This window comes from Molossus molossus, unplaced genomic scaffold, assembly GCF_014108415.1.
Source record: "Molossus molossus isolate mMolMol1 unplaced genomic scaffold, mMolMol1.p scaffold_m16_p_6, whole genome shotgun sequence".
Lineage (NCBI taxonomy): Eukaryota > Metazoa > Chordata > Mammalia > Chiroptera > Molossidae > Molossus > Molossus molossus.
This window is the reverse complement of record NW_023425399.1, coordinates 9,695,898-9,983,661: the sequence shown is the minus strand read 5'-3', so window position 1 is coordinate 9,983,661 and position 287,764 is coordinate 9,695,898. Positions and strand designations below refer to the sequence as shown.

At 51.9% G+C, this 287,764-nt stretch overlaps 1 protein-coding gene across 1 annotated transcript; it reads right to left on the bottom strand.

Moving 5' to 3' along the window:
- Positions 1-86,058: 86,058 nt before the first annotated feature.
- PREX1 (phosphatidylinositol-3,4,5-trisphosphate dependent Rac exchange factor 1) lies at positions 86,059-264,814 on the bottom strand. Its single transcript, XM_036245523.1, has 40 exons — positions 264,585-264,814; positions 192,370-192,441; positions 188,091-188,213; positions 178,129-178,233; positions 169,820-169,921; positions 158,995-159,156; positions 152,407-152,540; positions 144,956-145,074; positions 143,176-143,325; positions 140,983-141,130; positions 133,521-133,621; positions 132,125-132,228; positions 131,851-131,900; positions 129,806-129,881; positions 121,600-121,672; positions 116,621-116,763; positions 115,309-115,401; positions 114,198-114,346; positions 112,380-112,465; positions 110,194-110,330; positions 109,384-109,504; positions 107,234-107,421; positions 106,791-106,952; positions 105,901-106,111; positions 105,186-105,462; positions 102,784-102,990; positions 101,392-101,480; positions 100,045-100,127; positions 99,795-99,885; positions 97,698-97,826; positions 96,148-96,189; positions 94,991-95,211; positions 92,337-92,436; positions 90,254-90,397; positions 90,046-90,160; positions 89,257-89,323; positions 88,269-88,441; positions 87,863-87,965; positions 87,556-87,623; positions 86,059-86,162 (listed from the first exon to the last, which is right to left on the bottom strand). The coding sequence occupies exons 1-40, from the start codon at positions 264,795-264,797 to the stop codon at positions 86,120-86,122; spliced, it is 4,974 nt and encodes a 1,657-aa protein (XP_036101416.1). The 5' UTR covers positions 264,798-264,814; the 3' UTR covers positions 86,059-86,119.
- Positions 264,815-287,764: the final 22,950 nt, after the last annotated feature.

The window sequence follows — 287,764 nt, the reverse complement described above, 5'->3', positions numbered from 1 at the left end:
ATTTAAAAAAATTATCAATTTTATTATGTAAGGAACCTTCAAATAAGAAATCCAGTGATTAAAGAATGGTCCCTCACATTCCAAGTAGCCTGACCAGAATACCTGGAAAATAGGAACCCCGCCCCCCCAGCCCGGCGCCTGCTGTCCAGATGGAAGGAATCAGGCTTCCTTACAAAGGAACCCACAGAACCTCACCGCTAAGACCTCGGTCTTTTCTCTTTATGAGCTTATCCCGTCAAGCCTTAATGAGCTTTGTTTTGTTTGAAGTTTAACACGATTTCAGACTTGGGGGTGGTCTCTTTGGATTTTCTCCTTCTCTTTCCTTTTGATGCTTAAAAATACCCCCCAGCACCAAAGAAACAACCGTGGTCGAGGAGGTTGGAATTACACAGGATGTAATCCCCTTTCACATGCGTGGCAGAGTGTGTCGCCCCTGGGGGTGTGACTTTCCTGGAGCCAGAGGCAAAAGCGTGAGGTTTGTTTAAGTAAAGACGCAGACTTGGCTGTATGTAAGTAGAGTAAGTATCCGTAGATGTCTGTCTGTCTTCCTGCACCGGAATGAACGCCGCATGAGGGCAGGACTCTTGCTGCCTCCAACGGTGTTGACACATATAGAAACGCCAGGGGACACTGGTGAGGAAATGAAGGAAGGAATGGGGTCACCTACTCCCAGATCATGTTGCCAGGCAGACAGAGCCACCAACGCAACTGCCAGACAGAAAGATGTCCACGTGCCACCTAAACTCCTTCCATGAGGCACCCTGGCGAGATGACCATTTGGGGAGTGTGGTCCTAGCCCCAGATCCCTCCTGCCACTCACCTAGGTGGACCTGCTCGATACTAGCAGTTCCTTATTTCGACCTCAGACTCCTCCCCACATTCACCCTGGCTGTGTCCGGGCGCAGGACCCCTGCACCTGGCCTATCGGGGACCACATCCAGCCCCAGGGCTCCTGCCCCTTCCGGCCTGTCCATCCCTCCCACTTCCTCAGTTCAAGGCTCTCATCCTGACAGCTGTCCTCTTAGCCGGAGATACTGACATAATTCGCATTTTACATTCCACCTGGGTCTGCATAATCACGCACGTTTAGTGACCGGATCTGGGCTATAGTTACCGGCTTTGCACTGACCTTCCAAACGTTTCAAGTCCACGCATGTCGTCTCTCCCTCCTACGTTTACTTCAGTGGGAATTTCAAGGTGGTCATGACACTCCCCAGCTTTTCCCAGACATGACTGGCTACAAGAGTGCAAAGGAATCAATGCCCCTTTATGTGATCACTTTTGCCTCTCAAATCAGGGGGGCCTGGGTGGGGTGCACTCTGGTGCCATCATATTTAGTACTCGGGGGGGAGGGATGATGCTCGTCGTATTTTCCATGCAAGCATCTGCTCCCGGAACACACACAAGTCCCTCATTGTGCCCTGCAGAGAGGGGACCTTGTCCGGGTGCTGGTGAACCAGACAGGACACCTTGGCCAGGACCCCATGACGGCTGAGGCAGACGCAGGAGTTTGCAAGGGCTGGCCCTGCTGGCTGTGGAGAAGGGGGTGTGAAAAGTCTCTACAGCAGCTTTTTTACACTTTTTTGACTGTGTTATGGGTCTGAATGTTTGTGTCCCCCAAGTTCATAGGTTGAAACCTTAACCCACAGTATAGCTATTCTTGGAGATGGGGCTTTAAGGAAATCATTATGGTTAAATGAGGTCATGAAGGGGGGGCCCTGACCTGAAAGGATGGTGGTCTTATAAAAGGAAACCCTGGAGAGTCACTTTCTTTTCCCTCCCAATGCACACACCGGGGAAAGGCCACGCGAGGACACGGGGAGAAGGTGGCCATCGGCAGCCCAAGAGAGAGCCCTCACCAGACACCAACCCTGCTTGCACCTTGCTGTTGCACTGACAGCTGCAGACTGTGAGATACAAATGTCCATTGTTTAAGCCGGTCTGAGATGCTGTTCTGGCAGCTAAGACAGTGACCTGCCGCTGGAGACATGTTTTATGAGACATGCACACGTGTGCACCCTCATACGTGCTCACACACACACCCGTGTGGCTAACGAGAAATACTGTAAGGCCCTGGCCAGTTTGGCTCAGCGGTTAGAGCATCGGCCTGCGGTCCAGAGAGACCTGGGTTCGGTTCCCGCTAAGGGCATGTACCTCGGTTGCAGTTTGTCCCCGGCCCTGGTTGGTCGTGCGGGTGGCAGCCACTCGATGTGTCCCTTTCACATCGATGTTTCTCTCTCTCTCTCTCTTCCTCTCTCCCCCTCCCACTCTATCTGTACAAAAAATGGAAAAATGTCCTCAGGTGAGGATAAAAAAAAAAAAAAAGAAATACTGTAAGTATAAAATACACACCTGATTTTGAAGACAGTATGAAAGAAATCATAAAATATCTTGTTGATAATTTTTACATTGATTATATATTAAAATAATAGTTTGCATATGTTGACATGAAATATAGTACTAAAATTAATTTCACCTATTCCGTTTTCTTTTTTAAAAAATTTGGCATCTAAGAAATTCAGAATTACACAGGTGGCTCATCTTGTATTTTTACCGAATGGCTGAAAATAGACTCAAGAGACATCAACCCAAGGACATATATAGGCCTTTTTGAATCCTAATTTAAAACAAAAAACAAATAAAATAATTTCATCTCTTCCTCTTTCCTACTGTCTGGGCAGTGGGTGTGATGGTTGGAACTGGAGCTGCCATCTTGGACCATGAGGTGACCCCGGGAAGGAAGGCCACTCACGGCAGAGAACAACACTGAAGAAATGTGGCTCCTTGAGATTTTTTTTAAAGAGTATTTTTCCAGTTTGATTAAGATATAACTGATATATAACATTGTATTGGTTTAAGGTGTACAATATAATGATTTGGTGGAGATATATATCTATATATTTTTTAAATATATTATTTATATATATATAAACTCTGTTTTGGAGTTGGAAAGACCCATTCAACAGAGGGTTAAAATCATTTAGAGTTTTTAACCAACTCAGCTATATATATTTTGCTATATATATATGTGTGTGTGTGTGTATAGCAAAATTTTCACCACAATAAGTTTATAAGTTTAATTAATATCCATCACCATACATAGTTACAATTTTCTCTTTTTAAAATATTTTTATTGACTTTATTGGGGTGACACAGGTTAATAAAAGTGTGTAATTCTGTGATACATCATCTGTATACTGTACTGTGTGTTCACCATCCCAAGTCAAGTCTCCTCCCAACACCATTCAGTCCTTGAGAGCTTGACGGAGCACGGCCCCCAGGCCCAGCCTTGGCCTTCCTACCCCCAGCTCGTTAAGGAAATACAAATACATACATACAGGGCGGGGAAAAGTAGGCTTACAGTTGTGAGTACACCGAACATAGAGTTAATGAAGCGATTCTAATCATCATAGCCCACATGTCTTTTTCCACACAAATAGCTGTAAACCTACTTTTGCCCATCCTTGGACTGTGTTGAAGCTTCTGTTATCTGGGGCCTGGGTCCCTCGTAGCAGAATGTAAACCTCCTGATACTTTCATTTTAATCTGTTTCCAATAAATCATAAGAGATGTCAAATATTTGGAGAAGCCGCGGAATGAAATAAGACCACAGCCTGCATCTGGAGGTCCAAAGGCCTTTGTTGGGCTCTGGGCAATATATGGAACTGAGGGGGGTGACAATGCCATCACCCCAGTTTGTACCAACTGGGGTTACATTTATTTCTTCCTTTTTAATCATCTTTTTAAATGTCATATCCCTGAAGTGGCAAAAACAGCATAAAAATAAGATTGAATCCGGGCGATAAAGCCCTGTGCGGAAGGAAACAGACAGGGGCGGTGGGAAGTCCTGTGAGTGGTGGTTCTGCAGCATAGAGCTCAGTGGCCAGTGCTGCCCGGTGCCAGCCCAGACCCCAGGCGGGCGGAGAGAAGTAGAACAGAGATGGAGGCAGAGTAGGTCTCTCTTAAAAAGTTTGTGCCCCTGTGGACAGAGAAAGAGAAAGATGAATCTTGGGAACACCACCTTCATTCCTTCTGGGTGGCCACGGGAACTCATTTTAGTGGTGTTTATTCTTCACACATCCTTTGAGGAACTCTGTTTTGCAGTTGGAAAGACCCATTCAACACGCGGTTAAAACCATTTGCGCCCTGGCCGGTTTGGCGCAGCGGTTAGAGCATCGGCCTGCGGTCCAGAGAGACCCGGGTTCGGTTTCCGCTAAGGGCACGTACCTCGGTTGCAGTTTGTCCCCGGCCCTGGTTGGGTCGTGTGGGTGGCAGCCACTCCATGTGTTTCTCTAACACTGATGTTTTCTCTCTCTCTCTTCCTCCCTCTCTCCCTCCCACTCTATCTGAAGATAACATGCAAAAATGTCCTCAGGTGAGGATAAAAAAAAATCGTTTGGAGTTTTTAACCAGCTCGGCCCAGCACACACATTAAATGGGCTTAGATTGCTACCCAAGGTGATCAAGATACCTTCGTGACTGTGTGGCGCGGGCATTGCTGACAGCCTGCCTGGCACCCCCACCTCTGTCCTCATCAGCAACCGGTCATTGGCTTGTTCAGGAATATTCTGCTCCCTTCTGCATCCTGGGGGCCTCAAGGAGCCTGGCCCCACCCCAGCCACGGAGCAGCTCCAAGGGTAATCCCATCTTGGGTCAAGTGCAAACGTGTGACCCAACTGAGGCCTAGGACATCTTAGGAGGCACCTCCTGGGGGGCTTACGAGCAATGTCCCTCCCCCCTTGCTCTTTTGGCAGAGAGCCCAGAAGTAGCCCTGTTTCTCTTGCTCGACAGGAATAAAGAGGTCAGACAGCAATGAGAGGAAGCCTCGGCTGTGGTGAGCAGAGAAGACATGGAAAGAACCTGGGTCCTTGAACTCATCCTCACCCCTGCAGCCCCTCCAGGTATAGGAGCCAACTCACGGTGCTACTGGCTAGCCTGTGGCTTTGGTGCCGACGGGTCGTACTTCATATTGAACTTACAGTGTCGCAATGGGGGGCTGTGGGCTGGAGTTGTTGTCATTGAGAGGATCCTCGGCAGGTTGTTTCGCTTGTCTACTTTTAGCAAGAAGACCCAAAACCATGTTTGAAAGGTGCTTGAAACCTGTCACCACGGATGTCTTAAAGGGAGAGTGACAAAAAGTGACGACTCTTTCATAATCAAGAATGGGTTGGATTTTGAGAATAGAATGCTGCTAAAAAATGATGAATAAGCCCTGGCCAGTTTGCCTGAGGGGTTAAGAGCATTGGCCTGCGGTCCAGAGAGACCCGGGTTCAGTTCCTGCTAAGGGCACGTACCTCGGTTGCGGTTGGTCCCTGGCCCTGGTTGGTCGTGCGGGTGGCAGCCACTCGATGTGTCCCTTTAACATCGATGTTTCTCTCTCTCTCTCTCTCTCTTCCTCTCTCTCCCTCCTGCTCTATCTGAATAAAAAATGGAAAAAATGTCCTCGGGTGAGGATAAAAAAAAAAAAGATGAATAAAAATCATCACAAGTGCTTCTTAGTAAGATGATTATCAGCTAAGACGAGAGCTTTCTCTGACTCCATGCAGCTACCTCCTTAAAGTTATCTATTTCCTGGGACCGTTTCAAGTCAGCCCAGCTGACCACTCTCAGTAATAAAAGTGTGAAAGGTAAAAGCTGTCACCACTCTGCCTACTCGGTGGCCGTTTGTGTGGGCCCAAGACGGGTGTGCGAGGGACACGCGGAGACAGGATGAGACAAGCGCAGTACACTTCTCCACATGCGCCACCTGTCTGTTTTTTTAATCTGTTAAACTTCCCGTTTAAACTCCACTCCAGGGTGTGGTGATGGGATGGGGACACAAAGAACGTCATCACTTGTTTCAGTTCTGAGACCCAGGCCATGGAAATGGGGACCCAAAGAACGTCATCACTTGTTTTAGTCCTGAGACCCAGGCCATGGAAAGTTTTAATGTTTAACATTTTAACTATACTCCTATTACCTATAGATTTCCCAATATAATTCCCAATGTAATGCATATAGGTGGTGGTTTCTTTTCTTAAAAGAGAAACACAACTTTGGTGAGCATGTTGGTCTGTTCCATCCGTCCCCTACCCCTACCCCACCCCCACTCCCCGCCTGCACTCAGCTCTAGACTCACTCCGAAGGAAGGAGAGAGCCTGCATTCAATATAAATGCAAAACACTCCAGACATCAGGATTATCTGTGCTTTGCATGAATAAGGACGGCAGCTTGCAAGTGGGCAGGACTTGGCAGGGAAGCCCCTTCGCCAATCCGCTGCAGCGCCAACACGCTCCCCAAAGCGCCTGTGAAATCTGCCTTCGGTCGCTAATTTCACACTCCAGGGGCCGAGCTGTGAACAGCTCAGAGCGCGTAATTCTCATTTTCATAACAGTTTCCTTAACCTTCAGACACCCTCTTATGGCACTTACTTGCCACTTTTTAAAAATTAAAACGCTCAATCCCTTTAAGGTTAAGTACCCGCTTTGGTTTTGCTTAAGAAGCATCTTTTTAATTTTGTGACTTTGCAAATAGCGCAGATTTTATTTTGTCTTTTATTTAGATCTTTTGCAAAGCTTTCTTCAGCTGGACTGGATCGCATTTTTTTAAATCAAAACGAACAGCTCACATATTCTGCGTTCATTACTCCCTCTCGGGCTGTTTTCTAAATAATGTAGGTACTTTGGATGCTTCTGTGATGAGCACGGAATGCTTTTCAAATGTGCTGTGAAAATATGCTTTTCATCTCCCTTCACATCATAAAGCGAGTTTTCCTCCCTGGGTTTTGCCGACCTGAGACATCCTCTTCTGGAGACACGGGGAGGGTCCTTTGGGACAGGTAGGGGTTGAGTCAGAGTTGATTGAACCAATGAAGTTGATGGATGGGTAGGCCTCACTCGAGAGAGGGGACTTCGTAAGGATTTGGTGGTCAGACTTATAAACCCCAGACAGGTTTATAGTTGGGATTAGGGCTGGACCATTCCTGTGGTCAGCTGACTCGGTTGTGCTTTTCATCCGTGACTCAGTCCAGATGGGACAGCTCTTCAGATCAGACAACATTCTGATAGTACGGGTCAGTACATATGTCAGAAATCCACCAGTTGGTTTCTGGTTTAAATTGGCTGGTTAGAAATCTTGAATAAGCCCCGGTCCACATTGTTGTACGTTGAGAAGTGAAATGGACATGCTGTCAGGAAATTCATACCATGCACCCTAAATCTGAATTCCTGAGGCTCCCCGGGGAGGACAGGAGCTGGGAGTCCTGTGCCTGTTCTTACGCGTGACCGCAGCCATGGTGGCTCAAAACAATAGAAATGTTATGCTCTCACCGAAGTCCAGAATCGACGTGTGGGCAGGGCTGCCTCCCTCCGGAGATTCCAGGGGAACCCCCTTCCTTGCCTCTTCCAGCCTCTGGTAGCTGCTGGCATGCTTTGGCTTGTGGCCACATCACTCCCGTCTCTGCCGCTGTGGTCACCGATCTGGTGTCCCTCTGTCTCTCACCTACAGGGACACTTGGGATGATGGCATTTAGGGCCCACTTAGATCATCCAGGATACGCTTTTCTTCTCAAAATCCTGAACTCAATCACATCTTTTGCCAAATGAGGTCATAGTCACAAGCTCTGGAAATTAGAACGTGGACATATCTTTCAGGGGGCCATCATTCAGCCCTCCACAAGGCTCTCCCCTTTCCCTCACTTAAGATGGTAAAAATGGGGCTCCCCTGCCAAGAGGGAAGATCCAGGGGTGCCATCTTAGTTTTTTATTTATTGTCATAAATTACCACCAACAGCCCCATTCCCAGCAGCCCCATTGTTTCTTGACCTAGATTTGCTCTTTGGCCTGTCTTGTCAGCAATGGCCCCGGTAATTCCTCTTTTCTATCCAGTTGGAATCCTTCGAGGTCAGCTCGCATCTCCACCCCCTCCAGAAAGGCTCCCCTAAGCATGGCGACCCCCCTGGGCCTTCTTTTCCCCTGGCTATCTATGGTGCCTGTGACTTGAATGTCTCATTTGTCCTTCATCCACACCCATCTGGAATCTCTCCTTATTGATGCCTCTAAAATGCAGGCATTACCTGTCTCATAGTTCAAAGATAGTTTTGATACCCACTATGCATCCCAAAGTTGCGGTTCCCCTCTGGGCAGAAAACCAGAGGTAAAGTAGCTTCAGGCATGAAACCAGTAGCTCAGGTCACGTCCTCATGGCCCCATTTCTCAACTCTGTCTTCCTCTGTGTTGGCCTCGCACACAGGCAAACCCCTCTTGGCTTAGGAGCTCAGTTTTACATCCTGACAGTAACAGGTCCTGGGTTCTCTGTCCCAGGAGCGCTCACTGGCCTGGTTTGGGTCATGTGACCATCAGTGACTGGCCAAGGGGAAGGGGGAGTAGAGTATATTGATTGGCCAGGCTGGGATCACGAGCCTGTGTTTACAACTGAAAGCTAATGGAGTCAATACTTCCACGTAGCGTGGAGAGGAGATGGGGGAGCATCAGGCCGGACTTCCAGGAGGGGAAGAACAGATGCTGGGCAGACAAAAGCAATGTCCCCACAACATGTTCGTGAGGGACCGAGGCAGGAAAGAAGCTCACGTGGAGTGTGGCGCACACTGTGTGGAACAGAGGACGCCCTGGACCTGGGACAGGATACATGGACGAGAAAGTTGACAGCGCTGAGGACTTGTGGGCATTTTGTTATTGTTCTTTGAGCGAGAAAAGAATGATGATGATGTGTAATGTGTAAATACCTAGAAACGAAGGGAAATGTGCAAAGGAATGTGTATCAAGTGTGACATACTCTGCAAACAAAAGGCAGCCTGCAAATTACTGCCGAAGACTGAAGCCAGTAAATCCTTCTGCCTCTCCGAGTCCCTGGTTTCTACAGCGAGATTAAGTTTTATTTACCTGTTTTTAAATATTAAACTTGCAGTTTGGGGGCCTTAATTCCTTAGTCAAGAGAAAGAATGTCTATTCTTGTGTGATGGGGATCATCAGCTCCATTTGATCTAATGCTCTGGCTAAATCTTCAGTTTGATTTGGGGCTGGGGTGATAAACTTGGGTGTGTCTGCTCTTAGCTTCTGTTAAGCAAAGAATACTGTCACAGGCAGTAACCGGCTAGAGAGGGTGGGCTTCATTAATAGTGGGAAGCTAAGAGAGAAAGTTGGGGTCCTTGAGGAAAGACTCTCCTATCCCCTGATAATAAGAGTGGACCAAAAACGGGAGAAAGGATTAAGAACCCAGACACTCCGCTGTGGCTACAGGAATCAAACATCACTATTCCCTTCTCTTTCTGTCCCACTTGAAAGGTTGTAGAATGTCCCTGTTCCCTGCCCCCCATGCTCCCTACTTTCTAGGCTTCACACATGCCTCATTTCTGGGCCTTCCTAGGCCTGTTTCTTCCTCTGGGCCTTTGCATTTGCTGTTCCCTCTGCCTGGCACACTGTTCCCTCGGACTCCCCCCATGGCGATCCATGCTCATTCTTTAGAACTCAGCCTATATGTGTCCTCCTCAGAGAGGCCCTCCCAGACCACCCAGCGTGAGGCGGTATCCCCACCCCAAGTCATTCTTCATCCAGTCACCCAATTGGTTTCCTGTGCATTTTCACAACATGAAACTATGTTTGTTTGCAAATGCCTACCATCCCCTAGTAGGCTGGAACTCCTGGAAACGATGAACCTCGTCTGTCTTGTTCGCTGCTGGTGTAAAGCAGGCGCTCAGTGGGTACTTGCAGAAGGAGCGTATGACTTCACTGCTCTGAGGTCATCCATTTCCCTCTGGGGACATGCTGCTTTGCGTCTGGGTTGTTCCAGTCCATCTCTGGTGAAACAAGGAACTCCCGGAGGGCTCAGCCTCTTGTCTGACACCAGAATTTCCCAACCTCATTGACGTCTGGTGCCAGATAACTCTTCGTGCTGGGCCATCCTGTGCATTGTGGGATATTTACCAGCACCCCTGGTCTCCTCCCACTAGATGTCTGCAGCATCCCCCCACCCCTATTGTTACATCCGAAAAATGTCTGCGGGTTTTGCCATTGTCTCCTGGGGGGCAAAATCACCCCCAGTGGAGAACCACCGTCTTATACCAGTGCTGATGTAAGGGCCAGTTCACCTTGTTGGGTGCGGAACTTGGCTTCCATTTGATCTCCCTCGAGGAATTTGGGCCACTGAACAAACGCACCGGCCCCCTCACTGGTCCCCAGTTTTCCACTCTGGTCTTCACTGTAATTCGTTCACCCCGCAAGGCTACTTAGGAAAATATATCACACCCGATCATATTCAATACCTGCTCAATCCCCCCAGTGTCTCCACACGCTCCTAGAAGGAAAGTCTGGCTACCATCTGCACCTGGGTCACCCCACTCCAGCCACACTCCAGCCCGATGCCTTTTGTGCAGAAGAAGGTGACCAACTTGTCCTGGTTGGCCTGGCACTTTCTGACTTTAGCACTGAAGGTCCCACGTCCCCGGAACCCACTCGGTCCCAGGCAAACTGTGATGCTTGGTCATCAGAAGACATGCTAATGAACTGATTAGCGGAAAACAAGAAGCCACAGGGCTGCCAAGGCTTTGGCTCGAAGCACGGTGGCTGAGGGGTGACTGCCCTGAGGACACCAAGGAGGAGCCGGGCCACTTGCCTTCAGAGCGACGCCCAAGGCAGAAGCGGACTCAGAGCCTTTTCCTCCCCTTTCCCGGGGGTCTGTGCCCAGAAACCCTGAGCCTGTGCGTGCAGGGCGGGGGTGCATTTTCTGTGGCCTGGTCGTGATGAGAAAGGCATGCCAGGGTGTGCCAGCAGATTTGCCCAAAAGGAGTGTGGCTCCCTCTCTCCGAGCTAATTAGAGCCCCGACACATTCCCTCCACAAGGGCCTGGGAGCTCGGCTCTGTCAGGACCTGCGGCTCCTGCAACCTCAGCTGGCGGGCACGTCGGGTCTGGGCGGTTCTTTAGAACATGCCCACCACCTGTGCCAGGGCCAGCCTTTCCAGGTGTGAACCGTGCACACCCTGATATTTGTAAAGAAAGAAAATGGGAGTGGGGGAGATGAAACCAACCCTTCCCTGACCTTCTCCGTTTCAAGGTTAACTTCAAATAGCGAGCCTCACTCGAGTGTCTCGGGAGTCGGGGCCGCTGCGTTCTGTGCAGGGCGGGACTTTCGGGGATACTCCTGGACATTCAGCATCTCTGGCTCATGCCCAACAGTGGTCAGTGATCCACCCCTTCCTCTAGGTGCTGTGACAACCAAACACCCTGGCTCATTTCCACTCACTGGGGTTGGCATGCCAATCTGACACTCCAGTTGCCTTTGAAACTCAGTGTGGGGGAGGCAAGCAGGGGGCGGGGGCACACAGCCCCAGCCCAGCCCTGCCCTGGCAGGCTCTGCACCAGGCGCCAGGCCCTGTGCTTCTGAGCTCTGATGCCTGTCAGAAGATCCCAGTGAGCCCTCACCATTTCTGCAAGGAGAAGCGATGCTCTCCGCTGAGCAGTCCCCGTCCCGAATTCGACAGCTCTGACAGAACAGGAGGAAAGGAGAGAAGTCGTGGGATCCAGCCAGCAGGATTCTTGGAACACCGACTGCGCCCGGCTCCGTGCCCGGTGAGAGCAAGGCAGAGATGAGAAGACACTGCCCCGGCTCAGGGAGCTGGCTGGTCAACAGAGAAAAACCACCCATGGCAGCCACAGCCACCAGAGGGAGCGCGTGACACGTGGGGCTTGAAGTGGGCAGTGGGGCCCTTCGGGGTCCTCACCTCCAGAGTGTCTTGGACAGCAATTTGAAGATGGGACTGTGTGGCGTAGAGTGGAATAAGACTATTAGACAGTAGAAGTGGTGTGCACATTATTCTGTCTCAGAGACAGAAATATGCATCGATCCTGGCTTGTGATACAAAATGCATTTCATACTGTGGTTACTGAAAACCAGCTGGGAGCACAGGGAAAGGGCTCCAGCGGCAGGGGCTACTGTTGCAATGATTGCTCTTAACACACATGTAGAAACACGTCACAAACTGGAAACTCGACGTCAGGTTTGGAATAATTTGCAGCGCGGAGCAGCTCTGTGCGCTACTTACTCTGTTCAGGTTCCCAACCGCCCTGGGAGGTGCAGGACGGGGTCAGAGGTGAGGAGGTGGAGACCCAGCCAGACTCTCTGAGGTCACCCAGCTGAGCAGCCAGAGCACCAGGCCCCAAAGCCTCAGACTGCGACCTGGGAGGGTCCTGCCGCACCAGCTGCCACCAGGAACAGAGCGTCGCCCATGTCACCCCAAGTTCCCGCTGCCTGCGACACCCCTTCCTCACCCCACACCATCTCCAGCCGCCTCTGCAGTGACAGGTAGGCAGAGAGACCCACTTAGGTTTCAGAAAAGAGTCACCCTACAGGATGTCATGGCGACACAGTGCCCACACCCCTCCCCGGGAGAAAACCTTCCTGCGAGACGGCGACACTCGCCGCCACCGGCTGTCGGCTCCGGAGGAAGCCGCCTGGCTGAGCCAGGGTGTGACAGGGAAGCCAGTCTTCCAGGCTCTATGCCGCCCCCGCCTGCGCCCGCCACTCGCTGAACAGCCCAGAAGGAAAGCAAAGACGGCGGAGATGTCAGGGTGCGTCCAGAGAGAGAAGCCGAACGAACCGGGGGGCTGGGCCCCACCCCGGCTGGGTGGGTGAGCACCCCTCCCCCATTCACATGCAGGTTCCCACACGCAGGGGTGTGGAGGGGCCCTCACACTGACACCCCCTCAGTGCCGCTGAGGGTGCAGGGCCGGGTTTGCTGGCTGGGTGCCCACATGGAGTAGGTTCTGGAAGCTGAGCTCCGTCTCGGGCACAGGCAGCTCCGCTCTTGCTGGAAGGTCCTCGGGCCCCATGATGACCCGTGTCCTGCGTGCCCATGGTGTGTGTCCGTGTGGCACCGCTCCTGGAGCCCCCCGCCCCCCATTCCTCTGTCAGGTGAGAGGGTGCAGGGGGCGATCTGGGAGAGCCTTGCAGACCTCCAGAGCCGGCACGAGGCCTTCGCCCCACAGGCCGCGCCAAGCCCAGGCTCTGCCAGGCCCAGCTCCAGGCTCTGGGCGTGCAGCCGGCACCCTGACCCCCGCCCCGCCCCACAGGCCTTGCACTCATGGCAGGAGACAGACAATGAGCCAGGAATCAAAGCAACACTGGAGACAACCTCAGAGAAGGAACCGTGCGGGGAGAACTTGAGCCAGGCCCATGCGGTGGGGCGACGGGCCTGGTGGGCTTGGATGGGGACCCAGGGAGCTCAGAGGGGACATGGACCTGGGTCCTGAAGAAGGAGAAGGAACAGATGGTGGGAGGGGTCAGGGACGGGGGCGGGGCGGGGGGACTCCCTGTAGGAGAGGAACCCGAGTCACAGCCAATCCTGCCCTTCCTGGGGGCCTGGGACTCATTTTGGGGGCTACACAGAAGAGTGGTTAAAAGCGGGGACCCAGCACCAGGCTGTCTGGGTTTAAATCTCAGCCCTATCACTCACGAATTGCCTTAATCACCGCTCTGCGCCCGCTCCCTGTTCAGGAGAGGGAACGGCACTGACAGACTGCGGTGAGGATCGCGAACCAATCCCCGCGGGGCGGGGCCTGAGGGGCTGGACACCAAACCAAGTGGCTACTTTTAAACCAGCCCCCATCGAAACAGGTTGCCTGGGGCATCTTCAATGATAAAATTACTCCTTTGCAGAATGAGTGGGGGAATTCGAGCTCAGACTTGCAAACATCTCTATTCTGTCTTGACACCAAAGGATCTTCCAGAAAGCCAGGGCTCACCTTCGGCCTGGGGACAGCCAGGGCCAGGCTTGTCTTCACTGGGGATTTCAGGAGGGGTCAACGAGCCACAGACCCTAAGAGCAGGAAGGACCTTTGGGACTAGGTAGTGGTTACAAGGCAGGGCTCTGAGACCAGACCCAGTTGGGTGACCTTGAGCAAGTTCCTTAACCTATCTAAGCCTTGGTTTGCTCATCTGTAGAACGGTGATAAGAATTATAGAGTGGTTATAGAAAACAAATTTCCTAAATCCATCCATATAGTCTTACAGCGTATCCTTCTATGAACTGGGGATGCTGGAGCCCCATCCCGGCTGGGTGAGTGAGCATCCCCTCCCCCATTCAACCCTATGAATATGTGTTGTCATTATTCATCTTATTGTCATCAGCCAGGACGAGGAGACAGCCGAAATTCTCAACACTGGTGAGGTCTGCAGACAGGACCTCAGAGGTGGTGGAGAAAGACCCATGCTGATCACAGGAATCACAGGGGCCCAGAGAGAAGCCACTGAGCCCCACAGCCCCTATCTAATGCCCATGGCGGGGGGGGGGCATATTTCCGTGTTCTGTTCACACAGCATTTTGTTGGGGCTCATCCAGGGACTCTCCACCTCACAGACTTCAGGGACTGCTACCCACCAAGCTTCTTGCCTTGTCAACCTTCTCCTTCAGGGCGAAACTGTGCTCTTGTCCTGCTAGGATCCTCATTCCAGACTCCCCGGTGCAAGGTCCTCTGCAAGCCTCCAAAGGTGTTCTTGCCCTGGGTGCCTTAGACGGTACCCACTGTCACAGGATCACCACCTTGCTGCAGAGAAGCCCCGCGGGGCAGGCAGGCCGCCCGCTGAGCGCTGTCTTTGGTCCTCCCGCTCACTGCGGGAGCCCTGGGAGATGCTGCACGATGCACGAGGGCTCCACGCGAGCAGTGAAATGGCCTGTGATTAAGCTGGGATGTCAGAATCAATATGCAAAGGGTGCGATGAAAGGGCAGGCGTGCTTGGCACCGGAACATCGCTCTTAATTGAGCCTGTGCCTACGTTTTCACATGTGGCAAGGAAATTAATGACAGCGTGATAAACCTTCAAGAAGTAATTACCGCTGCTGCGCACCCCTCCCTGAGCTCTGTTTAACCTGGACTCTCCCTTCCCCAACACACCCTTAAAGGGGTCCCGGGGGTGCCCATGAGGCACAGGCTGCACCATTCACAACTGCCCAGCCTCCCCCGGCTCCGAGTGACCTGTCCTCTGGCCAGTCTGCACAGATGCAGCCCCAGGAAGAACTAGTGTCACCCAAAGAGCTGGAGGGGGGTTGTTTTCTACACACAGGATAGAAGCAGGGTCTGTGCAGAGGTGAGGTGGGGGCTTGGTGCATTGTGTGGTTGGACCACTGGCTTCTCCTGGGACAAGCCCTGTGTTCCCATAGGAAGTGGGGAGGGAGGGAGAAGGGCTGAATTTGGGGGTTCAGCAGAGCTGAAGGAGGTGCCCTGGCCTTGGTGGTTGGGCTGATGTGACCTGTGTACAGGGGTGAGATGTCACCAGGAGCTTCCAGGGTCCTCAGGATTCTGGGCAGAGGCTCCAAGAGAGGAGTCGATGGGAATCTGGGGAGGAAGCAGAGAAGATGCATCAGCCCCTCCCCCACCCAGCCCCAGCTCTGCCCAGGACCCTACGGTGCTTTCTGCAGGAGGTGGGCGTCAGTCCTGGGAGCTAGCCTGGGCTGTCGTTGCTGCACAGACACCAAGCACCAGCAGCAGAGGGAACAAGCAGGGGGCAGGGCAAGGGGAGAGGGCAGTGAGCAGGAAACACCACTGGGCACCGGCACGGCTGTGAGCATCTGTCTTTGCAGTGACCAAAGGGAGAGAAAGTGACAGACCAGCAGGTTCCTAGGCAGCCAACCCTTGAAGGAGATCTCCACAGACAGAGGGTGTGGGGGAAGCAGAATCCAACAGGGATGGCCATGCAGCCACTCCACGGCTGCCCTGGGACCCCACGTCCCAGCCACCACTTGCCATAAATCCCGTGTCTCAGGTCCTGGAACAAGGGCTCCTGGCCTCTCCTCTCCAGTTGGTGTGATTTGGGTGAGCACTGATGTCTGCATTTGTGCTCCCAGACCCCAGCACCCACAGCCTGCGTCCTGCCATCCAACATCCTTCAGTCGTGTCCCCCACACCCGGCCCAGCCTTGTGTCCCCTACACCTGGCCCAGACCGTGCCATCAGAAGATGCCCCCTCAGGACGGGGAGGCCCAGGACACCGTCAGTGGCCCCTGCAGATGGTGCAGAAGAAATGGTGCTTGCGTCGCTCCCGTCACCCCTGACACCTGGGGCCCCTGGCAATGCATGAGAGGGGACTTGGTGGTGGCGCGTCCTCCTGGACACATTTCTCATCAGGGACGAGCAGCAGAGGGGAAGGCGCCTGGCTGATCGGGGCGGCCAGGGTTCCGAAACCTCTCCCACCCGCAGGTGAGCAGCCTGCCCTGAGATGTGCCAGGCGGCTGGCAACCAGCAGATGATAGACACCGTGAACTTGCGGAGTCCTGCCCGGATTTCAGTTTTAAGCAGTAATTTGCAAGAAATAATTTGCCAGATTGAGCGGCTGCCAGGAGTCCTGGCGGACTGGCGTTTTCTCCTGGCGGCTGTTCCCAGGCTCGGGAGCCAGACTGGGGCTGGGGCTGGGCCCTGGCCTCAGGGACCCTCGCAGTCCGCAGGGAGCGACCGAGCGCACAGGCCGGCGTGCTGGACGTCCCTGGAGCCCTGCAGACGTCCAGAGCTCCGCACGCCCCTCCCAGCGAGGGGACAGCGGCCAGTTGTTGCCCATCAGAGCTTTCAAAAGACGATCGCTCGGGTCCCAGGGAGCACAGGGGAGCAGGTCAGATGCCAAAATCTGGTGCCTGCCTCCTGGCGTCCTTCGGGAGTGACTCTTTAAGGAGAGATGGGCGTTGTGGGGGAGCCAGTTATTGTGGGGCTTCTGTCCTGGCCTCTGCAGGGGTCAGCTCAGCCCACGTGGGACAGGAGGACAATTCCTGAACCTGCCCTGCCCTGGCCCGGTGGGGCCTAGGGGCTTTGCACGTGGGCAGTGGGGACAGCAGACACACATGTCTACAGGCCTGGGGGTCAGGGAACTGAAGGTGAGGAAGGGGAGGGGTCGTGGTCCTCGGAACGAGCCTTGTTTTGGTTTCTCCAGAAGCAGACCCTGAAGCAAGGTTTCAAGTTCAAGTACTGTATTTGGGAGGTGACCCCAAACCACACCAGTTGGTTGGGGCAGGAAGAGGGGAAGGGATGTAGGCAGTAAGCACCCTGCTGCTTCTCTGGGAATCAGACAAGGGCTGGTCTGCAGGCCACAGAGCTGGGCCAGCGAGCGCAGTCAGGAGATGGACCTGAGGTTCTGGGAAGGGGTGGCCGTGCCCCCCAGCAAGTTACCAACGTGGGAAATAGAGCCAGTCCCACTGGGGAACCCACAGCACAGACACATACCACGGGGTTACCCCATCCAAGGGCCATTTATCCTGCAGCGAGGGGGCCGGTCACCCGAGATGAACCTGCTCCTCTCCAGTCACCGGAGGCAGGAGGAGGGCTGTGCCCACTAGCCCCTGAGAGGCCGCGACCTCCAGTGCCATGGCAGTGGCTGGTGTTGGGCTGGGCCGTCACTCCCAGAGGCACAGACCAGATGGCAGAAGCCAGGCGGTCAGCGCCCTGTGACCGCTCAGCCCTGAGGCCTCCAGGACCCAGCAGGGAGCAGGCCCCCCAGACGTGCCCCTGAGGGAGCAGCAGGCCATGAGCTGGGCCTGGCCGTCCCTTCCCCAGAACCCCCGACCCACCCCCTGACACACTGGGTCCAGGCTGTCGGGAGCTTGGCGACAGAGAAACAGGCAGAATGTGCCTGTTAATTGCTGTTAGCCAGAGCTGTTCTTATGTTACGTGGTTACTGTCACTTCCCTTCCCCCAGACAGTGCTGGTTCCCACGTGTGTCCCCTCACCCATGCCCACGACGGCCCTCGGGGGCAGACACAGTGGCTCGGTCACAGTGCCAATGGCAGCAGCAGCAGCAGCAGTGATGATCGTAAACAGCACCTGACGTTACAGAGCACCCACCACGTGACCCACCACCACGTGACCCCCACGTGGCCCACCACATGACCCCACGTGACCCCCACACCACGTGACCCCCACCACATGAGCTTCACAGGGCCAAGGTCTCCATCTGATCCACGGCGGGAATGGTTCCCTTCTAACCGCCCGTTCTCCGTGGGAAGACGTTTCTGCTGTTGGGAAGGACCTGTCCCCCTCCCATGGGCCTGATAGTCCCTCATCTTGCTCGTCTCTTGACAGATGCTGTCCCTCTTGTCACTGTCATTTCCATGCCAGACAGGGACAGTCTTCCGGCAGTGCTGTGACACGGCCTTTTGGTTTCTGACAGGCTAGTTACAACCAGCTTTTCCTTACGAAGGGGGCTCTCCCTCCGGTCTCTCTGGCTGCTGAGTGAGCTGCAGGGGCAGAGGCGAAGGCCCAGGACCCCGAGCGGGAACCTGTTTCCGCCCCCGTGTGGAGTGAGGTCTGGACGTCGCCCGAGGAGTTCTGCTTCCCTCCCTTCACCCCAAAGGGTGAACAAACTCGCCTCTCAAGAGAAATCCCTCCTTTCCGAGCTCTGCCGTTCAACCCCCTGAATCTTTACTTGGAGGCGCAAGGCCCCAGGCTGCCTGCACCACCAGCCCCTCACTTATCCCTAAACAAGCCTCACACCAGACTTGCAGGTCCTGCTGTGGATTGTACTGTGTCTCCCCCAAATGAGACATCTTGAAGTTCTGACCCCCACAGCGCTCGTGACTGTGACCTTTCTCGGAAACAGGGTCCCTGCAGATGCAATCGAGTTCAGATGAGGTCATGCTGGATTAGAGCGGGCCCTCATCGAGTGACGGGTGTCCCTGTAAAAGCGAGACGTTTGGACACAGACGCACAGAAAAGAGAACGCCACAGGAGGAGGGAGGCAGAGTCCCGGTGACGCAGCTGCAGGCCAAGGAGCGCGAGGACCGTCGGCGCCGCGGGGAGCGGACAGACAGGGACTGTTTCTGCCTCGGAGCCTGCGGGGGAAGCCTGCCCTGCTCCTGGACTTTGGACTGCCGCCCCCCCCGAATGGTGAGAGTCAGGTCCTCTGGTGTCGAGCCACCCAGTGTGTGACCATTTGTTACAGCAGCAACAGGAATCACATACAGGCCCCTCAGACTCTTCGATTCTCAGTTCCCCCACGAGGGTGACCAGCTCCCCACTCGCCCACCCCTGCATTTGCCTGGTGCTGGTCTGTGCCTGCCACGCTTGGGCCCTGCTCCCGCGTTCTGGAATGTGGGACACAGCAAGGCCACCATCGCAAGAGATCTCTTAACAGAGGTGGCAAAGTCACACCCTGCAGGCCAGGCTTCACTCACAGATTTATTTTTGGACACAACAATTTTACAATTTCAAATCAGATGACAAGATTTAAAAATCGGGACATTTCTATTAAAATTGGGATTTTTTTTCAGGCTTTCCCCATAAAGTCGGATCTGTCCATGGTGGGCTGGTCTTCTCTAGTGACTGCAAGAGCTGGACTGAGTCAGCTGCCCCGTGGATGAGCACTCACTGTCGAATGTACCACAGACCCCACCCAGCCCGAGCCCCCCCAGAAGGGCCTGGCGTCGTTCTCAGCATCAGGACCCAGCAGTGAGCAAGACGACAAAGGCCCGGCCCTTGCTGGGGTTATCATCCAGTGGGGGAGACAAAAAACAAATAAGTGCCCGCCACATTATCACTTAACACTGAGCATCGAGGGGATTGGAGCAAGCCAAGGGGTTTGAAGGTCAAGGGAAGGCATTATATATTAGGTAGGGTGGTCACGGAGGGCTGCTAGGAAGGGGAGAAATGTTCAGAGAGCTGAATGCACTGAGCGATGGATCGACTTCACACATTTCTGGAGGAACAGAGTCCAGGCCGAGGAAATAGCAAGTGCAAAGGCCCTGTGGTGGGAATGACCAGTGTGGCCGGATGCACGGACACGGAGCAATGGAGGGAAGGAGGGCTGAGAGCCACTCGGGCCAGATCACACGACATAGTGAGGCGTGTGGATTTTCTCCGAGTGGGAGCAGATTCTGAGCAGGAAGGTGACAGGATCCGATTCGCTTTTACGAAGAACATTTCCAGGCCTCCTTTGTGGTTTTGAAACAGCTACATTGCATCTGTAGTCTCACCTAGTCACAGTCTAGCTTTAAATCAGTTACTTTCCTTACTCAAATGCATTTCTAAAGGAAATCTGATATCCCACGACTGCACATGAACACGATCCCTTGCCCTAAATAGAAGAGAATCCATGAAAACAAATGCAATGACAACAGAGGGTGGTATCACGTCCAGCTGAAGGCGGCTGGAGAGCCTGCAGCCTGCACGCTGCTCCCTGGTGTGGGCAGGCAGAAAGCACCGGGAGGGCGTTGAGGTCACGCCAGCACCCGTGAGACCTTAGTGAAGCATCAGAGAGCCAGTGGGAGACTCGCAGAAAAATCCAGTGCACTGTGGGGTTCCAGGGTGTTAGTGCTGGTTCAGTACCACCCGGCATCAAGCAGAGGTGATACTCGTCACACGTAGAATAAAACTCACCCTTCTCATCACAGACTACAAGGCTGCTCCCTGCCTCCTCCGAACCGTCCCGGCCCTGTGCTCCAGCCACAGGGACCTTCTCTCTGACCTTTGAACTTGCCAAATCCTTTTCCACCTAACCGATAGAATCCCTCAACATTGATGGCACATCAGCTTATGGCCAGGTTATGTGAGAGAATGACGTCTGTCTTGCTACATGACTTTCTCCTATGTTACATTTGATGAGGCAAGTTACCACGTTAGGGGGAATCCTTGGAGCTGGGGGTGACCGTGAGCTGACAGCCAGCCAGGAACGGAGGCCTCAGTAAAACAACCCAAAAGGAACCAAATTCTGTCAACAGCCGTGTGAGTGACCCTGGTAGAAGAACACTCTCACTTGAGCCTTCAGATGAGACCACAGCCCTGGCTGTCGCCTTGATCACAGTCTGCAGAGGACCCAGAAGAGCCGGGCTCGGAGCCTGACCCAAAGAAACTATGAAATAACGAATGAGTGTAATTTAAGCTGCTAAATTTATGATAATTTGCTACAGCTCAGCAATAGGTAATTAACGTAGTGGGTAGATAATAAATCATCACCAAATACCTAAATGAACAAAATCATTAAAGAGGAAATGCTGAGTTTGGTGAGGTGTGAGCAGGAGAGCACCCAGGCTGATTTCCCTCCTTGTTCCTCCAGGGCCCGGTGACCTGAGATCAACCCAACTCCTGCCCAGCTGCACACCTGCCATGGACGGAGCGGGTCCCAGACACCGGGCACAAGGAATCTGCAAACCAGCGTTGTCCCTGCCCTCCCGGCCCTCCCGGCCTGAGCCGGGATCCTCCAAAGCGCCTCCCCGCACACAGCGCACAGGGCCGGCCAGCAGCAGGCAGAGCTGGGGCCGCCTGGCTGCTCCCCCCACCGGGGAGCGCCAACGGAGCAGCACTCGCAGCCCACGTGGGGCTGAGGCCCCAGCCTCCAAGACCCCCAGGGGCCTCCCTGCTGCTGGGTAATCAGGCCAAGTACCTGTAAGGAGGCAGGACTCTCATTTCACTTAATTGAAAACCCACATCATCAAAGACGGCTTCCGTGCTCAGTGGCCCTTTCTTCCCTCGCCAGTGACCATTAACCTCTGAGAAGATGCTTTATGAGCCATTTGCTGAGCCTCGTTCTCCGTGCCAAGGTGTAATGAGGCTCGTAAAGGGCCAGACCCGGGAGGGGGGACGTGAGAAATGCCGCAAACGAGAGGCGCGGGCAGAGCAGCCCCTGGGCCACCCAGCCACACGGGAGCCAGAGTGTGCGGATCAGCGGCCACGCCAGAGCCCGGCCCTCAGCCACCGGACTCCGGACAGCCACGTCCAAGTCCTTTTAAAGAAGGGAGCTCGACTGAGCCAACAGTGGCAGAAATGAACATGCGGGAGCCCGTCGGTCCTCTGGTCCAGGCCCTCTGCCGCTCTGCCCCACGCAGAGTGAGAGCCAAGTCCCTACAGTGGCCGAGGGTCGCCCTGACTCGGCCCCCTCACTGCTCAGATTCCCCAGCCCCTCGACCCCTCGCCCTCTCCTCTCCAGCATGATGACCTCCTGACCTCCTGGATGTGCCTGGAAAGGCCAGGTCAGCCCACCTCGGGGCCTTTGCACAACCTTCCCTCTGCTGGGAAAGCTCCTCCCAGGGTCTCAGGGTTGTTGTCCTCTGCTGAGCCCTGTGCCCGCCTCAGGCCCCTCGCACAGCGGGTGCTCAGCGACATCTGCAGCACGAGCGGTGGGAGGGAGCCAGCTGTGCCTCCCCTGTGGGGACGGTCACTGTGGGAACTTGCATTTCTCGCAAGTACTGCCGCTGTCATCTCAGGTGGGTCAGCTGTTGTCTGTGAAAACAGTTATGAGACAGGAGGGTGGCCAGTTAGCCTCCCCGAGCCCTCGGGCTTTGCTACAGTTCAATAAAAATGTTACATTTCTTTCTTCTGAGTCTGTGCTCAGTGAGGCACTCAGTAAGGACAGAACAGAGTGATCATTTGCTTTTCCTTTTCCCCTCTAGCAACAAACAACACGATCTCTCAAAAGGCTGGTTCGGCGTCTGCACCCCTTCCCCTCCCTGGGAGGACCACGGGGCAGCAGTGCCGGGTCTGGCCACCCAGGAGTCTGGGGCCCTGTGACCAAGACCCCAGCCCCCTCTGCTCCCGCTCCCTGCCCGTCACGTCCCCTGGACCTCAGTGCCGCCACCTGTGAGATGGGGATCGTGATGAAGCGACCTCTGAGGTCTGACCTTTACTCACACAGGTCCCTGACGGGGACGAGGAGCGTGCTGGGGACAGGCTCCTGGAGGGGACATCGTGCTTTGGCCCTGCTTCCTCCAGGAGAAGGGCCGGTCGGTTCTCCCTGGAGGATTCAGCTCACCCCGATTCCCACGGGTCCGCCCCGACAGCACACTCTCCCTGTTCCCTCCTGTTGCCCGGAGCCCCAGGACGCCCTGGCTCCTGTCCCCGAGGCCTGGTGCCCACTCCCCCTTCCCTCTGGTCAGTTCCTCTTGTCCCCCCTCAGAACTCTGCATGGATTCTGCTGCTGCCACCCAGACCCGAGGGATGCAGCCACCAATCCCCTTTACGAGGACGGGTTCGCCTGGGTCTCCAGTCCCAGGAGGCTCCCTCTGGGCCCGTCGTGGATGACAGAGCATCTCCAAGGAACCCGGACCCTCGAAGTCCTCGGAAGCATCCAAAGCTCCAGGAGGGAGCCCCCTATGGGGAGCCCCATGGAGACGGACGCAGGGGTCAGGCAGACGGAGGCATCGCTCAGGCCTCGGCGTGTTGATTCAGATCGTGGCTATGATCCCCTCCCTGAAACCTCCCGCCTACAGACAGGCGCTGGCTGCCCCCTCACACCCCGTGTGGCCCTGTGCTGACTGAGGCCGGGCTGTCCCACGGCCTCCTCCAGGGGCAGCGAGGACGGGGCGGAGGGGTTGATGGTCACGTAAACATGGGCGTGAAAGGGTCAGGAGCTCGAAGTCCTCTGGGCAACCACTCTCTGAGAGAGGGCCCCGCTCAATACGTGATTAAGCAGTTATCAGCTGTGTTTCCGCGGGAACACCCGTCTAAGGGGGGACTGCGTCCCCATCGTGTGCGGGTGTCCCTTCCAGCATCAGCTGCATGAAACGAGTCAGACTCTGCTCTCCTTCCCCTTCCAGCCTCAGTCACCACGACCAGCCGTCCCCAAGGGCCCAGGGGTGGGACTGCTGTTGGGAACCAGGTCAGGGCTGCTGGGGTTTGGGTCGCCGTGATCAGAATGGTAAATTGAAAACGACCCAGGAGCCGAGCTGCGCTGGCAGGCCTGTGCTGACCAAGTCCCTCATGGACTAAATCACTTAATAAACGAAATGGAAAAGTCCTCCTCATCTTCCGTTTGGATGAGCCGTGAAACAGGCTCTGGAACCAGGGTGAAGCCATTGGCAGGGCCTGGCACCAGATCATCTGGTGAGACGTCAGAAGCAGGGGCGCCATCGGGACACGGTGCTCGGGGAGCCCCTGTCACAAAGTGCAGTAGATGAGGTCATGTTGGCAGGTCCCCCCAAGCTCGAGAAGCTGGAAGGGGTGAGTCTGGGGTGCCAGAGAGCCACATGCTAACTGGGGTCCAAGAACCAGAGCCGAATCCCTTAGCCTCTCATGGGGCAGCAGCTCCGGGCTGCACTCCGGGTCACTAACACTCTTCTCGGAGTGAGTGCTGGAGTCCTTGTCATACAGCGCTGCTGGGGCACACGTGGGGACTTGGTTTCCTCCCAGGCTTGAAGGCGGGTCCACTTCTTCCCTGAGACAATGGAACCCAAGACTAGCTGATCCCAGCAATGAATTCTCTGCAAATTAAAAGAACTACGAAGCAGGTCACGTCCGATTTGCACAAACTCCTCAGCGCGCGCTGCTCTGTGCCTGTGAGGACAGTGACCTGGACGGAATGCCCACAGGGGGAGGGGGGCTCCTAGGGAAACACCAGCTCCCAACCTGGGGTCTGGGAGACAAAGCCAAGGGGCTTGCTGTCAGGTTTCAGAGCAGCTCCGTGTCCGGCTGCAGCTCTTTCCGAATCAGCCAGGACAAGACACGCTCATGTCTGTGGGTTTCAGGTGGGAGCTCAGCCCTGGCTCTTCTCCAGTCAGAGAGTCCGTTCATGTTCCTGGTTCATCAGAAATGATCCCCAATAACTGCAAAATATTAATGAAAGGTAATGAATGTCTTAGGAATATTCTTTTTAAATGAGTTTCTTAATAAAAAAAAATGGACACGACTTAGTCATCCAGTGGCCCATTATCCACCAGAGAGAGGGACGATGTCCTTGGCTTCGCTCTGTTCCTCTGAAGAAGAGATGAAGACAAGTTACAAGTCCACGGGCTTTGGAATTAGACTGCCACGGATTCAAGTCCCAGCTCAGATCCTTTCTGTGTGATTCTGGGCAAATTACTTCAACTCTTTTGGATTTTAGTTTCCTCCTCCATAAAATGGGTATGATACCTACCACATAGGTTGGCATCACAATAAAGGAAACAGTACAGGTAGAACGTCTGGTGTCACACCTGGCACTTGCCTTGTCTTCCTTCCCTGCACCGGCTGGGATGCCACGAAATGCCCATTAGGAAGTCATTCATTTGGGTGATGCTATCAAGCCTCTGAGAAGGACATTAAAGGCAAATCATCTAGTTAATCTTATTTGTCTCTTTCTTAATTCCTGATGTTGGGGATTTAGAGACCCTATAAACGAGGTGTTGGTGAGAGGTGCTGATGCTTTATGCTCCAGGCTCTCAATCTTCGAAATAGACACACCCCTCACTGGTTTGGAGGAAATGTGACCGGATAGTATGGTGGCAGGTGACATTCATTGAGTGTTCCTATTTGCTGTTTCAGGAGCACGTCAGTTTAATTTTCACAGCTACACTTGGAGGTCAGTATGATTATCAGCCCATTTTACAGATGAGGAAACTGAGGCAGAGCTTAAATGACTTAACTAAGACCACAGAGCTATAAGTGGCAGAGCTGGGACCTGAACCCAGGTGGTCTGGCTGCAGAACCTGTGTCTTTCACCCCTGGGCGTCTTGGAAACCAGCACAGGAGCCACATCTGGCAGGGGTGACCCAGCCTCGAGTTGGTTTTCATTCCAGCCATCCTGTCACCCATACATGGGTCTCAAAGATGCTAAAATGTTATTCCCAGAAATGGTCAGGAAGAGTATGCCCTGGCGTGGAGGGTGAAGAGCTGCCCTGTCTGGAGCACTCAGAGAAGGGACACTTGCAGGGTGTCAGCTCAGGACACAGTGTTGCTCCTCCAAGACCCCGGGGGTGCTCTGGGAGGGTGAGCTCAGAGCCTGGAGAAACAGAGGATTAGCACTGAGTCCTCCGGACCAGAGGGGGCGCCACCTACACATGTCCCATAAGCAGGAAGACAGACAGGGGCGAGTGTTGGGGCATCATGGGTTTGCTCCACAGGTTCTGTTACTCTTCCTTGTGCTTCCTGATTCCCCTTTGGAAAAGCCGCTTCTCCCCAACTTGGTCTGTGGAGTCAGGATGGACATCTGTGCCTCTCCCTGGCCGCTGCAATTAGTTCAAGGAGGAATGAATGAGAATAATTGTTCAAATGAAACTCAATTAAAAGCTTATTCTGGTATGAATGGAAAAGACAAAGCTTCCTTTCCCCTTTAATAACTAGGCTGGGAGAAGGTAAGCCTGGGTTTCTGCCTGCAAATGAAGTCAGCACCAAAGAAAATTAGATTTGAGAGATGCAGAGAAACTGAGTCCTGATGACGTCTTTTGAGCATCTGGATACAGCAATACCTGAAGTCAGGTTACCGCTGAACGCATCAGTTACGTGAGCCCTTATGTTCTCCTTTTGTGCTTTGTTTATTTGTCTAAACCAATTTGAACTGATATTCTTCATTTCACACCCAAAGAGTCCGGACTAAAACAAAGACCAAGAAAAATCATGAATCCGTCTGGTTTGGAGTAGCCGAACTCATTCATGCCGTCACTAGCCAACTGTGAAGTCTTAATCATGGCTATCATCCCCAGAATGCTTTCTCCAGCTCACAGTTCCCAGGGGGCACTGGGACATAGAGGAGGGAATAGAATCATTTTGTTAATTCTTACATTATTGAAGTTGGCCAGGCACACAGCATAGGAAAACTCTTGCTCAAGTTGCATGCAATTTGACTGGCTTATGAAAGAGAAATCCTTCTGGAAGTTGGTCTGGGTGCTGCTTTTTGCCACAAAAGTAAAATTAATGGCTTCTGACAAATATTATGAATCAAGTCTTCTCATGAAAGGAGAAAGACTCTCACTGTGAGATTGTGAGCTCCTCTGTCCCCGGAACATGCCCCCCAAACTCCACTTATTAAAAAGATGTTGCTTTTTTTTCTCCTGAATCAGGATTGCAGTTTCAAAGAAGAAATCCTATTAAGAGTTGGTACCCAGTGGTTATCATTTCCTCTGGAATAAGGGTGGGGTGTCAAGGGGTGTTCCGGACAGCCAGACCAGCCATGGTGCAGTCAAAGCCTTAACTGGGAGCGACAGACACTTCCCTGAGTGACGTCAGCATGGGGGGCTCTCCCTGCAGGATGTCGAGCCCCAAGAAGGGATGAGACAGGGAGGACCAGGCTGGAACTGCAGGAATCTGTGGGGCCAGGAGACAGCATGTCACACCCAGAATCAGCCGATCAGGATGCTGACCTGGGAGAGGTGACCTCCCTCTGTCCCCTCTTCCTTCCTTCACTTGCTCAAAGTCCCAGGAAAGGTGTTTGAGGGGCCAGGACCAGATCAGTGTCCACCCCTCAGGAAAGGATTGGGGGGGCCTCACCCCTCCGCTTTCATGATGGGAGGTGTCACCAGAAATTACCCCCGAACTGCTCTCTCATGGGGGAAGAATGATCCCCAAAAGGAAGTCTGGCCGCTTCAGAGAGCGGAAGTGGATTGTGGGCAGCCAGAAATGCCCCCCGCCCCTGTGTCACTTGGGGGGGATGACAGTGAGTCTCGAATGCTGGACATGACTCAGCCTTCCTGGAGAGGCAGGTGGCAGCCGGCACGCGACAGGCCTCTCTGTGGACTCTAGATCCAGCTCTAGCGATGTTGCAAGGCTGTCCTCAGGGATGGTTTGTTTTTACATTCACTGTTTCACTTTTAGGATTAAAATGATTTTTCATTTAGAAAATGAAAACAAGCTACAGGCTCTGAGAATAACAAACCGGAAGTTGAGGCTAATGAGACAAATGCCTCCAATCACATCATCTGCACACTCGGTCCCCACTGAGGCTCCAGCGCTGTGCTCGGTGCCCAGATGTCAGAACAGGGGGTCTCCCCAAATCCCCCGCCTCCAGGTGCCAGCCGGACTGTCCATCTCACTGGAGACTGTCCCTTCAGTGGCCACAACACGTCGGGACCAGGAACAAAGTACCTGCTGTGTCTGCCCCGTGTGCACACAGCCAACACACACCCGCCTCGCGGCCAGCGTCCGGGACACGGTGTCATCTGTCAGATCCCCGCGTGCTCGGCAGCGGCCTCCTTCCTCAGGCCCATCAGGCTGGGTGCCCAGCAGCACGCGTCCAGGGCCTTGCACCCCTTGTTTCTGCCGCTTGAGACAAGACCCCCGGGGCCAGCAGGTGCGACCAAGCGGAATGTTCACTTCACACCTCCAGGGGGCAGTGTCCCTGTGAGGGTGCCCCGGGTGTGTGCACTGCCAGCCTCTGCCAGCTGCCTCCTCCTCCAGTCCTCAGGCAAACCCCTGCCGCACCCTAGACAGTCAGCTCTGGAAGCGGTTACCTCGGGGACACCTCACCGGGGTCACCTCCATTTCCTCTGGAAGGGCTCTGCTCACGGTGGCCCGCATGCTCCCTGGCCCAGCTTCTGCGACATCAGCCCGCGGAGTACATCTCAGCGTCTCGGGGCCAGTCCACTGTCCTTGGTGAAGGACGAGGAGCTTGAGTCCTAGAGAGGAGGCACGTCGGCCAGGGACGCTCACTGGGCAGAGCGGGACGGACCGTCATGTGACATTTTATAATTTGCAAAAGCCTCTCAACCCCATGTGGTCACATTTGACCTTCACAACAGCTGGCCAATGGCAGATGAGACTGCATTTCACACGTTTAAGACAAAATTGATCCGAGGATGCATCATTGTTTTATGTGCCACTAACAAAGAAAACAGTGGCAATTAAATTATGACAAAATGATAAGACTCCACAGATTATATGATGCAACCAGATTAGAAAAAAAGCAGCATCACAGAATCAGTGAGATTCAGTGCTCTTTCCATTTTATAGATTCAAAAACTGAGCCCTGGCCAGTTTGACTCAGCGGTTAGAGCAGTGGCCTGAGGACCAAAGAGTCACAGGTTCGATTCCTGTCAAGGGCACATAACTCGGTTGCGGTTTGTCCCAGCCCTGGTCGAGGTCATGCAGGAGGCAGCCAGTCAATGTGTCCCTCTCACGTTAATGTTCCCCACCAACCCCCCCTTCCCCTGCTTTCTCTCCCTCCCTCCTACCCTATCTGAAGATAAATAGAAAAATAGCCTCGGGTTGAGCTAGGCCCCTTAGCTAAGGAGACTAAGTGACTCCATTTTTATCGCCAGTGGACCTTCCTCAGTATTTTTCCAATAATAGTTTGATTACACCGAGAAATCAAGGAACTTTGCCTAAGGTTATGGTTAACCTATGTAACGGGACATATCTTGCATGAACTCATCCCAACAGTTTCTGAGTATCAGGAACTGAAAATCATGAACCCAGGGACTAGCGCTTATCTTGGCTTCTGTGAAAACCACTTTTGCACCCACTACTGTACCAGTTCCCTGAGGGGGAGCCAAAAGGGAACCTGGCTTCTGTCTTTAAAAGCAGATTAACAGGAATAATCTGGGCTGCTGATCTGGGTAATGTTTGCCCCTGCAGCCCACCGGTGAATAAAGTGCTTCTCTTATTTATGATTCGATTGTGTGTCTCTGATTGTCTCGCTGGCTTGTCATAATAGGGTGAAGATTTTTTTAAAAAAGTGATTCCACAGGGTTCTCTGAGAGGGCAGAGGGTCTGACCAGCTCACAGGGGCTGGCAGGACTGGGACCTGAACCTGCCTTTGACTCGGGAACGTCCATGGTGCTTCAACACGTCCCCTAAATGTGAGCCATGAGGCTCGTTTGCAAGAAGGATGGATGAAGTGTGGCAGAATCCACAAGCTGTGCCTGGATGACTCTGATGTTTCTAATAAAAGCCTTTTTAACCCAAATTATCCGGGACCTCTTCCCAGTGCTCCTCGCACTGTCTACGCTGGCTGTCATGAGTTCTGGGACAGGAATTCACAGGTGCATCTCAGGCTTCTGTCTGTTTTCTCTGCCTGCTGGGAGGAGGGTGAACTGGGGGACATTTAATCACCTGTTTCCACTCTCTGGTTCCATGGTATTAATTTGACTACACAGGATCTTCTCCATCACAAGAACTCAATTTCATACACGAATGAGTCAAAGTCAAATGGGAGGAGGAGGCGGGGGGCCATGCCTTGTTTTCCTGTCGCCTCTTAACTGGTTTCTTATTTCATACTGATACAGATCAGGGACCGGGGATTATGCTGACAAGCTCAGAAATGGTCTGCTCCTCACCAACAATGCCAAGGTCTGTGTTCTTGTCAGGCAGTTGATGTTGATGGAGGAGGATGTCCCTGAACTTGAAACTGTGTTGTTTACCCACCAGGGACCTTGAACTTGAGAACCTCCCACCCCACACAGAGGTGCAGTGACTTGCCTGGTGGGAGCGTGGTCGAGGGACAGAAATTAAAGCAATGAGAGTGAGTTGGAAGAAAGGGGAAAGATCTATTACTAATCGGGCATCACACAGGGCTTTCGAGAAGTTAAGAGAGACACGGTGTCAACACTGAAGCCCCAGAAGTGACAGGAAGTGACCGCACTTGGAGCCAGAGGTCATTAACAGGCAGTGGGCAGGTCTGTGCCGCCGAGGGGGCGGGGAACTCACTCTGACAGAGACAGTGTGTTAAGGTGGGCGCGGTAGCCTTTTTCAGAGGCGATGATTTTCAGATGAGGACCTCAGGCATCCTTTAAGGAGGCTAATTGATCACCTGACAAAGAACTCACAGCATTTCCTCCTCACGATGGAAGCGGGAAGGAGCAACCATGCAGCTCTTTGGAGCAGGAGCGTTTTTGCAGAGAAGACATTGCAAGTTTACGACAATGGGACCCGGAGGAAACACAACTGCATCTCGCCTGCCTGACAAATAAAATCTAATTAAGAGACTCTTCATGCTGGGAAACAAAGTCTTGCCTGTGCCACGCAGGGAAAAGCGACAGGCGGAGATGAGAGTCCCCTTGAAATGCAGCCACGCGCCGGCCCCTCAATTATTCATAAACGTCCTTGTGGCTGAATTCCACTGCTTCACCTATTTTTAGTTAATTCTCCATTTTTTACTCCAACAGCTACTTGTGTGGCTTAATGAAATAGTTAATTCATCCCACAGTAAACACAGATGAAACAGAGAGGCCTGGGTTTCTCCCCTCGAGGGATTTTGCTAATTGTAACACTTTGCAGGGACGTGAACCATGGACACTGAAGTCATTTGCAGGGAGGTGCACATGTGTGTCCGGTTCTCCACGTAAACCTGTAGCCCTGGGAGAGTCTGACCTGCCCGGCCAGCTGGTCCTGGCCAGCCAACGATCCCAAAGCTGGGACTTACATTCTGACCCCTCTCCAGTCCCCCCATGGCCTGTGTGACCCCGGATGTGACCCGAGGCTTCTCCTGGGAGCCCTGCCTCAGGCCGGGTGCCCAGAGCAGGACACCACGCTGCCCAACTCTCAGACCCCTGCTGCCCACGCAGGAGTTTCTTCCTGAACATTTCCTGACCGTCTGCTCTGATTTCTCCTGAGATGTGACCAAGGCCCTAAAACATACCCCAGCTACTGTTATTATCATCCCCATTTTACAGATGAGGACACCGAGGCACAGGAAGGTTGCCCGGCCAGTAATCGTCACCATCGGAGTTCCTGCTCTCAACCACCTCTTCTGAACTAAAGGCTTTATCTAGGAAAAAAATAAAACAACATTTGATGAGAAATTTGATGAGAAAATCTCATGTTAACAACTTTTAGTGACAAATGTGCCCTAATTCTTAGAGTAATTAAAGAACCAATCAAGTACTGATCTTTTGCACCGTTCTCCTGATAAAAGTGTGACACAGTCAACATCCTTCCCTCCAGGTTTGACTTTGTAGCCTGATCAAAGGAGAGTCCATTTCAAGAAGCCTCTGAGGGCCTTTCTCCTCCCAAACCCACCCCCAATCCTGCCCCATCCTCTTCTTCTGTGTTAATTGGTCTGAATCGGCCAGATCTCAGTGTCTGACTTCGAGGGTGATTCAAGGAATGCTGCTTCTGTTGTGCGGTGAGACACAGGTGCTCACCTCAGCCCCATGGTGCCTCCACCCCCTCCACATCTGCTGGGACTCCCTGGTGGGGACTCGCCTGGTCACTCGCACCCAGCAGTGTGCAGAGGACAGAGAACTCTGAGAGTTGATTGTGAAACGTTGAGAAATTCTACTAGCTGCTACTTGGAAGCAGGTAGGAGAATTTACATCAGGGAAACCAGCAATTGCTACAAATCAGGACCTTTTTCCCTTAAAGCATCAGGTTACCAACACCCCACTGCATCACTCCCTTGATGTTTGGGTGGAAACCCCAGTTACCAAATTTGAGGGCCCCATCAGTGGCTCCCATGTCCAAACCCTAGCTTTCACCTTTTACCCACTTCAATAAAAGGGGATTGTGATCCCCAAAACCACTGTGATGAGACCACTCTGCTCCTGAGCACCATCCACTAGCAAAGCATGAGCCCCCTAGGTCCGTCCTAGGACATTTATTCAGTCTCACTACGTGCATGGAACTGTCCTAGGTGCTGAAATGATTTGCTGGGGGAGCAACCAGATGCTGGGAGGTTCAATGATCTCAGACATAGGACTCTAGTTGAATGCACCTATCAGACAAGGAAGGGGGTATTACAGTCTGCAATAAATAGGCCTATCCTTTATGGGCCAAGCACACACAAAAGGAAGATGAGACAGTGCGTACTTCACTCCAAATCAAGCAACAGATTTCAACTGTATACTTCATTGTGGCAGAGAAATAGGTGGAGGTGGGGTGCTCTGGTCACATGCCCCCCAGGCTGTCCATGGGAATGTGCCCTCAGTCACAGGGAGCCACACCTGAGTCAGCCAGACTCTCTCCCTCATTCACTCCTCACACCCTTGTCCCCAGCCTCCCACACCCCTCCAGGTCCCTGGACTGTTCACCTGGACCCAGACGCCCTGCTTCTTCTGGTCCCCACTGTGGCCCAGTGGCCAGTCACTCTTGCCCAGTCCAGGATTGCTGATGGGGGTGAGGAAGGGAAGACCTGAGCTTCTCAGGACCACATGACCCCAGAAAGGAATACCCAAAACAGTCGAACCCACCCCACGTGAGGCTTCAACTACCAGCAAATCTGCTCTGATTACTTCATTTGCACCCACCACCTTTCCCGCCTGCTGTTACCTGGACCTCCAGAGATGCCAGACCCAGGGAGGTGGACAAAGGCTCAGATCTGCTACGTCTGTTTGACTATTAATCACTAGCCTCCATGTTTAAGGTCCTCCTGATTATTTTGTTGGACATGACAATGTGCCATGTCATAGGCCCTGAATAAATAATTCCTGAAGGACTGATGAAAACTTTGGTTTGGGAAGAGGCTGTTGATTTCCGACCTTGGAATGAGAAGAATTTCCGATGCTGAAATAATCAAGAAGTCTTTCATTTTAATTTTTTCATTAAAGATACTTTTCTGAGATGTTGATTTGGTTCCTTTTTTAGTTTCTTGGTCCACGTGGGATAAATAGAGAATTGCCTGGATGTGGAATGTCGTTAGTGGGGCTGTCTTAATTGGCTAATTTGCTTATCTCTCTACTGGAGTGCAATCAGAAAGTGTCTTCATGAAATGTCATTGAAGTTAGCAAAAGTGTCCTTCCCACCACAGCTGCAGGGGACATGGGGTGGGGGAGGAGTTAGGGAAGAGTGGAATCTATTCCCACCCATTCACCCTGAATAGAATACCCTAATTTCCACATGCCAGCCACTACACTGTAATACACAGAAGGTGGACATACCTGCATGTGTCATAAAGTCTTAGGAGCTTTTCAAATCCAGGAGGAAGCCCCTTCATTTCTTCCCATGGAGCTTTGGACACTGTGAAGCCATGGTCAGAGGTCCAGATGCTCACTGCCCACTCCCAGGCTCACCTCCACCGGCCATGTAACCAGGAGCCTCCTTTCCTGCTTAAAGCCAAGGGGTGGAGCTACTGATGGGGAAGGTCCCTCAAGGACAGGCCTATGAATTGTGTATAAAGCAGGGTCAGGGGATATTACCTGCTTTTCCAGCTAGCCCTCTGGCCCAAGGTTCAGCTTCGGTGAGAGGTCCAGGTGTCTCTACTAATGTCCCAGCCCAAAAGACACAATCCTTCCTGCTAAAAGCTTTGAAAAACAGAGAAACTAGTCAGGATTTAAAAAATCTCTGTACAGGTAGATTTGGGCCCTCTCTCCTTATCTGAGATGACAGATTCTTACTAGGGAGAGGTTTGTGACTCCTCTAAGCCTTGATTTTCTTGTCTTTTAAAGGTTGTTGTTGGAATTAGATCAATAATGTAGGAGGAAGTACCTAACCACAGGGCCTGATTCAGACATCGGATTAAGAAATTTCTGCCTCGCTCCCTCCCTCTGCTCCTCATTAGCAGTTTCTCTTGAATAAGAGAGAGACCATTGTTCTTCAAATCTGTCTAGATTTTATTCTTTGGAGGTTAAAAATGAAACTGGCCAGTCCCTCACAACAGAGCCTTAGCAGCAACCATAGAATTTCTTAGGGCTAAAAGTCCGACCGCCCACAATTCTGACCACAGCTCTTCTCCCTTCTGAGTTTCTACTTTTTTTTTACTTTATTTCTCCCAACCTCTTATTTTTAAAATTTGCAAACCCATAGAAAAGTCTGAAGCAGTACAGTGAACATCCACATGGCCTTCACCTGGGTTCACTAGCTGGCAACCCCAGGCTACATACAGAGCATCTGTCTACACGGACTGTGTGTGTGTGTGTGTGCGCGCGCGTGCATGCATGTGTGTGTGTGTCTGCTTTTCCTTTTCTGGCTAAACCATCTGAGGCAATGGTGCAGAGATCACGACATTTCATTCCTAAACACTGCAGTGTGTATCTCCTAAGGAAAAAAGACTTCTTCCTATGTAATCTCAACACCATGTTCACACTCGAGTGAATGTTGACACAGCAGTATAATCAACTATACAGTCCAAACGTAGTGCTTCTTTAAAGTTTCGGGATCATGCCTTGCATTTGGTCATCGTGATTCTTCCATTTTCTTTAACGTAGAACAGGGAGCCTTCACTGTGTCTCTTATGATGTGGACCTTTTCGAAGATTCCAGACAGCTGTCTTGTTCCAGGAAGCCAGGAAGTGCTCAAAGATGAGGGGGCCAGTCAAAGGGAAACAGAAGCTATGGCCAAAGAGCTGCCACTGGACGATGTAAAGCTACCTGAGCATAAAAAAACGTATGGAGCCCTGGCCGGTTTGGCTCAGCGGTTGGAGCATCGGCCTGCGGTCCAGAGAGACCCGGGTTCGGTTCCCGCTAAGGGCACGTACCTCGGTTGCAGTTTGTCCCCGGCCCTGGTTGGGTTGTGCGGGTGGCAACCACTCGATGTGTCCCTTTCACATCGATGTTTCCCTCTCTCTCCCCCTCCCACTCTATCTGAATAAAAAAATGGAAAAATGTCCTCGGGTGAGGGTAAAAAAGAAAAAAAAGTATGGAAATAGATATGAACATAATGACTTTTCTTTTTAATCTATGAATTCATAGTGATACTAAGAGATGATGATTTGGGCCAGGGACCATTCTTTGTAGAATACTACCTGCTGATATATATAAGAGATGACAGAATTTGAAATGTAATAATTGACTCAGGTGTAGATGATTGGTAGATGCCAAAACCACTGGGAACAAGATTCTGGGAAGCAGGATGGTCACAGGATCTCACAGTGTCACTCCATGGTACGTAGCAATTGCAAAGGGAGAGAGGACCCTGGACAACAGAGAAATCTGGCCAACGTCGCCTTCACCCAGGGCGCAGACCTGACATCCTGGTGACGATGAGCAGAGAGTGCGGGTCTCCCTCCCTGCGGTGGGCCAGGCAGAGCCCCCTCCGCAGCAATCCCGGCAACAACGCTTGGCCTGAATCTACCTGGGAACAGTCACACTCGCCCAGACTGCGGGACGTCCTCCAGGCCAGCGGCCCGCTCCCGTCTGACCTCACGGGGTGGTCGGCAGACACTCCCTGCCTTGAGCTCTGCCTCGTGCGGGCCCTGTGCCGGCACCAGAGACGTGCAGGCGGAACCTCGGCCTGCAAGGATGGGAATGACGCTCCGAGTCTGTGTCCTTGGGGTCTCAGGTGTGGATTATCTCCAAATGATTCCCAGATGATTGTAACTTCTCCACCAAAGAGATCAAAGAAAAAATACATCTATTAGTTGTCTTCTTCTCCTGGTCAAACCAAGGAGGCTGGTTTCAAAAAAGTCTGTCGTTAGCGAGGTGCACTCAGGAGCCATCTGTGGGCTCGTGGTCACCCCATCGAGCAAAATGGCCCAGGTAATTGGGACTATTACCGTCACAGCTGCATCAGGGCCCGTGGCTGCAGCAACATCAAAGGGCCTCTCTCTGGAAGCCTCAGCCAAGCCCCCGCCAGACAAGGGGTTTCATCAGCCGTCCGAGCCCCTCCGCAGCGGCTGCTGCCGAGAAGGCTACTGGCCAAAGGCGGCGACAGCTTCCGAACCAGCGAGAAAGCGACGCGGAGTCGGGTCTGGAGTGGCCGGAGCAGATACTCGGGCTAGAGTTTGGTTCTCTAAGGTTCTAAACACCCAGCCCAGCAGCCTGAGGAGGCTCTCTAGGGCTTCGCTCACTCCTTCCGCACATCCTCCAGGGGCCAACGGTGTGCCCGGCACCGCTGAGGTCTTTATGATTTACGTCCTAGAGCCTTAGGCTGGAATCTTCCAGAAGCCAACCCAGAGACTGGGTACTATTAGTGCAACAGTTGATCTGGAGGAGATCCCGGGGGGCTCTGGCAGGAGAGCAGGGAAGGGAGACACACAGGAGAAGGTGGGACACTGAGCGGGTGACTACCATGGGACCTGGAGCTCAGTCTCACTGGGTCCTGTGGGAGACAGGCCTCAGAGGGGGTGCTGAGGGCGAGGTGGCCAGGGTTGTCCCACCAGCTCTCGTCTGGCCTCCCGCCTTCGCTGAGACTGGTTCCCAGGGTGTCAGCTCCCAGCCCCAACCCCTACCACCCACAGAGCCCCAGCCTAAGGCCTCAGAGCTCCAGGGGACAGTAAGGAGCCACCACGGGGCAAAATATCCAGGGCTGAGGGGACAGTGGCGCCTGCTGTGTGCTGCACTGACTGTCCTAGGTCGTCGCTGTCCCACAAACACCAAACTTAGGGAAGAATAAATAAGTAGGTTTTAGAGGCTTCGACCATAATCCACAGCACAAGTAGAGGGAGCTGATTTTGTGGGTGGAAAAGTTGAGTCTAGGCAGCAAAGTTAGAAGCAAATTTTGCTACTAAAGTGTCCAGGTCAACAGTCCGCCCCAGATGGTAAGTGACAGACCACAGGCCACATTTAGCCAGGAAACATGCCATGACCAGCCCACAAGTCAGTGGTCTGTACAGTTGGTTGTCAACATTAAAAATGAGAAGATGCCACAACGTATATGTATAGCAAATCATCACACTGTATACTCTAAATTTCTTACAATTTTATTTATTTATTTATTTTTAATCTTCACCTGAGGATATTTTTCCATTGATTTTTAGAGAGAGTAGAAGGGAAGGGGGTTGGGGAGAGAAAGAGACATCGATGTGAGCGACACATCCATTAGATGCCTCCTGCACCACCCTGACCCGAGCGGGGATCGAACCTGCAGCCCAGGTACGTGCCCTTGACTGGAAATTGAACCCGAGACCCTCCCATCTGTGGGCTGACGCTCTAACCACTGAGCAGAACCTGCCAGGGCATAAATATCTTACAATTTTAGTTGTTAATTATACCTCAATAAAGCTGAAAGAAAAAGAGAAAATTTCACATAAAAAAAACAAAACTAGAATTTCAGATTCTTCTGAAAACACTTTAAGTCAAAGCAAAATGGATGTACCTTGCATCAGGCAGCTCATGATCGGAGCAAGTCATGAGCTGAACTTGCCACCCCCTCAGCCCTCTCTGCTTCCCGCAACCCGGAAGCCATCGATCACAGTTTGCTATCTCTCACACTGCTGGCAGCTTTTCCCATCATAAAACAAATCTCTCTACCCATCTCCCTACTAACAACAGAAGAACAAATGATAGATCAAGAGAGCCATGTGTTTCCAGAGAAATGAAGGCGCTTATTTCTTTGTGGAAATAAATTCCCTATGCATTTACTAGGTAAACAAAATGCAATTGGGCTGAACAATCCACTCCACCTGCTCCCCTCACCTACAGCTTCTGCCCGGCCTGGGCCAGCATGTGCGTGATGATCCTGTTCACACAACCTGCCTTCCCCTTCTCAGCTCCCCACCCAGAGCACATCGTGGCCTCCTCAACCAGGACCACAGTCCTGCTCACATTTTCCACATGACATCATGAACGCTGCAGCCAAGTCTCTATTTGGAGGTGTTTTCTTCCATTCTTTGTTGTTTCTTCTCCTTCCTAGACCCGGGAACCAATCCAAGCCACGTTTGCTTCCCCAACATGTGAACAAACTGCAGAGGCACATCTACCTTCATGACCCTGGGGGACAGACGCGCAGCGCGATTGGGACTCCATTGGGGAGGGAAAGGAGTTGTACTCAAACAAGAACACATTTCATCTTGAATTAAAGTCTTGAGCACTCCCTTGGCAGAGAACACTTTCTCTGCCCCCCCTTTCCCTGGGGGTTTTCTTGGACCCTGGGGCCAGGCTTAGAGGCCCCTTGAGGGTTCTCCTGTAACTTCCCCCCACTCGTCTCCTTTTGTTGAGGGTGCAGTTGTTCCAGCCCACCTCGTCCCCAGGCCGGTCCCTCCCTGTGACAGCCCCTCCCCAGCCCCAAGGAGTGACACCGGCCTCAGTCACCGGCCCCTCCCCAGCCCAGGCTCCGCCCAGGTGAATGAATGATTAAACGTGATGAATAACAGTGCGCGCGCGAGATGAAACGCGGGGAAAGAGCTCGTTTTCGCTCAAACTCCCAGATTTACTGCCAAGTGCCACAAATAATGAAATCATCCATCTTCCACGGACTTAGAAAAGGAATCCGCTGAGGCAAGTTTGAACCTGGCCAGGAGAAAAAGTCCTGCCTCCTCTGCAAAGCGATCTGTGCTCTGGGGTCTCCCGGCTCCCGCACCCGCGAACCCCCCCCCACCCCAGCCTGCATCCGGGGACTGTGCTCAGTGGACGCCTCGCCCCGCCCACCCCTCGAGCTCTTCCCTGAGGAGGAGGGGAGTCACCAACACCCTGACCCGCCACCTGAGGACCCCAAACTTGCTAACTCCCTTGTGGGAAGAAAGGAAGGTCTTGGGTCCCTCTGACAGTGGAGAGATGTGCACCTCAGACACCAACTCCAGCAGGAGCGCCCCCAGCTGCCAGGCTCTGACAGCTGCATTGGCGACTACTAGGCAGGACAAGGGCAAGAGCTCAGCCTTCCAAGTATGCCCAAGCCCAAGCTGCTCTCTACCTCCAAGACCACGACTGTCCAGGCCCTGCCCACTCTGCCTGCCTTCTCCAGCCCCCAAGCCTAAGGTCTCCTGCTGGTGCCCTGCCCCCACGCTGTCCTCTGGCTGCTGCAGGAGGGACCCTTCCAGAGCCTCACTCAGACCACGACTCCCCCCCATCAAAACTCTCCGGGGCTCCCAGTTCCCTCAGAGGAACGCCCTGGCCCCCTGGCCCCCACACCCCTCCGACCCACCCCCGCATGCCCCTCGCACTCCTGTTCCAGCCACTCTGATCCCAGGTTATTTGCTTTTCTTCAAACAAGCAAAGTCCACTTGTTCAGCAGAACAAACATTCAGTCTGCATCCTCCTCCTGAGAAAATATATCCTAGATACGGGTTGCCCAAAATGCAGTCCGTGTACCTCCAGAGATGGTGGGATTCTTCTCAGGCAAACGTTGCTTATTTTAATAGCGGGAGGGTATTTGATGTGTGGTAGACCAAAATAACACTGGCCACGCGCTTAGGACGGGAAGTTGGAGTGGGTAGATTTACAGGAGAAACTGACACTGGAAGAGACAGCACAATGCAAATGATGACGCTCCTGAGGGCAGCTGGGGGCCTGGAGTGTGGGGGGCTCAGTTGCAGTAGGAAAGTCCTAACTCTGGGGGCCTGTGGGTTTGGATACACACCGGCCTCTGCCACTTGCTGGCCCTGTGACTCTGGGCACCGAGTGGCCTCCTGGGCCTCCAGCTGCTCCGTAAGCTGAAGGGGCAGCAAAGGCTCTGCGGCTCCTTCTCCTTCGTGCCCGCAGACAGGGGGGTCATGGATGCCAGAGCCAGGGCCCGGACCAGGCTGCCCCACGGCCCTGCTGCCAAGACCGCCTGGTGTGGCCGGAAGTATCCCTTCCCTGCATGGTCCCCAGCCTTCCCTGTGCCTGGGAACACCCATAGAGGGGTCCCCTAATTCCCTGTTTGTGTTGACTTAGGCCCCTGTCCCTTGCAGCCAAAGGGCCCCAATGGATATAAGTGGCTCTAGACTCTCACATCTTCCCGGGTCTTTGTCCAGGTCAAGTTCCCCTGGCCTTGCTGGCCGCACCTTCGTACATCCTCTTTCTCCTCCTGGGATCCCCTCTCCCTCCCCCTCCTGCCCAGCCCAGCTCGCCCGCCCCTGTGGGCTCCTCTCCCCAGAACGCCCATCTCCCTTCTCTGTGCTGCCTGGCACCTGCTCACCTGGACAGCCACCTGAGCACCTCTGCCCAACGAGGCCCTGCTTCCCCACAGAACCGACCGACCACAGCAGAAGGGACCACACCAGCTGGGGGGACATTGACTCCTCCCTCTGCTGACAGGGAGCCGGACAGCCTGCTGTGGTCCACGCTCTGTCTTCCTGAGTTAACATCCTGTCTCCCCGCTGACACGGACAGTCTTTGGGCTTGTAGCAGACACTCTGGTCATTTCCCAGCACATGAATAGCTGTGGGTCGACTTTAATGATTCATGTTGGTGTAAAGCACACATTTCATAGGTTGGAGGGTGAGCATCACATGGGTGCGGGGCACACTGTAAGCCTTGTTTTCCACATTAGAACATCCTAAAGAAGACCGAGAAGCCTAACTATCTGCCAATATACTCTCCATTGCAGATTGATCATGGTTAATGACTTCTAATGCTCTGAGCACGTCTCCATAGGAACGACACAGAATGACCTTGGACTTGTTCTTAACTCCTCCCTTTCTCTCACATCATTTTCAATTGATCAGCAAATCTTGCTTGTTCTACTTTCAAAAAATGCCCTGCATCCACCCACTTCTCCCACCTCCACCCTGGGACCAGGCACCATCACCTCCTCACTGGTCCTGTCTCCATATTGCCCCCTACAGGCCATTTTTCACATGGCAGCCACAGGGATCCTTTTACCTCCCCTGCATCATGTTCTGCTCAAATCCCTAAGTGACTCCAGCCACACCTGAGACAAACCCAAGTCCTCATCTTGGCCCACAAGGTTCAGAAGCACCTGGTCAGGAAACTTCTTAATCTTCTGATTGTATCCGAGCCTCATTTCCCACCGTTCACTCTGTCCAGTTGTATGGGCTTCGTCAGACTCTCCCCATCCCCATGCTCACGCCCACTCGGGTCCTGCCCTTAACTGGAACCGACCCATGTCTTAGCTCAGCTGTGACTCTGCAGAGTGACCTTTCCTGACTCCCTCTCACTGTCAATTACAGTGAGACTTATCCCAATTTCCCCAGAATTTTCTCAGCTTAGAGAGCACTTAGCCTTGGGTTTGGCTTAGCAGTTAGAGCGTCGGCCTGTGGACCAGAGTCTCAGGTTCAGTTACAGTCAAGGGCATGAACCTCAGTTGCAGTTCAGTCCCCGGCCCTGATTGGGGTCATGTGGGAGGCAACCAGTTGATGTGTCTCTCTGGCATCGATGTTTCTCTCTCTCTCCCTCCCTCCCTCCCTCCTTAATTCCCAGTCTATCTGAAGGTAAATGGGAAAATATCCTCAGGTGCGGATTTAAAACAAAAGAAAGTCGAAAGCACTAAAAGTCCTGCACCCCGTGATGGGCCTCAGCCCTACACAAACCAGACCACTGCCACCATGTGTTCCCACCCCCATCCTGTGTGCCCGTCACTTTCTCTTTGCCCCTCCAGGTCCTCGGTCGACCCGTCACCTCTGCGTTGTGCCCCTGAAGTCTGACCTCTAGGATTGTCTCACCAGGCTCCCTGGACCTCTGGTTCCACTTGGCTAACAGGAAGGACGGACTAAAGGTCAGAGAACAAGGCAGCAGTTGAGTCACGATGTCAATCTCCTGAGCCCCTACACTGCTAGCCTACAGCTTCACCCGTCGCCCGGTCCCCTGAGGTCCATGGCTCCTGCAGGTGTCCCCTCTTCTAAGGTTTCAGCTCGACACTTTTTCAAGAACGCCCCCTCTCCTGCCCCTTGGCTCATTCCCAGCCGCAGCACCATCTTCGCTCGCTCCCATGGCCCTATCCCCTCTGCTAACCATCTCTTCTTTAAACACTCTTCACTACTCTGTGATCGGGACATGTGTTTCCTGCCATTGATCCCTGACGGATACACTCAGCTCTCTGTTCTCCTCACCACAGTTACGACACTCGAAACCCTGGAGACCGTCGTCGAATCGAAGATGCCATCAGTTAGAAGGTGCACCATTGTTTCGCCCACCCCTAAGACAGAAGGACGGGACAACCGAACTGGTAGGTGTCACTCCACATCACTCATGATTTTAGATGTGAAACGGAAAGCAAATGGTGTGTTTCTGGACCGATCAAATGCACTGGGAATGGATTTGCCTCCACCACAGTGTAAGCCCTCTGGGGGCAGGCACGGGCTCTCTTTCTTCGCTTGGCTCACAGTAGGGGCTCAAGAAAGACTTCTTGGATAAAGGAATGACATCCATTTCTCCCTTGCCTCCTGTCCCTTAGGACATAGCCCTAGCACTAAACACGCTGAGCCTCTCACTGAGCCCTTACCTCCTTCTGCAACAGTCTAGAAATGTCCCCTCCTGCTTCCCCACCACCACCCCCATCCCCCTACCCATGCCTTTCAAGACACACTTCTCTGCTGACCTGGACCCATGTGAGCCAAAGACTTAAGGAAACGAGACAGAAAGGCTTGTAGGAAAGAGCCGTGGGCATTTGCAGAGGTAACATTCCCATGACTTAATCGCAGGGGATTTTTCAGTCTCTTTCAGGTTGATGTGAAAAGATTCCAACTCCTTCCTTCCGTTTTATTTACCAGCCTGGAGGGGACAGGTTAAGTCTCATCTCCACCCCCCTTAATTGAGTGCCTGTACTAAGAAGATAGCGCCCCCTCTTGGTGAGTCCCAGGCTATGCATGCAGAACCTTCACTGCATAGGTCCACGGGCCTCCCTGTACCCCGCACCCCACAGAAAGCTCCAAGTAACAGCTTTCGGTAAGGACATAATCATTATCCCCTCATTTCACTTTAAAAATGCAAGACCAGGTGAAATAAAGTTTTTAAAGTTTTTAATAGGGGCAGAAAACATGGGCATGCCTGCGAGCAAAGTGCAGCCAGGAGGGGGAGGGGAATTGAGGGGACAGGACAGCGGGAGCTCTGAGCGGAGGGGGGTGGGGGGGGAGAGGTCCTGTATGGGCCGGTGACAGGACACCTAAAACTGCCAACGGATTTCAGACTGCCCGTGCTGGGAGACACGGGGAGATTTTTCAAGGATATGAGGAGTGAGAGGTCATTAAACTGAGTTACCAGGGCTTCCAAGAGACCGTGGGAGTCATTTCTTGAGAGAGGCCCTGACATTGCAAAAAGTCTGAAATAATTCTTCACTTGGCTATTCACTGTGAGGAGGAGGGGGGACGTGGTTACCAGAAATAAAAAATAACCAAAATATGCTGTCTTTTTAACGGAGCAAAATACCTGCAACTGTAACTGTAAATATACAGAGAGAACAAGAACAGGAAAGATAAAGAAGTGAAGAGGAAAAAAGGGACCGAGTGAAGGGAAATTGGGGTGATTCGTTTCCTGATGTTGTCGTGGGACTTTCTGTGACACAGCGAGGCTTGGAAAGCCACCTCCGTCCTGCCCTTGGAGCCGGGGCTGAGACCTCCTACCTTCAGGGTCTGGCTCTGGCCGGACACAGGGCCCCAGGGCTCTCGACCATATCCACTGTCTTTTGTCCCGTGAGTCCTGCACCTCCCCGCTGCCTGCCCAAGGTCCCCCAAGTCACGGCTCCAACATGAACGCCCTGGTCTCCACACCCCTCCTGGCTCCGTCCACTTCGGAGCTTCAGGAAGCCCCGCGCATGGAATCATTTCACAGGGTCAAAGATGCACCACCTGGGACCTCGGAGTCCTGGCTGCTTCGTCACGTCTTCCCCTTCCCTCCAGGGCGGCCCCCCGATCTGGTGCTGATGCTCCTCAGCTCCTCTCCCAGCCTCGCTGGCCCGTCCTGTCCTTTGGAACAAAGAAGGAACCAGCCCCGCTCAGGCAGGACACACGCAGCACCTCTGTGCAGGTTCATTGTTTCTATTGCCATGGTTACCGTCCTTTTGCAGCAAAACACGCTGCTTTTCCAGGGACTCCCCTGATACAGTTTGCCTTTCACGGAAGTTTCTTCGTGAAAACAGAAATGGGTTTATGCAAAGAAAAATATCGAGTGCATCGGCGGCCAGCACCCCGAAGCCCACAGTCCGACCGCCGCACCTGGTTTGTAAATCGCGTGTCACTGATGCGTGGCCCAGCTGAGCTGTCTTCGCGATCCCGCAGGCAGAGTGGAAGAGCTGCGACAGAATCCTCGCACCCACAGAGCCTGAAAGAGATACTCTCCGGCCCTTCACAGGAAACATCTATCCAGCCCTGGAGCAAAGGGTCTTCCTGGTGGTGGGTGAGTGTGAGAAAGCAGAGACCGTGGCCTGAGAATGATTTAAATCGGTGAACAGTGAGCAATGGTTAGGAGCTTGGACCCCAAGATGAGACAGTGCCACGTGACCCCAATGCCCTTGACCATCAAGTCCCTCCTCCTGACCCTGCCTCGGCTTCCGCATCTGTAAAGTGGGAAGAGAGGCCCTGCCTCACGGGCCCTGTGCAGAGCGATGAGCTGCTGCGGGAAAGGCACAGGCCCCCGCCTGGCCTGGAGCAGGCGGGACCAGTGTAGACGGGAAGGAAGCCCAGCTTCTGGCAGCTGAAATCAGGGTTGTTCAGCAGAGAAACGTTCACAGTGCCAGGAAATGATACTGAGAAGCCACCGGGCTTGGAAAATGTGGACCCCAAATAGAAAAGAAGGCCACAAAAACTAGCTCCTCGGACACGAGAGAGGGTATGGAGGGGAGAGTGGAGGGAGGAGGCAGAGGGGGAAGGGGTTGCTAAGCAACACCGGACACTAGAGTTGGCGGACATGGCCAAGGGGTCGGGGCATCGATGAAGCCACCAAAACCATCTCCCCTCCGCTGCTCCGGAGTCACCAGCAGAATGTGCCCATCGCGGCTGCCACCAGGACGTGGAACTGAGAGGTGTGAGGGACAAGGAGAGGGCCCGTGTGTGCGGGGATGATGGACCCCCGCAAGGGAGGGGAGCTTCCACGAGAGGGACAGTGGGGAATAAGCACTGGGCAGAGGCGGGAGGGAGAGCGGAGGAGCAGAAACGCCAGCTTGGTGAACTGCAGAAATCTGGGGGATGACTCTGCACTTCCCACCGACGTGGGATTCGGGCATGTCCACCAGCCAACCTCTGCGTTACGACGAGATTCTGTGGTCCTTTCAAGCCACATTGTTTGTGACCTTCGCAAATTTTCTGTAAAGACAACAAGAGCAGGCAAGACATGCTGGCCACCCAGGCCAGAAGGGGACAGGCAGTGAGCCATGGTGGGGAACAACACCTCTCAGGCCTTCGGCCCCTGCTGGGACTCTCAGGGAACCTCGGGGTCTTCCCTGGTGCAGCTGGTTCCTCCCCACACCAGACAACAGACAGATGAGAAGGGGAGGGGCCCCCGGGACAGTCACTCTCTGCACTGGGTGGGAACCTCCACCCTTTGAACAAGATGCTAATTATAATGGCCCCCAAGCTCGTCTGTCACCCACTAAAAATAGGCTGTGCTGTGGCTCCCTGCAGGTGCAGGGAGCTGGGGAAATAATGCTATTTTTAGCGCTGGTGCACGTAGGAGGTGATGGGCTCCTAGACGCTCCGGACCCGTCTGTTTGCACAGGAACTTGCAGGAGCAGGAGGCCCCCCCCACTATGAATTCCTCCCAACATCACGGAGGACCTAGCTCTCCTGCCAGCTCCGTCTCGGGCGCTGCTGGGCTCCGTGTGGTCAGCAGGCTGTCACCCTGGAGACATGCGTGTAGGCACCAAACCAGCAGCCTGCCGTGTCCGGAGGGCGGGATCCTGCTCAGCAAAGAGCACCAAGAGGCACAGTCCACCTGCGTGAATATTTCATCAGCTGCTCCCTGGAAGTTGTGTTCCCCCTTCTTACCTGCAGGTTGAACCACTGCCGAGCTCCTCGGGTCATTGCACCCGTGTCTGGTGAGGGGTCAGGGACAAGCCTTAGGAGGCTGTTCCAGCCCAGCTGGAGGCAGGTCCGTCTCCAGGGCACGGAATGTCCGGCTACTTGCTCTCTGGCCCCCTGGGAAGGGCCATCTTTGCTGTTATCTCTGGTTTCAGGAGACTCCCTTAATCCAGGAATTAGGGCTCAAAGCCCCTCATCGTCCTGCTGCAGGTGGATCCCAACATGTCACATGAACTCAAGCACAGTCCATCTCAGTCCATCGTGAAGATCAGATCCTGCTCATTCTCCCCTGGAGGTGGAAGCCCAGCCCCCACCTGCCGACCCCTGCCCCGCCCTGCCCCGCCCTGCCCCGCCCTGCCCCGCCCTGCCCCGCCCTGCCCCGCCCTGCCCCGCCCTGCCCCGCCCTGCCCCGCCCTGCCCCGCCCTGCCCCGCAGGCTCCTGGGAACCCTGACCCTCTGTGCCTGCAAAGAACAGGCAACAGCTGAGTCTGGAGCAGAGCGTGCAAGCTCTCGGAGGGAAGGATGGAGTCCGGGAAAGACAAAACACCTGGGCGAAGTATTCCCATTTGGTCCTCCTGGAAGCTGGATGTTCGAATGCTGCAGGTGGGAAAGCTTCTGCCACCTGGGGAGAGAAAGACACCCGATCCAGACACCCAGCCAGAAGAGGGAGAGCAGAGAATCCAGGATGCGCAAAGGATGCATTTTCTAGCACTGAGCAAGAATGTGTGTTTCCTCCTGGTCTCACGATAAGGGGGCTCCTCAAAAGAGAGCAGTCTAGAAAACGCCAATGCTTTACCCTAAAGACTAGCCCCCCGCCGAGTGTCGGGGGACCTGTAAGCACGGAGGCTTTGGGATATAATGTCCTTAAATTAAGAAGCAGAAGTAGAATGAGCAGCCGGCCCTGAGCCCAGAGCTCTGGAAGGTCCGTCTGTGTCTGGCCCCCTGCGGCTGGCAGAGCAGGTGCAGCTCCGGGAGGGAGCCCCCCCCCCCCCAGCCCTTTCCACTCCCCCCCTGAGGATATTCAGCCTTCTCGGGCTGTCTCTGGGGAGCCTTTGGAAGCAAAGCTGCCAGTCACAGGCTACATGTCAAAGTGTCCCTACAATGTCCTCTCTTCCTAAACCTGAAGCCCAATTCCAGGGCGACTTCTTTTTTTTTTTTTTTTTGGTTCAGATAGAGTGGGAGGGAGAAAGAGGAAGAGAGAGAGAGAGAGAAACATCGACGTGAAAGGTACACATCGAGTGGCTGCCACCCGTACGACCAACCAGGGCTGGGGACAAACTGCAACCGAGGTACGTGCCCTCAGCGGGAACCGAACCCGGGTCTCTCTGGACCACAGGTCGACACTCCAACTGCTGAGCCAAACCGGCCAGGGCCCAGGATGACTTCTTGACCTGACTCATCTATGACCCTGTCTGGGGACTCACTGACGACAGTGGGCTGACACTCATGTGGCCCTACCGAATGCGGGGGCTGGCGTTCTGAGTGCTCCATGCATCACCTCACTGAACCCTCACCTGGACGCGGTCACAGGGCCCTATCAGGAGCCACATGTCACCGAGGAGCAGCGTCAGGCTAGGCAGGGTGGCCCCTCCCTGGTGCCCAAGCCGCAGGGCCACAGAGCCGAGTCCAGGCGCAGCCTCTGACCACTGACCGCGCACAGACTGTCTCCTCGCCGGCGGAAGAGGGGCCCCGGTGACAACCCCAGGCACTGATGTTCCTCCAGACGCCTCTTCGCCGCTGCGGCCTCACTCGTTCTGATGGACAGTACCCGCTTGTGTGTCTGCCTCGCCCCACAGCAAAGTCTCACGCTCAAGCTTTCTCGCCCACTTATGCAATAGAGAACTACTAGCCAGTGGTTAAGCCACTAGATCAGCAGAGGCTGTTATCTGTTCCTTAGAACAGTCGGAGTCTGCCCGACTGACTCCCACCAAGGAAAGTCCGATTCACGCTCCTCGGTTTCCAAGGCTACAGGCAGGCAGCCCCGGGAGACAGCAATTACACCTGTTTATGTTCGCCTACCTCCCAGACTAACCCTTTATTCCTGAACATGCACTTTTAGGCATCAGGCATTAGTATAAATTACACTACACAATTATTTGTAATTAAGGGAGAAAATGAGCACCGTGCTGCAGAGGGGAGCCCTGGTCTGTGAACTAAATCACGCCTACGCCGCAGCCGGCCCGGGGAGGCGGCGGCGAACACAATTAACTTTCTTCTGACTTAATGGGAGTTTATGCTGCTGTTTTTCATAATCATAGTATCTCAAGGCATATAAACAGTTTTTCTCTAATGTAATTGTATTTCTACTAACAAGATGGCTTGGGTTTCTCTGTCAACTCGGGCAGAATTAACCACGAGAGTGTCCTACATGGATGATGCTGGAGTTTGGTTAGCAAATCCATGCACAACTGTCTCCACTCCGGAGCTGAGAACTTGGATCCCAGGCCCCCGACAGACAACCGGCAGCCTCTTCTGCCCGGAATCAAGTTTCGGTCCCATTTCGTGAGCCGTGAAGGCCACCTCGGTTCCAACTCTGTGCCTTTGTGCCCCAGAGTTCCAAACGCATCCCACACGCTCCCTACTTTTAACACTTCTCTCCTTTACACGTTGATGTGTTTGAGGCACATTAAAAGCGCGGCTTCTGCAACCCTGATAAATCCCGTCTGCTCCAATCTCCAACCCACTCAGCCAGAAAGTGCTCAGAAAAAACAATTCGGGTGGCTCTTCAGCCTCTTGATGGCGAGATAAGCCCAGCGGCAGCAAGTCTTCGTGTCACTGGGTGTAAGTCGGGTGTTCTCCACAGAAGCTCTCCGGGAGAGACAGAGGAACAAGGTAGCTTTCCCAGTGAGAGATGCCATCGGGGTGACAAGGGACACAGCAGGGAGAGGCTGTCCCCGACAGTGTGGGTGGAGAAGGACAGGGGCTGGAGAAACAGGAGGCTCAGCAGGTTCGGTCAAGGCTGGTGACTTCCCGGGCTAGGGGACATCTGAGCCCCTGAGGCAGACACTGAGCTCCCGAATGGGGCCAGGGGTTCCCATCTGCCTGGAAAACGTCTGGAGAACCTAGACCAAGGCTCAGACCCAAAGGACCATAGAGTTTGCTGTGAATTGGGGGAAAGACACATGGCCGGAGGGTGCTGGGCAGCCTCCCCCTCCTGGTGAGTTAAGTCCTGACCTGAAGTGTGACCCACAGCCCTGTCCACAGGAGTACACACATGCATACACACATACACACATGTGCACACAGGCGTAATACCCAGCTACACACACACAGAGGCGTTCACACATGAGATCTGTCCCTTCCTCCCTAACGAAGGACACGTGCAGAACACAGACGGCACCGTGTTTGGTCTTTGAACAACCACTGTGGGAAGTCATCAGGTGACCGAGGGACCCCCACCTCCATGGTTGTGTTTCCTCGATGGGGAGATGGGAGGGGCCTAAAGCTGCGGCCGTCGGGGAAGAGGGATCACACTTGAGCCCTGTTACCACCACACTTACCATGGGTGGTAACAGTGGTTTTGCAAACGATGTCGCCCTATACACACGCACCCGCGGGTTTACCAGGCTTAGAGAAAAAAATTACATTTCAGATAAACAGAGAATAATTTCTTAGTATCAATAGAAACTGAACAGATGAGACACAGTTGTACTAAGAACTATTCGTTGTTTATCTGAACTTCAAACTGAACTGGAATTCCTGTGTTTGATCCGACAACCCTTCCGTCCCCCTCCCCTCCCCCCACCCAGGGGCACTCACACACTTTCTTTTTTTTTTTATCCTCACCCGAGGACATTTTTCCATTTTTTGTTCAGGTAGAGTGGGAGGGAGAGAGAGGAAGAGAGAGAGAGAGAGAAACATCGACGTGAAAGGGACCTGTCGAGTGGCTGCCACCCGCATGACCAACCAGGACCGCGGACAAACTGCAACCGAGGTACGTGCCCTTAGCAGGAACCGAACCCGGGACTCTCTGGCCCACAGGGCGACACTCAACCGCTGAGCCAAACTGGCCAGGGCTCACACACTTTCTTTCCTGGAAAGCTTATCTAGGCTCAACAGAAGAGGCAGTTAAAAGTCAGATCCTACCCTCTAGGCCTTTCTGCTCCAACCCCCAGACCCCTGAGGCACCACTGTGGACTTCGAGGTCCCAGCAAAGAAAATCACAAGTTCAGTGGAAGGGTTTGTGTCCCAAAGCCAGGTCACCTGGGTCCAACCCACCGGTTAGCCCTGTGACCCTGAAGGAGACCCTTTACTTCTCCGAATGTGTTATACGTTTCAGCTTATGTTTGAATCTGGGTATCTGCACATCTGTGCATGTTGGGACACCCACCCTCTCGCCCCTCCGTCTGTCCCTGCCTCTCTCCCCGACGGGGGTCCCCTCATTTGGGGCAGAGACAGGAGGCTGCTCTGAGCAGGTTCTCTGGGGGGACAGAGAAGCAGGTCGGATGGGCTTTCTCTGGAGGACTCCTGGCGTCTCTCTGGATTTGTTCATCTTGTAATTAATAGTGAAGGGAATTTCTTACCGCATCTCCACCTGCCATTACAGAACCACTGGAGGGTTTTAATTAAATTAAAGCCATTCATTAACGATGGGAAGGGGGTGGAGAAGACAGGCTGGCAGACCCCTGGCCCTGTTGCTTTTCCTTTTCTGTCATAAAGGAGAGAAAGCTCATCAAAACAGCCTGCCTGGGTGTGTAATTTCGTGTTCTAATAAGCAGCTGGAATGCCGATGGGGTGGGTGTGGTGGTGGCACATGGGGACTTTGGCCTCCCTCGGGCCAAGACTGGACGGGCCACAGCTGTGGGCGGGTGCTGTTTTGCTTTGCTTTGTTTTTGTTTTTAATTTCTGAGTTTTCCTGAAACATTAATCACATGTTAAGTTTCCAAACTTACTGCTCGAGAGATGAGTTAACTCTAAAATGTCTGGCTTGGGTGATGACAGTGTGTGTGTGTGAACCTTTGTGTGTGTTCCCAGAATGTGGCCCGCTGATTGGGGGATGCCTTTTCTCTCCAGTGATCTACAATTGTGAATTTCAGTGTTGAGACCTGCAACACAAGAGGCGCTTCTAGTCTATTTATTTCGGCTGGATAGAGACGAGTCCCGTCCCATCCTGCCCAGTGTCCACTGTGCCCTGTTCTTAGACAGCCCCTCCCTCAGAGGCTGGGGATTCTCTTCACTCAGAGACCGTCCCATCCTGACTGCTTCGGACTCTCAGATGATCTGGGGACGTGAGTCCACGTCTCCCAGGGGCCCCGACTTCTGATCGCTGCTTCGTCTTCTGAAAAGCCTGGTCCACAGATTTGCACACCTCGACCCTGCTTGAGACCTGAGTGAACTCGACTCCCACCCGGGGTTCACGTGATGAGCAGCTCGTGTGTGAGAGAGACGATGGGCAGGGCCACCCTCCAGGGACCAAAAGCCAGCCCCACACCGTGTTTGGCCAGGTGGGAGCTAGATGTGTTAGGTGGACTTAAAGACGTCATCCAATTAGTCATCGTCACACACAGTGCTCCTGTGTTACCTAAGCCCAGAACTGGGCTGGAGGGGGGCCCTGCGCACCTGCTACCCGGGTGAAGCAGGCCTGTTGGACAGAGTTTCTGGACTGGCAGACAAGGTCTTCACCATCCAAGTATCTAGCACGTGCCACATCCCAGTGACCAGTGGCTGTTTGGCCCTAGTCCTTTGGAACACTGAGTCAGCCCAGCATTTCCAGAAGCAGCGGCCTTAGTGACCCTGGAGTACACGAGATAATCGTACATGCCATGTCCATAGATGTCATTGAGTCGTAAGGTATGTGTGTATTTTAACGCATATGAGAAAGAAATAGAACCTGTGGACACGTGAGCTCCAGGATTTCACAGCTATAATTACGTGGGCTGAGATTTCATTTTTAAAGGGGAGTCCATTTAAAGAAGAATATGAAATGGTAGTAGGGGGGTGTCCTGGGATGGCCCAGAACAATCACAAGGGGGTGTGCTAATGGGTGACGCTTGGGAAATGCTGCATTACTGGCAGCCTGGTGTTTGGACACTGGAATTAAGTACCATGGTCTGAGGAGGCCACACCCCGACCCCACTGGAGTCACAGAGGGTGTCAGGGTGACCTCACCCCCGGCCCCGAGTGGAGGAAAGGTTCGGTCATGGAAAGACAGTGTCTGTTTTTCTTCACACATCCCCAAATTGATGTTGGAAAAAACACGTTTGGGTTGACTGGCCTGGCTCCACTTAAAATACTCACAGCCGGCTCCTTGGGCCCTTCAGGGTGACGTCTTCCAGGTTCTTATTCCCGTCCAAGCTGTTCGTCTGCATCAGGGCTTTGGAAGGAGCTTAGAGCACGTGGTTTGGTATAGAAGAGGCTCTTTTATAGAGCCTCTTCATTACGGCTGTCTTAACGAAGCAGGTTACTGGCCCCAAGGGGAGGCTTAACATGTAGGGCTACTTGCGCATAGATGCGGCTGTCATTTAAAAGATTGTCAAAATTGTACTTTAATATCGAGTCAACGTAAATCCTTTGACTGCCTTATTTGGGCAGGGACGAGCGTGTCTAACGAGTAAGCGTGCAAGGGAGCTTATGGGCAAGAACACCCCATAGCTAATCGCCTCCGAAACTAGGAGGATGGAAACCTAAGCAGTCGAGACCCTGATTTTCTGCCCCATAAGCATAAGGAACGATTCCGAAGGCTGTTTGCTTTCTGCCAACGCAGCGCTGGGAGCTGCCAGGGCAGCAGGGGGTTATTCCCCAGGTGGCGGCCTCCCCTGCATTAGGAGAAGGGGCGGGCAGGGCAATGGGCAGCCAGCTTTCGCTCCTCGTGGCCCTCTCTGGGGACCCAGAGAGGGCGAGTTCTCGTTACCACCTGCTTCCTCGCGGTTTATGAAGAGCAGGTGGAGTGCCCTGGATTCATGACTTCAATAAATACGTACTGAGCACCTACTATGAGTGGAGGAGAGATAACGGGGACCAAAATACCCCCTAGATGCAGGGGGATCCCTGAGAGGGGGAGGGAAAGGGAGCGTGGACTTGGAGAGGTGACATTCAGGTCTCCGGTACTGCGCCCGCCCCCAGGGCAGGTGAGGCGTGGTTCTAAGCCGTCTCTGCACATGAATCACCTTATTTAACCCTCACAACCCAAGAGGTGCAAGACATTACTAATCCCACTTCATAGACAAGGAAGCTAAGTTAAATAGAGGGGAAGCAGTTTGACCCAGGGAGTCAAGGGCAGGGTCAGAATATGGCCCACAGTTCCTTGAACTTCACGGTGTTTCCATCACTCTGCCATCTTGCCTGTCCTCCGAGGGACTGCAGTGGCTAAAGCCAGATACTGAGCCCTAAAAAGTCATTTATTTCTGAACCATTTGTCAAAAGACTTTCTTTTCCCCGCTGAATGTCCTGGGCACCTCCGGTGAACATCACTGAATATATGAGTGGTGTGTTTGTGGTGTCTTCCTTCTGGTCCACTGCTCTGTGTGTTTTTCCTTAAGCCACTACCAGCCTATCTTGATTCCTGTAGCTTTATAGTAAGTCTTGAAATCAGATAGTATAAATCCTCCCACTTTGTTATGTTAAAATGTATTTGACTATTCCAGATCCTCTGTGTTTTCATGTAAATCTCATAATCAGCTCATCAATTTCTAAAATGCCTCCTGGAATTTGGGTTGGGATTGCCTTATGTCTATAGATCAGTTTGGGGAGAATTACCCTCTTAAGGACATACTGGGTCTTTTAATCCAGGAACCTGGTACTTCCTTTTACTTATTTTGGTGTTTAATTTCCATCGGCAATGTTTTAGAGTTTTTAGAATACAGGTCTCGTGTATATTTGGTTAACTAAATCCTTAAGTATTTTGAAGTGTCTGATGCTATTGCAACGTGGTATTTTAAAATTTCATATCCCAAATTTTCATCGCTAGTGTGTGGAATTTAAATTGATGTTTCCTATAGATCTTCAATCCCGAAACCTTTCTAACGTAGTCTGTGCTTCTCATCAGTCATTTTGTTGATTCCTTGGGACTAATGTCTCTTTCATCGAATCTTGTTCCCCTCCCCAGAAATAACTGCTGTGACCTGTGGGTTGCATCTTCCTTGATCCATTTTCATATATTTTCCCCCATTTGTACGGGCCTATTAAAAAGGCATAATATTTTATTCTATGTCATACAGATGTTACCAAACTGTTACCATTTTTCAACTTGATTTTATTCTTCACTTTCACTCAACACCTTGACTTGAAGATGTTTCCAGGACAGGAATAAAGATCTACAAATTCACTGTACAGTATTCTCTAGTTTGGAGAAACCCCTATTTGTTTAGTTGTTCTTCGGTTGAGGGACATTGAGGTCAAGTCTAGTTCTTTGCTTTTCTGAGCACGGCGGCCATGAACATCCTCAAACACGCCTCCTTGACCGTGGGCGTAAAATTTTTCCCAGGACAAAATGGGACAAAGGGCGGGATCAGCGGGTCATGAACTACGGACACCTGACATTTTCGGAGAAGATGACCTCCCTCTGCCCGGGGCTCCCAGGGAGACCCAGATCTGCAGGTCACGAGGGAGGGGATGTCTGTGTGTGTGTGCACACACATTTGGGGCGGAGGTGTTGGGTTTGCACTCAGTGTGACGGGGAGATGAATTATTCGTTCATTCAACCAACATTTACTGGGCTCATTCCACGGTGCGTCTGTCTCAAGGTCACCCGCTTGGGCAGTTTCTGCTGCGGGGCTGTTCTGGAACGCTCCTGGTTCCCATCTGTTCAGAGGCTGTTTCTCAACCTTCTCTGATCATCTGAACAACCTTTCTGCTTCAGGAAGTCCACATGTTGCCTCAGGTAGTCAGATGCAGTTTCTGTTGCTGGAAACCGAATAGATTGCTCACACACTTGGTCCATGTGTTTTGGGTGGGGAATGACTCACACCCTTCTCTAGGGTGAGCACAGGACCCATCAAGCCAATCAAAGCAGCCAATCCTTTGCCAGAAAGAGTGGTTCTCACTTCCGGCCAGTGGACGTTGGTCTGGGATATTTCTGAGATGCTCACAGAGCAGAAGGTATTTTCCCACTGGGGTGGCTGAGCTGATGGGACAACTTGAGGAATCAGGGATGAGAACGAGACAAATCCTTTATCATAACATTCAAGTGCCTGGAGCCAGCCCTTCCTGAAACCCCTGGCCTTGCCCATCGCTGGTCCAAGAACTTCTCCTTTTGGCTTACGTCATTTTGAATTGGGCTTACACCATTTGCAATTTTAAAAAAAAACAACTTGTTTACTACGAAGACTGCAACACTAAAGTGAGTGACAATCTCCATGTCTCGTCATAGACAAATGGTAGAAGCAAACACGGCACACACTGTCTCAGTACTTGGGACTCACCGCCCACCTCCCAGGAGGAGTCCCACACGAGCTCGCCAGCAGGGCCAGGAGAGGGGCGGCAGGCAGTTTTTCAAACCAACATCCCAAGGTCAACAACAGGAGTTTTATATCCCCCTGCTTGCTCAACTCCCATACCTCCCCACGTGAGCTATTTATCACAGTCCTGGGCCACCCAAATTATTCCAAAATAGACATCCTAAATTCAAAGAAGACAAGCAAAGCTAGTGTTAATGAAATGTTTAATGCCTGTTATAGCTCATATGTTAGTTTTACATCAAATTTATGGGCCTGGAGAGGTACATTTATAATGTATGATGTGTACGTTTTTATTACATTGGAGGACTCACATATAATTAACATGGACTGTTGATTCATAGCCATCGCTATCAGACTTAGAATGTAATTTCATTACTTTTAAATATTTACAGAGCTCCACGGTCATAGCTTTGCTTGACGGTGCACCGTGACATGACGTGGTCCCGTCTTCGACGTGTTTGAGGCTGAGCCCTTGGCTAGGAAACAGCCCAAGGAGAACCTCGGGTCCCGGGCGGGGGGCGTGAGCCGTGTTCTGAGCACTGTGGTCGGGGCGGGTGTCCAAGGGCAGGGCCTGGAGAGGAGGGAGGACATTTATGACCCCAGTGCGTGGGCAGGCGGGGCTGCCTCAGGACTCGGGAGACCCTCCCTGTGAACCACGAGCACAGAGGAGACTTCGGGGAAGAGGCAGGACTGGGCTGGGCCGTGGAGGGCAGATGGGGCCTCAGGAGACAGAGGAGCTGGGGGCGGAGATGGCGAGGGAACCACGTGACCTTGTCCACGAGACAGCTGCCGCCCCTCCAAAGATGCCGCGGTGGACGTCCCCAAGCTCAGGTGTCATCCGGTTATTTCTCCCATGAATCCTCCCGGACACTCGGGGAAGAGCAGTGAGGAGGACAAAGCACAGATCCACGGGGCACTGCCGTCCCTGTGCGCAGAGGGGGGAGAGTCTGAGTAAACATCGGTCCTGACTCAGAAGGTGTCAGCGGGGTGAGGTGGGCGCTGGCTCCGGGGTGGCTCCATTTACAGCTCCTGCCAGGACCTGTGTCCTGTGATGGAACAGAGTCCCACAGTCAGGAAATGTGTGTGTGTGTGTGTGTGTGTGCGCGCTCATGGGTGTGGGTGTGAGCATGAATGTGTGTGTGAGCATGAATGTGTGTGTGTGTGCTCATGGGTGTGGGTGTGAGCATGAATGTGTGTGTGAGCATGAATGTGTGTGTGCGTGCTCATGGATGTGGGTGTGAGCATGAATGTGTGTGTTTGTGTGTGCTCATGGATGTGGGTGTGAGCATGAATGTATGTGTTGTGTGCTCATGGGTGTGGGTGTGAGCATGAACGGGTGTGTGTGTGCACACTATATAGTTATCAATTATTTTATTTGTTCAGGCAATATTTACTAAATATCTACCATGGCCCTGGATTGTGTTAGATCCTAAAGAGTCAGTGGTTGAAATGGCAGACAACAGACAGACAAAAACTAGCAGCCAATGAAGTTAATTTTAGGATGGCATAAGGGTAATGAGAGAAACTAACCAGGCGACGTTTTAAAGATCAGTGGGGGAGCAGGGGCACCCCATAGACAGTAGGGCTGTGGAGGGTGTCCCTGAGATGGTGACACTGAAGGGTGTAACCTGCCCAAACATCTGTCTCCAGTTCAGACCCTTGTCATAGCTCCAAGCGCTGAGCCCAGACATCAACGTGACATCTCCCTCCCAGGACCGTGTGGCTGCAGAGATGCTCTTTTTTTTTTTTTTTTTTAATCCTCACCTGAGGATATTTTTTAATTTATCTTCAGATAGAGTAGGTGGGGGAGAGAGAGAGAGAGAGGGAGAAAAACATTGACGTGAGAGGGATATATCGACTGGCTGCCTCCCATACGACCCTAACCAGGGCCAGGGACGAACCCAGGTATGTGCCCTTGACTGGAATCAAACCCACAACTCATTGGTCCGTGGGTCGATGCTCTACCGCTGAGCCAAACTGGTCAGGGTTGAAGGGACGCTCTTGCCCAAACCTGCCCTTCCCTCTCTCCGTCTTTCCCAGCTCAGTCCGTGGCTGCGCTATTTACTGAAAGATGGAAGATGCCAATGTGGATGAGCTGGGAAGGAGCATCTCAGACAGAGGGAGCAGAAGTGCAAAGGCCCTGGGGCAGAAAGATCTTCCTGTAGCAGAGGAATAGAAAGGAGGCCAGGGCACAGCCAGCCCTCAAGGAGGAAGCCCGGTGGACCACCACCCAACACACCTCCCCCCCTGCTGACCTCCTGCTGGGGGTCCCATGGGCTGGACCAGACTCAAAGCCACAGGCGAGAGAGCACCGGAGTGTTAACACCTCAGTCGGCCTCGTGGGTCACAGAGCAGGGGAGGCGGGGAAGGGGACATGGAGGACGCAGGGAAAGTGGGAGCCCAGCCCCCAGCCACGGCCAGGCTTTGGCATTTCAGCCTGAGTTCGGTGGGGAGACCTGGGGCTGTGAACGGAGAGGTGACGAGATCTGGTTTACCTGTTTGAAGTGTCATCTCGCCGCCATGGGGACAGTGGGCTCTAGAGGCCCCAGGGTGGAGTCGGAGGCCAGAGGGGAGGCATCTGCAGGGACCCAGGGACTGGTGACAGGGACTCTGGAGAAGTGGGGCAGGGAAGGTGTGTAGGTGGGCCTGTCTTGCGGTTAAAGCAGAAAAGCCGCACTGGGGACTGCAGGTGGTATAAGGACCAGGATGGCTTTCAGGTTTGGCTTGAACAAGCAGTGACATCTCAGGCACACAGGGACACGGCCTCACGTCTGAGTACGCGGGGGACTGGGAGACTGAGCGAGCTAGAGCTGGAACGTGACCCAGAGCCGCGCTCGCCCTGTGCCGCCCCGAAGAGGCCGTCCGTGGCCTCGGAGGAGCACAGCGGGCATGCGCGAGCCGCCCAGGACGGCCTGGGCCAGGGCAGCTCGGTTCTCACGCTGTACCTCCCTCCGCGAGGGGGAAACGCTGGGCCGGAGCAGGCGGCCACTGAGGAATCAGCGGCTCATTCGCGTTCACCTGTGCGTCCTGCCCCTGCCCTGAGAGTCATTAAAACTGACCGGGACAGAGCAAGACTCAGCCTGCAGAGGGACTCGGGCCCAGGTCCTCCGTGCAGGCTGCCCCCAGGACCCCCAGCTCAGTCCCCAGGGCCCAGGCCGCCTTGCTGAGTCCCCACGGAAGGAGCCGCTGCAGCCCAGAGCAGAAGGGAAATGCAGCTCTAGCTATTTCCCAAACCTTCGTGTACTCTGGGCTGCATGACAGCTGAAGCCCCGATTCCGGATCAGAAATGCATTCCCTCCCTCCCAGCAGCGTGACCTCGGCAACTTCCCCGGAGCGCTCTGGGCCTCAGTGCCCTCATCCACGACACCGGGCGATGATGGAATCGTTTCTGTGTGTTGCTCAGAGGATTAAAAACATGTTCCCATGAAAGCGCTTGTAAGGATGCCTGCCTGGCATGTTAGCTACTATTTCCATTCAAGTCTCTGTTCTTCACAGATGGTGGGAACGTGACCTCGGACAATTTGGGGCTGATCATTATGCTTCTCTGAGGATTTATGTGGTACCAGGTGACAGCAGGGACCGACATGGCCCTCAGGCGCCATCTCTCTGAACCGGCACTGGCTAAGATGCATCGCCCTTCAGCCTGGGCCCTGGGTTGGCTCAAGCCAACAGCTGTGGGGATTTTCCTTGTGCCTGTCCCCCTAGGCTGACTGTTCACTCTGCTAGCTCCTTGACACCTGGAACTCTTGGAAATGACCCCACAGTTCTGGCACTGAGAAGGATTAGTGGTCTCTGCCATCCCCCAAGACCTGGCTGGTGACTAAGTGGGTGAATGGAATGGGCTGGTGAGGGCCTGTGGACGGGCATGTGCCCTGTGTTCAGGGGTGGCTGCCCCTCAGCTCTGTCACCTTGTTCTGTGAGGGAAACAAGACGCTATCGGCTTACTTTTCTGGTTTCAAATGAGCCCAGGGTTTTCTACGTGAAATAAATAGATTGTGGGTGTTGTTGTTTTTAAATATTGGCAAAAATACAATTTTTAAAAGCAGTATGTAAGGGCAAAGATAAAAGGCATGCAGACTGGAAGAGAAGAAATAAACTGTTATTTGCATGTATATGACTGTTGTATAGAAAATTCCAAGGAAAACACACACACACACCCACACACACACACACACACACACACACAAATAATTCTTGAAGTTAAAAGTGAGATTAGCAATGTCAACACACAAAAATCAATTAGATTTTAACCCTGGCCAGTTTGGTTCAGAGGTTAGAGCATCGGCCTACGGTTCAGAGAGACCCGGGTTCGGTTCCCGCTAAGGGCATGTACCTCGGTTGCAGCTTGTCCCTGGCCCCGGTTGGGTCGTGCAGGTGGCAACCACTCGATGTGTCCCTTTCATGTTGATGTTTCTCTCTCTCTCTCCCTCCTATTCTATCTGAACAAAATATGGAAAAATGTCCTTGGGTGAGGATTTTTAAAAAATCAATTAGATTTCTAAACAACTGCAATGTGTAATAAAAACAAAACAAAACAAAACAAAACTTTAAATGCCATTTATAAAATCTCTCCAAAAATGGAATACTTAAATATGAATCTAACCAACATGTACAGGATTTTATGCTTTCAACTATAAAACAACGACGCGAGAACTCGAAGAAGATCTAATTAAATGGAAAGGCATACCACGTTCAGGGATTGAAAAAACTCAACATACTAAAGATGTCAATTCCCCCAAAATTTATTTACAGATAAAACACAATAGCAATCAAAATGCCAGCAGGCTTTTGTATAGATTTAAATTAGCTAAAGCTAAAAAGTATAAGCAAAGGAACAGCTAAAACAATTTTGAAAAAGAACTGTAATGTTTGACGAATCATTAACGTGTTTTATATTAACTATGAAGCTTTGTAATCAAGACAGTGGACTTGATGAAGGAATGGACACATTGATCAAGGAAGAAAAACAGAGTCCAAATCAGACCCACCGAAATATAACCAATTGACTTTTGACCGAGTGCAAAACAAGTCACCGAAGAACAGGTGGAGCACTCACAAATGGGGCTGGAACCACTCGTCATGTATGTGTGGGGGTGGGGAGTGGGGGTGGGGTGGGCCTAAACCTAAGCCTCACACCTTGTATAAAAATTAACTCAGAATGCATCATAGATTTAAATGCAAAACAGAAATCTGTAAAACCCCTTGACCTCCAGTGGAATGATGGGCTGCAATAAGAAACTAAATGGAGCCTGGCCAGTGTGGCTCAGTGGCTGAGCGTCGATTCACGCACCAGGAGGTTGCCGGTTCGATTCCCGGTCAGGACACATGCCCAGGTTGTGGGCCCGATCCCCAGTGGGGGGCATGCAGGAGGCGGCCAGTCAATGTTCTCTCTCGTTGATGTTCCTATCTCTCTCTCCCTCTCTAAAATCATTAAGGGGGGGAGTAAAGAAACTAAATTGAGGGGTGAGGGGAACAGGATGGATTTCCTGTTCACTCAAATGTGTGGACCTGGGTTCAGCCCAAAGTCTGACTTATGCTCACACTTGTGGGACTGGGACCTCACTGAGGATGGGGTCGGGGTCTGTTTCCTCCCTGCATCCCTAGCACCCAGCACAGCCCTGGCCGGGGTGAACACACGCTGGCGGGTAGCACATCCCAGGGAGGGGTCTGCAGGCTACACCCTCCCCCCAAGGCTGGGAGCTGGAGCAACTCCCCAGCAGCCTGGGCCCCACAGCTGCTGCGTAATTCCTCAGCCCCAGGCATGTGTCTGCCCAGATCCCATAATCCCTGACCTTTGGGGCTCAAGGGTCAATTGTGCCTGATCCGAGAGGAAGAGGGGAGGGCAGAGCGAGAATGAGAAGACAAGCGAACAGAAAATACTCGGGGGCCTGGAAAAGGTACCCCTTCGCCAGCTGTTCGGGCCCCTGACGCACCGGGATAGGCCTCACAGGCGAGGCTTCGACCACCAATTCAACAGAGTTACCCAGCGCGGGGGTCACAGCCGGGCATCCCAGGGTCGAATCCAGCGCACAGGTGTGTGCGAGGGGTGGAGGGGGTACCACACTGGCAGCAAGGGGTAAGTCAGGGTGGGCAGCAGCAGTAAATACACAACACTGCCCAGCAGGTGGATGCCCACTGCATAAGCCCCTGCCCTGACACATGCCCTGGGACCCCCTGACTGTGGTTGATGAAGCCCTTGCCAGGACCACTGCTGGAGACCTCCATCCACCCACCAGTCAGGGCATCCAGGAAGCCAGGTCCCTGGGCCCTGCCTATCACAGTTCTGGGAACCAGTCCCCTGCCGGGAAGTTACCGCTGACAGGGCATCGATCAGAGTATCGGTTGCTGGGAGCCTTGAACTGCCCAGACTTCCTGCAGGGCCACTAGGGTCCTGGCTCCAGGAACCCGTGCTCCCAAGGGCCAATCAGAGCGTTCTGGAGGCTTCTGCAGCAGGCAGGCGGCCAGCAGTGGGGCCCCGGACGCAGAGGACCCCAGGGCAGTCACGACCATTATCATCCTTATTTTCCACGAGAGGAAAGTGAGGCTCAGAGGGGTTCAGCGAATTTCCCACGGCCACACAGCTGCTGAGTGGCAGAGCCAGTTCTAACCCCCACCCCCTGGTCTCACCCAGACCCTCAGGGTGCCCTGGGTCTGGGGTGTCCTGGGCTGAGTCCCCTGACAACCGGGGAGAAAAGACGTTGTAGCGCAGCTAGAAATCATTTCAATATGAATTCTGGAGCCTCATTTTCAGAGGATAATTAAATCGCTTTTTAATTACAAGCAGAATATCTGTGCTTTGCCTGTGAGTGAGCGCAGGCGGGTGTGGCATGGGGAACGAGGGCATCTCCGCGCCCTGGCGTGTCCCTCCAGCTCAGCTCCCAGCTGTCAGAGTCCACAGGCCACCTGCTGGGGCCCAGCGCCAAGGGTGCCCTCCTTTGTCACGTCCGAAAGTAGTGAGCACGAGTCCGGGTGGCCCTCCTGCCCAGCCCCTAAAACCGCTCAAAGGGGCGCACGCCAGGTTTCCGTCAGAACAAGAAGAAATCCCGCTGAGGGTCAGGCTGCGGAGAGGCTTGCTCAGTGAGGCTGGGCTGGTCCTGTCTCAGGCTGCTGCGCCGGCAGAGAGCCCGCCCCAGTGCCGTTGCCGCTGAAAGAGATGATGGCAGACTTCCTTCCTGGGGACGGGGGACCTGTCCCCTCCTGCGGGCCCCCTGGGACCGCCCCTTCCTGCACCCTCTTTCTGGGCCTCCTCTGGCTGGATTGTCCCAGCTTCCAGGACCAGATGGGTCAGTGCTAAAGGGAACTCCCGGAGGGGCAGCCTCCCGGCCACATAGCGGTACAGCTGGGGACCATTCCTAACACTCTGGTCTCCCAGGGACTGAGGCAGAATAGCTGGTGACCACCGACCAGAGGGAGCTGGTCGGATGCTGGCTCCCCAGCTGAGAAGGGCTGAGCGTCCGCTACACCGGAGCAGCCCGGCCCTGGGCGGGGAGGGGGCTGAGCGGAGCCCAGATCCGCCTCAGAGGGACGGGCACAGAGGGTGGCAGCAGCCCCGAACAGCCCCGCCCTTCAGGGCCCAGGCTCCTGAAAGCACCTTCTGTTGGTTCCCTTCTTCTCCTTGACCCTCGCCCTTGTCTGGGACACGTGGCTCTCAGCACAATGCCCTCCCAGGAGCAGATGGCAGCCCGGTCCCCCGTCATGTCCCGCCTGCCTTTCACATGAAAATGGGGGAGATGGCCAGACAGATGTCCCCATGCCGGTCTGGCTGGCCATGTGCCCTCCAGGCCACACCCACACCAGGTGTCTGGAGCAGCTCTGGACAAACAGCCTCTGGTAGGTGCTTCTCCTTCCTGTGGCCTCAGTCCCTGTGAGCCCTGTCCCTGCTCCACCCATGACAGTCGCACCTGTTTTCTCCCCCTCCCCTGTCATCTAGGCCGCAGGATGGGAACGTCAGCAGGCTCGACGTTCCCGCAGCCTGGTGAGAGCAGAGCCTTCCATTTGGAAGGGACAGCCAGACCCCCGTGGTGAAGGGCAGAGCAGGGCATCGCTGCTGACCGAGAGCATCTGCCACCCGAGAGCATCTGCCACCCGAGCCTGGCGCAAGGCCGCCTCCTCTGCGGCCTCCAAGACCCTGGGCAGCGGTGACGGGGCGCTCAACCCCACTGTTCATTCATTCATTCATCCATTCACCCATTCATCCATCACTCATCAACACTATGGGATCTCCCCAATGAGAAGTGGGGGTGCAACAGTCCCCACTCAGGTAGTGGGTGGATCAGTGAGACGGTGCTGGGGGCACCTGGCATGACCTGGCCCAGAGGACATGGTACCTGGTGTGTCCTCTCTGGCCTGGGCTCTCCCTGGTGCCATGGGAGTCTCGGAGCAGGGGAACGTGACCAGATTGGGGTTCCAAAGGGATCCCTCCGGCTGCGTGGACAGTGAAAGGTGGGCAGTGAGGCGGGAACAGGAGCCCAGGGGGCTCCCGTAGACAGGGAGCAGCTGCCCAGAGGGCCTGCTGCCGGCCTGAGTCAGAGTTGGGGTGACAGACAGGGGAGCCCACGGCCCTGAACCTGCTGGGGCGCCTCTGCCAGCCCACTGGGCCAGGAGACAGGCCTGGCCTCCTGTGCCCAGACAGCCCTCAAGCCCCCTGCCATGTCTGCAGCGGGGGGGGGGGGGGGCTCCCTGCCTGTGGTCCCCAATCCCAGAACCCACGTGCTCCTCGAGGGGCAGCCAGCGGGGCCGGCAGGAGATGCTGGTCCAGGAACCGCCCAGGGCCTCGTGCGGCTCAGCGAGCGGAGGGAATTCACTGTCCTCCAGGTTCCCAGACTCCGGGCAGAGACCAAACAGCAAAAGGCAGTATCTCTGCCCTTAGGGGGCGCCCTTTTCTCTTCTGAATGGGCCTGTGGAGGAATGTGAGAGTCACTTGAGAGAATTCTGCCAACGCTGTGGGCCTGGAAGCCGATGGTGGTGGATTCCCCTACCCAGACTCTCTCCCCTGTCACCCTGTGTCCTTGTCACTCTCTGCAGTTACCTTGTTTATCCATTTATCTCCTTATTCTCCGGAATGTGAGCCGCATGAGAGCAGGGAGCTTGCTTGTCGTGTCTACTGCCGGATTCCCAGGCTCTAGAACAGCACGTCCTGGCACATAGTAGGCCTTCAAAAATGGTTTTTGAGCCCTGGCCGGTTTGGCTCAGCGGTTAGAGTGTCGGCCTGCGGTCCGGAGAGACTTGGGTTCGGTTCCTGCTAAGGGCACGTACCTCGGTTGTAGTTTGTCCCCGGCCCTGGTTGGGTCGTACGGGTGGCAGCCACTTGATGTGTCCCTTTCACATCGATGTTTCTCTCTCTCTCTCTCTCTCTCTCTCTCTCTCTCTTCCTTTCTCTCCCTCCTCCATTTTTATCTGAATAAAAAATGGAAAAATGTCCTCGAGTGAGGATTAAAAAAAATGGTTTTGGAGTGAATGACTGAATTGGGGGTGCATGGATGGGCTTCATATGACCTTGACCCAGCTCCTTGTCTGGCCTCACCACCCACCATCCTCCCCCGCACTTACCCTGGCTCAGGGCTGCCCCGAAACACCTGCTCTTCCTGTCCCTGCGACGTTCTTCTCCAGGTCATCTCATGTCTTGCCCCTAACCTCCTCCACGTGCCCGTACCAGTGACACTGTCTCAGGCCCCTCCGACAGCCTTGCCTAGAACTGCAAACCATCCCAGTTCTGGAACTTCCTGTCCCCTCACCCCGCTGTGGCTTTCTTTTCTCCGTAGCACTTAGCATCTTCAAATACAGTAGTATTCTCCATTTCGCTGATTGTCTCAACTGTCCACCGGAACGTCAGCTCCAAGAGAGCAGGGATTTTTGTCTGTTTTAACACCTGATCTACCCAATGCTTTCAGAATAGTGAGTGCCAGGCACACAGGAATGGTCAGCAAATACTTAATGAATAAGTGAGCTGGAGGTCAGACGAAGGAGCTGGGGTACGTGAGCTGGGGTAAGTGAGCTGGGGTAAGCAGAGAGGACTTCCTGGAAGAGGAGACTTGAATTGGGGCTGATGGGATTAGGAGAGGCAAAAAGTTGGTGGGCGAAAACTTCAGGTAGCGTAAAGAATTCAAAACCAGTGTCCCAGGGCCTGGAGCTGGAATATCACAGGTACAATCTTGCGTTCTCCCCTCCCCCAATACTTACATCTTACGCTGTATGACAACAGTTCTTAGAAAATTTATTCAGTGTTTTTTTCATCCTTAAATTCTTTAAAGCTGCAAATCAAACAGTCACCGTGTGCTTTGCTAACCATGTTCTGGGCTCCTGTGTTGCAAATAACTCTGCTCTTTTGCATACCAAGCAGACCTCTCTCTGTCCCAGGAAAATGAATTCCTCTGGTGTTCGTTGCTCTGAGTGTATCCACAGTGAGGCCGAGCAAACGTCTTCTCTTCCTGATTTGCATTATGCAAACCCTTAATCTTCTCAAGTTCCTGAAAGCACAGTAAATGATTCACTGACGCCAGGAAATGCACGGCTTGATCTGCCGGTCCATATAAATTAGATTTATTGGGGGGGGGACATAAAGGAGCCTTGATACTGTACACTATTGGGGAATAATCACCCCTAAGCGTGGAGGCTCCATAAATTTGCTTCCCAGGGAAAGAAACGAGGCAGCTGACCACACACACATCGCTGGATTTACATCCTTCCTTCAGTTATCAAAATGAAGAGGACAGTGGACTTCTGTCTGGAGCAAATTCGTGTGCGTCTGGGACGGAGCTCGTGACCTAGGGGTAAACTGGCCTGAGAAAGGCCCCTGGAAGGCAGGCGGGGAAACAGGATGCTCAGGGTTGCAGCAAGAGCACAGCATGAGAGAGCTGTTTCTGAAGCTTGGTGACATCCGACAGGTTACTAAACCCCTCTGGGCCTTAATCTCATCACTTGCCATTGGTGACAACACCCACCAAGCCAGGGGGTTGAGGATCGCATGTAGTGCTGGATGGAATCTGTGTTGGGCACCTGCTGGGCACCAGGGTCCGTGATACAGACACAGACGAGCCCCTGACCTCAGGGTGCTCAGAGAGAACAGACAAGGAAGAAACTGCTGCCTGGGTGAGCTCAGACAGTGAGAAGATCTGTGGAGTGAGTGAAACGGGGCTGTGACAGTGGGTGGAGAGGACAGGAACCTTCTCGCCAGGTATCACAGTGAGAGCCAAGACGGCCACAGAGCGTATGGGTGAGAACAGCCCTTCACAGGTGCTTAGAGCCAGAGACATAAATCCAGGCAGATCTGACCACCAGCACCAGGGATGTGCTAGGTTCTGTTGTTGGGTGTCAAGACTGAATCAAACTAAATATATTCAGTAGTAGTAGTAGTAGAATTGTATTACCATTTTCCAGACGAGGAAATCTACAATCCGCAGGACATCCCCACCGGACGCGCTCCCTGTCTTCCCCCTCCAGATTCGTTCGCCTGGGGATGGGTGGGGAAGGACCATCTCGCCCCCCTCCCAGTCCTTAAGCTATTGTCTCTCAGCTGAAACCTGGCCCCTGTGTACTTCTCTGTGATACTGGAGCTGTCTGCACACCACATGTGGGCTTTGCAAGCCGTCGTGTTGGGGTTTGCCCACAGGGGGCACTCGAGGGAGACACGGAGGCTGAAAGCAGAAGGATTTGCTCTTTCCTGTCTGCTTCCCACCCCTGCTTTCGCTTCTTCTTCCTGTTTATTTTACTGTTCCTATCAATGTGACCCCACTGCCCTCATCCCGTGTCAGCCGGCCCGTGCCGGATGACGTTCAGCCCCACGGTTTTAGTTCTGCAAGGTCCCTCTTCCAAGCTTCTGTTTTAATACATTAAATGTCTCTCCTTTGTTCCCCAGCCCTAAGGAGGTGGCCAATTCCTGCCGTTGCCACCTCAGTGACACCTTTGTGCAGGGGTCGGCACATTGTTTCTGAAAGGGCCACATAGTCAGTACTTTAGGTTTACAAGCCACATGCCCTCTGTTGGAACTACTCAGCCCTGCAAAGGCAGCCATAGACAATATGTAGACAATGGTCATGGTTGTGTGCCAATAAAACTTTATTTACAAAGACAGCCCACCTGCAAACAGCAGTTTGCCAACGTGCTCTCTCTTTGCATTTCAATTTCTCGATACTTAGTAATATATATACATATACACACACACACACACACACACACACACACACACACACACACACAATTTTTATTGTGGTTCAAATAACTGGGATGGTTTCTGTCTCCTGACTGGACTCCTACTCACACAGAAATTGAAACCAAGATTGGAGTTCACACCTGACTTACTAAATAAAAAAAGTACATGTTACTTTTTGCCCATTGGGCCAACAGCAAAACGTTAGTAATGTGGTGACCAGTGTGATGTTCGGTACAACACAAAATTTGCCCAAGAATCTCTGAAAACTGTGTTGTGGCGAAAAGCAGGTGAGTTGGCATAGACCTAAGGCGAGATTGTGAAGGCGTCTTGTTGGCTCTCACAGGTAAAAGCAGACTTCTCCTTGTCAGCCTTATAAATTGGCAGAGAAAAGAAATAAAGCATCTGCCAGACCTAAGATGCAGATGAGGTGTGGGAGGTCTTGGACAGGCCCGGGCGGTGGAAGCCCCCCTGGTTAGGCTCACAGCAATCCGCAGCCGCTCTCCAAGACCCGTCGGCCTCACGAGAGGCCAACGGGCAACTTTAATGGAGACGGGATTGGATGTCCCCACCCCGCATCTTTCAAGTTTTTGAGGCTAGCACTAGTCTCTACAATTCACCCCCAAAATGCTATCCTGGTTGCGAAGGAAATTACCAAAGGGCTTCACTTGGGTCTTACTACTGTGATGGGTTTTACTCCATGTGTCCTTCAGTTGCCGAAGAACTTGGGAAATACCACAAGGTGAAACTGCAGACCCAATGGGTCCACTGCGACTTGAACTTGAGTCAAAATTCAATTTATTACCTGATCTCTCTCTTTTTTTTTTTTTTTATTATTTTTAATTCTCACCCGAGGATATTTTTCCATAGTTTGTTCAGATGGAGTGGGGAGGAGAGAGAGAGAGAGAAACATCGACGTGAAAGGGACACATCGAGTGGCTGCCACCCGCACGACCCAACCAGGGCCGGGGACAAACTGCAACCGAGGTACGTGCCCTTAGCGGGAACCGAACCCGGGACCCTCTGGACTGCAGGCCGATGCTCTACCGCTGAGCCAAACCGGCCAGGGCTCTCTCTCTCTCTTTTTAAAATAATACAAGAGGCCATAGTGGTGTCTGCCCACCAGAACCTTTTCTGTTATAGAGATCAAATAACACTGCCCATCTACTTCGTTCCTGAGGGCACCATGGTTAGGCCATGCCAGAGATCTCCTGAGACATTCTGATCGCCACTTCTTTCCTTCTGGAAAACATGGTAAGTATGGTCCTATTGTCTTTTGTCCTCATCCCCACTGACATCTCCTCTGGCATCTGGCCTACTGAAAATCTCACCAGGCCTAGTGAAAACTACACCTGGCCCACTGAAAACCTCACGCGGATTTTCAAGGACGCAGGAGCTCCCTCCGTGACATATTCCTCAATGCCTGGTGAATGGAGTGTCCGCCAGACCCCTTGGGGACGCGTAGTGGGTTAGGGGGAGTGGTTGTGCATGTCATTCATGATAAAGTCACTCCACTGCCCTTAGACCCCTAAGCCTTTGGATTTCTTCCTTAACATTAGGCAAGAAATATTCTGCCATCCCAACCTCATTAAGTGAAGGCCACCATGGAGACTAAGGGTTGCCACTAACCAAATACACAGGTCAGTGACCTAACTATTAAATTCAGAACCCCTACTAAGTGTATCCACATCAAAATGTTACCTTGACCCAACGCAGTACACTGTCCTCCTTAGTCTAATACTATTATCATCTCTTCTTATCAGGTTTCCGCCAAGGTAAATCAGCAAAATCTATCACCTTCGTGTGTGTGCTGTTTCCTGCCCTGTCAGATTTCACGCTTGTCCAGTTGGAACGTGGGGACATCTTGCCCCAGTTCAGTAGCATCAGCGGTGGGTGGGTGAGGTTTGAGGGGAACAGATAGATACTTTGTTGCAAGGCAACCTTGCAACAACCTTGTAGAGACTGTGGGAAGGAGGCTGCTTCTACTTGGTTCCTGTTCCTTTTTTCAATGTCTGTGATTTCCAGTGCACACTGTAGGGCGGGCACTTCGTAGGTACACAATGAATACTTTTTGGATGGATTAATACAAAAATAAAATATTAAGAGTAAGGGCCAAGCATTTGAAATTCTATTTTTTTAATTTGTAATAAAGCAACTGTCAAAATGTAGCCTTTTCCTCTAGTTAAATTTTACTTCAACAGAACCTCCACTGTCCAGCTCCCTATGAGCCATATCTCTGGCTAATGGAAGCCCCTACCGGGCAGGCTCAGGTCTGAGCCTCTCAAACCTTCAAATCTGGGAAATGATTCCTGGCACCTAGTAGATGTTCAGCGAACATTAGCTCAGTGGCGGAATGGATGAATGTGGGGCCTCCAGAGGCCTCTTCCAGAACCATCCATCTCAGCTGGCATTGGCCACACCTTACCCCACCTCTGTGTTCTCTGGATTGTGCTGAAACATCCGAACCGACCTTTCATTCCCACCAGCACATGCTCTCAGTTGTGAACTGATGGAGTTCTATGACCAACAGCTGTCGGGCCACGAGTGTGGTGGGTTCCACGGTCAGGTCTCAGGTTAAATGCAAGCACGGCCCCGCCTCAGTGGTCCTCTCGGCACCCGGAGGCCTCCCGGTGCAGCTCCTTCCCAGACATGCACTGTGACTCAGTGGCAGCTGTCTGTCCATGGGTGACATAGTGACATCCTGGGACCAAGCCGGTAGCCACTCCAGCCTCCAATCTCAACTCAGCTCCTGTGGTCCAGGTGCCAGGAAGCCAGGAGTTTCAGAACGCAAGCTCTCCTCCCAGCCCCTGGAGGTGCCTCCTGATGGGCTCAGCCAGTGGTTCTCAGTCCCTGCAGACCCGAGGACCCCTCCAGAGAAATGTGCTTAACGACCTTTCTACTGCCTTGAAGTGAGAATCATAAATAATTAACCTATAACATCACGTGCACTTAAAAGCTCTCAGAGTGCACTAAACGGATTATAGAAAAGAAATAAAAGGGAAATGATTCGTAATACAATAACTCCCATTCAGGATGCCAGGAGCGGGCACACACCCGAGGGGGCGTGGCAAAGAGCCGGAGCCTCCCCGACATCTGGAGAGTAGTCGGATTGTGAGAGATGTCAGATCAGGGGTCGCTCCACAACAGAAGGACAGAAAAGTGCAAAGACATACCCAAATATAAAAGGTATATTAAAGAAAGTATACATTGAAATCTCTCAAAAATATTTTGTCTTGACCTACAGCTGGCGTAGATTCTGGGCGAAGATGGTTGAAAAGGCTCTTCACGCACGCGAATGGCCCGCACGTTAAGGGACAGCCAGCGTTCCTGGCCTCACCCCTAATGCCAGGGACGTCAGCCGTCCTGGGACAAGCCCTCGCTTCCACCATGTCTCAGGGCGTGTCCCTCTCCGGTGGAAGCCACTGGTCAGTCATGATCCTTTACTCCGCCAGCGACTGGTCCAGGAATGAGCATGGGATGACATTTTGGCTAAAGTAACATGAGAGAAAACCCAGGGCTTCTGGGAAAGGTTTCCTAGGTCTTATAAAGAAGCAGTAGGGCCCTGGCCGGTTTGGCTCAGCGGTTAGAGCGTCGGCCCACGGACCAATGAGTCACAGGTTCGATTCCGGTCAAGGGCATGCACCTCGGTTGTGATTCGTCCCGGCCCCGGTTGGGGTCATGCGGGAGGCAATCAGTCGATGTGTCCCTTTCACATCAATATTTCTCTCTCTCTCTGTTCATCTCTCTCCCTCCCACTCTGTCTGAACAAAAAATGGAAAAGTGTCCTCGGGTGAGGAAAAAAAAAAAGAACAGTAGGCATTCCATGATTTTATTTGGGGGGAAGAAGGAAAAGGTGCATCCGATCTCTAGCAAAAAACTAATTTTTCAGCTTCGACTGACTTTAAATTATCATTTCAAAATGGTTAGATATACTGTATCTTCTGCTGAGTGTGGATTTCCCTGATACTATGGCTTGTTCTTTATGTGGCCTGTTACATTCGGACACACAGATTTTGGTTGCTACCTTGCCAAACTAGTGTTCCTATGTCTCAAGCTTGAGTTTTTTTTGTTTGTTTTGTTTTTTTCAAAATGTCTTATTTAAAAAGAAACTAAAATTGTACTTCTAAGTCGGCTTATATTTTGGCGGGAGACTTGGGTGTCTTTTATTTCACACGGAATATAGTTAGACACTCATGAGTCTGGTGATGGCCACTGAATACAGGTGACTAGGGCCTGACCCAGCCAGCCGTCCTGGTCTTTTAGATTTGGAAATAACTCCTTGTGAATTCTTTGCTCAATTGACTGTTCCAAATTCACTTGTATGGGTTGTGACTATATCTGATAAATCATTTTCAAAGTGGACACTTGTTTCATTCATGCCTTTCAAAAAAAGTGCACTATGGGTCCTGGCTGGTTTGGCTCAGGGGTTAGAGCGTCAGCCTGCGGACCAGAGAGTCCTGGGTTGGGTTCCTGCTAAGGGCACGTACCTCGGTTGCAGTTTGTCCCTGGCACCAGTTGGGGCCGTGTGGGTGGCAGTCAGTCGCTGTGTCGCTCTCACATGAATGTTTCTCTCTCTCTCTCGTCCCCTTCTCTCCCTCCTGCTCTATCTGAAGATAAATGCAAAAATGTCCTTGGGTGAGGATTTAAAAAAAAAGTGCACTATAGAACCAAGAATCACAGGGTGGCCCTGGCCAGTTTGCTCAGTGGTTAGAGCGTCAGCCCGTGGACCAAAGAGTCGCAGGTTCGATTCCAGTCAAGGGCGTGTACCTCAGGTGTGGTTCATCGCCAGCCCTGGCCGGGTGGTGCGGGAAGCAACCAGTCGATGTATCTCTCTGGCATCGATGTTTCTCTCTCTCTCTCTCTCTCTCCCTCCCTCCCTTCTATCTGATGATAAATAGAAAAAATATTCTCTGGTGAGGATTTAAAAAAAAAAAGAATCACGGGGTGGGTTTTACTTGGAGCCCAGGCTTTCGCCCTTCACCTCGGATTGTCTTTGATCCATCTTAGATTATAATGAGACCTTAACAAACATAAGTAAAAAGGTTCACAATGAAATTTCATAAACATTTGATACAATGAAACCTTGTTAGCTTGATATTGTAAGGAATTTTTAAAAGAAACAGTAGGCAGAAGCACACATTTCTCTTCTCTTTCTGCCTCTGAGCATTGCTGCCTGAGGACGTGATACCTGGTGGACCTTCCGAAACCATCGGGGTGCAAATCCGGAGAATGGAGCCAACGAGGGAGCAAGCCCAGCAGGAAGCTGGAAGGAGCCTGCGTCTCTGATGAGCCCCCGAGCCACCCAAACCCAGAGCTGCCTGGAATACCCTCTGCGTTCCTTGGTTTATGAAGTAATAACTTGTGTTTATTACTTAGCTACTTATTTTGGAGTGTTTTCTTTTTTGAAGCCAAAAATATCCCATCTGTGGCAGGTAGGGTCGCTTTTGCTCATTACCATAATCCCTTCCATTTGGTGAGCACAGACTTTGCCATTTCCAAAGCACTAGGATCACATTCATCATTCATATCACCAGAACCCAGCACCCCCCTGTGAAGTGCAGGTTATGATCCCCATTGACAGACAGGAACACTGAGGCCAAGGAGGAGGGGAAGTGGTTGCGCAGAGTCAGACACAGATGGCGGCGGAGCTGGGATGTGGCCCTGGTCCTGGGCTGGCCCTGCTGCATGGATCCCCTGCCGCCACACCGCATGCGGGAGGCCTTCCTCACTCTGACTTGACACCTCTTCCAGGCCTCCTGGAATATCCGCACCCCCTCATCACCATCATTTTATATTCTCATTATTGGGGTGACTTCCCTGGATTAAAACCTGAGTCTCTAGACGCTTCTTATTAAATATGTATAGCTCGCCCTGAAAAAAAACGAACACATATTCATGAGCACAAATAAGTTGTCCATTAGTCCTCAGAGGTGGCTGGCTTCGAAAGAAACAGGACAGGGGACAAGTAAGTCTTAAGCTGAGTCTACTCATGGTACCGGGGGAGCTTTCACTCATTCACTCATTCACTCATTCATTCATTTCTTCATTCACTCATTCATTCATTTCTTCATTCACTCTGAATACTGACTAAGGGGAGCCTATGTACCGGACGCTGTGCTATGAGCTGGAGTCCCTGCCTTGGGCTGGCCACAGCCCTGCCCTCGCGGAGCTGGCTCCCAGTAGGAGGAGACCTGAAGTGGGATTTGATAAACCCATGAAGGACATAGTACACCATGCTGGAAAAGGAAGTGACTCCCTCGGAGACAAGGTGGCCAGCGAAGGCCCCCAGGTGGGGGAGCCAAGACCACCTACTGGGACAGACACCCCCCAGCAGCAAGCTTGTCTGAGAACGTCCCCTTGTGCCCAGGGAGCTTGGTGTGAGGAATGGGTGATGCTAGGGGGTGGCAAATAAAAAGGATGAAGCAAGAGGCGACAGATGAACCCCATCATCTACCTTGCAATGGGGGCCTGCAATGTGGGAGCACTGTTGGGCCAGGCGGGAGAGCCAAGGCGGCCCAGACCCATTCGGACCTGTCTGTGCCCTGGCATTTGCTTGGCCCAAGCTGCCATTCCCTGGAGTGCAGAATAGACTCAGGAGCACACTGTCTACGGCAAGCGGGAGTGAGAAACGTGTCTACACGGGGCTTCTGTACCTCGTCTGCTGTCAGGGGTCCTGTGTGTCTGATCGGGCCTGTGAGGAGCAGGGGGCACCGGTGGGGAGCTCGGTGCAAGCTTGGAAGGCCTGAGAAAGTCTCTCACACATATACACACACACATACACACACGCACATACACATGCACACTTACATACAGTCACTCACCAAAAATGCACACAGAGAGGCACACACATCCGCGCGTGAGACTATTTATTCGTTGCTGTAATGAAGACAGAGCCTTTTCTGCAGCCAACATTTGTCTCTGGAGTGGAAGTGTCGGCAGAAGCACAGTTCCTGCAGAATCAAACAAACCCCGTTTTTACCTGCCCACAAGGTTAGTTTTGTGATATCAAAGGGATTATTCAGGAGTAAAGATCTAAGAGAGGATTAGCCACAAGCCAGGCTGTTCGCCACAGAGGAGTCAGTTGTTGAACCCAATTTACAAGTGAGGAGAACCCGGGAGCCACTGGACCTCCCCACCGCGCTGATGGAGCAGGACCGCGTCACCTCCGCCGGCTGTGTACCTGCAGGCCAACTTCCAGTTTCCAGGAATCTCTGAAGTTACTGGTGGTGTCCACCCTCCAGGATGCACTTCCTGGTCCCTTGTGGCTGTGGGCCATGTGCCAGTTCCGGCCAATGAGCTGGGAGCACGATGATGCATCACCCACAGGTTTAGATGCCCTCCCCAAGCTTCTCTTCTCCCTGCCAAGGCATAGTGGTGACACAGGAGAGGGCAGTGCCCTCCCCCCTGGGTTACGAGTGAGGAGACATTGAGCACAGCTCCCAGCTGCCTCTCTGTTGTTTGAGTGAGAAATCAACCTTTATGGTCAGGGCCTCTTAGCTTGGGGCAGGGCTATTTGTTACGCAGCATCATCCAGCCAGTCCTGACTGTGGATCAGGGTGTGCAAACGAGAAAAATGACTGCCATTTCCTGAGCACCCCACGTGGTCCAGGATTGTGCTCTTTCATATAATGTGTATGATATACATGACAAATATGTGTGTGTATTATTTATTCTCCCTTCAACAAAGGAGGAAATGATGATAATGACATTCACTGAGCATTTAAAATGTGGCCAGCGTTTGCTAAGCACCTTAGCTTAGAAACTTCTTTAAAACTCACAATAGTCCTGGGAGGAGAGTGCTTTTATTCATTCCCATTTTGCAGATGAGGAAACTGAGGCTCAGCGTGCTCATGCATATGCCTAGGACCACACAGCCAGTAAGCAGCAGAGCTAGAATTTGAACAAAGGCCTGTCTGACTCTTGATCTGGGGTTTATGCTGAAGTTGCCATGGGCACCGGTGGTGACCCTGAGGGCCGGGGCAGGATGTGGGGCGCAGATGCCCAGGTGCTCTGTGTTCTACACCTTTTGCCACATCCAACCCTGAGGGTGCCGCCGGGGTGCCAGTGTCAGAGCCGGCACAGGTTTTCGTCTGGCAGGTCCTCGTGGCTGGAGCTGAGATGACGCCCGTGGGCAGGAGTTCTGTGGAGTCAGCAAGTCCCTTCGCCCACTTGGCATTCAGCCAAGCAGTATCCATCCTCCCACCTCCGCATCCCTTCGTGGATCCGCTTTCGAGGAAACCGCTTTGATTCTGCCCAATTCTCTCTTCAGCCGAAATCACCGTAATTTGGGGAGCAGCATCCCTGCAAAGGTCTCCCCTGAACACTGAGGCGGGAAATGCAGATGAACACACCTCTTTGTAAAGTCAGCGGAAGCAATTAGCCCCAGGGCCATAGCCTAACGACACTCCGGGGCCTCCTGTCACAGAAGGTCCAAATCCGAGACTCTTGGACTTTCCTCCAAAGGAGGCCGCGGCTCGGGCAGAAGAGAAACTGCAGACGGGCGGCCGAATACCCGGTGGCACCAATGGAAGCTTCGCCTGCAGCCCCTCCTCCGGCCACACCAGCCCTGTGAGGAGCACGCTGCTGGGAGCCCATGCTACACTGGGGAAACTGAGGCACAAAATCACGGGATTTTTCTGGGAATTTAAACCCAGGAAGTCCGACCACAAAGCGCACACACTTGATCACAGGCCCTGTCTCATGTCTCCACCACCCCTCCACCCCGTCCTCATGCCCGAGCGCACCTGAAATCAGTGTGTTTGTAAGAACTCAATGTAGTTCTTATTTGCAGAACAGCGCTGTAATAAAGTGTCTGTGTGTCCACTCCAACATTTCAGGCAGCCCGTGGTTTTCATAACCCTGTTTTGGCAGTTCTACATTTTTTTATATAGCAGGAGCCTCCTAAGAGGTCCCCTCTCCGACCGGCCTGGCCCTCAGTGACAGCATCTTCCATTCCAGTGTCCGACAGGCCTGGGGGTTGGGAACGGGGACCCAGGACTACGTGACCCCAGTGAGCCCTGTCCCCCTCCTCCTCCTTCATCTCCAGCATCCCTCAGAGGGCTGCTGTGGGAATCCACAAGGTGACGTGTACTTGTGAACTCCGTGCCCGGCGCGTAGTAGGTGTTCAATTAACACTACACATTGTACTGGCTCTTCAGTCCCATCCGGGCACTGGGATCCCTCTGGCCTGTCAGTTGGGAGGAGGGAAGCTAGATTTCCCTCGATGTCCGTCAGGTCGGTCAGCCAGGGGAGCGGGATGTGGATGAGGGTGGCAGTGTATTCTAGTCACTAGTTATAGCTGATTCTCTGCCAACAGGACCCAGATCAGACTTGGCCTCTGCCAGGACACAGACAAGGGGACCTCTCCCTTGCCGCCACCCCACCCCCAGGCAGTGGGTGGTGCTCCCTGGCAGTGGGTGGTGCTATGGATGGAGGGGCAGCCCCACCCCCACCTGAGCCTCCCCTCCTCTCCTGATGGGCCGTTCCCAGCATCCTGAAGCTCTTTCATGCTCGAATGTCCAATGTCCTGTGCACCACAGATACAAGTCCCACCTGCCAGGGCTGTTCCTGTGTTCTTTCCAAAAAGCCATTTGGGCCAAAAGCCAGAAGAGAGAGTGGCCCGTGTGTACGGCCCCGTAGGGCTGCCGTCCCCAGCCCGCTGGCCTGCAGGGCTCCTGTCCCTGGAACAGCCCATCCTGGCCCTGTCGGGGCTCCGAAAAGCCCCGTTGGTCACCTCACAGCTGCCAGGGGTCTCTGGTGAAGTATAAATAGGTAACAGGGAAGTGTCTCCCGCACGGTGGGACGCTGGGCAGCCCTGGCCGGGAACCGGGCCTGGAAAGTGCTGGAAGGAACAGCAGGAGAAGCAGGAGGACTCAGAAGGGATCAACCTGTGGGGCTGGGGCCCTCGGGGAGGGGAGGCAGAGCAGCCGAGCGCAGCCACGGTGACCCAAGGAGAGGAGCCGAGGCCAGAGCCTCCTCACCCACCCCTGAACCCAAGGACCTGCCCTGGGCCGCACCCCAGCTGGAACCCTGGGCACAGGGTCCAAAGCCAGGCGGCCTGGGCTCCAATCCCAGCCACTGTCCCACGAGAGGATTTCAGCCGCAATAACAATGAAGACACCGACACCCAGGCACCTGCCTCCCTCCTTCGAGGAGAATCTTGGAGCAGGAGGGCGGGGCGGGCTCCACCGAGTCCTCGGATCCCTGCCCAGGCTCATCGGGGGCTCTGCCAGCCTGAGGTGTCCCTCAGGGCCACACGTTGTCATGGCCCACCGTCCATCCCTTCACCTACCCAGTCATTGTTTATTAATGTGGCCATGCGCCACATCGCCCCAGGCCCGGGGAGAGAAGTCCTCATGGAGCCGGCATTCGGGTGAGACAGACAATAAGCAAAGAACTCAGTGCGTGTAGCCCACTGGATATTAGAAGACGGCGCAGGGAAGCGTGGGCGCAGGGGCATGGGGAGGGTGGCATGTTTACAGAGGGCTTCAGGGAGGGCCTTGCTGAGCTGCAGACTCTGAACAGAGATCGGAGGAGGACTGGGGGAGCCATGGATCGGTGCTAACGGGCACTCCCAGCTCAGGGAACAGCTCGTGCAAAGGCCCTGAGACACTCCCAGCTCAGGGAACAGCTCGTGCAAAGGCCCTGAGACAGCCGTCTGGTGAGCTCCAGGAACAGTGAGGCCTGAGAGGCTGGGAAAGAGTGAGTGAGGGTGACGGGGGCAAACAGGAAGTGGGGGGATGCGGGGAGGGAGGGGGGTCCTGTAGGGGAAGGGATGGGGGTCTTGGGCTTTTATTTGAAGTGAGGTGGGAAGGCCCTGGAGGGCTCTGAGGGAGGAGGGGTATGGTCTGACTTGATTCTAACAGGATCCCTCTGGCTGCAGTGGGGGAGGAGGCCTGAGGGTGGGAGCAGGGAGCTCAAGGAGGAGCCGACGAATGTTCTAGACAAAGATGATGGCTTGGATCAGGGTGGTAGCAGCAGACGTGGAGAGAAATAGCCGAGTGTCCAGTTCTAAAGCAGGAAGGCACAGGGCACAGGGAGGAAAGAAACCTTCCTCCAGAGCCCTCTTTTCAGAGAGAAAAAGGTTCCCCCAGAGCTCCATCCTTGGGCCTCATTGGACAGAAGTGGGTCAAAGTCCACCAATCACAGGCAAAGGGGCAGGACCCTGTGATTGGCTTACATCTCCAATCAGAATTTGTGGGGCCCAGTGCAAAATAAAAATCTAAAGCCTTGTTCAGAAATTATTAAGAGGTTCAAGACTGCAGCAGCAGAGCGTCATGCCAATCAGGAGGCCCTTCTGAGCACAGGGCCCTGTGCAACCACCCAGCTCACGTGCCTGTGAAGGTTCACCCCTGGGCTGAGCGTGGGGCCACCCAGACAGACTGGACTGCAGGAGGGAGGTGGGGCAGTAGGGAGGTGACCCTGAGGTGGGCCGTGGCATCAGCACTGTGAGATTCAGGGCGCGGGACTTCCTGCGCTGGCTTTGCTTGTCCCTGTGATGGGGATAACGGCCCAGGGAGCTGCTGGGAAGATGTAGCTAATACATACTTGTGGTCATCAGTGCCGCTTGCTATTTTTCCCATTACTTCTAGGGACGAGGGCCACCTCTCTCCCAATCTATGGGTGTTGCAGGGCTGTCACCTGAGGACTCCAGGAGAATGTATCCCCCGCCCACCCACCAGTCCAAGCACCTGCAACTCCCCCTAGAGTCGCGCCCCTTGAGTCCTGCACCTGGGAGGACCCCGAGCCCCTGCGTTGAGACCATCCGAGGGGCAGCTGTGGAGAGCAAACAAATATTGCATGTCATCATAGTGCTACACATTTCCTAAAGCACAACAGGAAAAGCACAGCATCCTGTGGAAATAAAATGTTCCAATACCACTTTCGCTCCGGAGAGTGCTCTCCGCTTCTGTTCGCAAGCACTCAAGCGGTCAGGCCCCTGGGCGGGAGCCAGGATTGCTCTGTTTTGCAGATGAGACAACCGTTCGCCCTTTGCTCAGCGGCCTCCTGAGTCTAGGCAGGAACGCCAGAGCCCGCCAGTCACCTGTGTGCCCTGGTCCCTGCCAGCTCTGATGTCACGTCTTCCCACCACCCCCTGGCTGCCCCTCTAACCCACCGAGGGAGTTCTCACCTCCGGGCCTCGCACCTGCTCTCTCTTCCTTCTAGAACCAGCCATCTCCGGGCCTCGCCTCCTTCGGGCTCTGCTCGCGGGTCTGCCCCAGAGAGGCCTTCCCTGGCCACTTAGGAAAAGAGCTCACAGGGCTTTGTTCCCGCACCTGCAGCGACACCATCTGATGTTTTAGATACCCATGTGTTTACTGGCTTGCTTTTTTTTTTTGTCACCTTCTAGCAGAAAATAAACTTCATGAGCACTTGGCTGATGTGACTTTGGGCCTAGAACGGGGCCTGGCACCCAGTAGGGCCTTTGATACATATTTGTTAAATGATGCCAGTGAGGGCAAGAGGTGGGCCCAATGGGCTGCTGAGCCAGACCGAGAATCACATAAGGGTTTCTGCAAAGGTCGTGCATGTCAGAATGCTGGATGAGGACACGTTCTAGACAGGGTGGGTCTCAGCCCACGTCACCGGCTGTGCCCTCCTGCCAAATCAGAGCCAGCACCTAGTGACTCAGACCCAGCCTGACGGAAGAACATTCTTGCGGGGACATTCGGCTGCATCGTGACTTTCTGCAAGGGATCTGAGGCCCTGGGGAGGGTGCCAGTGAGGGACAGACTGAGCCCCTACAAGAGAGGCTGGGTCAGGGCCAGACCGTCACAGCCAGGAAAGGTAGAGAGATGCAACCGTGGACTTTCTGAAATCTGAAGATTAAACTAGCATGAACTCACGCGAGGAGACGGCTATATATTGATCAGAATCCTCCCTGCATCGTCACTCGTTTGCTGATTCATTCTACTTAAGTGGTCAACAGGCATTGATTGAGCACCTACTATGCTCCAGCCGCAGTGCTAGAAACTGGGGCTACGGCTGCGAGCAAGGCAAATCCCTCCCCTCATGGAACATGCAGTCTGGAACAACATGTGCAAAGACCCTGAGGCAGCATCCACCACAAGAAGGCAGTAAAGCACCCTTCCATTCTCCCATGACAACCTGCGGACCTTTCATGAGTAAGGCCATCTCTTCAACCCTGCCCCTCCCCACCCCCATGTCTGCCAAGTTCTGGGACCAAAGCCAGCTTCTCCCATGCTGCACCTGGGCAGAGTCCACAAAATTCAGGGGCTGCCGGGCTTCCCCCTTGCTAGATGCAATGCTGCTACCGGGGAACCACCTAAGGGACCAGTGTTCCTGAGCTCTGTGGAACTATCTGTACATTTCCTCCTGTTACATGGGGCCTCGGTAGGAACCACCTTGAAGGGCTGGTCAGAGGATCACGTGACATGAGGCCTTTCAGCTGCTGGCAAACTGTGTCACAGATCCCAAGTGCTCAACACAGGAGAGATTCTGAATGTTGCTGTTGGTCTTTCAGACAAGTCTGGGAGAGGCCAAGCTGGCCAGAGGATGGGAAGCCCCTTTTGAGGAACTGAGTTGTACGCCCTCTTGTTGCAGGTGGGGAAACTGAGGCACAGAGAAGGGCAGGGTCCTGCCCAAGATCACACAGCACATCAGGGGACTCTATCTTGGGCCCTGCTGCTTGGTCCAACCCATCCCTACAGCTCTCTCCTGACCACCCTCGACCCTCCGGGTACTAGAGCCTAGAGAGGGGCAGCTGTCGGCCGTGATTTCTCACTAACCTCCCGGCAAAGACCCAAAGCTCCTGGGACTCACAATGCTCCCCAGTTGCTTCCAGAGGCCAGGCAGGACACCCTGGTGCACAGCGCCACCTGGTGGTCAGCGTTTCCCAGCAGTTCGCGGTTTCTGGACAAGGTGGGGCTGTGTACATTAGTAGGGGGTTCCTGGTCCCCATCCTCAAGCACCTCACTTTACAATGGTCTTTCACATCCTTCTCATACACCCGACTGCAAGGGAAGAAAAAAGAAAGAGCACAAAAGGAAAATGGACAAAATATAGAGTCTATCTCACAGACATGTGTTATGGGACCAAAAAGAAAAAGAAAAGCTAGGACTTAAATAAAATGGAGGGGAAAAGACAAAAATAATCGAGAGAGAGAGAAAATTTTTAAAAAGAAAATAGAGAAAATATTCACACCAGTCAGGCAGAACCCAGCCTAGAAGGGCAGGGCCAGCGCCCATCACCAAGACAATCAATCCCAGCCCCTGCCTCCAGACTGTCTTTGTCCTAAATGTGGGCACCTGGGAGCCAGTGTTTGGGCTGGAAGCTGGTAGGCAGGACCGGGCCAGGTAACCTCACCCTCTGAGCACTACACGATCCCTGGCGCCACCTGCTGGGTGCATAGGGCACCACATTTATCACATGGAAGTTCAACTGGGGGCCCTGGAGACTGACTGCTGGCCCCCAGCAACACAACCAGGTGGGTGTAACCATCCCCATTTCTCAGAAAAGGAAACTGAGGCTCCTAGAGAGATGAGGACTTTCCAAGAGATGGCTACTTATTGAGGGTCTCTGATTTCAAAGGCCTTAGTCCACACCCTCACTGCCCTGAACAATCCAGCCCAGTCCCTGTGCAAAGCCGGCACAGAGGCGCAAGCTCTGGCTACTAGACAGTGGAAGAAACAGGCTCAGACAGATTTGGGCACCTGGACCCAGCTGTCTTCCTGGGAGAGCAGAGAACCCAAGTTCCCAGGCTCATCGACTGCAGGGTTCACCTACCTCTTGATGTTCCATTGGTCAGCACAGCAAGTCCTGGCCACAGGTCCTCCCTCAGCTGATATCACCATAGTGACTCCAGGGCTGAGGACCTGGACAGTCAAACGGCCAGCTCTGGCCACACTTGCCTGGCCACAGAGCCAGGCGGGTCAGGTAAAGGGGCATGCTGGGCCCGGTGAGGCTGTGGGGAACTGGAGAGCTGGTACCTCGACCAAAGGCTGTGGCCATCAGCTCCAGTCGACAAGTGGCCAGAATTTGGAAGTAAAATCTGCAGGTTCTTAAATGTGACTGTCCCACTCAAAATTATAAAACCACTATATCAGGAAAAAGAACACACATACACATCGATATCTACATTTGAGCCATCGACCTGCCAGTTTGAGACCTCGCCTCCTGTAAAATGCCCTGCTCCAGCTCCACTTTGTAACTGTGACAACGGCCCTCTGGACAGAGAAGCGTTCACCCCCACTTGGCAGAGGCAGCTCTGTGCCTGAGAAGAGAGATGACTTGCTCTAGGCCACAGAGACCCCACATCAGCTCCAAACCAAAGCTGCCCTGTCCATCACCACAGGACTCACTGTTCTCCTGCGGGCCCCCAGGGTGCAGAACAGGCAGAAACCACTGCTTCCTATTAAAGTGTCTGCCTGAAGGCAGGCATCAAATCCTCCTGTTGACCCCAAATGTAGACTGAGGTGACAGCCCTTCCCTTAGAGTGATTTTTCTGGATCCAGAACTGGCCTCAGATAATCCCAGATCATCGGTCCGTCACTGTGGCGACATCCCACCAGACTCCATTGTCACCGATCGCAGAATTGCGTCTTTGAAACCTGCCATTGAAAGACACCAGGCTCCCTCTCTGGGAGAAGCCCAGTCTGCGCCTTGTGAGAATGGGCTCTGGGGCAAGTTAGTTTGGAAAGAAAAGAGACGAAAACAGAATGGCCTCTAGTCTAAAATGGCAGGACTGGTGTGGGCATCATGCCTCAGGAGGGTCCCAAGGGTGGCCCGAACAGTGTGGGTGCCTTTAAGAGGAGGGAGTCTTTCCTAGATGTTGGTGCTTCCCAAAGTGTGGCAACGGAGGGAGAGAAAAGAAGGGAAGAAGGAGAAGGACGAGGGAGAGCAGGTGGAGAGGGGGGTTGGAACCGGAGGGAGACACGGAGGGAGGGAGGCACCGAGCAGCCTAGTAAATCTGCAGGTCAGACTCCGCAGGGACTGAGATTGCGCTGGCTGGGCGGACGGCCCCGGCAGCTTCACAAAGAGGGCCCGGGGCCCAGGCAGGTGGAAACCAGCTCGCAGCCCAGGCCCTGGGCCACAGGTCTAGGTACGCGCACGGCGTCTGTGCCGGGGTGTATTCTGATTGGTCTGTTTGCAATCCTGATTCTGACTGGCCGGGAGCCAGTGAACCATGTGTTGAGTATTTAGACCCTATGCCATCCTAGCCCTGATCCCAGCCGCCAGCCGCCAATGGGCCTGGCGAGGTGGGGAGGAGGAGAGCCCAGCGATTTCCTTGGGAACACTTTTTTTTTTTTCTTTTTGCTTACTTTCTTTTTCTTTTTTCTTTTTTTTTTATCCTCACCCGAGGACACTTTTTCATTCTTTGTTCAGATAGAGCAGGAGGGAGAGAGAGAGAGAGAGAGAGAGAAACATCGACATGAAAGGGACACATCGAGTGGCTTCCACCCGCACGACCAACCAGGGCCGGGGACAAACTGCAACCGAGGTACGTGCCCTTAGCGGGAACCGAACCCAAGTCTCTCCGGACCGCAGGCCAACGCTCTAACCGCTGAGCCAAACCGGCCAGGGCCCAGCGACTTCCTTTGGGCCTCCCCTGACCCCTGGGCACATGTAGAACCAGGAACTCGGGCGTGACACTCAGGAGCAGGTGCCACAATTCCCACCACGCAGTGAAGTGGGGGGTCAGAATCCTCAGTGAGAGTGAAATACAGTATGAAGAGCGTTCTTTCTCTGGCGTTCCTGAGGCACCGGCCTGCAGTGCCACCCTGGGCCACCCTCACGCGCCTCCACAAGGGAGAGCGGACACTGTCCCCCTTTCATAGGAGCAAACCGAGGCTCAGCGGGTAACATCACTGCGAGGGGTCTCTGGTTCAGTGGCCCCTACCCGCTGGTCTTCGAGGCCTCGGCTCATTCAGTGCGAGGCTGGCCACCCCACCCCCGGGCCGCCAGGGTCAGCCCCAAAGGAACCACAGATCAAGATGTGTGTATTATAAACTGACTTTTAATAATAATAAAAAATCTATCATGGATTTAATGATCAGAATCTGTACATTTTAGAGTAAACCAGTGCACGAAGCCTCGTCCTCAGGAGCCCCTCCCGCCTTCCTGCCCCGGGAAAGGCAGGCCCCTGCCCGTGTCAGCCTGACCAGTGTCCAACGGGCCGCCTCTCGCCGTCCAGGAGGTGGCCCCGAGGGCTCTGGGGAACCCACGCCTGGTCTCACCAGCAGCCACGGGCCGAAAGACACCCCGTCTTCTGCCTCGGCAATGGCCTTTCCCTGCTGGAGGACAGGGGCTGGAGGGGGCACTCTTCGGGGGAGTCCCTGTGTGGGTGTCTGTGCCCAGAAGGTGGGCAGATTGGCTTCCTGTCTCTCTGGTTGGCTGAGAAGTCCCGAAAGTCCGGCTCGGAGCTAACATCAAAAAATAAATTACAGAAGCTACCATCCGGGGTTTCCCCGTGGCCCTCCTACCTGCAGGTCAGGTGGGGGGGGGGGTCCCTCCCCTCAGTCCCTAGACCTGGCCCAGCCACCTCTCGAACCCTTATAGCTGGTCCTTCAAAGAGAGCAAAGTAATTCATTCTAATACTGACCAACTAACGGGGAGCCAGGAGCGGGAGGGGAAGGGAACCATAGTCTGTACTTGTAAGCGATCCTTATGAGCCTAATATTTAAAAAGATGAAATACTGACATTTTAAAATTTTTCAATAATTTAGTTTTTCTTTTTTTTCTTTTTCTTTTTTTTTTTGCCTTAGTAGAATGGGAAAACGCGTCAATTCTACCTTATGTTGGTCCCCTGTTAGACAATATACCTTTCTTTGAAATTTAAAATGTCAAACATATAATCATACAACCTGAAAAAAAAAAAAAAGTCTCGACAACATAAGACTCCAAAATAAACCACAGAGACTTCACACCATATAAATAAAGTCAGAAATCTGGTGCCCAGGGCTGCTGGCTCGAGCTCCAATGGCGGTGCCGTCGGAAGCTGGCGTGGCTTTCGACTGTCCTCTGGTGCCAGGTGTTGTACCCTGTGCCTCTGTCTTGCCCGGCAGAGGCTCGCTTTTCTGAGTCCACAGAGCAGGTTAGTACAGGGTTGGGGTGAATCTGGAAGCCAAGGGGAGGAGGGCTGGGGACACGTGTGTCACCTGGAATGTGGACCGAGAAGGAAACCAGGGTTTCCAAAGTGCAGGATGAGCCACCCCGAGGGAGCTGCGTGCCCGTGGCTTCTCCCGTGTCCCCAGGACTTGGGAGCAGGAGCCCCGGCCCGGGCTGCACCCATCAGCTCTGTAGGTCCCCAGCACCCTCGGGTTGCTGGCAGAAGTGTGGGACGTGCCGGGCCCAGCCGATCGGCCTGCTCATCTGAGTGGGGCCTCGGCCGGTCCTGGCAGGAGTGATGGAGAAGGCTGGGCAGACCCTGGAGCGGCAGGAGCAGAGGCCTCGGACCAGCTCTGAGCAGGCCGGCACGGCCCGCCGTGTCCTCCCAAGTCCCAGCTCCTCCCAAGTCCCAGCTCCAGGGCGCGCAGCCGAGCACCACGCGTCCGGGCGTTCACAGGTCTCCATCCACGGGCGGCTGGCAGAGGCGGTAGAGCCTGGTGGGCGGAGGCGAAGAGGATTAGGAGAGGCCGGGGTGGGCGGGGTCTATTATTACTACTTCAATTTTTATTTGAATTGGTAATCTGCGCCCAGAAAACAAAACTCGGAGTTTTTACGATGCAGAGTGACAAATGTGCACGCTGCCCACACGCCCCCCGGCTGTCTAGTCCTCTGCCCGCAGGCCGTCTCTGCTCCCTCCAGGCGCCAGAGCTCCACAAATACAGCCCGTCTGGGGTCTGTGAGGATACGTGTGTGGGCGTTCACCTGCGCGGGGGTGTATGTTTTTCCACACTAATGGTGGCAAATTAGTCACAGTGCTCTTAGCCCGTGAGTTTTTCCCCTTCATACAGTCTCGGGGGCCTCTCCCCGCAGCACACAGAGCTGCCTTGGTTCTCTGAACGTCTGCCCGGGAAGGATGCCGAGTTTTGCTGTCAAATAAGGAACCGCAGATGGGTTCCAAGCAGAAAGGGTTAGACCTGCTGTGGGGAGAATGAACGACGGCGGGGGACCAGACGGGGGGCCAGAAGGGAGCGGCAGGGCGACACGGCCAACAGAGAAGCAAGGCCCCCGGGCCTAGACTGCCTGGGTCCAGAATCCCAGCTCTGCCACTGACTAGCTGTGTGACCTCAGGCAAGAGACGTAACCTCTCGGTGCCTCAGCGGCCCCAAACGCCAGCTGGGGATAACAACAGTACCTTGCTCAGAGGGTTACTGCTGAGTTAATATAGGCAAAGGGGGTGAACCCCTGCCTGGAGCGTGGTAAGTTAACAGGTAAGTGTCCCGAAGAAATGCGGGTGAAAGTGCACGAGGACACCGGTGACAGGGAGGTCGCGTGGGAGCTGCTGCAGGCCCCTGCGCCATGCCTGCCTGGCCTTGACGGTGCCCTGTGCTTCCGTGAGAGTTGTAACTTCCTGGGAGTCAAACCACTTCCAAATGAAGTTATTTAAGAACTGTGGGCAGATCCTGATAGTGCACAGGGCCGCGGGGCGAGGAAGATGGGCGGAAATGAGCGGCTGCGGGGAAGTGGGCAGCACATGGCACCGGGAGCCGGGCTGAAATCAACGTGGAGGGAAGAGGGGCCCCGAGGACAGGAAGCGGCCGGAGGACGGAGGGCCGGAGGGCAGCGGGTGGCAGAGACAGGGCAGGGGGACCAGGTGGGGAGATGGCACCCATCCCTGCCCATGGCTCATGTGGGGCCTGGTCCCGTCTTCCCAGACTAGGGGGCTCCTGGGGAGGAAAAGACTGAGCGTACTAGTCGCTTCCCAAAGTGGGGTCCCCATGATGAGAGGTGGAGCCCCACATGATGACTAGGGGTTCCGCCCGCCCCGGGTGAAGCCAGCTTGGATCTTGGTATTCCTGGAGGGGGTGGGGGGGAGGGACAGCCACTCACCGCGGTGCGCCCTGGGGCATCTGATCCTTGACCCGAAGGTTTTTGGCCAGAATCTCCACCCTGGGGCCCTGGGAAGAAAGAGCCACGAGACTGGGACCTGCCCCTGCACGGAGTTCAGGGCACTTGAGCAAGTGTGTGTTGGGGGTGGGGCATGGTAGGTAACAGGCCAGAAAGAGGAAATGGGACCCTCCAGATGGGGAGAAGGGCCACATCTGGGGCTGATGACCGCCCAGTCCCCAAATGGCCCCTCACCCCGCCCTCTGCCCAGGGGCCCAGGCCAGGACACCCGGCAGTGGGGGCTGCTCACCTGCTTCCGCATGATGTCTGTGGCCTGCATGATGCACTTGGGGAGCAGCCCGTGGCTCCGCGCCAGGATGGCCGCCTGCTCCAGGGAGACACTCAGGGTGCTCCTGCGGGGGACGGGCAAGGGGGCGGCAGGTGAGACGGCACTTCCCGCCCACCACGGGGGGCGCTGAGACCCCACAGGCCAAGCACCGGCGCCCACCCAACCATCACGGCCCGGCAGGCCCCTGGCCTCCTATCCGCCTCTCCCCGGGTGGGCGAGCCCGTCCCCAGATAACTGGGGGACTTGTTCTCTACCCCCAGGTGTCTTCCTGTCTTCTCCCCGAGAGGCCCCCCTCCAGCACGCCGCATGCGGTCAGTGTCACGCAGCAGCCCCCTCCTGCTCGGTGGTTCTCCAGCGCCCAGCTCACCTCTGCATGCCCGTGCCACACATGGCGATCTGGCAGGCCCCCAAGCGGTAGCAGAGCTCGGAGGAGATGGGGATGAGGCCGGCGCCCAAGCTCCCGGCGGCACCAGGCTTGGGGTGGACGAAGGACTTCATGAGGCGACAGAGCTCATCCAGGGCGTTGATGGGACGGATCAGCTGCGAGGCACACACACACCCGGTAGGAGGGGCCCACCCGGCCTACTCCCAGAGCCCCAGCCTCACAGTCCTGAGACCAGTGCCCCCACCGCCAGCCTCGAGGCCTGAGCCGGGGAAGTGGGAACATGGGCCCTGGATGGCCCGCTCTTTCCAGTCCCCAAGAAAAGCTGGAAGATCCACCACACGGGAAACCTTCTGATTCTGATTTTGTTTGGTTTTGTTTTTTATCCTCACCTGAGGACATTTTTCCACTTTTTGTTCAGATAGAGTGGGAGGGAGAGAGAGAGAAACATCAACGTGAAAGGGACACATCAAGTGGCTGCCACCCGCACGACCCAACCAGGGCCGGGACAAACTGCAACCGAGGTACATGCCCTTAGCGGGAACCGAACCCGGGTCTCTCTGGACCGCAGGCCGACGCTCTAACGGCTGAGCCAAAGCGGCCAGGGTGAAACCTTTTGATTTTTAAATGTTAGCAACACATTTGAAACAAGCAGACAAACAACGCTGCATGGCCCAGCCGGCCCAGCCCCGGAGAAGGCGGAGGAAACAAGGGCGTGAGGGAGGCACAGGGAGTGGGTGCCAGCAGAAGCAGCTCACCCAAGGGACCCCACAACGGAGGGGAAGCAGCCAGAATTCCTAGAGTGAGGAGGGAGTTATCCCAGAGGACTTCCTGGAGGAGGTGCAGAGGTCTTGGGCTGCTCTGCCAGGACTCTGGCTAGGGTGCCACCTGGAGCCCTGACCGCTGAGCCCCGCCCCGAGAGCCCCGAGGCCCGCCCAACCTCCACAGCAGGGCGATGTGAGGGTGGACGCACCTGGTCTATCTTCACAGCCGTGGTGCTGGCATCTGTGGGCAGGTTGGACCGTTCCAGGTAAAATGCCCTGAGAGACAGATATGGGTTTGGGGGGGCCACCATGCCTACCGTCCATGCAACCCCCACCCACTGCAGCTGCTGCCCATCTGCCCTCCCACAAGTCTCAGGAAGAAACCACTGAGCACTTTGCACAGCTCTCCAGGCCAGTCATCCGCTCCTGCAACAGCCCAGGGCGGAGGGTAGCAGGAAGAGGCCTCCCAGGCACCCCTCAAACGCCACCGCTCCCTGAGGGCCCATCCTGGTCAGCTGATCAGCACCTGACACTCCCACTCTCTACCCCCTTGTCCTGCACATCTGTCTCTGAATACTCTCACCACTTACCACGTTCCATTGCTCTTTGTTCACTGTTGACTGTCCATTGCCCCCCCCCACACACACACACACCCCAAGAACAGGGCTTGGCCAACTTTTTCTGTAAAGGGCCAAACAGTCAATAGTTTAGGCTGTGCGGATCAGTCTCTATGGAGACCCTACTCAACCTGTCCACTGTAGCATGAGAACAGCCAGAGATGATCCATGCGGGGAATGAATGTGACTGCGTGCTAATAAAACTTTATTGACAAAACAAGGGGTGGGCCTGTTGTCTGCTGCTCTAGAATCTACACGCCATGAAGAAAAGGCTTTATTGGTCACTGCTGGCTCCCAAGCAAGCCTGGCCAAACAGAGCCTGGCCCAGTCCCCCTAGCAGTGTCTGGACTCCTGTCCCCCATAGGTCACCCGGGCAGATACCTGAGTTTGCGGTAATACTGCTGAACTTTCTCCAGGGACTGGGCATTGATCTCCTGTTGCAAATCTTCTGCCGCCTGGCTGCCTGGAGGAGGCGGCCCCTCCATGTTCTCCAGAGCTGTGAGGGAAGAAGATGAGGCAGGTGGTGGGCTCCCGGTGTGCTCGGAGCCGTGGGTACCCCCGTAGGCCCACGCAGCACCCCACAGCTCACCTTTCGTGAAGAGCACGGTGTGCAGCCTGAGGCTGGCCCCGCTTTCCAGGCGGGAGGGCAGCTTGGAGAAGTGGTAGCTGTCCAGGTAGAAGATGACCTTCAGCGCCTGCCGGCTGCCCTCGATGTGGTAGAAGACATTGGTGTCTGCGGAGGACACGGGGGGCAGGTGGTCACACCCAGGCCAGGGAGCCCTGCCCCACCTTCATCAGAGCAGCTCAGACCTCCCTTCAGACCTCCAGTGGGACGTCCTGGGCCCTCCCTGTTCTCCCCACCCCAGAGGGGTAGCCTCAGACCCCTCTGACTTCCCAGCCTCGAGGTAGCACCCTGGGACATGAAGGCCCCCGTGGTATCCTGGGATCTCACTATTCCCCACCCCAGAGGGACAGCCTTAGCACCCCTGACCTCCCACCTTCAGGGTGGCATCCTGGGTGGTCCCTGCCTGCCCACAACAGAGCAGGGGTGTCAGACCTCCCTTCCACCCCCATCCTCTAGGGGTAGCCTGACAACCCGGTCCTCCCACACTCAGAAGAGCAGCCTCTGACCTTCCTTTCGCCTCTTTCAACAGGTCCCAATTCCCATGAATTCTTAGACCTGATACTGACTCTGCCCATCTGTGTGTGTGTGGGGGAGGGAGTGTTTGTCTTCAGAGCTCAGCTGTACTCCTCACCTGGTAGCCCAGGGCCTCCACCTGCCAAATGCTGCCCTCAACCAGGACCTGCATTTATTTACACTCACAGGGAAGAGCTATGGCAGGCGTGGCACTAATACTCCATCTGGCACCATGGCAGACATCACTAATCAATGACTAACACCCCATCTGGCACCATGGCAGACATCACTAATCAATCAATAGTTCTCCCTAAGCCCAACTTCACCTATTGATAGGCAGCCACTGACCATCATGTCCAATATGCACCCGAAACAAAATCTATTGTTCCTCTAGACTCTCACATTCTCAGCAGTGATATCCCCCACAAGGAGGTGAAAATTGGCTCTTGAGGGGATGGCCAAAGAAACCCCGCTTTTTTAATATATAAAGCACAGATACACAACAGACATAAACATACAGTACATCCGCGGTATTAAAATTTAATGGGGGTGCAGCAATTAGGAAACAAATATCTAAACCGCCTCCTTATGGAGGTGATCGTTTTAAAAAGTTGAGAATCACGGCTCTAGGGCAGGGTTCTCAGACCCTGGTGCTTCCGAGTCACCAGCGGGCTTGTCGGCAGATTTATGGGCGCTGCTTCCAGAGCTGCAGGTTCAGGTCTGGGAAGGGGCCTGAGGATTCGCCTTCCTAACAAGTTCCAGGAACCCCACTCGGAGAACCACGGCTCCAGAACCCGGCCCAGTGGGCTCAATCCTGGCCGTACCTGAAAGGCACCTGGGAAGCTTTTCTAGAATCCCAGGGCCCAGGAGCCCCCAACACACAGAGTGAGTCTGCCCCGCCAGGGCTGAGACTGGGGCCCGGGCAGCCGTATCTTTGCAAAGCTAGAGTCCAGGGCAGCCAGGGCTGAGACCCACTGGGCGAACCTCGGGCCCGGAGGGCCGGAACCACGGCTGCATTTCTCCACTGCAGCCCCAGAGCCGACTACGGTGCCTGACACGTGTTATGTGCTCATGGTCAGGGATGGATGGACGGACGAAGAATGAGTGGATGGGCAGGTGGGCAGATGGGCGGGGGATGGGCAGGGGGAAGGTGGGTAAATGGACAGGCAGATGGATGAGTGGGTGGCTGAATGGTGGGCAGGTAGAAGGAAGAGTGGGAGGGAGGGAAGAAGGAAGAAACTTAATAATGTTATAAATTCTTAGAAAATCGTACCAACTCTTCGCCCCAATAATGCAGATCTCTAGAAATTGTAATAAAAACTGGGTACTGGTTGTTGTTGTTCCATTTTAAGAATTTTTGGAGACAGCTGGGTTTATGTGTAACTAGACCCCCTTTTTCCATGCATGTTGGGAGCATGAAGTTTGAAAGCCCTGGTCAGTCCTGGGCAGCTAGCCTGGTGGCAGGGTGGCCCCCAAAGCGGTTCCTTCCACCCCAGAAGCCCGGCTCTCACACGGGGGCGGAGGAATCACTCACTGGCCACGTAGTTCTCGTCCAGCTGCTTGAACGAGAAGGTGACGTTGTCCAGCTCCGACAGGGTCACCCAGATGTCCTCCAGCATGGTCCGCTCCTCCTTCTGCAGGAGGAAGACGGGGTGCAGGAGTCTCAGATGCCACCCCTGCCCCAGGATTTCAAGACGCTATGAGTCAACACTAGTCAACACACCAGGCAGCGGGCATACCAGGCAAGGTTCCGTGTTGGGCTCTCCGGTGCTGGATGATAAATCGGGGTTGCTTGTCCTGCACCTCTGAAGGTCAGAACCCCGCTCTGCTCTAATGTGCTGGGGGCCCCCTCATCCAGACCATCCCAGCCACCTCAACCATCTCAAACCTAATAAGCCCCCAAAAGTCCTTACTTCCCTCCTCACCCCCTCCAGCAGACCCCACCTCAGCAAAGCGCACCAGCATCTGCCCAGCAGCCCGCACCCCAAACTCTGACTTCAAGGACTTCTTGACTTCTCTCCCTTCGCCCTGTACACTGCCCATCGCCAAGTCCTGATGGGCTGACCTCCATAGCACACCCCGGAGCCATCCGCTCCCCTAACCCTCCTCGGCCCCCAACACAAGACCCCGTGGTCTCTGCAGGAAGACCACACCAGCCTCTTCACAGGCCTCCCTACGCCACCCTTCCCCCGAACAAGGGGCAGCCAGGATAAAACTGGGGATCCCGAGGGAGCAGGGCAGCCTAGGGGTTACCAAGCCCAGAGCCAGACTCCTGGGGTTCCCCTGTGACTACTGCTCAAAGCCTCTGAACCCTCCCTCTGCTTCCAGAATAAAGCCCTAAGCCATACGGATGTAGCCCCATGACCTCAGTGCCCACCCCCTGGCCTGCTCCCCTCCAAAGCCTCTGCTCAGTACCTCTGTGCATGCTGTTCCCTCCGCCCAGCACACTCTTCCTCGCACCACGTACCTAGCCGCAGTCTTGGTACTAAGGTCTCAGCTCAAACGTCACCTCCTCAGAGAGGACACCTCTGACCATTAAATCCAAAGAAACTCAATCACCTTCTAAGTCTTCTGCATAACTCCCCTCTTGCCAAACTGCTTCCCACAACTAGAAAGTGAGCTTCAGAAACGCAGCACCCAGCTCAGAGCTGGGCACACCATGGTGACTGGTGAATTAATGCAATGGGCCCCGGGATCCTCATCTGAGAACAGAAGGTGAGGGCTGCCTTTCCAGACCCCCAGGTGGCTCTTTCCAGAAACCAAGTGAAAGCGATTCTCCCACCAGGCAACGCCTGTGTGCAAAGCCGGCCAGCAGAGGGCGCACCACGTCCATGCTTTCAGCCCCAGCAGAGAAAATGTCTAGGAGGCTCAGGGCTGCAGAAGCCAGGGAGCTGCGCCCCGGCACACGGGGTGCAGGAGTAAACAGCATGGAGCACCGCTGCAGGCTTCATTCCTGGGGGATGTCAGCTCTGGGCCCCAGCACCCATAAATGATGAGTCCTTGGTTCTGCCTCCTAGGGCCCAGCAGAGGGACCTGCCTTGATTCTGAGCCCCGAGAGTGGTAGGACAGTGTGACCAGGGATAAAAAGGAGATGCAGAGAAGGCAGGGAAGCCTAGCAGTTAGAGGCCTCGAGTCAGACTCCCAGAGTACGGTGTTCTCATCCTTAAAACGTGGGTGGTAAAAAATCTGCCTTGGAGCTACTGCGAGGATTAACTGAGATACTGTTTGCACTAAGGAATTTCACCTTGATTACTACAGAAGCCTACGCACTGGTCTCCCAGCTTCTGTCCTCGCCCTCACAGTCTTCCCCACCAAGGGGCATGAGTGATTGTTTCAGTGTCAAAGTCAGATCCCATCCCGCCTCTGCTCAAAACTCTCATGGTTCTCGCCCACTCAGAGTAACGGCCAAAGTCCTACAAGACCCCCCACAGTCTGACCCAGTCAATTCTCAACTCACCTCCTCCTACTGCAGTTTATTTTGTTCTGGCCACAGGGCCACCTTAAGTTTCTGAAATACTGCCTCAGGGCCTTTGCACCTGCTGTTCCCTCTGCCTGAAAGACTCCTCCCAATATCCTCATGGCTCCCTCCCTCCCCTTTCAGTTCCTAGGTCAGATGTCACCTTTTTAGTGAGGCCCTCACTGGTTACCTTATCGAAACGTTCAGTTGTTGCTGACCCACTTTTTCCTGTCCCCCCTTCTCTGCTTAACGTTTCTCTTTAGCCTTTATCACTATATACGAGAGTTTCTCAAGTGTGACACTATTGACATTTAGAGCCAGATAATTCTCGAGGGGAGAAGGGGAGACCATCCTGCGTGTTATAAGATGTTTGGTGGCATCCCTGGTCTCTACGCACCAGACACCAGTAACCCCTTTTCTCCCCTTGTCTTGACAACCTAAAACCTGCCAAGTGTCCCCTGGGAGGAAAAACTGCCCTGGCTGAGAACCTCTGGTCTACATCACTATTTTACTTGTTTATTTCCATCTCCCCCCACTAAGATTTAAGATCCCCGAGTACAACTCTGTGCTTTGCCCACAGCTGAATCCCCAGCGCTTGTAACAGTGGCACATAGTAGCTGCTCAATAAACAGCCGCTGAAAGAACGAGGAGGTGAGTGAGAGCCCGAGTGAGTAAGTAGGAGCTCCCCTGCCCGGGCTCCCAGGGCACCTGTCCCTCTTCCCCTTGCTCACCACAGCGGCTGGCGACAGCAGGGACTGGCAGTGCAGGAGGACACCGGTGGCCGCCACCTGCTCCAGCCACTTGCGGCTGGCGTCTCGGCTGCTCTCCTCGTACTCGCCGTTGTTGTTGTAGCGGTAGCTGAGGGCCGCCAGGAGCTGCTCCGAGAAGGCGCACACGGCAGCCACCAGGGCCTGGCAGAAGATGGTGTCTCTCCGCAGCTGCAGCTCTGTGTCTGGAGGGTGGGGACAGGCTTGCTGGGCAGGTTCTCTCGCACCACCAGCAGCCCCAAACCCCAAAGCCCAGGTCTACAACCAACTGCCAGCCCCAACGGGCCACCTATGGGGCCAACCTGCCAAAAATCAATCCCAGCCACCCAAAGCCAACTCCACAAACATCGATTCTCCAAAAGCAAGCCCAATTGCCGAAAAACTCAACTCTGCCTTGTGAATTTCCTAAGGCTCTCCCCAAACCTTCCTCAGCTGTATCTCCACTGGTTAGGGGGCTGCTCGACCATGACTGGCTGGACGCCAAAGCTCCATGTTTTAAGAAATGCAGGTTACCATTTTCCCTGTGTTTGAGAAGTCTGCCTTCTTCCTAACTCCCCCCTTCCTTGCCCGCTCTTGACATCATTGCAGAACTGGCCAATTTGGGCAGTCGTCCACCCCGGGTCCCGATCCTCTGGAAGGGATTATTTGCAATGACTGGCTCTAGCCAATTGGTTTTCAGTGACCTTAGACTTAGATCCTTTGTAGCTGCCCCTTACTGGAGAATTTCTGGAAAGAAGGGAGGGACAGAGAACACCTCCCAGCTTCCCCGGACCACCAGTCTGCCCCTTCCATTGTCTGCCGGGCAGAAGACCCTCCCGAGCCATCAGTCCTCTGGCTCATGTGCTCATCAAGATCCGCCCAGGCTTGGGAGGTGGCAAGACACAGGGATCCTGGCTCCAGGGCCCTGTGACTTGTCCCCTGGACTCAAGAGGAGGAAGCAAGTGAGGTCTAGGCAGTTCTTGGAGGTGCAAGAGGCCAGTGTTACTCTCCCCCACGTGCAGGCCCCGATGACCATGAGAACGTCAACCCTGGCCAGCAGAGAGGCCCTCCCTGGGCTGCAGGCATGAGCACCCGCTGCAGGGTGGCCTCTCCACAGGCGGTTGCTGATTCTAAGCCCTCACCTGTGCATTTCAGCAAGGCCAGGAGCAGCTGGTTCTTCCCATCTGCAAGGAGAGGGGTTAGAGATGGGTCAGGAGCACTTAGCACAAGGTTCAAGCAGAACGGGGCCCTCTGCAGCCCCAGCTCTGAGCCCTGTGTGGTGAAGCTCTGGGTACATACAGTTGTGCTGAGGAAGCTTTGACTGAATGTTGGGTGAATCCCAGAAACCCCCAACTTCCAGGGGATGAAACCCCAACTGCTAGTTACACCCCCAACTATTTACATAAACTCACCAAATGGAGACTGAAACCAGCACCTCCAACTCCTGGCCCAGAGCCCCCAGCCCACACTGTGTACATGCATGTGGGCACACGCTTACATGTGTACATACACACAGGTGCACATATGTTCACCTGAGCCCTCAGGCATGTATGCACACTCTACGCAGCCACAGCCCTGCACCCACACAGAGCTAAGCCCTTCTGCACACAGACTTAGCATCCTGGTCTCTTTCCTTCAAAAAACAGCTCTTAGCCCTGGCCGGTTTGGCTCAGCAGTTAGAGTGTTGGCCTGCGGTCCAGACAGACCCGGGTTCGGTTCCCGCTAAGGGCACGTACCTCGGTTGCAGTTTGTCCCTGGCCCTGGTTGGGTTGTGTGGGTGGCAACCACTCGATGTGTCCCTTTCACGCCGATGTTTCTCTCTCTCTCTCCCTTCCTCCCTCCCACTCTATCTGAACAAAAAATGGAAAAATGTCCTTGGGTGAGGAATAAAAAAAAAAAAAAAAAAAAAAGGGCTCTTAGGCCCAGAAGGGGCTTAGAAGAATCTGAAAGGCCAACTCAGAGGCCTCTGCTCCTGGGGGCTGGCTCTGAGGCTTTGCACCTCCCGCTGTCCTGGTCAAACGTCTCCCCGACCCAGGTCCTACTAAGCCAGGATCCCAGACTTAAATGCTGCCAAAGGCCCGGCAGGTAGTGTAAGATGTGCGAGGCAGACACCAGGAAGCAGGGGGCGATGGGGACTGTGGGGGACTGGAAGTCACCCCTCTCCCGTCCACGACGGCAGCTGCTACTCATCTCCACGCAGGCGTGACTGTGGGACCGCAGGCCTGTGATTGCCGGGCCTCCTGACTGTGCACGAGGAGCCAGCGATCGAGACTTTCACGAGACATCTCGGATAATAAAACACTGGTAGCCGCTTCACATTTTTATGTGATAGCATCCAAACCCACCTGTGGGCCCAAGTCTAATCAGGGGGCCCCAGCTGGTGACCTTGGTAATAACTCAAAAGAACTGAATTCAATCCCGTTTCTGAAGCTGAGAAGGAGTAAGTTCTCAGCCTCCTCAGCCTCCTGCCTCTGCAAGGAAGCCCCTGGCACCCAAAACCAGCAGCTCTTTAACCGAGTGTGTGCGGTCCCAGGCCTGCCCAAGGCACACCCAGCTCAGGAAGGGGCACGTGTTCTTCCTGTCCTCCCCTGGGCGTGGACAGACATGGGATGTGCAGCTGGACCCACTTCTGACCCTTCCACACCCCACATTAAGGACCACTGCCCCCATCACCCTGCCCTGCCCAGCTGACCTTCCACATATTTCTGAATGTTGTCCACCAGGGTCTTGATGGAGTTGGGGAGATTCCAAGGGTCCTCCTGGATGCTGATCTGGATCAAGCTCCGGCCACGGATTGTACACTCTTCTTTCTGTTTGAACTCTGGGGCAGGAAAGAGACAGAGGTAGCCCTGGAGAACAGTGGCACAAAGGCCCACGTCCCAGCACCAGATTCCAAGGCTCAGAATCCGAGATAAGGGTGCTGGCAGGACTCTTGGGTACTATCTGGTCCACAGAGGGCAAATACATGGTGAGTTCGCTACTGATTCACAGCATCACAGCCATGGCAGACATCACGCATCGATCTCAGCACGCTTTCCACGACAGACAAACCAGCCCAGTGCAGGCCTCACAAATCAATCACTGCATTCTCTTCTCCTAAGCCTAGACGTGGTCACAGAAGGATTCTCAGGTGCTACCTCCTCAAGGCCACACCAATCAAGCTGGCACATCAGTTATAACCTAGTCTAACCTTCTCTCTACACAGAGGAGGAAGCCCAGGCACAGAATGGGAAGGTGTCTTGCTTAAGTCACACAGCTGGGTAGTGACAGAGCTTGGATTTGAACCTGGTCCCAGCAGACACAGGCCCGTTTCTTGGGCCTCTTCCCTGCTGTATGCCCTGGGTTTCTGAAAAATTTGTCGTTTTGGTTCCTCTGGGTTTGACATTTCTGCTTTCTACGGTCCGTCCCTGGAAGAGATGATCCTGAGACCACAGGAGGGGCAGCTGAGCTAGGGCACCCCAACTCTCCATACTTCCTACCCTTATTTTGGAGCAACTGCCAGTTTCTTTTCCTGTATCCTGCACCCAACTGGGAGCTCCTTGAGATCAGGGGCAGTGTCCCATTCAACTCAGGGCCCCCATGCCCAGCACAAGGCCTGGTACACACTGGCTCCTGGGGATTACTTACTGGTGGGTAGATGCATTACTTACTGGTAGGTGGACATGTGAGGAGTGGATGGGTGGGTGGATGGATGGATGGATGGGTGGGTGGGTGGATGGGTGGGTGGATGTGTGGGTGGGTGGATGGGTGGATGGATGTGTGGATGGGTGGGTGGGTGGGTGGATGGATGGGTGGATGGATGTGTGGGTGGGTGGATGGGTGGGTGGATGGGTGGGTGGATGGGTGGGTCGGTGGGTGGGTGGGTGGATGGATGTGTGGGTGGGTGGATGGGTGGATGGATGGGTGGGTGGATGGGTGGGTGGGTAAATGGGAGGAAAGGTAGGTGCGAGGACACATATGTCAATTCTTTTTCTTGCAATTATTTCAAGAAGACAGTCTTAGTTTGGTGCCGTTAAGTTCTCAATATTTCTTTAACTACTGGTCCCTCTCACGAAGAAAAAACAAAGTGCTCTGGGCAGGCAACAGAACACAACTGCGTGTAAGGACATTTTCTGGGGTCTTCCCAGTGAATGTGTCACGGTCATCATTATTTCGTGGCATGTCACACAGGTTTCCCACACTTAGGGAGTTTAAAAAGTTCCTTCCAAAATTAAATTCTTAAAAGGAAGGCACTTTTTCAAAAAAGTTATGTCACTAATAATGCAGGCTGCAAATGAATATGGTTTTAAAACGTAAAGATGCCCGTGGATTCTGTGAATGTGGGTAAAATGATGGAGGTGGCCGACGGTCCTGAGGGTTGGTGAACTGGGCTCCAGGACCCCCCTCCTGTGACAGACAGACAGACACGCGGAGGCCCAGAGAGGCCCAGGGACCAGACTGGGGGTCCACAGATTTTTCTATAAGGAGCCAGACAGGAACTGTTTTAGGCTTTGCAGGGCTTACGGTCTCTGCCACACCTTCTTTGTTTTATTTTGTGTTTACTTCTCTGTATAAAGGAGAACATCATTCCAGTCACAATCTAGACAGAACCAGGCTGTGGGCCGGATTTGGCCCATGGGCTGAACTTGCTGACCCCTGGATGAGCCCTGAGCCCCTGGGCAGGAGCGGAGCAGAGCTGAGAGTGTGAGCCGTGTGCTGCCCCCCATCCAGCACACATTCCCCGTCCCCAGGGTCTCCGTGTTGGATGCCGGATGTCATCCCAGCCCTGCGGGGGGCGGCCCGGGCTCACCTTGCAAGCTGTGGTCCATGGGGAAGTGCTTGGTCTCTTCAAAAGCCCTGCTCATGACTGGCCCCTTGAGGAGTGCATGGATGGAGTCCACCTGCCGGCAGGAAGCTCGAGGTCAGTGTGGCCCCAGGGTCCTCCATGTTGCAGGGACCCACGACTCCCAGCCCCTACCCCAGCGCCTGGCTTCTGGGTTCTCACCAGGAGTGACGGGAGGAACCCAAGGTCAGGCCAGGGGTGGGAACAAAGGTCCCACCTGGTTGAAGAGATGTTCCAGGCAGCCGTGAAGCTTGTCCTGCTTGTCTGATGGGATCCGCATGTCACAGGGCAGCTCGTCCCCTGGCAGAAGGGAGAAGTCCCGGCCATCAACAGACAATTTCTGTCCCATCTCACACCTGCCCAATCTCTTTTTCCCAAGAAGGCTACAGAGCTCCAGAGCTCCAGAACCCACAGCGGATCTGGAGTCTGACAGACACGGATCCTGGCTGTGTGACACTAGGCAAATCTCTTGACCTCTCTGAGCTTCAGCATCTTCATCTGCAATATGGGCAACAGGAACTAAAGCATTACACAACTGCAAGTCAGTGCTATTATTTCTGAGACTCTGCAAACGAGGAGACTGCGAGCCAGAGAGAAGGAACTGGACCCCGAGTCCCCTGCCCCATCTCGCACCGTTCAGCCAGCTGCCACATTTCCTAACCTCCCCAGGGACAGTTCTACAGCTGAGCATCTTAGTGATGGAACATTTATCTAAAGTCCGGCAATAGCTTCGATTTTACTTGAGCTTCTTTTTCTTCTGTTAAATTGAAAAACAAATTAAAGTTAAATGTTTATGCCCAGACTACCACCGGAAGGACACACAAGGCAGCTGTGAGCGTGGGAGCTTGGGAACCAGAGACTGAGTTACCAGGGTGGGAGGGGAACTCGCCCCGCCCACCCCCTCGTGCCTTTTCTGTCGTAAACCATGTGGCTGTGTGACCTATTCACAGAATAACAATTTTAAGGCTGAAATCAATGAAACTAAAATCAAAGCAAATTTCAGTCTTTCAGAAAAAGTTGTAAGTAGAGTATAACCTAACTCACAGAATAGTATTTATGTCCGTCTATCCTCCCCGCCACCCACCCACCCACGTCCATCTGTGCCGAGTATGTTCACCGACGGTCTCCGCCTGTCACTGGTGGTCATGTCTGGGGGTTCTGATTGCCTTCATGTACTTTTTCTGTGTGGCCTGAATTTTGGGTTTGAGCATGTGTCACTGTTACGGAAACCATCAGGTCACCTTATTTTAGTGACCCCAGAGCAACGCATCCCAGTCTCTAATTGCATCATGTATGTTTTCGTCTGTTCCGTGTCCACGACATGCGTGGAGAACGTCAGCTCCACGAGGACCAGGACCTTTTGCTGCGTTCACGGCTGTGGTCCCAGCACAAAACAGTGCTCAAGAAAACGTGCTGAACAAGCAGATGAAGGCAAACACGCGGCCAGAACACGCAACATAACACAAAACAACGTGCCACAGAGTAAAGTAGAATAAGATCAAATAAACAAAACGGAATCTCGCTGGGGACGCCCCTGTCCTGGAGCACGAGCCACTGCACTCACCGGACCCCATCTCGTCACTGCCCAGGTAGGAGCTGTTACTTCTCACACTGGTGTAGGACAGGACGGAGTCCCGGTTACTGTTACACTCGCTGCAAACGGGCAGAGAGGAAGACAGGAGTCACCCTCCAGCTCACACCCCCTGGTCCCAGCACCCACCGCCCACTCTCTGGAGTGCAGACAAACTCCTTGGCTCCTCAGGGGAACCACCAGCCCAGAGAGGGTGCTGCAGGCTGACCACCAGTGTCCTGGCCAGTTTCCCAACGGTGGGAAATATCTCTAGGCCCCAGCACGGAAACGCAGACATAGTTAAGAGGACAGTAAATTGCTTTCATTTGGGAGTAAACATCTGCCACTCCCCTCGGGGGACAGCCCGGTTCCTGGGCACGTGGGCGCATGCCACACGCGATCACATGGCTCCACGTTCTGTCTCCCCAGCCTGGCTAGGAACCTCGTGGAGACAGGGACTGTGTTCTCTTAGCTTGTGTCCCAGGAACTCAGAAGGTATGGGAATCAAAAGCCCCAATCCTGAAATTCTTTCCTTCACCATTCTGACAATGAAAGGAAAAACTGGAGAACCCAGAGAGGGAGAATCCTGGGCTTTGGACACAGCCGTTGGGAACACACGGTGCCCAGTGAGCATGGACATCTGGTTAAACAGAAGCCAAGCCAGAAACACGGCGCAGCCGGAGCCCTTGCCGACGGAGGACTCCGAACGCCGGGGGGGCTGGGGGAAGGTCTTGTCGAATCCCAGCAGTTCTGTGTTTTGCCCACAAACGCCGGATGCACCCCACTAAGGCTCTGCTCCATAAGCCCCCGATCACTGGAGCCCGCGGGGCTTGTTCATTGTGGTAAGGACTTCCACTTACCCACTAGACAGACCATTACAGGAAATGGAGTTTTTCGTTCATTTAACCCACTAATTAGGGCTTCACTGTTCTTGTTATAATTAGCTTAACCAGTAAAAGACAACAACAACAAAAACCAACTCAGATCCTCCCAGAATTAAGAGGGGGGAAAAACTGTCTTTCCCCCTTGGATCAGGTAAAAATAAACTGTTGCAGAAACCATGTCAGTTAGGACACACCACAGATCTTGCCTTTCCTGTGACCACACTCCGAGCGTGTGCAGAGGAACGGGAGCAGAATGGACGGGTGGTGTCCACAGGGGACAGAGCCTGAAACGTTGGCCTTGGGGCAGGGGAGCCGAGGGGGGTGTCTGGGGGGCTCTGGGGCTTAGATAACCCCCAGAAACATACGGCTTAGCAATAGTGCCCCATCCCACTGCTTCCTGGGAAATATCCCTCTCGATCTGACTTCCCCACGGGTCAGTGGCCTCCACTGTCCCACTGGCCAGCCATGTCAAACCCCACACGATGCCCACGGCTGCCCCCACCTGTAGGAGTCACGGTAGCTCATGGTGTCATGACCCGAGTCCTCCTGGTCCTCCTCAGACACCTTGAAACACACTTTCTTGATGCCCCCGTGGTCGGTCCTGTCCATCTCGCTCTCTTCGCTGACCAGTGGGGAGGAGGAGGCCTCCTCAGACAAGGGCGGATCGCAGGACCCACCTGAGGTGGGCTCTGTGATGGTGGACAGCAGCCTGTGGGAGAGAAGACTTTGAACTTAAAGGCACATGCTGGTGGCTTCAATGACCTCCATGGAGGCTCCAGGCAAGGTCCTGACCTCGGGCCTCACCTCTGACCCTAACAGAGGGAACCACCAAATGCTTTATGTCCCATCCCTGAAAATCCCTCTAGCGACTCTGCAGGAGCACTTACAGGGTCCGACCTGTAGGGGGTGTGAGAGACAGAGGTTCTTCATTTCATGGCCAAGCTACATACACAAAGTTCCAGGGCACAGAACAGGAAAAGTTGCTGTAAAGACCCAGAGAGCACATCTGTTCGGCTTGGTAGGCCACACGGGATCCGTTAAACTACTCAACTTGGCTGCTGTCATGTAAATGCACCACAGACACCATGAAAATGAATGAGCATGGTTGTGTTCTAGTAAGATTTTATTAACACTAGGCAGTGGGCTGGATTTGGCCCAGAGGCCATAGCTTGTCAGCCCAGGAATTGAATATCATGAATGGTCAAGTGTATAGGTTGTTAACATACACAGACCACAGATCCAAATCCCGATGCTGCCGCTTGCTAGCGCAGTGACCTACAGCAAGTTATTTAACCTCTCTGAGATGCAGTTTCCTCATCTGGACCACGGAGTAATATCAGCATCTATGTCCCAAGCTGGTATGAAGTTTAAGGGAGTTAAAATAGGTAAAGAAGAGGGTCTGAGGCCTTGTAAGTGAGCAATAAACCCTGGCTGGTGAAATCCTATTGCATCTCAATGAGGTCAGTATTAGGATCAGCTCCATTTTGCAGATGGGGAAATAAAGGCTCAGAGAAGTTAAGTGACTTGCGCAAGGTCACACAGCTAATAAGTAGCAGGGCCAGGATTCAAACCCCAGCCTCCTGGCTCCAGACCCCACATGGCTTTCTCTTTTATCATGGACAGTTTCCACTCTACACCAAATAGAGGGGACGGTATCAAGAACGCCAGGCACCCAGTGGCCGGCTTCAACAATGGCAAGTTGGGGTCCACTTTTGTTTCCTCGATCTTTCCTGCTGCACTTTCTTTTTCTGGAATATTTAAAACATATCTAAGATATCATAAATTCCCCCTATAAATACTTCTCTTTGTGTCTAGCACATAAGGACTTTCTTTTAAAGCAATGGTTCTCAACTGGAGGCGATTCTGCTGCCCCCCACCCCCGCACCCTGGAAACACTGGGCAACTTGGCATATTTCCTGAGGGGCAAACGTTTACCAATGTCCAGAGACATTTTTAGTTGTCACACTGAAGCAGGGTGGGGGTGGGGGAACTACTGCCATCCAATGAGAGAGACCAGGGATACCGCTCGGTATCTTACAATGCACAGGACCACAAAGAACGATCCAGCCCACTGTCAATAGTGTCAAGGCTGAGGAACACTGGTTTAAACCTAACCAGACTGCTACTACCATGCCTAACAAAATCAGCAGTCCCTAGTACCATCTAGTACCCAGTCCGTGTTCACATGTCCCTGGTGATCTCGAAAGTGTCTTTTCACAGATGGTGTGTTAGACGCAGAACCCTAACCAGGTCTAGACTCTGCATTGGTTAATGTGCCTCTCAAGTCTGTTCTCTAACAGATCCTCCTCCTCCCCCCTGTACCTGCTCCCCACCCCCACCCCCATCAGATATTTGTTAAAGAAACTGTCTCAACTGTCACCTAGAATCGCCCTCCCTCTGGATTTGGCAATTGCATCCCTGAGGCACCATGTCACCACTCTCTATCCCCCACGTCCTACAGCTGAGCCGTGAGTGCGACCTACAGCTCTGATTAGAGAGCGGTGCAATTCCGTAGGCGAGAACCCTTCGCAAGTGGTGCTGTGTGCCCTGCTGCATTACGCCAAAAGGGACGTCGTGTCCTGCCTTCTTTCTTTCTGTTAAAATTATAAAGTCCCCCAAACCTTTTGCCCAAAAGCCTCAGCCTCTACTGACGAGTGCTGTCACAGCCCTTCACTCCATTAGGGCAGTGGTTCTCAATCAGGAGCGATTCCGCCCCGCCCCCGAGGGGTACTCGGCATTGGCGGAACATGTTTTTGCTGGTCACGGCTGGGGAACAGGGATGTTACTGGCATCTAGGGATGCTGATAAATAGCCTGTGATGTACAGGACAGCTCCCCACTACAAAGATTCCTGAGTCTAACAGTCCCCCCAACCCCGCAGCTCCCTCCTGGCACCAGGGCTCACCTGTTGATCTGGGTGACGTACTGCTTCATCTCCTTCAGCGCGACATCCAGTTTGGTAAAGAGCTGCAGGAAGGCATCCTGGATCTCACGGTCCTCCTGCTTGAGGAGAAAGCGCAGGCCCCGGTCCTCCGGGCTCAGGGTCCCATTGGCTGGCCCGAAGCTGCTGTCATGGGTCCCTTGGCACTGAAGGTCCCCGTCCATGGCAGGCAGGCACTTCCAGGAGGGGGCAGCCATGGTGGTGATGCAGTGCTGGGTGTAGGACATAGGGTTCAGGTGGCCTACATGGAGAGAGGGAGAGCTCACTTGGAAGCAGTGCCCAGACACCTACGACCCCCTTGGACAGAGGTATATAAGCCCATTTCTAGGATCCCAACAAATAAGAGAATTTTCCCTTTTAAATATTATTTTAATCCACTAGATTACTGCAAGAAGAAAAATTGAGTTTAATGCTAATATGCCTTTAACTACTGTGATCTTTTTCCTGCCTGGAATGCAGACATGATGACCGGTACGCCAGCAGCTATTCTATACCATGAGGCATCCTTCAAAATGAAAGCCATATACAGAGATGATGGTGTAGAAAGAAAGGAGCCTATATCCCTGATGACTGTGAAGCCACCATTCCAGCCCTGGACCACTCACTTCCAGCCATATTTCTGTTTAAGTATCTGTAGTGTGAAATCCAAACATAATTTCTAACAGACACATGCAGTTACCTTGCTCTGGGTCAAGTCCAATGAGGGAGGGTTTGCGACCAAAGCGAATGCTGAAGGACCTGCCAATGGAGGGAGTGGTCTTGGGGTAGGACACTTCCATGATGTTGATGTGGCAGTTGGTGGGGCAGAAATCCAGGCCACACAGAGAATGGGGTTCCAGAGGTGCTTGTTTGAAGGGTGGGCTGACCCTGCTCTTCAGCTGGGCTGCAAACTGACAAAGGTGGGGGACGTGAAGTCACGATTCAGGACTCTGAGAATTCTGGCCCACCCCCAATACCCACTTTATCCTGGCCGAGGCCAGACATTCCAAGTTGGACACAATGAATAGCTCTAATGGAAAAGTGGAGATTACCCTACACTGCCTTTCACTGGATCCAGATTTCAGGGAAAGTCCAGAGACATGAGGCCTCTGAGTTCCTACCCACATTCGTTTCTCCATTTTAGCTGCACAAGTGAGCTGCCCTTGCAAAACCATCTCTCCCCAACCCACAGCCCACGAGGTTCAGGTAAGGCTGCCTCCCCATCCCTGCAGGTACTGACACAGGGCTAGGCAAGGGACTCAAGCCAAGCCAATGAAAGCTCTTGAGTTCCTTTTTTACTGGAGTTGCTAAGGTTAGAGCTACTGGGGACCACTTTGTCAACACATGAGAAAGGCCCTCCTGAGAGCAAAGCCAACATGGGAAAATAAAGTCAAGAGAAGGAGTGAGGCCATGTTCTTATGACAGTGATATCTGATTGAGCACCTGGATACAACCATGCCTGAAGTTCATCTCTGGACTTTTCAGTAATATAAACCAATAAATCATCCTGTTTGTCTAAGCTAAGTTAGGCTGAGCTTTGACATTTACAACCAAACTACCCCAGGTGGAGACCCTGTCAGATAAAGGTACCTCCTGATAGCAGGCAATCCTCTGGCCAATGCTCTCCAGCTTGATGTCGCAGATGTTGCGAAACTCGAAATGGGACATGGTCTTGATGTTGTTACTCAGGGCCATGAGCCGCCCGCAGTTCTGCACGAAGACACTGTCATCAGCAGCAAAGGCCTCGAGGATCTGCAGAAACATTAACAACACTGAGCACACACTCTGTGCCAAGGAGGGTCTTAAGCAGTTCATCTGCAGTGACCCCTGTAGGCCGCATAACACCCCGGTGAGGTCAGGTCTATTACTGGCCCATTTTGCAGATGCAAAAACTGAGGCTAAAAGAGATAACAAGTCACTCTCGTAAGTCCTATGTGATGGGGCAGAGACTAGAATTCAGGGCTCCAGGCTAACCCTGAGGAAATGGGAGTCCACTGCTCCACCCCCCAGGGCAGGGCCGTGCCCAGCGAGACCTTGGCAGTGAGGCCGAAGCAGCCGCGGGGCTCCACGATCTTCTCCAGCACGTGACACTTGATGCCAGCTGTGCTCACGTACTCGTACACCACGCCGTGCTCCAGGTGCACGTTGTCCACAGTCAGGCTGACCACAGGGCTGTCCTCATGCAGGCTCAGCTGGGGACCCAGGGACAGCAGGGAGAAGGCTGAAAGCCAAAAGAACAGGCAACCCTGAGGAGGGGGCGCCACCCCACAGCAAGCCGGCCCCCAGGCCCAGAACCATGGACAGCTCCCGTGAGGCTGATGGGGAACTGAAGCCTGTACTACAGAGCTGCTTGAGTTTGTCAGCCCACCACTGTTCACCCAAATCAACACTTGTGTCCCATTCCCAGTCTGCGTGGCTCAGAAGCGGGGACCCCCGCCAACCGCATCATTCCCCGGAGGAACAGGCCTGGCCAATCAGCATACTCGATTTCCCCTATTCTCAGTGACTGGTTCAGGAACAAGCACATGACCCAAGGGGGCCAGTCAGTCAAGTCTGGGGCTTTTGTTGGATCTACAAAAGGGAGGAGACATTCTCTTTCCCATTGGATTCCAAGCTGCCGGAGCCACCACGTGGAGAAAACAGCACGTGAGAGGAAAAGCAACCCAGAGGGAGCGGAGCTGAAAACTGGAAAGAGACTCCTCACGAGACTACAAAGCACTGGGTGGAGCCAGACCAGAAACGTGTAAGAGTCCTCAGACTCTTTAGTTTCCCGAGTCAATGTGTTCATATAGCTCAGATTCAGTCCCAATTAACACGGGCCCAGAGAGGCTGAGCGACTCCTTGAGGGCCACACAGCGAGGGAGCGACATACGTAGGAAACAAAGAAGGCACCGCATGATCTATGTTAACTCACACACGCGGCGAAGACAAATAAAATAGAATAAGGAGACCCCGAGACAGAAAAGCACCCAGGGTGGCCTCTCTGAGGAGGTGACATTTGAGAAGAGAGGTGAGTGAGGTAAGAGGTGCTCTGAAGGACAACATCCAGACAGAGGGAACTGCAAGTGCAAAGGTCCTGGGGCAGGGGTACATTTGCTGCTGGAGTGGATGAAGCAGAGAAGGCAGATAGGAGGTGACGAGAGGTAAGGTTGGAGAGCCTGGCTGGGCTGGAAGACCATGATGCGGACTTGGTCTTTACCCTGAGTAGGGCGGGAGCACTGGAAGTCTTTGTTCTATTTTTTGAGAACAGTCCAGGGAAGGCAGGGCAATGAGCGGGCTGCTGCAATAGTCCTGGTGAGAAATGGTGGCTTAGACCAGGCAGCCAGGGTGGAGGGGAGTGGCCTGACTCCGGATGCACGCGGAAGGCAGAGGCAGCCAATGAGCTGCTGGGATCAAGGCAGAGGGACACAGAAGAGAGAGACAGCGGAGGCGGGCTCCAAGGTCTCGGGCCTGGGACTGGAGGGATGGAGAATCCGGGGGGAAGAGCGAGTTTCAGGCGAAGGTCAGTTTTAATTTTGGCCATGCGACGTCTGCGATGCCTGCTGGGCATGGGCGGGGGGTGAGCAGGCAGAAAGACAGGTCTGGAGTTCAGGGCTGAGGCCGTGCTAGAGAGACCAGTGTGAGCTCGTGGGGGGCAGAATACTGGCCCCTGAAAGCTGACCCTGTCCTCAGCCCTGGACGACATGCTGTTACATGGCAAGTGGCAATGACCGCTGCAGATGGAATTAAGGTTCTAATCAGACGACCTGACAACGAGATGATCCTGGACGGCCCAGAGGAACCCAGTGGGGAAGGTGGAGGCAGAAGGGCAGAGTCGGGAGGTGGCAGGGTGAGGAGGACTCAGGCCACCCTTGCTGGCTGGCTCTGCGGACGGAGGAAGGGGCCACGAGCCAAGGCACACAGGCAGCTTCTAGAAGCGAGATGGGTAAGTAAATGTGTTCTCCCTGCTGACACCTGATTCCAGCCCAGGGAGCCTCATTTCGGACTTCTGACCTCAGAACTAAGGGAATAAACACACGTCATTTTAGGTCACCAGCTTGGTGGGGTTTTGTCATAGCAGCAACCAAAGCTAATACAGAACTGACAGCCTCGAGATGAACTGGATGAGGCCAGGGAGGAGTGTAGGCACAGGAGAGGACCTGTCCCCACTGGAGTCTGCCACGCTGCCCGCCTGCCCTGTTACCTGAGTCGGGCTGGTCTTCCTCCTGGGCCCCCTCGCCACCGGGGTCCTCGCCAGGGGCCTCCTGGCTGGCTCGGGCCTCCTGAGCGTCCTCGTGGGTGTGGTAGATCCACTGGTACAGGCCCTGTGGGGGGAGCAGTCAGAGGGGCGGCCACAATGCTGGGGGCCCAGGGAGGAAGGGATAGGGCGAAGGTGCCAACGGTCCCGCACTCCAAAGCTCAGACTCTTAGCCTGGCGGTGACACCATCTTTGGAGAGGCCTCCGAGGCTTCGCTCTGGAACCTTCCTGGGGACCTCTAGCCACACCTAACTCTCCCCCTACAGTCTACACTCCACACAGAAGCCAGGGCAGGGGGAGCCTTTGAAAATGTAAGTCAGACCCACGGGTACAGAAAACGTGTCTCTCCTGTGGCCGCAGGACCTAGAAACGTGTCAGGCACAGAGTGGGTGCTCAACAAACACTCCCGGGGTGAGCCAATAAATGGGCATCACCTTCCACAAAACGCCAGCCCCCCACCCAAGAGGAGCAATGTTTTACCATCAACGTGCCTATTTGCCCAACGTGCCTATGTAGTAAGAAAAGAGGGTCTTGCACACCCACTCCACAGCCGGGAAAACCAAGGTCACAGGGATCACAGCCCAGCTCCTCCAATTTGGGGAGGCAGAGGGGGCACAGGGTCCATGCCCAGCTCAGTCCCACCAGGTAGGCAGCCCACCTGACCCAAAACACCGTGATCGCCCCGGGCTTTTCTTCCAGAGAAGAGATGGTCCTCAGCCCCCTACCCCCTAAGCAGGACATCCCTAAGCAGCTTACCAGGGCCTCTTCCCGGCGGTTCCGGAACGCCTGGAAGTGCTCTAGGACTTCCGGGGCACTGTCGTTCATGACGTTGTTGCCATTGACCTTCAGGATACACTGGCCGGCACAGAGCCCTGCGGCCGCAGCTTCTGAGCCTAAGGGAGGTGGGAGTGCTTGAGGCTGAGCGCCAGGCAGAGAGGGCCTGGGCGGCAAGGCAAGAGCAATACCCGGATGAACACTGTCACCAAGCCCCAGACACACACCCAAACACTCCACCTCCCTCCCTCCCACCCCGGAGCCACCCTCCGACCCACTCCAACAGGCAGGGCATTCCCATTTCGCAGATGGAGAAACTGAGACTCAGACCAACAGCAGCTAGCCTCCCAGGTACGTTTCACTCTAAAGCTTCATCTCCTTTAAAGTCCTGCAAAAACCTGTGATACTGGGCCCAGGATCAGCCCCATTTTGTAGACAGGAAAACAGGCTCAGAAAGGCACAGTAATTCTCCCAAGCTCACAGGGCTAGAAGCCAGGATTCACACCCGGGTCTACAGGACTCCAAAAGCATGTTTGCTCAGCCATGCCACTATTCCCAAACTGCAGGTGTTGGAGCCCAGGGTTCTGCGTGGTTAATATGAAGGATCTGGAAATGCAAATGATGCCAAGCTTTGTCTGGACATAAGAGCATATCAGGCCTTCATCATATGACGGTGACGAGCACAGGACTAGCCCCCAGGGGCTTGGGTTCAAACCCTGGCTCTGCCACTAACCAACTGTGTGACCTTTGGAAAGTTCCTTAACCTCTCTGTGCCTTGGTTTCTTCATCTGTAAAATGAGGACATTAATTGTATCTGCCTGTAGGGTCCGTGAGAGATCTGTGGAGTTAAAGCACGTAGTCCATGCCTGGCTCTTAGTAAGTGCTCAGGAAACACCAGCTGCTTCAGCATCTTTGTCTGGTTCACCTATAAACACCTATTCTTCTCTGTAGCCACCCTAAAGGCACTCACCTGGGCACTACTGACATTTGGGGCTGGAGACTCCCTGCTGTGGGCTGTGCTATGCACCACAGGGCGCTGAGCAGCACCCTGCTCCCTACCCATGAGATGCCATGGCACCCCCAACCCTGCTGTGGCAACCAAAGATGTCCCCAGACACTGCCAGATGCCCTCCAGAGGGGGGAACTGCCCCAGTTGAGAACCCCTTTTTAAAGAATATATAAAATAAAAACACACTTTAAAATAGTAACAAGCTCTCCATAAGTTTCTATCCTGAAATGCATATTCTTTTTTTTTAAGACATTTTATTTTTTTATTTTATCCTCACCCAAGGACATTTTTGCATTTATCTTCAGATAGAGCAGAAAGGAGAGAAGGAGGAAGAGAGAAACATTGATGTGAGAGAAACACATCGAGTGGCTGCCACCTACATGACCCCAACTGGGGCCTGGGACAAACTGCAATCGAGGTACGTGCCCTTAGCCGGAACCGAACCCGGGACTCTCCAGTCCGCAGACCGACGCTCTAACCACTGAGCAAAACCAGCCAGGGCCTGATATATATATTCTTTGTACCGCAGGCCGACGCTCCAACCGCTGAGCCAAACCGGCCAGGGCGATATGTATATTCTTAATTAATACATATTAATAGCACAAATATGACCACAAAAATAGACAACTGATCTTTAAACTTTGAAAGTGGAGCCCTTAGATGCAAAAAGGTTTGGGAGCCCAGTATCTCAGACCAATCTGATTGTATCTCCAAGACAGAGAAACCCGTTAAGCAACACAGAAAGCAAAGTTCTCAAACTACTGGCCCGTGGTCTGAATCTGGCCAGAGAAGTGTGGCCAAAATTCATATCTGGTTTCTCTTAAAAAAAAAAAAAAAAAATCAAACCTGGCAAGACTGGGCCCTCATTCCTGCATGGCAACAATGAGCTTGAGCTAAGGAAGACGGCCCCTGTTGGAGTGAATGCACCTTGCCATAGTCCTCACCACTCCCTATTGCCTTCCTCTCAGTTACCCATTTGTAACTGCCTGACCCCCATAGGCACTGGCATTTGCAAGCCTTGGCTTCAAGCAAAGAAAGTAGTGCTGATGGTGCACTATGAGACACGAGCCTGGCGGCAATGGTCTGGGCAGCTCTGAACTCCTATCACCCACAGACTGGTCTCCCAAAGCTCTCCTCTGTCTGTTAGGCTCCCACTCACCTCTCCCGACAGCATAGACGTAGGGCGGGGCAGCTCCACGGATCTGGAAGCACAAAGCCTCTGGATGGTCGGGCACTTTGATGATCCTGCACCAGGCAGAAGCAGCCATAAGCAAAAGCAGCATCACTCCCAACAGCCCAGCGGGCCACCCTGGAGAGCCCCTGCCTCCCAGACTTTTGGGAAATCTAGCCCAAAAAAATAGCAGTGCCAGGCTTTCCAGCTCCCAAATATACAGAGAAGCCTCTTTTAGCCTAACCAAAGCCCACACCGCCAGGATCTCCGGTTAATCGGAACCACCGGCCTGCCCATGGGCCTTCAGTCCACACACAGAAATTCCAGATCACCCTCTACCTCCTCCACCATTCTCCTGGTGGGAGGGGGCCTCTTGGAGACCAGAGCAACACCGCAGCCAAGTGAATATTTTATTCAACGATCGTGGAGAGAAGGGTGAGAAGTGATCCGCACATCTTGGTGCCAACTCTAGAAAAATGTGCACACGTGTCCCCTAGGGAACACGGTTTGAAAGCCCAGGTCTTGGCCATTCTGCAGGTGGAACACCAGAGCCGAGCAGGCGGCACCCACCTGGGATGGTGCAGTGGGTGCCATTAACCCAGGGGCTTCAATGCAGCTGTCTGCTTCCCCACTGAGGGTGTGTCCCCGACAATGACCTTCAGAATCACCCCTCCCGTCCCCACCTGCCAGGTAAAGCCGTCCTGGGAGCCTGTTCTCAAACCCCAGGTGTTTCCAGAACTCACGACAGGCACATCCCACCTTGGTGACTTCTGCCACTGCCACATACCCACCAGACTAGCAATCATTTTCCCTAAATTAACTTGCCTTTTTACTGAAATAATTGTATTCAAAACCTTCCATCACTCCTGTCAACAGAAAACTGGGAAGCATTTGCCTTAAATAGAAGGGAGAAGTAGAAACCAAATGCACAATTTTAAAAATAGAAAACGTGTCTCCCTGTACCTATATCTGGTATCCAGCCACTTCTCACCAGCTCCCCACTGCCATGCAGGTCGGTCCAGCAGCCTTCTCACCACTTCCCTGCTTCCATCCCCTCCCCCACCATCTAATCTTCACCTGCAGCCAGAGGGATCCTGCCAGAACCTACATCAGACCATGCCTCACCTCTACGCAGAACCTCCAAGTGGCTGCACAGTCCTCACTGTAGGTACAAGGTCCTACAGAGCCTGGCCCCCAGTGTCTGGCTGACCTCATCACTCACCCCTCCCTCTCACTCACGCTGCTCCAGCCCATCGGCTTCCTCGCTAGTCCTCAAACAGACCAGCCAGCTTCCACCCCAGGGCCTTTGCACTGGCTGTTTTCTCTGCCTGAAGCCCTCTTACTCCACAAGTCCCCTGACTCTCTCCTTTACCTCCTTCAGGTCTTCACCTCAGTTCTCAGGGACACCCTGACAACCATCCCTCCACACAGCCCATCATCTCCTTTCTCGGCTTTATACACTGACCCACACTTACTACCACCTGGTTCAGTATGTATCTCAGTTCTCCATTTTCGCGTCTGTCTCCTGCTCTACCTTCCACCGGACTGAGGTCCATGAAGGGTAAATGTATCCATCCAGACACAGCTGGATCCCCAGAGCCTGAAACACCACTAGACACAAGGCCGCGCTCAATCGGCACCTGCTGAATGACTGAAGGTAGCAGCCTCCTGTCACATGCCTGCAGAATGAGCCCCGCCCATGAGGAACCAGGACAGCTCGGGGGCCCCACCCCAACCCCTAGCCCCCAGGCAACTCCTCGAACTGAGAGGAAGTCCACTGGGACATCTGGCCCTGGGGACACTCACTCTTTGGCCTTGGTGGCCACCAGAAGGCGCAGTGGGCGGCGGGAGCAGAAAGACTGGTTGAGGACGGTCTCCACCTCCGCGAAGGGCCGCAGGAGCACCAGGTCCTCGTTGATGGAGTAGATCTTCCTCCCCACCTGCAGGCCGGCCATCTTGGCAGGGGAGACAGCACAGCAGGTCACTAGTCTCCTTCCTCCTCACGAAGGAGCCTTGAATGCATTCAGGCAGCACAGCACCGGCCCCAGGGACCGAGCATGACCAGAGTGATCCCCAGGGTGACCACGGTCCCCTGTGAGGTAAGCAGTCCCTCCCCAGTGCAGGCTGGTGAGGCCCGGTTCTGCCCAATGAGCTACTGAAGGGAAGCCTGGGGGCGGCCGTAACAGAAAAGACGTTTCCTTTGAGGAGAAACTGTCGTGACCTGCCCCCGCTTCCCACCCTGCCATCTGAGGACAGGAGGCCTCGAACTGGACAGCCACCCGTAACCAGGAGGGCTTGGCCAGGAAGGTCGAAGGGATGCTGACCCTGAACCAAGACGCACAGCCACCTCCGTCTAACCACAAATTAAGTCCCAGGGCTCCAGCCACTGTGGGGCGAGCATGTGGCTACTTGCAGCCAAAAGCATTCCTAATCTTTCCTAATCACTCCGCAGAGACAAGCGGCTCCCGGACAGCACGGCAGGGGCCTCTCCCTACCCGCCTCCACACTCCGGGGCGCAGCGAGAGGACCGAGGCCGAATGCCTGGCCTGCCACAGGCTCGCTCTCCTTCCTCCTCCAGACCTTGTGTCCATGACCGAGCAACACACTTGTCTTATTCTGGCCACCGAGCATTAGTGTTTTCCTATCACAGCTGATTCAAACCTTTTTCTTGCACCTCCCCGTGGAGCCAGCAGAGGGAGCCAGCGGCACACACTGGGCGGACAGCCCTGCGCAGAGGGACTGTCCCAGCTCCCTCGGAAAAGGCAGAAGAGCTGGCCCTAGACTCAGTTTCTCCATCTGGGCAACTGAGCAGAGGGGGGACATTCCAGGATTTGCTGCCTACCTCAAAGGGAGAGAGACGCCCACTCTGCTACCCACACACAGCCCCTGCCAAGGCGGCCCCTCCGAGAGGCCTCACCTCGGCCAGCGAGCCCCTCTGGACCGACTTCACCACCACGGCCTTGTTCTTCTCCTCGATGTCGAAGCCGTAGTCCTCCTCCTGGGGCAGGATCTGTGGGCCCAAAGCAGGAGAGCCCCGGTGAGGCGGTGGGGGGCAGCGGAGGGGCGGCTGGAGCCAGCCCTGCCTTGGCCCCCAGGGGAGTGGGATCCTGCCGGCTCCTCAGGCCCCAGATCTGCATGGGGTAAGGGTGCCAGGTTGGGACGTTCTGGGGTTCGGTGGTGGTGGGGACACCAGGAAACAAATATCTGCTGAGCTGCTGCCTATTATAGGGGTCGGGTACTTTACTGGGCACCAGAGACAGTATTGAACAAGACAGTTCCCGCCCTCATGCAGCTATCTAGTCGGGGAGGCAGACGACAAACAAATGTAGGATGTGACACCGGGAGCATATCGGGTTTAAATTAAAATAAAGCACTTAAAGGGGCAGAACATGGTGTGGCAGGGGCAGAAGAGGTAACATGTGAGCCAAGACCTGGATGAAGGGAGGCACAGAGCTTCCTCAAGAGTGAAGGAAGTGCTCCGGGCAGAGGGCACAGCATGTGCAAAGGCCCTGAGTCAGGCCCAAGGGACTGGAGGGTAAGTGAGCAGATCAGAGTGGCTGCTGTGGGTGAGGAAAGGGACCGGACAGGAGATGAAGCTGGAGAGGCAGGAAGAGTCTCGTAGACCATGGGAGACTGGGTTTTACCCTAAGTGTGATGGGGAGCATGGGGGGCCTCATAGTGGGAGAAATGGGAAGAGCAGCCCCCAGAAGTACTGCAGGAGAGAAGTTAACGGAGCAATCTTCATACTCGTCAGACTTCGGCCCGACTCTGGCTGTGGCGAGAGACTAAGCTCTGAGCTCTCTCTTGACTGCCTGTGGTGGGCCAGGCACTGGGGTGGGGGCTGCTGCTCACTGGTAGACGGAGAAACAGACTTGGTGGGCTCGGCTGGCAAACTATCTGAATAGGCTGGAAAATGTTCTACCTTAACTGCAAGGATATTTACAGCAACTGGATGGCCAGGGTGCCAGCCCAGAAGACTCAAGCTTTGCCATCCTGTCCGCACAGTGCTAGGCGGGATGTGGGGTGGATAGCGGGAGATGGAAAGGAGAAGGAAGGCAGCCCGGCGAGCCCCATCTCTTCTGCGAAGAAGACAGTCTTGGCCAGTGAAGTGACCTGGCCGTATCTGAAGGCCGCCCGGCATTGTATGGAGCCGCATCTGAAGGTGGCCCAGCTCCCAGCCTACAGGAGGGCCTGGGGAGGAAGACGCAGCAGCTCGGCTCTGCTCCTACCAGCAGGCGCTTGGCCAGAATGTTCTCCACCAGCTTGAAGTCGTTGCGCAGCTGCTTGTTCTTGCTGCTGGTCCCCTCCATCTCCTCGTCTGCGTGGAAGCGGAAGTACTGCGACTCATCCTTGAACTCACTCTTCTCCAGCACTGCAAACCCACACACACGAGCACGTGGTCAGGCTCACGGGAAGGTTCCGGCAGCATTCCCGACTGGCAGCTGCGGGCCGGAACCAACCCCCGGACAAGCGTGGCTTGGCCGGCACTGTTGTATTAAACGGAACCGTGTGCCAACACTAACATATTAGGAGATTTCACATGACAGTCTGGTTTCCTGACCTCTCTTGAAAAATATCCGAAATTGCCCCAGCTGCTAGAAAGACATATTGCAAAGCCATAGTAACAGAAACAGTGTGGAACTACACCGGAAACAGATGGAGAAGCAATGGAAGATCAGAAATCACGCAGGAGGACCATGTGTTTCTGGGAACTTGGTACATGATGGATGATGGATGATCACGTGGCGTATTCCAGACAGTGCAGGGAACCCTCTTAGGGGTGAGGGGGTAAAACTGGATCCCTACCTGCCACCATATACAACAATCAACTCCTGATGGATTAAAGACCTAAACATGAACAGGAAAACTATTGCTCACCAAACAAAGTGCAGGACAGCTTTGTCCTAGGGTGGACAAGGAGTTCAGGTACAAGACCCTCCCCAAAGCACTGTAACTTCTGTTCCATAAGGTCACAGGCAGACAGCAGATTCAAAAAGAACTGTAGTGTCTAAAACCAACAAGGAATAACTATCTAGAATACACAAGCAACTCCAACAAATCAAGCAGAAAAGGCTGGGAAACTCAGAGAAATGGGCAAAGGCTATGAATGGGCAATTAACAGACGGGTAAAACCAAATGGGCAGCAAACATGTGCACAGGAGCTCAACTTCACTAATGATCAGAAAGAGGCTACAAGGAGACACTTCAGGCCAGGGATTGTCGAACTCAGGTCCTGTGGCCCAGATCCGGCCCACTCCCTCTCTGCATAAATAAAGTTTTCTTGGAACACAGCCACACCCATCAATCTGCATATTGTCTGGGGTTGCTTCTGCGCCACAACGACCCAGTGGAATCATTGCAAGAGACTATATGTGCCACAAAGTCCAACATATTTACTACCTGACCTCTGCTCTAAGACAAGCCAAGAAAATGAATAAAAATAACCAGTATGTTGCCCTGGCTGGTTTGGCTCAGTGGTTAGAGCGTCAGCCTGTGGTCCAGAGAGACCCGGGTTCGGTTCCCGCTAAGGGCATGCACCTCAGTTGTAGTTTGTCTCCGGCCCTGGTTGGGTTGTGCGGGTGGCAGCCACTCGATGTGTCCCTTTCACATCGATGTTTCTCTCTCTCTCTCTTCCTCTCTCTCCCTCCTGCTCCGTCTGAGCAGAAAATGGAAAAATGTCCTCGGGTGAGGATAAAAAATAAATAAATAACCAGTGTGTGATCTGGTCCCCATGGATGACAATTTAATAAGCACCTACTAGTGCCAGGCTCACCATGGATACCAGCTTAGGTTCACGTACTGCTCAGACAAGGAAGGATTGGCTGCACCCCTTTGACAGATGGGGAGACTAAGGCCAGAGAAGCGAAATAAACTGGCCACGGTCACAGCTGCCCCGTTCCACCATGCTGCCCAGCCTGGGCTGTGACATGGAAGCAGGGACAAGTGCCATGAGGGGAGAAGTCAAGGCTCCGGTGGGTTAGGGCTGCAGTGGGGAGTCAGGGGGCCCCTGGGAGAAGGGAAACCAGCTGCCTTCACTTCACAAAGTCTCCGCCACCCCCGAGGACAGAGAGGCAGCAGGGGGCGTGCCGGCCTTCTTCCTCCTTTCCCAGGACTGTTTGCGTGTCCATCTCAGGCCACCCCGCTCACCTCTTGAGAACGCAGACACACAAATGACTGCTCTCCCCAGGGCTTGGGAGCCAGGCCCCAGGGGGCCGGCTGGCTTCACCTCCACTGTAAACATGTGGGAAGCAGCGGCTGATGTTGTATCTGCTGAAATGTTTGGGGGAACCGCTGGAACCCGAGTCCAGGAGCTCAGCGAGGTGAGGTCCCGCCACTCCCATCTTTCAGCTGAGGCTGCCGGCCAGGCTTTGAGACGGGCACAGATCCAGGTTCAAGTCCCTGCTCAGCCCCTTCCCAACTTCATGAGCTTTTAGCCTCTCTGAGCCTCAGTTTCCTCTTCTATGGGGATAGTAACAGCACTAACTTCCCAGCATGGCTGCGAGGAGTAAATGCTGAGCCTCAGTTTCCCTGTGTGTGCCCTCATGAGAAGGCTGGACCACCGGACTCTCAGGTCTCTCCCTGAGGACCCCTCAGGGCCCATGAGCTCAGGTCAGAGGCCTCAGGGTGCCACGCAGGCCCCACCCCGCCCTCCACTCTGCACCCTAACCTGCACTTTGCAGCGGCTGCAGACCTAGAATTTGGCCCTTTCCAATTTTAGCCTGTTTTTGAGTTCGTGGCAGGGAACAGAGGAGCAGGGGTTGCGCCCTGCAATTTCTCTCCCTGAGGGGCCTTGAGAGTGTTGGGATTGCCGGGGAGTCACCCTCCACGAATGTCCTCGGCCAGCAGCCTTCCCGGAACAGCAGCTGGGGTGGACCCCTAATTACTCTCACCCACAAATGAGGGGTTCTGCCCAGCTGATTGGCAGGAAGGATGGAGCTGTCAGAGGGCCCCACAGGGAACAGAGCAGCTTCTGGGAACGAGGGACTTTGGCGAGACGGGGCCAATGAACGGGAATGACCGGGGCTGCCCTGGCTGGGCCCAAGCTGCTTGTCACAGCTGGGGAAATCGGCGGCGGGGCCCGAACCGCAAGCCGCGGGCTGCTGAGCTCAGAAGGGAGGGGACAGCCAGGCCTCCAACAGAAAGATGGGGAAACCGAGGCCCAGAGAGGGGCTTGAGCTTAAGGGGGGTCAGCCGAGTCAGGCCCGGAAGCAGGCCTGCAGGCTACCAGGCAGGGGATGGCCCAGCTGACCTTCCCTGTGACGGGCACACCTCTAACCCTGCCGAAGGGACGAGTCGAGCAGCTAGACCAAAGGTGCAAAACTGTGGCCCTGGCCTGTTTCTCACGTAAAGTTTTATTGGCACACAGCTACGCCCACTTGTTTACAGACTGCCTGCAGCTTCTTATGCTACAGTGGCAGAGCTGAGCTGTGACAGACGTGTGGCCTGAACTAGTCACTCTCTGCCCTTTGCACAGTTTGCTGACCTCTGAGTTAGAGCACAAAGAAAGCCAGGAGGAGGGACGGCCCAGAGACCTTCCGGAGTCTCAGCTCTCCGTGCCACCACCTGGTCCCAGCCACATCGGCCCTCCCCTGGACGGTGGCAGTCACCTCCTCCCTGGCCTCCACCTCACTGGAGCAACAGCCAGAGTCCCCCTCGCAGGCTCATGTTCCCGAAGCTGTGCTCACTTCGTTGTTGCACACACACGTGCACACACGCGCAGACAAATGCGGCTGTGAGTTCCCGCGGGGAGGACTTGTGTCTGTCTTGTTCACGGCTCTGTCCCCAGAGCCCAGCACGGTCCCTCACGCAGGAGGCGCCCCCTCGCAAACGGACAAAGAGACAGGGAGGCGTGGAATCCGCCTCGCGGGCAGGGGGCTGCTCCTCGAGGAAAAGCAGGTCTGAGCCAGGCACAGGGCACGGAGCAGAGGGGCTACTTCGGCCGGACGCCGGGAACAGCAGGGACACTGAGTTAGTGAGGGCGAGGCGGCCGCGGAGGGCACCCAGCAAGGGCCGCACAAGTGCCAAGGCCCTGGAGAGAAAGGTTCCTTGGTGGGGTGAAAGTTGACCTGTCCCGCTGAAAAGGTAGGAGATTTGGGGTCCCCCAAAGCCAGCGAGGGAAGGCCACAGAGCTCAGCGGTTGTGTGGCCTCTGAAGCCAGCCGGCCGGGGTTCGAATCCTGACCCCTACTTGCCATGTGACCTTGAGCAAGTTTCTTAACTGTCTGGGCTTCTACTTCTCCTTTGTTGACAGGGATGATATTAATACCAGTGTCAAAAGGTCCCGCATGGATTAAACTAACACATGGACAGCGCTTAGAAGGCCGGACAACGGCACGTCGATGGAGCCATTTCTGCCTCCTCCCCAGCTTCCTGCCCCAGGATCATCTCTGAACCATCCACCTCTCTACCCTTCTCACGTGCTTCCCCCGTGGGAAGTGACGTGTCGAGGGGGGGCTGGGGTGGGTGGTGTGAACGTCCCGGGAAGGGTCCTACCTTCCCCTCACACCCAGCCTGTCCTCTGTCCCCACAGACCCCTCTCCTCTCCTCCCCGTGGAAGCCCGGGGCCGGCCCGGGCTCGCTGTCCACGGAAGGCCACGTCCCCTCCAGGAGGAAGAGCACAGGAAGCCCGTGGATTTTACCTCGAATCTAGTCTGTTTTCCCAGCCACGCTTTAACCAGCCATCTTGATCCCCAGTGGACACCCCAAGTGATCTCTCTCCTTTTTTTAGTCCTCACTCAAGGGTATTTTCCCATTTTTATTCAGATAGCGTGTCAGGGGGAGAGAGAGAGAGAAACATCTACATGAGAGGGACACATCGAGCAGTTGCCTCCTGCACGACCCCAATCAGGGCCGGGAATGAATCGCAACCAAGCAAAGTACATGCCCTTGACTGAAATGAAACACGTGACTCATTGGTCCACAGGTCAACGCTCTAACCACTGAGCAAAACCGGCCAGGTGATCTCTTAATCAGTGCAGAACAGGGGCAAGGAAGGGGGAATTCAACAGCCACCCCAAACCCCCTGGTCTACAGGCCTGCAGACCTGGCATCTAGCCTGGGCTCACCCACAGGCATGTTGGGCAGCCTCTAGCCCACCATATGCTTTCTCTGGGCCTCAGTTTCCCCTCCCTGTGAAATATGCCGGGGCCAGGGCCGCACCAGCTCTCCTGTTCCAGGACGGCTGGGGCTGGGGGGGGGAAGGTCATTACCGTGGTGCATGAAGCCGTTGTTGCACAGGCCCACGCCGAGCGCCACTGCCTCCTCCCGTGTCTGGCAGTCGCCCTGGGACGGAACAAGAAGGGGAAGGCATTAGCTGGCTGGCACCCGAGGAGCTGTGTGAGGCTGGAGAAAAGCCCACCACCACCCCTGCCATGGAAGCTCCAGAAGGTAGGGATCTGTGTTTAGTTTACTGAGGTACCCCCAAAACATGTCTGTGATTGTTATTAATAAACCCCAAACAATATTATTTTATTGTATTTGCAATAAGTACACGGGGTGGTGTGTGATAAACACCACAAAAGAGAAATGGAGATTTGAAGTAGCAGACACTGTGGTTGCCTAGAAACAACCCTTCCAGATCCTGTAGTACTGAAATCCTCACTGATGTTGACGGCAATGCATCTATCGAGACAACCACAATCCCAGCCTCCCCCGCAGCTAAAGGTGGTCAATGAGACACAGGCAGAAATCACTGGAAGGGAACTCGGCTAAATCCTCTTTCTCCCTGGCCCCTCCTTTCTCTTCAGCCTGGAACAAAGACGTGATGGCTGGAGCTCCTGCAGTCATCCTAGACCTCGAGGACAGAGACACACTAAGGATGGTACAGCAGAAGGAGTGTGGTCTTCAAAGATATCATGAGGCTACCCTAGCAGCTGTGACCTACCAACCTCCAGTTTTCTCTCATACTACAGAAAAATAAACCCCTAATTTCTTTCAGACTCTGTAGTGGGGTCTCTGATTGAAATCAAGTTCAATTCCAAACTGACCTAGCTCTAGCCAGTGAGACATCTAGGAAAACCTACAGGGTGTTCTGGACGATCCCCTCCTCCCTAATAAAAGGGAAAGAAGCACCTCCCCTCCCTGCCTGGGGGAGCCAGAAGAGGAGGTGACACATGGGGTTGGGGGCTGTCCCGTGACCAAGGTGCAGATCTGCTGAGGGTAACCAAGGGGGAGCTGGAAGGCTCTTGACACATGGCCGGACCACGGTGTGGCACGGTTATCTGCTTAGGCCTCTGCTTAACTGGGTTTTCTGTCCCTGCAACGGACAACATTCTTAATTGGTACAGTTTAAATCAGAGGACCGGGTTCATCCCAGGGCTTCCCTGCGAAAGTGACTTCCAACCCAAACCTGAAGGGTGATCAGGTGTGGCCAGTGTGATGGGCCCACCTTTGGGGCCAACTCTCCCATGCAGAATGTCATCAGGATGGACAGTGTTTGCCCCCCCGCCCCCCAGGCCAGACTGAGGGCACACGGTCCGTGTGAGGCCAGTGTGATGCTCCCCGCCCCCGGAATGTGTCTCTGAGAGGACGAACCCCAGGACAAGGAACAGCTGGTATTGCTTTTCCCTGAGAGCATTGTCCTGAAGACGGGGTTCCCCCAGCTCCGGCTCCCGAGAAGCTGGGAGTTTCCTGACGCCAGTTCTTTCTAAAGCCTGGCTCCTGGGTCTTACCTGACTCTGTGGGTGCACCATGGCCTTCCAATACAACATCTCCCCTTTCCCCATTCCTTAAGTTAGCCAGGGTCTGCTTCTTGCAACCGAAATCATCTCAGCATTTTCAGGCAAAGTGTGTGAGTTGCGTGTGTGTGTGTGTGTGTGTGTGTGAGTTGCGTGTGTGTGTGTGTGTGTGTGTGAGTTGTGTGTGTGCATACGGTTGGGGAGGGGATCTGGAGGTGGGAGGAGCGTTGACAGGCAGAGGAAACCAGGACAAAGGTCTCGCAGTGGGAGGAGCTTGGAGCACAAAAGACAGCACGTAGGCAACGAGCCGGTGAGTGAGCAGGTCAGCTCCATGAGGCTGTGTCCCTGCTGGATCCCAAAGGCCTGGCATATCGTAGGTGCTCAATAAATAAGTGCTGATTAGCTGGAGGTGTTGTCAGCAGGGGCCGACTCCTGTGGGAGCTTGGAGCCAAGCCAATGAGCTTCAACGACATTCAGACAGCCTCTCGCTGAAACACTTCCCAAAGTGAAGTCCCGAGAGGCACTCGCCAGCCAGGCCAGAGGCGTCATTGTCCCAGTCTCCTTGATCATCAGAGGGGCCAGGGAGGGACTTTCCCAGCTGCAGGACAAGTGAAGGCCGAAGGCTGCAGGACTCGGTCTGCCAGGACGGGGGCTCAGACACAGAGCGAGGGCCTGGAGGAGCCGCCAGCCTCGTGTTCTGCTGCACTGGCTGACCCGGCAGACAGGAGGAAGACACATCTCTCCCGTGGGACCCCAGGCAGGGGCGGAGGGCTGGCGGGCTGAGAGCCCTGCCACAGGGGGCCGCCTTCCATGAAAGAGGCCCCACCTGAGCAGTCGCCCCCCAACTGTGACGGGCCAGCAGGGAGGCAGAGCCGGGCCCAGGTGTCTAGCAGGCCCTGCTCTGCGGCCTGGGAGCTGTCTGGTGCCCACCTGGCTTTCTGAGGCACTCAATCTGGGCTCCTAACCCATCCCTGCTCCCCTGCTCCCCAAAGGGCCCTGTGGTGACCCACAGGGAGGCCCCTAAAGTTAGAACAGCAGCGGGATTCTCAGGTTGCCAGTGAAGTACGTTGACCCTAGATGCACCCGTCACCTGAAACGTAAGCCCCCACCCCACATCCCATCAGCTGTGGGGAAACCACAGGTCACCCTTCTCCCCTCTCGGAGGAAGGCTGGGACACATACCACCACACTGGCCCTGTGTCCTCTCCCCCACTTGCCTACTCAGCCCCCCATGCCAGCCTGGCCCTTTGCCTGCCCCCACCCTGGCCCCTGGCCCCCTGGACTGACAACCCCAACACGGTCAGCACACGCCATCTGCCTGAGGGGTGGGGGTCTGTGTGGGGCACGTGGGCACGTTTCTGCTGAGCCAGGACTGGGGCTGGCAGGTCTGTGCTTCCCGCACCTGTCTCTCTGCTCGCTCCCTCCCAGCCCAGCGACCCCGGGCCCTCCACTGACGGCCAGTCCCTGGGGCCCAGGCAGCATGGGCCAAAACCCACTCTGCAGCCAGAGTCCCGGGTTCAAAATCCCGCGTGGCCTGTGGCCGTGGACAATTCCTCAACCTCTCTGAGTTTCATTTCCTTATCTGTATGGGGGGGGTGATCCTCACCTGAGGATATTTCTCCATTGATTTTTAGATAGAGTGGAAGGGAGGGAGAGAGAAAGAGAAACATCAATGTGAGAGAAGACACATTGATTGGCTGCCTCCCACATGACCCCAACCAAGGCCAGGGACTGAACCAGCAACTCAGGTACATGCCCTTGACCTGGAATCGAACCCGTGACTCTTTGGTCTGCAGACCAATGCTCTAACCACTAAGCAACCGGCCAGAGCTCATCTGCATTTTTTTTATACCCAAGTTTGCCCTTAATTTTCTAAGGCCTCTGCCACCCCTGAGTGACACCTGAGCTTTGCTCAGACTCCACAGTATCAGCTTTCATTAACACCGAGTGCTACTGTTACTATTAATAGTATTATTATCGACCACCACAGCATCCTAAGAGCTCCCACACACAATCTTATAGGAATACCCCATTCCTGGGTGTCCTGAGGCAAGTTACATTACCTGTGCCTCAGTTTCCTCATCAGTAAAATGGAAATAACTTTTCCTCAGGCTATTCTCAGGGTTATGAGGTAACACACAGAGGCTCTCAAAACTGATACAAAGCACAGCTTGTCTATCGAAGGGCTAATACCCACCTTATCCTCAGAATGAAAAGAACTCTGATTTGTCCAAGCAGAGAGTGGGAAGCCCCTCCCCCAGCCTCAAGGGATGAGTTCTGAGAAATTCTAAGCCATTCTCAGCAACCCCTGGTTCTCATCCCCAGGAGTGGTTTAGGGGTACACAAGGGACCCATATGGCCCATGAGACCTAAGAGGAAAACCACTGAGAAGTGGAGGGAACTGGGGGAGGTTTCCTCTCCCACTAAACAAAATAGGAAAACTCTCTCCAAATGCTCCTGCTGCCTACCTGTGTCTCTAAGTCTGCACAAATGTGATGGCTGGAGCTGGGCAGCCACATTACGACTATGAAGCAACTGGCAAGAAGACGGCAGAACAGAAAGATGGAAAGAGCCTGGTGTAAATGGCTTTGTGAGCTGTAGGACCATGAACTGTGGATGCCTAGTTATGTGAGGAAAACAATGTCTTTATTGTAAAAATCAGGTCTCCTATTTCGTGCAGCAAAAAGTATTTCTAGCCCTGGCCGGTCTGGCTCTGTGGTTAGAGCATCGGCCTGCGGGACCAATGAGTCACAGGTGCGATTCTGGTCAAGGGCAGGTACATTGGTTATAGTTCATCCTGGCCCTGGTCAGGGTCATACGGGGGGGCAACCAGTCAATGTGCCCCCTCATGTGGATGTTTCTCTCTTCTCTCTCTCTCCCTCCCTCCCTCCCTCCCACTCTATCTGAAGATAAACAGAAAAATATCCTCGGGCAAGGATTTAAAAAAAAGTATTTCTAGCTGATCAGTATTCAAGGAGCATACTGACCTAGCAGTCAGAGATGAAGAGGTGTTTAAAGCGAAGGAACCTTCCCGAGCGACAAGTGTATGTGTTCTTGACTTTCCTGCTGAGGTGCAAGGTGGGGAAGACTCGCCATAACCAGTCTTCAAGGTCACAGCTACATCTCCAACCTCTCCCCACAGAAACCTGCACACACACCCTCCGCCTCTTCTTCCTGACCCAGAGCCAGATGCCAGCTGTCTTTTGGTCAATCTCTTGCAGGTCATGTTCCTGCATCGGCTCCAATTAGCTTCCCTGTGCCCCCAGACCAGGCAGAGCCATGGGAAGGTGTGCTGAAGTGGACAGACACATGTCATGGTCCGATGCATCCTCCCCCTACCTCTACGTGCAACAGGATGCTTGGTGGGGGTGGGGGGAGTGTCCTCAGAGCTTCTGTTAGCACCGGCCACAAGCGGGCCCCCGCTATGCCCAACTCCGATGACCAGAGAAACCCACTCTGGCAGGTGCTGGTCCCCCCTCCTTCCAGAGTGCTCCAGGGTGCAGTCCTGACCTTTCCCAGCTCAGCCAAGGACCTTGCAGTTATTTTAGACTCTCTCTATCAGTCACCTCCCACACCCCGTCCACCTACCGGCAAACTGTAGATCTACCTTCCAAACATCCGGGATCTGACCCTTTCTCCCGCCTTCCCCACGGCCACCCAGTTCTCGGGCACCGTGCTCCCCCGCCTGGAGTTCTAAGGCTGCCTCCTCCCCAGTGTCCTCCTCCCGCCACCTCCACACAGCCACCGCCACACAGCCAGAGGGAGCTTAACCCACCGGTCAGATGCCAGAGGGAGCTTAACCCACCGGTCAGATGCGTCCCTCCTGTGCCCAGAGCCCAGCGGCTGCTGAAGCCCTCCAATGGCCCACGGGCTCCGTGTGACTGGCCCCCACCAGCTTGCCCATCACCCCTCCCTCTCGCTGCTCTGACATACCAAGTCACCTAAGGCCGAGCCTCTGCGACGCTGTCCCTTCACCGAAGGGTCCATCCCCAGACATCCCCCTGGCTTGCTCCCCTCCTCCCGTAGGTCTCTGCTCACATGTCCCTGCTCGATAAGCCTGCTCTGACCCCCTATGGAAACCGCACCACCCCTCCCATTTGAAGGGTGAATCCCCCCGCAGCTCCAACATGCACTGCCCCCTCATGCTGGCACCAGTAACATATTACATATTTAACTTCTTTCTATTGTTTATTAAATGTCTCCCCTGCCCCCCACCAGAATGTACAGTCCAGGAGGGCGGGAACTTTGCCTTGTTTACTGCCACGTCCCCGGAACCTAAGGCAGCGCCTGGACAGAGAAAGAAGGGGATGAGCTCGTGAGCCCTCGCGGATGGTCTCTCTGCCCTCTTCCAACCATTCATTTCAGACCTACCCAGGAGCTGACAAGGAACAGAATATCTGCAGCGGAGATGTCGCCTGAGCGCCCGGCATGCAAAGTCTCCTCCTCTTCCACCCACCCACGGGAAGTCCAGTGGGCAGCGCCTACCCACGCCCGAGGCACCAGCATTTCCTGTCGCCCTCCCGTCGCTGTGAATGGCACTTCTGGGCGCCCATCGCGCCGAAATCCCCGGCCTTGTCTTTGACTCCCACCCCACCCCCAGCAACGTACCCTAAGCCTTCCGTCTCCGAAGAGGTCTCAGATCCACCGGCTTCTGGCCATCTTGGTGACCCACCCCACCCCCGGCTCACGTCTGGGATTCGACACTCAGGGCAAAGTCCACACCGGGCTTTACCGCCAAGGGCAGCCGTGGGCACCGATGGCACGTGGGAAGCGGGAGGCCACAGAACCACCCGAGATGCGAGAGGCACCATGTCAAGAGAGCCCTGAACCCGGCGTGTCTGGGCTTTGACCAAAGACCCTGAGCCCCAAAAGAAAACGCCAAAGGTCACCCCTCCCCTGTCGCTGGGGCACATTCAGGATGCAGGACTCCGTGCCGCCCACACCCTCCAGCTGTTTGCTTTCTTGTCGTGCGGTTCCTGGGCCCGAATCCCTCTGCAGTGTTTTCCTTCCTGCCTATGATTTTGAGCCACCCTGACTCTAAGGACATGGAATTGTAACAACAGTTACATTCACTCTGCGCCAGGCGCCCTGTGGAACAACGTACGTGATCCACTCTGAATCCTCAAAACAACCTAAAGATACATTTTTTTAGCTTCATTTTGCAGGTGTGGAAACTGAGACGGAGAGAGGTTAAGTGGCTTGTCCAGGATCACCCAGCTAGGAAGTGGCAGAGGTAGGACCTGAACCAAGTAAAACAGGCTCTGGGCTGGTTTCCTGGGAGAGGGCAGTGTAGCCCAATGGTTAGACGTGCAGTGTGTTTCCCAAATGTGCAAATCTGAATTTAAATCCTGGGTCGTTTCAAGACACTCCGGACCTTAGGGTTCCCCGCATCATAGCAAACAGATGAAAATGCACCCACATCCCAAGTTAAAGACGGGTGTGTTTTGTTTTGTTTTGTTTTGGCTCGTAACATATTTTAAAGGATTTTTCTAAACTTGCTTCTGAACGCATCTGACGCCAAGAAACAATTACTTTACAGATTTGTTGGGGTTTCCAGGCCGTCACCAGGAATGTGCGACGGGGGAAAGCCCGGCCAGCAAACTGTGTTTCGAGTGGAATGCGGTTTCCATGAACGCTCACGGAAACGCTGACACAAAGCTGTAAATGTGTAAACACTTATCCGCTTGGATTTTGCTGTTGTCTCCTCATCTTGGGAGCCACTGCGTTCTTTTCACAGACTGCAAGTGAACATTCTTGTGGGCTCCCTGAAAAGTCTGCAGCACTGGGGCACCCGTCGAAAGACAGGCCCGTCTGAGTCCCGGCTCTCTGCTACGAGGCTGTGTGCCCCGGCCCAGGCACCTGGCCTCTCCGGGCCCCAGCTCCCCCAGCTGTAAGTGGGGTGGAGGACTCAGAGAGATAATGCCACGGCCCAGCCACTGCCTGGCCCAGAGGAAGCGCCCTGGAAGCCACAGAGGGCATAAGACAGGCAGACAGGAGAGTCCGCGGCACCTTGATGGAACAAGCACCTTTGGAAAGTTGCAGCAAAATCGACGCCTGGATTTCCCACACCTCTACCCAGCCCCTACCCACTGGGAACCTATGTGAAAGTAGTGATTTGGCAAGTCGTGGTAGGGGGGGTTCCGCTGACCTTGCAACCCAACTGAAATGATGTGGGGCCAGGACGAGGCCAACGTGTCCCAGTCTAGTTGCCGAGGACCATCCGGTTTTAAAACTGACTGATGAACTGATAAGTGAAATGTGGTCCATCGGTACAACACAGTGTTGTTCAGTCTTAAAGAGAAAGTAACTTCTGACACACGCCACAGCATGGATGAACCTTGAGACGTGATGCTGAGTGAAATAAGCAGACACAGAAAGACAAACGCTGGCGGTTCCACTCATACAGGGACCCAGAGCAGTCAGATCGATACAGAGAAAGTAGAAAGGCGGTTGCCGAGCGCTGGGGAGGGAGCACGAGGAGTCAGTGTTTGATGGGTTCAGGGGTTCGGCTCCACGCGATGAGGAGAGCTCTGGAGATGGACGGCGGGGATGGCTGCAGGGCAGTGTGATGTACCTACAACCAGAGGACTATGTACCTAAGATGGCTACGGTGGTCAGTGTTGTGTGTATTTTACCACAGGTGGAAAAAAAGTAAAAAGTGAAAAAGAGAAAGACCTCAAAGGACCACATCCGGGTGAGCCCTCAGTCCTGGGCAGGGCGCGAGTCGGGGGGTTCTCACCTGAGCCAGCAGCCAGTCCACCAGCTTGCTCCCCGGCAGCACCGACTTGTACGTCTTCAGGTGGTAATCGCGGTCTCTGCAGGGAGGGGAAGGGCACCGTGAGCGGCTGGGGAGCAGACCCAGCTTCCCTGCCCCAGTGCCCCGAATGCAACGTTCCCAGGCTCCGGGGCACGTCTGTCCCAAGCAGGACCCCCTTTTCACCTACAGAGTGGGGGTGCAGGAGCAGATGGCTGTAAGTCTCCTCCCGCCAGCCCAGGGGCTCTCAAGCAGGAGCAACTTGGCCCCCCAAGGAGCCCCTGGCTGTGTCTGGAGACATTTTTGGCCATCATGACCTGGCACGAGGTGAGGGTAATACTGGCATCTAGCAGGCACAGGCCAGGGATGCCCCTAAACATCCCAAATAAAGAATTATCCAGCCCAAAATGTCAACAGCACCATGACGATAGAACTGATTTACTCTGAGTAGTGAGAAAAACTCTCTATTCTTTCCTCTGTTTGTGGTTTGTTTTGTTGTTAACATTCGTGCCCTCAAAGGTGACAAACTATTCCAAAGTGACAACGCCTCTCCTCTCGAGGGCTGGTGTGGGGGAGGGACTGAGCAGGGGGGACATGCCCGCTTCTTTCTGAGGCAAATGCTCCGACCCCACCCGTGTGGCCTCTGAACCCCTGATGAGTCCTGGCAGGAAGGGTTCCGCTGACCTTGCAACCAAATTGTAATAATTCCCCAGCCTCTAAAGCCAACAGAAATGAGCTTATGTGGCCAGCTCATGCCGAGGCTGACAAGATCCAGCTGGGGAGCTCTCGGGTTTTCAGGAGCTGGGGGTGTTGGGGGGCCCTTCTGGGACTTGCAGAAGAGCAGCAGGGGAGGGTATGCGGGCGGGGGGGGGGGCAGGTCTGGAGATGAAAGTGGTTCCCAGGGCCTGGCCTCCAATGAGCCCAAAGGCCAAGGAGAACAGCCAATGCCAGGGAGGGCCCCTCCTCTCTGCTCCTCTGAGAGGTGGGAAGAGCTGTCAGGAGAAGGGGACAGAGGAACCTGCTGCTCCTGGATAAGAACCAGGTCAACCTCTCTGACCCTTCACCCACAACCATGAGCCTCGTGGTAAAGACAAGCACCAATCACTGGCATTTCTACAGCATTCACTAGGTGCCAGGCGCCATTCACACTGAATCCTCGTGACAAACCAAGAGGTGTGAGCTATTCTTAGCCCCATTTCACAGATGCAGAAACAGAGGCAAAAGAGAGTCATTACCTTTCAGCACTTGGTCAACAGACATTCACTACGCGCTACTTTGCCCTAGGCCTGCACTCTCCAATATGTGGCCATTATTCAATCAATTAACATTAACTGAAACTTAAAATCACATTCCTCAGTCTCAAGGGACTAGAAGTGACTGGACTGACGGCACAGATACAGAGCAATTCTCAGTGTGGAAAGTTCTACTGGACAGCGCTGTTCCAGAGGCCGTTCAGAGGTCTTGGGACACAGCAATGAGCAAGTTGCCTGCCCTTGGTGAGTTTATAATTCTGGGGGGTTGGGGAAGAGAGCACAGATTAAGAAATAAATATATGTCATACTGACAAGTTCAAGAAGAGAACCAATGAAGTAAGGAGAATAGTGTGTACCGATGGTGATACTTTACAAAGGTGGTCAGGGAAGGCCCTTCTGAGACATTTGAAGGAATTAAGGAAGCAAATATGCATGTATGTAAGGAAAGAGCATTTCAGGCAGAGGGAACAGCAAGTGCAAAGGCCCTGAGGTAGATCCTATTAGTATCCCCATTCCACAGAGGAAAAAGCTGAGGCACCAGGTTAAATAACTGCCCAAGGTCACACTGCCCAGGGTAACTAGCTGGCTGAGATTCAAACTCCCCACCATGCTGCAGTGTTTCCCAAAAAAAACTCACTCAGCCCTAACAACCATCAGGGTAGGTATGATTATTAGCCCCATCTGATGAAGAAGACTGAGGCTCAGTGAAGTTATCAGCCCAAAGCCACGAGCTGAGAAGAGACAGGAGTGAAACCGAAGCTTGGAGAGGTCACTTACTTGATCACGGGGGTATAGAGACTGTGCAGACGGCAGTAAAGCCTCACACCCTGCAAGGAAAAAAGGGGGAGTCTAGGATCAGGCCACATCCTTCAGGGGCCTCCAAATCCAAGCTGCTGGGAGAGGTGGCTCCTGGGAAGGAGCAGATGGGTGGGGGAGAGAGGGAAGGGGGGTTGTGGGGTCAGTGGAGGAGGAGGGAGGCCACTGGGCCATCGGCCTGCTCCGTGGAGACTGAGGGGTGAGGATGATGGGGTCAGGGTGACAGGGTCCCCACCTTGGACATGATGTCCTCCAGCTCACTCCGGGCCTTGTACGTGCCATCATCGTAGCGGAAGCGGTACATCACCTGCTCGTTCTTGAACTGGTGCTTGTCAGAAACTAGAGGGACGCAGGGGGTCGGTGAAGCAGAGCAGGCCCCCTCGACCCACGCCCACCATAATCACCCCCCAGCTGGCCAGGCTGTGTGCGAGCGAATCTCACTGAACCCTGCCCATGCCACGTGCAGGGCCCCACCGAGACCTGCAACTTGGGTGGTGAGAGGCCCAGCAATCCCCCCCGATCCAGCCTGCGTGGGGCCCATCGGGCCCAGCATCTCCTTGGAGCTGCATCGGCAAAGCATGTGTGGGGACCAAGTGTGCCGGGTGTGAGACCACTGTCAGGACGCACGGAACCATCTCGACATGGCGGCCTTGAGCCACCCTTGTGTTTCTCTCTCACTCCCCGCTTTGGAGCCATTAGCAAACCCTGTTGGCTCTTCCTTCAAAACCTTCAGAATCGGACTCTATACTCCCACCTGGTCCAAGCCACCTCCGTCTCCGGCCTGAAACATCACGGCTGCCTCCTCGCTGAGCACCCTTCAGCTACCCTCAGCTCACGGTCCAAAAGGACCCTGGTAAAGTCCGAGTCTAGGCAGGTCTCTCCTCTACTCAGAACTCAGCAGTGGCTTCACGTGTCACCCAGAGTAAAGCTAAAGACCCTACAATCCCGTGAGGTCCTGGACCTCATCCCCTGAACACTCCCCTGGTCCTGTGCCCTCTGACCTCATCTAACACTCTGCCTGCCCACTCCTGGCCTCCTTGCTGTTCCCTGAAAACGTATCCTCCCATCCTGAGTACTTCGCACTGGCTGTTCCCTCTGCCTGGAACCCCAAGGCCCCCTGGCTCTCTCCCTCTCTCAGGTGTTGGTTCCATTGTCACCTTCCCAGTGAGGCCTTCCCAACTCCCCTATTCAAAATCGAAACCCCCTCCCTAGCACTTCCCACCACCTATATACACTTTTTAAAATTTATCTTGTTTACTGTCTTTTCCCCACAACCAGAAACTTGGCCCCATGAGGACAAGAATTTTCTTCTGTCCCGTTCACGGCTGCGTGGACAGTGCCTGGCCTCAAACAAGCACTCAATAAACTTAAACCAATGGTTCTTGCCTTTTCTGAAGGAACAGACAGAAAATTCTATTCCCCTGCCCCCATCTTTCTGAGGGTACATTGCTGGTACCCTAGGGGAGGGAGTGAGCAGTTTTATAAGGGCATCCACGCTGCTGGGACCCCACTGTGCCCAGGAACAGGCGGATGCCCAGAAGTACAGCAATAGCCTGAGTCGGTGGAAACAGCATAGCGGGGGTGTGACCAAGCCCCGCCCCTTAGCCCACCCTGGCCCAGCCCCCACTCACCATGGTGGATAATGCCGTTCTCCAGCAAGGCCTGGCCCAAGTTCACTCCTTCTTCGGTCTTGCTGATCTCACCAATTTCCAGGAGCCAGGCAACAAACTCACTGCCAGGAATACACGATGTGGTTGAGAGGACCTCCAGTCCTGGGACCCCCAGAGGCCAGCACTAAGCTGACCTGGCCTCACCCACTCCTGGGAAGGCTGGCTAAACTTCCCTCGGGGCAGCAACGCTCAGGGGCCCACAGCCCTGGGGGTTGTGCTGAGGCCTCACGCTTCTCCCTACGACCAAGGCAGAGAGGTAGCTGTGACCAGACCTCAGGCTGGATGGAGGACGGATGGACGGACGGATGGATGGACGGACAGGAGCGTGAGAGAATGGGAGGGTGGACAGATGGACACATGAGTAAGTACGGAAACGAATGAAAAGTGAATGGGTAAGTGGATGAGTTCACAGAAAAATGAATGATTGGTGGTTGGCAAGACTGGGGAGTAGGGGGTGGATGGTAAGTGGAGAGATAACTGGGTAGATAGGTGGGGGAGTGTATGATGGATGGATGGACAGAAGGAATGAGAAAATAAACAAGCAGGAAGAAATAAGGGTCCAGAAAGATAACTGTGGAGAGTCAGGAGAGCTCATGGTGATCAAATCATGTCAGTCTCCTACTTGAAACCCTCCAATGGGCTTCTCCACGATTCTCAGAGCAAAACAAACAAACTCTGCCCACATGAGAACAAGGCCTGCAGAGTCTCATGATCTCATCTCCTCTGTCTTTCATTTATTATGCTTTAGTCACACCCACCATCTTCCCCTTCTTAAAAAAAATGCCAGATTCCTGCCTGCCTCAGGGCCTTTGCACTTGCTGTTCCCTCGGCCTGGAAACACTCTTCCACAGCTCTTCAGGTAGCCCTTGCTTTTCATCCTTCAAGTCTCAGCTCAAATGCCACCTCCTCAGAGAAGCCTTCCCTGACCACCTCATCAAAATCAGTCTCTTATCCCCACACAAACCATCACATCTCTTGGTTTTGCTTCCTCTTTAATACTTGTAACTGTCTGAAGTTGTACTATTTGCAGATTTATTTATGTCTACCAGCCACCTCCCCCGACCAGGATGTCATCTCCACGCTATCATATGCATGAACCAAGAAGAGGGTTTAAAACACAGGAGGGCTCAATGAATCATGTACTGAACAAATGAAGAAATGAACCATCGATCAAGAAGGAATATTCTGGGACCTGGAGGAGGACTTGGGGAGAAAGCAGTGCTCACAGGCCAGAGGAAGGCAGGCAAACCTAACGTGACTACCCCGCGGGGCAGAGGCTCAGCCAGACCCCCGCTCCTGGCTCTCGGCGGTGCGCTCGGGCCCAGCAGAGTTCAACCCACTCGAAGTCAGCAGGAAAAGGGAGAGCTGGGAACGGGGCTGTTTCCGCCTAGCAATCTGTGTTCAATGAAAGCAGGTGGCAGCTGGCCAGAGCACAGAGCTCTCCTGCTTATCGAAACCAGCTGTCCCGCCTCCAATTACAGGGCCAGAGGGGGCAGGGCTATTTTTAGCTTTCCAGGGTTTGCTGAGCAAAGACCTGCCTTGTGTGTAGGTAGTGTTGTGTGCTGAGGCATTCAGCAAATCTGGGGTGCAGGCCCAGGGGGGCGTAGAAGAAATGGATCTGTTTTGTGGAGCAGGACCAAGGTGGAGAAAACATTGCTCAGGGTCCTGCCCGCCCCCAGTGCCATTCTAAGTCCCGAACATCAGAGACAGGGAGAAAAGTCGCCAGCAGCTGAGAGCAGTGAAGAGATGCCGAGTGCCCACTCCCGGAAGCTAGAGGCTCAGCATCCGCTGCCCACCCGCGGTCCCATTGGGGGCCGCCTCCGGCACTGAGCCACGGCCCTGTGGCTGGGGGTGGGGGGCAGGAAGTACCCCACTGCAGATGCTGGGACAGGAGAAGACAGACCAGAGAACAGCAGCTGTGACTATGTTTCTGCCCTGCGGCGAGTCTTGCCCCTTATAGACGAATAAAGAGGGTTCACAGCTTGCTGGGCAAACCTGGGCAAGCCGCTGTCCCTCTCTGGGCCTCAACAGGGTCCATCTGGCAAGTGGTTCATTCAGGGGCCTTATGGATTTAACAGGTAAACTTTCTAATCATACAAAATCTTAAGCTGGGATCCAGTGTGCAAAACCAGATAAAATTCATCTCGGAAGCCGACAGTGGTTAATGGGAAGACTAAGGCATCCTATGGCTTTTCAAGAGAAGCCGGAAATCCGGCATTTCCTGTGAAATCTCCCAGCTAGTAAATGCAGATACCGAGTCCAAAGTTTTCTGAAAGCACCACGTGGCCTACGGAAAACACATCTGCGAACTGAGCTGGGTCAGTGGGGCACCATTTACCACCAATGGGGTGCAGGGAAGGGTGTTCTAGGCAGGGGGATCAGCACACACCAAGGCCCTGAGTGAAACAAGGTTAGGACACCAGAGCAGCAAGACCCAATCTTCCAGAAGGACGTGACTGGGAGCAGTAATCTGAGGACACACAGAGAAGGTCAGCCAGGTTTGGTGGTGAGTTGAAATTCAGGGAATAGGGGACTAGTTGGGAATTGTATCCCCCCTTCCTTCCTGGTCCCCAGAATCATTCACCCAGTAAACATGTACTCAGCCTATGATGCGCCAAGCCCAGTGCTGGCCACAGGGGGCACCCAGGTACGTCTTTGCAGTCTTCCTAGGAAAGCCCCCTATGAGGCCCAATGTACCTCTCCCACCAGTTCAAGAACCCCCTTGCCTATCTCTTCCATGGCCTTGAGCTCCATGAGGGTAAGGACTTGGGGGGGGGGGGTCAGTATTGTAAACTCCACTGCCTGAAGATGCTTCCTGAAGATATCTGTGGTGATGTCCGATAAATCATTGATCAGCTATTACATGCTAATACCCTGCACCTGTGCACACAGATAGACAAGACACCTCCGAACTTCCATTCGGGCAGACGTGAATAACTGAAGGACATCTGACCTCAGTCCAAGGTGAAATCAGAGGCCTTCTCCTTCCAGGCAGCCTTCCCTGAATGCCTCTGCCAGACAGACCGTCACACCCTGTCCCCCGAGCTCTAATATCTCTGACTGTCCTCACATTCAGGGCCTGCATGATGGTTCACCCTCACCTCCCGCTCGGCTTAGACTCTTTCAGTGGCTTCCCAGAGCACCTAGAGTAAAAGCTGAACCTCTCACCCTAACCTGCCTGGTCGGCCCATCAGCCCCTGTGCTGCTGCCTCCCACCCCTCCGCTACTCACTCCCTCCAGCCGCACCGACCTCCTTACTGTTCAGTTACTTACTGGAGGCTCATTCCCCCTTGGAGCTTGTGCACCTGCTGTTCCCTCCGCCAGGATGCTGTTCCCCCAGATCTTTCCATGGCTGGCTGGCTTGTCATCCAGACCTTGGTTAAAATGCTACCTCTGCTGAGAGACTCTTCCTGACTGAAACAGCACCCCATTTCCTTGCCTTATACCAACCTACTTACTTCCTTACAGCATATTCAACACTCTGAAATCCCCTTCTTCATTTGTCTTTAGTTGTATTTGTCTACTTGTCTATTTGCTGATGCCCCGACTGGCTGGCTATGGCCGTGAGGTCAGGGATCTCGCCTGTCCTGTCCACAGCTGGCAGGTAGTAAGTAAACACTGGATGAATGGGATGAATGAACGAAGAATCGATTCTGTGTCCCCAGCTAATCTGAGGATCCGAGCGGACAAATGCCATGTTCCTCCCATGACGCCTCCACAGTGATACACAGATTTACTCCTTGGTTTTTGTCATGTGGCACCTGTGAGTTCTGACTCTGAGCTGGGCAGAAACAGGCCACCCCTTAAGCCCAATACACATTTCTAGCACTCCTGCTAGCACTGTGCTGAGCAGGTCACATGCATTTTCCCACTGTGTCCGCCAACAACCCTATCCGGCACGTTTTATTCTCTCTCGTTAGTCACTGTCTAGGCTCAAAGAAGTTAAGAAACTTGCCCAGAGAAACACGGGTGGAAAGTGGGAGCTCCAGGACTTGAGTCCAAGTCTGACTCAAAGCCCACAACCCTTGCAGGTTATGAAGATAAATCAGACACTTTTTGTGTTCCTGGAGTTCCCTGCCTAGCAGTAGAGACAAACGGGGAAAGTAACTATCAAGTAAAACTGAAATGCGCTTAATAGAGATAAAAATAAATGAATGCGGCAGAGTGCGGTGGGAGAGTCCTGCATTCACGTCCCGGCGCCCCACTGTGACCTGTGCGGGACGCTGTCCCTCTCTGTGCCTCCGTGCCCCGACTCTTACAGTGGGGTTACGGCAGTCACCTGATGCACAGTGTTGTGTGAAAGTCAGAGGCACAGCCACATGCCAGCCCGGGAGCAGAGACAGCTGCTGGCTCTTTCCACCGAGGGTGCTCCTGGAGGAGGCGGCTCAGGAGCTGAGCCCCGGCAGGGAAGGAGGAGATCATGAGCCCCAGGCTGGGTGCACAGCGCAGCCATGCAAGGAGGAAAGTTTCACAAAAGTGTCCTGCAGGACAACAGGTCTTTAAGGCCCCGGTGATTACACAACAAGTTTTAATTCTGGCCCTGTTTCAAATGAGCCGTAAAAGAAATCTCCCTAATCCTTCCTGAGGACACAGAACACCCCGCTGAAGCTCTAATCGCAGACAGGTTATCCCATCCGGCTGGACTGTGCTCTCAGAGGGAAGTGGGGAGGTCCTCCGACCCCAAGGGGAGAGGGCGGAAGCAGGCCCCTCCTGAGGGAAAAACCTTCTTCCTGCCCAGGGATTAGGGATTAGCCAATGGAGACCAGCCAGGCTGTCCCTTCCCCACTTCCCATGGCCCACAGGTCTGGGGCCCACATCTCCTCTCCACCCAGGGAGCTTGAAGTTGGGGTGGCTGATCCCTGAGGGCAACAGGGTAGCCCAAATCCAGGGCATCTGGGTCACCCCTCAGGGGCCCAACCACCCCCCAAATCTCCTACCAGCTGCCCTGCCAACACAAGCCTTGAGCCATGACCAGTCTGCCCAGTTCCACACTCGATCTCCAATGGCCCGTCCAACATTGACACTTGAATGTCTACCAGGAATGTCAACTAACCCATCCAAACCTAAGCTTCAGTCTCCCAGTGTCTCTGTATCTTTCTCCAGCGGCTTCTGAGCACCACACTCGCCCCGAGGGCCTCTCACCTCTCTGCCAGCCCCCTCTCCGATGCCTTTGCTGGCCCTTCCTCCAAAGGTCATCAGGCCCCCAGACCCAGTCCCTGCCTCGTCCCTCTCTACTCATCCTCCCGATTTCATCCAGTTCTGTGACTCTAAAGACATCGAAATGCTCACATCTCCTGCACTCAGGCCCCCAACCCAGACTTTTCTCCCTGAGTCAAGCTTTTATACCCAACTAACAAGTCAACATCTCCATCCAGGTGGCCTCTGAGCTCTGTTCCCGCCCCTTGAAACCTGCTCCCCCCTTTCTCCTTCCCCTTCTCAGCAAGCAGCAACTCCCACTTTCGTGTCAACCCTCAATTACCTTTGTTCTCAGCTCACAGGCAAATGCCGTCACCTTCAAGATGACCCAGAACACAGCCATCTTCCCCCATCTCCACTGTGACTGCCCTCGTCCCAGCCACCTCTCACCTGGTCTGTGCACGGTAATGACACAGTGGCTTTTACCTGAAGCCTCTCCCAAAGCTTCTGGGGAGTAGGTGAGATATAAATGAATAATTTCTAAATAAAGTCCCTGCCCCACAGGCAATCTCCTCCCCCTACGTGGGCCACGACTTCGGGAGGTCGGGAGTCCTCGGCATTCTTATGCCCTCTCCGGAGTGTCAACCACCATGTCTAGCACACAGCAGGGTCTAAAAACCACCTGACAGTTTTACAGGGACTGCATGTCTTCTGCCTCTCCCAACCCCCAGGTGAATGCCCCTGCCCTGGATGAATGAAACCTGGGTTTAAGATCCAATCCGAAGTCAGATGCCTTAGAATGTATCCTAAGAAACCCAAAACACCAATCGCACAAATATAGGCACTACATGTTCACTGCAGCGTTACTCACAAGAGCCAAGTGCCCATCAGTGATTGGCTAAAAGTGGATAAAAAAGCTGTGATACATTTACACAATGGAGTACTACTCAGCTGTAAAAAAAAAAAAGAAGGAACTCCTACCCTTTGCAACAGCATGGATGGACCTGGAGATTATTTTGCTAAGTGAAATAAGCCAGTCAGGGAAAGAAAAATACAATATGATCTCACTTATATGTAGAATCTAATGGACAAAATTAAAACTGACAAACAAAATAGCACCAGAGGCATGGATACATGGAACAGTCTGACAGATCTCCAAGGGGTGGGGGAGGGGAGACTGGATAAAGAAGGTGAAGGGATTAGCCAAAGAACACATATGCATGGCCCACGGACACAGACAACAATGTGGTGAAGGCCAGAGGCGGGCAGGGCTGGGTGGAGTTGTGCAAAGGCGGGGAGGGGGAAATGGGAAACATCTGTAATAGTGTCAACAATAAAAAAATTTTTTTAATTAAATAAAAGATCCAATCCGGTCACACCTGTGCTCTGACCCCTTTGCTCCTTGGTTATAAAATGCAGGCAGGGGTAAAATGTCATATTAGTAGTAACTAACAGATTTCCCAAACAGAGAAATTAGAAGCCCTAAATACTGAAAAGCTTACAGAACCCTCCCCCTCCTCCTCCCTCATACGTAACTCAGGAAGGGAGACCTCACCAGACACCAACCCTGCAGACACCTTGTTCTCAGACTTCCAGCCTCCAGCACTGTGAGAAAATACATTTCTGTTGTTTAAGCTGCCCGGTCTGTGGCACTCTGTCATGGCAGCCCCAGTAGACTGATACAGAGCCTGCGTTGGCTCTTCCAGACTTTCCATCACCTCTGTAATCACCGCCTGTGTCAAACACCTCTCTGCTCAGAACATCTACAGTGGCTTCTCTGTCCCTGGGTGCTAGAGCACCATTTTTCAATCCATGGTGGACAACCTACTAGTAGCTTGTGAAATACATTTCATAGGTTTCGCTCAGGATTATTTTTTAAATGAATTAAGAAATGACTTGAGAATAGAAAGGATAGGATAGGATCAGATAGGACAGGACCAGTCAGGATAGAAAAAAAATAGAATAGAAAGAGAGAACAGATTTTCAGAGTACATTAAACAGTACGTTTGGTGACTCTTCAGCTTCATTCGTATATCACAAGGATGTGTGTACCAGGTCACAACATATAACTTATGTTTTGCAGTGAGTTATGGTCAAAAATGTTTGAAAGACCTGATATGGGGGCCCACTATCCTTCTTGAGTTCCGAGGGATTCAGGGCTTCTGCCCAGGAGGGTTCCTGTGGGGAGGGGCAGAGCTGGGAAGAACCAGGTGGGTGCAGATGGTCTGCCCACCTCCAGCCTCCAGCTGAGACCCAGGGACCCAGAAGCCAAGGTCGGGCCACTCACTTGCCGAGGAAGCACTTGGGGACGGTGCTCAGCTTTCTCCGGCGGTCCTTGATCAGGTTCACCTTCTTGTTCATCATCATGTGGTAAAGCTTCTCCCCCTTCTCCGCAATCATGACATAGGCGTCCCGCTCCATGCCCAGCTTCAGGCCTACGGAGGAGGCATAGTCAGCACCAGGGACAGCGCCCACGCTGGGGAGTGGCCGGCAGGCCTGTGGCTCCTGAAAGCTACCCCCAGCTGCCACCCACTCCTGCCCCAGCCAGCAGCCATCTACAGAGCGCTCACTGCATTGTGGTCACTGTCCTGGGCTCCTTGAAAGAACCCAGTAGGGGAGGGTGACTAATCTCCCCCATTTTATAGATGGCAAATCCGAGGCCCAGAGAAATGAGCAGTCAAACTTATACAAGCCTTCAACCTGAAGATATCTTTTCAAATTCAGAGGTTATCAGACAGCCTATTGAGATCTTCCTTCCAGCCAGGAACAGAAATCTGCCCATTTCTCTAGAAATACAATACGCGAGGACCCTGACCCAGATCACTGCCCCCCATTTTCTTTCTACTTGGACCCCGTTCACTCCTAACAATAATAGGAATGACAAACAATCACAGGAAATGCTACAAACACCTACTAGATGCCACTTACTCCTCAGGAAACCAACAAGCAAGTACCATCATCCCTATTTCACAGATGAATAAACCGAGGCCAAGAGAAATTAAGTTCTCTGTACCAGTTACCCAATGAGAAGTGGTAGAAGCAGAATTTAGACCCAGGAAGTGGGGCTCCAGAGCTGTGCTCCTGACCACAGCATGTACCACTCCCCCCGTAAATGCAGCCCAGAGAGGTCAGTTTCAACAACACCCCAATTCTAACAACCAAAGCCCTCTTAGGCCACATCCCCCTCATTATCACAGATGCTCTCCACTGACCACAACCTTCGATTCTGACCACAAAGATCCTGATCTGCCACACCCAGGCCAGGCCCCGCCCCTGAACCCTGTCCCAGGCCTGACCACACACCCAGCCCTGATCAGTTTCAGATGTCACAACCAGGGATGCATTTTAATACATTTTGATGTACTATTTAAAATCAGGAAATACAACCTTAAAATCCAGATGTCTAGCTTCTCTAGAAAAAATAGAATAAAATCAATGGATTCAGTCTTGCTGGGCCCACATTCTTGAGAGGTGACAGTGACTTGTGCTCAGGTAGAGGTAGGGATGGAGAGAAGCGGGTGGATTTGGCCTACACGTGAAAGGCGGATTTAAAAGGACTTGCTCTACTGAATTTGGGGAACAGGCTGCAACCAGAGATGACACCAAATGTGTGAATCTGAGCCTGTGAGAGAATGGAGGAACCATCGCTGAGAGGGAAGTTGATGGGATGAGCAGGTTTGGGCAGAAGGTCTGACGGAAAGAAAGGGTTCTGACTGGACACGGGAGGTGTGAGGCGTCTGTGGCACATCTGGGAGGTCAGGAGGGACTTTATGATCCTGTGTCAAATTGCCAAGTAGGGCCGAATCCAAACCTCACTCAGCAGCACTGCACCCCACTGCAGCAAGAACTTTATGCCCATATATCAGATGACATCACTGAGGTCTGGGCAGCTGAAGTAACTGCCCCAAACACACCAAGCCTCGCTTTTCCAAGTCTGGGTGACTGCACAACAGTGCCCCCCCAACCTTACCCAACCATCACATCCAGTCCCGCACTTCCTATGGAAGCTGCTCAGAGGTGCCCGGGCCCAGAGAGATTCATGACCACAGCAATGGGCAGCCCCCAAGGCCCCTCCTCCTCAATGCAGACTCGGTGAATCTCTAACACAAAGAACCCCAGGTGAGAGTAGAACCGTGGAGGGGAAAAGGCATGTAGGGAGCATCCTGGTTACCAAACCTCAAGGGTGAAGGTGCCGAGAATCCCAGGATGACCAACCGCATCAACGTGTCTTTGGGCAAGTTCTTTCCATGGGGCCTCAGTTTCACCATCTACGTAGTGGGCTAAACTAGATGACCTCCGGCGATCTGCGATACCACCAAGCTATAACCCAGTCCCAGAGCTCTATGCCCCGTCCCTAGGCACAGCCCTCGCTCTGCAGCAGCGACCAGCCTGGGGGAAGCCATACACACCCCAGGGGTCCTGGGAAAGCCCCACCAAGGCCGCCACCCTCCGGGGACGAGGAGAGGGCCCAGCCGCTCACTCTCGCGCTGCTCCCGCTCCCGGATGATGGCGTCCAGCCACTTCTGCTTCTCCTCCGCCGTCTTGGCCATGCAGACAAACCACTTGTTCTTGGCCGTGTTGTGGATCTTCCAGCCGTTGGTGACAGTGTAGCCATTGCTGTGGTAATCCGCTGGCAAAGGCAGAGGCAACGGTGTGTCAGCTGACTTGGCCACCCAACTCTGAACATTCCCGACCACACGCTTGTGAGTGAGGTGACAGGACCAGCCCCTCTGGCTCCAGAAAGACGGGGCGCCGGGGGAAGGACAGGACCAGGATTGGAGAGTTGAACTTTCTGCCCTTCTAATGTTCACTCCCTCTCCTGGCTATTCTCTGGTGGACAGGAAGATCTGCGGACCAAAACCGCTCCTCGGCCCTTGATGAGAGGGGCGTCAAGACCTCGCAGTCCGGGCATAAATGCAGGACTGACTCTAGGGGAGACATCTGCCCGGAGCCCCGGAGTGCATCCCCGCCTCCCTGCCCATCTCACTCAGGTCCTTGGGCAGCTTGAAACCCTAGTGCCAGCCAGACAACACCAAGGCGTGGGCCCTCGCGCAGCCTGCTGGGTTGGCACTGGCAAATCTCTTTGAAAACAGGCTGACGTTATCCAGGGAAGTTGATTCAGGTACTGCCTGTACCCGGAACCGGAGGAGGGGGCCACAGGTTTCCTGAGATGGTCCAAGGGGTCTGTGGCTCAAAACCAATTAACAACCCCTGCCCTAGACGAGGTCAAGGACACATACCCTACGAGGCTAACCCAAGCCCTGGCCAGTTTGGCTCAGTGGTTGGAGCGTCGACCTGCGGTACAGAGAGACCCGGGTTCAGTTCCCGCTAAGGGCACGTACCTGGGTTGCAGTTTGTCCCTGGTCCTGGTTGGTCGTGTGGGTGGCAGCCACTCGATGTGTCCCTTCACATCGATGTTCCTCTCTCTCCCTCCCACTCTATCTGAACAAAATGGAAAAAATGTCCTCGGGTGAGGATAAAAAAAAAAGAGGCTAACCCAAGAACGCTCACAGCGCCACTGTTCATAATGGTCGACAGCGGAAACAACCCAAATGTCCATCACCAAAGGAATGGGTAAACCGTGGACTGGTCATGCGACAGAATAGTAAACAGCAGAGGAAACCAAAAGGTAGACAGAACCACGTGCAGAAACACAAATGGATCTCACCAACATGAGGTTGGGAGAACAAAGCAAGATGCAAAAGAATGTTTGGTGTTTTATGACCATACAGTGTACAGATGATGTACTGTGGAACCGTGCACCTGAAACGTATAATCCTGTTAACTGGATTAAAAAATCCAACAGGTCAAAACTAAAAAAAAAAAAAAAAATTAATAAATAAAAATAAATACATATTTAAAGCCATTAAATAGCTATATAATATCGTCACTTAAATAAGATTTTAAAACAGATACATTATTAAAATATTTGGTAATGCATACTCAGAGGTAAAAATATTTTTAAAAAGGAAGAAAATGACCGTCACAAAATTCGGAAGTGGTTACTTCTGAGAGGAAGGAGGTTACTTCTAGAGGAAGGGGTGCTGCTCGGGCGGGGTGTGGGAGGGGCTTCCCGGTGCAGGTAGGGTTTTACTCGTTAACTTGAACGGTGACTATCCAGGTATTCATCTTTTGTGCACAAGTTTTAGGCCTCTTTCTGTCGGTAGGTTCCGTTTCAAATAGAAGAAAGAAACGAACTGAAACAGAGGTGCCAGGGAGCAGGTGACTGGGCTCAGGCAGGGCTGGGGGGCAGGGCCTACCTGTCCCATCCTCCACGTTCTCCACCTCCATGACTTCAGTGTTGATGCGGCCCCTGAAGATGTAGAGGGAGCCGTTGATGGATTTGGTCCTTTTGGTGGATTTCTTGCCCCCGGTGACCCTGAAAGACAGTGGGAGGTCAGCACCCCCATGCCTTCCTCGGCTCACGTGTCTTCAGCAGAGCCGAGGAAGACGTGACAGGGAGAGGCGCCGGGGGGAGGGGCACTGTGCCGGGGTCGGGAGCACGGGCTCCTGGCTGGTGGCGGCGTGACTTCCCCAGTCCCGGCCAGTTTCCTCGTTTGGAAAATGTGCGAGTAGCTTTGCTGACCTCACAGAGCTACTTTTCAGCTAACAGGGGACAAGAAACTAACAAGAAGTAACAGAAACCCATTCTTTTGGCTAGAAAATGAGTAGAGGCTCCCCACGTGTCTAACGAACAGGTACTTCCTGAGACAAGACCAGAGCAGAAAAGAGCTCGGAGTAGGCAGCCCATCCATCCGTCATCTACATCCACTTCCCACGATTCACTCAATCACTCAGTTTGAACTCTGCAGCTCGCCCATTCGGTTGCTCAACAAACATCTGACCAGTTTGGGAGAATACCAAGCTGGAACCCAGGGCAGTCCCTCGCTCATGCATTCGGCAAGCTCTAAGGGAACACCAGGCACACTCTTTACATGCTGGGGCTTCAGCTGAGAACCAAACCTGTCTCTGAGGACTCATCTCCCAATACAGGGAGCGGGCACAGAGACAGACTAGAAGAAGCCACACCCTCATTATGTCAGAAGCGCTAAATGCTACAGTTAAAATAAAGCAGAGAATGAGCCCTCTGAGCTCGAAGGCCACTCTGTGTTCTGCTCCATCAGGTGCGTGATGTTCACCAAGAATGAGCTGTGTTTGTTTCCCAGCCTATCTGCCTGACGCGCACCTGTCACTGCAACCGAGTAAAGCAAATACGATACAAGCTGAGGACGTATGCATGGAAAGACAGTCATCTCTCTGAAAATTAAGTTGAGTGTTTCAGAAAGACTGGATAAAGGTAAGTTGCTTTTGGGTGAAGAATGAACTTAACCTCTAAGAAGAAAGAGGCTTAGCTGTATACAAAAAAAAAAGTTTAGCCCTGGCCGGTTTGGCTCAGCGGTTAGAGCGTCGGCCTGCGGTCCCGAGAGACCCGGGTTCAGTTCCCGCTAAGGGCACGTACCTCGGTTGCAGTTTGTCCCCGGCCCTGGTTGGTCGTGCAGGTGGCAGCCACTCGATGTGTCCCTTTCACATCGATGTTTCTCTCTCTCTTCCTCTCTCCCCCTCCCACTCTACCTGAACAAAAATAGAAAAATGTCCTCAGGTGAGGATTAAAAAAAAAAAAAAAAAAAGTTTAATAAATGTGTGTATAGCCCTGGCTGGTTTGGCTCAATAGTTAAGAGCGTCGGCCTGCGGACCAAAGAGTCATGGGTTCAATTCCGGCCAAGGGCACATACCTCGGTTGTGGTTCATGCCTGGTGCTCATCAGGGTCATGCGGGAGGCAACCAATTGATCTCTCACATTGATGCTCCTCTCTCTCTCTCTCCCTTCCTCTCTCTCTAAAAAAAAAAATCAATATAAATATATTTTTTTAAAAGTATAATATCCATACAGAAAAAATTGCCCACAGAAATATGGCTCAATTAACTTTTACAAAGTGAACACACCTGTATAACTATTTTAGCACCCCCTAAAACTCCCCATCGTGCCCTCCTCCGGTCACTAGCCCCCCTTCCTGGCCTCACAATGGTAACCCCCATCGTGAAGTGTAAACCTGCGGATTCACCTTGCCTGTTCTGAACTCCACATACATGGGGTCACAAAGGTAATGGTGATGGACATCTGGGTTGTCCAGTCTGGTGCTGCTGGGAATGTTCTCGTGTGTGTCTTATGAAGAAAATGTGCGCCCATCTCTGGGTCATCTACCTAGAAGCTGACCTGCACGTGGTTGGCTTTACTAGACAGATCCAGGCTGTTTTCCAAAACAGCCCTACCAATTCTCCCACCCCTAGTAGAGTAGGCACATTCCAGTTGCTCCACATCCTCCGCAACTGACATTTAATTTCCGTTTTGGCCATTCTGTTGGACATATAGTAGTGTCTCATTAAGCATTTCACTTGTTGCCCTGGCTGGTTTGGCTCAGCAAATGGAGCGTCAGCCTGCGGACCAAAGAACCACAGGTTCGATTCCAGTCAAGGGCATGTACCTCTGTTGTAGTTTGGTCCCTGGCCCTGGTCAGGGTCATGCGGGAGGCAACAAATCGATGTGTCTCTATCACATCAATGTTTTTCTTTCTCTCTCTCTCTCCTCCCTCCCTCCCTATCTGAAGATAAATGGAAAAATAAAAATGTCCTCAGGTGAGGATTAAAAAAAAAATTTCACTTGTAATCCCCTGATAAGTAATGAAGCCAACACCTTTTCATGTTTATTGACCACATGGTATCTTCTTTGGTGAAATGACTGTCCCTTCACCATTTTTCTGTCACACTGTCTGTCTTTTTCTTCCTTTTTTTTTTTTTAATTCTCACCTGAGGACATTTTTCCTTTTGCTCAGATAGCGTGGGAGGGAGAGAGAGGAAGAGAGAGAGAAAGATAAACATCGACGTGAAAGGGACACATCGAGTGGCTGCCACCCGCACGACCAACCAGGGCCGGGGACAAACCGCAACCAAGGTATGTGCCCTTAACAGGAACCGAACCCGGGTCTCTCTGGACCGCAAGCCAACGCTCTAACCACTGAGCCAAAACGGCCAGGGCTGTTTGTCTTTTTCTTAATGATTTACAGCAGGAGTCAGCAATTTTTTTCTGAAGAGGGCCAGACAGTAAACATTTTTGGTTTTGCAGGCATTAATTTGGCTTGTAGGACTTCTTCGTATATAGTCTGCCTATGAGTCCTTCCTCAGTTATAAGGTTTATAAAGACCTCCTAGTCTGTAGCTTAGCTTTTTATTTTCCTCATGGTGTCTTTAGATGAACAGATCTTCATATTAATGCATTCTGATGACTCTATTTTCCTTCATAACTATATTTTTTTGTCCAATTTAAGAAATGTTTGCTTCTTTCCTCCTATGCCTTCCTCCAGAAGCTTTGTTTTACTTTGCGCATTTAAATCTATGATCCATCTGAAGATTTTTGTCTATTTCATAAGGTGAAGGTCAGGCTCATTTCCCCCCATTGGATATCAAACTGACTCAGCACCATGTACTGAACTGCATTGGCACTTTTGTGGAAATTCAAATGATCGATTATATGTGGGTCTACGTCTGGACTCGCTATTCAATTCCATTCATCGATTTGCCTCTTTTTAAAAACACCAAAACCATATCTTTTTTTTTTTTTTTTATTTTAATCCTCACCCAAGGATATGTTTTTTGATTTTTTAGAGAGGAAGGGAAGGAGGGAAAGAGAGAAAAACATCAATCGGTTGCCTCCTGCATGCACCCCAACCAATGATCAAACCCACATCCTATGTGCCCTGACTGGGAATCGAACCCACCACCTTCTGGTTTATAGGATGATGCTCCCACCAACTGAGCAACCAAGCCAGGGCCCAAGACCGCATCTTAATTGCTGCAGCTTTATAGGAAGGCTGGTATCAGTAATACAAGTCCTCTAGCTTTGGTCCCTCTCCAAAATTGTCCATTTTTGTGTTCCCATGTAAATTTTACAATCATGTACACGTACATACGCACAACCTCCCTCCTGGAATTTTTGTGGGAATTACACCAAGGTTCTGGCCAAAGTATGAGGACAGATGGAAAAGGACCTGCTGATGAAGTGCGTGTGGGGATGACGTGGGTCCGAATCAAGGGGCAGCTGGGCAAGTGGTGGTGCCACGGCCTGAGGAGGAGGAAAGTCTCGGAGGAAAAGGCTCGGAGCAGGAGTCGTGACGAAGATAAAGCATCTTGCTCGAAAAACGGTTTAACGTGACTGTGAGCTGTGTGACGCACGCAAATGAAGGTAAAGATTGCTCTTCCTTCTCCTTTACAGACATGCACCAGGCCTTCTCTAACCACTTTACATGTTTCATCTTCCTTTATCTACAAAAACTACCCTCTGAGGCTTGCGTCCCCATTTCATAGCTAGGAAAACAGAGGCACAAAGAGCTGACACTGCAAGGTAATGGCCTTAACCACTGCCTGCTGCTGCCTCCTCCAAGATGCCGAGCAGCAGCCAGTTGATACGTCTGAGACTCAGCTCTCCCGACTCTGTTTCCCCTCCTGAAGAACAGGGAGGCAGGCTTTGAAAACACTCCCTTCCACTCTGACATCCAAGGAGCCTCTCCTCTTGAATTAGACCAGAAACACTGAGTCAGAGACCTCCCCTGACCCATGTCCCAGACGGGTGGTGCCCTGAGTGACCCAGGAGAAGACAAAACAGTCGGCAGACACCTAGCTGTGTCAGGCATTTCCTGTGACCACATGACAGCCGGGCCAGTTGTTCCATCCACCACTGCCCAATCCCTCCGGGAGCTCTGAGCCCAGTCCTCTGGCTCGTGATCCAGAGGCAGGAACAGTGGCCACCTGCCAGGTTCTCTCAGGAGACAGATGTGCCCTCTCCCTCCACCCGCCCGGCTCGCTTGCAGAACTGGCTGAATGGCCTTCAGAGAGCTCACGGCAGCCCCAGGGCAGCCAGAGAAGGCCCACGTGGAATCCAGTGAGCTCAGAACCAGCTGCTCTGCTCTGACAGGTACAGCCACGCCGTGAAGCATGGCCTGCACCGGGGCAGACACAGCTGACGCGAGCAAACTCAGCCACAGCTGGGAGCAGGTCAGAGGACTGAAGAAACAGTTTTCTACACTCCAGTGTTCTGGGACAGGTGTCTGCTGCAGACAGCCCGGGTCGGGGGGCGGGGGGCGGGGAGGGGAGGGGTGGGTGCTGCAGTGGCCTTGGCACCGCCAAAGGGCTCTCGGGAAGGCCTCAGGGAGAACAGGCAGGGAGGAAGGAGAGGAGGACACTGATGGGGGGACAGGAGGACATGAGACAGACACAGACACACCTACTAGAGTGGGCAGGCATAAACTGTCAAATGAGGAGACATGCTGACCCAGCCCCTGCCAGATGGTGAGAGAGGGAGACGAAGCCCTCTAGCGAGAAGGACCCAGCCCAGAACAGGGAGGAAAGGGCAGAGGGGAAGGGGCCTGTGGTTGATGCACCTACCATGTGCCAGGTGCTGCACCTGTGGGATGGCACTGACCAGGAACCCAACACGTGCAGAGGGAAGAGAACAGTAGCAGCGAGAGCAGCTGTCCCTTATTTTGTGCCCTTTCTATGTGCCAGGCACACTTAGCACATTCATCCTTCACGATGACTCTGGGGTGCATAGGACAGTTCACCCTATTTTACAGATGAGGCAACTGAGGCAAAGAGAGGCAAAGTCACAGACCTAGAGAAACCGCTGAACAGGGTTTCAATCAGAAGGAGCTGGGCTCTTACCCAAACGCTACTGTAAGAAGAGATCTATCATCCCCATTGTACAGAAGAGAAAAGTGAGGCTCAGAGAGGTCCAGCTGGAAGAGGAAGACAATGAGAAGCCCACACGTGCACGGAACACCCATTGTTCACCCTGCGGAAAGTTCCTCCCCACAACCTTAGGAGGCCGGCAGAAACAGCCAAGGAAATGAGGCTCCGACAGTAAGTGACAAGCCCAGACCAAAAGGAAGTTGGAGGTAATGCTGACAGCAGGGCCCAGAGTCTGCACCTCCCCTCAGCCTTAGCTTTCGCTAGCTAAAGGAGTCAAGTCTCTAGAAAGTCACTGTTTCATCCCTAAAACAAAGTGAACAGGAAGCAGAATTCAGAAAGGGCTGCATTGGCCAGTTGAGATGGCCCTCTACCTGCTGAGCAAAAAAACTAAACGGCAAGAATCTCTCAGCCTACCATCTATCCACCTACCCATCCCACCTACGCATGCCCCATCCCTCTGTGTCCTAATTTTCCCTCTCTCCAGTCATCCATCCATCTGTCCACTCAGTCATCCAATCATCCGACCCTCCATACCAGAGTTCACCCCGGCAAGTACTATCCATCCACCAACACACCCATCTAACTGAGCATCGATATCCACTAACCTCCGAACCACCAGCACCGACCCACCCTCCAATTCATTCGTAACAAACCATATACTGAAGCCCCAACTCACCATTCATCCCAACACACCTCTGCCAGCTCACCGTGTTTTCATATCCGTTTCTCCAGCCACACAAACAGCCATACATTCCCCCAACTTTCCATCCGTCCCTCTGTCCCACCATCTCCTGCACCTCCAACCACTCACTCACTCACCTATTCATTCATCTATTCATAAATCAGGTCAGACATCCATCCAATCTCTCCCTCTCTGCCTCCCTTTATCCGCCATCCACTCTTCTTTCAAACCTCCAACCACCCATCTGTGCCCCCACCTCTGCCCACACCGCCCATCATGCACACCTGCGCCCACCACTCATCTCCCCGTCCGCTCACTCCCAGACTCTACAAAGTGCAAGAGGCTCCAGCGAAAGATGCAAAGATGACAATGACACTGTCCCTTCCCTCGTACAGCCTAACAGAAGAGCCTCCTCCCCTCAGACCCTTCACCTTGGATCTTAGAATCCCAGAATGTTGGTGTCACAAAAAACTTTCAAACGTCCATGATGGTCTCATCCCGCACTCACGTGTGGGACTGAACACTGAAAACATGGCTAGTCCAAACTGAGCTGCGTGGTAAGTGCAACATACGAGTGGGCCAAACGTAGGTTTACAGTTGTTTGAATGGAAAAGAACACAATAATTTATAACTAATACAAGAGTGAACTCTGTGTTTCGCATACTCGCGACTGTAAACCTACTTTTGCCCCACCCTGTACATACCACGCTTTGAAGATTTAGTGTACATTTTTTAAAAGAATGCAAAATATCTCTTGAATAATTTAATAAAATATTACATTAAAATGATAATATTTGGGGACATAATAGAATAAATAAAATATAATATTTAAATTCATTTTACTGGTTTCCTTTCACTTAATGTGGCCATTTTAAATGACCACATTAATTTTTTTTCTTTTTATTGATTTGAGAGAGAGAAGAAGGGAGAGGGAGAGAAATAGAAACATCAATAAGAGAGAACATCAACTGGCCGCCTCCTGCACGCCCCCCACTGGGGATCGGGCCCACAACCTGGGCATGTGCCCTGACCGGGAACCGGCGACCTCTTGGTGCAGGGGTCAACGCTCAACCACTGAGCCACACCGGCCGGGCAAGGAACCACATTAAATTTTAAATAATTTATGTAGCTCATGTTACATCTCTATTGGACAGTGTTAACCTACAACGAACCCCACAACCAGAAGAGAAAAGGGAGACCCAGAGAGGAATGTCGTCACCATGAGAAGCTGCAGGATTCGAACCAGTCCCGGCTGCCTGGCCCACGGGGCACCCTGCCCCCAGCAGCTCACCTGGATTTCCGCTTGCAGTAGACGAGGAGGTTGTCAAAGAGGAAGAAGGCCCTCTCCTGGATGTTGCCTGCGGAGATTTTTAACAAAGTCCCTTGCAGGAGGAGCTGGGTGCAGATGTCCGTGAGGTTGGAGCCCTGGGAGAGGGGCAGGGGGCACAGTGAATGCGATGGCAAGTCCAGAACACTTGGGGATATCCCGTTCCCTCCCCGAGACAGAACCTACCACCGCCTCCCTCACAGCGCAAACTCAGAACACACCGCAAGCCTGTCGGCAGGCAGAAAACCAGGCAACCTGACCAGTGGCTTCCACTGAGCGAGCCAGAGCAAGGCTGGGGAGAGCGTATGCAGGGGACCGTTTCAGAGTGGCACTCGGGGCTCAGAGATGAAAGGACTCACGCAGTCAGACAGCCCTGGTCAGCATCTAGTTTTGTTTTGGGGGGTTTTTTGACCTATGAATTCCTCCTTATTTAATTACGTCTTGACTTGTTATTCCATCTCCCCCACTTCCATAAAAAAACAGGAGGCATTAGCAAACATTTGTCAAGCATTTGCCACTGTATTCCCAGCACCTCCCACTGTCGGCACACAGTAGGTACTCAAATGCTGCAGAACAGGTGACAGACGCAATGTGAACACCGTCGAGGCAGGATTCTGAGAGCACTCCTAGCTACAGATATGAGTCTGATGGGAACGGCTCCCAAGCTCCGCCTGATGGCCTACGCTAAGTGACAGGCGTGGGGTGGCTACGCCGTTAAGCGTGCATGAAGTTCACTGAAATTCTGTGCGGGTCAGGGCAATGCAGTCAGGAGAGGCATCAGGGACAAGTGAGGCGGCCTGGGAGGAGGGCTGGAAAAGAGAGGCTGAGGGTGAGGATGGGGGAAGGTCCCTACAGGGAAGAGTCCTCAGAGCCAGGGATCACACAGGTCCGTCTGGGGCTCTGGAGGGGACCAAGGTGGCAGAGAGATCCCAAAGTACAAACAGAGACGCTAGAAACAGACCCAGGAGGGCTCAGAATGCCAGCTCAGGCAGCCCCTGACTGTCCCCCAAATCCTTGCTCCTCTTCTGTCCCAGGAATGGAGTTTCAGTGGGCACCTGGCTGCCCAAACACAGACTCCATTTCCCAGCATCCCTTGCGCCAGGCGTGGTCTTGTGACTAAATTATGGCCCGCGTGCCTCACTTCCACATCATTTCCTTGAAGGAAAATTCTTCCCCCTGTTCTTCCTCCCCCCTTCCTTCTTGCCACCGGCTGGAAGCGGATGGTGGAAGGAGCCTGGGTCCCCATGGAGCAGAGCTGCCCCACCCCCAGCCTGCACTGCTGCTGAGAAACAAACCTTTATCTCGCTGACGCCCCTGTCTATCTTTCTTACAGCGGCTCATCATGCACTTTCACTAACACACCGAGACAAGGACACAGGCACCACTGACAGCTGCGCCGAAGGTGCTCCTGACACCGAACCCCAGGATTGGTACATAACAGCAGTGTCTGATGGGAGATTCATTCGACAGAACTGCTGGTTGCAATGAAGAGAGAAACAAAGAGACATGATGCTGTCTGGACATGAACTTGGGGACGGAAGAGGGAGAAATGTTCACAGAACCTCCTTCCTCAAACACTCAGCACCCAGAACAACAAGGCGTTCAGGCCCCAGTGAGATCCACTGACTCGATTATTTCTGAGACCCAATAAGGGGAACTGGTTTAGACAACGCAGAAATCAAGCTGTTGGGTGACTGCCCACTGTGGTCTCCCCTGCTGCTGTTAGAGCTGGTGTGCTCTGTGCCGTGGCCCAGCCGGGAACAGAAAATCCATTCACCCCACAATGCCAGAGACACCTCTGGGGCCCACTCGGGGTTCTGGGAAACCAGTTTCTTTGTGGTCACGAGCTGTGCTGCCCAGGACAGGAGCACACAACCACCAGCAGAAATCACACCCTGGCTGCTGACATGCCGCCCACAGTACCCCAGGTTGAAGTGAGCCTGCTGCAGACCTCGAGATCCTTGCAAACAGGGTGAGTGTGACTCCCTGGGTCATGAGGCTCCATCAGTGGCCCCTGGGCCAGCGCCAAGCACACAGAAGTGCGGCAGCTTCTCAAGAGACCGGGTACTTCCCTGTCTCCTCCCCTCGCCCCGCTCGTGCTGACCCACCAGCCCCTCAGGATCCACAGGGGGATTTTAGTTGCCTGCATGTGAATCTGGTACCTGGCCCACCTTGCAGGCCCCAGAACCCCAAGGTCACACAGGCCTAGACCTAACCCTCTGTCAGTGTCGGGGAACCACAGAGACGCTGCCTCTCCAGCCCTGGCTGGTGACCACCCCGCACACTGCATCTGCACAATGCCAAGGGTGCTACAAGGGTGCTCCCCAGAACCCTTGAACCCAGGTCGGGGTGGTGCTATGGATCAGATACACAGGGAAGAGGCCAAGCACCAAGGTGTCCACCAGGCAGGACTGCAGACCGCCCGCGGACAGCGCAGACTCGACCGAACTGAAGTAGGCGCATGTCAGGAAGATGACGAAAGCTAATGCAGGCACAGGGCTCACCACACACCAGCTGCTGTTCTAAGTGTCTTACACACACTCAGTTCATCCGTATGGCAACTCAGGCAAGTGAGGAAACGGAGGCACCGAGCAGTGCAGGGACTTGTTCAAGGTCACACAGCTAGTAAGTGCGCAAGCTGGGATCCAAACCAGGTAGGTGGTTCCACGGTCCTGCCCACTGACATCTGCTACCCTGGGCCGCCTCTAGAAGGCAACCTGAAAGGTTTTTGCGTGCCATCGTCGGTCAAGAGCAGGAGTCTCCGAAGGGGAGAGACCACATGTCCCCGGGAGCACAAGGCAGCCAGGGCAGGGTGGGCAGCACCTATGAGAACTTTTATTTATGGTGGTTTTTCTATGACTGTTTCCTCACTCCTGCTTCCTCTGTCCCCTCGTGGGTGAGTGAGCAGTCGATGGGCTCCTAAACCAGGGCTGCCAGAGCCAGCAAGAGGAGTGTGCCCTATTTCTTTCTCCTACATCTCTTTTTATAACTGTGAGCGTCACCCGACGGTCCATGGGGCCTGCGTCCTGGGTGTCCCGCCGCAGGAGGGGCAGCCCGTGCTGACTGAGCTCTAGCCAAAGTTGCATGATGCCTGTCCATCGAAAAAAATGAAGAAAGAAATCCCGCTTTGCCGCCGTGGCTCCTCCTGACGTTTACCGCGCGTTTGCTCTGAGCCAAGAAAGACAGCGCTGTTCTGAGCGCTTTGCCTGCCTCCACTCCCTGGATCCCCAAGAACTCCTAAGGGGTTCTGCCATTATCCAGACTTCTCAGAGGAGGAAACTGAGGCAAAGGAGTCCCTCCACACAGAGGGGGCTGGCTCGTCCACGCACTTCCATGCTATTGCAACATACTGCCATTTCCTTGTGCTTAGTCGAATGGATTTATGGATTAACTTATCTGGTTTTAACTAAACCTGTCTCACAACTAGAAAGGACAAATGGCTTCCACAGGATCAGGTCCCAGAAAACCACAGATCAGATGTCAAACTCCTGATGCAGACCCAAGCACACAGCAAGACAGTGGCCCAGAAAAGACACCCCCTCCTCCCAAAGCAAGTCCTTTGCCAGCCATGTTCCAAGAGAGGCAAAGCCCTCTAATCAGATTGACAAGAGGTCAAACAAAAAGATCAGGAATGATCAGAACGGGCATCAGAAACAAGGATCGGCAGCCGCTGTCGCTCACTGCAGACGGGGCCCTAACTCACACTGCCCCCAGAGATGGCACTACTGGTGGCAAGAAGCCAAGGCAAGTAGCTTCACTGTTCGTCATTATTTTTTTCTAGCTAAAACATTTTATTTTCACAAGTCACCTTGAGGATGAAACTGTATTTAAAATCCCTTCTACTGCACAGAAAACCCCTTCATAGTTTTCCAAAGAACATTCACTTTTCACACTTCGCTTTACCTTCAAAAATGACACCAGAAGGTAACTTCAGAGATATTATTACTAAAATTAGACAACGAGGGGGAAATAAAACCAAGAGAGCAAGACAACCTAGCCTGACACGGGGTAGTCTGTAAGTTATAGTGCTGAGCTTCAAAACCAAGTCCCTGTGCCTCAGTTTCCTTATCTGTAAAATGGGAATAATAACAACACCTCCCTCCTAGTGTTGGATGTGGAACAGCTACTCAATAATTGCCAGCAATTCGTATTCGGGGTCACTTCATTTCCTCCTGTAGTGATCAAAATAAAGGCCATTCTCGAATTGTAGATTTTTCTGGGACAAAAGGTACCCCAAGAAGTTTAGTTCCTATTTCCCTGGGCCCTTACCAGAAAGAGGCAGCTGGAAATCACTTCTGCTCTGGCTGCCAAGTTGCTTGCTCAATACCCTCTCCGCAGGGGCCCACGTGAGAAATGTCTTTTCCAGCTGGTTTCCAGGAAACTCTCTCTCTCCCAGAAGAACTGTTTTACTTCTTCCTTTTTGACGATAAATGTTAAGGAACTTATGTGTCCTGTTCTTTTCACCTTGTCTTCCAGGACGCTCAAAGTCCAAAGAGACAGATGCTTAAATGGGTCAACAGTACTCGCTCTTTACGTTAGCACATTTGCTGAAAGTGGCCATGTGACCACTTCTGGCCAATGAGACGAGGAAGTGTCTCTGGGGCTTCTGGGAAAGGTCCTCCTCTGTTGGGGAGAAGAGCTGCCTTCCACTGCCCTGGCTATGCCCTTGTCTCCCCCTGCTCCGGACATACGATGCCGAGAGCTGCTGCCGTCCTGCAGCCACGAGAGGAAGGCCAACAGGACCACAAGAGGCCAAATCAGAGTTCTGACATCATGAGGCTGAATCAAGAGTCCTTAGAGAACACATCCTAACAGACACACCTGATGACCAGCGATGTTCGGTTGTGGGAAACAGAAACCAAGCTATATGTTGTAATTAAGCTTAGAGAAAACAGAAGAGGCAGAAATCCAGGCCGGAGCTCCCAGCAAACCAAGAACACTGCAGAGCTGCCCCTGCAGAGAGCCACTGCCTCTGCGCCATTGGGGAAAGGGAGAATCAGAAGAGCACCTGCCTGAGCTGATACTCCAGGACAACGCCAGCCAACCTGGCTGCATCCAGGCCCTCAGGAGCTGTTGCCTCAACTGTCGGCTGCGAAGCCATCCTGTCCTGCTAGATACACAGCACCGCCAACAAAAAGAACGGCCCGAGCCCTGCCTCCTGACACCCGGGAAGCTGGAGTCTGGCCCCCTGCAAATGCTACTACAGAAAGCCAACATGACCCGGGCTGTGCTTTGCTGCAAAACAGCACGAGGGTGGCCTCCACCCAGCTGCGCCTTCCAAATGTCAAGCAGCTGGGTCTGATCCTGGCCAGTGATATCCCAACCCCGAGCCACAAGGGGGTCGGAGAAAGGCAGTTCTTCGTTCTCCAGTCTCGGCCCGGCAGGAAGGCCCCGGGGAAGGGGGGAGGGGGCATGGCAAGCACTAATCCACAATCCCCACCTCTTTCCTGAACACCGGCCCCTCTCCTCTCTGCAGCCAAACCCTCAGCCTCCTAGCGATACAGCCACATTTCAGATTTCCCCACACAGGGAAAAGTGGAAATCCCAAACACAGCACATGCCAGAAAACCCAAAGGCAGATGATTCAGAGGACAATCTGTGTCCAGAGAGTCTTTGATCTTTGCTCATAATCTCCCATTCCAGCTGTATTTACTCTGATATTGATTTTTTATTTATTCAGATTTTCCCATTTCCTTCTACGGATATGTAGGAAATCTCTAATAATCTAAGGAAGATGGGGAGGTTTAAACAAATAAACTACACACAATCAGAAGCTCTCAAGAATCCCATCCCCTAAGAATCATGATGACAGTAATATCAAGATCTACCATGTACTGAGCACCTACTATGTTCAGAGAAGTTAAGACACTGACCTAAAGTCACTCAGCAAGGAAGTGTCAGCATCAGATTCCTGTCCTGGAGTAGACCCTTGACCTTGGTATCAAAAAATCAAAGGCCATGCCCTGGCCGGTTTGGCTCAGCGGTTAGAGCGTCCGGAGAGACCCGGGTTCAATTCCCACTAAGGGCATGTACCTCGGTTGCGGTTTTTCCCCAGCCCTGGTTGTGTCATGCGGGTGGCAGCCACTCGATGTGTCCCTTTCACGTCGATGTTTCTCTCTCTCTCTCTCTCTCTCTTTCTCTCTCTCTCTCCCTCCCTCCCCCCCTCCCTCCCACTCTATCTGAACAAAAAATGGAAAAATGTCCTCGGGTGAGGATGAAAAAAAAAAAATCAAAGGCCTAAGGGCACCAGGCAGATAAGGCAACACGTGAAAGAGGATGGGGAGAGATGGAGAACGGTGGAGACTGAGGAAAACCGGAGGCGCTGGTGACTATCACCGTGGAAAATAGGGGGCCCATGTTACTGATTTTCCAAAGGAAACTTGAAGTATAAATTTGTATGTGGACTTAATTGAAAAATAATTAAACAATTTTTTTACAAACACCTTGTAGGCCAAAGTATGCTACAGGTTGAATCTGGTGCCCAGACCAAAGTCTGCTCCTGTGCCCTGTGCCCCTCCCCAACCCAGAGGGCCCCTCCTGCCCCAGGCTCACCTCCCAGCCTTCGATGTGGGACTGCAGCTGCTCCAGGGCCTCCAGCTTCTCCATCTGCCGCTTGGTCTCATTGATATTGGAGCACACGGTTTTCATGGCCTGCAGGGCGCTCTGGACTGCGGGGTGGTCCGGGTGCTTCCCGGGGGTCCTCTTGGCTAATTCCTAGGGAAGAAGTGAGAGCAAGAATAAGAGACATCAACCCAGAGGGCACCAAACATGGCCTCCAGGTCGCCCAGCCTGGGCCAAATCCCAGCTCTGCTATGTGAAAACTGTGTGATCTGGGGCTGGAAAACATCATCCATTCATTCATTCTCTCATTCATTCATTCATTCATTCATTCATCCATCCAATAAATGTCCCTTGAGCACCCCCTCCACAGCAAGCAGTGTTCTAGGGTCTGGAGATAAATTTGTTAATAAAGCAAGACAAAAATTCCTCACCGGGTGGATATTATGTTCTATAAAGGAGATCAGCCAAAATAAAGAAAAATCAAGTATATAATTCAATGTCCGGCCGTGATAAATACTATGAAGACGAAGCAGAACCAGGAGACTAGAGGGTCTCAGGAAAGGAGCTGTTCTTAAACAGGGAGGTCAAGAAGACCCTCTGAGGAGGGGCCATCTGGACTGAGGCTCTGGCAGAAGCGAGGGAGAGAGTCCCGCAGAAATCTGTGGGGAAAGTGTGCTGGGAGAGAGAACAGCAAATGCGAAGGGTCTGAGGTGGGAGCATATGTGGAAGGAAACAAGGAACAGTGAGGAGGTAGTGTGGTGGGAGTGGAATGAATGAGAGGGAAAGAGAGAAAGAAACAGCACAGAGCCAGGACAGAGAGATCCGTGGGTCAGGGAGGGAGTCACTGATACTGCCCCTGCTCATCAGCCATTTTCCCATCTGTAAAATGGGTAGAAAAAATATCTTGCCTTGGGGTGCTGGGTGAGAAAGGTGAAAAGATTAAGAAATACAAATTGGCCATTACAAAACGGTCAGAGGGATGCAAAATCCAGCATAGAGAATGTAGTCAATAACACTGTAATAACTATGCATGGTGTCAGGTGGGTGCTAGACATATCAGGGGGATCCCTTCATAAGTTATATAAATGTCTACCCACCGTACTGTACACCTGAAACTAATATAAAATAACATGACATGTCAACTGTAGATGAAAATAAAACACCTTGCCTTCCCAGGGACATGGCAGGGGGTGTAAAGAGGTTGGTTGGGGCAGACCTCTGACCCACGAACCTCCCCCCATCGCAAGCACAGGCAGGGATATTCCAAAGGTCAGGCCAGTCTTAATCAAAGGGTTTCAGCCATCTACTAAGTGTGATGAGGGAGGAACTGAGGAGGAAGACATTAGCCAGACCTGAAGATATCAGGGAAGATTTTCAGGCTGAATCACTCCAGCAACCGTGCCAGCAAACATACATTTCTATAGTCACGGGACCTAGACAAGACACTCCCCCAAATTAGGCTCTTCGAACACAAAACGCCTGAGCAGGGCAGACCTTGGGGAATCCCTAGAAAAACTGAGGACAGAGAAGAAAAGGGAGTGTGCCTGGGGCCACCCCGCAAACAGTAGTGGAAGCCCCTCCAGAGCCAGGCTAGTGACCCCTCCCCGACATCCGCCCCGCGAGCCCTGTGGTTTCACAAGCAGGCCTGAGGTGAGGCCTTCCTGGAAGAGAGGATACCAGAGTACAAGAACCCAGAGTTCTGAAAGGTCCCTCGTCGCTCTCGCTCCCCTCCAACCAAGCTTTTTACCAAAAGGGAACCACGGGTGCAGACTGTGGGCGGCCCCGTCACACCTCAGAGGTGTGAGCCGTGTCCACAGCAAGGCCACAAGAGGCAGCCTGGGACACAGGCCCTCGAACTCGGGGGTTAGCCATAAGAAGACAGATCCACTAAATCACGGTGTAAAATCAAAGCAGGGTTTGTCACTGGGAGAAGTGACAATATCCATCATTTGCTGTGACTCGGAGGGTGGGGGAGGCCCAAATGGAGACAAGGCAGTTGGAAAGCCATGCTGTCCCCTCCACAAAGAGAAAAGGGCAGCCCATGAGAGTGGAGGGTGTCACCAATGAGGGCAGGATCAACAGAGGACACCCACTTACTGAGGACGCTTGGGCCAGCTCCAGGCTCTGCCCAGAGACCTCTGCCAGGTGCCACCATCCAAGCCCAGGAGGCCAAGCTGTTATCTCTATGTAGCATCTTCCTGCACTGGCAGTTCTGGGTCCCCTCATGCCATATCTAGGGTGACAGCACGATCCAAGTGAAGAGGCCCTGAGAAGACCCACCACCATTAAAGAAAAGAAGAAGCGAGAAACATCTGGAAGTCCAAGAAAACCCAGAAGTGAAAAGCTGTCCAGCACAGCAAAGGAAACCTCCAAGCCTGCAAACTCCATGGAAATTTCATGCAAATATATTTCCAGTTTTAACAGTTTCAGCCCCTGCTGCAAGGCTGGGAGAACTGTAGCCCCACAGCTTAGGAACTAATGGAGGAAAAGAAGTAATTCATGGGTCTTAAAAGCTCCATCCTTCCCCCGGGAGAGGTAAGGGGAAGTGTGGGACGAGAGCTCAGGACTGGGAATTCATGTCCTGGCTTTAACCAGGACATACTATGTGACCTCAGGCAAGTCGTCCCCCCTTTCTGAGCCTAGAGCTCCTGGCTACGCAATGCAAGGACTAGATCAGAGCCCAGGTCACAAACCAGGTCCCATAGGCCAAATGCCATTGCCCGCCTCTCAGCAAAGGAGAAGCTCTGGCCCCCCGGGCCGGTGTTTCTACCTAACAATAACAGTTGGCCTGAACGACAGCCACCCCCTTAGATGGGACATGTGCTCTACAGTGTGCCACAGTACCCCCCACTGAGTTTCATCTAATCTACTCATTTCTTGTACATGCCCTGAAGGTGCTTGTGTTTGACATCCTGGATTGATAGATGTCCACTAACACTAAGTGGTAGGGTGTCAATGGCTCTACATCCAATTTCCAAAGGAGGCCAAGCACAGCTCACTACAAAAGTCTACACCCTGCACTCCTAATTTCAGGCTCTACAGAGGCATTTCTCAAGAAGAGAGAGTAGAATTGTGAGAAATGATGGTGGTGGTGGTGGTGGTGGTGGTAGCTATAAATTTCAATGTAGTAGAAGCAAAATAAAAAGGAATAAAAAGAAAAAGAGTTACTAAACCAAAACACACACACACACACAGAAACTATGCAAAATAAAGTAAGAAAGGGAGGGGAAATAAAAATAAAAAAGAAAGATGATAGAAATAAGTTCAAATGTATCAATAAATACAATAAATACAAGCGCACTAAACCCTCTAGTTAGAAGATAGAAATTGAAAGATCAGATTTTAAAATTCTAACTTTATGCAGTTTACAAAAGAAGGACCTAAACCCTAAGGATAGAGAATGGTTGGCGATGAAACAAGATATATCATGAAAATACTAATCAAAAGAAACCCACTAAAGTTCTATGAATGTTGGGCAAAATAGACTTTGAGACACTAAAAATAGCCAACACTTACTAAGCACTTTACAGGTATTATTTCATTTAATTTTTCACAATAACCCACTACCAAGGCACTGTCTGACAGAGGAAGAAACTGAGGGACAGAGGGTTTAAGTCACTTCTCAAAATGGCAACACTAATAAGTTCAGGAGCTGGAATGAATAAAAATAAAAATCACTACAATTTTAGAGTAGCTAACATTGACCAAGCATTACTATCTACCTAGTAATATGCAGAGTATTCTCATGAGTTTTCTCATGCACTGTCTTTGCAGTAAGCCTGGGAGGCAACTACCATCCACATTTTGCAGATGATGCAGTGGACGCACAGAGAGGTTAAGCTACCTGTACTTGGTCACACAGCTAAGAGGTACAACCAGAACCACACAGAGCAGGGCAGAAAGCAGAATGCAGGCAGGACTCCCAGGAAGGGAGATCTTGGAAGGCTCCTTGGAAGATCGGGTATACAAGCTTGGCTTTGAAAGGGAGAAAGCACCCTGAAAGAGGGGGCTTTGTTCCTTGAGCTATTGCTCACTACACAGGAAGAGCCTGAATTGGGGGCAGTGCAGGTTGAGATGCTGGAGCAGTTGTGGGCAAGGTGTCAGTTATCAGCCCAAGAGGCAGGATGGAGGGTAGGCACTGTGGTTGAGTAAGGATAGGAACTTGGGCAGAGAAGGCCACACTGCAGAGACCTCTGACTTCCGGTGCCTTCTCAGCTAGATGATGACAGTGCCAGATCCATGACAGATGGAAGGCTCATTTCATAACATCACAGTCAGATGACAACGCCAAAGAGATGACCGAAAGTACCCAGGATAATATAGAAAACTCCGGCAAATCAATACAAAAACAACTATCCAATAGAAAATAGGCACAATTCTCATAAAATGTACCCCCCACCACTGCTACCACCCTAGTCCAGCCATCTCCTACCTGGACCACTGCAGTCAACTTACTCCTGGTCTCCCCACTTCCACTCTCACTACCCAGAGTCCATTCTCCACATACAGCCAGAGGGATCCTGTGGGAACTAAGTCAGATTGTGTCCCTCCTCTGCTCAGAACCTTCCCATGGCACCCACCTCAGTCACAGAAGACAAAGAGCCTACAATGGCCCACAAGGCCTTAAATATTCTGGGCCCATCACCTCTCCAACTTCCCTACTCTCTCCCTCATATCTCTGGCCCCTTGCTGTTCCTCAGACACATTTCTTCCTCAGGGCCTTTGCACTGCCTGTTCACTCTGGCTGGAAGACTTCCCCAATGTACCTTCCCCATCTCCTTCTGGTCTTTACTCAAAGGTCACCTTCTCAGTCCATCACTCTGAGCCTGATACACTTCTCTCCACAGCACCCATTCCATCTAAACAAGCACATACATTTCCTATTCATTTGTTGTCTGCCTCTCCCCAGCAGAACATCAGAACACACAGGTAGGGCTTTGGGTAGTTTTTTTCACTTTGTTATCTCCAGCACCTAGTACAATGCCTGAAATGTAATAGTTACTCAATAAATAGTTGGTGAATTAATAAATGGCTTCAAAAACCCTAGACACTGTACCACCAACTGTGGCTCTCTCTTGGATACAACCGGGGAGACTGCAAGAGATTGCTAAGTAAAATCCACTGTGTGATTCACTGTGTTTTAGTGCTGGCCTCTCCCCTCCCCCACTCTACCCACCCCACATAAAGTTTTCTTGTGTGTCACCTAAAATCCTTTGGAGAGCTGGTGCACATCCCATGTTCTGGGAAACTTCCCTTTTCCAGCCATCCTCCTGCACCAAGAATTGAGGCCAATACCTCCTTAATGATAGACTATGTCCATCCCCAGGGGCACCACACTGCTACCTACCAAGGAGACAGATAACTACGAAACGGCAAGGTCCTCACACTGAGCGTGGGCGACAGCTGCATCCCCCACAGAAGGGCGTGGAAGGTAGAGAAGACACCGGAGACGGTGCAGAGCCCTGAGGCGATCCCCTGGCAGCCACTCTGCACACAGTGACCCTGCAGCAGCTGTCCCAAACAGATGGGGTGGCCTGTTTGGCCCCCAGATGTTTGACAAGTTCTAAGTCAAGTTGGCATTTGGAAATCGGGAGCTTTCACATGAAGTCCCAAGTTCTGGGTTCAGAAAGGGTTGACGACACTGGAATAACACTTCTATAGGCAACTAGGAGGCACCTACTGTGTGCCGGGCACCGTTCTGGGCTCTGGGGAAGTTTCCTGGGTAAATTCCCAAATCCCTGCCCTTGGGGAGCAGGTGTCTTAATGAGGGAGATGGAACATTAATGCATACACCATGAGTTATAGGAGAGAGTGGAGCTTGCAAGAGGTGCTGTAAGGGAAAATGAAAGCAGGGTGAGGGGCAGAAAGGGCAGAGACAGCTCTTCCACAGCTCAGTGGTCAGAGAAGGCCACTCCAAGGAGGGGACATCTGAGCAGCAGAGGTCTGACAAGATCAGGAAGTAAGCCTCAGGATATCTGGGGTAATACTGTCTCAAACAGAGGAAACAGCAAGTGCAAAGGCCCTGCGGCACGATCCTGGCTGTTGTGTTAAAGGAACAGCAAGGAGGTAAGTGTGGCTGGAACAGAGCGAGAGAGGGTAGGGGGATTCAGGGGTCAGAGAGGAAACATGGATTAGAGGTGTCACACCCTGTAGGTGGCAATGGTGAGAAATTTGATTTTGATCTGAGTGACCAGGGAGCCACTGGAAGGTTCTGAGTAAAGAAATGATACGAACGGACTTAGGTTTAACTGCTGAGTTGAGAAGAGACTGTAGAGGACAAGGGTAGAGGCAGGGAGACCCACCAGGAATGGAGACAGTGGCCCAGGAGAGAGGTGAAGTGAAGGAGTTGGAAGACCTGGACTCTGGAGAGATCTGTAAGTAGAGCCGACAGAACTCCTTAAAGGACTGGGTACGGGGCGGGTTAGAGATATCTCCCAGGTTTGGCCTGAGCAACTAGAAAAAAGAGAGGCCATTTACAGAGATGGGGATAAGGGCATAGGGTGGGAGAGGAGACAGGACTGGAGGAAGGGGCGAGCCAAGCATTTGGTTTGGGACGTGTTAGGGAGAGGATGCCTGTTAGACATCCAAGCAAGAAGCTTAGTGGGCAGAAGAAAAGTCCCGCCCCCGGTTAAGGGAAAGATGCAGGCTGGAAGTCATCAGCACAGAGATGGAGTTTAAAGCCATGGGAATTCTGCACAAAAACGTGTAGGTGAAATGTTCATCACAGCACTGTTCATGACAGCCAAAAAGTGGGAACAACCCAAATGTCCATCAACAGATGAATGGATAAGCAAAACGTGGTCTACCCAGACAATGGAATATTATTCAGCCATAAAAAGCAATGAGGTTGTGATCCATGCTCTAATGTGGATGAGCTTTGACAACACTGTGCTAAGTGAAAGAAGCCAGACACAGAAGGTTAGCTATTATACGATTCCATTTAGGTGAAATGTGCAAAACAGGCTATTCATAGAGACAGGAAATAGATGGGTGGTGCCAGGAGCTGGGGGGACAGGGGGGAAAGGGAAGTGCCTGTTAATGGGTCCAGAGTTTCTTTTGGGAGGGATGATGAAAATATTTCTGAAATTATTATGGTAATGGTTGCACAACTTTTGAATATATTTTTAAAAAATTTTTAAAAAAGACGAGAGTGAATGAGGCCTCAGGGGAGTGAGTCTAGAGTCAAGGCCCCAGGACTGAGGCCTGGGGCCCACCTACGCTTGGAGGTCTAGAAGGTGAGGACCGAGCAAAGGAGACTGAAGGGGTTGGAGAGGTAGAAGGCAAAGGGGAACAAGGGGACTGGAGTGCCAGCTGCCCCCTTTAGACAGATGTGCCCCCCAATTTGCCCCCGGCCTGCCTCCCCCACTTCCAGCATGCAGCAGGCAGGTCCCCGTGGGGCCCAGTCCAAGGCCAAAAGCCCTGAGATCTGTCTTGCTCATGACTATGGATCCTAAGCCACACCAGCGGCTGGTGCACAGGAAGTGCCCCAAAGACATCTGCGTACCACCAGGAAACATCTAGAAGGGTCAGTGACCATCGGCCTCACCTTGGGCACCTGCCATTTGAGCACCAGGAGCACTGCCCCAAACCTGAATCATTTCCCTGGAACCGTCGATGGAAAACTCAACAAAGCCTGAAAATGCCAACTGTCTATGCCGGGCCTGGGCTGAAGGCTGAAATAGAATGTTCCGGCTATTCTTAGGCAATGTTCAAGTTCAGCTTTTTGGGGCTGTTCCCAAAGAGGCTTTTATTCTCGCCTCTTCCCTCTTCCCACCCAGGATCCTCAATCCTGTTTGCCTACTCAATTGAGAGTTCAGCTCAAACAAGTGGGCTCACAGGGCCACAGGGACATCTGCGAGGGCGTCAGAAACAGAGGGGCCGGAGGGGGGGCACTGCCCCCAGCTCATGGGACTGTCTTTCAAAACCCATTGGAAAATGTGACAGAAAGGAGGAACTTAGGAGGGGTATGAAGAATTCCCCTCCATCCCAGCTGTTTTCTGATGCAAACATTCCAGCGGTGGGTGCCAGAGGCCGGACATCTGAGCGTTCGGTCAGGCGGGCAGCATGGCATGGGCCCACAGGAATCTGAGTCCCCGCTGGCTGGTCCCCCCATGCTCTCCGAGCCTCGATAAACACAGCTGGGGACGGAGGAAACTGGGCCTGTAAACAGCCATTTGGTCAGGACAGCAAACCCACAGCCCGGCTTCATCACCATTTCCTATGGGCAGTTATCCCGACTTCGGTTGCTGGCCGGGTCTGTCCCTCTCTCTCTCCTCTTCTGGGAATCGGGAGCCCAGAAATCCTGCCAGAGCAAACTTGGGGCCCCTGGGGCTGAGCAGGCCTCAGACATGCATGGGCCTCACATTGAGAGCTGGAGCCCACCCGTAAACACAGGTCCAGCCCCACTGGCTGTTAAAATACGTTATGGAAACTGCCTCTCCAAGTGCATGCTGGGATCCCAGACTTTCCCAAGATCCAGAAATCAAAGGGTTACTGAACACCCAGGGAACCTCAGCTGGTGGTTCTTCTAATGGGTCAGACGTTTAAGGTTTTAAAACTCAGGAAAGGAGGAGCAGACCAGTCACCAAGCCATGAAACACAAGGTCACTGACCTTCCCAGATTCCCCACTGAGGGAGGTGAGAAGGTCAGTATCTGCAATGCCCCGCGCTTTGGCAGCTTTACCATCTCAAAGTGCTTCCTCAACAGGCTGTGGAGCTGATAGGGGAATTCTAGAATCGACAAATCATGGTTCCTCCTCATTACCTAATGTGCGGCCTTGAGCAGGTCCTTCCTTTCTCTGTGCCTCATCTCTACAATGGGGATCATCGGACTGCCTACCTCATCAAGTTGCTCTAAGAAGCAAAGTAAATAAGTGTCTCATCATCGTAACAACCTCATCAGTACTATTAATACAAACTATGTATTACAGATGAGAAACTGAGGCATGGAGAAGTGACTGGCCCAAGGTCACAACACTAGTAAGAGGCAGAGCTGGCATTCAAACCCAGGCAGACTGCGGCTGCAAAGCGTGGCTCCAACCCAGGGGTCAGCAAACTTCTTCTGTGAAGGTCCAGAGAGTAAATATTGTAGGCTTTGCTGGCCACATCCGGTCTCTGTCACACAGTCTTCTTTGTTTTCTTGGTTGTTGTTTTGTCCCACAACCATTTAAAAAATGTAAACAGCATTCTTAGCTCACGGGTTGTACCCAAATAGGCCATGGGCTAGATGTGACCCACAAGCCACCGTTTTGCTAGCTCCTGTCTGAAGCCAATACAGAACACTACCTCTTTAAATGCTCCCAACTAATTCACGTGTGGAGGACACATCACACAGGTCAAATAAAGAACATGGGCAGATCCAATTCAGTCCACAGGCTACCACTTACCAGTTCCACATGGAGCTTCTCCTGCACCAAGGTGAAGAGCTGAACTATGTATGGCATTGCCAACATTCATTTGGGAATCCAAGTGGCTACAAGAACCACTGTAGAAAGCACTTTTGAGATCCCTGGGAGGGATAAAGAGCAGCAGGCCAGAGGAGGTGTGGGGAGAGCTATGTCCCACTTCCCATAGGTGCACACGTTAGGGGCCTGTGTTCACAGGCAAAGCCAATGACCCCAGGGTATGGTCCGGCTCAGAGGCTCAAGCGTCACCCACCTTATCCAGTAGAAAGTCAAGCTGAAGAATTCCCTAGTACTTTTTCCCTCCCCTCTCCCTTCTAGCTCATGGAGCAAGGATGCACGTGTCTCCATGGAGCAGGTGTGTGAATGAGGCACTACCAGCCAAACCAGCAAGGACTCCAGGAACAGCTGTCAGACACAAGGCCTTGAGGATGGAGCCAAGGCAGGCTCGGGTCAACAGCCACCGTGTCCAAGGGCTGAAAACCCTGGCTGAGAGCAGCAGATGGTGACACAGCCATCTGCCCGCCTGGAGGTCTACCCAAAAGCCAGCTCTGAAGCTGAGAATTAAGACTTCTTGGGCCCCCACACAAGCAGCAAATCTTCCCCTGGTCTGCCTGACCAAGACTAAGCCAAACGTGGCTGGACAGCAAAGGAAACAGCAGTATGTGGATGCTGTGGTTTGCCCACACGGCATCTGCCCACCCTCTTCCACAAATAGCCCAAATTTTGGTGAGGAGGGTTCAGTCTGTCCCCCTCACTAGGCTTTTGGCCTGTGGAAAAATGACTGGTGGGAGGTTGGAGCACATGACACAAATCTAAGCCAGTTAGACATCCCTTGCTCAGAGTAACTGGCTAGGTGTGAAGCACCCCAATCTCAGCCAATCAGAACACAGTATTGCCCTGCTCACTATCATTGGACCATGCTTAGCCAATCAGAGCCTAACACTGCCCAGCTCACAGTGATTGGGGTAAAGCTGAGCTCAAGTATATTGAAGGAGGAGAACTAGCACAAGCAAAGGCTTCACATCATTGGTTCAAGTAAAAGCACGGGAGTCAGGCCCAAATTATTCAGAATATCCCATCCTGCTGGCCACAGATGGCCAAAACCTGAATCACCTCAAGACTTTTCTCAGGGCTCCTAGAACAGAGGTTCACTCTTTCCCACTGTCCTTGAACTTGAGAGGCTGTCAGGCCACAGTAACTACAGCCCTCTGCTACCACACTGAAAATGAAGCCGGACATTCGAAAGCAGAACTGAACAAGGGAGAAAGAGACAGGGTCCTGGTAGGATCTAGCCCAGCCCAAAGCCAACAATGCCCCAGACTTCTCAGCTGCGTGAACTAACAAGTTGTATTTTATGATTAAGCCAATCTGTCACTTCAAACACGGGGAAAGGGGGAGGGTGCCGGTCTCACCTTGAGGAGGAGCGGGTACTTGCAGATCCTCTGAATCGGAGACAGCAGGTAGCCCTCCAGAGGGATGTCCGTGGTCTTGCGGCCTCCCAGAAGCATGCAGCTCTGCAAAGGGACAGGAGACCGTCATTAAAACTCGCCACAGACGGCAAAAGGATTAGACCACCCTCACACAGTCATGGGAAACACTCTCAAAACACAACTACAGACTTCGGAAGCAATTTACCAACACCCAGGAGAGATGGAAATGCATGTACAGGGTGGGGCAAAAGTGGGTTGCTGTTGTTCGCATGGAAAATAATGCAGTAATTAATAAATAATAATAGAAGAATGCACTGTGTTCTGCATACTCACAACTGTAAGCCTACTTTTGTCCCACCTTGTATTCAACAACTTAGCACAAGGCCTCCAGCAGGAGTGAGCCAAATCCTGCCCAGTCCCTATTTTGGTGATTAAAGTTTTATTGGGACACAGCCACTTCCACCTGTTTACATATTGCCACGGCTGCTTCCAAGCGATCACGGCAGAGCTGAGAGGTTGATAATGGAGACAGTAGAGTCACAAAACCTGAAATAGTTCCTGTCTGGCTTTGCACAGACAAGTTTGCCAATCTCTGGTCTAAGGAAACTTTCACATATACACACCGGGAGACAAGAGCAGAGACATTCAAAACGCCTTGTCCGGAACAGCAGAAAATGAGAAGCAACCTAAGTGTCCATCAATGGAAGAAGAGAAAAATATGCCTGCAGGAGATTTATACAATGGTGCACTGCACTGCGCTGACAATGGGGGAACTAGAGCTACGTGGCTGAATCTCAAAAACATACTTTTAAGCCAAAAAAAAGAAAGAGGATATGTATGGTATGAACCCGTTTAAAGCTTTTAAAGGTACACTAAGCAAAACTGGGCATTGTGTATAAAGAACAGGTCTGCAGTGAAATATAAAGACATGTATGGGAAAGAAATCATATACTGCTCTGGCCGGTTTGGCTCAGCAGTTAGACTATCGGCCCTCAGAAGGAAGGGCTGTGGGTTCGATTCCCGGCCAAGTGCACGTGCCTGGGTTGCAGGTTCCATCCCGGCCCTGGTCGGAGTCATGCAGGCCACAATCAATGTGTCTCTCTCACATTGATATTTCTCTCTCTCCCTTTCTCCCCCCCTCCCACTCTACCTAAAAATCAATAGAAAAATATCCTCGGGTGGGGATTAACAAAAAAAGAAAAAGAAAAGAAGTAATATACCAAGATCTAGTGGGAGTTACCTATGTGGACGGAGGGTTATAACAGGATTTGGAAAATGAACCCACAATCTTCAACTGTTACTGAAAACGTCTGATGTCTTTACTTGGAAGGTGGGGACGTGAGTGCTGGCGCAGGAACACCTGCATTTGGGCTTGCAGAGGAAAGATGGCAATTCGCCACCAGCTCCTGGCCACACCTGTCACCTCGCTCTCCACCTGCGGCCACCCACATCGGCATTTCCTTCATGCCAGCCCCCTCTGCTGTGCTCGATCGATGCCCCCTGCCTAAAATGCTTCTATTTCCCCCAATAACAATATTATTATTATCATCCACGACAGATAATATCATCCACACTGCCAGAGCTTCCGGTGTGCCCAGAAGGCCCTTGACGGCTCTACTCCTCACCGCCAACTTCCTATAACTAAACACTATTATTACTCCCATTTCCCAGCTCAGATACCTGGGGTTGGGGAGTTCTAGTGTTTCTCCTCCGGGTGACCTGAGAACAAGCGAGCCCTAGAGGTGGGATCTACACCCAGGCAGGCCGATGAAGGATCTGGGCTTGAAACGCTGAGGCCGGGCTCCCCTTAACCCAGCCCAGCTTCTTCCAGACCAGCTCCCCTCCCTATCTTCTCTCCGTTCCCAAGCTCTTTCCTCAGGCACCTCCGCAGTAGGGCGTTTCTTGCACGTGGCTAAAAACCACACGCAGGCATTGTCCTCTGCCCTGGAGAGCCTCCTTTTGGAGCCAGGAGGCTCCAACTTGAGAAACCGTGTTTCGGATGCCAGGAATCATGAGTTACAGGTCTGTGGTCCCCACCCACCATCCTCCCAAAGCCGCTCACAGTCGTGGGTCCTGAGGGGTGAGCACGTGCCCAGTGTATGCACGGATGAATAAATGAATGGGCGAACTAATGAATGAGCCCACTGCCAGCACACCCAGCAAAGAGCAGATCTCAGCCGTCCTCCTCAACAGCACGCTTGTAAACTGGCGATGAAACGGGACTCTTGGGAAAAGGGATTCCCACCCTATCTTTCATTCATTCTACAACTCACATCGTGTGCTTCCTGTGTGCCAGGCACCATTCCAAGCACGGGGGGAGCTTCCCAGCAAAGCAGACAAATGCCCTGCTTTCATCAGGTGAAAATAAGATCAGAGAACACTGACCATGTGCTCACCACGCACTAGGCACTGTGCCTCACGCTTCACCTATCGGTCACGTTCATCCTCACGGCCCTGGGGTGAGCGTGGACCGCTATGTCCCTATTACAGATGGGGAAACTGGCACAGAGAGCCCACAGGACTGGCTCAAGTCTCAGCCACTGCCTGTCAGGGATCTTCATGGCCCTCTCCTAGGAGAAGCAGACTCCCAGGGGCTCCGGGGTGCTGCTGTGGTGGGACCTGCATGCCCCCCACCCCCATGTCTAACCCTGGCACAGATGGGGGATCAGGGTTGCGGCAGCTGGGAGATGCCAGGCCCCACACTGCTCACACTCAGGCCTTTGTCCTCAGAGCCAGAACTCCCCACAAGCTGCCCTGGTGATGTCAGCTCTGGGCAGAGAGAGGGGAGTCTGGGGGTGGGGAAGGGCTTTCCAGAAGCCCCCAGGGCTGAGCCAAAGAAAGGCCTGTCTCTTTGTCCAGAATCAACGCGTTTTCGCAGGACTGGCACAGCCACCAACTAAGCTCGTCCCAAACCCCCTAGACGGTTGTTCCCGGTTATGTTCATTGTTTAAAGAGCAACACACACAGACCTACCATTCACTATTCTATTAGGATCGTACTCCAGGCACTACGGGAAGAACTTTTGAGGATTATCCCCTGAAACCTTCTAATTCACAGAATCGATTCAGGTGAGGGGCCACCTTCAACTTCCCGACTCTGGCAGCAGCGTGCCTGGCGCGGTCCAGGTCCTCCTTCCCATCCACACCCATTCCCTGGCGGACCCCCTCCAGACCCAGCACCATCCTGTCCACTGACCAGGCTCAGATTTATATCTCCAGACTCGCCCCTCCCTTCCCTAAACTCCAGACTCCAAGCCGATGCTTTACCCAAATCCCCACCTGGATGTCTCAAAAATGGCCTTTTTAAATGTTTTTCTCCCACTTGCTCCTAACCTAGCCTTCACCATCTAGGCAAATTTTAACTCGATTCTTCCAGCTGCGTGGGCCCCAAACCCTGGACTCATCTTTAACTCCTCTTGTTCAGTTATTCCCCCAAACCAACGACACTGCAAATCAGTCGGCTGTACCCTCCAACTCCCCATTATTCCAACCACCTCTTGCAGCACCAACACCCGGTCCTCACCGCCATCATCTTCCTGGACTGTGGCAGCAGCCCGGTAGTGGGTGAATAGTGTCCGCTGAAATGCCACACCCACCCAGAAGCTCAGAATATTGACCTAATTTGGAAATAGGGTCCTTATGGGGCTATTGTTAGTTGAACTGAGACATGGTCATACTAGATGAGGATGGGCCCTCCATCATCTGACGCGTCCTTGTAAGAGGAGAGGGCCATGTGAATGGGAGTCCTGCGTCCACAGAACACCTGGGGCCGCTGGACGCTGGCAGAGGAAAGGCAGGACCCTCTCCTAGAGCCTTGGGAGGGAGCAGGGACCTGCTGACACCTGACTTCAGCCTTCTGGCCTCCAGGATGTGAAAGAATAAATCCTGTTGTTTTAAACCACCCAGTTTGAGGCCATTGTTCATGGCAGCCCCAGGACACTTATACCAGCCCCACCTCCTCGCTTCTACCCTCACACTGCCAGGGGGCAGGCCTTTCAGAATGCAAATTAGTTCAAGGCATACCTTGGCTCAAAACCTACCCAGGGCTTCCCATCCCACTCAGACAAAAACTGAATATTCTATTGAAAGCACTGTCACGTGCTCCAGCGTGGACAGGTCTCACAGACGTTATGTTGCGCAAAACAAGCCTGGCACAAAAGCATCCTGTATGACTCCGTTCGTGAAAAATTCTAGGGCAGGCGAAATTAACGTTGGGTGAGAGAAATCAGCACAGAGGTTATCTCTGGATGCAGAGAGGGGCAAGCCGCAGAAAGGGCACAAGGAACCTTCCGCAGTGAAGGAAAAGATCTAAATCCTGACCTCGGTGTACACCTTCATGGGTGTACATGTATGTAGACATTCATCATGCTGTGAGTACATTCACTGCATGGATGCTAGACTGCAATAAAAGAGCTTTGTAAAGCCCTGGCCAGTTTGGCTCAGCAGTTAGAGCATCAGCCCCGCAGACCGAGGGTCTTGGGTTTGATTCCCAGTCCAGGGCATGTACTTGGGTTGCAGTTTCAGTCCCCGGCCCTTGTTGGGGTCACGTGGTCGGCAACCGATTGATGTTTCTCTCCCTCTTTCTCTCTCTCCCTCCTACTCTCTCTAAAAATCAATGGAAAAATATCCTTAGGTGAGGATTAACAAAAAATAAAAACAACTTTGTAAAAATCTCAGATTCTTTCCACTGTCTTAACGCTCCTTCATTATCTGTCCTTCCTTCCTTCCACTCTTCCTCCTTTTTAAAAAAAATTTTATTTGTTTTTATCCTCACCCGAGGATATTTTCACATTTATCTTCAGATAAAGCGGGAGGGAGAGAGGGGGGAAGACAGAGAAACATCGATGTGAGAGACACACATCGACTGGTTGCCACCCACACGACCCCAACCGGGACAGGGACAAACTGCAACCATGGTACGATGCCCTTAGAGGGAACTCTCTGGTCCGCAGGCTGATGCTCTAACCACTGAGAAAACCGGCCAGGGCTCCTTTTTTTTTATTTTATTTTATCTTTATTGATTTTAGAGAGAGAGACAGAAACATCGATGAGAGAGAACATCGATTGGCCACCTCCTGCATGCCCCCCATTGGGGATAAGGCCCACAACCTGGACATTGTCCTGACCAGGAATTGAACTGGCGACCTCTTGGTGCATGGGTCGATGCTCAACCACTGAGCCACACCAGCCGGGCACACTCTTCCTTTTATACTCTCCATTCCAGCAACCCTGCCTTCTTGCTATTCCTCAAACTCACTCCTACCTCAGGGCCTTTGCATTTACAGTTCCTTTACCTGGAAAGCTCCTCCCCCACCCCCAGGGACCTCATGCCCATCTCTCTCTCTCACTTTCATCCTTAACTTACTTAATTTTCTGCAGGGAACTTAATGCCACATGACATATAATGTAAATCTCCCCTATCTGAACAGCCACTCTTTAAGAGTAGGGACTTTTCTTGCCTTGGTCACTGCTGTGTTCCCGTACTTAGAATGATCTGTACCACACAGTAGGTGCTCAATAAAAAGTTGTTGAACGAGCCCTGGCCGGTTTGGCTCAGCGGTTAGAGCGTCAGCCTGCGGTCCACAGAGACCCGGGTTCGGTTCCCTCTAAGGGCATGTACCTTGGCTGCAGTTTGTCCCCGGCCCTGGTTGGGTCGTGTGGGTGGCGGCCACTCGATGTGTCCCTTTCACATCGATGTTTCTCTCTCTTCCTCTCTCTCCTTCCCGCTCTATCTGAGTAAAAAATGGAAAAATGTCCTGGGGTGAGGATAAAAAAAAAAAAAAAAAAAGTTGTTGAACGAATGAGTACCTGATCCCCATTTTACAGACAAGGAAACTGAGGCACAGAAAGACAAAGTTCCCGCCTCATCTTTCAGCTAGTGCACAGCACATCACATTATGAATGGAAAGCCAGAGTCTGTCTCTTCCCAACGCCTCAACATGAGATGGTGCTTCTGCAGGTGGCCAAAAGCGGGAGATGCCAGCAAGGAAGGAGACAGACGGCATGTGTGCTGGCACCCCACACGTCCTCCCTCCACCCAAGCTGGCCCAACCCAGCTGCTGCTAGAAAAGAGTACTTTGGCCCACCAGGAAGACTGCAGAGAGAGAGGAAGGAAGGACAGAGAAATTGAGGCCCTTCCCTTCCCACACATTTGCAAACACCTTCCTGCTTCCCAAGATACAGCAGAGCCCCAGGGGACACCCCAGGAGGGAGGGGCTCAGTGGGCAAGCCCAGAGCCTGGGTAGCATCCCTAAGCAGTGCTGCCTGAAAGTCGGCAGGTCAGTCACAGAACCGTGGTCCTGTGTGTAGTCTTACACGACATGACTTTACTTCTGCTTTTTGCCAAGACTCTTTTATGAGTGTAAGTGCAAAACTAGAAACATAAAGACACAGCTACCAGCAATGATGAAAAGCATCGGACCCGAGTGCTTGAGACACTTGCGACAAAACTGGCCATCCGCCAACCAACCTGCCCTTCCGCAGATGCTCACTGGAAGGGAGCCAAGCAACGTGAACTCACCAGTCAAGGAAACATACATTTCGGATCAAAATTCTGGAAAGACTTTGTCCGAGACTGTGCGTTAGGGAGACACGCAATCAAGAATTTTATTATATCGCTGGGCTCTCTGGACACACGGTTAACACTCCTTATGCCCTGTCAGTTGACTGTCCTTTTGTTTGCTGAATTCTGTATGTGCTGATGTGCTATCGGGGAATAAAACAGTATTGGGTCGGAGGCTGAGACTGAATGAGTAGGCAACTTAGAGGTGAAGGACCAGAATTCAAACCCTTGAGAAGCTCCATCATTTTTCAAATATGTACCCTTAGAAAGTCACTTAATATTTTAAAGTTATCAAAATCACCTTTGGCAAAAGCTTAAGGTGTCCCCAAACATATTCTGCCACAGCAACAGGATTTTCAGCGGGGCACACAGCTGTCCTACAAAGCCTACATTTCCCAGCCTCCCTTGCAGCAAGGTGTAGGCATGTGACTAAGTTCTGGCCAATGGGATGTGAGGAGAAGAGATGTGTGTGGCCCTTCCTTCCTACCTGTCCTGCATCCCACCACCTAAAGGAGGAAGTGAGAAGAGGTTTTCTTAGACCACATCAATGAGGGCACACCCTAGGGCCTTGGCCCCTGACACTGGAGCCCCCAGACTGACTCTCTATATCATGTGATTAACAGGGGAGAGAAATAAACGATTATCTTGTTTAAACCACTGTTACTGGGATGTCTGTAGAGCACACAAATGTACATCTTAACTCATACACAACAGACAGAGGCTGGTGGAGCGCCAAGGAGATCACACAGGGGAAGCTGCAGTTGTAAGGAAGACCATCAGGGATGTCTGCTGCTTTGCCTGATCAATATCCATTCCCGACTTACTCCCACCAATACAAACCAACTGTCCTTTAAGGATCCACCACACCCCTGGTGACAGGGTGTGGAGCTGACCCCGCCCTCCAGCTCCAGAAGTGACCAATCAAAACCCCAACCGATCCCTCTATCTCCAGCAGTTCAGGGATAAGGTCTTGAGCCAAGTGAGGTCGATGAGCATCAGACCCAGGATGTTCACCTACAGTTGGGAAAGAGGAGTTATCTTTATCCTGGAGCTGCTCAGCCATGAGCAGGTGTCAATGTGGAGTTGCTGAAGGCCACACTGATACCACTTGAGGAGAGCCTGCCCAGGAATGCCGCCAAGGCAGAGGAAAGCAGAGTCAAGAGACACGTTCCTAACGATAGCATCTGAACACCTAGATGCTGCTGTGCCTGACGCCGTCCCAGGTCTTAAACTTTCCAGAAAAATGAACCAGTAAAATTTTTTTTTTTTTTTTTTTTTTGCTTAAGCTAATTTTAACTGGATTTCTTTTGCTTATAATTAAATAACCCAAATAACACAGTCATTACTACTACCACAACCACTCTCATTAGAATCACTACTTCAGACTAGGAATTGGTACACTTGGCTCTAGGGCCAAATCCAGCCCTCTGTCTGTTTTTGTGAATCAAGTTTCCCTGGAATACAGCCATGCTCATTTCTTTACATATTATTTATGGCTGCTTTTGTGCTAAGACAGCAAAGTTAAGTCACTGCGACAGGGGCTGTATGACACAAAGGCAAAAGTATTCACTCTGGCCCTTTACGGGGCCAGAAAGCATCTGGGGATCCCTGCTTTTGACAGGTTCCTCTTGCTGAGGAAGGGAGCAGACAGCATGGGTCAGCACGGGGGTGCCTAGGGGTGCACTAGGCTGCAGCAAACAGGAGAGAGGGCCGGGACGACGGGTACTTACCAAAAGGAAGGCGCGCACAGTGGGGATCTTGTTCAGCTCCACCAGCAGCCGCAGGGCCTTCTCGTGGTTGCTGCAATATTCCTCGTACACGCAGAACTTGTCCTTCTGCAAGACAAGGACAGAACCTGAGACGGGTCACGCCAGGCAGGCAGACACTCTGAGATGTGCTGCCGACCGGGCCGGCAGGCGGAGGAGGAAAGGATCCAGAGAGACCCCAGACCCTCAGAGACGACAGAGCCTGAGAGATTTCGGGTATAAAGAGCTCCCACACGCTGCAGGTCGCTCAGCCTTCACTTTTGCCCCAGTTCTGCACCCATCAGTCTGAAGAACCTTCCAAGAAGCAGCATGGCCCAGGGTCAAGTGTACAGACTCGAGCCAGGTGGCCTGGGCTTGAACCCTGCTCTGCATCTCCAGCTGTGAACCTGAGCAAGTTACCTGACCTCTCCGTGCCTTGGTGCCCTCGCCCAAAAGCCAGAGTTAAGAACAGTCCCTAACTCGAGGGCTTGTTATGAGGACGAAAGGAGTTCAAAATGTGAGGGTTCAGCATACAATAAGTGCTCAATGAATGTCCAACTTTACTATTAAAACGTGAGTCAGACTGAGTCATGCCAATGGTAGTCTATTATACTAGGAATAAAATCCAGCATTTTACCAAGACCCTCAAGGGTCAGGTGAGCCTGCCTTTCTCCGACCTCATCTCAGCGGCCTGCCTACTCCTGAAATCTGCCAAGCCTGTTCCCACCTCCTGGCCTTTGCACTTGCCATTCTCTCTACCTGGCACACTCTTCCCCGAGGCCGGGCCGCTTCCCACCACTCGGGACGGCCGTCCTCTCAAATCGCACCTGCACCACCCTGGCTGGAGTAGCCACGCAGGTGTTCTCTCTCACCCCCTACCTGTCTTCACTTTCTTGTTTACCGGTGTCTTCCCACTTGGCAGCCAGTCCCTGAAGGCTGCGAACTGTCTTGTTCAGTGAATATCCCCAGATCCAGCATAATGTTCAGCACACAGCAGACGCTCAGTGAACACTTGCTAAGTGAAGAAACTCTGCACACCTACTATGTGCTACACTCTCTCTATATGAACCAGAAGAGTCAGGACCGGCTCTGGAATTTGGGGGAACAAGCAGATCTCTAGTGGCTGCCACAGAGCGGTGGCAGTCCTGAGGCGGGGGGACAGTTCCGTTGACCTCCAGATGCCCCTGGGCCCCTAAGTCTTCTTAGCAGGAAGCTCTCCACCAAGCATTTCTCGGTTCCAAAAATTTCACAGAACGCTGCCTCCCAACTGGCCAAACCCCAAACAAGGCCAAGGCCACTGGGGAGGAAGGGCTGGAGGGCCCCCACTTTGGTCTGGGAGATAGGCAGGAGACCCCAAGCAGCAAAGAAAGGAAGAGGTGGGTCTGTTAAACAAGCAGCTCATCTTGTTTCTAAACAAGCCGCCAGTCATCCTGCCGACAGACAGGTGGCTACAGGAAAGAGGAAACCAAAGAGGAGGGAGAGCGGGTTTCAGAATCACTCAGCCACCCCAACACACCCGGTGCTCTCTGGGGGCTCTGCGAGCAGCCTCTGAGCAGACAGCCCCACCCGCTGCTCTCCTAGAACGAGGGTGCACTCGTCAACCCCTCACAATAACCTGACATGACAACATGGGAAAACCAAGGGAAAGTCATGAGCCCATGTCGCACACCTAGTGGAGGGGCAGAACCAGGATCAATCTCTCTTAATGTCCATGCCAACATCCAGCTCAAGGTCACAGTGCAGGGTAGGGGTGGGAGCAGGAGGCAAAAACAGTGGGTGCAAATCCCGAGCCACAGATCCACAGACTAAGCTCCGGGGGGCACTGCAGCATAATGAAGTGCACAGTGACCCTAGAACCAGACCACCTGGGTTGGACACCCAGCTCCATGTTCCCTAAGTAGTGGGTGACCTTAGGCAAGCTTCACCTACTTATGCCTCAATTCCCTCATCTATAAAATGAACCTAATAGCAGACCCCCCTACACACACACACTGCTTGGGCTGCTAGAAAATTAAATAACAGTATATGTAAAACAAGGAGAACAGTGCCTGATACGCAATGAGCCCTTCTACATTTCAAAATACTCTACAAGTATTAGCTACAAACACAAACTCAGTCAACAAAAATGAATCAATAGGGGAAAATACCAAAACAATCAATGCCACAATTATCCAGAGTGTACACATCAGTGACAAACGACCATGATACGGGCTCCAAAGAACCATCAAAAGATCTGAAACATTGCCCAGATGGTGTGGCTCAGTGGTTGAGCATCGACCCCTGCACCAGGAGGTCACCAGTTTGATTCCCAGTCAGGGCACAAGCCCAGGTTGTGGGACCAATCCCCAGTGGGGGGCACGCAGGAGGTGGCCAAGCGATGTTTCTATCTCTCTCTCCCCCTCTCCCTCTAAAATCAATAATGAAAAAAATAATGATTTTTTTTAGGAGATCTGAAGCATTGTAGTGCTCCATGCTCCAAACACCACCACCAATATTGGTGAGCACAGAAAACACAGAGTCACCACCTACAATCTCCCCACCCACTGACACCCTGATACACTCATACACACAAGGACAGGGAGGAAGAAGAGGGGACCCCAGCATCCAGCACACTGCCAAGCAGAGCATTTTCTAACTCCACTTGTCTCCAATCAAGGCCACTGAAGCCTGGCCTGCAGAGGTTCCCTCGGCACAGATAAAAGGATGTGAGTGGGGCTGCCAGACACATCTGGAACCAAGGCTTCGGCTGTAGACCATGGTGAGGCGGAATGCAGAGAACAGGGAGAGGACTTTTCTTGTAGGGGACAGGACTGGCCTGTCGCTGGGCCTGCTCCTGCAGAGAAGCCTGCAGTGCTCCAGACGGAGGGCTCGTCCCACTCGTATGTAAGAAGCTTTAAGAAAACATTGTTCCGCAGCCAAGCGCCTGGGCTCTCCTGGATCTACAGACCCTACTTTTGGTATTGTTCAGAGATAAGACATCGGAAGCCCCCGGGATCACTGTCAACATTAACCTTGTAAGTGTAAGTGCAGGTTCTGCAGCCAGACCACCCAGGTTCATAACCAGACCCCCGGCTCTGTGACCTTGGACAAGGCACGTAATGTGTCAGAGCCTCTGCGCTCCTGTCTATAAATTATAGACAATAATGACCTCCCCATCATAAGACTGCTGTGAGGATTCTCAGGTGAATTTAGAGCAAGTGCTTAAAATAATGCACAGTAAGTGCACATTAACTATTAGCCATTGATGTTGTAACCATTATTACCATCATTATGAATTCAGCAAGTTCATGATCCCAGTGGTGAATCAGTCTATGACAGGGTGGAGCAGCGGATAGGCAAGTTTGATGGCAAAAAAAGAGACAGGCAGAGTGAGGACCAAGGGAGCTGAGTGGACTTGTGGGTCTGGGGGAGGCCACCAGGGAAGGCACCAGGCAGGTTTTGAGAAATATGGTGGCCCTCGAGCCCCGGTGTCTCACTTTTCATTTGTGCACTGTCTCCCCCCACCTGCCCCCTGCACTATGAGCTCCACGGGGGCACGGTTTGCTGAGGTCACTGCCAGTGGGGACTGAAGTCCCAGCAGAGCACAGGCATCATGACTATTTGATGAATAAAAGCAAGAAAACAGAGGGAGGAACTGAGAGTCCTGAGAGCCCTCAAACCAGCCTCATGCTCCTTCCAGAAGACCCTGGTCCACCACAGCCACAGCCCAGGCTCCTCATGGGAACAGCTGCTGTTTCACCCACCCAGCATCCATTTTGTTCTGGTCACAGCCCCCCAATCTCCCCCTGAGGAACCTCCTCTACACTCTGAGCCCACTGACCCCACTCCATTCCCAGGCACCACAAGTGAGCATGCCACCCCGGCAGGCAATCCAACAGATCCCTGTCCTGACAACAGCGGCCCAAGCTGGGCCAGTGACAGCCCTCAAGGACTCATGGTCAAATCCATGTGAACTGTTGTTGCTGAGCTGTCAGGGTCAGCCTGAAACACTGAGGGCCACCTCTGCCACCACGGGAGGCGTCCCCCACCCCCGTCCCTCAAGAATGAAGCCAATATAGAGGAAAGCAGAGCCCAGAGACACAGAAAGACCAAGTCCTGAAAACATCATAGCGGGTCCTGGATCCAGCTATGCCTGAAGCCAACATACTCCTGAACATTTCATTTGTATAAGCCATAAAAATCTTTTGTTGTTGTTTAAGCCTATCTTAGTTGGTGTTCTTGTCACTTGCAGTAAAGACAGTCCTAATACATGCACACTCTGAAAAGGGAAAGAAAATGAAAAAATGGACCCAAGTGAGGTGAGGTGACAGGGTCTCTGTGCCCTTCTTCATCGGTACTGTGAAGGGGCTGGGCCAGAAAGCAGAGACAAACCTGTTTATTCTCACATGCCAGCCTTAATTAATAGGAACTGCTGGCTGGAACTCTGGTGAGAATTCTGGAGCCCCCAGGGAGCAGAGGCAGCATGCTGTGATTGATTAGTGATGTCTGCCACAGATGCAGGAGCAGAGTAAGTGATAAGATCACCACAGCTGTGTCATCCCTCATCCCCTGAGCCCCTCCTCTGACACTCTGCAATGTCATCCTCTCCTTCAGCCTATGAACAGGGCAGGGGACCAAGGCATGAGGCTTGGAGAAGTTAAATTTAGCAAACAACAACACCCCTCTTCAGAACCAAGCCCAGTTCTATCACTCCCATGCCCTTCCATTGAGCCTAAACCCGCTGCGTCTCAGGCCTGAGACTCTGCAAATCTGGAAATGCTGCATTTGACAGCGAAGAGTCCAAGTGTCCAGTTTCCTCCTCGGGGCCCCACGTGGGCTTTCACTGTTCTGCCAGGAAGAAACACACAGTTGTCCACACACAGGTGTGGTGAGTAGGGAGTGTGTGGCTGTGGGTTTGGGCTGTGAAGGAGCAGAGGGGCCAGCGGCCAGCTGGAGACGGCTGGGGGAGAGGGTCTAGGCCCCCAGAGAGGACTCAAGGACTGTCAGAGGTGGTCGCTGCTGTCCCCAGTACCTGGAGGGTACCACTGGCTCCATGGGGACCATCAGCTCTGAGCCACTCACTGTGCACCCGGAAAGACCGAGACTCCCCAAAAGAAAGAAGGAACTGGTCACAGGGACATTGACTCCGGTGGGGAGGGGAAGAGGAGACCCGAGTCTCACTTTTGCAAGGGTTCCCCAACCTATCCAGACAGCTGCAGGGAGAGGAGGCTCAATGTAACTCAGACCACACCGCTTCCCTGCTAAAAACTCAGAACGAAATCCCCACGGGCTCTGGTCCCCGTGACATTCCTGACTCCCCCCGTTGCTCCTCTGCTCGGCCACCGTGGCCTCCCTGCTCCCATCCCACGGACCCTGCCCTTCCCCCAGGTCATCCCACCTCACCGCCTCACAGAGGCCCACCCTGACTGGTGTTCCCAGATCAAACACAGGGCACCCAGGTTTCATTTCAGATAACTACATCACTTTTAAATATAATATGTCCCCAATACTGCATGAGACATACTGAAAATGTATTTGTCATTCACCTGAAATCCAAATTTATTCAGCTGTCCTAGGTGGTTTAACTGGCTAAATCCAGCCACCTGTCCCACGCTTCTCAAGGTCAGACCACCTTGGGTAAAGTCACACCTCGCACCTCATCTATGTTCTTCGTCTGAAATGACCGCCTCTGCTGACTCCCTCACCCTCCGTTTCTCAGGCCTACGAGCTTCAGGGCAGCAGGGAGCAAGTCTGTCTTATTTAGGGCAGCATCCTCAGGGCCCAGGACCATGCCTGGCACACAGTCGGTGCTTAATATGCATTTCAGGAGACGTTATCATGTAAGACTGTGAACAACACAAGCCCCGGAGCCAAACGACATGGGCTCAAATCCTGGCTCCAACACTTCCTGGCTGTGTAAGGTTGCACGAGGGCTTCATCTCCCTGGGCCTCAGTCTTCTCTTCTGTAAAGTGGGTATAATAACAGTACTCACTGTTTAAGGTTGTTGAGGAGTTTTAATGAATTCATATACATCAACTTGGAGAACAGGGCCCGTCATCAAGGCAGTGTTCACAGAGGCCTAGTCTGTGATCACGTCAGGAGCGGTGGCTGGCTTTGGGGGGGAGGGGAGGAGGGACTCTCCCGCTGCCCACTGACGGCGGCACCCACCGGCGGCTGGTCCGTCAGCCAGGGCCCTCACTGGGTCTGATGCCGCCCTTCCTCTCCCAGAAAGCCTTCCACAGAGCTCTGTGCCCACCTCAGCACCTGGGTGGCACCTAGCTGGGGAGTGAGCAAGCCGGGCAGGAGGCTGGCCCGGCGACGCTGCTCTGCAGTCGTGGTGGATGCTGTGGTGAGCCACGTGGCCTCCACCAGGACAGAGGCACCCACGGTCCCCAGTGAGTCCCTACCGGGAACTGTGCTGAGCCTGAGGCTTTACACACACCTGGGACAGCCCACGTCCAGGGACTGGGCAATGCGGGGCACAGAAGCCCACCCCCATCACTGCAATTTGGGGTGACCTAAAGAGCCACCCCAGCTACAGAGGTCCTCCCAGTGGGGACTATGCACCTCTCAGCTGCTTCTAATCTCCAGCTTCCAGAAAACCAACCTACAGCAGCGGCTGCTTACGGAAGGTAGTCAGTGAGCTCCTCCATGTGCGCAAGGGAAGAGACAACTTTACATTAAAACAATAGTTTTAACTAAAAAACACTGAATCACACACGGAGAAAGCTGCTTCCTTTTTCAATTGTTCCCGTTACCTCAGGAAGGGTCTCAGCTCGGTGTGACATGACTCAAACCCCATCTGACACTGTTTATCTTCCCTCTGATCGAACCTGGGCAGGCCTCAGGCTCCGAAACCCAGGTGGGGGAGTTTCTAGACAATGCGGTAACTCGGTTTGGTTTCTATTGCATTTCTTTTTACAGTTCCCTTCTATTTATAGCAATCATTTTCCATTTCCAATGATGATGCAAATTTCCCTTTTTAAATGTCTAAGTTAGTTTTTTTTTTTTTCAAATAAATCTATTTCTTAAAAGATGAAAAAAAATAATGATATGAAAGGTACACAGATATAGCAGAAATTACAGTGTGTGCCTCAATGAAGTCTGGCTTTGCCGCTGGAGGGGTTCAAACCCCAGCTCTTCCACCTATATAGTCATGACCTTGGATTTCACCTTACTCTCGGGTTGCTTGCCTGGTGAGTAACCTTAGGGCTCGATGCTGTTCTTTTTTTTTTAATCCTCACCCGAGGGCATTTTTCCATATTTTGTTCAGATAGAGTGGGAGGGAGAGAGAGAGAAACATCGATGTGAAAGGGACACATCGAGTGGCTGCCACCCACACGACCCAACCAGGGCCGGGGACAAACTGCAACCGAGGTACGTGCCCTTAGCGGGAACCGAACCCGGATCTTTCTGGACCGCAGGCCGACGCTCTAACTGCTGAGCCAAACTGGCCAGGGCTTGATGCTGTTCTTGATGCAAGGACAGAGCAGTGGACATGACAAGTCCCTACCCTCGTGTGGCTGATATTCTAGGGAGGACAGACAATGAACAAAAAAGAAGCGAAATATCTAATATATCAGAGGTGATAAGCACCACGGACCATAACCAAGCAGGGGGGTGGGTGGCTGGAAGGGCAGGGAGCATGACAATTCTGAACAGAGTGGGCGTGAAAGGGGAGAAGGGGGCATTTCCATCAAGATGTCAAAGCAGACTGGGATCAAGTTGCAGGGATGCCAGAGGGAACCGGTCCAGGTGGAGGGAACAAGGCACTCAAAGGCGACGTGAGAATGGACTCCCCACGTTCCAGAGCAGTGCGGAGGCCAGTGCGGCTGCAGTGGGGAAGGGCCCGGCAGGGTCTAATAATCACCAGGTGCCCCAGACACCGCTGGGAGGTGCCAGAGAGCTCTGGGTCCCAGGAACAAGTATGTACATCGTGCAAATGAGCGAACATTTCCCGAGCGTTTATTAACATGCCAGGTGCTGCTACTTTCAGTTCTCGCCACCACTGTGGAAGGGGTTTCAGGACCTCCACTCTACAGATGGGGAAGCGGAGGCCCGGCCAGGTGAGGTCATCGTCACAGAGCTGGAAAGCAGCAGAGCCAGGAGGCCAGGGCAGGGTGTGTGCTGGGCTCTCCAGATCCGGGGAAGGTCCCGGCCCAGAATCACTTCCCACAAAGACCGGAACTTGGACCATCGGTGCATCAGGATGCTGATGGTAGGCACTGCCCTCCTCAATGCCCAGTTTGATGAGGCTACATGACGAGGGTCGGGCAGTGCAGAAGGAGGTCTGGAGAAGAGTTTGCCACCTGGGCACTAAGATCCCCACCCTCTTTCCCCCAGCTGTCTGTCCCCTGCATCTCTGAACAATGAGGGATCCTATAGAGAGTGGGGAGAGCCCAAGTGGGCACTCAGGATCCAGAGACCCTCAATGATCAATACTGAAACCTGCTCACCACACCTCTGGGGCCCAGGCCCAGTAGTCAGGGGATCTAGGGGGCCTGGAATTGACAAACAGATAATGCACCTTGAGGACCCCTTCCCCAACTCTAGCTAAAGTAGGGTTGTCATCACTTCATGGTCAGCCCCAATAATGCCACCTCCTCCTGAAAGCCTTCCCGGGTGCCCCAGCTGGAAGGACACCCCGGCTGACACTCATGCAGCACCAGCTCAGTGCCAGCCTGGATCTTAGTGCTTCACTTGCATTAACTCATTCATCCACATGACAGAATCATGCCGCAGGTACTATCATTACCCCATTTTACAGAATCAGAGACTGAGGCCCAGAGAGGTGAAGTGGCTTGCCCAAGGTCACTCAGCAGATCAACGGGACAACAGGGACTTGAACCCAAGTAGTCTAGCTCCAGAGAAACAAGGGCTCACTCTTTCCTCTGAACCTGAAGGGAAGACTGGCCCCCATTCTTTTTATTTCCCTGAACCATCGGGGCCACTGCTCCTTGCCCCTGCTCACCATCCCACCGTCACCCTGCTCCAGGGCACCATCTTCCCAGACGCCACAGCGACTTCTTCCTGGTCTCCCTGCCCCTTCCACAGTCCACTCCCCCTCGCAGCAGCCGAAGGGCCCCCTGAGCCCAAAGCAGATCACACCTCTGCTCTGCTCCACCCCCTCCATCAGTGCCCATCTCACCTGTGCCCACCTTGCTATCACGTTCATCCTGTTTCAAACACCAAGGAATGGGGACTCCGTGAAGAGAAAGAGCGCGTCCGACATTTACTGAGCACCTACTGTGTGCCGGGAGCTGTTCTGAACACTCCCCTTACATCCTCAACAACCTCATGGGCAGGTCTAGTTTTTTTTACCCATTTTACAGGGGAGGACACTGAGGCACAGACAGGTTAAAACAAGTTGCTGAGAGGAGCACAGCTTACAAGCAGCTCGGCAGCCTGGCTGGGAGCACAGCCCACCCAACACAATGTCAGCCAGTGGCCGCCCCTGGGCTGCAACTCCGAGGGCAGACAGACCTACACCAGGCTGTGGCATCCTAGACTCTGGCCATCAAGACCTGATCCTTTAGGGAAGGGAGTTAGTGACGATGACGATGGCTCCGTGAGAGCTGACGTGGACCCGGTGCTTACTATATATACATCAGGGTTTCTCACTCCAGCACGGCTCACACTTGAGGTCGAACGATGCTGTTGTGGGGGCTGCCCTGTGTACTGGAGGGTGTTTGGTGGCAACCCTGGCCTCCACCCACTAGAATCCAGTAGCCATCTCCCCCAAAGCTATAACAATAAAAGATGTCTCTAGACATAGCCAAATGTCACCAGGGGCAAAATCACGCCCTGGCGGAGAACCGCTGCTCTATGCTCACAGTTTACTGCTTTGTGTCTGAGTCTTCCCATCAACCCAAGGAAGCAGGCATGATTATCCCTACTTCTCAATCAGGGGAGAAGCCCGCTTCCCAAAAGCTGTAGGCTCCGACAGGGGCTGGGGCACCGTACTCACGAATCTTAAGAAAACGTTCCCAAGTTCATGCTGAGACTGAGGCTCCGGATGTAAACAGTACTCCAAGGCAGCCAAGAAATCCTTATGAACATCCAGGATGTCTTCAATGTTCGAGAACAGGATCTGTGAGGACAAGCGAGGCCCGCGGACGGCGTTAATCAGGGCACAGAGGGCGAGCAAAACTGTGCGTATTTTTTTAAGATAACAGTTAAATTGAACCTGTCTGAGTACATTTATAAGTTCATTGTGCAGCCCTGGCCAGTTTGGCTCAGCGGTTAGAGCATCGGCCTGCGGACCAGAGAGTCCCAGGTTCGGTTCCCGCTAAGGGCACGTACTTCGGTTGCAGTTTGTCCCCGGCCCTGGTTGAAGTCATGTGAGTGGCAACCACTTGATGTGTCTCTCTCACATCGATGTCTCTCTCTCTCTTCCCCCCATCCCCCTCCCGCTCTATCTAAATATAAATGCAAAAATGTCCTTGGGTGAGGATAAACAAAATAAAATAAATAAATAATATTTTTAAAAAGTAAAAATTAAAAATACACAACTCCCAGAGCAGGTGAGGGTGTGGTGAAACAGATCAGACACACACACTGGAGCCAGTTAACACTAATAAAAATAATGATAATGATAAAAAATATTGCCAACATTAACTAAACAGGATTAGCATCTAATCCTGTGCTAAGAACTTTATATGCATGTATGGCATCTAATCCTCACTCTAACTCCATGAGGTGGAAACTACTATTATCCCCAATTTGTAATGAAGAACGGACGTTCAGAGAAAGTAATTAGCATTGCCAAGCCACACACCCAGTAGGCAGCAGCCCTGAGCTGCACACTCAGCATGCAGAGGAGGGTTTTAGACATTCATCACAGTCTTCATTGTGGCCGCAACTGCTCTGTCCAACCATAAGGCTGTTTTTTAAAACAATGAGGGTCTTTCGACGTACCCATTAAAATGCTGTGGTGGACTAAAATACAATAGGGAAGGGTGTTCAAAATATGCTGTTTAAACTCTCACCAACAGCCCTGGCTGGTTTTCTCAGTGGTTAGAGCATCAGCCCTCAGACCAAAGAGTTGAGGGTTCGATTCCTGGTCAAGGGCACCTACCTGGGTTGCAGATTCGATCCCCAGCCCCCTTTGGGGTCATGCAGGAGGCAACCAATTGATGTGTCTCTCTCACATCAATGCTTCTCTCTCTCTCTCCCTTCCTCCCTCCCACTCTATCTTAAAAAAAAAAAAAAAAATCAATGGAAAAATATCCTCAGATGAGAATTTTAAAAAAATTTTTAACTCTCACAAACAATATATGAGTGCCTGTTTCCACTCAGGAATCTACAAAGCTTGAAATGTACATACACTCTCACCCAGGAAGTCTACATTTTAGAATTTGACCTTTCAATCAGTCATTTCCAATTAGGTGCAATTTTGCCTCCCAAGGGACATTTTTGATTGTCACAAATGGGGGAGGGGGGAGGCTACTGGCATCTCGTTGGTAGATGCCAGTGATGCTGCTAAACATCCCACAATACACAGCACAGCCCACCCCCCAGCAAAGAATCACCCAGCCCAAAGTGCTAACTGTGCCAGGGCTGAGAACGGGGTGGGTGGCCACGAACATTTACTGCAGCCTTATTTGCAGGAGCAAAAGACTGGGGGGAAAGGACAAATATTTATTAATGGGGACTCGTCAAACAGTTAAAAACTGGACTGGTTACAGTGAACTACATTCCACATACTGAAATACTATTCGGTCTATAAAAAGAAACTGCAGATCTGGATATATGGATATGGACCTGCATAATCCTTTATATATGTATTGCTGAGGGGTGGGGAATGCTGGTGCCACAGAGAATTTCAGTATTGGCCCAAGGACACAAGCTGGTAACCGTAAGGGCCTCTGGGAAGGAGAATCAGCGAAGACGTTACTGCGTAAATTCCTTTTTCAGTTTCTTTTTTCTAAAATGATGCATTTTTTATTAACTGTATTGGGGTGACATTGGTTAATAAAATTATATAGGTTTCAAGCACACAATTCTGTGATACATCATCTGTATATTGCATTGTGTACCCACCACCCAAAGTCAAGTGGATGCATTTCTTAAACGAATGCATTTTCAATTTAATTTTGAAGAAGGCACTCATGAGTCAAAGAATCAAAACATTGTAAAATAAATACAGTGAGGAGTCCTACTCCCACCCATCTCCCCACTCCCCACCCACCGTGGCTGGAGGTGACCAGAGTTACTACTGGTTCCTTCTAGGGTTTCTTATGCATCCATTCATTCAGCAAGTATTGACTGAGCACCTACTATGTGCAGGCACTGTTAGAGGCCCTGGGGATACAGCAGGGAACAGACAAGTGCCTGCCCCATGGAGGTGACAGTCTAGTGAAAGGGGACAGACAATAAACAAGTAACTGTAGTTTTCTAGGGGGTAGAAACAATAAGAAAAAAATAAAATGGGAAGTAAGTCTCAAGGTGGGGTAGAAGAAGTTGACAAATTTAAATATAGAAGCCAGGGACAGTCACTCTGAGAAGGTGACATTTGAGTCAAGAGCTGAAGAAATGAAGATCAGCATGGTGAACCCCATGAATGCACCAGAAAGTCCACAGAGGGAGATGGCCTGAGGGTGGGCAGGGAAGGCAGAGGGGCTGAAGACCACTCCTCAACTACTGCCCAGTGAGAGCACCAGGGCCTCGGCCTGGGGGCAGGGGATGGGATGGGAGATGCTCATCCCAAGAAGTGGCTGGAAGAATCACCCGAACTGTTTGGTTAGTTTTCTCTCGTTCGGTTAAATCTCTGCTTGTGTCAAAGACACATGTGATAGATTCTACTGTTATACATGCTTCGAGGAATGGCTGTAAAATTTCAAAATAATTATCTGTCTCCTGAGTTTATACTCAAAAGAAATGAGAACCTATGTCTACCAAAAGAGGTAACAAAAATGGTCATAATAGCCAAACCTGGAAATAACTCAAATATCCATCCACAGGAGAATGGACGAGTAAACTGTGGTACATTCATACTGTGGAATACTACACAGCAATGAAAAAGAATGAATCGTGGCTACACACAGCATGGATAAATCTCACAGACATAACAGTGAGCAAAAGACACCAAACATAATGCCAGAGCTCATTTTTATATAAAATTCAAGGACGAGCAAATCCAATCGATGCTAACCAATCAGTAGTTATCTGTGGAGAGGAGGCACTTACTGGAATGGGGCACAGAGGAGCCCACACTTAAGATTATACCCTTTACTGTATGTGAGTTAAACCTCATTAAAAGGCAATTTAATAAAACTGTAATAAATTGCCATTTGAAATTATAATAACTTTTAAACTGGAATAGATTGCAATGAATAGATGTAATAAACTGTAGGTGCTCAGTAAATACTTGCTGAATGAATGAGTGAATGAATGCATGTATAAAAAGTTCTGATCCAGCATTCCCAGGCACCAGCCATACAGTGACCCTGAACAGGTCTCTTCATATCTCTAAGCCTCAGCTTTCTTATCCAAAAAACTGGGCTCAGAATTGTCAATGTGCAAGGTCACTGTCCAGATTAATCAGGACATGTGGGTGGGCGGAGGGGGGGGTCCTGCTTGACCAAGGCCTTTGTGTGCTGTATATGCTGGCACTTCTGACCCCTCCCTGCCCTGTCTCCCCTTCTCCCCTAGGACCAAGACCCTGGTGCCCCAAGAACTGAAGGCAGCTTCCCAGAGAGGGAGGTCACACGAGAAAGCCAGGCCCGGGAGCACGGGGCCTCCACCATGCACACAGAGGGCCTATTGACGTCCTCCCAAAACTCCCCAGAGCCACTGCCAAATCGAAGCCTGGACCCAATTATTCATCCACCCTGCCTCCACATTCAATGCCCAGTGCAGGACAGGGGCTGGGGCTGCCAGGAGGCGGCTGGAGGTGTCAGGCTCCCGGGGGCTCTTGGGAGGGGATTTTCCGCTGGCTTGAAGCCAGGGGGCCTGGCATGAGGAGGCTGGAAGACAGGGTGGTCATGCTGAGCAAGGAGAGAAAGTCTGGAGCTGGGGGGTGGAAGCCTGAGGCCTAGCCCTCCTGACATCCACCAGGCCCGTCTGCTCTCAGGACGGAGAGGCCTCCAGGGGCTGCAGGGAGCACACTTCAGGAGGACAGATCCAGCTGCCAGTGGGGTGGATGCGCCCCGGCCCCCAAGCACCCTCTCAGCACCGCCCGGGAAGGAAGCAAGGCGCCCAGCAGCAGGGACAGTCTGCAAAGGGGCCGACCCAAGTGTCCGCACCTTGACATTCTCCTCCGTGAGGCCCTTCTCCGCTGAGTCCGCCACGTTCTGCCGGATGCGGTGCAGGAATGCCTAGGGAGAGAAGCAGGGAGACGTGAGTGTCCACACGCTGGCCGCCCACGGATGGCCCGCAAGAAGGGCCACAAGTCCAAGCGCCAACTGGGACCTGGAAGGCACCACAGTACAGGGACGTGGGCAGCAAATAAGGCAAAACCACTCTGCCAGTCAGTCAACAACTATTTACTGAGCACCTACTACACCCAGCCCTGTGCAGAAAACACCACCAAGCCCTACCCTACTTCCTCACCCCTGGGCCTCTCTCAGACTATAATTCATTTTTCCTTTTTTTACCTTTCTCTTTTTAAAATTGAACTTCTAAATAGTAACACGTTCACCTGGTTCAAAAGTCAAAAATACAAAAAGTCTCCTACACACCGGCTCTATCCATCCAGTCCCTCCCCACCCCCATAGGAACCATGTGACTAGTTTCTAGTATATCCTTCCAGAAGATCTGTATATCAAACACACACACACACATGCATGCACGCCCTGGCCAGCTGGCTCAGAGGTTAGAGCGTCGGCCTGTGGTCCAGAGAGACCCAAGTCTGGTTCCCGCTAAGGGCACGTACCTCAGTTGCAGTTTGTCCCCAGCCCTGGTTGGGGTCATGTGGGTGGCAGCCACTCGATGTGTCTCTCTCACATCGATGTTTCTCTCTCTCTTCTTCCCTCTCTCCCTCCTGCTCTATCTGAAGATAAATACAAAAATGTCCTCGGGTGAGGATAAACACACACACACACACACACACCACACACACACACACACACACACACATTGGTCAAAGAGTACAAACGTCCAGTTACAGATGAACAAATTCTGGGGATCTAAAGTACACCTAATAATCCAGTTAATACTGGATGATATACTTGAAAGCTGTACTGTGGTGGTAATCACTCTGCAATACAGAAGTGTATTAAACCAACACACTGGCCCTGGCCAGTTTGGCTCAGCGGTTAGAGCATCGGCCTGCGGTCCGGAGAGACCCGGGATCGGTTCCCGCTAAGGACACGTACCTCGGTTGCAGTTTGTCCCCGGCCCTGGTTGGTCATGTGGGTGGCAGCCACTCGATGTGTCCCTTTCACGTCGATGTTTCTCTCTCTCTCTCTCTTCCTCTCTCTCCCTCCCACTCTACCTAAACAAAAAATGGAAAAATGTCCTCGGGTGAGGATAAAAAAAAAAAAAAAAAAAAACCCACACACTGAACACCCTAAACTTACACAATGTTACATGTCATACATCTCAATAGAGTGGGAAAGACACACACACACATGTGTGCATATACATATCCACACACACATATATACATAGATCCTTATTTTTTCCCCTTTTTATATTCCAAAACATGGCAGCGAACACAGGATGTGCTGGCTCCGCTCAGCGATCTCCCCTCTCCTCACACGGGGAGCACCCCGTTCTCTCTCCACAGCTGCCAGCATCCTGCCGTGTGGATGGACCACAGTCGGTCTGCACGCTTTTCAGGGGCTCGGAACAGAGAAACCATTTCTCTCCTCGGTGACGTGACAGACGACAACGGAGAGGAGCGGAGGGACCTGTAAGCAGTGCACGCCCCCTCCAAGATGTTCTGGGTTTTGTTTTGGTTTCGGGGGAGGGCGCTTTTTTTTAAAGAAGGCAGAAGTTAGGATTTCTTAAAAGTAAAGTCTCCCAGTGTTTAAATGTTGGCAAAAGAGCTAGCTCTCTGTGTTTGTGAGGAACTGGATTTTTAGGGTTGAGCATGAAAGTGGGGGGACCCAAGTAGAGGGGTGCAGCCGTGCTGAGAGATGACAGTGGCCTGGCTGGTGTGGGCGGGAGAGTAGACAGAGGAAGAGCAGTTAAGGTCAGGTAGACGGGCAAGGGGACAGACCAATATGGGACAGAGGGGAGACAGCACCGGAGGGAGACCAAGGCCAGTCATTCACAGCAAACCCCGCCTGGTTTGTCCTGACTCGAGCACTTAGCCCCAGGCTGACCTGGTAACAGCCAGGTGGAGACCCTGCAAAAATGACTTCATGTTCCTGTCACGACCACAGAGGCAGGATGAGATATGATGGCCAGCCAGTGGCCCTTCAGCATGATTATAACTCAGGGACTCCAGGAGGGGGGCCAGATGAGTACACACTGTCCCTGTCGCAGAGCTCAGCTGCAGGTTAATTAGGAGCATGTCTCATCCAACCACGCCTGTCTGGAGAGATCTCTGAGTGGTGGGGAGATCAAGGGAACAGTCCAGGATGGAGGGAAGCAGGGGAAGGTGGCAGAAAGGAGGCTGGCCCTCCACAGATGGCTGCCGGATCCTTTCCCATCACTCAGAGGGACGCCCATGGCTGTCACGAGGAGCTGGCCACCTGCAGGTCTCCACGTGGCGGGTCACAGAGAGGAAAATCAGGGACACAGAGCAAGGCATCCTTGCCTTTGTCTACAGTCACTGCAGGGCAGTCTCCACCAGTCCCCTCGAGCTATGTTTACATGCCCAGCCTGGGCTTCTCCCTTGATATCCAGACCCTCACCTGGATTTCTGCCAACTCGACATCCCCACCTGGATGTCCAAGGGGCATCTCAAATTTAACACATCCAAAACCTAATCCTTGACCCTCCACCAAGCCACATCACCAAGCTCTTCCCAGCCTGATTGACGGCACCTCTACTGGTGCTACAGCCAAGCCACCCCCACCAGCCATCCTTGACCTCTCTTTATCTGACACTCCGTTTCCATCTGTCAGCAAATGCTGTCCACTTCACCTTCAGCATGCATTAAAACCCCCACCTCTTCCCCCGCTCCTCAGCCACCCACCTGGTCCCAGTTACCATCATTTCCTGTCTGGACTAGTGCAGTACCCTCCTCCCGGTGCCCTCCTCACTGCTCCCCTCCCCACCCCCAAAGTCCTTTCTCCACACAGACAGCCGCAGGGTTCCTTTTAAATATGTAAATCAGATCCTGTCAATCCAGGGCTTAAAACTCTCCGTGGCCTCCCACTACACTTTGAAAAAATTCCAAATCCCTCCTGGCCGGTGTGGCTCAGTGGTTGAGCATCGACCCATGCACCAAGAGGTCGCCGGTTCGATTCCCGGTCATGGCTTATGCCCAGGTTGTGGGCCAAATCCCCAGTGGGATTTGCAGGAGGCGGCCGATTGATATTCTCTCTCATCGATGTTTCTATCTCTCTCTCCCTCTCCCTTCCTCTCTCGCTAAATCAATAAAGAGAGGGAAAAAATAAAAAACTTTAAAAATCCAAATTCTTCCACAGCCCATAAGGTCCCCATGACCTTGTCCTAATGAATGTCCCTGAAATCACCTTCCAGCATTCCATCACCCTATACCTCAATAATCTTCAGCCACACCCTCATTCTCTCTATTCCTTCCACCTGCCAGGCACATTCCTTCCTCAGGACCTTTGCACATGCTCCTCCTATTAGCAGGACATTCTCCCCCAGCTCTCCCCTGGGCCAGCTTCTTCTCATTTACCAGGCCTTAGCTCAAATGTCACCTCCAGAGGCCCTTCTATCTTTACCACGTCCTACCTTCCCATCTTGCAATAAAAGCGTACTTGACAAATGAAAAGACTAAGGTTAAGCAATCCACACCAGCTGCTGCTAAGGGGTAAGAAGGGAGCAGGGCTGGGAATGAACTCTCACCCTAACCCCACAACAGAGGCCAGGCTTGGGAACGGGTGGTTCGATGTAAACTGCAGTCCTCCTCCTCTCCGCTGTGTGTGTGACCTCAGGAAAGTACATTCGCCTCCCGGAGTCTGTTTACTCTTCCCAGACATGGAGAGCGGAGTAATACCGCCCTACCTTCCAGAATGTATCAGGATAGAGTGAATGGAAGCTCCATGAGAGCAGGGACCTTGTCTCCCTTGTTCCCAGCTGCCCTCCAGGGCCTAGACTAGTGCCTGGCACTCAGTGCGCACCCAGAACTCAAAGGAAGGGACAGAAGGAGCCTGGCACAGTGCCTGACACTTGGCAGGAGCAATTCGGGCCACTTGGTAGCCTGCTGATTTTCCTTTGTGGAGGATAATGAATGGGTAGAGGGGACAGGGGACGGGAGTTCCTAGAGGATGTTCCCATCACAGGGCCTGCGGTGCTGCCGGGAAATCCAGCCTCCAGCCTCCTCAGCCTGGTGGGACACAAAGGCAGCCTCACAGAGCACAGCCAGGGGGAGCAGGAAGCTGGGCGTGCAGCGAGGCTGACCTAGATCGGGACTTCCTGTCCCGGTTTCTTCACACGAGCAGGGCCACCACTATTGTGCTGGGACAATGAGAGGCTCGGGCCACCCACAGAGGAGCCGCAAACAGGCCCATGTGATGGGCTCAATGGGCAGCTCGTGACCTGGAAAGAATGGGCAGGCAAAGGCTCTGGGCCCAGCCTCATGCTCCCCAAGACACGACCGGCTTTTCCAGGCGGTGCCAATGCCCTCTGTGCAGGCGGGGACTGAAAGGACCCACTGGGGCAACTCCTTGTCCCAGCCTGACAGCTTTGGAGCACTCGGCCAAAAGCAGCTCTCATCCTGGAAACCTCCGCAGGGATGAGATGGTTCTCAGGACTTCCTGGGCTGCCGAGACCCTGCTTCAGCCATGGAACCTTTGCCCGTGCCAGGTCCATGCCGCACCCCTGCCTGGGCCACTGCCCTGCGCCTGCCCAGGTCCTCCTCTTCTTTCTATGATAATACATCAAAGAGCCAGAAAAAGATCAAGAAAAATTTAACAAACACCCACAGGGCATCATTGCCCAGCTTGGGCCAATCGTAGCATTAAGCCAAATTTGCTTTAAATCATTTTTGAAAAGAAATTCATCAAATCTGGGGAAGTGTCAACTGGTAAGGGGCACAAGGGAGCCCTCCAGGGTCCTGGAAATGTTCTACTTGATGGGAGCGGTGGGTACTCAAGTGAACGCATGTGCAAAGCCCCCTCAGTGAGCACCTAGTGTGAGTTCACTTTACCCATCCACCATGTGAATATCACCACCCCCTCCCCGATTCAGAAGCAGGAAGAAAGGAATGTTAGAGAGGTGGGCCACCTGTGCACCTGCCCTTCCTGCGCGGCCCGGCCAGCCCTGGAGATGGGCCTTTGCTCACTCACCATGCACACGTGAACTGAGAAGCAATAAAGAAGACTGTTTTACATGCTGGATGACATGCACATTTCTATAAATAATGTGCTTTGAGCAACTTGCTTTTCCCATTCGTGACATCTCCCACGTTTATCCACATCGATGTGTACACTTGGCATCACCTACCATCCAGACCCCAGCCACACCCCTTACCCCAGGGGTGCACACCAGTACCACTTCCAGCCGCCAGCATCCACATCTCTTGGCTTACCCAGAGCCACACAACCAGAAGGGGCAGAGCTAGGCCTCAAATCCAGGCAGCCTGGCCTGGTGATGAGTCCCCAGGACACATCAGTAACTGCAGACAACACACCGCATAAGCATAAAACAGGTAGCAGCTGCCCTGTGGGGTGCCCCCGGGTAAGTGCCATCTGTCTGGAACCTGTGGCCACAGCTTTGGGAGGATAAATCTCTCCCTGGAGATAACAAGGACAGAAAGAAGCCTCCAAGTCACCCTCTGAGACCAATGCTGGCAATCTGATCACTGAGGGGAACGGGCCCGGAGGCCCCCAAGGACATCCCTGCCTTGGCCAGGGTGACCTCACCAGACATATGGTGAAACCTGAGAGAGCCAGGGGACCAGTTAGAAGGGAGGGGAGACAGTAGGCAGAGCAGCCCCAGATGACAGCAAGGACAGAGGAAAGAGGGTGCCCTGAGTAACCCATCCCCCCATGTGATCTGGATGGCTGGGGGTCCAGGGAAGCAGAGTGTTACGGAATAGCAGACGCCCGAGTCCAAGTCATAATAAGAAAATAGTAATAACAACACTTGCACAGTCTGCTCTAAGCAACCCCACAGAGTTTGGGGAACTCCCAAAGGCCCAGTGACTCCTTCAAAGCCCAAATGCTATGCTCCATCCATTCAAGTTGTAGGTATTTATGCCATGGGGAAAAATAAATCTCACACACAGCAACAAGATTAAACTTCACTATCTGATGTATAATTTTATCACCTGAGGTTTAGTTAAAAAACTGTCCATCTCGACAAAAGAAAATCACGTTAAAACTGATTTGCAGAAGTTCATTTAGTGATACAGAAAAAGTCTGTTCATGTATCTCTAACTGTGAAAGTAACCCAAGTTATAGAAGAGTACATAAAATATAACCTAAATTATCTCCACATGAGCATGGAAAAAAAGGATAGAATACCCTAAACTGTGTGAGAGAATGGCCAAGATATCTGGTCTCTCCTTTTCCTTTAGAAATAGAACCTCAGATTTTAGAATAAAGGCTGTATTTCCCAGCTTCCCTTGCATCTAGGTGTGGCCATGTGACTAAATGTGGGCTAGTGGGGTGTAAGTAGATGTATTATGTACAACTACTTGAAAGTATCCTTAGGGATGAGGAGAGAGACAGAAAAGAAGGATTCCCTCCTACTGTTCCTCCTTCCTACTGATTAGATAGCAAATGTGATTCCTGGAGGTCAGGCAGCCTTCTTGTACCATGAAATGGGAGCCATGTGTTGAATAGGATGAAGTAGCAATACAGAAGGAGTTTGTCTCTGACGACAGCAGAGCAGCCATCATATCTGCCCAGAGCTTCCTATAATTCAGTAAGAAAGAAAAAAAAAAAAAAAAAAGTTCATCTCATTTAAGGCATTAATGGGGCGTTATCTATAGCCATAAAACCCAATTCTGAGAGTGAAATTATCAGTGAGTTCAGTTTTCATCTTTCTTCATTTCGGTTTTTTCCAAAGTTCTACCAATGAACATGCTACCTTTAAATCAAAAGTCCTTTTGTAATATAAATGTTTTCCTTTTTTTGGACAGGAGAGGTTACTAAATGTACTAGGCTCTCCCTTGCCCACCCCAATTATCACTTCCTCAGCATCTTTCCTCAATTATCACCTCCCTCAGGGGACTAGTCTGCACCCTCTCCCTGAAGGACGCGTGTCCCCGTGTGAAGAGGGCAGTGTCTGCAGGCAGAGAGGAGAGGAGGAGCCAGGCAGAGATGACAAAGCTTTCCTTCTGCAGTGGGGCCTCTGAGCTGCCACCCCTCCTTCTCCGTGTTGACTCTGGAAACCACAACGCTCACCCCAGGAAGGTGCCCATCCTGGCAGCCCCCACAAGCTGACCTGGCTCCCCAGTCCGGGACGGAACACAAGACCTTTCCCCATCCACAGCCCCCACCGCCACCCAGGCTGAGATTAAAAACCTTCCTCTCCATTCTCAGCAAGCACCCCCTTTGGGGCAAGCCCGTGCTGGGAACAGAGACTCATTGGCCCAGAACCAGCTTTCTCGAAAGACCCGAATTTCCGATTTGAGACATCATCTCCAAGGAAGGTTACATATTCAGTCACAGCTGTTGTACTGGAGAGGACTGAGAGAAGGTACTACTCCATCACAACTTCAAACTTAGTTCTTTATGTCACCTCTCAGCACATTACGAATTATACATATTATACATAATTCGTGTCAATTTATAGTAACAGCACAAATACGTTGCACGGTATTGTATCTTTAACAGATGAATTTCTTCCTGTAAGCACTAACAGCAAGGTACACTTGAGTTTCCATACCGTTCCATGAACATACCAAGCACAGTCCTACCTCAGGGCCTTTGTACTTGCTGCTCCCTTTGTCTGGAAGACTCCCTCCACATAGTCACAGGGCCCCTCCCTTATTTCATTCCCATCTTCTTCTGAGGGGCCCAACCTTCCCCTGCACCCTATCTTATCCTTCCTTCTCTCCCCCTGCAGCACTAACCTCCACATATACTTATCTATTCCTCTGCCTGCTGCCCACGTGCCCCCGGCAATGTCAGCTCCTGGAAGGCAGGGGCTTGTGCATGTGGCATCCACCCCTGGGCCTAGACCAGTGCCTGGCACAAAGCAGAGCTCAGTAAAAATGGGCTCCGCGGGTGACTGATGACAGGCTTGTCTGTCCTTCCCCCAATCCCATGAGCTATGCTGTGAGGATCCTCTTTTTAGGAAAGAGAAAACTGAACTGGGGCATGGCCCAGCCAATGTGCCTCAGTTGGTTGAGCATCATCCCATGCACCAGGAGGTCACCAGTTCGATTCCCGGTTGGGGTACATGCCTTCAAGGCAGCCTGTCGATGTTTCCCTCTCATCGATGTTTCTCTCTCCCCCCTCCCTCTCTCTCTAAAATAAATAAAAACATATTTTATTTAATTAATAAGTTAATTAACTGGGGCAAGATCACCAACAGGGCTCTGGGATCGAACAGACAGGCTTTGTGTCTGGGTGACGGGGCCTCCCCTTTCAAGGTGCTAACGTGAGAACTAAACGTGACACAGCGTGTCCACAGCCTGACACCTGTTTCCTTTCACCCCACGCTGGCAGCCCCCAGATCCAGTTCGGCGCCAGGATGACAGGAGGTGCCCAATAAGTGCTCAATAAATGAGCACAGAAGGGCAGACACTTTTAATTCCATGTTGCCCTGAACAAGAGTGGGCCCCTTGCCACTGGCCTCAGCATGAGAGGCACCATCCCTCGACCTATGAAAACACTGGAGGCCTCAGAAAATATGGGTGCTGCCCCGGTTTGGCGCAGCAGTTAGAGCGTCGGCCTGCGGACCAGGGAGGCCCAGGTTTGGTTCCTGTTACGGGCACGTGCCTCAGTTGCGGTTCGTCCTCGGCCCCAGTTGGGGTCGTGTGGGTGGCAACCAGTCGATGTGTCTCTCTCACATCGATGTTTCTCTCTCTCTCTCTCTCTCTCTCTCTCTCTTTCTCTCTCTCTCTCTTCCTCCCTCTCTCCCTCTGGCTCTATCTGAAAATAAAAGGTAAATGCAAAAATGTCCTCGGGTGAGGATTAAAAAAAAAAAAAAATGAGCGCTAGCTCCAAATTCAAAAGGAAAACTGTGGTGCTACCATAATTAATATATCTTGATTTAAATGACTACAAAGCATAAGCTACATCAGCGGGTCAAGTACCAACCGGCCCTGTCACAGCTGCACAGAGAGGGTGCTGCGGGCGCATTTTAGCAGATTTACCATGGCGGGAGCCTTCGGCTAGCTCCCCAGAAGCAAACCTTGAGGCAAGGATTTAGAGCAAATAGCTGACTTTGGAGATGACCCTGCAAACACAGGCAGGGAAGGGCAGCCGATACAGGGAATGAGATCCAGCAAGTGGTCAGGGTGGGTGACCGGGCTCGATCCCTTCGAGGACCAAGAGCCAGTGTAGAGCACTCGCTTCTGAGAGATGCCCCAGGGGGTGAAGGAGCTGGGCGTGTATACACCAGTCCTGTTGTTGGTCACTGGTTGAGGGCAGGAGGAGGGAAGCTGCCCTGCTGGAGAGACAAGACCACCAGGCAGAGGATGGCAGGGGCTGGCAGTGGAGCATATAAAGTATCCTCAGGGAGTCCGAGCCCTGATGTAGATAAACATGAACCCACTGTGTTTCCTAAGGAAACATCTGGAATTGGATGGACCCCATTTACAGACCTCCTACTAGGTGCCAGGGACTGGAACATTTACCCTACATTATTCTTACTTACTGTTCTTTGATTTTTCCATCCTAAAAACAGTTCTATTCTCGACTGCATCCAAGCCCCCTGAGGTGAGGTGGGGGGGGGAGGTTTTATAAACTGTAGTGTGTCACCGCAACCCCATCACCGCCACACAAAGCCACCTGCTGCCTCGTCAGCACACCTCTCCACCTCACTCCATCCAACTGCCAACCACGCGACCTCAGTGAGTCACTGGACTCTGAGTCTATTTCCTCATCTTAAAAAAAGAGGCAGTTGTGGGAGTTTAAGCAAGACGACGCAGGTAAAAATGTTACTATAAAGGCTTCCAGTAAGAAGTGGTACAGAAGCGAGGCCGGGGAGAGGTGGACTGGACTACAAATGAAAACGAAAAACTGCTTATGATTATTCTCTGGGGAGAAAGCGGTCACCAGGTACTACCCATGCCAACAAGCATTACCCAGGGCCTCCTGTGCACTGGGCATCAAGCTGGGCACTGGAGACATAAGACATGACCTTGCCATGGGGTGTGTATTCATTCCTGCATTCATCCATTAGTCAGCACTGACTGCACACCCACTATGCGCTGGGCACTGTGCTAGGAGCAACAATACATCTGAACCAATCGACCAAATGCCTGCCTCATGGAGCAGTGGCAAGACAGACTATACAGCCCTGGCCAGATTGGCTCAGCGGTTAGAGCGTCGGCCTGCGGTCCAGAGAGACCCGAGTTCGGTTCCCGCTAAGGGCACGTGCTTCAGTTGCAGTTTGTCCCCGGCCTTGGTTGGTCGTGCGGGTGGCAGCCACTCGATGTGTCCCTTTCACGTCGATGTTTCTCTCTCTCTCTCTCTCCCTCCCACTCTATCTGTACAAAAAATGGAAAAATGTCTTCAGGTGAGGATAAAAAAAAAAGACAGACTATACACAGATTTTAAAGTGGAATGGCAGGTAGGGATAAGGGCTATGAAGAAAAATAAAGCAGGATGAGGGAACAGAGACGGACAGGGTTGGGGAGCTATTTCACAGAGATGTTCAGGGAGAGCCTCTCTGAGCAGATGACATTTGAGCAGTGCTGACCCCCCCCCCCCAAAAAAAAAACACCTACCAAGATGGGCTTATAATGGCAAACTGGGCTCAAATGTCAAAACAGAGGCTAGCAGCCATTGCTGAATAGGGGTCTCTCACTCATGCCACGCTTCAGGGGAGGTCTGCACTCAACTGTCCACCTCCATCACTGAACTGCCTGCCTGCACCGGACGCCTGCCCTCTGAGCCCACCCTGATAAAGGAGTTCCTGGAATCGTATTTCAACCAACAGGACTGAGGCTTTCCCTGTCCAATCAGGGCTGGGCAGCTATGTCCTCATTAGCATCTTCACTGACCACAGTGGCTCCATTCCAACCAATCAGGATACTGCTTTGTGGACCAATCAAACTGTGAAGATTTGGAGTCCTTATTTGCATGAGTACAGACCAATCAGGGACAGAGACAGAAACTTCTCTTATATATATAAGTCAGTTCTCCTCTGGCTCAGGAAGCCCACTACAGACTGTCTACCAGGCTGGACCTAAAACACTGAAGCTGTGTCACCAGAGCAGAGCAGAGCTCTCTCTGAGACAGAGGCCAAGCTGAAACACTGGCTGCCTCGACCCAGAGCCACCTCCCAGCTGTCTGCTCCACAGCCACGCTGGACTGTAACTGAGCTGAAACACCACTGAACTATCTCACAGTCCTGCTGTATCACAACTGAGCTGTCTGCACTGAACAGTTCCCCTTCATCCCACCCCAAATACTGGGACTACTGTTGGCACCAATGAATGACCATGGGTTGACAGCAGCTTTTCAGGGACTGAGGTGAGGGAACAGTTGTGTGGGTGTCTGAGGGAACGGCATTCTAGGCAGAGGGAACGTCAGTGCAAAGACCCTGAGGTATATTCATCCTTCCAAGACAATCCTAACCAAATTATCTTCCCTACTTCTACCGTGTTTTCGTCACAGCCCCTACCACTATGAACATTACATATATCTAGTCATCAGTCTATTGTCCATCTCCCCCACCAAAATGTCAGTTCGAAGAAGGCAATGATGTTTGTCTATCTAGACCCTCAATATATATGTGTTTAATTGATTAATCAATCAATCATCTGGAAAACACTCCCCCTACCAATCCCCACCCAGCTTCTAAGCCCTGAGAAAAGGTGCTTGGTTCTCACCCAGCCCCACCCTACGCCCCACCATGGAGGAAGTTGAAGCAAAAACCAAGTTGCTACAACCTGTTGTAAACAGGTCTGATGCAACAGTGGGGGGAAGGGAACCACAGATGGAAAGCCAACACTCTTCCCCACAAAGACCCCACTCCAGGGGCCAGGGCCCGGCCTGGGATCTCCTGAACTTACCAGCAACCCACCGTTCCTTCAACAAATACGTAAGCAGTTCTTCCTGCATGCTACTGATCTCTAACTCACTCTGATGGGTCTCGGTGGGCCACTGGCATGTTTCATTTGACCTGTGGTGGGCTTTGAGAAAACCCAGGCCTATGTTTGAATATCAGTTCTCCCATTAAAAACCCAGTTCCTCACTTCTTTTGAGAAAGCTGACCACTTGTCTCAAACACCCACGGGGCCGCAAAAGGCTGCAGGAGAGTAGCAGCCCTTATCTTCACCCCGAGTGAGTGCTCCTGTGTTCCACCACCCCACCAGCTGCTGCACTCATCTTCCAGCTTGGCCCTATGGGCATGTCCTGGGACGTCCCCGTCCTAAACACAAGCCTGACAAACATGAAACCTACCACCTCTCCTAAGACCCTCACCTGGAGCAGACATCACTAATGGAGCACAGATCTCTTTCTTGCTGAGTCTTCTCTATGCTGTTCAGAGTCTCTCCCCACCCTCACCCTTTGTTGTCACCTATACCCATACTGTGGTCTGAGATCCTTCCTATTCTAACCCCAACTTCTCCCCATTCCTGTGGGCCCCTCAGCTTTTTTTCCCTGAAGAATGGGCTCATCAGAATGGGTCCTGGTATATGAATAAATGATTCTCTGTTGTGGGGCCATCCTGCACATGGCAGGATGTGAACAGCATCCCAGGTCTCTACCCACTAGGTGCTGGTAGCAGCCCCCAGTTGTGACAACCAGAAATGTCTCCAAACATTACCCAATGTCCCCTGGGGGTGGGGGGGACAAAATCTCCCCCAGTTGAAAACTACTGCATTACAGCATAGCTAAGAAAATGTCTCCATAGTCCAGTATTTTGGGTACAAATCCTGGCTCAGTCTTTCACGGGCTGTGTGACCTCAGCAGCTTCTGAGTCTCAATTTCTTTCTCTGTGAAATGGGTGCTAATGGGTTTCTTTTTGGGGTGTCGAAAATGTCCTTAAATTAAAAGATGTGATGGTTACACAACTCTGTGAATATTCTAAAAACCACTGAATTACACACATTAAGCAGGCAAATTGTATATTATGTGAATTATATCTCAATAACCTGTTATGCACATACACAAAAAAGGTAGCTACCTCATGGGGTACTGTGAGACTTTGATAAGTCAGGATAAAGCACGTTAGTAGGCCCAAAATGAGTCTTGGCCTTATTACCAGCATCAGCCCAAGCTGACCTGGGGCTTGAATGGGGGGGGGTGGCTTCGAGGAAAAGCCTAAAGTGACGGAGACAGTGGTGGCTGGGAACAGGCTCCGCTTTGGGTGGTATTTCCCACCGGAATGTCCCAGACAAAGTCATTCGGGGGCCCCAGGATGCAGGGCGGGGTGGCTGGGCGTCCTGGGGTCCCTGTGCCCGTCTGCAGCAGGACAATGGGTGGAATGTGGTCTCCTCTCCACAGGGCTGACACTTGACATCTGAAGACAATGACTTTCAAGAGGTTTTGTTTTTTCCTGGCCCAACTTTTTTTTTTCCAATCTCCCCAAACAATTGTTCCTGGGGCTGGTGGGGGAGCTGTCGCCCCTTAGCTTGCGAAGGATTGTGTTTGTAGAGTCAGAAAACAATGCACAAAAGTGAGAGAATGTAAAAATAGTGGCATTCAGGGAACAGGCGGGTGGGGCGGGGGAGGGGGGGTCTCCGCGTGGAGGTTTCCTCTGGTTTATTTTTCCCAGCCCCGGCTCAGGCCCCTGGGAGGGAATTCAGGCCCGTGACGAGGCTGCCGAGAGCAATGCCAGTCTCTGGAGCACACACCTCTGCTGCTCAGAAGAGTTTGGGATTTTAAATTTAGGGACTATCGACTGTGTTCCCACTGCTCCCCACACACTGCCTCATCCCAGACAACCTCACCCCCGCTTTACAGAAAAGGAGACCAGGGTTCTCGGTGGATGAAGTGCCAACCCCAGAACACACAGCTAAGTGGACAGAACTAGGATCTGGCTTCTAGGCCACCAGAGTCCAGACACAGACCTGCCATGTCCGCTGACCTAGTCTTACACAGTAAGCCCTCACTGAACATCATTAATAGGTTCTTGGAATGGGGGCAAATGACATATAACAAAACCAATTTCAGCCCTGGCCGATTTGGCTCAGCGGTAGAGCGCTGGCCTGCAGACCAATGAGTCTCGGGTTCAATTCCAGTCAAGGGCATGTACCTTGGTTGCAATTCGTCCCCGGCCCTGGTCGGGGTCGCGCAGGAGGCAACCAGTAGATGTGTCCCTCTCACATCGATGTTTCTCTCTCTCTCCCTGTCTCTCGCTCTCTCTCTCCCTCCTCCTCTATCTGAAGATAAACAGAAAAATATCCTCAGGTGAGGATTAAAAAAACAACAACACAATTTTGCCACAGGCTAATTGATGTAAACAAGGAATGTTCCTAGGCGTCCCATCGATATTGTAACAAAAGGATGTTGTTCGAGGAGCTGCTGTTCTCTCAGCTTCCCTAACTACCCACCCACATCCCACTGGGGATGGGGCCACTTCACTGACATCATCTCTTCCAACCTCCAGGAGGGCAGGCACCTCTGTCGCCATGGTTCAGCACAGTGTCTGGCCTTTCGGGCCCCGGAGGTGAAGGGAGGGAGACCTTCCAAGGGGATCCTGCAGATGCCTTGGGGCAGAGAGACCCCAACACTCTTGCCTGCTGTGTTTGGCTGAATAATGGCCCCCCAAAGAGGTCCACATCCTAATCCCTGGACCTGTGAATAACTAACCTTATCTGGCAAAAGGGATTTCGCAGATGTGATAAAGTTAATGACCTTAAGGTGGGGAGATTATCCTGAATTACCCAGGTGGGCCCAGTGTAATCACAAGGGTCCTTAAAGGTAAAAGAGGGAGGGAGGAGAGGGGGCGTCAGGGTGATGCAGCAAGAAAGATCCCACTGGCTTTGAAGATGGAATGGGACCAGGAGCCAAGGGATCCGGGCAGCCTCCGGAAACTAGAAAGGCAAGTGGATGGATTCTCCCCTAGGGCCTCCAGAGGGAACAACTTGATTTTAGCCCTGCAAGTCCCATTTCAGACATCTGACCTCAGAAATCTAAGATAATCAATTTGTATTACGTGACCAACTCTGTGGCAATTCGTTGCCACAGTAGCCAAAAGAAAACTAGTAAAACCGCTTAGCTCAAGACATGTCTGTGAAAGAAAAAATAAACCTCCATCACCTCTCCATTCATCCCAGCTAAACATAATCCTAATATCCCATTGTTATTAGGAATCCATAATAGATACTATTATATAGCATAGCTATAGATTTCATACATTATTTGGCTTATAGTTAGTAAGCTGTGAAATGTCTTCTTTCCTCACCCATAACTCTCTCTATTAACAATATTAAGGACAGATGGTCTGATAACACAGATGGTCTGATAACACTAATTACTATAACAGTTATATTAATATAAACTATCCTTAACTATCCAGCTCGATTCAGTTCCTGAGTTTAAACAGCAAGGAGCCACTTTGTAAGATAGATAAGGGAAGTCTTAGGACATCAGGTTATCTGAACTATATGATACCCGTGTGTCCAGTGGTGTGTGGACACAAGAACTAACCGCAACATGTGTGAAGTCCTCACTGTATGCGAGGAGGTGACTACTGCATCCCCATTTCACAGACAAGGAAATGGAGTCTTGGAGTCATTTACTCAAGGTCACATGACCTTGCTCGAGGGAGGGAAGGACCAAGGCAGGGCTGAGGCTGGGCTCAGGGGGCTCCAGAGTCAAGACTCTTTCCCTGGGACAACAGTAACTCTTGGGTTCCAAAGCTGGGAGAAGCTAGCTGGAAGGAGGGGAGTAGTGTGCTTGGTGGGATGAGGAGTCGAGAGGCCTAGGACATTTAGGCATCCCTGACTAGACAGACACTAGGAAAGTCACAAAGGGATCTTTACAAAATGCAAATGTGGTCACCCACTGCCCAGCCACGCCCATAAATGGCTGGATTCTCCCCTAGGGCCTGAGAATAACAACCAAAGAGGCCACACAGAACCCCACCTCACCACCACTACCAAATTACGCGCAGCCTGCTCAGCCTTTAGGTCTTCGCACCGAGCTTGCACCTACTCCGGAGCCTTTGCACGTGCTGCTCCCTCCACCTCCAACACTCATCTCCCTCCCTTCGCCTTGGTAACATCCATGCACCTTCCCCGCTGTCCCAGTGAAGCCAGAGCCCACATACAGTCCCCAGTAGCAACAGACACCTTTCTCAGCACCACCACAGCTGTGACTTAATACTGATTTACAAGGTTACTCAATTAATGCCTATCTTTATCACCAGATTGAGAGCTCCCAGAGGTCTTGCTTAGTCACATTTATTCCCGTTTCATTCATTTTGTTTTATTCTCAATTACAGCCCCAGCAATGGTGCCTGGCATTCAGTACATTTTTGATGAATGAATGAATGAATGCATGAATGCATGAATGAATAAAGAAATACAGAAATGTCCCTTTCCTCACCTGTAAAATAGGAATATTAACAGTGCTAACATCAACAATCACTATGAGAATTATAAGAAATGTCACACCAACTGAGTGATCTGGGAGACTGACTCCTCCTCTCTGGGCCTCATTTTCCCGTCTGCACAATGGGGACAACATAGTGTCCACTGCTTAGAACCTGCTGACCCGGCCTCCGTATGCCCTGCTACAGGCCCACTGTGTGACCCTGGGAAAGGGTTCCACACTCCATCCTCTATTCCGTCCCCTGTGAAATGGGGAGTCATGGGGGTCAAACTACCAGATTCCCAAGGGCCACTCAGCTCTGGAATTGGGGAGTCAGACCCACCCACTGTAACCACTCCCATCCCCCACCTTCCAGCCAGCTCCCATCCCCCACCTTCCAGCCAGACCAGTAACAACCAGTCCCACCGAAGGCTGACAGGTCACCAGAGATTTTGCAAGCGAGTCTTTCGACAGCTCCTTCCTTGGGGACTAGCTCCTGGCCCAGGGACCTCGAGGAGGGAGGAAGAGGAAGGCAGGGGAGCGGCTCTGGTTCAAGTCCCCACCTACCCTGGGGGCAGGCACATGAGTTCGAACCTCGGTTTCCTCTTCTGTAAATGGAGACTCAAACACCTACCTCAGAAGATGAAACAGATATCAAACCTCAACTTCAGCATCACATTTACATGACCATCACTGATACTATTTTATCTGTCAGTACATCGTGATCAAAGAAACCCCCACCCCAACACACAGACCACACTGTATTTTCCTGACATTTCCCTGCAGCTGTCTCACTCAACTTCAGCCATACTAGCTAGTCTGCCTCTTCGGAGGACACCCCAGGCTTATTGCCACCTCAGGGCCTTTGCACATACTATTCCCTCAGCCTGGAAGGCCTTTCCTGTAAATCATTACAGCACAGGATGGGGCAATTGTCACCTCCTCAGAGAGCCTGCCCTGACTATCCTGGCTGAAGTAGCCTCCCTAACCCCCACCGGCCGCTCTCTCCCACATCTTGTTTTCATTCCCACGAAAGCAGTCATCACTCTCTCCGTGTTACTTTACGCACCGACTGTGGCGCTGCCCTCCATGGGGTGCCAGCGCCGTGAGGGCAGGGGTGTCCGGTTCACGGCTGCATCCACAGCACTTGGCAGGAGGCAGAGAGAAGATGCTCAGAACATGTTTGTGAAGTGAAGAAAGGAAGGAAAGTTACAAAAGCCCCTGAGTCTGTGTCTCCATGTGCAATATCGAGTCAGCAAGAGCCTCTATCTCTTCGGGTTCTTTGAGGATTAAAAGAAACACTGCATGTAACCAAAAGTGCTTAGCACAGAGAAAGGAACAGGATAAAAGACCCAAGTTTTAAAAATCACCCATGTCCATCAACAGGAGAATGGCTGAGCAAACTGTGGTTTAGTCTCACAATGGAACTCAACTCGGCAATCAAAAGAAAAACTGTGACACACGCCATGACACGGACGTGTCCTAAAAACATGACCCGAGCAAAAGGAGCCACACAGAAAGGACGTGCCCTGCGGGATGCCACGTCCACAAGCAGCCAAAACACTGGCAAAACACATCATCGGTCCTCTTCTAACCCAAAGTGGACGTCTTTCCCTTCCCTTGCCAGGTACTGACTGGTAAGGAGCACGAGGTGACCTCTGGGGTCAGCAAATGTCCCAGAGCTTTGCCTGCGGGTGATGCACGAGTAAAAACCCATGGGGACGTACACCTTAGGCATGTGTACTTCACTGTAGGTCATTACTCTGGGATAAAAATCATTCCCCCCAAATTTTTTCAGCAAAGTGATGGAAAGGATCGTTCCTATCCAGCCCGGCTCATCACGTGCCTGCACACACATGGGCGTCCCAGGCTCCGGCAGCCAACACACCAGGCCCCCCCACCCACGCAGCCCTGGCTTCCGTGGGATCCGTTGACAAAGGGACAAGCTGCCCTCCACACTCACCCTTTCGCTGCCCCCAGCCCAGCTTCTAAGAAAGTGGGAGAGCAGGAAGACTGAGGTTCTGAAGCAAAAAGGGTCAGGGAGGGGGAGCAGGGGGCTCCCCGCTAAATAAGACATGCCATGAATGGGAGGAGGGTCCTATCCGGGCACTTGACAGGTGTCTCCCACCCACCACAAGCACAGGGACAGCCACAAACTCTGGCTCTACAACTGCTGATGGGCATCTCCAGGAGACCCAGACAGCAATACATCGCAGCACCGTCGCGTGGTGCTCCCCTCCTCAACCCCCCCCCACAAAGACTACCACTCTCAGTGCAAATCCACACCCCTATCGCACACAGCCTTGAAGTCCTTCACAACTTCCCTTCCTACCCCTACCTCAGCTCCCCTCCCCTCCTCTCCTCCCACGCTGGCCCCTCTGATGTCTCAAGAACACACCTAGCTGTCCCCTCTGCCTGGAACACCTGTCCCAGGAATCCACAGGAGTCCTTTCCTCGCCTCCTTCAGGTCTTTGCTCAGACATCACCTCCTCTATAAGACTCACCCTGACCACTCCACTTAAAACTGCCCCCGCACCCCAATGTCCTTAACTTGCTTCACTTTTGTCCACAGCACTTATCACCCATGAATACTATGGACTTTTCTTATTTAATAGCTTCATTGTCTACCTTTGTTGTAAACTCAAAGGGGTGAGAGCGTCTGTCCACCTGGGGCATGGCCACATCCCTAGTACCTGGTTCGTAGTAGGTGCTCAATAAATTACTTGTTGGTCCAAAAAAGTAAACCAGAGGCTTATCACAGGATTGACTTTCTCATAATTTTCAATCATTTGTGTTATCTTTTTTTTTTTATCCTCACCTGAGAATATTTTTCCATTTTTTGGAAAAAATGATAGGGTGGGAGGGAGAGAGAGAAAGAGAGAGAGAGAGAAACATCGACGTGAAAGGGACACATCGAGTGGCTGCCTCCCGCACGACCCAACCAGGGCCGGGGACAAACTGCAACTAAGGTACGTGCCCTTAGCGGGAACCGAACCCGGGTCTCTCTGGACCACAGGGCGACGCTCTAACCACTGAGCCAAACCGGCCAGGGCCATTTGTGTTATCTTTACCATTTATAAGGTACAATTAGCAACCTGGTTTTAAAGGCCAGGTCAGGGGCCATCCCTAGGCCAGTGGGATGGGCATAAAAATTACCCAGGTTGCTTTTCGAAAGATGCATTTGCCCAGGAGGTCCACCAGGAAGTTCTAGTCTGATTCAAGAGATCCAGGGAAAGCCAGGGACAGTGCCTTTGTGAAACCTCACGAGCACGCGGGGGTCAGGCGTGCACAGGTGGTCAGGGAGGGCTGCTCAGGAGAACAGAGCAGATCCTGACAAACAGGTACGATCAGGCGGAGCCAATTCCTGCTCCGTTACTCAGAGGCTCCGATTCAGTGGGATGAAAGGAGCCAGGCACCTGCATTTTTTTTTCTTTATTGATTTTTAAAGAGAGAGGAAGGAGAGGGAGAGAGAGATAAAAATATCAATTGGTCGCCTCCAGCATGCCCCCCACTGGGGATTTGGCCCACAACCTGGGCATGTGCCCTGACCGGGAATCGAACCTGCGACCTCCTGGTGCATGGGTCGATGTTCAACCACTGAGCCACACCAGCTGGGCCCAGGCACATGCATTTTTAATACACTTCCCAGGTGCCCGTCACAGAAACTGACATATAGATTGTGCTGGCTGAGTCTGACCTTCTGGTTTAAATGTGCATGGCTGCCTTTCCTCGGGAAAATCAATAAAATCACAGTAAGAAAACTGGAAGCCACACATTCCAACAGCACCCACTGCTAATACTTTGGTGTGTCACCTTCCGTGGTTTTCTGAGCAGTTTTGAAAGTGTGGCTGCCATCGTAGGTTGTACGTAATTTGGACTGTCACCTTCCCCTCTGCAGCGGCTGGAGAAGTGGGTGTGACTCATGTACTTCACCATTTCCCCGTGGGGACACTTAGGTTGTTTCCAGTGTTCTCACAGGGGGTGCTACGATGAACATCTTGGTACCTAAAAGTGGTCCCATCCTTAGGGTTTTTTCTTGGATTCTGTTTTCAGCGTGGGATCCCAGGGTCCCAGGGGCATCATGTTTGGGAGGCTCCCACTGAGTCTGCTACATGTGTCCCCAAAGGGTTTGCACCCATTTACTGCCCCTAAAATAACGTGAACAGCAACAAGTTCGAGCCGTATCAGAAGGGACGCCCCGCCAGCATGCAGAGGGCTGATGCCCGCGTACTGGCGTGCACTGAGCGCTCATCATTGTCAGCTATGGCCTGTCCTCTAAGAATGATCTGTCCAGCCACATCACTGAGACAAGTCAGGGTTCCAGAAAGCTGGGCCGAGTTTCTCGGGCGGCGCAGGAATGGCCAGTGGGGTGTCCACTCCCCCAAGCAGAGACACAAAGAGTCCCAGTGGTCCACACCTTGTGGCAGAGCCATTCCTGGCGATGAGGCCAGCCCTGGTCCCTGTGATAATGGGTGACACTCACTGCCTGCTGGAGGTGTCCCAGCCCACGGCACAGAGCCCAGGGCCAAGCCCTTGGGAATGCGACAAAGAACTAACGACTGAATGAAGGCGTGAGTCTGCAGATACTTCAGTGGCAAAGCGGTGACACAGGAGCACGGCACCCCAGTGCCCCAAATACTGTCCTGGCTGCCAGCCACAAACACAGACCCAGAATCCTGTCGTCAGCTCCAAACAAACCTCCCAGTTCCCTTTCTCCCTTTGCAGGACTTCCCACCCGGTCGAGCTGAAAGGAAGTCAGCAACCCAGCAAGAACAGTGACAGCCACACAAATCATTTCATGTCTGCTGAAGAAAGAGGAAGAGGCAGCTGGGCTGGGGCTTCTCGTCCACTGACGCTCAGCCAGAGACGGCCACAGGGCAGCGTGCCAGGGCACATGGAGAGGCTGTCTGGAGAAATCAAACAAGCCGACTCAGCGGCTCTGCGTCCATCAGCAAGTCACTACCTTCACTGGCCTCAGTTTTACTCATCTGTAAAATAGGCAAAACAGTACATACCTGGAGGGGAACCACAAAGATGTAAATAAGAGAGATGACCTGTTACTGGTACCGAGCACAGCACGCAGCCCAGAGCACGTGCTCCAGAAAGGTCCCTAACAATCGCTAGTTCAGGCCGCCCCTGGCGTCTGGCCACCACTCCTGTCAAAGCCTCCTCTGGCAGGCTGAGCCCCTACACTGGCCTCCAAGTGCCCACATTAACCCTTTTCCTGATCACCACTAACCATGGAAAGCACCAGTAATCTGCCGGGCACAGTAACTTTCTTGGGACAGAATCTTTGTCCCTTCATTGAAGAGGTGACGTGTGAGCTAAGACCTGCATGAAGTGGGGGAGTGAGCCATGAGGACCACCTGGCTGTATGCGGAGATTGGATGTAGGTGGGGGGCAGGGAGCGGGCGCAGGGAGCCCAGGGAGGAAGTGGACGATGACAGTGACTAAACCAGGCTGGCGGTGTGGTGGTGGGAGAAATGGTCCGTTTCTAGATGTATGTTGAAGGCAGAATCCATGGGATTTGCAGATGGATGGGATATTGCGGGGGAGGGGATAGAGGCCGACTCCCTGGCTTGAGACACTGGCAGGATGGAGGTCATTTTTACTGAGACAGGAAAGGCTGTGGTTTGAGGGGGAGGGAACAAGAGTTCAATTTGGGACATTTTAAGTCTCTGCCCTCATGCAAACCAGTCTGGCAAGGGAGACAGATCATCAGGAAATCATTGCACAATCTGGATTCAACTGCAATAGTGCTGAGTGCTAGGAAGCAGGACTGGGTAAGGTGACCCAGGAGGGGGTGTTCAGGGAAGGCTGCCTGGAGGAGGCATATCGGAGCTGAGGCCCGAAGGCTGAGCAGCCCGAGGGAGCTGTGGAAGCTGCTACCTCTGTGTGTTCTCCACTGTCCTCCCACTTCACCTCCCCCTTCACACTCAGTGGGACAGAGTCCAAAAATGAAGGCAGGGTGATCTCTGTGGTTGAGTTGTGGGGTCCGACAGAGCGAGGTTCAAATCCCTGACCCTCCACTTTCTTGTTGTGTGGCCTTGGGCTGGTGACTTCGCCCCTCTATGCCTCCGTTTCCTCATCTATAAAAGGGGGTAATTGTGCCAACTTTGGGGGGCAAAGCTCTGAAAACCCAGAGGAGATGCCCCCTCCCTCCCGAGCCTCAGTGAAAGCTGCTCTGTCAGGGAGGCGGGAAGAGGCGGGCAGGGAGGGGCTGGGCCCACCAGGCTGAAACCACAGGCCAAGAACAGGCTCCAGGACGGCCTCCTGCCCCCGCTGCCCAGGCCACCGCTGCCGGGACTTTTCCATCCGTTCAAACAGAAACGCTCTGAAAATGCACAGCCTCCCAGTCGGCGGTGGGGCAAGGGTGTTTTTCCAGAATGAGGCTGGATTTAGTCTTTTTTCTTTTTAACCCTCACCTGAGAATATTTTTCCACTGACTTTTAGATAGGAAGGGAGAGAGAGAGAGAAACATCGATATGAGAGAGAAACATCGATCTGTTGCCTCCCGCACAACTCCGACTGGGGCAGAGATCGAACTTGCAACCCAGGTACATGCCCTTAACAGGAAATCGAATCCACGACCCTTCAGTCCACAAGCCGACGCGCTAACTGCTGGGCCAAACCAGCCAGGGCCGAATTTAGTCCTGAATGGCTATGCTGGGCAGCAGGGGCCACTGCCCTTTGAGAAGAGGAGAGGAGACTGGTCAGCAGACAACAAGAACCCAATTGCTCCCCAGCTTTGGGGAGACGGGGCACCTGCAGGCCGACTCCTCTACCAGCCAGTCACCACACTCTCGCTCACACGTTTCTGCCACCTGGAACACACTGCTTCTGCACCCCCAATAATGACATGAAGTCACTCGCTCCCTCGCTCGGTGGGTGGCAGATACAGCATCTATGAGAGCCAGGCACTGTTCTAGTGCTGGAGCTAGAACACTGAACAAAAGTGACGAAGCTCCCGCCCTCCTGGAGCTGCTAGTGAGGCACAGGTGATCAACAAAACTACGCTACATAAGCATTACGAAGAAAATCAAGCAGGAAAGAGAGACAGAGAGAGGGGAAGTGGGTGCTATTTTAAATGTGGCAGCCTGGGGAAGGCCCCTCCGTAAAGAGGACACCCAGCAGAGACCCAGATGAAATGGGGGGGGGTGAGCCATGAGATACTGGGGGAGAGCATGGCCCAGGCAGTGGGGACAAGTGCAAAGGCCCTGAGGCAGGAGGAGCCTGCTTGGTGTGCCTGAGGAACAGTGAGACCACTGTGGCTGGAGCAGAGCAAAGAGGTACGGAGATGGGCTGGGCAAGGTGACTCAGGTGGGGAACTTCACAGACTCAGGCAGAAAAGTACACAGGAATGAGATCACGCAGGCCAAAGAACAGGATTCTGGTCTAAGCATGGCGGGCAAGGCCCTGAGCAAGGACACTCAGCAGCTCTGACAGCAGGGGACGGATCCCAGTCTTCAGTGTTGGAGAGAGAGCACAGCCCTATTTCCCAAGGGCAGTGCAGGGGACACCTCCCGCCCACCACCGGACCCCCCCCCCCCACTTTCCTGAGCCTCATTTGTCCTCATCTGTAAAATGGGGACTCGAGCCCTGCCCGGGCCCTGTAGGAGTGCAGTGAGGAGCACGCTGAGACACTGAAGCTGGAGGCTGGGGCATCCCAGACCGGAGGCGCAGGGCTGCTCTGACCTCTGCCCCCGAGAACAAACCTCCCAGGTTCGTGTCCACTGGGCCCCCTCAGACAGTCCCTAACAGGCTCTCTGAGAGCCAAGGTGTCCAAGGAGGCAGTGCCTGGCAACCAGATGCCTGCCTAGCAATGGTGGGATGGAGTGGGATGGCAGTCAGACTCCATGGCAACCGTCAGCTGGGCCTGGAGACCAGGCACTGTTTCAGAGCGGGGAGTCAGTGGTGGCTAAAAGGGAGGAGGGGGCCAGGCTCCTCTCTAAAGCACTGTGACTCACCAACCTTCAGCAACCCAGCAAGCCCCACTAACAGGACTGGAGGCCCAGGCCCCACTCCCCTGCCCAGCACTGGGTCCCTGAGTGTTTCCCTGTGCTTCTCTGGAACCCCAATCTCCTCTCAGGAAGGGAGACCAACGCCTACTACATGGGGACACGTAAGAATTCAGCATTAACATAAGAAAATGAGAACAGAACGTATTTATAGGGAGCACTGACTTGGTGCCAGGCTCTATGATACGTATTTTATGTGCCATTATCTCATTTAATTCTCCTGACGTCAGTAATATGATTTATTAATCCCATTTCACAGGTAAGAAAACAGGCACAGCGAGGGGCTGACCTCCGTGCCAGGCCTCTGAACCATGCGTCATCCTGTCTCTGGTGTGTAAAGGGCCTGGGGTGCTTCTCTGACCCATTGGTCCGGCCAGCAGGTATTAATAATAATGACAATAACAGTTGCTAATGTTTACCAAGTGTGTCTTTTGGGCCAGGCACTGTTCTAAGCGCTCAACTGCACTGGCTCACTTAATCCTCACAGCCTTGTGAGGTGGCCACTGTGAACAGCCCATTTTGCAGAGGAACAAACTGAGGCTCGGGAGGTGAAACAACTTGCCTAATGAAGGTACACTAGGGTGCGGAGAAATTGCAGCTCCAACACAGGCCTTCTGACACCAAAGCCCGCCACTGCACACTGGGCACTTAGTAGGTGTCTGATCATCACCATCTGGGTGGGACAATGGAAAAGCCTCTGAGCCCCCAATTCTCTGACTCTGCGGCCTCACGCCTGAGGCCCAGGGTGCCTCCTCCCCACCACACCCCACCATTCTCCTGACGGTGTGATGGTTTTCACTGGAATCCCCACCCCAGGCAGCCATGCAGAAGGCTGTGAACCCCAGTGTCCCTCAAAGGCCTTATGAGCAGTGACAGAAGCCAGCCTCAAAGGCTGCGTGCTGTATGGCTCCATGTCTGTGGAATATGCATGTTCTGGGAGAGGCAAAACCATGGGGACAGAAACCAGGTGGCTGTCAGCGATTACAAGTGCAGGAGGGTATGACCTCTCAGCGGCCACACGGGAGGGTTTGGGGATGGCAGAACTGTTCTACATCCCGACTGCAGTGTAGGAACATGACTCTATACACGTGTTAAAACTCATAAAACTCTACAGCCCCCCAAAAGTCACTTTTATTGTATATAAATTTTTTTAATTAAATCTTTTTTTTTAAATCCCACACTGGGTATCAGCACAGACTTGGGTTTTTTAAATACATATACCAATGGAATGACAGAGAAATATACGCATGCGCATGCATGAGTTCATATATATACGTATACTTCCTACCTCCGTCCACTGAGAGGGCCTAGCCGTGCAAGAGCAATGAGCACACCCAGCACCGAGATCTAGGTTTCTAAACCATCTATCCACCAATAAAGAAAAAAAAAACAAAAAACCAGAGCTCCTTGGATAACTGGTTGATTCCACAGCAAGGACAGAAAAAACATAAGAAGGGCCTAGAATATCATGTGGGGCCAGCAAGTAAAGAAATGCTCAGCGGAAAGAGAAAGGCAATCTGTCTGTGACGACAGGACCCCTCCTCTCCTGGGCAGTCCCTGGGATGCCTCCTTCGCCAGGGCCACACCCACCCACACACCCCAGCCACATGTCCATGAAGCCTCTCCCCCACTTTCCATACTCCTTGTGCCAGAAAGCCAACCACTTGCCAGGAGGTCCCGCCTCCCAGGACCCTTCTAATGTGAGGTTAGCTTCCAAAGGGCAAGGCCTGCCCTCCTAGCCTCCCACGTGGGTGGTCTGCCTGCCAGGGCTGGGCTGCTGACTTGCTGAATGCTCTTTGCAGAACCCAGAAACTAAGGAGTCAGAGCATTTCTAAGGGACTCAGTTTCTCCATCTACAAAATGGGAATGACCACATCTACACTGAACTTCTCAAAGAGAAGTCCTGAAAATCAAAGAGTGCCCTGAAAAAGTTCAAAAGAGCACACACCAGGCTAGTGTAGAATAATGGTGATGATGATAATCTAACATTTATTGAGTAGTTACTATATACTGGATGCTTTCTAAACGTTTTACAGAAATTCCTGCACGTAATTCTCTCAACAATCCTATCATTCGCCTTTTTTACAGATACGGAAACTGAGGCCCGGAGAAGTAAAGTAACTTATCTATAGCCATACAGTCAACAAGTACAGTAATAGAATTACAACTAGATCAGAGTCTGTGCATTTTACACGTATTAAAACTTTTCACAGTAATCCCATTGGTGGGTTTTACAGATGAGGAAACGAGTTCAGACAGTTTAAATGACTGACCCGATTACAGGTGGTGACGAACCCATACTATACAAAGGTCAAGGGGGCAAGGGTCAGGAGACCTGGGCTCTGGGGCCATGTGTGCCTCAACCTGGCCACCCAACTACTGGCAAGCACTTCCCCTGCTCAGTTTCGGTGCCTTCACAGGCCACTCAGTCAACTAGCAGCAAAGGAAAAGGTAGGGTCAGGCCGTGGTCCATTTCTAGACCCCATTAAAGTGGTGCAAAGGATTCTCGACACATTCGGAGAGTATGTTTGCAATGATTTGACTTAAAACGGTGGCTGGTCAAGGAAGGTCTTCCGAGGAGGTGAAACATGAGTAGAAAGCGGGAAGAGTGATGCCATCAAGATGTCCGAGGACAGGGCTTTCCAGGCAGAGGGAGCAACCAGAGGCAGGACTGTGCTGGGAGGGCCCATGGAGCAGTAAGGTCCGCAAAGGACTTCGGCTTTTACTCCAAGTGCGATGAGGTACCCGGGAGGGGTATCACAAGGGAAGAGTAGTGAGCAAACAAGTATCCTGGTCTGACTTCAGTTTTAACCAGATCCCTGCTGAGAGAATGAAGTACAGGCAATGTCAGCGAGTCTACTGCAATAGCCCGGCCACATGATAAGAGGAATTTAAACCCGCATGTTGGTTAAAGCATCCCTGGAGCCAGGTGGCATGGGCTCAGATCTCAGGTCTGCCAACTACTGGATGTGTGATCTTGGACAAGGGGCTAACCCTCTCTGAACTACATTTTCATTGTGAAATGAAGATGAAAAGAATACACACTTGACAGGGCTTTATGGAGATTAATGGAGACACTATTACAAAGTGCATGAAAGAGATAACACTATATCGGCATGTAGAGCTAACCATTAGCACACTCTGGTTAAATAAGGTGGTGGCAGGGAAGGAGGTGAGAATCAGATGATTTAAAGGTTGACCAATTCCCATTTGCCACTAGACTGGATACTGGGGTGACTGAAGAAGAGGATCAAGAGTGACTCCCACCCTGGTCAGTGTGGCTCAGTTGGTTGAGCACTGTCCTGTGCACCGAAAGGTCACTGGTTTGATTCTCAGTTAGGGCTCATGCCTGGGTTGTGAGCTGAACCCTCAAGGGGAGACAACCGATCAATGTTTCTCTCTCACATCAATATTTCTCTCTATCTCCCCTTCCCCTCTCCCTTCCTCTCTCTCTAAAATCAATAAAAAAAACTTTTTTTTTATAAGAGTGACTCCTGCCCTGGCCAGTTTGGCTCAGCAGTTAGAGCATCGGCCCGTGGACCAGAGAGTCCCGGGTTCAGTCCCCGCTAAGGGCACGTACCTCGGTTGCAGTTTGTCCCCGGCCCTGGTTGGGGTCGTGTGGGTGGCAACCAGTCGATGTGTGTCTCTCTCATGTTGAAGTTTCTCTCTCTCTCTTCCTCCCTCTCTCCCTCCCGCTCTATCTGAAGATAAATGAAAAAAAAAAAAAAATGGATCCCAAGATTTTGGCCTGAGCAACTAGAAGGTTGGAGCTGACATTAACTGGGATGGGAAATCCAGAGAAGAGGTGAGGTCACTGGGATGCCCCAACCATCAGAGCTCAGGAGGAGCAGAATCAGCAAAGGAGACCAAGCAGCAGCACAGGGGAAAGCAGGGGCCCACGGTGTCCTGTCACCACCCCTTAATCGTCCCTGCTTGTCTCGGGAGTGAGAATGCTCCCCTCCACTATTTTTCAACTTCTCCAGAACAGAGACACATCCTACAATGTTCCTCTGTGTCTACTCCACCACCTGTTATCTAAGTCCCCCCCGGGGAGAAAAAACATCGTGCCTTCAAACTATTCCCAAAAAGCTGACTGCTTCTAAAAACCATTTCCAAACAGCTCGCCCAGGGCAAAATGAAAGCAATGGTTGCAAAGTGAAACTGGAAGTCTTGCAAAAGACGCTGGATTGCATGACATCGGTGAAAGTGATGCTGGGAAACAACGGCCAGCTGCCAGGCAAAGCGCCGGCAGACAACGTGACGTCACAAGGGAGAATGGACAAAGGAGACAAGGTAGGAGAGTTCGATGGCAGTGATCTGACCGTCACAGACGGGCATGCATGAGAACCAAAACGGGCTCTAACTTTTTTTTTTTTTTTGCAAAATGCTGCTTCGTTATCATACTTTATCATCACACTGTAAAGGGCAACCTGACGAAATGACATCAGATCGTGCAATCACTGAATCTTATCAGAAAATCTATGCATCCCCGATGGGGCAAAATCACTTGATTTCCTCGTTGCTGAGTCTTAGAATTCCTGCCAAGTCGCCGCTGTATCCTAAATACTATATCCTAATAAACAAAAAGATGAAATTCAACTTATGTTTAGGATTTTGGTTTTCTCCCAGGTGAAATCCTCATCTAGCCCCTCCCCCCATGCACTCCCGACGTCGCTATGTTAGGGCCATTTTCAGGGGATTCCCAGCAGCAGGCCTTCTTCCGGTGCCAATCATTTGGTGATGGTGAGGCCAGTCTGGGTCTGCAGACGGCGGGGCTCTCCTGGACCTTCCCCTCTTCCCTGGAGAAACCACTTCACTGGGAGCAGGAAGCTGATCTGCCCACAGAACCACAAACCCACCAGAAGAGAAAAGCGAATGGACTGCTGGGCGTGAAGCCTTGAGTGGGAAGTGTCCTGCATCCCCTCTCGAAGCCATCTGACCCCACAGCAGCCCCATCCCACCCTGCTGGCCCAGCAGGAAGCATCCATCCGCTGCCCAGCCTGTCGCCAGTGGGCCCGCCCTTGTGAAATCTCATAAAGGTGCTGACTTTAAATGAGATAGAGATAAATGATATCTCAACCAAGTTTATATATTTAAGAAGTGTTGCTCTGCCTGTGAGCACCCAGCTAGGGGGTCTCACCAACAGGCCAGCTGGAGGCCAGCAGGCAGCAGGCCCAGCCTCCACCAGTAATAGGTAAAGGCCAACAGCAGGCCAGAGGGCACCATTAAGACTCATTTAGGCCCGGCTGGTGTGGCTCAGTGGTTGAGCATGGACCCATGCACCAAGAGGTCACCGGTTCGATTCCTGGTCAGGGCACATGCCCAGGTTGTGGGCCAACTCCCCAGTGGGGGGCATGCAGGAGGCGGCCAATCGATGTTCTCTCTCATAGATGTTTCTCTCTCTCTCTCTCTCTCCCCCCCTTCCTCTCTCTCTAAAATCAAAAAAGAAAAAATATTTTAAAAATAAAAGACTCATTTAGCCCTGAATGGTTTGGCTCAATGGTTAGAATCTCAGCCCACAGACTGAAGGGTCTCGGGTTCAATTCCCGGTCAAGGACACATACCTGGGTTGCAGGTTTGATCCCCGGCCCCAGCTGAGGTCATATGAGAGGCAACCAATCGATGTGTCTCTCTCACACTGATATCTCTCTCTCTCTCTCTCTCTCTCTCTCTCTTTCTCCCTCTCCTTCTCTCTCTCTCCCCCTTCCTCCCTCCCTCCCTCCCTTCCACTCTAAAAATCAACGGGAAAATATCCTTGGGTGAGGATTAACAAAACAAAACAAAACAAAATATAAAGATTCATACAAATGCTTAGGATGCCACTGGAGCCCTGTGCTGTCTGCTCTGCCCCAGGAAACTGGCTCTGGGACTCCTCCCCAGTGGTGCTCAGGCCTGGCTCCAGCCACCGTGGCGGCCTGGCACTTCCAAAACCCCTTCCAGGGGCCTGGCACCAGAATGGCAGGGCTGCCCAGGCCAATTTCAAGCTCAGGAATCACTGCTGATATGCAAACTCTGGGGCGTCATCTCTGACCCTGTGGAAGTGGCCCTCGCCCCCTTGGCCGTCGCAAAAACTCATCCCAACTGGTCAGCCTCTCTGGGTCCTTAGGGTCAACCTTCAAAATGTTAGCCCCCCTGCTATTCAGGCCCCAGCCCCGGCACATACGTTCCAAATACCTGTGAGCCCCCACCTCGGGCTGGGCAATGGAAAGGCAGGAACAGGAGAAACCAGAGCTCATTCCAGTAAAGGGAGACAGGTTATCCACAAGTCAACAAACACATAGGACAGGGGCTAGAGCTGCGAAGGGGTGGGGTTTTCTGGACACAGTGGCCAGGGAAGACCTCTCTGAGCGAGTGTCTGAGAGAGAAAGGCCTGAAGGGGCAGATCGGGTGGCTCCTGCGGGACAGTGGCCCACAGTGGGAAGAGAAGTGATGCAGGACTATGCAGGGGTGTCAGAGGAGCCACAGAGGGGCCAGTGTGGCTCCAAAGGAAGAGGGAGGGGGCGGACCTCAGACTCAGCAGACCCAGGAATCGAGGTCTGTACAAAGCTCCTGGAGAAAGGGCCCTTGAGCCACACTGAGGTGGGAGAGCAAGTGGTAAGGCCCCTTCGGAGGACAAATGAGTGTCCTCTGGGGAAGCAAACCAATCACTTCTGAATTCATCCCACAGAGATACCAGCACCTATGGCCCAAGACAAGCCATGCAGAGGGAACAGAGAGCAACGCTGTAAAGGACAAGAATTCTGGGGGACGGGGGGATATTGGGTAAGGAGATGAGAGACAGAAAGGAGAGGGAGGAACGTGAAAGGGTGACAGGACAGAGAGGAGAAATGGGGGAGGGTAGAAAGAGGAAGGAGGGAAGAGAGCAGGGGGGAGGGGAAGGAAAGGGAGGTGGGAGGAGTGGAAAGGGCAAGAGGTCACTGGAGTGGTCAGAGCATCTCTGGCTGATGACCCATGACCCTCCTAGCCTCCACTCCCTGCCCCACACTCAGAACCTCTCAGAAGCCCTCTTGACCACAGCTCGCTGATGACCCTCCAAGGATTCATTCCCTGGGCCTCACTGGTGGTCGTCCACTCCCCACACCCTCCTTGGCCACCATGATGGTGAGTGGTGGGTCCCTACCACCCTCCATCAGCCCCAGGCCCTCCCGAAGAGAGGTGGGGAGAACCCTTTAACCCTGGAAACACACCTGTGTCTGCTTGCCCAGCCCACCTGTCACCTGTGAATATCAGAATCAGGTAAAAGTTGATTCCAACTGGGCAGTGAGCTCTGTTAAAAGGCATCATAGAAAATAAAGGCATCCTTTATTTTAAAAAGGAAAAAAAGGGGGGCTCAATCCAAAACATCACACTGTAACAAGTGTTTGAAGGAGTAACGGATGCTTATTGGCCACAGAGCCCCAGGCTAACCAGGACCCACGATACAATGTTTCAAAGGCCTAAGCACTTCTTTCTGCTGCTCACAACATTATATATTTATATAAAAGAAAAACAAAAACAGAGAAACCCATTTTTGCAAGGACTTTTATAAGCAGATCTAGAGGGTACAGGGCAGGACTAAAGAAACCCCTAAAGAAGTCTGGTTGCAAAATGTTTAAAAAGAAACTTTTCATGTATAAACACCCACTGGTACATTTTTAAAGTCTAATTTTGAAAAATGATCAAAACACTTTTCTTTTTCAAACATCCCAAATTACAAGTGGCCACCAGATGCTGGGGTCTGGAAATACGACTGTGGTTTGTTTTATTTTCTTTGTTTTCAAGAAACCTACAAGTTAGGGAAGTCACAAATACCCAGGGACAGACACATGGGGAAAACTGTGGTGACTGAACTTTACTTGCGGACGGCAAAGGCTTACCACGCATGCACCCAGCAACCCAACATCTGACGATGGACTGGGGGACCAAGAGTGGGCAAACCCAAATGGAACTTGTAATTCACTTGATGTATTTAAAAGGCCCATGGGAAGTGTTCTGTAAGCCGAGAACATGTCACTGGTGAGGAGGCATCCACCGTGGACCCCGGAGGAACAGGCGGGCAGTGTCCTAGGGCCTTCCGCAGGATGGAGGGCACATGTCTGGGGATATGACGTAACTGGTGAAGTGAATTCATCCAAGAATGAGTCATGAAAGCAGCCTTCAAATGCCCTTCAGAAATCTCAGTTGCAGAACACAGGGCTAAGCCCCAAAGGCCCACCCCCACCCCCACCTCAAACAGGAATCTCTCATTTTTCAAATAAGTTCATCGCCCCCGCTACAGTGGCTGGCTTCTCACCTTTTTCTACCAGCTTCTGTTTCCTCTTTTTGAAGTAAAGCGCCCCAATGCTGCTTGAGGGGTGTTCTCCATCCTCCTCCTGAGCCACACAGGGCACGAGAATGAAGCCAATGGGAAGAACAGTCGAACTCAGAGATGGTCATTGGGCCCCTAAATCACACTATACTTGAAGCTGGTGCCCTAGCTTCATGAACTATTGTTATTTCCTCTCTTGCTGAAGTCACTTTGGTTTGAGTTTTCAGTCACCTACACAGAGTCCACCATTTAAGGATTTAGCGAAACCCTGACTTTAGCTAGGAACTCAAGAGCCCAGCTATGTCTACCCCTTCCAAATAACCACCAATTCAGAATGAAACATGTCCCTTAGGTGTCATGGATGAAGGCAAATTACAAGCATCCAGCATCTCCCATGCTCACAATGAAATCTGGCATCTGCTTCCTCAAAGTCTCTGTCCACCTTCATTGCCAGGACAACCTGCTGAACCTGGCCCTGACCCTGGTCCTCGCCACGAGCTCTGCTGGAAGGCAGGGGGGAGGAAGGAAAAGGGGAGTGGGAGAGGGGAGGAAGAAGAGGAGGGAGAGGGGAGAGAAGGAGAGAATCAATAGTAAGCTCTTCCTGAACCCTCAGGATGGGCCAGCAGGCCCTGCTCTAAGCACTTTTATGTGGTATCTCATTTAATCCTCACACCTTCAGAGGTAGATATTGTTATTATCCTCATGCTATAGATAAGAAAACTGAGCTACAGAGGGGTATGTCACTGGCCCAGGGTCTCACAGCCTGTCTGTGGCAGGGCCAAGCTATCAGCCAGCCACCCAAAACGCTGACCTGTCCATCGCCACTTGCCAATAGTCACCCACGCTGCCCCTTTTGTAGACAAACGCCTGAATCAAGCCCTCCACCAGCCTTTAATAACGTGGGGGCTCCTCTGCTCCTTCACGCTGTCTTCATCTGTCCAGTCCAGCAACCTTAGCCTCTCTGAGTTGTGAACCAGCTTGTGTCCCTCCTCTGCTCTAAAGCTCCGGTGGCTTCCATCCCACTGAGAATGAAATGCAATGTTCTCACCTCGGGCCTGATTTCCTGCCAGCCACACCAGCTTCCACCATACCAGCATGACCTCCTGCCTCAGGGCCTTTGCACTTACTGTTCCCTTGGCCTAGAATGCTTTCCCCCAGGTATAGCGTGGCTCCACCACCAGTCCCGAATTCCTTAAAGACAGACCTCTGTTCAAATCTTACTGTCTCTGGGAAGCCACCCATGCTCAGCCCACCTGAAAAGCAACTCACTCCCACTTCTGCATCCTTATTGCCGTCCCCGCCTTAGCTTTCTAACCTGGTATTTATCACCAACTGGAAGTCCATGTATTTACTTGTTTATTTGCTCACTGTCAGCTCCCCCCACCCAAATGCAGCTCCATGAGGGTGGGGACCCTCAGTCCTGCTTACTGTCACAGGACCTAGAGTGGTGGGCGGATACTCAAAAAAGACCCTTGAGCCCTGGCCGGTTTGGCTCAGCAGTTAGAGCATCGACCTGCGGTCCAGAGAGACCTGGGTTCGGTTCCCGCTAAGGGCATGTACCTCGGTTGCAGTTTGTCCCCGGCCCTGGTTGGTCGTGCGGGTGGCAGCCACTCGATGTGTCCCTTTCACATCGATGTGTCCCTTTCACATCGATGTTTCTCTCTCTCTCTCTCTCTCTTCCTCTCTCTCCCTCCCACTCTATCTGTACAAAAAATGGAAAAATGTCCTCGGGTGAGGATAAAAAATAAAAAGACCCTTAAATGAAGGAAGGGAGGAAGGAAAAAATGCATGAACTGCTCTGCAGTCTCAGATCCATTTTGGGCCACCCCAAACTCAGCCTCTCGCACACGAATCAGTCATAGAACACAACTCTCACCCAGGAGGGGGAAGAAGAGCCACAACATTAGTCCGCTGATGGGAGGAGGCAGCCCCCACAAAGATTCACTTGTGCAGAGCCCAGCGGAGGGGCAGGGTCCCCCACTCCGCTGCCCCACCACCAGCCACTGTGGGAACCACAAATGCTTTGTACGATTCCCGGTCAAGGGCATGTACCTGAGTTGCAGGTTTGACCCCTGGTCCTGGTCTGGGTCATGCAGGAGGCAATCAATTGATATGTCTCTCTCACATTGATGTCTCTTCCTCTCTCCCTTCCACTCTATCTAAAAATCAATAGGAAAATATCCTCAGGTGAGGATTAACCCCCAAAAAGAGTAATTAGCCCTGGCCGGTTTGGCTCAGCGGTTAGAGCGTCAGTCCACGGACCAGAGTCCCAGGTTCAGTTCCCGCTAAGGGCCCGTACTTCAGTTGCGGTTTGTCCTTAGCCCCGATTGAGGTCGTGTGGATGGCAGCCACTCAATGTATGTCTCACATCGATGTTCCTCTCTCTCGCTTCTTCCCTCTCTCTCTCCCATTCTATCTAAAAATAAATGCAAGAAAAATGTCCTTGGGTGAGGATTTAAAAAAAAAAGTAATTAAAAAACAAAAAAGCCTATGTTGGCTTCCAGCTCAAATGTCACCTCTGCCTCACTCTGCAGCCAGGGGACGTCTGGTGACCTCGCAGAGTTCATTAGCTCAGGGCCCCGGCACAGCACGCGGCTCTTTCCCCTTTGCACTCCAGCCGCTATGTTCCCGTCTGACCTTCCTCATGACAGTAAAAGCTACTGGTGGAAAACCCGTGTCCAGAATGCCCCAGAGACCCTGGACCTGGCGTGAAGCTGTGAACTTTGTCTGCCTCACGACGGGTTTCCCCAGGTCTGCCCGGCAATGTAGGGAGAAGTGACGTCGGGCAACACCCACGAATGTTTGTATTTTGATATTAATGACTATGGTTACCATATCAAACCCATCATTCATAAACATCATTTCTGAGACGAGACTGAAGCTTTTATAAAGGAAAGGGGATCAGATTAAGTAAAAATATTATATAAAAAGTGTTGCAGCTGGCATATGAATATGACAAAAATCATAAAACTGATACAGGAATGAGAAAACTTTAGGAAACATTAACTGGATGAATGGATGGATGGATGGATATGTGGATGAATGGGAAGATAGATACGTGGATGAACATGAGGGAAGGAAGGAACAAGTAAAAGAATGAAGCGAAGGGGAGAAAAGACCAAGAAAAACAGGCATTAGCACATAGTAGGTGCTCAGGAAATATGCTAAAGTAACCCGTTAGCAAAGAAAGCAGTAATGTGCTGTGGTGAAGAGCCCCGGCCCTGGAACCACATTTCTGGTTCACATCCTGACTCGACCTCTGCTCACTCTGAGACCCTGGGCTTGTGACATGACCTCTCTGTGTCTCAGTTTTCTCATCTGTAAAATGGGACACTAAGAATACCTCCCTCAGGTAGTTGAAGGAAAAAGCATGTAGAATACTCAGAACACAACTTGATTTATCCCAAGTCTTTGATAAACATTGGCTAATAGTATGATGAATAAATTATTGAACCGTCCTAGGGCTGGGACAGGAAAAAGACCCAAATTTGAACCATCCACTCTTTCAGAATTGACCTGACACTCCACTGGCCTCCCGAGAAAGTTTTCCAGGAATAGAAGAGAGAAAAGGGGGGAACAAGAGGCCCCACTCCTTATAGGCTCAAAGGAGGAAGGAGGGAGCTGGGCTGCAAGGTAATTAAGTTTAACAGGAAAAAAAAGAACTTGAACGGGGGGGGAGGGGGGCGCAGATAAATTCAGTAGCCAGGCTGTCTCTCCAGATAGCTAAATTCTGTTGTGCTAATTCTGCAAGCTTCAGCTTTTCTTAGCCTCCAAGGAGCTCTTGCCTAAATTAGTGCCTGCAACATGCCAAGAAGAAGAAAGGGAAGGTAGAGAGAGGACGAGAAAGGCTGGGCGTGCCCCCAAGGAAGTAGGGTCTGTTCCATCGAACCCAGTCTTGAACGCCGAAGGGTGAGCAAGGCATCCTGGGCCTCTCCCCGGGGCCTCAGCCAGTGGCTGTGGGTCACACCCCAAGCTCACAGCCCAACCCTCAGTGCACCCGACATTTTCCCACCACATCCCAACCTCCTGAGCAGCAAGTTCTCAGTTCCTCCATCTACCTGCCCCCACCTGTGAGCACCTGCCCCCATCACTCCCACCCTCACAGTCAACTGAAACATTGCTGGCCACGCAGGTGGCTGGCTCACTGCCTGACAACCCCAACATGCATTTGTTTTTTGGGATGAGAGACAGAGAGCGAGCGAGAGCGCGCATGCATAATGTATACACTCTATTAATGCAGGGCGCCACGCATGCAGAAAGTAGCACGCCCAGGAGTGCGCAAATTCATGCACGCACACACGTCCACATCACTCCCGGCGGTAAACACAGTGATATGCAGCGCACGGCAAGAAATAGTCCCCTTCGCACTGTTTCTGCCAGATGGCAGAGCCTTGGCAATTACCGCATGTCTGCACGTCTGTGCGCTTGTTTCTATGCAATAACAACAACAGCTGACACTACTGAGTTCTGCGCCAGGTGCTGTCCTAGGCACACATCAACCCCACAGCAGAGTTGTTATTACCCCATTTGACAGATGGGGAAACTGAGGCACAGGGGCCAAATCACTTGCCCCGAGATCACACTGCTGGTGAGTGGAAGTGCTGGGGTTGAAACGCAGGCAGTCCAGCTCCCAAGCCTGCACCAGATGTCACTGTTTTAGGCTGCGAGGGTGTTAGGCTCCGTGGGCATTGTAATCACAGTTTACATGTCCACCTCTGAAATAATGTATTAGCCCTATTTCACAGATGTATACATGGGCAAACTGAGGCACCCGGACATTGTATAACTTGCTCAAGGTCACAGCTGGGAAGCGGCAGGGCTGGAGTGTGGACAGGTATTGAAAGGCTAGATCCCAGGCTCTAATGAGCCAGGCAGCTCTGGGCTTTAGAAAGGTAGTGAATTCCCCAAGTCAAAGGCAAAGGCTGCACAGTGAACACCCAGTGTGAGCAAGCCACAGCTTTATGACCCTGGGGGTAAGAGAGGGACCCCAAAAGGACCAGATGCCACTGGGGACCTTGACAAGCCCACCACGCCAGCAGGCGGCTGAATTTAAATGAGACTGGCACAGACCCAAGCCAAAAACCCTCAGGGAAGGTGGGTGCCCAAGGTCCAGAATTGCAGGCAGTCAAGGTCGAAGCCCAACAACACCCCTGTCCCCACCAAGTTACCCCAGGGGCAGAGTGTGCAAACTGGCAGCCCACAGGTTTGGCCCACAGATGTGTTTTGTTTGGCCAATGGCAGTGTTTGTTAAAAATGTGGTTGAATTGCCAAATTTTAAAAATCAAGTGATTTCATACCAAAAACTCCACATTTCCGCCTGTTGGAAAACATCTTTAAAAAGTCAGGAGATCTGGCAATACTGGGCTCGTGTTCCCACAAGGGAACTGCCGCTCAGGGCTGAGAAGCAGCTGCCCCCTCTACACAGGACCAAGGGCACGTGCTCTCCTGGTCTCCAGAAGGCACGGGGGTCAGAGGCATGGGCTCTGTAGCCAGACCGCCAGGGCTCACTCGTATATGAACTCTGTCATCTCCTTGTTGTACGATCTTGGGCAAATTAATGCTGTGCCTCAGTTTCCACATCTGTAAAAGAGGACCACTCGCCTGGCCAGTGTGACTCAGTGGATTGAGCATCGTCCCATGGACCGAGAGGTCCTGGTTCAATTCCCTGTCAGGGCACATGCCTGGGTTTCAGGCTTGATCCCTGGTAGAGGGCATGCAGGAGGCAGCCAGTCGATCTTTCTTTCTCACATCGATGTTCTTATCTCTCCCTTCCTCTCCAAAACATCAATAAAAACATATTAAAAAAGAAAAAAAAGAGTAGCCACTCCACCCGAAGCACTCAGTAAGCGTTAAATAGCATTGCTATCTCCCCAACATCAAGGCCAAAGGCCTGACGTATCGTTTTTGTAATAATTACAGCTAGCACGTCTAGTACCTGCTACATGCCTCACACTGTTCAAAGAGTGGTATTCTTATTGATTTCATCTTCCCAAGAAACCTATGAAACCACTCCTGGATATATACTCAAGAGAAAGTCAAACCTATGTCCATATAAAAATCTACACATGAATGTTCATAGCAGCACTATTCACAACAGCCAAACAATGGAAGCAACCCAAATGTCAATGAACTACTAAATGGACAAACTGTGATATATCCATATAGTGGAATATTACTCAGCCATGAAAGGGAATAACATTCTGACACACGCTACCACACAGATGAACCTCGAAAGAAAGTTCATTATGCTAAATGAAAGAAGCCACGTGAGGGCACATGTTTATGACTCCATTAATGTGAAATGTTCAAATCTGTCGAGACCGAGTAGATTAGTGGTTGTCAGGGGTCAGGGGAAGGGAAGAAAGGAAAGTGACTTCTAATGGGTTTGGGGTTTCTTTGGGGGATGATGAAAATGTTCTAGAATGAGAAAGCAGTGATGGTGCCCAACCCTGTGAATATCTAAAAGCCACTGGAGTGAACATTTTATTTTATTTTTATTTTTATTTTTTTTATTTTAGAGGGAGGGAGGGCAACATCGGCGTGAAAGGGACACATCAAGTGGCTGCCACCCACACGACCTAAGCAGGGCCAGGGACAAACTACAACCAAGGCACATGCCCTTAGCAGGAACCAAACCTGGGTCTCTCTGGACCGCAGGCCGACGCTCTAACCACTGAGCAAAACCGGCCAGGGCTGGAGTGAACATTTTAACAGTGAATATTATAGTATGTCAATTATATCTCAATTTTCAAATTATTTTTTAAAAGAAACATCTATAGCCCTGGCCGGTTTGGCTCAGCGGTAGAGCGTCAGCCTGCGGTCCAAGGAGGCCCGGGTTCGGTTCCCGCTGAGGGCACGTACCTTGGTTACAGTTTGTCCCTGGCCCTGGTTGGGTCGTGCGGGTGGCAACCACTTGATGTGTCCCTTTCACATCGATGTTTCTCGCTCTCTCTCCCTCTCCACTCTATCTGAACAAAAAATGGAAAAGTGTCCTCGGGCGAGGATTAAAAAAAAAAAAAAAAGAAAGAAACATCTATAAAACAGATGTTCTTATTATCCCCATTTCAGAGGTGAAAAACTGAGGCCCAGAGATTGCAGCATCTATTTCTCAATATCCTTGTTGATGCTGAAAGCGGAGAAACAAAACAGGTAGTGAGTGAGGGGGTGTGACTTACCAGAGCCTTGGGCATCTGAGTTTGCAAACCTCACCCAGGCAAATCATTTCCTCTCTCTGCGCTCCAGTCAAAGGCCACACTGGGCCGACTCTTATCTAGATCCCTCTAAGGTCCCCAAGCATCCTACAAATCCAGGCATTGAGGTGAAGCATTATTTATTCATATCTATAGGGACAGCTGTGGCCATTAATAAATGATGACTTGAACGACCCACAGTGGGAACTGGCCCTCTCCCAGGGGCATGGGAAGAAAACATCCTGAGCTTTCCAAATCCAAGCCCTTCAGGAGGCTGGCTCAGATGTCAGAGCACGGGCCTTTGCAGCCACCTCCTCCCACGAGGGTCTGGCCAGGACTGTCCCATTAGCGGGAGGATCCCTTACTCACTAATGGGAAGATTACCTCACTGGGCTAAAGGTTCCCCCCTCCCTCACCAGAGGGTCCCTGCCATGGGACAACAGGACCCCCCCCTCCCTCACAGGATAGGAAGGCCCCACCCACCCCATTTGGAGCAGCAGGATCTCACTGGGCTGGTGGAGGTTGGGGGTCACAGCTTCTCTGCATGTGAGCCCCTATAAAGTGTGGTCCTTTCTCTGAGCATAGAAGGGTCCTCAAGGGTGTCCTGCAGTAGGAGGATCCGAGCTGGCCCCATTCTCAGATGCATGACCCACCTGCAAATGATGTAGTAGAAGCCAGACAGAGAGACAGAGACAGTGGGAAAGAAACAGAGACACAAACGGTAATACAGAGAAAAACAGAGAGGAGGGGGGAGGGAGAAAGAGGAGGGTATAGGGGGGACAGAGTGGTAGGGAAGAGGGGAGGTTGGGAGAGGGGAGAAGGAGGGGAAGGGAAGTCCTGGGTTGACAGAGCCCCAGAAGGAGGCTGACGAATGAAAACAAGAACACTCCAAGCCAGAAGCCAAGAACCCAGGAAGAGAGGAGACCCTTCCTTTGAGGACCTTCCCACACAGCAGGCAGTGCCAGCCCTGCCCAGGAATCTCCATCAGTGGGAGGCTGGGGGGCAGCTTCCCCAGCCAGGCAGGAGCCTGCCAGAGTGGCCTCAGCAGAGGAGGAAGCAGGCTGATGAGGCTGGGGGCTGGGCCTAGGAGTGCCAAGCGTCCAGCCAGGTTGCCATGGCCACGGAGACAAAGAGAGGAGCTGATGAGAGACCTGGGACAGTTCCCCAAGAGGGGCCCCAGCCACCTACAGTTCCCAGGGAAGCCCTGCCTCTCTCTAGGACCTGCTTAACCAGGGCTCCAGGTTGTTGGCCAACTGTACTTCCAAGGAGAGCCTGCAGGTCAGGACCTATCTAGCTGCCCAGGCTGAAAAGAGGCAGTGAAAATCATGGCCCAGGCAGGGTCAGCAAAGAGAAAGTCACCCGTATGCCCTGGCCAAGCATCCAGACCCTGTTAGCCAACCCTAAGTACCTAACCTGCCTGGGCCTCAATTTCTCTACCAATTAAATGGGAAGAAAATCCCTGAGCTTGTCCCAGCTCCCAGGGGCAAGCAGCTTGCATGGAGAGAACCAAATGTCAGAATAAATGATTAATAATAAAGTTCACATTCACCCAGGACCTGCTCTTCCCTGACCTAATACAGCATTCCTCTAACTATGTAGAGAACTGTTTTGTTTTGTTTTTCTTTAATTTCTGATCTATTTGAAAATGATACTGTTTGTACAACGCAATAAAAATAAATTATTAGAAAAACAAAGTAAAAAGACTATATAGGCCTAAGGTTTTCTTGGGTTTTGTTTTTTAGTATTGGACTAAACTGGCATAAAATTACTCTGCCAAATTGCTATAAGAGTTTTCATGTTTACTCTCAGTTTCTATCTGTATCTCCATGCAAACCACCCTCTGAGTCATGCTGTCTTAGCCCAGGGGACACTCACAACCACCCAGGACGTAGGTACCAGATTTGGATCGAGGGCAGGGCTGCAGCGTGGTTATGAGTTTAACAGCCCAGGTTCTAGTATCAGCTCTGCCACTTCCTAGCAAAAGACTTCACCCCTCTGTGCCTCAGTTTCCCCACCTCAAGATGGGAATAACACTAATAGTGTTTCATGGGGGCTTTTTTTTTTTTTTAATCCTCAGCTGAGGATATTTTTCCATTTATTTTCAGACAGAGTGGGAGGGAGAGAGAGACAGACAGACAGAAACATCGATGTGAGAAAGACACAACGACTGGTTGCCTCCCACACAACCCCAACCAGGGCTGAGGACCAAACCACAACCCAGGTACGTGCCCTTGACTGAAATCGAACCCGTGACTCTTTGGTCCATAGACCAATGCTCCAACTGCTGAGCCAAACTGGCCAGGGGTCATAGGGGTTTTTGGTAGAGATTCAACAAGTAGATCGTGTGAAACTCTTTAGAATAATAATGGATGTACTGAAACCCTCACTACACATCAATTACTGTAAAGTACCACCAAATGGCAGGTGGCATTGTTACTGTTGAGTCTCTATCTCCTTACCCTCACCTACCACCCCCCACTGATGTGTCAAGTATCTACTGGGTGACAGCCTTACTTCTGTCGCTCCCACAGAATGCTAGGTCTATGAGGGCAGGGGTCCGGGTCCGTGCTGTTACCCACTAAACACCCAGCTCAGCCTAGAACTGTGCCTGGCCCTTGGTGGGTGCCCAAAAATGGCATGAGCACAAATCCCGGTTCTGCCATGTATTCGCTGTGTGACCTCAAGCAAATGACTCAACCTCTCTGAGCTCTGTTTCCTTCCCTGTGGAATGGGAATAACAATAATGATGACCCTGCCCACATGCAGAGAGGCTTGGAAAAGGATGCTCCCTGCAGTGCTTCTCAGCACTACATTTGGCACTGTCTGGAGTCATTTTTGATTGTCACAACTGGGGAAGGGGGTGCTACTTGGCATCTAGTGGGTAGAGAGGCCAGGGATGGTGCTAAGCACCCTAACATGCACAGGACAACCTCCCACATCAAAGAACTACACAGCCCAAACTGTCAACAGTACGGAGGTTGAGAACTCCTGATACAGAAGAAAAAGAACCACCTAGATGCCCATTAAGAGGAGAATGAATATATAAACTCTAATATAATCATCCTGTAAAACAGTAGGCAGAAGTTAGAAGGAATGAGCTGGAACTGTGTAAAACACTGAAAGATCACTCAGACACACACAGTCCGTGAACAAAGCCAGCTGCAAGATGCTAGGTGTCCACAGCCATTTGCCCTCAGAGAGCAGGTAAGAGACAGAGCTAGAGTTCAAGCCCAGGAGCACAGCTCCAGAGTCTGCAGGTTTAACCACCTGCGCCCAGGGCCTGGGGCTCACGTCTTTTATTTAAACAAATGCACACACTTAAGAGCATGTCCTGTCATTTCTGTGGGTTCGTATTTATGTATGTCAATGGCATGAACACACAGGGAAATACCTAGAAGGGTGCACAGCAAACCAATAATAAGAGCAACTGCAGGAGGCGGCAGCCAGGAATAGGCAGGAAGGGTTGCCTCATCTGTAATGGTTTAATTTTCTACCAGGAAATTAAATTCTTATCTGTCATGCAATTAAAAATGAATGAAAAATTACAAATGGGCCCTGGCCAGGTAGCTCAGTTAGTTAGAATGTCATCCTGATACCAAGGTTGTGGGTTCAATCCCTGGTCAGTGTTCATACAAGAAACAACCAATGAATACATGAATAAGTGGAACAAATTGATGTCTCTCTCTCTCTCTCTCTTGAAAGTCAATAAATACAAATTTTAAAAAGAAAAGATAAATTACAAATGACTATACCACCCTTTAACCCAGAAATTCCATGCCTACAACTGTACAAACCTACCGGTATGCAGTGGCCTGCGCCGGTCACACACCATCTGTAATGGCCAAAGACAGGAGCAACCTCAGTGTCCGCCGAGAGGGGACAAGCTTAAAAGAAAAGACCACAGTGCATCCATCCAGTGCGAGTCTGTGTGCTGTTATGGAACAACCTCCATGACAGAGGGTGAAAAGGGACAGAGCCAAGTGCAGAAATGTGAGGACAATGAGCCACCACTTACGTAACAAAAGGGGCATAAACAGAGGATCTGAAGGGCTCATCAGAAACCAGGGCCAGCGGCTGGTTTTGGGGAGGACACTGGGAGGGGACTTCTTATTTATTTATTTATTTATTTATTTAGTCATTGAGCAGTTTTAGAGTCACAGCAAAATTGAGCAAAAGGTACCAAAATTTCCTTTATACCCCACCCCCATGCATGCACTGCCTCTCCCATTATCAACATCCCCCACCGGAGTGGTACGTTTGTTACAATCGGTAAACCTACATGGACACATCATTGTCACCCAGAGTCCACAGTTGACATTAGGGTTCACTCTAGGTGGTATACAGTCTGTGGGTTTGGGCAAATGTGTGATGACATGCATCCACCATTACAGTGTACCGTCATAGTATCACTGCCCTAAAATTCCCCTGTGCTCCATCCCGGGCAACCACTCATCTTTTTACTGTCTATGTCCAGAGTTTCGGGGGGCTGACTTCTCACTCTGTGTTATTTATGCCTGTTATATTTGAGCCATGGGGGTGATTATATATAATATATAACATACATGTAACAGTTTTTATGTACATACATATGTAGTTACATATACACGTATAGTTACACTTTAAAAGGTAACTCAAAAGATACATAAGGGCATATACTGTATGATTCAATTTTACATAAAGTTCCAAAACAGGCAAAACTAATATTTAATGACAGATATCGGAACAGTGGTTGTTTTGGGGGATGCTGACCAGGAGGGAACACCCTCTGGAGTTCTGGCAATATTTACTAGCTGATGCGGGTAATGGTCATACATATAAATCATATGTAAAAATTCACCCATCTGTACACTTAATATTGTCAATTTTGCACGCAAGATATTGTCTAAAATTTTTTTAATTAAAAAATTTTTATGAATGAAAAGGTTTGATCATGGTGAAGAAGGGATTTCTAGAGAGTTTCTAGAGAGTCCCCACATTCTATCATCCTCCCCATTCCCAAAGGGACCTCTCTGCTAGGGGCCCTGGGAGGGGGCCAAGCTGGGGTTGAGCGCCACCCCCCTTTCCCCCTAAAGAAGCCAAATGGGAATCAAGCTGGCCTTTGTGGCTGGGTCCAGCAGAGCAGGACAAATGACAGCCCCCTGCTCCCCCCAGGACACTGCAGCCCATTCATATTGGAGGCTGGCCATTTCCCCAGGACTCCAGCCGCCCTCCTCTCCCGAGCTGGGAACAATACCCCCTTTTACCACCCCCTTGTCTCCCACTTCCGCATTTAATTGCAAGTTCATGGGTATTAAGTGGCCCATACAGCTGACCTAGCTCCCTCTCCCCAACTCCCCCAAAAAAGAGGCCCACAGCCCTGTCTCTGTTCACTACCTCTGTGTGCCCGCTCTCTCAATGATCTCCCCAGAGAGAACAGAGAAAGAGCCCCCCTCCAGCCCTCCTCGTCGCCTTCCTCAAACAACTCTGTTCTCACCCAGAAATGCCGCCTTGCAAACCCAGCTGCTCTTGGCCCTGGCACAGGGTGTCAGGCCTTGGAATGGTACCCTCTGTTCCAACTCGCCAGGCCGCTGGCACGCTCAATTTGCACCTCACTGTAACCCCACTTGATGCCTTAGGAAACTGAGGCCCAGGGAGGGTCAGTGACAGGCCTGTCATCCAGCCAGGGCCAGTGCTAAGAGCCTCAACGCTCCTCTGCCTGGACGTCCTGACTTACCCTGAGCTGCCTTCTTGCCCGCCTTTCAAGGAGGTGGCCCAAATCTTTGTCCCTTAATTTCTTCTCTAGCTTTGAAATCCCAGGGACAACTCCAAGCTCATGTGGTGACCTCTAAGTGTTGGAGAGGAATCACTTAAGCCAATCTCCTGCTCTTTTACATAAACTCACTTTTACGCTCACTCATGGAGTTCTTATGCCAGAATGTCCCCAAGCCTGCCACACCTATCCTGAAAGTCTCTACCTCCTCCAGGGAGCCTTCCCGGTTACGGCAGTCAACATCCCTCCACCGAAAAGCCTCACCTCCCACATTCGTCTGCCACCAATTCAAGTCTGAATTCTCTCCATGCCACCTCCTGGTCCAAGCGCAATCGCCATCCTTTTCCGGTCACTGACAGATGACCACTAGCTACCTAACCAGTCTTGCTGCTCCTACGGTCCAGCCTCCCCATTCTGACCTCAGTGGCTTCTTTTACAACATGGATCAGACCTCTCTTCTGCCCTGCATCCTCCAGGGCTGCCGGCTGTACCTGAAGGAAGTCCCTGCTCCTGGCTTTTACCTGCAAGGCCTGGCATGCTGTGCCGTGACCTTCCTCACCTCGCTGCCTTCCCTCCCTCCACTCCAGCACCAGCTGCACCTGAAACTCACCAAGCTCCCTCCCACCTCCGGCCTTGGCTCTTGCAGTTTCCACCTGCGAGAACTCGCTTCGCCCAAAAAGTCACACACCTGGCTCCTGCATATTCTCCGTGGATCACTCCTAGGTCAGGTCTTTCCTGGGCACCCCACTGCAGGCAGAACCTCCTCCCCTCCCCGGGGTCACTCTCCATCGCACCCCCATCCTCCCTGCTTTGTCACCATCCTGGCAGGTATGAAAACCTGAAACGGCCCTGCTCACTGCGTTCTTGTTATTTCTCCGTTGCCCCCGTTAGAACATCAGCTCCACCAGGGCAAGAATTTTTTTCTGTTTTGTTCACTCCTGTGTCCTCAGGACCTAGTACAGCACCTGGCACAGGGGAGGTGCTCAATAAAGATTGAGGACTTGCGTAATGAATAAGAGATTGTTCCTATTCTTCTTTAATTTACACCTAATTCAGGAGCTGGCCCATACTCTGTTCCAGTCCACAGGTGCTAATAACCTGCTATTGACCAGCTCTGGGGCTACCAACCAGACCAGGCAACACAGGACCCTGCTAAGGAGCACTCTGGGGACCAACCAGGCTGGCTCCTCTGCTGATGCAGGACTCCTCCTCTCGAAGGTCCAACTCAACCAGGGCATGGCAGAGGCCGACCCTCCCCCATCAGAATCATCCACTCCCTTTCTGTGTTCTCAGCTGGCTCCCCAGGGCTCAGGCATCCAGCAGCCTGGGTTCGAATCCTGCCTCTGCCTCTTGTCATAGACTCTTTATTTTTCCTCCAATTTTTATTAATTTATTTAATTTATTTTTGTTACAGATGTTTCTCCTTTTTCCCCCCTAAACCCCTAGGCTCTTATTTTATATTCTTTTAAATGTTTTGATTTTTTAAAAAATTTTTTTTATTTATTGATTTTAGAGAGAAAGGGAGAAAAAGACAGAAACATTGATGTGAGAGAGAACTATCGATCAGCCACCTCCCACACACCCCCAACCAGGGATTGAGCCCGCAACCCGGGCATGTGCCCTGACCAGGAACCAAACCAGAATCTCTCAGTCCATGGGATGATGCTCAAGCCACTGAGCCACACTGACTGGGCATGAACTCTTATTGACTCTCCATGTCTCAGTTTCTTCTTTTTTCAGGGATCCTACCTCAAAGGGTGGTTGTAAGGACTAAAGGAGTGAATAATACCCAACTGACATTTCTCAAACTGCAGTGCGCTTTTGAATCAGCTGCACAAACAGATTAAGAAGGCAGATTAAAGCAGATTCCGATACAGTGGATCTGGAGTAGGCCCAAGCTCCCCTGTTGATGCTGCTGAGCCCTGGGGCATGCCTAGAGTAAAGCAAGGGTCTGAAGGGTTTTGGCATATAGTAGGTGCTCAATAAAAAATATATATCTCCTGCAGTTATTATCTATCATCTGACTAAATTAGAGTGTATCTGGTCCTACCACTAGGATTACATTGGAATTTTTTCAGATCTGAGCAAGACCCTGTCTTAAATATGCAAACATAAGTAAATAAAATTTTAATTTCAACTTAAAAGAAACAGCAGCTGCCCTGGCCAGTTTGGCTCAGCGGAATCGATTCCAGTCAAGGGCATGTACCTTGGTTGCGGTTTGGTTCCCGGCCCTGGTTAGGGTTGTGCGGGAGGCAACCAATTGATGTGTCTCTCTCACATTGATATTTTTCTCTCTCCCTCTCCCTCTCCCACTCTATCTGAAGATAAAAAATGGAAGAAAGTATCCTTGGGTGAGGACTAAAATAAATAAATAAGCCCGGCCAGTGTGGCTCAGTGGTCAAGCGTCAACCCAGGCACCAAGAGGTTGCCAGTTTAATTCCCAGTCAGGGCACATGCCCAGGTTGTGGGCCCGATCCCCAGTGGGGGTCATGCAGGAGGCAGCCAATCAATGTTCCCTCTCATCAATGTTTCTCTCTCTCTCTAAAATCAATAAGGAAAAAACAATTTTTAATAAATAAATAAAAGGAACAGCAGCTATCATTTCTTGAGTCGCCACATATTTTCTTCCATTTAATTCTCAAGACTCCCCTGCACACTGGGTGGGGGCGGCAGGTGCTTCCTGCATGGAGGCCCCTCACAAACACCAAGGGAGAGGTGCCCATGAGGGCACGCACACAGGACTGAAAGAGGAAGATGTGCGAACACCCCTCTGAGCACAATGCAGCACAGAGCGACTTCGATAAGCCCCGCAGCCCTTCCTTGAGCAGCAAAGTCATACTGCCCTGGAGTCCTGTGTGCTCAAAGTATTATCTGGTTCCAAGTAAATATTTCCAATGCCACCATCTGTTTTGTCCTACATGCATGTTGTTAATACAGCCCAAGACTGAAGGGGCAATGGTGCATGAGCAGTCCCATTTAGAGAGGAGGAAAATGAGGCACAGAGAGGTTGACCAGCTGTCCGGGGCCCCTCTGGTGCACAGGCTTCTGTCCACCCCAAGAGGACCATCAAGGGGCCGGCTGAGCAGAAACTCAAGATAGCATTGGCCAGGACTCTGTGGGAGGGGCAGGGGCTGCTGGAACTAGGTCCCATAGCCTCCCCCCTGCTGGGCACCTCCAACCACACAGATAGAATCTTGCTCTAATCTGCCTCTGGACCAGGGGCCCCCAGACCCTGCCATAAAGGGGGCCAGGAGGAGCTTTGATGTAGTGGAGGAGGGAGCCAGCCTGACTCCAAAGCCGGCTGTGGGGGAGGGGAGGACCTCCGAGGCCCCAGACCAGGCCTTCAGAATGGTCTCAGCTTCTCTCCAGTCCACTCCGGGCCCCAGACAATTTGCATACAACTCTTTCACCAAACCCCTTATACTCGCAATCTCATTTAAACCTCACAAAACCCTCTGAGGTAGGTACTACAACCACTCCCCATTTTGCAGGGGTGGGGGAAACTGAGGCACAGAGAGCCTAAGTAAGCTGATCAAGACCACACAGCAGGAAGTGGCAGAGCTAGATTCAAATCTAGACTTAGCTGACACCAAGGCCTAAACTTATGTATAAGTACTTTTCCAGCAGGGTGACCAACCCTCCCAGTTTTCCTAGGACTGAAGGGTCTCCTGGGATGCAGGACTTTTCATTTTTAAATCAGACGGTCCTAAGCAAACCAGGGCAAGCTGGTCTCTCTATCTTCCACTCCACCCATCAATAAGAATAAAGGGAACAATAATGGAAATAGTGACAGCAGCCAACCGCCACGTAGCACTTACGCACACCAGCCTCCGCACAAAACCCCGAAGCACATTCTTTGCTGAGTCTTCACCACACAGTCCTGGGTTTTTGCTCTCTTCATCCCCTCCCCCATTGCACAGATGAGGAAACTGAGGCCCAGGGAGGCTGCAGAACCTGCCCACGATCAGCACTGAGTACAGGGAGCACAGTCTGTCAGGGGGCAGAAGCAGCCTGGCCCTCCATGTCCTGAGGCTCCTGGACAGGACCCAACCATGGTGAACATCAACACTGACCTTTATGAGATCCATGCCTTTAACATGCATGACATATGATCAAACTGCTATGGATGCAAAAAATTATAAGGTTTATGAAAATGTGTTAGCTTAAAATTTGCCATTTACTGACTGGGTGGTCTTTGGCAAGTTCCTACACTTCTTGTACATAACCCTGTGTTAGGGCTTTCATGGCACCTGTCACGGGCAGGGTTTTATTTGTTTAGTGACCATCTACCCCACTCAGTGTCAGACCTGTGAGAGCAGGGATTTCGTCTGTTCACTGCTGCTTCCCCAGTGCCTGGCACACAGTAGGAGCTTTACCGATATTTGCCCACGGTATAAAGATGGCAGAAAACATGATTCCTGGAGCATGAAGTGTGTCTAACACAGCGTGGGCATTCCTTTTGTAACAAGGGCTCTAAGAGAAGACAGGCAGTTCTGCGGGCTTGTAATGGGGATCTGACCCAGGCTGGGGAATCGGGAGGGGGTGGGCCAAGGAAAGCTTTCCTGAGAAAGTGCTTTAGACTCTGGCCACTCAGAGTGTGGTCCCCACACCAGCAACACGGGCCTCTCATCTCCAGGGAGCTGGTTAGAAAGGCAGCATCTCAGGCCCCACCCCGGACCTGCAGATCCAGAATCTGCATTTAATTAGGTTCCCAGGTGGTCCGTATGTATAGTAAAATTTCAGAGACCCTGGCTGAGATTCCTGGAAGAGTGGGCTGTAGCAGGCCTGTCTGGTTCAGGGTTCCCTAGGAACAGAAAGGCGAGAGGCACAGGGCAGGCCTGGGAGGCCACTCTCACGTAAGACGGGACTTCCCAGCAACACGGAGGCCCATCCAGGGACCCTGAGCATCCTTCCTCCCTAAGGCCCGAAATAGGATCTGGGAAACTAAGAGCCAGCATATGCAGGAGGGGAGGGAGAAGGGGGAAAGGAACCCACCAGATTTGCGTGGCAGACTCCCCGAGAGCCACGCCATCTGGAGCCCCTTTGTGATACAGCGGAGGAAGGACGGTGGAGAGGCGGAGAGCCAGGAATATTTATAAAGCGCGGGGCGAGGGGGCAAAGAAGGTGTGTGGGGGGCAGGCAAGGGGCCTCCTGTCACCAGGAAACCTGCAGCACTCCACTCTGCCTCCTGACCACCTGCAAGAAACAGGGTCACACCCTCCAATAACCACTTAGAATCCATGTGAAATCCTCCCTTTCTGCAGCTCCCAGAAATGGGACCTCCTGAAAGCCAAGCCCTAGTCCTGCTCTTGGTACATGTGGTTGTGGAGGGGCTGGTGCCTCACCCCCAGCTACAGTGGTGGACATGTGACCCAGGCCTGACCAACCAGAGCTCTGGATAGGCAGTAAGGGTCAGGCTGGGGAGCATCAAATCCAGCTGTGCTTTTCCAAGTGAGCCCATGAAAGTTTTTGCCAGTGTTGCTGCTGTTCACTGGGGTCCCTTTCAGTTGCGGTCGCCATCATTTACAACCTAGAGAGCCCTGAGTAAGGCAGCTGTCAGTCAGAGCACCTCCCACCCCACAGTGGCACGTGTGTGTCCACTCTCTCCCCAGGGCCGAATTTCCTTGAGGACACACACCACTGATTTAACTCTGTCCCTGGTGCCAGGAAGGCCTGATGCATATAGTATTATCTCAGGAGATAAGTAAACAGTGAATGGGTGGCTCTTCCTTCCTTCCCTCTACAAATATTTACCGAGCAGCTCCTATGTGCCAGGTACTGTTCTAGGTGTGAAAATGGCAGAGAACTGGAGAAATAAACATCCCTGCCCTCCAAGGGCTCAGATTCTAGTGTGCGGAGAACAGACAATAATCAAACAAGTAAAACATAAGTGTAATGGCGAAGGGGGAGAAGAAGCATGGGGAGGAGGTGCAATTTTTAGATGGGGAAGTCAGGGAAGGCTGCACTGAGGAAGTGAGATATCTGAGCAGACACCTGAAGAGGTGACAAACCACATGGATACCTGGGGAATGTTCTAGACCAAGCAGACAGCAAGTGCAAAGGCCCTGAGGCAGGAATGCATCATGTATGCTTGGCGATGTGGTCAGAGAGGTAGACATGGAGAATGGGAAGCCCAGATACTGAAGGGCCTTCTAGGGCATCCTCAGGGCCTGGACATTTATGCTGAGTGAAATGGGAGCCATGGGAGGGTTTTGAGCAGAGGAGGAATGCCATCTAACTTATACAGGATGTGTATGGAGAATCGCCTGTCGGGGGGGGTGGGGGGGAGCAAGGGACTGGAGAGAAGACAAATGCAACAGTCCCAGCAGGAGATGATGACGGCTGAGCCCATGGTGGCAGTTGTGGAGAGGTGAGGAATGGCCAGATTCTGGGGACTTGTTGAAAGTGGAGTCAACTGGATTTTCTGATAGTTTGGATGTCGGCTATAAGAGGAAGGGGCAGGATCCAGATGGCTCCAACGATGTGCCCGAGCAAGTGGAAGGATGGAGGTGCCGTTAACAAGACAGAAGGGGCCGAGCGAGGGGCAAGCTGCAGAAGACGGAGTCTGCGTTGCCCACTAGACACCTAAGGAGAGATGTCTGGCTGTCTAGACTGAGACACGCAGAGGTCAGTGCAGAGGTCAGTACAGGAAATATAAATTTGTAAGTGTTGGCAAAGGGATGACATTTTAAGTGACTGAACAATGCCCAGCCAGTGTGACTCAGTGGTTGAGCATCAATCCATGCACCAAAGGTCACCGGTTCGATTCCCAGTCGGGGCACATGCCCAAGTTGTGGGCCTGATCCCCAGTGGGGAAAATGCAGAAGGCGGCCAATCAATATTCTCTCTCATCGATGTTTCTCTCTCTCCCTCTCCCTTCCTCTCTCTCTAAAACCAATTTAAAAAATGTTTTAATAAATAAATAGCCCTGGCCGGTTTGGCTCAGCGGTTAGAGCGTCGGCCTGCGGTACGGAGAGTCCCGGGTTCGGTTCCCACTAAGGGCACGTACTTCGGTTGCAGTTTGTCCCCAGCCCTGGTTGGTCGTGCGGGTGGCAGCCACTGGATGTGTCCCTTTCACGTCGATGTTTCTCTCTCTCTCTTCCTCTCTCTCCCTCCCACTCTACCTGTACAAAAAATGGAAAAATGTCCTCAGGTGAGGATAAAAAATAAAATAAAAAAATAAAAAATGTTTTAATAAATAAATAAAGTGAATGAACAAGACAAACTCAACTATGGAACAATAATAAAATAACGGAGGGCGAGAAAAGAAACTGTGCCCATCTCCCTGCCCCTGGGCTCCCAATGCCACCAGCCTCCCAGATTCTGTGCTGGGGGAAGTGATGACAAAGAGAAGGAGGGATTCGGCGCCTTCTTCTGGGATGTCTGCTGAAGACAAAGGAGTTCAGCACCCACCATCCACCCGCCCCGCTCCAGCTCCACGCGGTCACCCAGCTGAGAAACTGAGGCTAAGAGAGGAACACAGCTGACTCAAGTTGATCTACAGGCCAACTTAGCTGGCTGAACTGCTCGGACCAGGCCCCGGGTGGCAGGCGTGACCCGCTGCTGCCAAACACAGCTTTGCAGGAGCAGAACTAGAGAGACCCCCTCCCCCCACCCTCCATAGCTGCCAGCACAAACGTGACAAAAACCTGACACATGGGGAGGAGCTGAGAAAGAGTCCTGGCCCGACGCATCATAGTGACTGGCAGAGGACAGCTCTGGCACCAAGCTGGGAAGCCAGGAGGGGCAGCCAGCACCAAACTCAGGACGAGGTCTCCTGAGTCTCCCCAGAGCCGAGGGTGTCCCTCTTCCACGACCTACAGGCCAATCCTGACCCCAGAACTCCACCTCCTTCCCCCAGGAGAGGGCATCCTGCTCCCTCCCACCTTGGTTTCGACACCTCTCCAAGCCTCAATTTCCTCAACTGCAAGACGGGTGGCAAATACAGAAACATTTATTTCATTCATTTTGTCACAGCAGCTAATATGCGTGGAGCTCTTTCTACGTATGTGCCAGACACTGACCTAGCCCAGGGGTTTCAAGCAGGTAACTGTAGGGCTGTCCTAGGCAATGCAGGAGGTTTGGCAGCACCTCTGGCTTCTACCCACGAGATGCCAGCAGCATCCTTCTCCCCAGTTACAACTAAAACTGTCTGCGGACAACCCTGGCTAGGTGTCTCGGTTGGAGCGTCATCCCATACTCCAAAAAGTATCGGATTCGATTCCCAGTCAGGGCATATACCTAGGTTGCGGGTTCAATCCCCCATCCCAATGTCTCTCTCTCTCTCTCTCTCTCTCTCTCTCTCTCTCTCTCCCCCCCCTTCCTCTCTCTCTCAAAACATATCCTCAGGTGAGGATTTTTCTAAAATGTCTGCAGACATTGCCAAAGTTGTCCCCCCTCCCTCCACCAGCACAGGGGCAAATACTGACCTCAAAGGAACTGCTGTAGGAGTTCTACGCCCACCGGACATCAGCTCCATGAGGGCAACAGTCTCTGTCCTTTTGTCAAATCTGGGCCCTAGATTTAAGTTAAGGGGCCAGGTTTCAGAACCTTGCTCAACCACCTTCTATCCTGATTCTTGAAAGACTATATGGGTTTATATGACCCAATATTATTTACAGCTGTGCCACACAGTGGGTGAGAGGCCAGCAAGAGTCCTTTTTTTTTTACGTTCATCTTAATATATATATTTTTTTTTATCCTCACCCGAGGACATTTTTCCATTTTTTGCACAGAGAGAGCGGGAGGGAGAGAGAGGAAGAGAGAGAGAAAGAGAAACATCGACGTGAAAGAGACACATCGAGTGGCTGCCACCCGCACGACCAACCAGGGCCGGGGACAAACTGCAACCGAGGTACATGCCCTTAGCGGGAACCGAACCCGGGTCTCTCCGGACCGCAGGCCGACGCTCTAACCGCTGAGCCAAACCAGCCAGGGCTTTACGTTCATCTTAACTTGAAATATAATATCTTAATTATAACCAATGAAAAAAGATGAAGATGAATATCTTTCTCTACGTCCCTCCCCAATCTCAGCCCAAGGCCACCCGTGTTCAATTACTATCATGCTGTACCTTGTACAGTGCCTTTCTCGACATTCATAAAACCTACAAGAGAGTCTTTTTGTTGTTATTTTTCTACAAAATTGCGATCACACCCTACATTTGACTTGTCACTTAATCTTTCTTGCTTATCGGTATAACATGTGCAGCCTTTCATGTTAAGAGATGAGACCAACCTCATTCCTTTAAACAGCTGCTTGATGTCCCAACACGTGAATGAACAACACTCTCAGATTGTTCTCTGTTCATGAATGCACTGTCCATGTGATTTCCTTTTCTTTTTCGTTCTGGCTCTTATAAACCAAGCTGGAATCAACATCTTTGTAACTTACATCTTTACATACTTTTTTTCTTGGTTCTACAGAAGAGGTTCCCAAAGGAAATGAATCAAAGGGCATTGTGGGTTTTTTTTATTTTTAAATTGCCAGATTCTTTTTCCCCAAAGACAGCGGTCATTAACACTCCCACCAGCATCAGATGAAGCTGCCGGTGTCCCAGCCGCTAGGCCAGCACTGGGTATTATCACTTTCTGTGTGCGTGTGAGATCATGTAATGCTATGGAAGGCGATGTTGACTGCTGGGTCCACTCAGCAGAAAGGTGGCTCTACATTTTCATTCCACAGAATCAACTCAAGAGCACTATGGACCCAGATGAGGATAGAGGGTTGTGGGGGAGCCGCTGTCCACCCACCGGGCCCAGAGAAGCCTTCCTCGCAAGTCCCTCCCCATCCTCACGAGCTGACTCCTGAGCCTGCACCATCCTCACTTCTGAAATGGATTTCACACCCAGGCACAACAAAGACGCCTTTGTCACCAGGAAAGAGGGAGCGACTGTTGCCAGAACATTCTGGGTTCTGTTCATTCAAATCTTCATGTGCGGGGAGGAGGAGGGGAAAGTGGAGGGGGGCAGGATGCTTCCCACTCTGGGGCTGACCACAGGGGTAGACGCCCCGCGAAGAGCTGGAGCTGCCCCAAACTCCTGTCATTCACTCGCCAGTTCACTCCACAAATATTTGCTGAGCGCTCACAATGTGCCAGGCACGCCAAGAAGCTTTTAACATTTATCACCTCATGCAATTCATTCCCACAGCCCAATAAGAGAGGTAACATCCCCATTGTACAGACGAGAAAACTGAGAGTTCAATGAGATCAAGACAAGGCCTAAGGCCCCACAGCTAATAAATAACACAGGAGCACTAAGGAGGAGCAATTAACAAGCGTGTAACCACCTGCAACACACCTCAGCTGCCATGTTGTTCCACCAGGGCCACCATGTCAGCCTCCTCCCTTTGTCTCCACCCTGGCCCCCTACAATCCATTCTTCACTGGCAGCCAGAAGGACCCTGGAAAAACTAAGTTAGATCATCCCTCTTCTGCTCAAAGCCTCCAATGGCTCCCATCTTACTCCAAATAAAATGCAAAATCCTCATGATGGCCCACAGGCCCTGCACAGTCTTTACACCAGCCTCCCCACTCCTGTTACCTCTCTGACTTTACCTCTGATTCACTCTCCTGCTGGCTTACTCTGCTCCAGACACTGTGGACTCCTTGCTATTCCTGAAACATGCTCCTGCCTCAGGGCCTTTGCACTGCTGTTCACTGTGCCTGGAGTGGTCTCCCCACAGACAGAGTTAAGTAATTTTCCTGGGGTGAAACATCTAAAAGGAGCAGAGCCTAGATTCTAAACCAGGCTGCGTGGCGTGAAAGAAAACAAAAAGCATACAACACAGCAAAGTCTTCAGTAAGAGACAAGAAAGCTGTGTGACCCTGGGCAGGTTACTGAAACTTTCTGAGCCTCTGTTTCCTCATCTATAAAATACATAACATAAAAACACCTTCCCCATCATGTTCCTGGTAGGCTACATTGCTTGGGACCCGTCCATTGAGCATAGGACCTCATACATGTGGACACTGGTGTTATTATCTGGTCCGTGGAAAGCGCTGAAATCATCAGAGGTGGCCCCCTGAGAAGGCAGGGTAGGCGCAAAGCTTTGATGCAGGAACTGGAAACGCGGTGAGCCACTGCAGTGGGCCGGGTGACAGGAGGGGGCCCCTGGGACCCAAGACTTGGGCAAAGGCAAAGGCTTCCAGTCTGGGCTGGAGGCACCAATGTAGAGAAGAGACACTCCCACTTGGCTCCCCACCCTTCTTCCAGTCCTAGCACCCTGGGCTCTTCCTTCTGGGAACCCCACCCCCACTGCCATGTGGCCCAGTCGGGGCCAGGCAGGGTCTCGGTGACTAGCTCAGGGATGGGAGCATGACCCAAGGCAGCCCCTCAGAGCCCACTCCCGAACAACAGAGCAGACCCTTCCTTGACACAAGCCACACGATTCCCTTTTTGCTAAGGCAGTGTGGGCTGGGTTTCCTTGTCACTTGCAACCAAAGACTCCTGGCAACCAGCTCTTGCTAATCTCATCAGCAACAGCAGTGCTATTACTGTTGTTGTTGTTGTTGTTGTAATTATTATTATTACTATTATTATTTCAAACCCTTCCATCTTTGAGAGACAGAAGCTGGGGAGAGGCCTCCACTGGGCCATACCAGCACAGGAAGACACCAAGCCCGACCATGATGGTCTCGGGGTCCTGCCATCCAAAAAGGGCTCCAGACCAAACTGAGGCACTGTCTCACACCCCTGTTAGGAACCCAGTGCTTCCTCTGGGGTCTGCACCTCAAGGTCTCCCAAAGGAGCATACGCACAGAACAAGATTCGGGAAGTACGACAGGCGAACGTGGGAACTTGCAGCTCAACAACTGATGTTAGAAAAAGACAATGACTGCCTACAGGCCACAGGAAGTGGAATTTGGGGTGACAAATCATCCTTTCTAAGGAAAAACCACCTCCTCCCCCTCTACCCATCTCAGAGAGTAGAAGGACCACCCACACATTGGAACAACTTCTCAAACTCAAATGCCCACAGGGGCCGGGCAGGTAAGGGGGGAGGGGAAACAGATGGGTGTCCTTGTAATGGTAATGAAAATCATATCGTTTTAACCGAAAAGCACTTTCTTTGCGTCTTAAACACAGTTTTATTAAACACATTTTTGCTTACTAAACATCTTTTCTCCAAAGAGAAACCTGCTACCTCCTCCTTTTCCTAAAACATGTGTCCCTCTTGGTCTGGCTTTCAGTTTTCCATTTGATAAAAAGAACAAGGGTTAGAACCCTTGCCCATTGTCCTCTTAACTCCACTACTTACCAAAAGAAAAATAGCAGGACAAGCACAACGATAAATGGCAACCAACGTTTGGTTTCAATGTCAGGAATAATAGGGCAGGGTGGGGACTGTGGCAAACTGAAGACTGCAAGCCTTGTCCAAACCAGGCAGGCACGATTCAGCTCCAGCCCCATGTTTACCTGGAGGAATGCAAGCGTGGTGTGGATAAATCTTTGCGTTATTTAAGCAGCCAGAAATGTAGATTTTTGAATAAAATTTCTTTTGTATGAACTTCAACATTTTCTTTTTTTTTTTTTTTATCCTCACCCGAGGACATTTTTCCATTTTTTGTTCAGGTAGAGTGGGAGGGAGAGAGAGGAACAGAGAGAGAGAGAGAAACATCGATGTGAAAGGAACACATCGAGTGGCTGCCACCCGTACAACCAACCAGGGCCGGGGACAAACTGCAACTGAGGTACGTGCCCTTAGCGGGAACCGAACCCGGGTCTCTCAGGACCCCAGGGCAACACTCTAACCGCTGAACCAAACCGGCCAGGGCTGAACTTCAACATTTTCAATGTTGGCAATAAAAAATTGTGAAAACACTATACATGCCTGACAAAACCCACGTATGGGCCTGAGCTGCTGGCCTGCGGACCTGTTTGGAAACCACGGTGCTATGGACTCATGGACCATAAATGAGAGTAACACACACACACACACACCACTTGTGGTCAATGAAGTCAAAGAATCTGATAACAACATTTCCCAGAGAAACAGGAATGCTCTGGGCACGCAGGATTCCTTGGACTCATCTGGACATGACTTAAAACCTCCCTCTGTCCTCCAAGACATCGTAGCTGTTGGATAAAAGCAGGACCTCATGTGACAAGAATCAGAAAACCTGCAATCATCCCTGGCGGTTTGGCTCAGCGGTTAGAGCGTCAGCCTGCGGTCCACAGAGACCCGGGTTCGGTTCCCGCTAAGGGCATGTACCTTGGCTGCAGTTTGTCCCACGCCCTGGTTGGGTCGTGTGGGTGGCGGCCACTTGATGTGTCCCTTTCACATCGATGTTTCTCTCTCTTCCTCTCTCTCCTTCCCGCTCTATCTGAGTAAAAAATGGAAAAATGTCCTCGGGTGAGGATAAAAAAAGAAAGAAAGAAAGAAAACCTGCAATCAAGTTCCATCTCAGCCACAGACTCCCTTGGTTAAGCCTCGGCCAAGTCACTGAATGGCTCAGAGCCTCCGTTTCCGCTTCTGGACCAATGGGTAAGATGATGTCTTAGTCTCTTGCAGCTCTGACAACCTGATGCTAGGACTCCAGCTGCTAATGATTTATTTGGGCTAGTAAAGACCAAAAGGTCCTAAGCCACGATTCCTTCAGCCCTCAGTTACCAAATCGATAAAAGAACTGGCAACTTGAACAAAAATGTACATGGTCTGTAACTCTGAAAAACTAAAAACCATATAAATGCCCAAAAAAAGATAAATGGTTAAATAATAATAATAATAATTATTATTATTATTATTATAACTAATGCATATGCAGTGCTTACTATGTGCCAGGCATTATTCTAAGAGCTTTATAGATCTGAAGTCATCCAATTCCCCCATCAATCGAAGAGGTAGGCACTATTTTTGGAAATGAAAACGAGGCACACACAGGTAAAGCATCCTTCCCACGAGCACACAGCCAGTAAGTAGCCAGGATTCGACCTGGATGGAGGGATCCAGAGCCCCCACATTCTGTTATGAAGCCATCAGAGGTTTGGCGATGAAGACTGCTTGTCGTAACCTGAGGAAAAGCACAGAAGGGACAAGAGAAGCAAGAAATACTGTCGTGCGCAGTGTGATCACATCTAGGCTGAGACAAACTGCACAGAACAAGGAGAAAACGCACCGAAAGGTGAAATGGCTGTTTGCAAGGGTGACATCATTTTACTCATCTTTTTTTTCCAAACGTCCTACAGTGAACAGTGACGAGCAAACACGGCCAGTGCATGGCAGGCGTCGCTGGGAGCCAGCACCATGCCCAGCACTTAACACTTCACTCCACCTAAACAAGCAACTCCCAGAGAGCGGAAGCCCCACCCCTGGGGCCAGGCACGAGGTGGGCGCTGGATAAAATGTGTAAGATCAGAACGAGCCCATGGGGTGGGAACAGAGATTTCCCCATTGTATAGCTAAGGAAACTGAGGCCTAAGAGTCAACTGCCCAAGGTCACAGAGCTGGCAAAGGGGGGCCCCGGACAAGCACCGCCAGAGCCACATCTTAGCGAGAGTTTCCACCAGCAGCACCTAGGGGTGAAAAATCACAGGTGATCAACATCACCAAAGAGACGGGGTGACTAAACATGATGTGCAGTCCAGGATGGGACCCTGGACGGGGGATGGGAATGGGGATGGAAGGGGGATACTTTGGGAAAAATAGGGGAAATCTGGAATATAGACTGTAGATTGTATAATTCAGTATCAATGTTAAATATCCTGATTTTATTTATTGTACTGTGGTCATGTAAGAGAATATCCATGGTCTTAGGAGATAAATGTTGAATTATTTAGGGGTATCATGTCTACAATTTCTCTCAAGTGGATCAAAGTAACAAGAATAATAGTGTGTGTGTGTGTGTGTGTGTGCGCGCGCGCGCGTGCACGTGCATGCAGGAGAAATGGGGAGAAGACAAGTAGGAGGGATGATATAGCAAATGTAGCCAGTGGCCAACAATTGGTGAATCTGGGCAAAGGGTATACAGGGGTGCTCTGTGTTCGTGAAATGTCAAAACAAAAAGTTACTCAAAAATTAACTTTGAAAAAAATTGACTGAATTGCCCATAAATACAGCATACTGTGGTTTTGTGTCTAGATCCCTGTATATATGTAGACATATATGACACATACAGCCAGATACACACACAAAACATGTTCCCCTACTTGGTTCCATAAGAAAGCGCCTGTAGCTGAACAGGCATAAGAAAATACACTCTGAAACACACACTCCTCCACTGTATTTATGACCTTTGTGATGAAGGGGAAATAAATCTTAAAAACCACCCAATCAACAGCCTGCCTGGCCAACAGCTGGTGGCTGGGACCACACAGAGCTCCCTCTGCCCTCCTGGTGTGGTAAGGGCAGAAGGCCAAGGATGCCAGTCTGCAACTACCCCCCACACTGAGGGCCACACTCCCCAAAGTCAAGCTACTCACTAAGAAAGTGGCAGAAGCCCAGCTGCTGTGGCTCAGTGGTTGGGCGTCAACCCATGGACCAAGAGGTTGCCGGTTCAATTCCCGGTTGCGGCACATGCCCGGGTTGCAGGCTCAATCCTCATCGGGGGTGTGCAGGAGGCAGCCAATTGATGAGTCTCTCTCATTGATGTTTCTATCTCTCTCTCCCTCTCCCTTCCTCTTGCTCTAAAAATCAATAAAAACTTTTTTTTTCTTTTTTTATTTAATTATTTATTTTTGTTACAGATGTTTCCGCTTTTAATAAAAACTATTTTAAAAAAAGAAAGAAAGTGGCAGGTACCAGGGGGGTCTCTGTCACAGTATGCACCCCTTTCACTCACTCATTCACCCCTCCAATCAGTACTCACAGAGCACCCGGCATGTGCTAGGTGCTGGGGATTTGTCGGTGAACCCAGCAGACCAGGGTCCTGACCTCACATGACTTATATTCTATTATTATTATTATTTTTTTTTTTTTATCCTCACCCGAGGACATTTTTCCATTTTTTGTTCAGATAGAGCGGGAGGGAGAGAGAGGAAGAGAGAGAGAGAGAGAAACATCGACGTGAAGGGACACATCGAGTGGCTGCCACCCGCACGACCAACCAGGGCCGGGAACAAACTGCAACCGAAGTACATGCCCTTAGCGGGAACCGAACCCGGGTCTCTCTGGACCGCAGGCCGACGCTCTAACCGCTGAGCCAAACCGGCCAGGGCGTGACTTATATTCTAATGGGGGAGACAGACACTAAACAAGTAAACAGGACAATTTCAGAGAGTGACAGGTACCAAGAAGGACAGGTATGGTGACGTAGAGAATGTCACTAGAAGGCTCTCTGAGCCCTGGCCAGTATGGCTCAGCGGTTAGAGCATCAGCCTGCGGTCCAGAGAGACCCGGGTTCGATTCCCGCTAGGGGCATGTACCTCGGCTGCAGTTTGTCTCCGGCCCTGGTTGGGTTGTGTGGGTGGCAGCCACTCGATGTGTCCCTTTCACGTCGATGTTTCTCTCTCTCTCTCCTACTCTTTCTGAACAAAAAAATGGAAAAACGTCCTGGGGGGGGGGGGAAGAGGAGGAGGAGGAGGAGGAGGAGGAGGAGGAGGAGGAGGAGGAGGAGGAGGCGGCGGCGGCTCTCTGAGGAAGTGACACTCACAGACAGGGAGGGGCACCTGACGCCAAGCACAGTTCAAGGTATTACGGGCAAGAGGAACAGCAAATGAAAAGGCTCCGAGGCTGGAACAGAAGGAAAGCACAATGAGCACTAGGGGAGATGAGGTTGATGTGGTGGGCAGAAGAGGAAACCGAGGCCCAGAAAGGGAAAGTTCCTTGCCCAGGGTCACACAGCCACTGAGGGGCAGACAGACTGGGCCGGACTCTGGGTGCCTGAGCATGGCACCACACTGCAGAAAATTCTCCTGTGCCAAATTCCCTCGGCCCACACTCACGCACACGCCTTTGGTTATGTTAGAAAACGTCAGACTATCTCAGTCCCGGGTCCCCAGAAGTCTACACAAAAATACTTAGCAGTTATATAAATCAAGATAATCACATTTCGTAAGAAAACATAAACATGTATATAGAGGAGGAAAAACTTTTTTTCATTCAACAAATATTTAATGAGCACCTACTATGTGCCAGGTACTGTTCTTGGTGCCAGAGAGACAAAGAGAATTAAAATAACACAGGGAAAAGGAGCTGGGAAGTAGTGAGCTGGGGTGGAGCTGGGGTGGAGTGAATGGTGGGGGAGGGGCCAGAGAAGACTTGTCAAGGATAACTGAGCCATGGGGATACTGGCAGAAGAACATTCCAGACAGAGCAAGTGAGAAGACCCTGAGGCAGGAGTGTACCTGGTGCATTTGAAAAAGGGCAAATGTATACATGTATAACCAATGGACACAGACAATAGTTTGGGGAAAGCAGGAGGAGGGGTAAAAAAGGAAGGAAGGGAGGGAGGGAGGGAGGGAGGAGAGAGAGAGAGAGAGAGAGAGAGGAGAGAGAGAGAAAGGAGAGAAGAGAAAGAAAGAAAGAAAGAAAGAAAGAAGAAAGAAAGAAAGAAAGAAAGAAGAAAGAAAGAGAGAGAGAGAGAGAGAGAGAAAAAGCGGGCAAATGTAGCTGAGAGTGATGGGGGAGGAAGTAAGAGCAGGAAATTCTGGAATTAGATATTGGTGAGGATTGCACAATTTTGTGAATATACACAAACCTCTGAATCACCCACTTGGAGAAAGTAAGGTTTATGATGTGTACATCATATCTCAATTCAAAAAAACTATGAGAAAAAAATAATAGAGGAGGAGATGGGCAAAGCAACAGGAGCGGATCTTGCAAGAACCTCTAGGCCATTCTAAGTAAGGCTTTGCTTTTACTCTGAGGGAGCTGGGAGCCATGGGAGGGCTTTGAGCAAGGCGGTGGCATGAGCTGCCTTAAGTGTTAGCTGGACCCTCTGGCTGCGGATGGGAGAACAGGATGTGGGAGGCTAGGGTGACAGCAGAGAAGGTGACTGCAACAGCCCTGGCCATTTCCCAACTGTGTGTTCTTGGGCAAGCCACTTGACCTCTCTGTGCCACGGTTTTCCTCGCCTGTGGGTGAGTCTGAAAAAGTCGTTGGTTACTGGTCACAGGACAGAGGTGAGAAGTAATATCCTGTGAAGTGTTATGTCTGTGAGCGGAGGGTGGAGTCGAAGGTGCCATCAAACAGTTTTTAATCATGCAAATTAGTTTCCTGAACTGAAAACAAGGGGTGCCTTCCTCCTTCACAGGAAGCAGGGACCCACATCAACAGCCCTTCCAACCAGCGGCCACCAGCACAACCTTTCCATGCCAAGGTCACAAACAGGGGCCTGAACTTCTCTCCAGGTGTGTCAGCTCAGATACAGTACCCACAGGGAGGCTAAGTCCCAGAGAGGGGACAGAGATGGCCCTGGGTCACACAGCACCCTGGGAGCAAACCAGGAACTTGGCTGGGGAAGGGGAGTGCGGTCCTCCCTCCTCGATGGGTGTCTAGGCAGTAAGCAGGAGGTGGCTCCTGGGCCCTTGGGAAGGCCACTATGAAGTCCTGATTTTCAGATCATTGATTAGACCATGCCACAGCCATGCTAAAAACCCTCCAGGGGCTCCTCACCCCACTAATAAACCCCAAACTGGTCACCAGGCATATGAGGCCCATGCCACCTGCCCCTGTTACTCATGTCAACCTCATCTCCCCCACTCTCCCCTCCAAGCACCCTAGCTTCTCGCTGTTCCTCAACAAGCCGAGCGTGGTCCTGCCTCAGGGCCCTGGCACCTGCTATTTCATCTACCTGAACACACTTCTCGCAACTCTTTCCACAGCTGGCTCCTTCTCTGCCACAGGACTCAGATCAGATGCCACCTCCTCAGAGAGGCCTTCCTTGACCACTCCATCTCAACAGATGCCGCCATCCCCATATTCAACATATCCCCATTTATGTCCTTTGTGGTGCATCCATTCCCCTACTGGGTGAACTTGAGCAAGCTCCTCAACCTCTCTGGGCCTTAGATTCCCCATCTGCAAAATAGGTACAATGATGACATCTATTCTACCTCAGAAGGTGTTGCAAGGGCTCAAAGAGACAATCCATACAAAGCACTTAGCACAGTATCTGGCACAAAGTAGGGCCTCAGTGGATTATGTTATTATTATTAAACCTCCTGTCACTTTTCTCAAGTGATCCACGAGGGTGGGGATTTTGTCCATCTTGTCCTGGCTATGTGCTAGCACCCAACCCAGTGTCTGGCACATAGTACATACTTAATGTCCTTTTGTTGAATGAGTAAGTGAACTTGTGAATGAAAGTTGTGACTGCCCACACCCTGCTCTGACCCTGACCCCACTCCTCCTGACAGCAGCTCCTTACAGAAGCCACCCACCCTCCCCTGCAAGGGGGAAAGCACAAAACCCCAGATCCTGGTGACCAATGCCACCTGCTTCCACCAGCCTTCATGGCCCTGGTCCTGCCAGCCTGAAATAGCCTTGCCTCCCCTGGCCCACAATCAAGGGATCATCTGTCAGTTCCACCCTGGGGAAGGAACCAGGCGGGTAAACACAGATTGAGTGTCTGACCACAAGACAAAAGAAGGGTGGGCAGATCCCCTTCTGGTCCTCAAGGAGCCGAGAAAATAAACTTAAAAATCCGCACAAGGCTGGTAGTCTAGAGGGCCTCCCTTCTTCCTGGGGGCTTCCTCTCGGAGAACAGGAGAGGCTCCGGCAGGTACGGGGTGAGACTGACCTTGGCTCTGCCCTCCGCTGTGCCAAGCATGTGGATGACTGCCCTCACTCCTCGAAGCAACCCTATGAAGACTGCGATCATCTCCACTGTACAGCTGGAGAAACCAGGGCTCACAGAGGCCAAAGGACTCGCCCAAGGTCACACGGGGGCAGAGATTCAAACCCAGGCCATTGGTCTCTAGAGTGCATACTCTTTTTTTTTTTTTTAATTGGTTTTTTTTTTTGGTACGTGCCCCTAGTGGGAACAGAACCTGGGACTCTCTGGTCCACAGGCCAACGTTCCAACCACTGAGCCAAACCGGCCAGGGCTAGAGTGCATACTCTTAACCATGAACTACTGGATGAAATGAACAAACTACATCATGCTAATTATGTAAACACATAAATATATTTGGTTGTCCCAACTGGGGGGAGGAGGTGCTATTGGTATCTAGTGGGCAGAGGCCATGGATGCTTTCAAACATCCTACAATGCACAAGACAGCCCCCCACAACAAAGAATGATCTCACCCCAGTATGTCGACAGTGCTGAGGGTTGAGAGATGGAAGGATTCAGCCCAGACCAGCTGCTAGGGTGAAAAGACAAAGCCCTCTCCCCAGAACTTTCAGGATGGAACCCTGAACAGCTGCAGGGCCACCACCTTTGACCAGAGTTCACTTCCCTCCGGGAACCACAATTTCTTCAGGGGGTCATTCTAGTGGGAGGTCTCACCTGCAAAGCAAGGAGATTCAAACCCCGCCCCCCTGGCTTGCTCTCAAGTTCTGTCTCCTAAACTCTGAAGTTAGCATCAGCACTGACCTCACCCTGTGCCTGGGGAACAAGGCTGGTGGGTCACAGCACACCAGTCTGAGGACCAGTCTATCCTGATCACCCACCTCCCGCCTGGGTTCCAACCAGAAAGCTTGTGTCTGTTGGAAAAAAAGGCGAGAAATCACAAAAACCAGAGAGGTCAAGCTCTGCAGCCTGGTGTGTCCTGCTTCAAAGCCTTAACTCTTTGCAAAAGCTTTAAGGGAGGGGGGCTGTGAAGCAATGAGGATGTGGGTTCCTTGATCAGAGGGAGTGGCCCCAAGCACAGGTCTTCCGCTCACTGGCTTGATAAAGGAGACACTCTCTAAGAAAGGAGTACCCTGGAGCCTTCTAAAGCCAGGGCCAACCTCATCCATCTCTTCTTAAAGTGACAGATAAATGATTATGAGGGCAAACACCAGAAGAATATTGAATAGGTGTCCGGTACGCTCATTTGAAGAAAACTCATTCAAATGCATGAGTCCTAACATCTCCACTGGGTCCTCCTTCCCATAAGGACAAGAACCACATTTGCCCTGTTGATGGCTGCATGTTCCTGACCTAGAACACTGTCTGGAACATACAGCAGGTGCTCCATGAATACCAGCACGCTGAGCCAAACAACCTAATCTCTTTATAGTTTTACCTTTTCATATCTCTGTTTGTCCTACACAAAAGATGGGGCCCACCTAACTCCTGCTGATACAGGATTTTATCATCAAAAGATTTTCACTGGCTTCCTGATGATGTTCAGCCCAATACAAAGTGGCCTGGTCCGGGCTCACCAGTATTCGAAAGCTCAGATAATTTGGACCTTTTGGCTTAATCCTTGCCCACCTGAGCAGTCCAGAGGTATCACAAAGGCAGTAATCTTGGCCATAAACACAGCATCATGATCAGGGTAGTGGTAAAGAATGTGGGCTATGCAGCCAGACTACCTGAGTTCAAATCCCAGCTCTGTCAGGCTGTGTGATCTTGGGAAACTGATCTGGCCTCTCTGTGCCTTCATTTCCTTTTTAAAATGGAAAGCACAATAATACCTGGAAATTCTAAATTGATACACACATTTACAAACATTTACCACTATATAAGTATTAGTAAATTAGTATTACCATTGCTGTTGCATTAATCTAATAGTCATGCTGAAAATGCAATTCTTTTGGAGTTTTGTAAAACATACATTTACACATATATGCATAATTTTCTATCAAAAGGGCATAACAAACAGGATTTCTTAGTACATTTTTTCCTTTCTTATCTTCCTGCTTGCCTCACTCCACAAGATACACATCTGTCCGGCCTTTTCTCCAAACTCCTATAATGTTATGCATATAATGTCCATGTGTGTATTGTGGTTATTGTTTATTTTCTCAAAGTGAAACTGCGTTATATACCCTTCTTAGTATCCTGCTTTTTGCAACACAACCTCATGAGAATCCCCCGAGTCACTAGGTAGGTCATTCTGTTTCAGTGACTGCGGAATGAAAAAACGTGCCCTCCACCCCCATTCCCCAGCATTGCTCCCTAGTGTCAGACTAGGAGCACAGAACGTTTTTAAAAAAAAACAAAAAGTAGTGACAACACAAAACCACAGTTTCTTGTTTTGGCAAGCAGAGCTCCACTGAGAAGAAAAGCTTTGGGCTCCCACCCCCAAAAAGCAGAACCACAGAAAGTATTCTGGGAGCTTTCCGCTCACACCCTTGATCCTCAGGGACCCTGACCCAGCCCAGCCAGTGGGGCAGACCTGGGTGCCTGAGGGTGACTGACAGGTCTCTGTCCTCAGCCAAGGGGAGCCCTTTGGAGGGCTTCTGACCAACCCCCACCCAGGAGTCTCTCTGCCCGTCCACTCAAGTTCCCCCTCTCTTCCCACCACTGCCCAACACAGGACCTGGTGACACCTGCCCCTGAGACCTCGCTCCTTGCAGGCAGGGACCCCAAACCAGTCCAATCAAGAGGCAGGTGGACCCAAGGGTCACTCAGCCTCCTCTTTAAGGGGCAAGACTTCGAGTCCCAAACCAACAACCTCATCTGCCCCCCGCCCCGTCATCACAGCATATCCCCCCAAAAAACCACCATAGCATTCTGAGCACCTACTATGTGCCTGGAGCAGTGCAGGAGCTTTAACCTCAGGTTCATTCGAGCGTTACCACACCCCTATGAGGCAGGTGCTGTGTGCACTGTACAGATGGGGAAACTAAGGCACAGCACAGGTTGGTGACCTGCCCAGTTGGTGTGCAGTAAAGCCAGGATTTGAACACCAGCCGCCTGGCTCCAGAGCCCCACACTCAACCCTCACAACATGAACAGACACGGCGCATAGAGAAGGAACCCAGCAACCTGATATTTCCCTTCTTCTATAGTTCTGGCCATTTTGCGGAAGAGAGAAAAGGAGTCACAGAGGGGAAGTAACTGGAGGAAGCACAGGCTGAGGGTCAGGGTGACAGAGAACTGGGTTCGAATTTCAGTTTTGCCACCTTAACAAATCATGTACCAAACCCTTTATATGCCAGTGGCAGTGAAGTGGCTAGGGACATGAGTTTTGAGGTTGGCAGCCTGGGAGCAAATGCTGGCAATGCTGCCTACATGACCCAGGGAAGCTCACTTAAACTGTCTCTGCCTCAGTCTTCTCATCTGTCAATGGGCATCACAACAGCACTCCCCTCCTGGGGATGTTGGGACGTTCCAATGCAAGAGTTGATACATGCAAAGTGCTGAATGATGAGTCCGTGTCAGCTCCTGCGCAGTAACGACTATCATTGTTGTTATTGTTAGCCATACTGCCCAAGAGCACACGGGGAGCACTCAACGCAGCGGGGGCTTCTACATGTTGAGAGCCAATGTTCAGCATCAGGAGCCGGGGCAATTTCTGCTACAACCTCTGTGGTGTCTCCCAAGAGAGATCCAGCATCTCTGCAACAGGGCTGCCCTTGCCTTTCCACGACAAATAATCACACACAAAAAACACGGCACCAAAGCCGTCGGTCTCCCTTGGAGATGGGGAAGGGGGTGCAATCCAGTTCCTAAAGGAAGTGGGAAAAGATGGGAGATTCTGGAGGAAACACAGAGCCCCAGGCCTGGAACCCAATAAAACCACTAGTTCCTGTGGCCAGAGTTTACAGGGTCAAAATGAACTTCACTCCAACTCCCTGTCCTCCTGTCTGTGCTGACACAGATCTCCCCTCTTCCAGGCAGCCCTCCCTGACAACCCCTGTTCTTGGGATGCTGGAATCCTACAACCCTGCTCACCCGTATTCTATGTTTAATTATCATGTAACTTAATTAATGATCCTAACTAATACTTATATACCTTACTGCCTGCCAGGCACTGTTCCAAGTACTTTATGTGTATTTATCTAACTCATCCTCTTAAAAACCCTCTAAAATAAGATCTATCATCATCCCCCATTTTACAGATGAGAGAAGTGAGGTTCAGAAAGGTTAAGCCACCTGCCTAAGGTCACAGAGCTCCAGGACTTGAGCTCAACCAGGCTTGCTCCAGAGCCCAGCCTTGTACTTGGATTTCTGTAAACCCCCATTCTGCCACCCTCCATGAGACTGTCCTCTCCTTGAGGGCAGGATCCTAGACTTGGCTTTTCTGCTCCTCCCACAATGCTCAGTCCACATAAAGGCTTAACTTCTACTGGCAACGAAACTTAAACCCGGGGGTACACGGAGGCCAGGGCAGCCCTTCGAGGCCTGTCTCTGCCACATGGAATGAGAAGCAGGGAGGGATTACTGAGCATTCTTCCACTCTCCTGAGCCAGGAGGCTGGGAGAAAAATCCCTTAGCAAAGTATAAAAGCTGGGAGGAGAGAGTGGGAAGACAGAGAATCGCAACCTGCAGGCTGCCAGTCTCGCTGCTGTGTGGAAAGCCTGGGTAATTAGCTGTTCCTGGAGCTCCAAGTCCCAGGTTTTCAGAACGAAAAGGCCTTGGGTTGTTTAGGGGCCATTCCTGATGGAGCAAAACGAGAGAGGCCTCCTGTGGCTCACAAACAAGGTATGGCTGGTCAGGTTACACAATCAGTCCATCTCTGGCACCGGCTTGGTGATACCCGAAAGGACAAGGCAGAAAGGAAGTCTGGATTCCTCTCCCCTTGATTTACAGGTGGGGAAACTGAGGCCAGGACAGGCGATAATGACTGGTCCAAGATGTCGACATTGGAACACTTCATCTCAGAACCGACAGGTCAATCCAAAAACAAAACAAGAAAAAAAATTATGAACTCAGCAAATTAAAAGTGCCAAGGAGATAATGTGGAAGTAGGGAGATCTTTTTTTTTTTCTCCTATTTCTCTAATAATAAGAATGGTTGATTCCAATCAATTTCCATTATTCCAGCTTCCTCAGGCTCTACACGTGGACAATGCAAAACCACAGTTAACCCACATGCAGCCTATGTCCACACCACACCATCTAGGCTAGGACAAGGGATTTCTTCCCCATTAATAGGAAAATTGCCTTCCTCTCTCCCTTCCAGACTGAGGAGCAGGGAGCAGCTCAGAACAAGATGTGAGGAGTTCCCAAGAATTTGACATTGCTCAGAGATGGCAGGGCTGTCTACATCTTTAATTCAGAAACTGCCAGCTTCAAACTGAGCAGATTATTATTTTTTTAACTGTGACAGAGGGAGAGATGGGAAAAAAAAATGCTAACCCTGCCTTATTCTCACAGGCCTTTCTAGAAGGGTCCTTTAGCCAACTGGTTTTCAATGCCGCTGTACAAACTCACAATGCCCCCCTCCCCGCCCCCAACACACACACTCACACAACCTCTGTTCACAGAGAGAAGGGCTCTCTCCTCCCTGAGTTGGAACTCGGGCCTCATCCAGCCTCAGCTACACCCCCAAGCTACTGGGTACCCCGTTGGGTGCCAGAGCCTTCTCTCCCTCTGGATCCCTGCAGACTGGAAGCTGCAGAGCCTGGCTCTGAGGTCTCTAAGGGAAACACCACCGCCCCCACCAGCTCTTCCTGAACCAGGATTAAAAAACTTCCTAGAGCAGAGAAGGGAGTAAATGAGGTCCCAGCAGGAGGCACGGAGATTAAAGCCCTGGAGTCTCCTAACTTCCAGAAAGGCTTGGCCGGGTCCCACCCCCTCCAGCCTGTAGCCACTTTTCTCACTTCCTAGGAGAGTAAGGAAGCGGCCCCTTCCTCCCTCTCAGGGAAAAAAAAAAGGAGAAATGCTGCATAGGATAGAGGTTTAAAGGACCGGCTGGGCCCGCCCTGCTTCAAAACGCACTGTTCCCAATTAACCAGCTGTGTGTTTTCCAGGCAAGTTACTCAACCTCTCTGGAGCTATAAGCTCCCCCATCTAAAAATTTACGGAAATGTTCCTCGGTACTTCTTGGGCCACTTGTGAAGGTTAAACCTTCTAATGGCACATGTAGGCGCCTGCCACATAGTAAGCACTCAGTTATTTTACAGTCTGTCGCTGTGGTTTTGAAACTTCGGTACAGGGGGAGGGGCGGGATTGCACTGCCAAACCGTGAGTTCTAACCCCACTCTCTCCAAGCTCCAGGAAAAATGTGAGCGTGGTGACCAGGAGTCCTACTCTGGGGTTGTGTCGATGTCCGTCCGTCCTCGGGGCTTTGGGTTTTGTCCGACTTCACTCGGGGCAGAGGGACGCTGAGCTCCAGCATTTCCAGGATCCGTCCTGGATGAGGAGTCGGTGGTGCACCAGGTGACCAAGAAAGCCCCGGAGGAAAAAACACAGGAGCGAAAGCTCCAGGCGCCTGGGTCCCAGAGCCCCTGCCTCACGGATGTAACTAATTTTAAAACTATTTGAAAGGCGGGGTGGGGAGAAGAAAAAGACAAAAGGGCAGCGTGCCGTGGGGGAAATGAAGTGCGGGAGACCCCGGGTCGGGCTGGACTGCAGGCCAGCCAGGGAGGCGACAGACCAGCTCTGGAGGAGCCCGGGACTCCTCACTTCTGTGTGCGCCCCGCAGGGCGCCCCCGAGGCGACTCTCGCGACCCCCGGGATCCGCGGCCACAGGTTGTGGGGACCGCCGGGCGCTGAGGCCCGGGCGCTCCGCTGTCCCCGCGCTCCCCGGGAGGCACTCACCGACTGCAAGAAGCGCAAGGTGCCCACGTAGTCCCTCTCGGTGCCCAAGATCTCGTTGAGGACGCAGAGGCGGAGGCGCAGCTGGCGCTCCGACTCTCGGGCGGCCGCGCACGGACCGGAGCTGGGCGCAGCGGCGCCGGGGGCCCGGGGGTCCGGGTGGGCACCGTCCCCAGCCCCGTCGCCGCTGGGATCGCTGCCGCCGGGTACCTCCATTCTAGCGCGGCGGCGCGGCGCCGGCTCCTTCCCCGCGCGGAGGTCGCGCCGAACGGCGACTCAGGCGTCCAAGCGCCCCATCCCGGACGGGGCGCGCCGGCTCAGCGGCGGGCCCGGCGCTTGGCGCTGCGGGCGGGACTGGGGGCGGGCGGCCCGGGCCGGGGGCGGAGGCAGCGCGCGGAGGCTGGACCAGGGGCGGGAGGAGGCGGCCTTCGGGGCTCCCAGACGGCGGGCCCCTGCCGCCCGCCCGCCCAGGGAGCGTCTGCCAAGTGCCACGCCGCGCTGAGCCGCTAAGACGCGCCGCGGCGCTCGGCAGCGACGTTGGAAGCTCGGCCCGACCCAAGCGGGGCCGCCCGCGACGCTCGGGCGGGAGGAACTCTCCGGAAGGGGCCCCGCGGAGCTCGGAGGCGAGCGCACCAACTCTGCACCCGAACGCGTGGCGCCCCCACCCCTGCCGCGGGCTACGCCACTCCCACCCGACACACGCGACACCCTGCGCGCACAGGCACACGCACGCAGGTCCCGCCGCCGCGGCCGCTGCTGGGCTGAGTCAACACCGGTTGGAAAAGCTCTCAGCGGAGCGGCTCAGTAGCAAGCCTCCCTGGCACTGCGCCCCCGCCGGCCCCAGGAAGGAAGAGTGGCGGCCCCTGCCCGGGCTCTGTCGCCTCTGGGACAACCAGCCCTTTGGGTGCCCTCGGGCGCTGCCACGACCTTGGGAAGAAAGACAAGTGATTCTCGCCCTCTCTTACTCCTTCTTTTCTCTTTCCCTTCCCTTATTCTTTCCTTCCAACCTTCCTTCCTTTTTCTTTCTTTCTGAATGTCTTTGCCCCCATGAGCTGAGCCTACCCTTTCCACCTTTCCCAGAAGAAATTATCTGCTCTCAGATTAAGAGACAGCTGCTCTGCCTGACCCCCCTCCCATTCACCCACCGCCCACGGATAAGGTATTGGGAACCTGGCTTCTAGTCCAGGCTGCTCTGTATGACAGCTGAACTCACCTGCCTCACAGGAAGGTATGATTCTGAGGTTCAAATCCCATCGCCCCCACTTGCGCGCTTGGTGACCTCGGGCTAGTTTCCTTGCCTCAAGAGCCTCAGTGTTCTCATCAATACAATGGGAATAAAAATGGTACCTAGCTCACCGTGTCTTTCACAGGATTATGTGTTAATCCATCTGAAGTTCTTGAAACAATGCCCAGAATTTAGAAAGTTCTCTATAAATGTTTGTGCTTAATTATTATCTCATGCGTAAACATCCCTCTTAGCCAGGTCCCATTCTCCAAACTGTCCAAATGATCCCTATTCATTGGCCAGAGATTGTATTATCTCTGCGTGGAATAGCTGTTTCATATAATATCCCTCTGTAGACTGTAATTACCCTTTAGGCAGGAACATTATTATTTATTTATTTTCTGTTCCAAACACCGAGGATTGTTCTCTTACTGGCCTCAGGGTAAATACTGAAAGTGCCTAAAGACACTGGATGAGAGTGGGGGAGTTTCTGCCCTCCAAGCTCTGTTCCTTTGGGATCATGGACAAGGTGGCACTTGATCTGGGCCTTGGGTAAGTGAAGTTCTCCTGAGCAGGGAGTAAAGGGTGTGAGGTAGGTGAGCCCGCCAGGTTTGGGTAGTGGAATCAATTATGTCCAAAAGGTGACTGACTGCCAAGGTTCTCAGAAAATTGTAGAGATCTCTGGAGTAGCTCTGCTGTGTGACCTTAGATGGATCACAACACCTCTCTGAGCCTCAGTTGCCTCATCTTTACATTAATCCTACCTACCACAGGGGAGCATCATGGCTATGGAATGAAAATGGCTTGCACTTGTATCTCAGCTCTAAATTACTGGCTGGGTGGCCTTGGCCAAGACACTTCACCTCTCTGTGCCTCAGTTGCCTCGTCTGTAAAATGGGAGCCTTTATAAGAGAAAAAAAATGTATGTAAAGCAGGGTTTCTCAACCTCAGGCCTATTGATATTTGGGGTAATTCTTAGTTGTGGAGGGGCATTCTGTGCTTTTAAGAACATTTAGTAGCATACCATACCCACTGGATGCCAGTAGCACTTCCTCCCCAGTTGTGACAAGCAAGAATGTCTCCAGACATTGCCAGATGTCCCCTGAGGGACAGAATTGCCTCCAGTTGAGAACCACTGATACAAAATATCTGAGAGATAACTGGCACATAGTAGGTACTCAATAAATGTTAGTCTCCTTCCCAGCTGTGACTTCACCTTCAGAGAAATTTGTTTCACACACACATCCCATACTTCACCCAAGAATTGGCCCACACTGCCAAAAAAAACACCATCCATACATTTCCACATTTGTGGATGGAGCCCACCTTCGCCCACCCCTGAGCCTTCTGTATTCTGTTACTCCTTCAGGTTTCTCTGGACTATTTCTCCCCACCATCCCATCCCCAGTGAAAGATGATACAACTCTTAATAAATTACTTAAGGTCTCTGTGCCTCCTTTTCCTCATCTGTGAAACTGAGGATAACAAGGATACAGACATCATAACATTGTTGCAAAGATTCCTGAGTTAATACTTGCAAAGTGCTTAGAGCAGATAGTAAGCGCTCAACAAGTAAAGACTTTTATTTATTCAACTGGTGGATTGAGTGCCGATTCATTTGGCTGCAAAGAGGAGAAAAATGGGCTACTGATGGGTTAAAACATAAGGACATTGCTTATTTAACAAAGGATCCAAAAGAGATTGGTTCCTCTGGCTAGTTCAGAACTTGGTGACATCATGAAGGACCAAGGTACCTTCATCCTGCCATCCCCGTCATGGTGGCTTTTCTCCCAAGTTTTGGGGCCTTGGATTCGCAAGATAGCTGCTCAGTGGCAACATCACCTGCTAACACAACAACTCCAAAGCAAGAAAGAAAAGAGAAGGGAAAAGGGGGCTCCCCTCTGTGCCTCTCATCAGACAGAGAAAACTTTCTCCAAAGGCCCCAGCAACCAGACTTTCCTTTATACCTCACTGGCCAGCTAGGGGCACATGACTACCCTTAAATAGTCTCTGAACAAAAGCAGGGTTGTCACCATCAGCTTAGAACAGCCCTGCTCCATTTCCTGGGACATGGCTACCTGGACAACCTGGGGTTCTCTTGTCAAGAGGGAAGTGTCTGCCACGGACACCTACTATGCACCGGGCATTGAGTGAGATCCTGGGACTACAGAAGTGAACAAGACTGGCAAAGTCAGGCCCTCATGGAGCTGACATTGTTCCGGATGGTGGGGAGGCATGCAATGATTAATTAAAACAAAGAAAGACAGCAAGCTCCTTGGTCATTCACTCAAGGAGTGTTTACTGAGGGTTACTGTGCACCAGACTGGAATCCAGCAGTGAGCACGGCAGATAAGGTTCCTGCTCTCCTGGTGCTTCCAGTCCGGAGCAGGGAGAGAGGGACAATAACCACATTAACGATCCATAAACACACAAAGAGATAAGGGAGATCCTTTCAGCTTCTCCAGAGCTGGTTGGTGGCACCTTCAGGCCTCCGCCTCAGGTCACAGCCTACTCCAGGTCTCATGACTCAGACAGGGGGCTCAGCACTGGTGTCATCAATGGGGACTCCCTTGGTGCAAGGCCTGGCTGCCTCCCAGCTATTCCTGGCACAGAACAACTGGCTGAGCAAACATGACTAAGCAGCACAAGCTGGGGGAAGTTTTTTTTTTACCCCACTTTCGGTCTTGGTCTCTCCTCTCTTCTTCCCCATCCCCTCCATCCATCCCTTCCAGGATCTCTAGTAAGGCGCTCTTAGATCCTTGTATATATCTCCAGGGCAGGGCCTAAAATAGGCCATAACTGGGGAGCAGTCATGAAATGATCTGGAGAAAGGAAAAAAAAACACACAACTTTCAGTTGGGGGGGAGGGAAAGCGATAATAATAATAGGGAAATTTTTTTCTACAGGGACAGTTTTAGAGTTTCTGTTGCCATGTACTTCACAAATAGTGGGAAATACCATTTTGTTTCTATTGCATAAGTTTCCCAGTTGCAGGGAAGAATTTAATGCTGCTTGGAAACATTAGACAGCTCCTTATTCCATGACAAGATGCTCTCAGATTCTGCAGGCTCAGGATTTCAAGGCTCATTCCTAAGCACTGCTTAAAAGGAAAAACAAGGGGTGATTTTGGTCTACCCCAAGTTGAATGAGCCAGGTGAGAAATGAGTCATCAGACTACCCCTGGTTACCAGTTATTTCCCAAATACAAATGAGTTCTCCATAAGTCAGGCCTGATACCCGAGGAGTCTTTTCCCCATTCTGAGAACCAAGAGCAGCTTTCTGAAAAGAGTAGTCATCTCCACCCTTGGCATGGACAGAACCATTGACAACCGAACCCAATGCTAGACACGCAGGCCAGGGTTCCTTTCTTCAGACCAACTTATAATGCTCTTCCTAATTGTCTTAGCTGAGCCACCCCCTGAGTGCCCAAGTCAAAACTTCTCCAAAGGAATCCTTGCTGTTGGAAGCAGATCTCTCCAGGGGGCTGGTTCAAGATCTGATTCACACAATATAGATACCAGATTAAATCAGGCCTCCAGAGCTTTCCCAAATCATACTTTTGCCAGAAAGCATTGGAAATATAGCCTGGAGGAAACAGAGAAGGAAAGGCTTTAGACCCTCAGTTTCAATCCCAACGGTGCCACTGTCATGCATGCCTTTTTCCCAGCCTTTGGACATTATTGTAGCTGTAGAGACCAGCTTCCTGGGTTCAAACTTCCTTATTGTGTGCCTTTGTGCAAGCCACTTAATTTCTCTGGCTTTGATACATCTATCTGTACAACGGGGACATTAAGAGTTCTGACCTCACAGAGTTGTTGTGTGGATTAAAACAGTTAGTAGAGCCCTGGCCAGTTTGGCTCAACAGTTAGAGCGTCGGCCCACAGACCGGAGAGTCCTGGGTTTGGGTCCCGCTAAGGGCACGTACCTCGGTTAGTTTGTCCGCGGTCCCAGTTGGGGTCGTGTGGGTGGCAACCACTCAATGTGTCTCTCTCACGTCAATGTTTCTCTCTCTCTCTTCCTCCCTCTCTCCCTCCCACTCTATCTGAAGATAAATGCAAAAATGTCCTCTGGTGAAGATAAAAAAAATGATAAAATAAAATAAAATAGTAGGTCCAAAGTGCTCAGAATGCTGCCTGACATTCACTTGAGTGTTAGCTATTATAACTGGGTGAGGTCATGATGTTTGGAGGCGTGGTGGCTAGTCATCTCGACACCATGAGGAAGGACATTGCTAACTGATTGAAGATGGCAAACTGACAGATGGAAAGAACCTGAATCTTTTATGTCACTGAGCTCCTGAGTTAACCAACTGTGGAACCCCCTGCCTCTAGACTTCTTGTATAATAAGGTAATACAATTATATAATTTTGTACAATAAGATAAAATTTCCTTATTGTTTAAGCCAGTTAAGTCAAGTTTCCTTTACTTGTAGCCAAAAACATCCTAACTGATAGGTTTTCTTTCTCTTAGAGTTCTCCCCACTCCAATGAACTGATTCCTGAGATGTGGAAGTGGGGTACAGACTGAGAATTCCCAGAAGAGGGGGTGGTGGGGGAGAGATAAACCACAGAACTTACATGCATGTATGCATGAACAATGGACATGGACAACAAAGCTGGGGACAGAGCGGGGAAGGGGGGAGGGGAGAATCAGTGGGGAAAAAGGAGAAACTTCTGTAACAAAAATAAATTAATTAATAAAAAAATGAACTGATTCCTTTATTAATAGCATAACTGAACACCCCAGCTTGTAAGGGACAATCCAGGTTTGTACCTGTTATCCCAGAATAATTATTAATAACATCCAGTTCCAATGATTATGGTCACCCTATCCTTTGGAAAAAAGCATTGCCCTCTTCCTACTTCTCTCTTAAAATGCAGAGGGGTGCTGCTCTCCACCATATTGAAAATGAAGACCTAAAGTTTGTAACATGAAGCCTGGATTGGGGGTAAAGTTAAGAAAATGGTTCAGAAAGAGATTGGTGCATAAAAAGGTAAATTCTACAACTTACTCAAGGCCAGAGACTGATCTGGATGGTGTATCTTGAAAGTCTGCAGCCAGGATGCCAGATGGTTTCAACAGACATACAGGATACACATTTATACATCTGGTTGTGTGTGTGTGTGTGTGTGTTTTCAGTTAGTTTCCTGGAATGAAAGCTCAAAAGTAGGGCCGCCCAGTCCAAATCCAGACACCTGGCAATCCCAATGGTAATTTTTACCCAAAGCTGACAGTTTCCTCTTCAACCAGCAGAAACACAATTAGCCACGCCCTCTCCGAATACCATTTACGCTGCAGCCGGCCTTTGAAATTTCCTGGACAAATTCCATTGCTGGAGCCTGCGCTCCAGGGGGAAAGTTCTAATAGCAACTGTTGCCATTTTTTGAGTGCTCACTATGTACCAGGCACTGTTAAGATGTGGCATCAAATTCTCATGACTGCCCTTCATGGTAGGTATTATTGTCATTGCCCCTTTTTATATTGATGAGAAAACTGAGGCTCAGAAAGGAACCCGATCAAGGTCACTGTATGAGTTAGAAGAGAGAGCCACGGTGAGGAGACCCAAGTAGTAATGAATTCTTTTAAATAGAGCTTATTTCTCTCTCATGGTACAGTCCAGGCATAAACAACCCAAGGCAGGTACGGAGACCTCAGGCTGTTGGGCCCAGGCTCCTTCCAACTTGTGGCTGCACCGCCCTTAACATGGGGTGGTCACTGTGTGCTCCAGGATGGCTGCCCTCGGGTCACATCCCCACCAGCGGAAAGAGAAAGGGGGAAGGGAAGAGGATGCCTACTCCAGAAGTGAAAAAAATGACAACCTAAACCAGAAGTTTCACATGTCACTTCCACTCCCACCCGATCGCCAGAGCTTTGCCATCAGGTATGTCTGACCCTAAATCCACGACAAGCTACCTCTTGGGTGTTGCCAGAGGACTAAGAGAACCTTGTTTCTCTCATCAAAGCACAGTGCCCGGCACACCTAAATATTAATTAAATGAATGATTGAATATCTTCAATACTCATTCGAGGACTCCAGGTTGGGAGAACACCTCGCTGTGAGTACCTGGCCCTGTGTTAGGCACTGAGAACAGTGAACAAAGCAAATAAAAGTCCTTGCCCCCCTGGAACTGTCATTCTAGCGGCAGAAGAGATGGCCAATAAAAGTCCAGGAAGTCAAACACCATGTCTGCAAGGTGGTGGTAATGGCAATGAGGAAAAACAAAGCAAGGAAGACGACAGCCAGTGGTGGCCAGGCATCCCCAGGGGGTGAGGGAAGGCCTCACTCGCACTGAGAGGTAACAGTTTAGCCAAGACCTACGAGAGGTGAGGGATGGGCCCTGCACATGTTCCAGGCAGAAGAAACAGCAGGTGCAAGGGCTTGAGGCAGGGTCGGCAGGGGTGGAGAAAGCAAGGGATAGTGGATAGCAATGGGAAATGCAGTTAGAGGAAAGAGAGAAGCCAGATGTGTGAGCTGCATACGTGGCTGCAAGGACTTTGGTTTATTCTCTGGGTGAGTAGAAGCCACGCAAAGTTCTGAACAGAGGAGAGAGATGCTCTGACAGGTTCTAACAGGATCCCTCTGACTGCTCTGTGGGAAGAATCTACAGGGGGTGAGGTGAGAAGCAATGAGACTTGTGAGGAGGATACTGCAATAGTCCAGGCCAGAGGTGTTGATGGCTTACGCCAGGATGCTGGCATGGCAGATGAGGAGAAATGGTCTATTCTGGATCTATCCTAACAATAGAAGCTATAAGATTTGTTGAGGTGTTGGGGGTAGAAGAGAGAGAGAGAATGTTAATCATGACGCTGAGGTGTTTGGCCTGAGCAACTGAAAGGATGGGGTTGGCATTAACCAGGATGGGGAAGATTGTGGAAAGGGCAGGTTTGGGGGAGAAGATGGAAAATTTGATTTTGGCCATATTAGATGTCAAATTCAATAGCCACATGGAGAAGTTGAGTAAGTAGTCACACAATCCCAGGGCTCAAGGGGGCGGTCAACCTGGAGATAAGAATGTAGGCATTGCCCTGGCTGGTTTGGCTCCGTGGTTAGAGTGTCAGCCCGTGGGTTCAGTTGCAGTCAAGGGCACGTACTTCGGTTGCGATTCATCCCCGGCCCTGGTCGGGGTTGTGCGGGAGGAAGCCACTCGATGTGTCCCTTTCACATAGATGTCTCTCTTTCTCTCTCTCCCTCCCACTCTATCTTAACAAAAATGGAAAAGAGTCCTCGGGTGATGATAAAAAAAAAAAAAAGAGAGAGAGAGAGAGAGAACGTAGGCATTGTCAGAATATCAGTGAGAGTTAAAGCCACAGGATTGGGTGAGATAACCCAGGGGAGGCATGTGGATGGATGGAGAAGAGAATGAGGACAGAGACCCAGGACCCACCAATGTGCAGAGCTGGGCATCCAGTGAGTGGACACCAGAATAAATGCAAGAGAGTGTCCATTTCCAATCCGGCATTTCCTGGCTTCCTTAAGAAGACCGGACATATAAATGAAGTCTCCTATGACCTCGTTACCCTAGTGAAATGGGGCAGAGGGCACGTTCCCAGCTCGGTCATTTCCTTTATGGCCCCGAGTCTCAGTTTCTTCACTTGTTAAATGGGGCCATTAAGAATCCTGCTCCGCCAGCTCTGTGAGGAAACGTGAGAACACAACAAGATCGCGCAGATGATCTTACAACGAGATCTTACCAAATGCTTGAAAAAATTGAAGAACGCAAATGAAAGAAGATTCTTCCCCTACGGCCCAACTTTAGGTCCTCAGAAATGAGAAACTGAAGCAGAGAACAAAACTTACAGATTCTGAGAAAACAAAAGAGAAGTTGTGGTGGAGAAAGAACGACACGCAGCCCCATAAACTACGTGGATGAATTTTAAAAACAATGTTGAGCCAACGAAGCCAGATATGAAAGAGCACATTATGTCCGATTCCATTTATCTAGTACTCACAGCAGGCAATATTAAACTACAGTGCTTAGAGATACGCACCTGGATAGCAAAGCTGTAAAGAAAAGAATACAGCTTTTACGTTCAAGGCAGCGGTTCCCCCCCTGGTTGTGGAGCAGAGCCTTGAGACTTGGATGAGCCACACAGGGGCTGTAGGGTCTATTTGTTACCCTAGGTAGTGATTTCACAGAGGTTCACTTTATAATAATTTATTATGATTTACATGATGTCTTACGCACTTTTCTCTATGTGTTTTCCATTTTCCAACTTTAAAATGCAAAGCCTGAAAAATCAATATACACACCTACATTCATACCCTCTGACTTGTTCTCATTCGGGGAATCTAAACCACAGACATAATCACACGTTTAGACAAATTTCGATGCACAAAGATGTTCACTGTGGTGCTAGTTATAATAACGCCATTTTTTGAAAGGACCTAAATGTTCACTAAAAGGTAAAGAGTTAAATACATTATGGTATAGCCACAATTTGGAAAATTATTTAACCATTTAGAAGTCTGCTATTAAAGTGTATTTAATGGAATAGGAAAATGGTCATGATCCATGAATAAATAGAGAGGAAAAGAGTGGGATATAAATTAAATGTAGACTGTGATCTCAATATTGCCAATATATATTACATATTCATGCAAAAAAGACAGGAAGGAAATATACCAAAATAATAAGAGTAGTTAACATCTAGGCAGTGAAATTATGGGTATTTGTTTTTGTCTTTACACTCATATTTCCCAAATTTTCTACGATGGATATATATTGCTTTTATTCTTTAATATGTTGCTTTCCCCACCCCCCTTCTTTTAATCTGGACCTCAGATGCACACAATTAGTTAACCACTCTTCTCGGGCCATGGCACACCACCAGGGTCCTCTGAGTATGGCTTCTATTTTCTTTTATTTTCACTTAATTTTGCCTTCATCACCATCTCCACTCCTTCTATTCCCCCTCCCCCACAGACACCCACTCAGGTATATTTAAAGTATGTTCTTTCTATCCATCTGCCACACATTTGTTGGGATGTATGTGTACCCAAATAGGCATAGCAAAAAAATATATGAAGAGATAAAGTGTTGTTTTATGACTGTTTTTAAATTTTTACATAAATGGTACAGAGTTGTGAATTTGATGCTCTCTTTTTCACTCAACATCATGTTCTTGAGATCATTCTTGTTGCTGTTTGTAAATAAAATGCATTACTTCCTACTCTTGCTTAGCATTTCATTGTGTACATGTATCACTGTGGTACAGGCTGCTGGCTGTTCCCCAAAAGCAGTTTCCTCCTCTTCCAGGACACAGTCGGGGACTACATTTCCCAACCTCCCTTGCAGGTAGGTGGAGCCACATTAAGACACGTTAGCCGGTAGATGCTGGCCCAAGAAACTTCTCCCAGGCCTTCTCTTCTATGTTCTTTTCCTTTCTATGCTTGTTGGTATGAGGACCCCAGAGTGGAAGCATGGGTTTATGGTGGCAGAGCGACCCTCAACCTGCGTCAGAATGTTTGCATGGAGGGAAGCCAGACCCACCCATCAGTAACATTCACCTTGGACTATGATATGAGTAAAAAATAAAACTTCCAGTGGGTCTGAGACTTTACATACATTCAGCTCTATTTTTTACAGTGTCGAATATTAACTCTATCCAATAAAACCATATTCTACTTATCCATTTGCTAGTGCTAGACACTAGTGCCCCTAACTCCTTGAAGCAACACTATGACAAATATCCTCATACATATTTCCATTTATATCTGTGAGCAAGTTTTTCTCAAGTTGTCTACTAGAAATGGAATCACTGGGCATGTGTACATGTTTTGTTGACCTGACCAAAGCAAAGGCAGAGGCGTCCAGCTTTGGAGGGCAGTGACAGCAGAGGTTTGGTATACAGTTACCCAGAGTCAATATTGCCAGTTGAGGTGCCCGTGCTCAGAGGGGTCATCACTGGAGTCATCCTACAGAGTGGTTTGGGCATTGTCCTATGGTCATGGTCTCTAAGACTGGCTTCCTGGGCACCCCGGAGATTCTGTGAGCCCCCATAACCATTAATAAAATTACTAGCCCTGCCTGGTTGGGCTCAGCAGTAGAGCATCAGCCCAAGAACCAATGAGTCCTGGGTTCAATGCCAGCCAAGGGCACGTACCTCTCACACTGATGTTTGTGGTTCACCCCCAGCCCTGGTCGGGGTCATGCGGGAGGCAGCCAGTCTATGTGTCCCTCTCACACTGATGTTTCTCTCTCTCTTCCTTGCTCTACCTCTTTCCCCCTCCCACTCTACCTGATGGTAAATGAAAAAATATGTTTGGGTAAGGATTAAAATAAATAAATAAGTAAAAATTACTAGAGTGGGCTCTCTTGTGTACAGCTGCAAATTCCTAATCTATGCTAGATTAGGGGTTGGCAAACTTCTGTAAAGGACTAGATAGTAAATATTTAGGGCTTTAAAGGTCACACAGTCTGTGTCCCAACTATTCAATTCTGCTCTTGAATCACTAACAGCAGCCAAACACAATATGGAAATGAATGGGTGTGGCTGCACTCCAATATAATTTTATTTATAAAAACAATCGCATGCAGGCCACAATTGCCAATCCCTGAGCTAGACAAAAATAGATCTCTCCTTTCTCTAAATCTCTATGTAGATATTTATGTCATATTTCCTGGTCTTAGTTTTTTAGTCATCTTTTCTCAATCTATTTCGGGGTCTGACACAGAACCTAACACATTACCTCATCTGCAGTAGACTCACTGAATGAATGAATGAATGAATGAATGAATGAATGAATGGCTTTCACTTAGAGGTGGTCCCATTGAACAATCCAAGCAAAGACCGGTCAGAATAGGAGCTAGCAGTAGACAACCTGTGTAACTGAACTGTTGCACCAAGGAGTCTATCCTGCTCCATCCAGCCAGTGGAGGACAGGGTGCTTTCCTTTCTTCTGCGTCCACAGAGCCTAGCACTGTGCTTTACAGGACTAGGTCCAGGATGGGCCAACTTAATTTTTTAGAAAGTCCCAAAGCAGGCCCCAGGCGTAGGTAGGTCCCTAGCTTTTCACACTTTCACCCAACGCTGAACCCATCCCAGGCTAATGAGGAACAGAGAGAATGACCTCCCAACCCGAGAGGGGTGGGAACAAATACTTAGGGGACTCCCAGAGGCTTTGTAGAAACTCCTGCCTCAACCTGAAAGGTCAAGCTGGTCATCTCGGTCCTGCCGGCTCCCCTTCTCTGGTTTTCTTGGCCTCTAGAGAGCCACGTGGGCAGGGGGTGGGGGTGGACTGGTGAGGTGGAGGCTGCAACCTGGACAGACATCAGGATCAAGTGCCCATCTCGCTCCCGTCCTGCCCTCTGGCTTCCGGAGGAGCTCGAGCGCCCCAGCAGAGGGTTGGGAGAGAGTGTATTAGCGGGTGCAATCTTTGTTGGCCAGGGAGCAACTGGGCCACTCGCATTGTTTTCTGTCTCCGGCAACACAATAGAAGTTTTGCAGAGGCTCAGGGAGCGTCTACAAAGTGCTCTCCTCCGAGAGCAAGGCGCTGAGGCCCCGGCTTTTGGGACGTTTTTTATCTTTAGATCCAGGCGAAGGTGTGGAGGGGCAGGGCAAGACCAAGGTCGCAGACAGTTGTAGCCACCTCGGGCTGTTCGCAAGGGAGTGGTCCTGTGAAATGAACAAAAGGACAGGCTGGGATTGGGGAGGATCCTTAAGGTGGGCAAGGAGGCCACTGGGAGCTGGTAACTTGGCTTCCAGCCAGAGCCCTGTTGCAAGTCCTGCTGGAGGTGGGAATCAGAAAGCATGGACAGAATACTGTTCACACCACCAGGGGTGGAAGTGCGGAATCACACGTTTAACTTTTGTGAGAGATTGCCAATAGTTTCCCCAAGTGATTTTGCCGTTTTCTATGTACACCAGCACTGCATGAAGGTTCCAGTTGTTTACTATGATCAATTTTTCATTGCACAAGTAACGCATGGGTATATTCTCTGGTAAAGCTAAAGTGCTTTTGAACAACCACCCACCACTTCCCCAGAATAACGCCATCAGCTGTTGGGCAAGCTTCCTTGAAGAACTTTTCCTGTGCATTTATATACATAAATAAATAAATATGCATAGAAAACACATGTTATATTGCCCTGGCCGGTTTGGCTCAGCGGTTGGAGCATCGGCCTGCAGACCAGAGAGTCCTGGGTTTGGTTCCTGCTAGGGGCACGTACCAAAAGAAAAAAGAAAAAAAAAGAAAACACATGTTATTATTTTGTGGTAATTCTTTTTACAAAAAGGAAACCACCTCCCATTATATATTTTGCTGCACTCACCATCCCGACATACCATTTATTCCCTGCCTCTTCCCAGGTAGGACAATAGTTCAATGACAATTAGAATTTGTTTTGTTCACCAATGTGTCCCCAGTGCCTAGAGCAGTGTCGGGCATAGACCAGATGCTCCATAAATATCTGTGAAATGCAAGAATAGTGTCTGTATTGTTATGCAATTGTTTTTCCCCCTCTATAAGTCACTGATCTTTCAGCATTTACAAATTTATTTCCTTCTTTAACCTGCTGCAAAGTATTCTGATAGGAATGTGCAAAGTTTCTTTTTCATTTCTCTGTGGTTGGACACTTAGATTGCTTCTGATTTTTCATTAGGAGTGCTGCTGCTGTGATCATCCTGTGCTTGTCTCCTGGGTCACAGTCTTCCTCTAGAACAGTAACTCAGCAGGAAATGGCTGCATCAGAGGGTCTGCATGCTGTTAATGTTAGTAAAATATGCCAAAGGGTCAAGATTTCTACCACTCGATACTGCAAGGAGATCAACCAACCCATCATCATCCACTTGAGATAATGGTAAGTGGGTAGAATCTCTATGAGTTGGCAAAAATGGAGTGGTCGGGAGAAGGTAGCACCAAAGTTATTAGGTGGGGGGTGGATTATGTTCACACCCCTGGAGCCAGCTGCCCTGGGTTTAAATCATGACTCTGCCATCGGCGTGCTGTGTAACCTTAAGCAAGTTACTCAACCTCTCTGCCCTCTGTTTCCCATGTGAGAATGGGAATAATAATAGTAGCCACCTCAAAGTGTTGTTATGAGATTTAACACATATGTAAAGTGCATGGAACAGCGATGGGCACTTGTTAAATATTCAGGAAATGTCATCTACTGTTGCTATTTAACAACCCAAGTGTGTCAGTGTCCAACCCAAGTGTGTCGGTGAACACATTCTGCTCACTTCAGTCCTTGTCTTTACCTTCCTGGCCCCTTCTTGTTGGCTTTTCCATCCATTGACTTAGGACACTTACTGTAGAGGAGGAAGGAGGGACCTGGAAGATGCCAAGGTCCCAGGGGGAGGGGATTCAGGGAGGAGCTTTACAGGAACCTACGGGAGTTTCCAGAAGCAAGGGCCATAGAGCAGCAACAAAAGTCCCAGAGGTGAGCACAGTGAAGACATAGAAGAGGCTGCTGCAGCCCTGCAGCGGGAACATCACCATCACCGGTGACCTTTGGGAGGGACATTGGGGCAGAAACCAGCTTCAGAGGGACAGGGACGGCCTGCACCCAGGCAGAGGAGTTGGTCAGAGCACCAATGCTCTTCTGAGAAATCTGGCCAGGCTGCACTATGTCCGGAAGGAGAGAAAAATGGGGGGTTTTTGTTTGTTTGCTTTTAAGGATAGAAGATCTAAATAGGTTGTTGGGGGTATTTCAAGAGCCATGACGACAGGGTCTGAGAGGAAGGCGGCCGCGGCTGGTCTGTGCAGGGCCTGACTCTCTCCGCAAGTTCACGCCTCGGTTTGATGACCCACAAATTTCTATTGACAGTTAACCATGGGGAGGGAAAAGGCCCCTTACCCACCCACCCTCACACTCACTAATTTCACTGTGAGATACCAAGAAATAAAAAACACAGTCTTGCCCTGGCCGGTTTGGCTCAGCAGTTAAAGCATCAGCCCATGGACCAGAGAGACCCGGGTTCAGTTCCCGCTAAGGGCACGTACCTCGGTTGCAGTTTGTCCCTGGCCCTGGTTGGGTTGTGCGGTGGCAACCACTCAATGTGTCCCTTTCACATCGATGTTTCTCTCTCTCTCTCCCCCTCTCACTCCATCTGAACAAAAAGTGGAGAAATGTCCTCGGGTGAGGATAAAAAAAAGAAAAAAAAAACAAAACACAGTCTTTGCTCTTAATTAAGGGTGGCTTCCAGTCTAGTCTAGTGTGGAAAAGTTCACAGGAACGCGAAAAAGATAAAGTCATGATAAAAAATTAAAATATTGAGATAGGCCTAGTTGGAAGGAAGGCTGCGGACTGGCAGCCTACAGAAGGCTTGGATGGTCCACAGGGAGATATTTTAAAAACTGACTTAGTTGCCCTGGCCAGTTTGGCTCAGAGGTTAGAGCATCAGCCCATGGACCAGAGAGTCCCAGGTTCAGTTCCCACTAAGGGCATGTACCTCAGTTGCGGTTTGTCCCCAGCCCCAGTTGTGTGGGTGGCAACCAGTTGATGTGTCTCTCTCACATCGATGTTTCTCTCTCTCTCTCTTCCCCCCTCTCCCTCCCGCTCTATCTGAAGATAAAAGTTTAAAAAACCGACTTAGTTGCCATTGATTACATATAGGAAGTTTTCACAGTAAGATCTGAATTTCTCACACCCTATATCCTAACATCAGCAAATTCTATAGCTCCGCCTTCAAAATGCAAATATAGAGTATGATGACTTCTCCCTACCTCCACTCTTACCCACCTACTGTCCATTCTCCACACGCAGCCAGAGGGATCCTGGGAGGACCTAAGTCAGATCTGCTCCCTCCTCTGCTTAGAACCCTCCATGGCTCCCACCTACTCAAAACAAAAGCCAGAAACCTCACAGTAGCCCACAAAGTCCTGTATGGTCTGCCCTCATTACACTCAGCTCCTTCTACTTCCCCTCTCTCCCTCTGCGCCAGCGACACCAACTCCTCACTGTTTCTAGGATGTTCCAGGCAGGCTCCCTCCCTGGGACCTTTGCATTTGCTTCTCCCTCTGCCCTCTGTTGTTCTCCTGGGGAAAGGGTACCCCACAGCTCATTCTGCAAATCTTTCCAGACTTTACTCAAATACCCCCGTTTCCCTGACACCCCCCTAAAAGTTCACCCCACCCCCGAACTTCTATCCCCAGCCCTGCATGATGTTTCTCCATAGCACTTATCACCATCTAACATGCTACATCGTCTATGTTGTTCACATCTGTCCCCCATTAGTTTGCAAGCAGTGTCTTTAGTCTGTTTTGACGTCATGGTCTTCCCAGTGCCTGGAACAGTCCTGCACATACTAAGCTCTCAGAAAATGTTTGTGAGATGAGTACATTTCCAGCTTCCCCAAAAGAATTTGGCAACACTGGGCAGAAGCTAGATAAGGAGGGGCCACCTCCTCTTCTGCTCATCCAAGTCCCTACCCAGCCCTCTTCACTCAGGCTTTTGTCCCCTGGGCAGGTGACAGAGCCCTCCACTGGAGCCCAGAGCCTGGCAGTTTAACCCCAACTTTTCTGTTAAATCTTTTCTTCCCTGCCACCTCCCTGTCCCTGCCAATCTCCCAACTGCCTGGCCAACTCCTCTTCATCTTCTAAATCAGGGGTCTGCAAACTTCGGCCGCCAGCCAAATCCGGCCGGCCGCCTGTTTTTGTGCAGCTTGTGAGCTAAGAATGGTTTTTACATTTGTAAATGGTTGGGGGGGGCGGGGAATCAAGAGCAGACGATTTCGTGACACTTGAACATTATATGAAATTCAAATTCCAGTGTCCATAAATAAAGAGCCACCCCGTTTGTTCACCTGTTGTCTGTGGCGCTACCGTGGCAGAGCTGAGCAGTTGGGGCAGAGACTGTGTATCCAGCTAGTCTACAATACTTGTCTGCCCTGGCCGGTTTGGCTCAGTGGTTAGAGCGTTGGCCTGTGGTCCGGAGAGACCTGGGTTCGGTTCCCGCTAAGAGCGCGTACCTCAGTTGCAGTTTGTCCCCTGCCCTGATTGGGTCGTGCGGGTGGCGAACACTCGATGTGTCCCTTTCACGTTGTTGTTTCTCTCTCTTCCTCTCTCTCCCTTTCACTCTATCTGAACAAAGAATGGAAAAATGTCCTCCAGTGAGAATAAAAATAAATAAATAATAAATACTTGTCATCTTGGCCCTTCACAGGAAATGTTTGCTGACCCCAGTCTAAATCCCTTCTTGAGATGAACAAAAACCAAAAGCCACCAACATCTTTTTCAACCTTAGCTCCTCTCTGAAGCCTTCTCTCGTTCCCGGACCCACTTTAACCCTGGGAACCAACTCATATCATTGCACATGGCACTATGCACTTGTCCCCTCTCTCCTCGAGGATCTGGCCCTTATCACACAGCTCAAACCTCCAGCATTGGTCATGTTGCCTGATTGTCAATAACTACTGATTAAGCTTCCTGCAGGACCCAGGGTCACCCACTTCTCTCTGCGCTTAGTTTTCTCATCTGTATAGTGGGAGCCTTGATCCCCAAGATCTCCAGCACTGTATGGAGGAAGCAGCCCCGAGTTCTCGGCAGGCAGTATGAGATTATTCACCAGAACAGATTAAAAAAAAAAAGAAAGGCACTGTGAGGGCACAAAGGCCACTGACTCATAAACTGTGGCCCAATTTCGGCCCAAATGTGTTTTGCTTGGTGTATGCCTGTTCTAAATCTTTTTTTCACTTCCATGTCGATATAAGCATAACCTATGATAACCCAGCCCACTCAGTCACGAGTACTATCTATCTGGCCCTTGTGGGCATTTGAATTTGCCATCTCTGGATGGTTAAAGATCACTACAGCCACGGTGTCCAGAAGCCCTCAAGAAGCTTCTGGAATCAAAGGTTAGGGATGTTTTTAGGCTAGTTGTTCCCAAAATGAGTTGAACATCGAAAGCACCCGAGTGTATAAAATGCAGATTCCAGGCCCACCCTAGACCCACTGAATCCTACTCTCCAAAGTTTGTGGCTCTGGATATGATTTTTTTTTTTTTTTCAAGATTCTCCCAAAATGCTTATGCATTGCAGATGGGAATATGTATTGAATCAAGCTCTGCAGATGTGAGTTTGGCTGTACCTGTCAAAATTATAAATGTATCTATCTCTTGACCCAGCAATTCCACTGCTGGGAATCTATCTTCCAGACCAGTGCTTCGTAAATGTTAATGTGCATACAAATCCCCTGGGCATCTTTCTAAAGTGCAGACCCTGATCCAGCAGGCCCAGGGCGGGGCCTCTGTGGCTCCAGTTCGAACAAAGATCCCAGGTGACACCCAGCTGCTAGTCCTGGAACATTCTGAAACACACAGACCCAGTGAGGCCTGTCTGAGATGACTCATTGTACCATACTCAGTCATTGCAAATGTCGGGGATAACTTAAATGTTCATCAGCAAGGGACCGACTAATAGGTGCATTGCTGCAACGGAGCATTACACAGCCTTGAAAAGTATTCCAGCAGCTCTTTATGGAATGGTATGGAATGATCTCCAGGATGTTATTAAACACAAAAAGCAAGGAGGAGAACAGTGAGTGGAGTGTTCAATCATTGGTATAAAGAGTGTGGAAGGGAATATTTATGTTCATATTAACTTGTAGAAGCACAGGATGGCCTGGTAGGAGAAAGTGGTAACTAGATGTCTCTGGAGAAGAGAACAGAGTGGATGGATGACAGGGGAGAAAGGATGATATGTTATAGTACTCATTTGAATTTTGAATTATGGGCATATAATGCTTGTTCAAAAAATTTTTTAATTTTTTTAATTATAATGCTATATAAATAAAAGAACATCTAGTACTCAGACATTAATTTAAACCATTAGAAAAGCTGTTCCAGAATGGGTGACCTCCTACCTCGGCACACCATGTGCACTTGTGCGCGCGCACACACACACACACACACACACAGCTTTGAAGACAGTCTGTGCAGTGTGTTGGCAAGCATACCAGGCTTAAACTCTGCAAACCTCAGTTAGATCCCAGTTCTGCCAGCCAGTGACACAGAGCAAGACAGTCAACCTCAATGAGCCCCATTTCATGGGGATGATCAAAATAGCAGAACTTGAGTGGTGGGAAAACACTTCACAAACTGTCAAGAGTACACATGAAAACACCAATTGTCACATGAACCCCAGTGGTGAGCAGGGGTGGGGCTGCCCCAGCCTGGTCTCCGCAGAATCTCATGCAAACTTTCCAGGACACCATGCAAGATGGAAACCCAATACCTTGACCTTTGCAGTGAGGCAACTGCTCTGAGCAACCCCTGGCAATGCTTATCTCCAACTCTCCTCCCACCATCTGGTCCAGCTGCCAGGCTGTCACATGCAGGCAGGCTGAGGGACAGGCACATGACCTGTGTGTGGGACTGGAGTGTGAGGTTGTTGGGGGCGGGTGGGAAAGACTGGTGGGGCTGTCACTCCCCCCTCAGTGGGAAATTTCCTGCCAGAGGAGGAGATCTAAGCTTGACTCTAGGTTTGAAACTCAGCTGCTGCCTGACTGCCTGGTAGAACTCCTCCTTCAGGAAGCCCACCAGGTTTGCACGCATGTGAGAGAGACAGACAGAGAAAGGAAGTGTACAGGGGATGATAATAAAAATAACTAACAAATATTGAGCACTTACAGTGTGCCAATCTCTGTCCTAAGCATCTTTCAGACTAAACTCAGTGAATGTTCATCAATACCAGCATCCTCATCACCCCCATTTTCCAGATGAAGAGACTGAGGCTCAGTACAGCTAATTAATTCACCCAAGGTTATATAGTCCAGATTCAGAGACAGGCAGACTGACTTCAGAGGCCCCACTCTGAACCTCTCAGCTACAGGAAATTTTATTCCTTGAAGAGGCTTTTCAGGTGTCCCTTAGCTCAGGGCAGTGAGTGACAATGATGGAAATGCTGCCAGCTTAATTGGCATCTGTCTGTGGAACCATGGACAAATTAACCCTGTGTTTCATGCTGAAGAGCCTCCATTTCTTCACCTGTAAAATAAGGACCATCATGGCCCTGGCCGGTTTGGCTCAGCGGTTAGAGCGTCAGCCTGCGGTCCCGAGAGACCCGGGTTCAGTTCCCGCTAAGGGCACGTACCTCGGTTGCAGTTTGTCCCCGGCCCTGGTTGGTCGTGCGGGTGGCAACCACTCGATGTGTCCCTTCACATCGATGTTTCTCTCTCTCTCTGTTCCTCTCTCTCCCTCCCGCTCCATCTGAAAAAAAAAAAAAAAGGAAAAATGTCCTCGGGTGAGGAAAAAAACAAACAAACAAATAAAATAAGGATCATCATGGAGTACCCTCCTTTCAGGCTGTCTCAAGGCTTGGTAATGAGATTTTGAGATTCCTGCACACAGGACTGCCCATGATATTAAATTTGTTAATATGATTTCCATACCCATTGTTATTCAGTACTATTGAAATATACATACATATATATTTCAATATATATATAGTATATACAGCTAGAACCCACTCCCCACCCCCAATCCTGTGTAAGAAGGAACCAAATCTCTTTTTAGCTGTTTGTCCATATCATTCATCTGTAACATGTAACCTAGATATTTTGCCTTTTCTCCCGTTTCTGTAAGAAAGCAAGATAGGTCTAGCAAAGAAAGTATGCAGATCTTGGTCATGATTAAAACCACTTTTATTTTTTCAAAGACATCAAGAACCTTGATTTCTGCTAAGAGATTCTCACAGAAGAGAAACCCACACACGGCACTAAGTTCATCCTGGTGGCAGGGGGACAGATAAAATGTATCTTTCAAGGTCACCTTCACCTCTTTGTCCTCGGGACATTAATTCAAGTCAACAATCATTTAGTGAGCATTTACACTGTCCCAGCTCCCTGCTAAGGACTGAGGAGATAGCACTAAACAAGACAGATAAAATTCCCCTGTCACATGAGGTTGACATTTCAGGGGAGGAGACACACAATAAACAAGTAAAGAGATCATCTAATGTCAAGAGTTGAGAAATGCCATGAAGCAAAATAAGGGCATGGAGAATGATGGAAGGGGGTGCTATTAATTTGAACAGGGTGACATTTGAACATGGAGACATTTCAGCAGAGGGCTGATGAAGTGAGGATAATTAGTGAAAGAGAATGCCAAATTGAGGGAATGAGTGGCATGTGCAAAGGTCCTGAGGCAGGACCAGGGGAGGGAATGATAGAAAGTGAATTCGGACAAGCAGGCAGGCCTTGCTTCTCTCTTCCTTTGTTTGCCAAACTGGGATGAAAACAGCAGCCTGCCGCCCTACCTCCATCCCAGAGCCGCAGGGAGATAATGAATGGGAATGTGTTTTGAGAAGGAGAGCAGGAACGGTAGTATTAATGGACATCCTGGACAAGGCCCATGCCAGGTGCACTTTGGGACAGAATGGTTTCTCCTCCTCCCTCCTGGTGATTCTGTGTTATCCTAAACACCAGCCCTAGGAGAGTCCGAGATTCAAATATTTATGGGCTCTCATTCAAGGGATGGAAAAGTTAGGGCCCAGAGAGGGAAGGAGGCCTGCCTGTCTCAGGTCACAAAGCAAGTTCCTCCACAGTCCCAGTTTTCAGGATTGAGCTCAGAAGTATTGAACAAATATTGAACCAGCCCACCCTCTGGTGAAGATAAGAGTAAATAAAATCAATATTCTTATCTCCTTAAGAAGTTGTTACTTCCCCAGGGCAGAAGGAGGTGAGACTATTTGCTGGGGGGTTGGGCTTGGGGGAGTAACACTTTGCAAAGCAAATTAAATGTGTTAAATGAGCAGTTTCTCCAATAGACTGGTCTGTTTGCTCTCAGCAGGTGACCTCTTGTTTGTGCTTTTCAAAACAGTCCCCTAATTTTCCTAGATCTTCACAGCCTAAGACTCTGGGCTCTGTGTCACCTTCCCACAGAAGAGGAGACCGAGGCTCAGAGTAGTGAAATCGCTCAGCTGAGGCTGAACAGTGGGTTTCTCTGTTCAGTCAGCAGAGATGGTGTAACGGTGGACTGAGAAAACGCCGGCCACATGGAACACAACATAATGAATAAGATCATTTCAGAGAAATAAAGATGAAATAAAACAGGGGCTGCAGGACTAATTTAGTGTGGTCAGAGAAGGCCCCAGGGGAGGTGACATATGAGTGGAACCTGGAGCTTGAGAAGAAACCAGTTACGTCCAGAGCCAATCAGAAGAGGGTTCCGGGCTGAGGGACTACAAATGCAAAGTCCCTGTGGTCGGAACAAGCATGGTATTGAAAGAACAGAACCAAAGGGCCAGTGTGGCTGGAGCAGAGCAGACCAGGGGGAGAGATGGGGGAGATGAGGTCAGAGGGGAAGGGGCAGGGCCTTGCAGGTCACTGGAAGGAATCCGGTTCAGTCCTAAGGGCGGGGGCTGCCAGTCCAGGGATCTACGGTCAGTGGCAGAGCTGGGCTTTCAAACCCAGACCTCCTTCTTCAGAATCAAGGCTTGCTCTTCCCCAACTCCCTTTGGCCTTTTATGCATCCTGGTACTTCCTCAGCTGACCCTGGAAGTTCCTGGTCGTACTCCTAGCATGTGACTCTGTCTTGCCCTGCTCAGCTCTGATTTCCCACAAACTCAGCATCGACTGGCTTTCTCACACGCACAGGCCGACCTTCACCTCGGCTTCTCAAGTTCATACTCTCTGGGGGCCTTGCAACAGCAGATGAATTTGCATCCCTTCCTCCCCTGGCAGCAGCAGGTATTGGAGATGGGGAAAAGGAAAGAGAGAGGGAGTCTTTCAGAAGTGATCTGCCAGCAAGCTAGGTGGAAAGGCAGGGAAAACGCAGGCCAGAGCTAGTGTAAGGGGCTTATCAGCCATGTCCCGGAACAGGCTCCCAGGGGTCTTCACTGTCTCCTCTGGCCTTACTCCTGGTGTTAGACGGTGGCAGACAGGATCCCAGATGAAGCTGCCCCAAAATAGTCATGCAGCAGGGACAGCTTCTAGGGGACCCTCAGGGGGTCCTAGGTTGTATAAGGTCATTATTACTGTCAACACATTTTGTTACTCCTTGAACATATTTCCTTAAAA

Coding starts and splice junctions, on each gene's coding strand:
- PREX1 (XM_036245523.1), bottom strand. CDS start 264,797: ATGGAGGTACCCGGCGGCAGCGATCCCAGCGGCGACGGGGCTGGGGAC. Junction 141,131..143,175: donor GGAGCGGGAGCAGCGCGAGA/GTGAGCGGCTGG, acceptor CCTCCTCCGTAG/GCCTGAAGCTGGGCATGGAG. Junction 97,827..99,794: donor CATGGACCACAGCTTGCAAG/GTGAGCCCGGGC, acceptor TTCCTGCCCCAG/AGTTCAAACAGAAAGAAGAG.